The sequence below is a fragment of the Salmo salar genome, chromosome 14 (genome assembly GCF_965601325.2).
Source record: "Salmo salar chromosome 14, fSalSal1, whole genome shotgun sequence".
In the NCBI taxonomy this organism is placed as follows: Eukaryota; Metazoa; Chordata; class Actinopteri; order Salmoniformes; family Salmonidae; genus Salmo; species Salmo salar.
Window position 1 is genome coordinate 90898965 of NC_138304.1, and position 243793 is coordinate 91142757.

Here is a 243793-nt window from a genome sequence, read left to right on the forward strand (position 1 = left end):
CAAAAATAAATAGGCTTTAACGAAACACCGCTAGTAACAAAAAAGAAAACATTTGCAGTAAACAGAAGCCTACCAAGAAAGTCATTGCTCCAGACCAAGCTCCCGTGCAGCAGCTCTATTTCCTTTTCCAACAGCCAGAACAATCGCCTTCAACTTGAAAGCTGCATCATATGCATTTCTCCGTGTCTTTGCCATGATGAGGGTGACAAAATGACCACCGTAATCAGAATGATGGGAAGTTTGGGCGCGCTCGATTTAATCTAAACAGTAAACAAAAAAGTTGTTTGACCTTAACCCGGTCGGCAATTTCATTGGTCTAATGAAAGCTTCATGCCGGCAAAAAACTGAGCACGTCACAGAATGTTTTTTTTATTAAATTTTTTTTATTTCAAAGCGGGAAAAATCCATATATTAGCCGCGTCATTGTTTATGCCGCGAGGTTCAAAGCGTGGGAAAAAAGTAGCGGCTTATAGTCCGGAAATTACGGTACAGTAGTTCACTACATAGAGAACAAGGTGCTGTTTGGGACGCAGCCCATCATCTCACCAGTCCTGAGGGGGAAGGGTTGCCCAGCTCAGACTCAAAGGAGCTGCCGAAGTACAGCCTCCAGATGTTACCACGGGGGTCCTCAGGGGGGACGTCACCGAGGTCCAGCAGCACCATGGAGTGGTCCAGCCCGCACCCTCTCTCCCCTTCCCCCGTCGAGTCATCAGACCCACTGCTGTGGTTCAGAAAGATCATGGAGGACAGGCTTATGTCGCTGTCCGAACCCGAGCCCAGGTCCTAGAGGGATAGAGAGGAGAGGTTTACTGGTTCTGGAGGGAGAGAGAGGAGAGATTTACTGGTTCTGGAGGGAGAGAGAGGAGAGGAGAGGTTTACTGGTCCTGAAGGGAGAGAGAGGAGAGGTTTACTGGTCCTGGAGGGATAGAGAGGAGAGGTTTACTGGTCCTGTAGGGATAGAGAGGAGAGGTTTACTGGTCCTGGAGGGATAGAGAGGAGAGGTTTACTGGTCCTGGAGGGAGAGAGGAGGAGTTTACTGGTCCTGGAGGGAGAGAGGAGAGGTTTACTGGTCCTGGAGGGAGAGAGAGGAGAGGTTTACTGGTCCTGGAGGGAGAGAGAGGAGAGGTTTACTGGTCCTGGAGGGAGAGAGAGGAGAGGTTTACTGGTCCTGGAGGGAGAGAGAGGAGAGGTTTACTGGTCCTGGAGGGAGAGAGAGGAGAGGTTTACTGGTCCTGGAGGGAGAGAGAGGAGAGGTTTACTGGTCCTGGAGGGAGAGAGAGGAGAGGTTTACTGGTCCTGTAGGGAGAGAGAGGAGAGGTTTACTGGTCCTGTAGGGAGAGAGAGGAGAGGTTTACTGGTCCTGTAGGGAGAGAGAGGAGAGGTTTACTGGTCCTGGAGGGAGAGAGAGGAGAGGTTTACTGGTCCTGGAGGGAGAGAGAGGAGAGGTTTACTGGTCCTGGAGGGAGAGAGGAGAGGTTTACTGGTCCTGGAGGGAGAGAGAGGAGAGGTTTACTGGTCCTGGAGGGAGAGAGAGGAGAGGTTTACTGGTCCTGGAGGGAGAGAGAGGAGAGGTTTACTGGTCCTGTAGGGATAGAGAGGAGAGGTTTACTGGTCCTGTAGGGATAGAGAGGAGAGTTTACTGGTCCTGGAGGGAGAGAGAGGAGAGGTTTACTGGTCCTGTAGGGAGAGAGAGGAGAGGTTTACTGGTCCTGGAGGGAGAGAGGAGAGGTTTACTGGTCCTGGAGGGAGAGAGAGGAGAGGTTTACTGGTCCTGGAGGGAGAGAGAGGAGAGGTTTACTGGTCCTGTAGGGATAGAGAGGAGAGGTTTACTGGTCCTGGAGGGAGAGAGAGGAGAGGTTTACTGGTCCTGGAGGGAGAGAGAGGAGAGGTTTACTGGTCCTGGAGGGAGAGAGGAATAGGGAGGAGAGGTTTACTGGTCCTGGAGGGAGAGAGAGGAGAGGTTTACTGGTCCTGGAGGGAGAGGTTTACTGGTCCTGGAGGAAGAGAGAGGGATAGGGAGGAGAGGTTTACTGGTTCTGGAGGGAGAGAGGGATAGGGAGGAGAGGTTTACTGGTCCTGGAGGGAGAGAGAGGAGAGGTTTACTGGTTCTGGAGGGAGAGAGAGGAGAGGTTTACTGGTTCTGGAGGGAGAGAGGGATAGGGAGGAGAGGTTTACTGGTTCTGGAGGGAGAGAGGGATAGGGAGGAGAGGTTTACTGGTCCTGGAGGGAGAGAGAGGAGAGGTTTACTGGTCCTGGAGGAAGAGAGAGGGATAGGGAGGAGAGGTTTACTGGTCCTGGAGGGAGAGAGAGGAGAGGTTTACTGGTCCTGGAGGAAGAGAGAGGAGAGGTTTATGGTCCTGGAGGAAGAGAGGGATAGGGAGGAGAGGTTTACTGGTAGTGTAGAGGGATAGGGAGGAGAGGTTTACTGGTTCTGGAGGGAGAGAGAGGAGAGCTTTACTGGTCCTGGAGGAAGAGAGAGGGATAGGGAGGAGAGGTTTACTGGTTCTGGAGGGAGAGAGGGATAGGGAGGAGAGGTTTACTGGTTCTGGAGGGAGAGAGGGATAGGGAGGAGAGGTTTACTGGTTCTGGAGGGGGAGAGGGAGGAGAGTTTTACTGTAGTCACAATCCTAGGAGGATATTGCAACGTTATTGCTGCATCTAGTGCTTTGAGGATGAAGTTGTTACACTTCTATGCCCAGACAACGGATCCCAGAAACCACAGGAGGATGGTGGGAGGAGCTACATTGCATTCGGAAGTATTCAGACCTCTTGGTTCATCTTTGCCTCGATCCTGACTAGTCTCCCAGTCCCTGCCACTGAAAAACATCCCCACAGCATGATGCTGCCACCACCATGCTTCACCGTAGGGAAGGTGCCAGGTTTCCTCCAGACGTGACACTTGGCATTCAGGCCAAAGAGTTGAGTAGACCAGAGAATAGACCAGAGAATCTTGTTATTCATGGTCAGAGTCATTTAGGTGCCTTTTGGCAAACTCCAAGCGGGCTGTCATGTGCCTTTTACTGAGGAGTGGCTTCCACCTGGCCACTCTACCATAAAGGCCTGATTGGTGGAGTGCTGCAGAGATGGTTGTCTTTCTGGAAGGTTCTCCCAACTCCACAGAGGAACTCTGGAAGTCTGTCAGTGACCATCGGGTTCTTAGTCACATCCCTGACCAAGACCCTTCTCCCATGATTCCTCAGTTTGACCTGGTGGCTAGCTCTAGGAAGAGTCTTGGTGGTTCCAAACTTCTTCCATTTAAGAATGATGGAGGCAGGTGCCTCCAGAGTGGCGCGGTGGTCTAAGGCACTGCATCACAGTGCTAGCTGTGCCACGAGAGATCCTGGTTCGAGTCCAGGCTCTGTCGCAGCCAGCCGTGACTGGGAGACCCATGGGGCGCCACACAATTGGCCCAGCGCTGTCCGGGTTAGGGGAGGGTTTGGCCGGCAGGGATGTTCTTGTCCCATCGCGCTCTAGCGACTCCAGTGGCGGGCCGGGCGCATGCATGCTGACACACTGGTGCGGCTGGCTTCTGGGTTAAGCGGGCATTGTGTCAAGAAGCAGTGTGGCTTGGCTGGGTTGTGTTTCGGAGGCACAGGCCCGACCTTCGCGTCTCCCGAGTCCGTACGGGAGTTGCAGCAATGGGGCGAAATGGGGCTTTTTTAAAACCCTTTTTTTACCCAAACAAAAACACACAAAATAAAGAATGATGGAGGCCACTGTGTTCTTGGACCTTCAATGCTGCAGACATTTTTTGGTACCCTTCACCAGATCTGTGCCTCGACACAATCCTGTCTCGGAGCTCTACGGACAATTCCATCCACCTTATGGCTTGGTTTTTGCTCTGCATGTCAGAGCAAACTGTGGGACCTTATATAGACAGGTGTGCCTTTCCAAATCATGTCTAATTAATTGAATTTACCACAGGTGGACTCCAATCAAGTTGTAGAAAGAAGGATGATCAATGGAAACAGGATGCACCTGAGCTCAATTTACAGTCTCATAGCAAAGGGTCTGAATACTTAAAAAAACAGATACCTTATTTACATATTTTTTTATAAATTTACAAACATTTCTAAACCTGTTTTCGCTTTGTCATTAGGGAGCATTGTGTGTAGATTGATAAGGGAGAAAAAAATATTTAATACATTTTAGAACTAGGCTGTAACTTATCAAAATGATGAAAAAGTCAATGGGTCTGAATACTTTCCAAATGCACTGTATAGGAGTACGGGCTCATTGTAATGTCTGGGATGGAATAAATGAAACGGGATCAAACATATGGATACCGTGTTTGACTCCATTCCAGCCATTACAAGGAGCACGTCCTCCTATAGCTCCAGCCTCCACTGTCAGAAACCTCAAAATATTATTGGTCCTTCACAGCGAGCCCAGCAAATCTTTGTTGGTTCCTTTTACAGATCCATTTACCTCTACCATTCATTACAACTACTACACTGTTAATGACATAAATCCATGTAGCTCTACTATTAAACCCGTAGCCCTCTCTACTGAAGCTATGGTATTAGAACCAATAGCTGACTGAATATCATACATTGCTGTAGTGTATCTCTACCATTAGACCCACAGCGACCCCTGGCGGTAGGATGACTCACATGCAGCAGGCTGGGCCCCAGGCTGCTGTGGATGGCCTCTAGCTGGGCGTTGTACAGCAGGGCCTTCAGGTCAGCGCCAGTGAACGTGTCTGTGGCCCCGGCTATCTGCTCCAGGTCCACATCGTCAGCCAGGGGAACCGAGTGGCTCAGAGCCCTCAGGATCTCTACACGCGCCTCCTGGGGGGGGGGGGGGGGGGACAGGCCCATCGGGTTATATATATATATACGTAGCTAGAACAGCCCTGGACTTGATATTCTATTGATCACTGAGAAACACTGGAACAATGAGATGTGACAGGGTGTCAAATGATCACTCATGTTCATACTAAAATAAAATGGTTTCCTCCATTACAATCACTCAAAAGGCTGCGTCCCAAATGACACGCCATTCCCAACATAGTGCACAAGTTTACCATTGGCCCTATTTAGGACTGAGTGTGGTTCAGACCTGGTCAGGAGGGGAACAGTATAGACTATATAGGACTGAGTGTGGTCCAGACCTGGTCAGGAGGGGAACAGTATAGACTATATAGGACTGAGTGTGGTTCAGACCTGGTCAGGAGGGGAACAGTATAGACTATATAGGACTGAGTGTGGTCCAGACCTGGTCAGGAGGGGAACAGTATAGACTATATAGGACTGAGTGTGGTCCAGACCTGGTCAGGAGGGGAACAGTATAGACTATATAGGACTGAGTGTGGTCCAGACCTGGTCAGGAGGGGAACAGTATAGACTATATAGGACTGAGTGTGGTCCAGACCTGGTCAGGAGGGGAACAGTATAGACTATATAGGACTGAGTGTGGTCCAGACCTGGTCAGGAGGGGAACAGTATAGACTATATAGGACTGAGTGTGGTCCAGACCTGGTCAGGAGGGGAACAGTATAGACTATATAGGACTGAGTGTGGTCCAGACCTGGTCAGGAGGGGAACAGTATAGACTATATAGGACTGAGTGTGGTCCAGACCTGGTCAGGAGGGGGACAGTAGAGACTATAGAGAACTGAGTGTGGTCCAGACCTGGTCAGGAGGGGAACAGTATAGACTATATAGGACTGAGTGTGGTCCAGACCTGGTCAGGAGGGGAACAGTATAGACTATATAGGACTGAGTGTGGTCCAGACCTGGTCAGGAGGGGAACAGTATAGACTATATAGGACTGAGTGTGGTCCAGACCTGGTCAGGAGGGGAACAGTATAGACTATATAGGACTGAGTGTGGTCCAGACCTGGTCAGGAGGGGAACAGTATAGACTATATAGGACTGAGTGTGGTCCAGACCTGGTCAGGAGGGGAACAGTATAGACTATATAGGACTGAGTGTGGTCCAGACCTGGTCAGGAGGGGAACAGTATAGACTATATAGGACTGAGTGTGGTCCAGACCTGGTCAGGAGGGGAACAGTATAGACTATATAGGACTGAGTGTGGTCCAGACCTGGTCAGGAGGGGAACAGTATAGACTATATAGGACTGAGTGTGGTCCAGACCTGGTCAGGAGGGGAACAGTATAGACTATATAGGACTGAGTGTGGTCCAGACCTGGTCAGGAGGGGAACAGTATAGACTATATAGGACTGAGTGTGGTCCAGACCTGGTCAGGAGGGGAACAGTATAGACTATATAGGACTGAGTGTGGTCCAGACCTGGTCAGGAGGGGAACAGTATAGACTATATAGGACTGAGTGTGGTCCAGACCTGGTCAGGAGGGGAACAGTATAGACTATATAGGACTGAGTGTGGTCCAGACCTGGTCAGGAGGGGAACAGTATAGACTATATAGGACTGAGTGTGGTCCAGACCTGGTCAGGAGGGGAACAGTATAGACTATATAGGACTGAGTGTGGTCCAGACCTGGTCAGGAGGGGAACAGTATAGACTATATAGGACTGAGTGTGGTCCAGACCTGGTCAGGAGGGGGGCAGTAGAGGGACTTGTCCAGGCGGCCAGGCCTCAGCAGGGCAGGGTCTATAAGGTCTGGACGACTAGTGGCAGCCAGGACATACACACCTGGACATGAGCATGCACGCACACGCACACACAGAGGGAAACATAAGACAAGCAAACCGCTAAGCAAAAGGAACATTGCTGGTAAAATGACTGTACTGCTGTTCATTTGTCTAAATTTATAAAAAAAAATAAAAGGAAATAAAGCCGACTAAGCAAAGCCTAATGAAATGGGCCAAAAGCTAGTAGGATAGATAGATAGGGTACTAACCCTGGGTGCTGCGTGCCCTGTGTAGGGACTGGGATAGATAGGGTACTAACCCTGGGTGCTGCGTGCCCTGTGTAGGGACTGGGATAGATAGGGTACTAACCCTGGGTGCTGCGTGCCCTGTGTAGGGACTGGGATAGATAGGGTACTAACCCTGGGTGCTGCGTGCCCTGTGTAGGGACTGGGATAGATAGGGTACTAACCCTGGGTGCTGCGTGCCCTGTGTAGGGACTGGGATAGATAGGGTACTAACCCTGGGTGCTGCGTGCCCTGTGTAGGGACTGGGATAGATAGGGTACTAACCCTGGGTGCTGCGTGCCCTGTGTAGGGACTGGGATAGATAGGGTACTAACCCTGGGTGCTGCGTGCCCTGTGTAGGGACTGGGATAGATAGGGTACTAACCCTGGGTGCTGCGTGCCCTGTGTAGGGACTGGGATAGATAGGGTACTAACCCTGGGTGCTGCGTGCCCTGTGTAGGGACTGGGATAGATAGGGTACTAACCCTGGGTGCTGCGTGCCCTGTGTAGGGACTGGGATAGATAGGGTACTAACCCTGGGTGCTGCGTGCCCTGTGTAGGGACTGGGATAGATAGGGTACTAACCCTGGGTGCTGCGTGCCCTGTGTAGGGACTGGGATAGATAGGGTACTAACCCTGGGTGCTGCGTGCCCTGTGTAGGGACTGGGATAGATAGGGTACTAACCCTGGGTGCTGCGTGCCCTGTGTAGGGACTGGGATAGATAGGGTACTAACCCTGGGTGCTGCGTGCCCTGTGTAGGGACTGGGATAGATAGGGTACTAACCCTGGGTGCTGCGTGCCCTGTGTAGGGACTGGGATAGATAGGGTACTAACCCTGGGTGCTGCGTGCCCTGTGTAGGGACTGGGATAGATGGGGAACTAACCCTGGGTGCTGCGTGCCCTGTGTAGGGACTGGGATAGATAGGGTACTAACCCTGGGTGCTGCGTGCCCTGTGTAGGGACTGGGATAGATAGGGTACTAACCTGATCATTTGTCTAAATATATAAAAAATGAAAATATATCATAAAACTAAATCAAGCCGACTAAGCAAAGCCTAATGAAATGTATGTTAAACATATGACAGCAGTGTCTGTTCTAGGTGCCGCTCTCCTCTCTCCGTACCCTGTAGTCCCTCCACCCCATCCAGCTGGGTCAGTAGCTGGTTGACCACCCGGTCAGTGACCCCTGTGTTGTCGTGGCCCCTCCTGGGTGCCAAGGAGTCAAACTCATCAAAGAACAGGATGCAGGGCTTAGCAGCCTGGGCTCTGCAGGGGAACAGAAACACAGGGAAGTATAGGATAACACTACACCAGCACAGTTTGTAGCTATGGTTACAGTATTGTGTAGCAAAGTGCACACACCTCTGGAAGATGTCTCTGATAGCCTGCTCACTGGCTCCAATGTACTTGCTGAGGAGTTCGGGACCCTGACAACAGTATTAAAAAAAACACACTCATATGCGACTCAATGAGACCATGCAACAATAAGTTCCCAGTGTTAACTCTTACCATGTATTCTTGTACTAGAACGTATTTCAATCAATCAAATGCATTTCTAAAGCCATTTTTATATCAGCAGATTTCTCAAAGTGCTATACAGAAACCCAGCCTTTAAGCATTCATATATCTAGTCACCGATACTGGGGCTGTGAACACAAATGGCACCCTATTCCCTACATAGTGCACTACTACCCTATGGTCCCTGGTCAAAAGTAGTGCACTATATAGGCAATAGGGTGCGATTTGAGACGGGTCCTGGTACATTTCAAACCCACCTTGACACTGATGAAGTTCATCCCACTCTCCTTGGCCACGGCACCAGTCAGCAGGGTTTTCCCAGTGCCTGGAGCGCCGTACAGCAGAAGTCCTGAGCGCTGCCGGATGGGAAGGCTGGAGAAGAGCACCGGATACTGGAACATACAGAGAAGACTGACATGAGTGAGAGATGGGTGACTATCCAATAACACACCAAGTACCTCATATCAAATTCTATAGACGAACAGCTCCACCAAAACTGAGACAAAGATCTACAGCAGCACCAATTCATGTATTCATCCAACCTGTCCTGTATACTGTATAACCTGGGTAAGTAATTGAGAACCATTTTTCTGGTACAATAACAACCTGGTCTTCCTGTGAGATTTGTACTGACCTGATCCCAGATCATTGTTACGCTCACTATAGGAGTTAGCAAGACAACACACACAGATCTGGGACCAGGCTAGTGAGATTCACCTTGGCCGGTAGCAGGATGGTGTCCATGAGTAACTGGCGTACTTGATGCAGCCCCCCTACCCTCTCAAGGCCTGCACCACTGGGGCTCTGCAGCTGAGCCCCCCACAGAGTGGGAGGGGTGAAGCCCTTCAGAGCCTGCACAAAATCCCTCCACGACAGACACACCCCTGGGACGAGAAGAAGACAGAGTATACGACGTTACAATAAAGACAGCATAAGGACTGATTCTCATTTCAAATGGACAACCAAGTACAGTACTCTATTACTGTAGTCATGTGATAACCATGTGTTGTGTTTGAAGTTGGGAGATGTGTGTTATGGGTTTGGTGTGAATGAAATATCTATAGCCTTTGTTTACTAATTCAACGTCATTTTTAGGAATCTGAAGGATGCCACAAACAGAGATAGTTTTATATATGGGCCAAAAGCTAGTAGGATAGATAGGGTACTAACCCTGGGTGCTGCGTGCCCTGTGTAGGGACTGGGATAGATAGGGTACTAACCCTGGGTGCTGCGTGCCCTGTGTAGGGACTGGGATAGATAGGGTACTAACCCTGGGTGCTGCGTGCCCTGTGTAGGGACTGGGATAGATAGGGTACTAACCCTGGGTGCTGCGTGCCCTGTGTAGGGCGTTGGCATGGATGGCCCTCTCTAGCAGCAGGGCCAGGTCACGGGGCAGGTAGCCCTCTGTTTCCTTGGCAACAATCCCCAGGTCGAGCGTGTGTAGGGTCTCCTTGGATACAGCAGTCTTACTGAGGATCAGACAGCGCAGGATCTCTCCTCTCTGGGCCTGACAGACAGACAACACAGTCACAATACATATCAAATTTTACTTGTCACATTCTTCGTAAACATCAGTCGTGGCCAAAAGTTTTGAGAATGACACAAATATTAATTTTCAAAGTCTGCTGCCTCAGTTTGTATGATGGCAATTTGCATATACTCCAGAATGTCATGAAGAGTGATCAGATGAAATAGATTCATTGCAAAGTCCCTCTTTGCCATGCAAATGAACTGAATCCCCAAAAAACATTTCCACTGCATTTCAGCCCTGTCACAAAAGGACCAGCTGACATCATGTCAGTGATTCTCTCATTAACACAGGTATGAGTGTTGACAAGGACAAGGCTGGAGATCACTCTGTCATGCTGATTGAGTTTGAATAACAGATCAGCTGCAGGATCGGGGCACCACCAGTACAGAGCTTGCTCAGGAATGGCAGCAGGCAGGTGTGAGTGCATCTGCATGTACAGTGAGGCAAAGACTTTTGGAGGATGGCCTGGTGTCAAGAAGGGCAGCAAAGAAGCCACTTCTCTCCAGAAAAAACATCAGGGACAGACTGATATTCTGCAAAAGGTACAGGGATTGGACTGCTGAGGACTGGGGTAAAGTCATTTTCTCTGATGAATCCCCTTTCCGATTGTTTGGGGCATCCGGAAAAAAGCTTGTCCGGAGAAGACAAGGTGAGCGCTACCATCAGTCCTGTGTCATGCCAACAGTAAAGCATCCTGAGACCATTCATGTGTGGGGTTGCTTCTCAACTCCAAGCATTGATTATGCAAGAACGGGCTGCCATCAATCAGGATGAGACCCAGAAGTTAATTGACAACATGCCAGGGCGGATTGCAGAGGTCTTGAAAAAGAAGGGTCAACACTGCAAATATTGACTCTTTGCATCAACTTCATGTAATTGTCAAAAAAATCCTTTGACACTTATGAAATGCTTGTAATTATACTTCAGTATTCCATAGTAATATCTAAAGACACTGAAGCAGCAAACTTTGTGGAAATTAATATTTGTGTCATTCTCAAAACTTTTGGCCACGACTGTAGACTAACAGCGAAATGCTTACTTACGGGTCCTTTTTTCCAGAAAAAAATATAAATGCTACACTTACAGATGGTCCACATTAACCGTTTACAGATGGTCCACATTAACCGCTTACAGATGGTCCACATTAACCGCTTACAGATGGTCCACATTAACCGCTTACAGATGGTCCACATTAACCGTTTACAGATGGTCCACATTAACCGTTTACAGATGGTCCACATTAACCGTTTACAGATGGTCCACATTAACCGTTTACAGATGGTCCACATTAACCGTTTACAGATGGTCCACATTAACCGTTTACAGATGGTCCACATTAACCGTTTACAGATGGTCCACATTAACCGTTTACAGATGGTCCACATTAACCGCTAACAGATGGTCCACATTAACCGCTAACAGATGGTCCACATTAACCGCTAACAGATGGTCCACATTAACCGTTTACAGATGGTCCACATTAACCGTTTACAGATGGTCCACATTAACCGCTAACAGATGGTCCACATTAACTGTTTACAGTAGGTCCACATTAACTGTTTACAGATGGTCCACATTAACTGCTAACAGATGGTCCACATTAACCGCTAACAGATGGTCCACATTAACCGCTAACAGATGGTCCACATGAACTGTTTACAGTAGGTCCACATTAACCGCTAACAGATGGTCCACATTAACTGTTTACAGTAGGTCCACATTAACTGCTAACAGATGGTCCACATTAACTGCTAACAGATCGTCCACATTAACTGCTAACAGATGGTCCACATTAACCGTTTACAGATGGTCCACATTAACCGCTAACAGATGGTCCACATTAACCGTTTACAGATGGTCCACATTAACCGTTTACAGATGGTCCACATGAACTGTTTGGCATAATTATTATCACAAAGGTGAATATGATGCCTTTATACAAATTACTCGACAGTGACAAAGCGAGACATAATTATGTAATACACATTATTAGAAAGAAAGAAAGCTACATGTAGCAACAAAGACACCATCATGTCCGCGTAGCAACAAAGACACCATCATGTCCGCGTAGCAACAAAGACACCATCATGTCCGCGTAGCAACAAAGACACCATCATGTCCGCGTAGCAACAAAGACACCATCATGTCCGCGTAGCAACAAAGACACCATCATGTCCGCGTAGCAACAAAGACACCATCATGTCCGCGTAGCAACAAAGACACCATCATGTCCGCGTAGCAACAAAGACACCATCATGTCCGCGTAGCAACAAAGACACCATCATGTCCGCGTAGCAACAAAGACACCATCATGTCCGCGTAGCAACAAAGACACCATCATGTCCGCGTAGCAACAAAGACACCATCATGTCCGCGTAGCAACAAAGACACCATCATGTCCGCGTAGCAACAAAGACACCATCATGTCCGCGTAGCAACAAAGACACCATCATGTCCGCGTAGCAACAAAGACACCATCATGTCCGCGTAGCAACAAAGACACCATCATGTCCGCGTAGCAACAAAGACACCATCATGTCCGCGTAGCAACAAAGACACCATCATGTCCGCGTAGCAACAAAGACACCATCATGTCCGCGTAGCAACAAAGACACTATCATGTCCGCGTGACAACAAAGACACCATCATGTCCGCGGACAACAAAGACACCATCATGTCCGCGTAGCAACAAAGACACTATCATGTCCGCGTGACAACAAAGACACCATCATGTCCGCGTAGCAACAAAGACACCATCATGTCCGCGTAGCAACAAAGACACCATCATGTCCGTGTAGCAACAAAGACACCATCATGTCCGTGTAGCAACAAAGACACCATCATGTCCGTGTAGCAACAAAGACACCATCATGTCCGTGTGACAACAAAGACACCATCATGTCCGTGTAGCAACAAAGACACCATCATGTCCGTGTAGCAACAAAGACACCATCATGTCCGCGGACAACAAAGACACCATCATGTCCGCGGACAACAAAGACACTATCATGTCCGCGGACAACAAAGACACCATCATGTCCAAGAAATATTCATTCAGTTACTTCTTGCTACTTTGATGGTAAGACAAAATAGATATTTCAGAGCATTGGCAACCAGCGCAAAGTCAAACTGGATAAATGGATGTGGTTCCCAGATCTAGGATTAGCTTATTCTCCCCCGATGCTAACCTGAGCCATTAGAGGTAGAAATGCTAAACTGACCCAAAATCAGCGCAGGGGCAACTTGACCCTACCCCAGTTACCTGATCAGGAGGCTGGATGTGTATGAAGCCCTGGAGGAAGTGGGAGCCCTGCACCTCCCTGAGTGACGGGTGGAGGGAATGTTCACAGTGACTGCTGATGACCAGACACACTAGGCTGGAGCGCACCACCACGTCATGTACCATGTCTCTTAGACCTGGACAACACACACAGGGAGGGGTCACGACACACACACAGATATTAGATGTCTATGAACAAGAAATACACACACACACAGAGTTGTATAGGATCATACTCTGGGCAATGTGCAGCCTTAGGAGAGCCTCTGGTCCGTGTTCATGTTCCGGTGAGGTCGGTGCCCCCGTCACATGATCCAGGTCATCCAGCAGGACCACCGAGGGCTGTCTCCACACCGCCTGTTCAAAAACCTCTTCCAATATCTGCCTCACGGTCTCTGCTCTCTTCCCTGCAGAACATTATACAACAACACTGTATCATCATGGTCAAAAATAAACAAGTCACCACAGACATAAGTGAAAGGTCCAACTCCCACCTTTCAGCTTTTTGCAGTCAACCACCTCCACATGAGCATCCAGGTCCTCCATAGTTTTCCTACACAGAGCTTTGGAGAGAGCCGTCTTCCCACTTCCCTGTGAGGGAATACAAAACACACACCGGACAGTCACCAATGCTCACAGTCCACAATCCGATTGAGTGTGTCACTACAGCTGGCAGTGGTATCTGTTTTAACCTACATATTAGCCCTTAATATCAAGATCAAACTCTTTTAACTCAATGTGATCTGACTTGGACATTCAGATCATGTCAGAATCAGTCCTGCTGATTTCTGGGAAAGATTGACAGAATGACCTGATGAGGTCAGAGGTTACCTTGGCCCCTGTAATGAGCAGGGCTCCGCCCCGGAGGCCCCGACCGGTGGACACCAGCTCCCAGGAGAGAGGCCGTCCCATCAGGCTGTGGGAGAGGAAGTCAAACCCCGTCTTACTCTGCTCCTCCACACCACTGGGGACAGCACAAGAGGAGAACACAGGTCACATCATGGCAGAGGCAGGGCAGTGACACACTTTGGCTGCGTTCCAGGCCGATTACATTGCAGATGCATGCCAGATCGCATAATGCCTGGATAGGTGTTTAACATGTCAACTAAGCAAATCATTTGATATGGCAGTCTGTTGCCCGACTGCGCAGTGGATGATGTGGCACACAACCATTGGTTGACGCAATGCAACGTCTGCAATGTAGTCGGCCTGGAACTCGACCAATATAAAAACATTACCATTAATCAACAATCAAGCAAAAACATCAATTCTATACAGTTTGTGAGATGTTTAGTATAAGAATATCTATTTGGTTCACACAGCTATCACTTCAACAGGTTACGGTGTGTTCTGTAAGGAATCTGGTGGTTTACCCAAGACTGCTGAGAGAGGGTAGATCTTGATTAGGGGTCTCACCCATGGCTTTCACTGTAGGCATGGTTACAGGTTCCCTGACAACCTAGACATCATGAGAACGGGGGGGTGCAACTCAATATTAGGAAGGTATTCTTAATGTTTTGTACACTCAGTGTATGAAGTCTGAGTAAGCAAAGCTTGTCCCTGATACCTGTATGTCTGATTTCTGTATCACACATGGAGCCAACAGAAACAACTGGTCAGGAGCTTTACTCTCCGGCTCAGGTTCTGACTTCAACACAGTCAGAGCAAACTCCACCTTGCCTGAAGTGAGAAGACCAAGATTGTATTACATTTACAATGCAATCCATACGCTTTGGGTGAGATTGAAGGACCTGCTGCCAACCATCACAGAGTGACTTATTCCCTCTGACATTTCTTGATTTCTTGTTTATTATTTGTGTACAGTGCCTTCAGACAGTATTCATACCCATTGACTTATTCCACATTGTTGTGTTCCAGCCTGAATTCAAAATGGATATAGATTTGTTTCTCACCCATCTACACAATGACAACGTGAAAACATGTTTTTAGAAATGTTTGCAGATGTATTGAGAATGAAATAAAGAAATCTCATGTTCATAAGTATTCACGCCACTTGAGTCAATACTTTATAGAATCTATTTTCACAGCTATTACAGCTGTGAGTCTTTCAGGGTAAGTCTCTAAGATCTTTGCACATTATTCTTGAAAAAATGATTCAAGCTCTGTCAAGTTGATCATTGCTAGACAGCCATTTCTTAGTCTTGCCATAGATTTTCAAGCTGATTTAAGTAAAAACTGTAACTAGGCCACTCAGGACCATTTAATGTCGCCGTGGTAAGCAACTCCAGTGTAGATTTGGCCTTGTGTTTTAGGTTATTGTTCTGCTGAAAGGTGAATTTGCCTCCCAGCGTCTGTTGAAAAGCCGACTGAACCAGGTTTTCCTCTAGGATTTTGCCTGTGCTTATAGCTGTATTCCATTTCTTTTTATCCTAAAAAAACTCCCTAGTCCTTGCCAATGACAAGCATACCCATAACATGCCACCACCATGTTTGAAAATATGAAGAGTGGTACTCAGTGATGTGTTGGATTTTCCCTGAACATATCGCTTTGTATTCAGGAAAAAAAGTACATTTATTTCTCACATTTTTTGCAGTATTACTTAAGTGCCTTGTTGCAAACAGGATGCATGTTTTGGAATATTTTTTATTCTGTTAAGGCTTCCTTTTTTTCACTCTGTCATTTAGGTTAGTACTATGGAGTAATTACAATGTTGTTGATTCATCCTCAGCTCTCATATCACAACCATTAAACTGTGTAACCATTTTAAAATCACCATTGGCCTCATGGTGAAATCCCTGAGCAGTTTCCTTCCTATCCGGCAACTGAGTTAGGAAGGACGCCTGTATCTTTGTAGTGATACACTATCCAAAGCCTAATTAATTACTTCACCATGCTCAAAGGGATATGCAGCATCTACTTTTTTTTTTTTTTACCCATCTACCAAGCGGTGCCTTTCTTTGCGAAAATGTTAACCACTATTATTGAACACAAAATGAGACCATGCAACTTATTATTTGACTTAAGCACATTTTTACTCCTTTATTTAGGCTTTCCATAACAAAGGGGTTGAATACTTACTGACAAGACATTTCAGCTTTTAATTTTGTATTAATTTCAAAAAAGTTCAACAAACAAATTTCCACTTTGACATTATGGGGTATTGTGTGAAGATCAGCGACACATAATCTAAATTAAACCACTTAAATTCAGACTATAACACTACAAAATGTGAAAAAGGTCAAGGGGTGTGAACACTTTCTGAAAGCACTGTATTTGTTTGACATTTTACTGCACAGTTAGAAGCTAGTAACACAAACATTTTACTGCAGCCGCTATAGCATCTGCCAAATGACCAATAAACTTGGATTTGATTTTTATAGTGCACTATAAAGGGTACAGGGTGCCATTTGTGATGCAACCTATGTGTACCTTCAGTGGCAGGTAGGAGGATGGTGTTGCAGCGGCCGGTCAGACAGGCTAGTGGTTCGTGGCTCTGGGTGTGCAGCCAACCCAGGAAGGCAGTCTGAATCTCCACCTCACTCACTGCTGCAAGCTAGGAGGACATCAGGCCAGGGGTCAAACAGCAACACGGAAAGTACAAGATTAGGCTGAATAGAACAGTAGAATCCATAGAATTACATATACCAAACGTACCAATATGTCAAAGTTCTGGAGATATAACATGATGTAAAAATAAATGTTACCAGTGGTTTTAAAGGCTGCAGGTGGATACTGGTGGCTACTTTAGGAGTTGACTTGATTGGCTTGATTCTCACTGATGAGTGTGGATTGATATGAAGACTAGTTTCCAGGGATTGTGGGATCTGAGAAAAACAACTGTATGAGGCATGGATACATATGAGCCTCAATATGAATAAGTTAGAGCTGAGAAACCTGGAAACCATGGGTAGAACGATTGAGAATGGGTCATTTGATTAGGCCTACATCGTGCCTAACTTGAGTTTAGACCATGGCTTAAGTACATGTACTCACCCAGACCTTTCCACTGTGGAGCTCTCTCTCTCTAGATGACACCTGCTTCCCTTTCAGCCCCTCTGTAAGGTGACACACCACCTTGACTACAGTGGCATCCTCTTTTTCCTCCCTGTCTCCTGCCCCACCAGCACCACCGGGCTGGGGAGCACCCCCAGCACCGCCACTCTTCTTCTTTTCCATGGCCTGCTTAGCCCTCTCTCTCACCTCCTTGGGAGAGAGGACCTTGGACAGTAGGCCGTACGTCACAGCTGGCTGGCCTCCATTGATATTACCTCCCATCTGCTGGCCCCAGGGCAGGATGTGGACAACCCCATGGGTGGCACTCAGAGGGCCAGGAGACACGGGCGGTGCTCTGCACACTCTGAAGACTGAGTCACTGAGGAGGGCAGGGATGGTGGGGATGGGGGGAGTCTCTCTCACAGGGTCATAGTTCCCTGTTAGCATGTACCTGACCAGGCTCTTTACGTCTGCAATCCCACCCCACTGCTGGGGGCTCTGGAGGGCAGCAGTGTTAGGACGTTGTTCTACAGGAAGTCCAGTCTCCTGAACGCTGAACTCCTGAGAGGACCTGGAGGAGGGTGAGAGGTCAAAGTTCGGCTGCCTGTGGAGGGGCTGGTTCTGATTGGATAAGGATGATCCAAAAGGAGCGCAGGAGAGGTCCTCACTTCCAGCACGGATTTTAGGAGAGACGTGTAGCTCTGTGAACTGCTCTAATCGACCGTACGGTACAGTTGGGGTGAGTGAAGCTGCAGAAGAAGAAGAGTATGAACGATAGTATTACATGAACTGCAGATGAGGCTGGTGGGAAGAGCTATAGGAGGACGGGCTCATTGTATTGGCTGGAATGGAGTAAATGGAATGGAGTCAAACATGTGGTTTCCATATGTTTGATACCATTCCATAAATTACATTCCAGACATTACAATGAGCTTGTCGTCCTCCTATAGCTCCCCCAACCAGCCTCCTCTGATCAACTGTTTCTTTGGTCATAACATAGGAGCTGGTGATTTCATATCTGTTAGATGTTGAGAAAATGTAAAAAGTGAAAATCAGTGCTGACCGATTCTGATGTAGATGACTGTTCTCTGGTCCACCCACACAGGAAACACTGCATCAGGAAACACCACTCTAATCTGATCCAGGAGCTGCTGCTCCAGCGCTGCACTGTGGAGCTCCTGAGGACAAGACATGGTTAAATATTTGCCCATCCCAGACTGTACATTTACGAACCATATTGACAGTTGCTCTTCAATGTTGAATTTGCTCTGACAGCAAAGGATCAAAACTAGCATGGGTAGCTGTCTGTTGCATAACAACGACAAAATAGTTGAATGAATAAGAAACCCACAGGCAACACTCCCAGGCTATACTAAAACCATACGGTACTAATTGTTTCTGATGGGTGAGCTTGCCTTTTGCACAATACTGTACAAAAGCCTCTCTATAGGTTCTCACCAGGATTTCCCAGTCGTCAGAGGAGAGTGGTTCCACAAACACCTGCTGTACAGACAGGACCTGCTGGCACGACCGCAAGAAGCCCTGAAACCATCCAACATGAGTTAGTAATCAGGAAATGTGGGGTTATCAAGGCATGATGAGTTTGGGGAATGGGCAAGAAGATAATTAGTGAATGGGACATTATTACCTGCTCTCCATCTCTGAGTCCAAGCTTCTCTCCCAGTTGCCTGCTCAGCGCTACTTTATGGTCCTCCTGGTTGGCAGGGCTTCTGCTTCTGGTCCAGCTGAGGAACACACGGGCATCATGACCCCAGGACAGCTCCAGGGCCTGGTTCTTTATAACACAGAATATAGCTAATTGCATGAAAAAACGTTGGGAAAATGTCATACTACAGATCAGACCAGAAGAAATGGCATGCAATGGTTACAAGTGCAAGTTATCTACCGGTAGTTTGCTGATAGTTTGGCATAGTTATTACTTGACACAACTAAAAAGACAACACTAACTAGCTGTTAGCTAGCTAGCTAGTTTATAGCTTACGTCATGGAGAGAGAGCTGTTTTAACAAGTTTGAAGGAAGGTGAAGAAAACAGTTCTTCGTGTTGTGGAAAATCAGAGTGACAGGTTGGATGCCATGATTGCCCAACATAACTAAATATGTTTGCAATATGATCAAAATTCCCCTTTTCAGAGCATGGAAATATACTGTTAGTAGCTAGCTAGCTAAGCGACGTGAATGTACTCTTGGGAATCGATGCATTCGGTGCTATGTCTGGCAGGCAAAAGTAGCTGACCTGCTTTTTTGTTTTTCACAGAGACATCGATGAGCTCAGATCCGATTATTGTCGTCTGGGAAACTACTTCCGGTTTGGTTTTGTTGTAATTCGCAAACATGGCAGGATTTACCAACAGCTCATGTTGGAGCACTCCAGAGGTTTATAAACATCATGAGCAGCAAAAGATTTGCCCCTCACGACCGAAGTATAGAGAAGGGAGGAGACCTAAAGCAGTTAAGGTAGGAATATCGTTTCCTTCAGCGAAATGCTGTATCCATGCTCAATACTTGGCCAAATGAGCTAGCGAATTAGCTAGCTAGAAATCGAATGTATTTGGTTGATTGATAGATACAATTTATTGTATTTCTAACCCGTGCAATATTGCCCATGTAGGTGTACACCATCAACTTGGAGTCTCGTTACCTGATGTTGCAAGGAGTCCCAGCCATCGGGGTGATGACAGAACTGATCGAGCTCTCTGCGCTGTACGGGGCTGTGGATGAGTACAGGGTGCTGGATGAGTACCCTGCAGAGCAATTCACAGAGGTCTACCTCGTCAAGTTCCAGAAACTCACCAGTGCAAGGTTAGGACAGGTTTTATAGGTTAGGATGAGATAGACAGGGACAGGTATTTCCCCTGACCATCATGTAACCTGATCAGGAAAAACTTCAGGCCCTAGTTTTATCTAGCCTAGTTGTACACAAGCTGGTAGACCACCTGTCTCAGCCAGTTACACTTTAAAGTAATTGTGTTTCAGGGCGGCCAAACGGCACATGGATGAGAAGAGTTTCTTTGGAGGTTTACTACATGTGTGTTATGCCCCAGAGTATGAGACGGTGGAGGACACCAGACTAAAGCTGCAAGACAGGAGACGATATGTGAACACGATGACTCAAAATAAAGGTACAGATGTTGTGCTAGTAGAATATTATCAGAACTATCTCAGGTATGTCATTCCCAATGTAAGAATGATTATTATGATGTAGTTAGTTGACATGTATGATTATTCTTTGTTGGTTGAGAAGCAAAGGAACAGGACCAGGGGGATGAAGAGAGCAAAAAGCCCATGTCTTCATATACAGTTGCTACCACAGCCAGGACTTCCTCAGGTGATGATCAGAGATCCAGTGATACCAGCAATAAGGGAGAGACTTCGAGTACCAGCCAAGGCCATTATTTAGGATTTCCCTTATTGCCTTTACCCCCACAGGAGTTTCTTCCTTACAGACATGCCCCACCTTATGATCGGTCGTATAGTTATCAGGCAAACCAATGCAGGACTATTCCAACAGAGGACAAAATGGGGTCATTGCATAATGCCATAAATATTAAACAGCAGCTGGCACCCAGTGTAAGCAGCGTTCCATCCTCTTCTGGGGGAGACAGAGGAATAGTGAAAAGACTGAGTAAGAATCCACCCCCTGCAGCACCCCCAAGATTCATACCGAGGACCACCCATTTGGAGAACAGAAAACGGAAAATAGTAGAAACGAATAAAGACTCACTTTTTGGCTTCGTGGACAAAAATGAAACCCTCATTGGACCAAAACTACCAGACCGGCCTAAGATGGATATGGCAGACGAGTCATTGAACATAACAGCCAACATGATCAGAAATACATTGAAAAAGGTATATTCGTGGTCATTTGCTTCTTAAAATTGTTCACTCACAATTTCATATCATTGAAGAGTCATACTACACTACAGTAAATTCATTTCTTTCCTTGTTGTCAGGTTGCATCAGTTCCTGAAGTCAAGCCAGCAGAGAAGAAGACAAAGTCCGCAAAGCCTCGGAGGAGGATCTAACAGACCTGTCCTGAAAGACTGCTTCTCACAGGGAATGAGGTGGACATTAGCAAGTTCCTACATTTACACCATTCAAACGGAACATCATATTTCCTCAACATGTTTTATTTATACATTTCCCATCAGTGTATGAGCAGATTTTTGTTTATAAAAAATAAAAAATGGTGTTATGAAAATGAATAACTTAGTGATGTCCTTAATGCTCAAGTGGATCCTGGAATGCATGCTGCTCAAATGCCAATATGCTCTGTAACACAAAAGGAAGGAACATGTCAGACAATGGCAAAATATTGTCCAATATTTTATTATTGTCCAATAACTATACGACCGACTGTTTTTACAGTCTTAACTTCAAGGGTCACCTTGGCATCGTGAAGGCAGGTTCCAAAAGCCTCAAGCAATAGATTCTCATCTCTCACATCCTTTTCCAAGTCTGCATAGGACAGTCTGCTGTCATGGTCCTGAGGAAGGAAACAACTCATTGATATTTTATGTTCAGACAGTATATTTAATCTGAAACATGAATTGGTCAATTGTGGCCAAGTTAAACAGTGATTGTAAACACAGGGTACAATGCAGTTAGCCTGGCAGGTTAAACAATAGGTAGCACAGCATTCAGCCTGATTTAACTTGATGAAAATGAAGATAAACATTTTGTCATTACCATCTTCTTGAGCGTGATCACCAGCAGGTCAGTGATGCCCTCGTCTGGGTCCTCCTCTGGGCTGTCTGATCAGGCTGTTCTTCAGCATGTGGAACATCTCTTTCTGGGAAATGTACCCAAGTCATACACATCAAAGCTGTGAAAACCAAATGGGGGTCAGAGTCAATACATGGATAGTAATGTCGTAGATAACAGTCAAAAAGCCTACATGATACACTTTATAGCTTTCTTAAACTTTATTTTTTATCCAATGCCCCATGGAGAAAGAATGATAGTCCCTCAATCCACTCTTTCACACTGACGTAGCTGTCGTTGTCCTTGTCAAATGCGCAAAAGACTGGAATATAATTAAAAAAAATTGGTGATACCTTACCACATCAGTATCATACTTTATTTGATGCTTACATTTACATTTACGTCATTTAGCAGACGCTCTTATCCAGAGCGACTTACAAATTGGTGCATTCACCTTATGACATTCTGTTTCATGTGACAAAAGAGACACACCTACCTCTATCCATGATCATATCATCAGTCATTCCAAAGGTGTTGTGCAGAATATTCCTGAATTTCCCTCAGTCCAGGCCATTCCCTATCCTCCTGTCACTCTGATCCCCCAGGAGTCCATTGAATAGTCGGATCAGACACTCCGTTTCTGTTTAGTGTTAGTACTGCTTCCATATGCATCATTTCAGTTTACATAGACTGATATGTGATTTTATTAATTTGCATAAACACAGGACATACTTTGACATGATCTCAACAAAGCAAGATTATAGCGCCCCCCATCTGTCACGTAAACAGTGGTGCCAACACGTTCAATGGAAGGTGAGTTTTGGTTGGAGGAGCTAGGAAACAATAGCTAGCTATTAACTTTTCTTTTGTTTGCACGTTTTGTTATTAGATATATAGCTACTGTAGCTAGATAAATGCAGATAAGTAGAAACTAGGTAGTTGGCTAGCTAGCTTTTCTTTTTAGAAGTTCTGCTAAACGTTACTGTAACGTAGCTATCTCAGCATACAAGGTAGACTATCTCTGCCAACTAACGTTAGCTATCAAAACTCATACTTACAGTGTTTGACGTGTTTAGAAAGAGTTTCAGCGAGATTCTGAATAAATTTTCTATTCATAGCAGACATTTCAGCCATTGTAGATAGGGGGCAGGATTGTTGGCTAGTAGCTAGCCGTGGATACGTAAACACTAAAGTTAGCTACTTGATGTTATTACCATAGTAACGCCAATCCACGTGCTCAGAGCTTCACGTATAATACAGTCAATGGCTCAGAGAGTGAGGAGCATGGATAATACATATGGTGCGTTCGTAAATTCACTCTGGCTATCTTCTCCGATTTCAGAGCACTCTTGTCTGTGTGCCAGAGCGCAGAATGACTGATGAATTTACGAACGCTCAACACCCGTTGAATAAGGCCGGTGTCAGTAAACGTTGGCAAAAAAAGCGTAATGAAATTGATGCCAGCAGTACAGTTACAGTTACCAACGCTCTGGATAACATGAAAACAACCTAACCAGCTCTGATAGGCTGAGTAAAATGGTCACACTGAGGTGTTCTCTCATATGTGTCTGGAAGTACGTTAGCTAGCCAAAGTTAGCCAGTTAGCTTGGGTGCTTGACTGCAGTTGTGAGGTCAGAATGCTAGGATCAACCCTATTCCTTGGCCAAAGCGTCCAGTGTGCACTCTGAATGTAGGAACTGACAATCTGACAGCGCTCTGAATTTATGATCGCCCAGAGCGCACCTTGAGCACACCCATGCGCTCCAGAATGAATTTACGAACACACCCATACTGTACATAGATATATGACTGATACAATTTAGCCAGTGGAGATTGATAACCCATAAGGAATGATACACTAAATACTCAACAAGGAAACATTTTAATGATTGGGTGACATGATTCAACATTCTTGTATTCATCAGTGCAAGGTTAAATTACAATGCATTCACAAAAGGTACAATCCAATGTCAGTACAGTGACAAGATCATAAACAATTTGAAATAGTGTCAGTCCTGATTAGCCTCATCCTTCAGACCTGAAGGAATCTGAGAGTACCATTTCCTGCACTTGTATGAGTTTGGGTCACAGGTGTATCCATATTCACAGCAATGCAGGCCATCCGCACAACACTTCGCCTAAAAATTAAAAATAGGTCTCAGAACATGATAGTAATATAACATCTGCGTAATATTGCACAAGATCTTAATGTCATAACTCTACCTACATGTACATATTACCTCAATTACCTCAACTAACCGGTGCCCCCTGTACAGCTGAAGTCGGAAGTTTACATACACCTTAGCCAAATACATTTAAACTCCGTTTTTCACAATTCCTGACATTTAATTCTAGTAACAATACCCTGTCTTAGGTCAGTTAGGATCACCACTTTATTTTAAGAATGTGAAATGTCAGAATAATAGTAGAGAGAATGACTTATTTCAGCTTTTATTTCTTTCATCACATTCCCAGTTGGTCAGAAGTTTACATACACTCAATTAGTGTTTGGTAGAATTGCCTTTAAATTGTTTAACTTGGGTTAAACACTTTTGGTAGCCTTCCACAAGCTTCCCACAATAAGTTGGGTGAACTTTGGCCCATTCCTCCTGACAGAGCTGGTGTAACTGTGTCAGGTTCGTAGGCCTCCTTGCTCGCACATGCTTTTTCAGTTCTACCCACACATTTTCTATAGGATTGAGGTCAGGGCTTTGTGATGGCCACTCCAATACCTTGACTTTGTTGTCCTTAAGCCATTTTGCCACAACTTTGGAAGTATGCTTGGGGTCATTGTCCATTTGGAAGACCCATTTGCGACCAAGCTTTAACTTCCTGACTGATGTCTTGAGATGTTGCTTCAATACATCCACATAATTGTCCTGCCTCATGATGCCATCTATTTTGTGAAGTGCACCAGTCCCTCCTGCAGCAAAGCACCCCCACAACATGACGCTGCCACCCCCGTGCTTCACGGTTGGGATGGTGTTCTTCAGCTTGCAAGCCTCCCCCTTTTCCTCCAAACATAATGATGGTCATTATGGCCAAACAGTTCTATTTTTGTTTCACCAGACCAGAGGACGTTTGGCCAAAAAGTATGATCTTAGTCCCCATGTGCAGTTGTAAACCGTAGTCTGGCTTTTTTATGGTGGTTTTAGAGCAGTGGCTTCTTCCTTGCTGAGCGGCCTTTCAGGTTATGCCGATATAGGACTTGTTTTACTGTGGATATAGATACTTTTGTACCGGTTTCCTCCAGCATCTTCACAAGGTCCTTTGCTGTTGTTCTGGGATTGTTTTGCACTTTCCGCACCAAAGTACGTTTATCTCTAGGAGACAGAACGCATCTCCTTCCTGAGCGGTATGACAGCTGCGTGGGCCCATGGTGTTAATACTTGCGTACTATTGTTTGTACAGATGAACGTGGTACCTTCAGGCATTTGGAAATTGCTCCCAAGGATGAACCAGACTTGTGGATGTCTACAATTTTCTTTCTGAGGTCTTGGCTGATTTCTTTGGATTTTTCCATTATGTCAAGCAAAGATGCACTGAGTTTGAAGGTAGGCCTTGAAATACATCCACAGGTACACCTCCAATTGACTCAAATTATGTCAATTGGCCTATCAGAAGCTTCTAAAGCCATGACATAATTTTCTGGAATTTTCCAAGCTGTTTAAAGGCACAGTTAACTTAGTGTATGTAAACTTCTGACCCACTGGAATTGGGATACAGTGAATTATAAGTGAAATAATCTGTCTGTAAATAATTGTTGGGAAAATGATGTCCTAACCGACTTGCCAAAACTATAGTTTGTTAACAAGAAATGTTTGGAGTGGTTGAAAAACGAGTTTTAATGACTCCAACCTAAGTGATGTAAACTTCCGACTTCAACTGTATATAGCCTCGCTATTGTTATTTTACTGCTGCTCTTTAATCATTTCTTACTTTTATTTCTTACTTTCTTACTTACCTGTTGTATTCAGCGCATGTGACAAATAACATTTGATTTGATTAAAACATTTCACACTGCTCTGTACGTGCACTACAGATAAAATGTTCATTACATTATTAAACATGCTCTACCTACATAACATTGATATACTACTTTATCAAATGATAGCTGAGTGGTATTTAATGTCAGTTGTATTAAATCCCCTCTACAGTACACCCAACACTCAGTATATTTACCAGTGGGAATGGGCAACATCCCCATTTGCCATTAGGTCCCTTGCAGCAGCTGGTTGCAGAAGGACAATAGAATTTAGTGTCACAGTGAGTGACTCCAGCCTGTGGCGGGCTGTCAGCGGCCTGAACTAGAGCTGTCCATGAGACCTGCTAAAAGACGAGGGAAACAAGAGAACCACACCATCAATGTTCTACTCAGGGGTTCAACATGTTAAAACAACTCGCACATCTGAGTATCTGGTTGCGTGGGAATAATGTGATTACATTACTAACTACTCTCACAGGGTAAAATGTAATAGCATACCAGTGTGCAGGAAATCATTCTCTATTCATTATTATTTTTAATGCCCATAAGGTGGGAATCAAAAGTGATTTTCTCTTAGACTGACTTGAATGGCACAATAACAAACACAGAAAGAGAACAATGTCCACTGCCTACACAAACATTGGTTGCCTGTGAGTGTGACACATAGGTACCTACCTGATCGTGGACCTTGTTTTCCGGTTTGGAGACCTTGATGGCTTCGATCATTGAAGGGGCCTGCCTCGGAGCGAAAGGGTACCTCAGGTTGCCGTACCTCACACACTTAGTGTATGTGGGGTCACAGTCATAGCCGTAGGGACAGCAGTGGTACCCATCTAGACAGCACCTACCCTGTGGAAAAACAGACGTATACAAGTTGATACAGTGAGCTACAGAAGTATTGGGACAGTGACACATTTGTTGTTTTTGCTCTGGGGGTATGATATTTGTGCGTCTAACTTTCTAACTCATCACTATTCACGATTTATTCAGGACTATCCATAATCATGGATAGTCCACATTTGATCCACATTAATGTAGAAATGTTTAGAAATATATTATAATCTTATTTGCAATAAAAGTGACTCTAAAATTACACAATCGATAATCTGAAACAAGTTTGTAGAGTCACATGCTTGATGTAATCATTGTGTGCTTGGATTATGGGACCAAATACTACACTTTTGACTACTTCAATACACATATAAGTGAAATTCTACCTTATATTTTTGGTCCCCTGAAATGGGGGGACTATGTACAAAAATTGCTGTAATTTCTAAACGGTTGAACCGATATAGATGACAATACCCTCAAATGAAAGCTGACAGTCTGCATCTTAACCTCATAGTCATTGTATAATTTAAAATCCAAAGTGCTGGAGTACAGAGCCAAAACAACAACAACAAATGTCACTGTCCCAATCCTTTTATAGCTCACTGTATATTGACAATAACCATTTTGGAATTAAGTATAACGTATATTGAGTATATTGTTTCATGCATACCCATTTTGCATACCACAGCTCTCAAATTCTTGTTTTTAATATTTCTGAGAAAATATCCAGTTTAGAAAAATATGAATAACTAATTATTGTGTAGTATGTTTTGTTTTTTAGCTGTAATAAAACATAATACAATAACAACAAAAGTGTCACTAATTCCTGATACTGCCAGCTACTCTATAACACTATTACAAATTGACAAGAGCCCTTCAAGCCAACATACTACAAGCAGAGAAACACTAGTCAACTCACAGGAGAGTACGGACAGCAGAACCACAGGCCTGTGGGGTGGTGGCAGCAGGTGGTGCCATCGGGACAATGCATAATAGTTGTCACATTGCACCTTGCCGACCATGGAGCTCTCCACTGCATTGCTCTGGACAGGGCTGCTGTCAGACTGGAGCGGAGCAGAGACAGGAGAGCTTGGTTCCTCTGCAGCCACCTTGTTCAGCATGGGCACACTGCTCCATGGATGGTCGCCTTTCTCACACTTCTGGGTGATGGCATTGCAGTTGAAGCCTGACGGGCAACAGTGGGCCATGTCAGAGCAACACACCGCCTGGAAAACATCATGAAAAAAAGGTGATATGCAGTGAAAATACCTTTATGGGGTCTTTGCTCATACAGCTTTTTAAACCCAAGGTCTTTCAACTAAAATATTGGTTTTGTAATCCAAAAGAAAAGGAAACAACAGTACCAGTATGCTGGTTTCTTTTTCCAGTATTTACAACCTTTGTGCTGCTGAGAATCCCATTTACTAGTGTGATGAAATTCCCTAGTCTGGTTCCAGATGTTTGTGCTGCCAATTGCTATGGCTGTTGACATTACATTTTTACATTTTAGTCATTTAGCAGACGCTCTTATCCAGAGCGACTTACAGTAGTGAATGCATACATTTCATACATTTTCTTCTTTTTTTCCCCGTACTGACAAACAGATCTGGGACCAGGCTACAAACTGCCCTAATGTGAACCCTGGTTACTCACATTGGGAACTGGACAGCAGGCGTATCCTCCTTTAGTCAAACAACAGGTTGATTGATCAGAGCAGACCTTCCCACCAGGGCAGGTGATGTAGCAAGAGGCAGACCCTGTCAGCACTAACACCAATGCAGCTATGCTCCACATCTAAAGGATAGGGATTAAACAAGTGGTTACGATTTAGAGGAATTTTGTTGTAGGTTGAGTATGATGTTTATTTTCTTTAGTTTACTTGATCATTATACCAAGTGGAATTTCCAACTCATTTACATTTTAGTCATTTAGCAGACGCTCTTATACAGAGCGACTTACAGTAGTGAATGCATACATTTCATACATTTTTCGAACTGGTCCCCCGTGGGAATCGAACCCACAACCCTGGCGTTGCAAACACCATGCTCTACCAACTGAGCCGCACGGGACTCTTTGTCTTTATCTTCGGGTACGTTTGTAAATTCACTCTGGAGTGCCAGTTCTGTCAGATTGTTCATTTGTAACGCACCCTTAGATGAGCAAAATTGAGATGGAAAAACATGAGGGTGGTTTGAGAGTGCCAGAGCGAAATGCTCTGACTTTAGCCTACAAACAATCTGACAACGCTCTGAATTTATGATAGCCCAGAGCACACTTTGAACGCACTCTGGCACTCCAGAATCCAGAGTGAATTTACGAATACGCTGCCACAGCACGAACATGGTGTCTTAGTTTACTTTCAATTTCAAATGCATCTAAATTCATATGACTTCTGAATTACTTGACTAAGATTCAAATAATTGAATACATTTGTTGTTTACTAATTCTTATAGTTTGTGATTTCTAATTGCATAGTTTAATATAAAATGATTTTCTCTTTTTTAAATCTCACTTACCTTAGCCTTGATATTGTTCTCAGTTTAGTGATCCAAACACTTCCTGTGATGAGATTACACAATGGGGTGACTGCATGACTCCTTGACCAATAAACTGCTCTTCATACACTAGATTTGATTCTCACACTTTTTATAACAAATAAGTAACTTAATCTCATTTCCGCATGTATGCCAACAATGCACTAAACAGAAGCTTAGGTCAGTGACGAATCCAGAAGTAGTTAACAATATATTACCATCTCCAATAGCACCAGTTGGCTTTATAGACCCTTTGGTTTTCATTATGTCAGTCTGTACATCAATACAATGATCACTAGACCTTATAGTCTCAGGAATCAGGAATTTGGTCAAGGTGTGGAAAATGAAGAACAACAACGACTTCTATATTTAAAGTTTTAATAGACAAACAATAGACAGAAATATGCATACGGGGAGACAGACAAGCTCCTCTGATAGGTTCGTAGCAATCTGCCAACCTTGTCAAAGGCAGGCAGGCAGGCATAAATACTTTTGCTTATCTGTTCATTCTCCAAGTGTTCTGGGCCCCTGGTCAAAACATTAATCAAGGAAATCAAGACCACTTGGTTCAGTGAGCCATATATTACATATCTCTATCATTTGAAACCACCGATGGCTGAATTTACATGACCTCAGGGATGTCACCTAGGATACCAGATTCTGCTTTTATGGTGACTCCTAACCTCTTGGAAGTCATTCAGGGGCTGAGTTCAGATTTAATTTAGATCTTAACAATAGCTCAAACTACATGAAGGACTTAAATAGGCCTCCTTTAACCTTTGATACCAATCATTCCTATGACACATTCTTCACTCCCCTCAAATGTGTTCATCACAATAGTTGCTTTATAAGTCTAGGAGTTACTTCAAAAACGATTAATCATATTCAGAGAAATGTGGAATATAGGGAAGGAAAAAGTGAGAAATTATGTAAGGTACAGCATTACTGTTATTGCGGTTGTCTGTAGTACGATGGATTCCTCTGTGTGACCTGAGTCCTTAACTGTGCTGTAAAGTTATTGTCATACAAATTGCAGCATTTCTTAATACAGCATAGCCATCTATGGTTTTCATAGTCAGTTTGGTGAAAGTGACTGCTGTATAAGTCTATTTAGTTTTGTGTTGCAAAACACAGTGATAAGGAATACAGTCTGTTTTAGGGAATCTGGGTGTAACCATGAGGAACTTTGTCCAGATTGAGGATGTCTACAAATGTTCTGTTTAAAGCCAGAATCCGCAGGTTGTGGGCGACCATATGCTGCCCTACTTCTTGTGTAGTGTTTTCACTTAGAACGAAAACAAGGTGGTGGCACCAAACAATCGATCATTGACAGGTGGCACCATTGACTGAATACATCAATATGTGTCTTACAATAAATATTATTTTGAAAGAATAGTTGTGAAATATTAGCCTTCTGGGCTAATCCTGGCTACTCGAATGACATTGCTGCCTCAGAGTTGGAGAGGAAGTGAAAGTCACTGCAAACTAAGGGAGAGGTAAAAAATGTACACAATAGTTACCCAGAGGAAAATGGGGGAGGGTTATGCAATTTGTAATTTAGTCCAGGAGAGGGTCATGTAATTTGTATCAATTAAATGTCATACTGCTAAGTGTTTGAGAATTAGTTGCTTACAGTATTATAGTCTCTCATGTGTGCCCGATGATGCCCCTCATCCCTGATTCTCTGCTGGGCTTGCAATATCAAGTGTTCCTAGTGTAGTCTCAGAAAAATTATCCATAGCCTATTCCAGCCTTTCTCAAACCCTGGTCTGTGGACCGGCGTAGGTCCGTGGAGGAATTCTTTCTGGTTTTAGTTTTGGCAAGTTGGTTAGGACATCGACTTTGTGCATGACACAAGTCATTTTTCCAACAATTGTTTACAGACAGATTATTTCACTTATAACTCAATGTATCACAATTCCAGTGGGTCAGAAGTTTACATACACTAAGTTAACTGTGCCTTTAAACAGCTTGGAAAATTCCAGAAAATGTCAGGGCTTTAGAAGCTTCTGATACCTTCAGGCGTTTGGCTAATTGACATAATTTGAGTCAATTGTAGGTGTACCTGTGGATGTATTTCAAGGCCTACCTTCAAACTCAGTGCCTCTTTGCTTGACATCATGGGAAAATCAAAAGAAATCAGCCAAGACCTCAGGAAAAAATTGGGGCTCTCCGCAAGTCTGGTTCATCCTTAGGAGCAATTTCCAAACGCCTGAAGGTAAATATTAATAAATATTAAATAATACATATTTCTCTCTACTATTATTCTGACATTTCACATTCTTAATATAAAGTGGTGATCCTAACTGACCTAATACAGGGAATTTTTACTAGGATTAAATGTCAGGAAGCATGAAAAACTGAGTTTAAATGTATTTGGCTAAGGTGTATGGAAACTTTCGACTTCAAATGTATATATATACTGCTCAAAAAAATAAAGGGAACACTTAAACAACACATCCTAGATCTGAATGAAAGAAATAATCTTATTAAATACTTTTTTCTTTACATCGTTGAATGTGCTGACAACAAAATCACACAAAAATAATCAATGGAAATCCAATTTATCAACCCATGGAGGTCTGGATTTGGAGTCACACTCAAAACTAAAGTGGAAAACCACACTACAGGCTGATCCAACTTTGATGTAATGTCCTTAAAACAAGTCAAAATGAGGCTCAGTAGTGTGTGTGTCCTCCACGTGCCTGTATGACCTCCCTACAACGCCTGGGCATGCTCCTGATGAGGTAGCGGATGGTCTCCTGAGGGATCTCCTCCCAGACCTGGACTAAAGCATCCGCCAACTCCTGGACAGTCTGTGGTGCAATGTGGCGTTGGTGGATGGAGCGAGACATGATGTCCCAGATGTGCTCAATTGGATTCAGGTCTGGGGAACGGGCGGGCCAGTCCATAGCATCAATACCTTCCTCTTGCAGGAACTGCTGACACACTCCAGCCACATGAGGTCTAGCATTGTCTTGCATTAGGAGGAACCCAGGGCCAACCGCACCAGTATATGGTCTCACAAGGGGTCTGAGGATCTCATCTCGGTACCTAATGGCAGTCAGGCTACCTCTGGCGAGCACATGGAGGGCTGTGCGGCCCCCCAAAGAAATGCCACACCATGACTGACCCACCGCCAAACCGGTCATGCGGAGGATGTTGCAGGCAGCAGAACGTTCTCCACGGCGTCTCCAGACTCTGTCACGTCTGTCACATGTGCTCAGTGTGAACCTGCTTTCATCTGTGAAGAGCACAGGGCGCCAGTGGCAAATTTGCCAATCTTGGTGTTCTCTGGCAAATGCCAAACGTCCTGCACGGTGTTGGGCTGTAAGCCCAACCCCCACCTGTGGACGTCGGGCCCTCATACCACCCTCATGGAGCCTGTTTCTGACCGTTTGAGCAGACACATGCACATTTGTGGCCTGCTGGAGGTCATATTGCAGGGCTCTGGCAGTGCTTCTCCTGCTCCTCCTTGCACAAAGGTGGAGGTAGCGGTCCTGCTGCTGGGTTGTTGCCCTTCTACGGCCTCCTCCACGCCTCCTGATGTACTGGTCTGTCTCCTGGTAGCGCCTCCATGCTCTGGACACTACACTGACAGACACAGTAAACCTTCTTGCCACAGCTCGCATTGACGTGCCATCCTGGATGAGCTGCACTACCTGAGCCACTTGTGTGGGTTGTAGACTCCGTCTCATGCTACCACTAGAGTGAAAGCACCGCCAGCATTCAACAGTGACCAAAACATCAGCCAGGAAGCATCGGAACTGAGAAGTGGTCTGTGGTCCCCACCTGCAGAACCACTCCTTTATTGGGGGTGTCTTGCTAATTGCCTATCATTTCCACCTGCTGTCTATTACATTTGCACAACAGCATGTGAAATTTATTGTCAATCAGTGTTGCTCCTAAGTGTTTGATTTCACAGAAGTGTGACTGACTTGGAGTTACATTGTGTTGTTTAAGTGTTCCCTTTATTTTTTTGAGCAGTGTATATTTTTTTATCCCTGCAGGAGGATTTTTTTCCTTTTGGTAGGCCGTCATTGTAAATAAGAATTTGTTCTTAACTGACATGCCTAGTTAAACAAAGGTTAAAAAATAAAAAGTATAGTTACACCAAACACACACACACACTGCTGTGCAGCCTGCAAATGTGCAGACATTTAGAAACAAAGCATCCACATTTCAAGGATAAGCCAGATAATAAAAAAAGAAGAAAAAAAAGAGATGACCAACCAAACAAAAATGCTGCACATTCATTTCACAGACGAGAGTTTACTGAAGGTTTCGTACTTCCTCTCTCATAACATTTCCAAGTGCCAGGCTCCTTTCACTATAGTTGAAAAGCTGGTCATGCCCTCAGTCGTGGATGCTTGCCGAGAGGTTTCAGGCCCAACCGCTGCTACAAAGGTCAGTGAAATCCCACTTTCCAATGACACTGTCACACTACAATCCAGGATATGACAGATGATATTGAATCACATGCAGGTTTTAGACAGAGCTCGCACATCAAATTGGTTTGCAATCCACACACTGGTTACAGCACAACACCACATCCTATGTATGTAAAGGACACTGTTGTGAGTGTGACACTGACTTATTTGGTGGTAATGTCTTCCCCCCCCCCCCCCCATTTAGCTGTTGTCACCTGAGCATTGATGGCGATTCACAACCCTGGAGAGCATTGAAGAAGTGGTTGAATTCATAAATGGTGCACACGTTTTCACTATAATGTACTCTTGTTCCATCAATATTGTTATCAAATCAAAATCAACGTTTATTTGGCACAGGATACAGTCTGATGTATTCAGGAATATGACATTATATTGTACTGTGTACTATCGAAGTGTACTACTGTGTATTGTTGAAGTGTACTACTGTGTACTATTGAAGTGTACTACTTTGTACTATTGAAGTAACAATTTCTTTCATGTTTTCTCAACATCAACCTGTAATGCACAGGATAGCTTGGACCTGCTGGATGGAGGAAACAGTCAGCCATAGATGTTGACAGCCCTCCTAACCCTTCACCAGTGTCCATGTAACATTCTACCTGCTACACAAGAAACCACCCACATCAACTGTATTTCTCAATATTTCAATTCACAAGATAGAATGAACTTGCGTGTGAGCCATTGAGACTGGACCCTCTGTAGCAGGGCCGTAAGGATGCACTGCGGCTCTGATGACCACCTAGTAGGGGGTGAAAGGTGGGAACCAGGACCACCACATAACAGTTTGTGACCTGGAGGTGAGAGACCTGGCAACAGGGCCATCATTCTATTATTTGTATTTTTTTACTCCATATACAAACTTATACATACAAACAACTACTTACAGACACACAAACAATGACTAGTGCTTGCATTATTGTTTGCCACTTGAGCTTAAATAGTTTTTCTCAGTCAGCCAATCAATTAGTTTTTCTCGGTCACCCATGCTATTTCAATATTTAAATTAAACACAGAACAAAATATGAACGCAACATGTAAAGTGTTGGTTTCATGAGCTGAAATAAAAGATTCCAGACATTTTCTAGATGCACAAAAAGCTTTTTTCTCTCAAATTCTGTGCACAAATTTGTTTACATCCATGTTAGTGAGCATTTCTCCTTTGCCAAGATAATCCATCCTCCTGACAGGTGTGGCATATCAAGAAGCTGATTAAACAGCATGATCATTACACAGGTGCACCTTGTGCCTGAGACAATAAAATGCCACTATAAATGTGCAGTTTTGTCACACAACAATTGGCATGCTGACTGCAGGAATGTCCACCAGAGCTGTTGCCAGAGAAGTGAATGTTAATTTCTCTACCATAAGCCGCCTCCAACGTTGTTTTAGAGAATTTGGAAGTACGTCCAACCAGCCTCACAACCGCAGACCACGTGTAACCACGCCAGCCCAGGACCTCCACATGCAGCTTCTTCACCTGTGGGATTGTCGGAGACCAGCCACCCGGACAGCTGATGAAACTGTAGGTTTTCCCATTTCAGGGAAGCTAATCTGTGTCCTTCTCGTCCTTACCAGGGTCTTGACCTGACTGCAGTTCAGTGTCGTAACTGACTTCAGTGTGCAAATGCTCACCTTCGATGGCCACTGGCATGTTTGGAGAAGTGTACTTTTCACGGATGAATCCCGGCTTCGAGTGGGCGAGCAGTTTGTTGATGACAACGTTACGAACAGAGTGCCCCATGGTGGCGGTGGGGTTATGGTATGGACAGGCATAAGTTACGGACAATGAACACACTAGCATTTTATAGATTGACAATTTGAATGTACAGAGATACTGTGATGAGATCCTGAGGCCCATTGTTGTGCCATCCATCCACCGCCATCACCTCATGTTTCAGCATGATAATGCATGCCCCAATTCTCACAATGATCTGTACACATTTTCTGGAAGCTGAAAATGTCCCAGTTCTTCCATGGCCTGCATACTCACCAGACATGCCACCCATTGAGCATGTCTGGGATGCTCTGGATTGACGGTTTCTGCCAATATCCTCCAACTTTGCACAGCCCTTGAAGAGGTGTGGGACAACATCAACAGCCTGGTCAACTCTATGTGAAGGAGGTGTGTTGCGCTGCATGAGGCAAAGGGTGGTCCACCAGATTCTGACTGGTTTTCTGATCCACGCCCCTTCCTTTTTATTAAGGTATCTGTGACCAACAGATACGTACACTCTTAGAAAAAAGGGTTCCACAAGGGTTCTTTGTAAGGCAAAGAGTTCTACCTAGAACCTTTAACATCCTAAGAAAAATTTTTGCAAGAAAGGGCTCTTTGATGATTTTTTGGGAGGCAAGAAGGATTCTTTGGAAGGCAAGAAGTGTTCTCATTGAACCATATACAATATTTCCCAGCATGCAGGGAGATTTTCAGAATTATTTGTTTTACTGTAATACTGTATCTGGGTTTTTGCATGTACATTGATTGGTCAATACATTTTATGCTGCACAAAGATAAATAACATACAGTTTTCTAAATTAATCCAATCTGTTGGATTTATTGCACCTGTTAATGAGATGGTTGTTCCAGTTTAGATGATTGAGGTAGTCTCAGTATTCAATCTTCCCTACCCTGCCAGTCATTCCGAATGCAGGTTGTGGGTGATTGACAATTCCACTTGTTGGATATCCTAACTTTGGCTGGATTCAATTAGGAATTACACATCACTTTGCAAGCCAGCATAATGTGACTTGCATGCCTGATGTGGCCTGTAAAACAGGAGATTCCTAATACCACAGTGTTAGGGTTTAACTAGGCCCTCAAAGAAAGGCATTATGATATATGTAATGTATTGTCTAAAATAATACAATTTCAAAGGCTAATAGAACGGAACCGTTCTACGAAGAACCCTCCAAAGAAAAAAGGGTTCTTGGCAGAGCTATTCATAGATAGTTCTAGGAAGAACCTTTAGATTATAAAATGGTTCTTGGTAGATCCATTCATACAGGGGGTTCTTTCAGGAACCCTACATAGAGGGTTCTAGATAAAAACCCTCTGCAAAGAGTTCTACCCAGCACAAAAAAAGGGTTCCCCTATGGGGACACACTGAAGGACCCTGTATGGTTTTACTTAGCACCTTTTTTTCTAAGAGTTTATCTCTATTCCCAGTCATGTGAAATCCATAGATTAGGGCCTAATGCATGTATTTCAATTGACTGATTTCCTTATTAACTGTAACTCAGTTAAATATTTTAAATTGTTGCATGTATATTTTTGTTCAGTGTAATTCCAATGTTATCCAGTTTATGGATTAGTCATCAGCAGTCTTTTTCTCATTTATTTTTCTCTTTTGGGGTCGAGTTGATTCAGATCCAAGAACAGAGAATGATGCTTGTTGGCTTCATCTACTCAGTTTGTTTCTGGTGGTGTAACATCAGGTTGCAAGCAATGTTCCCTCCAAACTGCACACTTCCTCCAGGACTGCCGCACAGAAGAAATGTCATGCCACGCAGAGACACAAGAGATTGAATCTCACTGAGTTCGCCCCATTAGTTTTCACTATATAGATTGTTTTTTCAGTGATCGAATCAACATTATATCAGCCCCATTTAAATGCAGGAGAATTACACCAGAGAGAACAGACTGACCCTAGCCCCCTGACACATAGACTATTGCAGCATAGATACTGGAGGCTGAGGGGGGGGGGGGGGGGACACTGTGGCCCTGTCCGACGATACCCCCGGACAGGGCCAACCAGGAAGGATATAACCCCACCCACTTTGCCAAAGCACAGCCCCCAAACCACGAGAGGGATATCAGGGCTCTCGAGTGGCGCAGCGGTCTAAGGCACTGCATCTCAGTGCTAGAGGCTGTATCACAACCGGCCGTGATTGAGAGTCCCATAGGGTGGCGGACAATTGGCCCAGTGTCGTCCGGGTTTGGCCGGTGTAGGCCGTCATTGTAAATAAGAATTTGTTCTTCAATGACTTGCCTAGTTAAATAAAGGTTCAATAAAAAATATCAACAGAGCACCAACTTACTACCCTGGGACAAGACTGAGTATAGACCACGAATATCTCTTCTACCCCACAAGCCCGAGGGTGCGGAAAACAGGACAGGAAGATCATGTCAGTGACTCAACCCACTCAAGTATAGTATATTGCAAAAAGCCTTGGCATGATGTGACGCGCCTCTCCTAAAGACGGCTTGGAAGAGCACTAGTAAGCCAGTTACTCAGATCCCATAATAGGGTCAGAGGCAGAGAATCCCAGTAGAAAGAGGGGAGCCGGTCAGGCAGAGCCAGCAAGGGTGGTTCATCACTCCAGTGTCTTGCCGTTCACCTTCGCACCACTAGGCCAGACTACACTCAATCATAGGACCTACTGAAGAGATGAGTCTTCAGTAAAGACAAAGGTTGAGACTGAGTCTGCTTCTCTCACATGGATAGGCAGACTGTTATATAAAAATGGGTCTCTACAGGAGAAAGCCCTGCCCCCAGCAGCTTGCATAGACAGCCCAACAATCCAGCCAAAGGCAAGTGTGGGTAGCTGCAGCCCCGGAGTGGGTGTGTTGAAAGGAGTGGGTGTATGGAAAGCAAATCAGCTAATTTGGCAGATTCTTTGCCACTCAAGAACATTTGGCGTGGCTGATTGGGCTGCACGACGAGAGAAGCCGGCGACCAGTGCACTGGTGTTGTAGCTACATGCCTGCTGACTTCAAGTGCTTCCTACCGCTACTGGGTATCACGGTCGTGCGCCGGTGGGAGCTAAAGTGGCCATTTTTTCTTTTACATTTATTTTCAAGTAGGATAGCAGCCTTCACAATAAATAACTAATATTGATCGTCGTTGGTCGTTAAGACATTAACAGCGTACAGACGGTAGGCAATTAAGGTCACAGTTATGAAAACTTAAGACACTAAAGATGCTGAGGCCCAACTCGGAGGAAAATCTGTCTCCCCTCCAGCAGGTAGCACTGTTTTACCCACCAAGGAAGGTCAATGAGAGTGTTGGATTTGGTCAAAATTAATGGGTGAGGTTTATTTGATCAAATATAAGTTTCGTAGTGCTTAAATTGTTACAAGTGTACTGATATAAGACGTGAAATCCCGGCAACTATGAGAAAAAAACTATCTGAGATGGCTTTGCATATCCATGGCATGAGGTTAGAAGCATAGCATCTCTCTCCATTGAATACAGACAATTGACATTGACAACCCTCATTGAACGTTACAAAAACAATAACGAGATGTATCCACCAATCCACGGAAGGATAGACGGGAGATAGACAGCCCACTGTGCCACTTTGTGGACAACGAGTCTTATTGTTAGGGCGGAGAGATATGTATCTTGTCAGTATATCCATAATCTTTGTGGCAGCTCAGGGCTCAACCCCCTTGTTTTCGTTCAAAGTGAAAACACTACACAAGTGGCCGGCGTATGATCGCCCACGAACTGCAGATTTCACCTTTAAAGGGGCAATCTGCAGTTGCTACAATAATTTTTGGACTTATAAATGAATTAAAACGGATTTATTGTTGAATATAACGTATAAATGCCTCATGAGCTTAGTTTAACTGTCACACCCCACCACAACCCAAAATATAAGCGTGTTTTACTCCAATATTTGTAAACATTGTACATGTAATTCATGATGCTTCCAGGATGGTATATTACAAGTAGAAATGTTATTTGTTACTCATCCCATACAAATCATTCATCCATACACAAAAAAATAATCACTATATTATCAAGGATAAACAATACTTTAATAATTAAAACCCATTCATTTATAGATATTCAGTTGTAGAATTCATTACATTAACAGAATTGAACAGTTTATCCCTTGTGATTATGACAATTTCACTCGTATTTTCACAATCCCAACTTCAATATGAGGCTGGCAAGAGAAGTGACCATCATTTCAGAATGCATGCATCATGACACTGGGCACCAGCATAACAAAGTCCCAAAATGACCTCAGTGTAGCTAGTGACGCACGAGATCGCCAAGAATGGTAAAATAGACATAGCAGGGCAGCATACCAAGGGTGTAAAAAATGTACACTGCTGATCAATATCCATGTATGGAAGTTCATTTTCGTTTCATATGCAAATGTTTCAGTTCAGTTGGGCCACACTTGACGACGACTTATGGTGTCCTTGACGACGTTCATTTGGATCGAATAAAAACTAGCAACAGACAAAAGAAAAACAAATATGCAAAGTTGTCACAGAGGGTTTGATGACCCGTAACTCCCAGTTCACCAGTCCTTAATTAACATTAGAAACCCCATATCCCCACCATCTCAACTCTCATGAGCAGGAAGCTAGCGGTTCCTCTAGTCCATCAACTACCCCCATCATGGGAGCAGCCTAGATGGGATTTTTTGGTAGTGGAAAGGCAGATGCTCTCTAGTGGTGGACAGTTGGACAGAACCACAGCGCTAGATGTTAGTCTAACTCAACGTCAGAAGAGGTCTTCTTCTTCTTCTTCCTGCCATGTTTCTTGTGCTTCTTTTTCCTCTTCTTCTTTGATTTGTCCTGTTAACATTTACAACAGTTGGATAAGTAAGTGTTAAACTTCCATTCTGCTATGTTTTTGTATAAAATCTGTCGGTGCAGAAAAATATTAATTAGGCAGTATTGTATGTGGTCCTTTGTGGCTCAGTTGGTAGAGCACGTCACTTGTAACGCCAGGGTAGTGGGTTCCATTCCCAGGACCACCCATATCTTAAAATGTATGCATGCATGACTAAGATGCCTTGGATAAAAGCATCTGGATATATTATATTACAAATGTGTTACATTTTAAACAATCACAAGAGTTAGTCATGTAGCCATCTGCTGACTGAGGCATGTTGCCATTTTCTGGACATTTGCTAACATACACTACATGACCAAAAGTATGTGGACACCAGCTCATCAAACATCTCATTCCAAAATCATGTGCATTAATATAGAGTAGGTCCCCACTTTGCTGCCACAACAGCATCCAATCTTCTGGGAAGGCTTTCCACTAGATGTTAGAACATTGCTGCAGACCCTTGCTGCCATTCAGCAACAAGAGCATTCGTGAGGTCGGGTAATGATTTTGGGTGATTAGGCCTGGCTTGCAGTCAGTGTTCCAATTAATCCCAAAAGTGTTTGATGGGGTTGAGGTCAGGACTCTGTGCAGGCCAGTCAAGTTCTTCCACACCGATCTCGACAAACCATTTCTGTATGGACCTCACTTTGCGCACGGGGCATTGTCATGCTGAAACAGTTTGGGGAAGGACCTTTCCTGTTGCTTCAAAGTTGGAAGCACAGAATCGTCTAGAATGTAATTGTATGCTGTAGCGTTATGATTTCTCTTCACTGGAACTAAGGGGTATAGCCCAAACCATAAAAAACAGCCTCAGACCATTATTCATCCTCCACCAAACTTTACAGTTGGCACTATGCATTGGGGCAGGTAGCGTTCTCCTGGCATCCACCAAACCCATATTCGTCCGCCGGACTGCCAGATGGTGAGGTGTGATTCATCCCTCCAGAGAACACGTTTCCACTGCTCCAGAGTTCAATGCTGGCGAGCTTTACACCACTCCAGCCAACGCATGGCACTGCGCATGCTGATCTTAGGCTTGTGTGCAGCTGCTCAGCCATGGAAATCGAGGACAGACGATTGTGTGGCCTACCACTCCCTTGGCTGAACAGTTGTTGACCGGGGCAGCTCTAGCAGGGCAGAATTTTTACAAACTGACTTGTTGGAAAGGTGGCATTCTATGACGGTGCCATGTTGAAAGTCACTGAGCTCTTCAGTATGGGCCAGTCTACTGCCAATGTTTGTCTATGGAGATTGCATGGCGGTGTGCTCAATTTTACACACCGGTCAGCAACGATGTGGTTCAAATAGACTAATCCACTAATTTAAAGGGGTGTCCACATAGCTTTGTAAATATAGTGTATTTTGGTCACTAGTCACTAAATCTGACATACGGGAGTGGCCGTTTTCATCCTGTGGTTAGTGTATGCTTATCTGACAACCACTTACTGCTGCTATTTTTTCTTTCTCCTCATTACTTCTCTTTCTCTTCTTGGGTTCACCCTACAGGGACATTGCAAAAATTAACCAACCACAATGTATGGGGAAAGTCCGTTGACAGTTTCCTAACGTCCAATCAAAAAGTGCAGTATTTCACAATGATACAGAATGCAAAAAAAGTTCCCTCCATATAATACTTAAACTGCAGATGACCTATGCCCTCCAACGAGGAACAAAAATACATCCCATAAGTGGTCATCTAAGTCAATACGTAACACATTATTTTCAGTCATAAAACATGGCAAATGAATATAGTGGCGACAACGGTGAATGTACTTACACCCTCCTCCACTTCTGAGTCAGCCGACGACTCCGAGGATGAGTCTTTATGACTTTGCTCGGCTTTCCTCTTCTTCTTGCGGCTCTTTTCATCCTGAAGGTTAAACATTTACAGCCCTCAGTTCACTGTAGCCCAGCATGTTCAAAAACTTCTTCAGGCAGCAATTCACAAAATAGGACTAACAGCCACACGAATGTCCTTAAATTACCTTTTCTTTCTTCTTCATCTCCATCTCCATCTTCGTCTTCTTGGAGAGAAACAGAATGAGAGGGAAGGAGCCCTTTTTTTGCATACAAAACATGAAGATATAATGAAGTACTCACGTAACAAAAAAAGTTCAACTTTGAAATGAATGAACAGAAATCAAACAATGGCTGAACAGAGAAGCACAATGACAGTGAGGACCAACATAAAAAGAGGGATGTTAAGAAGATGAAATAGTGCATCAACCAGAACACAAGATCTAGACCAGAGGTATCCAGGTGGACGTGACCAAAAGAGATTAAGAGTGCAGAAATGTCTTCAATTAAAATGACATTTCATTATGTAAGGAAATAGGTTGAATACTCTCCACATCAAACTAACCTTGCTGTCGGGCTCCGATTCTACAGTTGAGTCTTCTGATGCTTTCTTCGAGGAGGACCGCTTCTTTTTCCGTTTCTTTTTGACACTCTTCTTTTCATTCTGACCAAACAGACATCAGATAAAAACTCAGTTTCAATCTATCATATTTACCCTCTTTGAAATAGTAGGACAATATTTAACTGGAAACGCATTGAATACGATCCATTACTTTCTCAATATTCATAAAGGGGTTAGAAGCCAATACCCAAACAAAATATCAACAGTATAAATGTGTTGACAATATGTATTCACAATACTTCACACAGCTCTTCATGTCTACCTTAGAAATACAATTACTTCTAATTTATAAGATTTCTATGGTGCCAATAGGGTGGCTGGGAAACAGTATGGCAAGCTGACACAGACTTGTCACCAAATACTCTGGTACATACCTCATCTTCAGAGTCTGAGGAGGAGCTGCTAGAGGAATCAGAACTCGATGAGGAGGAGGAGGGAGAGGAATGCTTGACCAAACACAATGAAAGCAGAGCTCATTAGATTTGAAGACAGCAACTGACAAAGATACCTTTGTGAAAAGCGTACACTTTAGATGACAGAAACCACTACCGCAAAATGCATACCAACAGTCTTCAACAACACATTGGAGACCGCTTTCCTCACCCTGTTGGATTTCTTTCCCTTTTCTTTCTTTCCCTTCTCTTTCTTCTTTTTCTAAACACAAAACAGAGATCTGGTGTGAGAGGTGGATACTTTAAAACAAATGTTTGTATTAGAATGTTAGACATGGATAGAACTGGAAGCATACCTCTTTCTTCTCCTTCTTCTCTTTCTTCTCCTTCTCTTTCTTCTCCTTCTCCTCTTTCTCCTTGTCAACGCCACCTAGTAACTTCTCTCTGTTCTTCGCCAGCTCTTTCTTCCAATTCTATACAAAGCAAATTGTGATATTTGAATGTAAGAAAAAAATAAAACACTGGATTTGTGGTATAATAACGACCGGTCAATAAAGTACAATTGTTGACATTTGAACAATACCTCGTTCATTTGATCCTCAAAGTCCGCCAGAGCTCTGGAGCCTTTCTTCTTCCTCTCTATGATCTCTTTCACCTCTTCCCTGATGAACAAAAACCATCATCACTCAATGAAAATTAATGGATCACAACTGATGGTGATGTAAGCCTAGGTCCAAACATTCAAGGGTATAGCAACATTTTATTGTGACTTGCTGGCAGCATTTCATAGCGTGTAGCCTATTACTATAAGACAGCAACGCCTTACCACCCCGATGTACACACATAGGATCCACCATGTTGCCCGTTGACATTATTCAGTAGCATCAATTAGGGTATGTCCATCTCGCCAGTTATACAACCTGGAGCCCTTTCAGGCACAAATCCTGGGTCCTTAGGTGTGTTATCTTATGCTTACCATGTTGGCCGTGGTCTGCTCAGGTAATCCTGGATAGACGGTCCTGCATTGGGTGCAGGTCCCTTGGCTCGTGATGCAGCTATGGGGTTCACATATGACTGAAAACAAACAAGGAAGACAGTCAGACATCTCAATGATGACATCTGGCTACCGTAGACAAGAAACACTAGTCTAGACAGGATTGGAAGCATAATAACACAATATTTTGACCTGGCTAGGTTGGATCAGTAATTTTGACTTGACTGTCAATACCAACTCTATGGCCTTTCCATACAATGGTAATGTTAATACATGCATAACATAGAAACAACGTAGACAGCCAGTCCGGCCAATTCGGGTGATGAACTCGAGCCTAGTTGGCAGGCGTAGTTACAGCAATAGCTAGTTAGTTGTTTTTTTCCGACTGCGCGCTTTGGATTATGTTGGCAGAACAGGCACAGGATGTGCTCGCTAGTTCGCTATATTATTATACACTAATTAATAACATAACTAGATATGTCGAACTAAATAGTTAGCTACGTTAGTTCAGGCGTGGCTCCGTTTAGCGGTCCTTCATGCGACCTGCTAACGTTAACTTGTTCTTCGGTATCTGCCAGGTTAGTTTGCCTACCTAGCTATATTCGTTCGATATATATATATATCGTATGTTAAAACAACTCAAATTTCCGCACCTTTGATATAGCTAGTTTTAATGGGATTCGACTTGTCTGCACACTAACGTAAACTACTGTTAGCTAGCTAACTTATAGGGCCTAGTTAACAAACCTAACGTTACAGGCCCATGCGTTCAGTGCCAGTTAGCTATAGCCAACACGTTTGTTTGTTTTCATGCATAACGTTACAATTTATCGTAAAAAGCTAAATATCTACATGCCTGTAATCATTAAACACGTGGCTTACCACTCTATTGTCCCTTTTCCCCATTTCTGCAGATTTCGCCTAGTATTGGGCGAATATCACTAAATTGAGAACCGTAGCATGCTTCCCGTCGTTAGCCACCACAACAAGCGAGCTTCTCCAGCTACGTAGCTAGATTCTCTGACGACGACGGACATACAGACCTGTGATGACTGCCACCTAGCGGTAAATACACATATTAGATTGGATTAGAGAGACCACGTACAGGGTTGCAGATGTATGTAATGACAGGGTACAGTGAAATTATTGAGCTCCGAGCTCCAACAATGCAGTACAATGTGAAATAAAACAGTACAAATATAATAGAGGGGGGAGGGGGGACAGGTAGCTGACTAGTGATGATGGTCTGTGGGTAGAAGCTATTGGCCAGTTTTACAGTTTTTGCCATGATGCTCCTATAATGCCCATGTCTGAGTGATGGAAACGGAGAGAACCGGTCATGGCACAGGTGACTGGGGTCCCTGATGATCTTCTTGGCCTTTCTGTGACACCTGGTGTTGTAGGTGTCCTGAAGGTCAGGCAGTGTGCACCCAGTGGTGCGTTCAGCTGAGCGTACCACCCTCTGTAGCACCTTGTGGTCTGTGACACCTGGTGTTGTAGGTGTCCTGAAGGTCAGGCACTGTGCACCCAGTGGTGCGTTCAGCTGAGCGTACCACCCTCTGTAGCACCTTGTGGTCTATGGCGGGGGAGTTGCCGTACCTGGCTGTGATGCAAACCGACAGTATTTTCTTGATGGTGCTCCTGTAGAACACTGAATGCCCTCGGGGACCGACTGAAGTTCTTCAGAATCCTGACTTTGAAGAGTCGCTATTGTGCCTTCACCACAGTGTCCATGGGGTTTGACCATTTCAGCTCCTTGGAGTTGTGTACGCAGAGGAACTTGAACTTTTTGACCGTCTCCATGGTGGCCCAGTTGATGAGGATGGGCGCATGCCCAGTCTGGTACCTCCTGAAGTCCACAATCAGCTCCTTTGTTTAGCTGACGTTGAGGTTGTTTACCTGGCACCACGCCGAGTGCCTACCTCCTCCCTGTAGGCCGCCTCATTGTTGTTGGTAATCAGGCCTAATACTGTCGTGTCGTCAGCAAACTTTATGATGGAGTTGGAGTTGTGTGAGACCACACAGTCGTGGGTATACATGGAATACAGGAGGGGGGTGAGAATACCCATCAGGAAGACCAGGACCCAGTTTGCATAGGGAGGAGATCAGTCCCAGGGCCGTAAGTTTTGTGGTGAGCTAAGTCGGCACTATGGTATTGATAGGCTGAGCTGTAGTCGATGAACAGTATCCTCACATATGCATTCCTTTTGTCCAGGTGGGTGAAGGCAGTGTGCAGTGCAATGACGATTGCGTCGTCCCTGGATCTTTCAGGGAGGTAGGCAAATTGGAGAGGGTCGAGTGTGTCAGGGAGGGAGGTGGTGATGTAGTCTTTGGCTAGCCTCTCGAAGCACTTCATGATGACGGAAGTTAGTGCTACTAGTAGCACTAATTTCAGTTATTTTCCCTTTCTTGGGCATGGGGATGATAGTGGACATCTTGAAGCAGGTGGGGATTTCACCTGAGCTAGAGATTAAAAACACAGGTAGATTTAAGCAATAAGGCCTAGGGAGTGAGTTATATGGCCAGTATACCACAGCTAAGAGCTGTTCTTAGGCACGATGCAACGCGGAGTTGTATAGCCGTGGTATATTGGCCATATACCACAAACCCCTGAGGTGCCTTATTGCTATTATAAACAAGTTACCAACTTAATTGGAACAGTAAACAAGTAATATTGTGTCATACCCGTGGTATAGTCTCATTTACCACAGCTTTCAGCCAATCAGCATCCAGGAGCCAAACTACCTGGTTTATAAAGTCTTATATACCACGGCTTTCAGCCAATTAGCATCCAGGGCTCGAATGACCTGGTTTATAATTACCTTTATAAAATGACAGGAATTGCGTTAGTAAGATAATACACAATAATGCCAGTGGAAACACAATTAACACACTAAACATTTATTTGACTAAAATAACAACAAGCAGTTGTGAAGACAATATCAGAAACGTTAAGCTGCTACATACACTTAGATAACCTTATGGTGGGTCATAATATGTTGTTAAAATACGTTTTGAGAGCATTACTGCATAGCAGCAAAACCAGTTTAGAGAAAACCAAAATGGATAAATACAATTGAAATAAAAATAAGTAGCAAACTATGTTCCTATTTGATACTCTGTGTTTCCTAAAATCCGGTTTCTTGGCAAAACTACAATATTAGCAAAAAAGGGCATTGTAAAAATGTGGATTCTGGCATCAACAACCTGCTTCAGAACAGCTTTGAATCACAACATATAAAATGCATTTCATTTTAAATATGGTGCTGAACAAACATAAGGCCAGGCTACATAATGGACCTAGACTAGACATGATGTTATATAGCAAGACCTTTAATTAGTTAAATAGCATAACTCCCCCAAAATCAGTAACTTCTTCACATGAAAAACACATCATCACTGTACTGTACATGAAACATCATTTAAAAAAAGAACACTACAAATAATAGAAAAATACTAAACAAGTAAACTGCACAAATAAGACCTTATGTACAAGTAAAAACCACTAATGCCTAAATAATTTGGGGCTTCATTGCCGAGTCATTGAGCAAGTCCTTCTACTACGATCATTAATATTGTACACCTGTAGCTAAAGTACAGAAGACACCACAATATCAACTGGTTGGGCTTCTATGCTTAATGTAGGCAAGGTGATCTGTATTGCATTGGGCGGGTGGGTATCAGCTTGTTATCTGTTTGGCCTCGCTGGATGTGCCCAAATGGCAACCTATTCCCTAGATTGTGCACTACCTTTGGCCAGGGCCCAAGGGAATAGGGTTCCATTAGGGTCTCCGCCTCTGTTTAAGGACATAAGTTATAATAACAAATCTCAAACATAATATATTGGGTCTATTTCAAAATAAGACTTGTATGACTGTATGGTGCTAATTCTGCATTGTTTAGATAAGCAGTAGTGAGAGAAGTAAATTAAAATGTATAGGAATGATCAATATTTGTTATGTAATACTATGTAATCCATTGTTGTTTTGATATGCAGTATAGAAGAGATTCGCGTGGAATGTTAAATGTGTTGTTGCAAAAAGAAAAGGGAATCATGATTTTCTGTCACTTCTGCTATGTCATGATCTTCTGTCACTTCTGCTATGTCATGATCTTCTGTCACTTCTGCTATGTCATGATCTTCTGTCACTTCTGCTATGTCATGATTTTCTGTCAATTCTGCTATGTCATGATCTTCTGTCACTTCTGCTATGTTATGATCTTCTGTCACTTCTGCTATGTTATGATCTTCTGTCAATTCTGCTATGTCATGATCTTCTGTCACTTCTGCTATGTCATGATCTTCTGTCACTTCTGCTATGTCATGATCTTCTGTCACTTCTGCTATGTCATGATCTTCTGTCACTTCTGCTATGTCATGATCTTCTGTCAATTCTGCTATGTTATGATCTTCTGTCACTTCTGCTATGTCATGATCTTCTGTCACTTCTGCTATGTCATGTTCTTCTGTCAATTCTGCTATGTCATGACCTTCTGTCAATTCTGCTATGTCATGATCTTCTGTCACTTCTGCTATGTCATGATCTTCTGTCAATTCTGCTATGTTATGATCTTCTGTCACTTCTGCTATGTCATGATCTTCTGTCAATTCTGCTATGTCATGCTCTTCTGTCAATTCTGCTATGTCATGACCTTCTGTCAATTCTGCTATGTCCTGATCTTCTGTCATTTCTGCTATGTCATATTCTTCTGTCAATTCTGCTATGTCATGACCTTCTGTCAATTCTGCTATGTCATGATCTTCTGTCACTTCTGCTATGTCATGATCTTCTGTCAATATTTCTATGTCATGCTCTTCTGTCAATTCTGCTATGTCATGATATTCTGTCAATTCTGCTATGTCATGATATTCTGTCATTTCTGTTATATGATGCTCTTTTGTCAAATAGAAAGATACACATTCTTTACAGATTGTTTATAATAAAATATACTGAGTGTACTAAACATGACATAGATTGGCCAGGTGAATCCAGGTGAAACAAGGATTTTTAAGCCTTGAGACAATTGAGACATGGATTGTGAATGTGTGCCATTCAGAGGGTGAAAGGGCAAGACAACAGATTTAAGTTCCTTTGAACAGGGTATGGTAGCAGGTGCCAGACACACTGGTTTGTGTCAAGAACTGCAGCACAACAGTTTTTCACACTCAACAGTTTCCTGTATGTATTAAGAATGGTCCACCACCCAAAGGACATCCAGACAATTTGACACAACTGTGGGAAGCATTGGAGTTATCATGGGCCAGCATCCATGTGGAATGCTTTCGACACCTTGTAGAGTCCATGCCCTGATGAATTGAGGCTGTTCTGAGGGCTCATTATTAGGAAGGTGTTCTTAATGTTCTGTACACTCAGTGTATATTGTGATGTTTACACATTTTTTTCCCCCAGCATTTTTTGCAGCTTCACATGTTAACAACATTGAAATACCACAACAAATACAACAACTAAATATCCACAGCCTAACGCAACCCAATTCAATATTAAGCACATTATACATTTGTTAATTATTTGAATGAATCCCAAACAAGAACGCTCGCATATACAAAGCAGATTTTTTATTCAAATGGTGCAACATGAAGCAATCACCACTGATGGCATTTATTCATGTAAACATAATGCCCATTACCTCCATATCATCATTGTAAATTAAGTTACCATGTCATAAGTGGGCATTTCAAATACATTTGTGGCCTTTACTTTCATCCTTGGAGCTAAATCTGCTAAAATACTACATTTTTCAGTACTGTTCATTAGCTAAAGGGTATTTGCAATACAAAGCTATCATACTGTAGGTGCATTTGTGTAATCGTAGGAAATGTATGGCAGACCCCATATAGGTGGCTGTAAAAAAGTATAACTTTATTATTTTCTATTACATAGACAAAAGTATTCTTGTCCTGTGTTTTAGGTTTACAAATGACCAATAAACCTCTTAAATAAAATAACACAGTGATAGTTTCAAGTGAATATAGACTAAAATGATGATAGTCTACCCTCTAGGCAAAAACGTTGAATCAACGTGGGAAAATAATTGGATTTGCAAAAAGTAATCAATAATAGGGCATTTCGTATTTTTTTCACCCAACGTTTAACCTAAATCCAATGACATTTTTTGTTGATTTCACACTGAATTGACAACTCAACCAAATGTAAATCAAAACTAGACGTCGAACTGATGTCTGTGCCCAGTGGGTACTTGTTAGTAGGGCAGTTGACGTTGAACTGACCGATACCAAGAAAGCTTGACAATCCCTATTTCTAGAGAGTTGTAACATGAAGTCTGCAATGTATCCATCAGTGACATGAACCTGACAGGACAGAGATGAGTACAAACACATCTGCTGCTACATGGAGATGAGAGCTCAGTCCAAATGGATTTCATGTGATTAAACCAAGTGTGCCCTGACACTGAAAACACGTAGGATATCAAACATATCATAGCAGACGTGCAGTTTGATTCACACAGTCATGAATTCTGTAATATGAGTATAGTTATATATTATTATCAGCCACTGAAACAGTTGATGCAGTCTAATCATGAATGTGCAAAGTGTGTCAGAATGATTTCTGATTTGATTTCTAAAAGGATCCTGAGTGTATTTGTGTGCTAGCAGCACTAGATATACCAGAGGGAAAGTTATGGTCTAGATGTATTACTGTGCAGTAAGAAGTTTTACAAACAAACAAACTATTTACCTTGACTTGTTTTCAGCCAATCCCCCGGAGGGAGCGAGTCTGAAAGCACTCTAGCTTGTCATATTGAATCAATATGCCATTGGAGTGCTCCTCAACGTGAGCATAATAAGTAAGGTGAGCATCATTGTTAAAACAACCATTCTTAACACAGAACAGCTGTGTGTTTCAACATGAACCACTGTATGTTTCTATGTAACCCTCTGAGACTAAGTCCAAATGAAGAAGGTACAATGTTCATCATCCTCTGAATCCGATGTATCAACCTCCCTTTTCTCAATACAAAATCTCACAACTAACAACATTTCACTGACCAACACCTATACTACTGCTACCCTGCTACACATGCCAGTGTGCTGGATATGCAAGTCACACCACTACTGCCAGGATAAGTGCAGTCTCTAGCACTAGCCTATACCAGACCAATACCCGATCCATTCTACATGCCTCACATTGTCAAACCTTTCCTCCTTTGGATTTGACCTAGTCTTGTAATTTATTTTCTACCGGGGAACTTTGCAATATCATTTTTAATTTCAATCCACACACATTATTTAAAGTCCAATAAAATGAATACAAAATAGAAAATAAGAAATCGACTGTCAACAATGGTGCGTACATCGACCTTATTCTTACTCAACATATAGTCACTCCACTATGCTCTGTGCATCAGGTCATCAGGTCATTTTCTGTCGGAAAGATATCAGTTCTCTAGTCACTCGTAGGCTCAGTCACTGGTATACTTTTATTTACAAAGCCATTTTGGGTTTACTACCTTTTTATTTGGGCATTTTTATTGTTCAGAAATGTGGTGGGTACTCTCTTCGTTCACTGGACTTTATCCTGCAAACTGTTCCAAATGTCCGAACTGAATTTGGTAAAAGGGCTTTTATGTACTCTGCGCCATCGTCTTGGAACGCCTTACAAAATACTTTTAAACTGGAAGAACTTGTCCCAATTGGTATTTTTAAATCACTGATGAACGATCTTGAGTCTGATTCCCTGACCTGTCAATGTTTTTAATTAGCTATTTTTGATTTTGTTATACTCTTGTGAATTCTATGGTTTTTACTAGATTACTTGTAGTTTTTCATGTTGTTTGTCTGTAAGTTTTGTAATGACTTGGCGCTGCCTATCTTGGCCAGGACGCTCTTGAAAAAGAGATTTTAAATCTCAATGAGCCCTTCCTGGTTAAATAAAGGTTAAATAAAATTAAAAAAAGTTTGTCTCTGTGGATGGTTTGTCCTCTGACAAATCAATTGTACGTTTCGGCATTCCTCAAGGTTCTGTTTGAAACATGGTGGAGCCCCAAAATTGCCTATTCTGGAAGCCTGTGTTTCAGACATAAGGAAGTGTATGGCGGCAAATTATTTTAAACTTGGACAAAACAGAGATGCTAGTTCTAGGTCCTAAGAAACAAAGAGATCTGCTGTTGGATCTGACAAATAAGCTTGATAGTTGTACAGTCGTCTCAAATAAAACTGTGAAGGCCCTCGGCGTTACTCTGGACCCTGATCTCTCTTTTGACAAACTTATCAAGAATATTTCAAGGACAGCTTTTTTCCATCTTCATAACATTACAAAAATCGGAAACTATTTGTCTAAAAATTATTTTAAATTAGACTACTGCAAGGCTCTACTCTCCGGCTATCCGGATAAAGCACTAAATAAACTTCAGTTAGTGCTAAACATGGCTGCTAGAATCCTGACTAGAATCAAAACATTTGATCATATTACTCCAGTGCTAGCCTCTCTACACTGGCGTCCTGAGAAGGCTGGGGCTGATTTCAAGGTTTTACTGCTAACCTATAAAGCATTACATGGGCTTGCTCCTACCTATCTCTCCGATTTGGTCCTGCCGTACATACCTACACGTACGCTACGGTCACAAGACACAAGCCTCCTTATTGTCCGTAGAATTTCTAAGAAAATAGCTGGAGGCAGGGCTTTCTCCTACAGAGCTCATTTTTTTGGGAATAGTCTGCCTATCCATGTGAGAGAAGCAGACTCAGTCTCAACCTTTGTCTTTACTGAAGACTCATCTATCTCTTCAGTAGGTCCTATGATTGAGTGTTGTCTGACCCAGGGGTGAACAGGTGAACAGCAAGACACTGGAGCGACGAACTGCCCTTGCTGGCTCTGCCCGGCCAGCTCCCCTCTCTCCACTGGGATTCTCTGCCTCTGAACCTATTACGGGGTCTGAGTCACTGGCTTACTAGTGCTCTTCCATGCCGTCCCTAGGAGGGGTGCGTCATTTGAGTGGGTTGAGTCACTGACGTGATCTTCCTGTCCGGTTTTGCACCCCCTCGGGCTCGTGAGGTGGAGGAGATCTTCGTGGGCTATACTCAGCCTTGTCTCAGGGTAGTAAATTGGTGGTCTGTTGATATCGCTCTAGTAGTTTGGGGGCTGTGCTTTGGCAAAATGGGTGGGGTTATATCCTGCCTGTTTGGACCTGTCCCCCCCCTTCAGCCTCCAGTATTTATGCTGCAATAGTCTATGTCCCAGGGGCAAGGGTCAGTCTGTCCTATTTTGTGTTATTATCCGGTCTTATTAGGTGTCCTGTGTGAATTTAAGTATGCGCCCTCTAATTCTTTCTCTCTCCCTCCCCTCCTGGAGGACCTGATCCCTTGGATCATGCCTCAAGGCAATCTGGCCTGATGACTCCTTGGTGTCCCCAGTCCACCTGGTCGTGCTGCTGCTCCAGTTTCAACTCCTCTGCCTGCGACTAGGGAACCCTGACCTGTTCACCGGACGTGCTACCTTGTCCCAGACCTGCTGTTTTCGACTCTCTCTCTCTACCGCACCTCCTGTCTCAACCTCTGAATGATCGGCTATGAAAAGCCAACTGACATTTATTCCTGAGGTGCTGACCTGTTGCACCCTCTACAACCAGTGATTATCATTTGACCCTGCTGGTCATCTATGAATGTTTGTACATCTTGAAGAACAATCTGGCCTTAAATGGTCATGTACTCTTATAACCTCCACCCGGCACAGCCAGAAGAGGACTGGCCACCCCTCAGTTCCTCTCTAGGTTTCTTCCTAGGTTCCTGCCTTTCTAGGGAGTTTTTCCTAGCCACCGTGCTTCTACATCTGCATTGCTTGCTGTTTGGGGTTTTAGGCTGTGTTTCTGTATAGCACTTTGTGACATCAGCTGATGTAAAAAGGGCTTTAGAAATACATTTGATTGATTGATCAGGTCATCAGAAAGAGTAACACATAGGCTCTTGAATGGTGTCCATCAGCTTTCATCTCATTTTATGACACTGAAGTACAGATGCCATAAGAAGAACTCAAAATGATCAATTTTCAGTTGTTCCGTGGTGCTTCGTTCACACCAGTCAAAGTCTTTAAAGCTGAAGCCCATCAAAATCCTGCTCCAGCCTGCAGTAACACAGGACTACCTGTAGATGGCAGTGATATAAAAACACAAATGTATGTTTGGACCATAAGCAGCGCTAGGCAGTGTGAGGTCCTCCTGCATGGGATAAACATATGTGTGTGTATCCTCTCTCTCAGTTCAGTCGTGGAGATGAGCTCCAGGTGAGATCCATGCCGACCTACCCTTGGTGCTTTGTGTTCCCTCACCGAGGAGCCTCTTCTCAGGCTAAGGCAGAAGAGACAAGAGGCAGCAGCTCCTGGACATCCAGAGGTTCTCCCCTGGTGGCAGTACATCTCAGCTTTAGGGGTCCTTGCATTGTTTACATTTTTTTATTTAAAAAAAATTATCCTAAAAAGCAGCATTCAAATCAGTACATTGTGGAAGACAGCACTGTTGCATTTTAGAATCAAATGTCTGTCTGTTGCTTTCTTTCTCTGTCTTTGTGTCCATCTCTCTCGCTCTCTCTCTCTCGTCCTGGGCTGGGGGGCTGTCAGGCAGCGCTCTCCTCCATGGTGGGCTTGTTGCTGGCAATGGGCTGAGCGTACACACTCTTACTGTCACTATCCACACTCTGGAAGTAGGGGTGGGTCAGAGCAGCAAACGCTGATATCCTTTTGGCGGGATTGAATGCCAGGAATTGCTGTAGAGAGAAAGAAAAGAGAAAGACAAATATTATAATGATAACATTTTCCTCAACAAAAAGAAAAGTGTGAGTTTCATTCCTATTGGACAAATCAATTTGAAACAGTACGTACTATATTTAGAGTGTGGTGTGTGTGTCTAATACTCACCAGTATTAGGGACTTCCCCAGCTCGTCCATGTCAGGGATGAGGTTTCCGATAGGCTGAGGGGGTCGTGGAGAGAAGGCACTCTGTGGTAAGGCAACTTCCTGGGGCCAGTCCTCCACCGAGGGAACCCCGACCACACTGAGGGATCATCATCATCATCATCATCATCTTCACCACTATTTGCATCGTCATCATTATCATGATTATCAGAATCACAAGCCTCATTGATTGTTAAAACTGTAAATATGATTTATAGCATGATGTTGAACATGGTACTTACTCAAAAATCTTGCCCAGCTGATCAACATCTGAGCTTCCTCTAAACAAAGGTCTGGGGAGAGGAAGAGCACATGTCAATATAACTGAAGCTGATTGGTGTAGAGTTGCACTATCAAACTGTGTTATACACCTTCAATGAATCAGATAAATGAGCTTTCATTTGTCCTTCATAAATCAATGAGATCTGTGGCGGTGATGCAGGTAGCCTTAATGCTGACTCTTCATCTTCTCAACACAAAATGACATCTCATTTTGGCAGACGCAGGCCAGCATCATCCTTAACTGACATAACCAGTCCAACCCTCACTCTGTTCTACTGTAAAGAGGTGGCTTTCCTGGTTCTGGTCAGACCAGAGAGTACTGAGGACTGTTTCAGCAGACATGGGAGAAAGGCACACTCATGGGAGGGAGAGAGGGAGGAGGTGGAGGGGCTAGGGATGGAGGGAAGGAGCAGGCCTGCTGGTGGTTCCTGTGGCTTTGGGTATGCTTCCCCCGGCACCCACAGCAATTCCAGCAGTCATCATCAGTTCATTCATGTCTCAACTCAAACCCCAGCCAACCACTGCTCCCAACCAACCAACCAGCCAACGGGTAGAAAAACATAGATTTAACCCTCGTGTGTGTGCCTTAGCTCTCTGTGGGCCTGTGTGTGTGTGTGCGTGTGTGTGTGTGTGTGTGTGTGTGTGTGTGTGTGTGTGTGTGTGTGTGTGTGTGTGTGTGTGTGTGTGTGTGTGTGTGTGTGTGTGTGTGTGTGTGTGTGTGTGTGTGTCTGTGTGTGTGCCTGTGCAGCATTGGGAGTGGGTGAGCAGTGCAAATCCTGTGTGAAAGAACTATTGGATTATTCTAACAGAGACTAGCTGGGAGATATATAAAGTAACAGTCACCACCAGATGTCAATGCATCTAACATCTGCCGTAATCTTTTCTTTGCATAACTGAACCCCCACACTTCCCCTACATAGCTGAACCCCCACACTTTCCCTACATAGCTAAACCCCCACACTTTCCCCAAATAGCTAAACCCCCACACTTTCCCTACATGCTAAGACTTTGAAGATTAGACACAGGTAGTTTGATGGTAGTTTGCACATTTTACAGTGACAGGAATTATGTTGTCACATACTTTGACGGGTTAAGGGTGCTCCATAGCACGCTATACAAACCTAACAGCAACAGTGTGGGAACTGATCTATGCCCTATTTCACCAAGTAGATGCCATCCTAACCAATACACCCCCTCTAACCACATTTCTATCAATGGCTCACTTCACTGGCATCCCTTTATACTGGTTGCTGTAAGGGCATGTTGAGAGTCTGAGGGTTGAACCATAGAGATCAGACCAAACCAGTTCTCTGCCTTTAGATGGAAAACATCACCTATAACAACGGCATCATGCCAAAACAAGTACAATTTCCAAGAGATCCATTTTTAAACCAGGAGTGGTTTGAATGGATGACTGGCTTCACACAGGGTTGACACTGACACACACACACACACACACACACACACACACACACACACACACACACACACACACACACACACACACACACACACACACACACACACACACACACCCAACCTAGAGGTGATAAGGGGGATAGGGCTGGGACCGGCAGCTGAGTCACGCTCCCCTTGTGCCAACCATTCTGTCCCACATTCCATACAACCTCTGGAATGTGTGTGCATGCACATACGTGTGCCTGTCTGTGTGTGTGTGTGTGTGTGTGGTGTGTGTGTACTGTATGTGAGGGAGTTTGGGAGGGAGTGCATTTGTGTTCAGGTGCACGTGTGTCTGTAAGTGAAATCTATGTGTGTGGATGCACACACACGTGTGTGTGAGGTTATGTCTTCGAGAGGTTTATCAATGTGCCAGTCCACTGTGAGAAAGTAAACAGGGAAGTGATCTTCTCCTGCGTTGGCTACATTAACATAACATGTCCAGCCTTTAGATTAGCGGAATGTCAACACAGCCCTCTGTGTCATTCACAGCTCGGTGAATAATTACTATCCAATCTAAACCACGCAGATACAGACTTGCCTGATATTTGCTTAAAATTCCTGAGACAAATAGTACTTATGCTTATCAGTACGTGAAACAGTTTTTTCCTTCAAAAAGCTATGAGTAAGAGATGGAAGTATTTGGGGGAAAAACTTTGATGAAGGGAGTGAGTCTTACAAGTGCTGGTAGTGGAGGACAACAGAGAGAGACTGGGGACTTCTCTGTCTACTACAGTAGAGTCATGGTAGGGGACCTCTCTGTCTACTACAGTAGAGTCATGGTAGGGGACCTCTCTGTCTACTACAGTAGAGTCATGGTAGGGGACTTCTCTGTCTACTACAGTAGAGTCATGGTAGGGGACTTCTCTGTCTACTACAGTAGAGTCATGGTAGGGGACTTCTCTGTCTACTACAGTAGAGTCATGGTAGGGGACCTCTCTGTCTACTACAGTAGAGTCATGGTAGGGGACCTCTCTGTCTACTACAGTAGAGTCATGGTAGGGGACCTCTCTGTCTACTACAGTAGAGTCATGGTAGGGGACTTCTCTGTCTACTATAGTAGAGTCATGGTAGGGGACTTCTCTGTCTACTACAGTAGAGTCATGGTAGGGGACCTCTCTGTCTACTACAGTAGAGTCATGGTAGGGGACTTCTCTGTCTACTACAGTAGAGTCATGGTAGGGGACTTCTCTGTCTACTACAGTAGAGTCATGGTAGGGGACTTCTCTGTCTACTACAGTAGAGTCATGGTAGGGGACCTCTCTGTCTACTACAGTAGAGTCATGGTAGGGGACCTCTCTGTCTACTACAGTAGAGTCATGGTAGGGGACTTCTCTGTCTACTACAGTAGAGTCATGGTAGGGGACTTCTCTGTCTACTACAGTATAGTCATGGTAGGGGACTTCTCTGTCTACTACAGTATAGTCATGGTAGGGGACTTCTCTGTCTACTACAGTAGTCATGGTAGGGGACTTCTCTGTCTACTACAGTAGAGTCATGGTAGGGGACTTCTCTGTCTACTACAGTAGAGTCATGGTAGGGGACCTCTCTGTCTACTACAGTAGAGTAATCACTCACCTACTGAATAAGGTGGCAGTGACAGTAGATTGCCACATCATGGGGGAGCCCTACTGCAGCAGCTTAGGGCTGAACTAACCAATCATGTCTGAGGTGTCTGAGCCAGTCATGTGAATGTGAGTAAAACTACAAACTATACCAGAATGATCACCAATGTTTCTTTTGGAAATACTTAAAATGTCATGATACCTGCCCTGTTATTTCCATGTACTGTATGTCTTCAGCCCTGGCCCTTACAGTAAACAGCAATGAGCATTTATGCAACACAGGGGCTGAGGCCTCCCACTCAATTCAATTCAAAGGGCTTTATTGGCATGATAAACATATGTTTACATTGCCAAAGCAAGTGAAATAGACAATAAACAAAAGGGAAATAAACAATGGAAATTAACAGTAAACATTACACTCACAAAAGTTTTAAAATAATATACACATTTCAAATGTAATATTATTGGCTATGTACAGTGTTGTAACAATGTGCAAATAGTTGATGTATGAAAGGTAAAATAACTAGATAAATATAGGTTGTATTTACAATGTAGTTTGTGCTCTACTGGTTGGCCTTTTGTCATGGCAATGTGCCATACATGTTGCTGCAGTGATTGCACAGATATGGAGTTTATCAATGTTTGATTTGTTTTCAAATTGTTTGTGATCTGTGGGAAATGTTCTCAGTTTCCAACTCATTTTGTGGGCAGTGGTCTCTCGAGACCCAGGTTTGCCTATGGCGGCCTCTCTCAATAGCAAGGCTATGCTCACTGAGTCTGTACAGTCAAGGATTTTCTTAATTTGGGGTCAGTCACAGTTCTTTCCAGTATGTCAAATAGTTATCTTTTTGTTTTCTCATAATTTGGTTGGGTCTAAATGTGTTTCTGACCTGGGGCTCTGTGGGGTCTGTTTGTATTTGTGAACAGAGCCCCAGAACCAGCTGGCTGAAGGGACTCTTCTCTTGGTTCATCTCTCTGTAGGTGAGGGCTTTGTGGTGGAATGTGTGGGCATTGCTTCCTTTTAGGTGGTTGTAGAATTGAACTACTCTTTTCTGGATTTTGTTAACTAGCTGGCACATTCCTAATTATACTCTGCATGCATTGTTAGGGGTTTTGCGTTGTTCACAAATATATTTTTGCAGAATTCTGCATGCAGAGTCTTAATTGGGTGTTTGTCCCATTTTGTGAATTCTTGGTTGGTGAGTGGACCCCAGACCTCACAACCATAAAGGAAAATGGGTTCGATAACTGATTTAAGTATTTTTAGCCATATCCTAATTAGGATGTTGAGTTCAATGTTCCTTTTGATGGCATCTCGCCTTGTCTCTTAGATCGTTCACAGCCTTGTGGCTGTTACCTGTGGTGTTGATGTTAAGGGCGAGGTATGTATTCTTTGTGTTCTCTAGGGCCACAGTGTCTTGATAAAATGTGTATTTTTTTCTTGGCTACTGGACCTTTTTTGGAACACCATTATTTGTGTCTTACTGAGATTTACTGTCAGGGCCCAGGTCTGACAGAATCTGTGCAGAAGATCTAGTCCCTCCTTATTGGGGACAGAAGCACCAGGTCATCTGCAAACAGTAGACATTTGACTTCGGATTCTAGTAGGGTGAGGCCTGGTGTTGCAGACTGTTCTAGTGCCCTCACCAATTCATTGATATAAATGTTGAAGAGGATGGGGCTCAAGCTCCATCCCTGTCTCACCCCACGGCCCTGAGGAAAGAAATATGTGTGTTTATTGCCAATTTTAACTGCACACTTGTTGTTTGGGTACATTGATTTCTTTCTTTCTCTCTCTCTCGCTCCCTCTGACTCAGTCAGAGGTTGTTCCCAGGTGCCCTTTAATCTGTAACAGGTGGCCTTTTAAAAAGCCACCTTAATCACCTGCAGGTCAGAGAGAGTGAAAGTGAACGAGGGGTGCTGTACAGAGACATCAAAGGTCCTGCCTTCTACCTCCAGGCAGAGTTGGCCAGGAGCCAGGTCCTGAACACACAAGCTTTTATAACTCATTGTGTCCCAGGGAGACTCACAAGACCCCACCTAGCCTGTCTTATGCGCGCAAACACAAACACATGCACACACACACATGCATACACACATATATACCTAGCCCTGCCTCTGTCCTCTCCTTACAGCAGGATGCTAACAGACCAGACAATCCAGAGTTCCCCTCTTCTCTGTGCTAACAAGGCTAGGGATCAGATGTCCGATCTGACTATGGGATCAGATGTCCGATCTGACTATGGGATCAGATGTCCAATCTGACTATGGGATCAGATGTCCGATCTGACTATGGGATCAGATGTCCGATCTGACTATGGGATCAGATGTCCGATCTATGAGATCAGATGTCCGATCTGACTATGGGATCAGATGTCCGATCTGACTATGGGATCAGATGTCAGTTCTAACTACGGGATCAGATGTCAGATCTAACTATGCGATCAGAATGTGTGATCTGACTATGGGTTCAGAATGTGTGATTTGACTATGGGATCAGAATGTGTGATCTGACTATGGGATCAGAATGTGTGATCTGACTATGGGATCAGAATGTGGGATCTGACTATGGGTTCAGAATGTGTGATCTGACTTAGGGATCAGATTTCAGATCTGACTATGCGATCAGAATGTGTGATCTGACTATGGGATCAGAATGTGTGATCTGACTATTGGATCAGAATGTGTGATCTGACTATGGGATCAGAATGTGTGATCTGACTATGTGATCTGAATGTGTGATCAGAATGTGTGATCTGACTATGGGATCAGAATGTCTGATCTGACTTTATGATCAGAATGTCTGATCAGAATGTGTGATCTGACTATGGGATCTGAATGTCTGATCTGACTATGGGATCAGAATGTGAGATCTGACTATAGGATCAGAATGTGTGATCTGACTATGGGATCAGATTTCAGATCTGACTATGGGATCAGATGTCAGATCTGACTATGGAATCAGAATGTCAGATCTGACTATGGAATCAGAATGTCAGATCTGACTATGGGATCAGATGTCAGATCTGACTATGGGATCAGATGTCAGATCTGACTATGGGATCAGAATGTGTGATCTGACTATGGGATCAGAATGTGGGATCTGACTATGGGATCAGAATGTGGGATCTGACTATGGGTTCAGAATATGTGATCTGACTATGGGATCAGAATGTGTGATCTGACTACGGGATCAGAATGTGTGATCTGACTATGTGATCTGAATGTGGGATCTGACTATGGGATCAGAATGTGGGATCTGACTATGGGTTCAGAATGTGTGATCTGACTATGGGAACAGATGTCAGATCTGACTATGGGATCAGATGTCAGATCTGACTATGGGATCAGATGTCAGATCTGACTATGAGATCAGAATGTGTGATCTGACAATGGGATCAGAATGTGTGATCTGACTATGGGATCAGATGTCAGATCTGACTCTGGGATCAGAATGTGTGATCTGACTATGGGATCAGAATGTGTGATCTGACTATGGGATCAGAATGTGGGATCTGACAATGGGTTTAGAATGTGTGAGCTGACTTAGGGATCAGATTTCAGATCTGACTATGCGATCAGATGTCAGATCTGACTATGGGATCAGAATGTGTGATCTGACTATGGGATCAGAATGTGTGATCTGACTATTGGATCAGAATGTGTGATCTGACTATGGGATCAGAATGTGGGATCTGACTATGGGTTCAGAATATGTGATCTGACTATGGGTTCAGAATGTGTGATCTGACTATGGGATCAGAATGTGTGATCTGACTACGGGATCAGAATGTGTGATCTGACTACGAGATCAGAATGTGTGATCTGACTACGGGTTCAGAATGTGTGATCTGACTACGGGATCAGAATGTGTGATCTGACTACGGGTTCAGAATGTGTGATCTGACTACGGGTTCGTGTGATCTGACTATGGGATCAGAATGTGTGATCTGACTATGGGATCAGATGTCAGATCTGACTATGGGATCAGATGTCAGATCTGACTATGGGTTCAGAATGTGTGATCTGACTATGGGATCAGATGTCAGATCTGACTATGGGATCAGATGTCAGATCTGACTATGGAATCAGAATGTATGATCTGACTATGGGATCAGATGTCAGATCTGACTATGAGATCAGAATGTGTGATCTGACAATGGGATCAGAATGTGTGATCTGACTATGGGATCAGATGTCAGATCTGACTCTGGGATCAGAATGTGTGATCTGACTTAGGGATCAGATTTCAGATCTGACTATGCGATCAGATGTCAGATCTGACTATGGGATCAGAATGTGTGATCTGACTAAGGAATCAGAATGTGTGATCTGACTATTGGATCAGAATGTGTGATCTGACTATGGGATCAGAATGTGGGATCTGACTATGGGTTCAGAATATGTGATCTGACTATGGGTTCAGAATGTGTGATCTGACTATGGGATCAGAATGTGTGATCTGACTACGGGATCAGAATGTGTGATCTGACTACGAGATCAGAATGTGTGATCTGACTACGGGTTCAGAATGTGTGATCTGACTACGGGATCAGAATGTGTGATCTGACTACGGGTTCAGAATGTGTGATCTGACTACGGGTTCGTGTGATCTGACTATGGGATCAGAATGTGTGATCTGACTATAGGATCAGAATGTGTGATCTGACTATGTGATCAGAATGTGTGATCTGACTATGGGATCAGAATGTGTGATCTGACAATGGGATCAGAATGTGTGATCTGACAATGGGATCAGATGTCAGATCTGACTATGAGATCAGAATGTGTGATCTGACAATGGGATCAGAATGTGTGATCTGACAATGGGATCACAATGTGTGATCTGACTATGGGATCAGATGTCAGATCTGACTATGAGATCAGAATGTGTGCTCTGACAATGGGATCAGAATGTGTGATCTGACTACGAGATCAGAATGTGTGATCTGACTACGGGTTCAGAATGTGTGATCTGACTACGGGATCAGAATGTGTGATCTGACTACGGGTTCAGAATGTGTGATCTGACTACGGGTTCGTGTGATCTGACTATGGGATCAGAATGTGTGATCTGACTATAGGATCAGAATGTGTGATCTGACTATGTGATCAGAATGTGTGATCTGACTATGGGATCAGAATGTGTGATCTGACTATGGGATCAGAATGTGTGATCTGACTATGGGATCAGATGTCAGATCTGACTATGGGATCAGATGTCAGATCTGACTATGAGATCAGAATGTGTGATCTGACAATGTGATCAGAATGTGTGATCTGACAATGGGATCAGATGTCAGATCTGACTATGAGATCAGAATGTGTGATCTGACAATGGGATCAGAATGTGTGATCTGACAATGGGATCACAATGTGTGATCTGACTATGGGATCAGATGTCAGATCTGACTATGAGATCAGAATGTGTGCTCTGACAATGGGATCAGAATGTGTGATCTGACTACGAGATCAGAATGTGTGATCTGACTACGGGTTCAGAATGTGTGATCTGACTACGGGATCAGAATGTGTGATCTGACTACGGGTTCAGAATGTGTGATCTGACTACGGGTTCGTGTGATCTGACTATGGGATCAGAATGTGTGATCTGACTATAGGATCAGAATGTGTGATCTGACTATGTGATCAGAATGTGTGATCTGACTATGGGATCAGAATGTGTGATCTGACTATGGGATCAGAATGTGTGATCTGACTATGGGATCAGATGTCAGATCTGACTATGGGATCAGATGTCAGATCTGACTATGAGATCAGAATGTGTGATCTGACAATGTGATCAGAATGTGTGATCTGACAATGGGATCAGATGTCAGATCTGACTATGAGATCAGAATGTGTGATCTGACAATGGGATCAGAATGTGTGATCTGACAATGGGATCACAATGTGTGATCTGACTATGGGATCAGATGTCAGATCTGACTATGAGATCAGAATGTGTGCTCTGACAATGGGATCAGAATGTGTGATCTGACGATGAGATCAGAATGTGGGATCTGACTATGGGATCAGAATGTGGGATCTGACAATGGGATCAGAATGTGTGATCTGACTATGGGATCAGAATGTGGGATCTGACTATGGGATCAGAATGTGTGATCTGACAATGGGATCAGAATGTGTGATTTGACTATGTGACCTGAATGTGTGATCTGACTATGGGTTCAGAATGTGTGATTTGACTATGTGACCTGAATGTGTGATCTGACTATGTGACGTGAATGTGTGATCTGACTATGGGATCAGAATGTGTGATCTGACTACGGGTTCAGAATGTGTGATCTGACTATGGGTTCAGAATGTGTGATCTGACTATGTGATCAGAATGTGTGTTCTGACTACGGGTTCAGAATGTGTGATCTGACTATGGGTTCAGAATGTGTGATCTGACTATGTGATCAGAATGTGTGATCTGACTGTGGAATCAGAATGTATGATCTGACTATGTGATCAGAATATGGGATCAGAATGTGTGATCTGACTATGTGATCTGACTATGTGATCAGAATGTGTGATCTGACTATGTGATCTGACTATGGGATCAGATTTCAGATCTGACTATGGGATCAGAATGTGTGATCTGACTATGTGATCTGACTATGGGATCAGAATGTGTGATCAGAATGTGTGATCTGACTATGTGATCTGACTATGGGATCAGAATGTGTGATCTGATTCTGGGATCAGAATGTGTGATCTGACTATGTGATCAGAATGTGTGTTCTGACTACGGGTTCAGAATGTGTGATCTGACTATGGGTTCAGAATGTGTGATCTGACTATGTGATCAGAATGTGTGATCTGACTATGTGATCAGAATGTGTGATCTGACTATGTGATCTGAATGTGTGATCTGACTATGGGATCAGATTTCAGATCTGACTATGGGATCAGAATGTGTGATCTGACTATGTGATCTGACTATGGGATCAGAATGTGTGATCAGAATGTGTGATCTGACTATGTGATCTGACTATGGGATCAGAATGTGTGATCTGACTATGTGATCAGAATGTGTGTTCTGACTACGGGTTCAGAATGTGTGATCTGACTATGGGTTCAGAATGTGTGATCTGACTATGTGATCAGAATGTGTGATCTGACTATGTGATCAGAATTGTGATCTGACTATGTGATCTGAATGTGTGATCTGACTATGGGATCAGATTTCAGATCTGACTATGGGATCAGAATGTGTGATCTGACTATGTGATCTGACTATGGGATCAGAATGTGTGATCAGAATGTGTGATCTGACTATGTGATCTGACTATGGGATCAGAATGTGTGATCTGACTCTGGGATCAGAATGTGTGATCTGACTATGGGATCAGAATGTGTGATCTGACTATGGGATCAGAATGTGTGATTTGACTATGTGACCTGAATGTGTGATCTGACTATGGGTTCAGAATGTGTGATCTGACTATGTGATCAGAATGTGTGTTCTGACTACGGGTTCAGAATGTGTGATCTGACTATGGGTTCAGAATGTGTGATCTGACTATGTGATCAGAATGTGTGATCTGACTATGTGATCAGAATGTGTGATCTGACTATGTGATCAGATGTCAGATCTGACTGTGGAATCAGAATGTATGATCTGACTATGTGATCAGAATGTGTGATCTGACTATGTGATCTGACTATGGGATCAGATTTCAGATCTGACTATGGGATCAGAATGTGTGATCTGACTATGTGATCTGACTATGGGATCAGAATGTGTGATCAGAATGTGTGATCTGACTATGTGATCTGACTATGGGATCAGAATGTGTGATCTGATTCTGGGATCAGAATGTGTGATCTGACTATGTGATCAGAATGTGTGTTCTGACTACGGGTTCAGAATGTGTGATCTGACTATGGGTTCAGAATGTGTGATCTGACTATGTGATCAGAATGTGTGATCTGACTATGTGATCAGAATGTGTGATCTGACTATGTGATCTGAATGTGTGATCTGACTATGGGATCAGATTTCAGATCTGACTATGGGATCAGAATGTGTGATCTGACTATGTGATCTGACTATGGGATCAGAATGTGTGATCAGAATGTGTGATCTGACTATGTGATCTGACTATGGGATCAGAATGTGTGATCTGACTCTGGGATCAGAATGTGTGATCTGACTATGGGATCAGAATGTGTGATCTGACTATGGGATCAGAATGTGTGATTTGACTATGTGACCTGAATGTGTGATCTGACTATGGGTTCAGAATGTGTGATTTGACTATGTGACCTGAATGTGTGATCTGACTATGTGACGTGAATGTGTGATCTGACTATGGGATCAGAATGTGTGATCTGACTACGGGTTCAGAATGTGTGATCTGACTATGGGTTCAGAATGTGTGATCTGACTATGTGATCAGAATGTGTGTTCTGACTACGGGTTCAGAATGTGTGATCTGACTATGGGTTCAGAATGTGTGATCTGACTCTGGGATCAGAATGTGTGATCTGACTATGGGATCAGAATGTGTGATCTGACTATGGGATCAGAATGTGTGATTTGACTATGTGACCTGACTATGTGATCTGACTATGGGTTCAGAATGTGTGATCTGACCACGTGCTCTCACCACTGGTGTCCCCCAGGGCTCTGTTCTTGGCCCACTCCTATTCTCGCTATACACCAAGTCACTTGGCTCTGTCATATCCTCACATGGTCTCTCATATCATTGCTATGCAGATGACACACAATTAATCTTCTCCTTTCCCCCTTCTGACAACCAGGTGGCGAATCGCATCTCTGCATGTCTGGCAGACATATCAGTGTGGATGACGGATCACCACCTCAAGCTGAACCTCGGCAAGACGGAGCTGCTCTTCCTCCCGGGGAAGGACTGCCCGTTCTATGATCTCGCCATCACGGTTGACAACTCCATTGTGTCCTCCTCCCAGAGTGCTAAGAGCCTTGGCGTGACCCTGGACAACACCCTGTCGTTCTCCACCAACATCAAGGCGGTGACCCGATCCTGTAGGTTCATGCTCTACAACATTCGCAGAGTACGACCCTGCCTCACACAGGAAGCGGCGCAGGTCCTAATCCAGGCACTTGTCATCTCCCGTCTGGATTATTGCAACTCGCTGTTGGCTGGGCTCCCTGCCTGTGCCATTAAACCCCTACAACTCATCCAGAACGCCGCAGCCCGTCTGGTGTTCAACCTTCCCAAGTTCTCTCACGTCACCCCGCTCCTCCGCTCTCTCCACTGGCTTCCAGTCGAAGCTCGCATCCGCTACAAGACCATGGTGCTTGCCTACGGAGCTGTGAGGGGAACGGCACCTCCGTACCTTCAGGCTCTGATCAGGCCCTACACCCAAACGAGGGCACTCCGTTCATCCACCTCTGGCCTGCTCGCCTCCCTACCTCTGAGGAAGCACAGTTCCCGCTCAGCCCAGTCAAAACTGTTCGCTGCTCTGGCACCCCAATGGTGGAACAAGCTCCCTCACGACGCCAGGACAGCAGAGTCAATCACAACCTTCCGGAGACACCTGAAACCCCACCTCTTCAAGGAATACCTGGAATAGGATAAAGTAATCCTTCTAACCCCCCCCCTTAAAAGATTTAGATGCACTATTGTAAAGTGGTTGTTCCACTGGATATTATAAGGTGAATGCACCAATTTGTAAGTCGCTCTGGATAAGAGCGTCTGCTAAATGACTAAAATGTAAATGTAAATGTGTGTTCTGACTACGGGTTCAGAATGTGTGATCTGACTATGGGTTCAGAATGTGTGATCTGACTATGTGATCAGAATGTGTGATCTGACTATGTGATCAGAATGTGTGATCTGACTATGTGATCAGATGTCAGATCTGACTGTGGAATCAGAATGTATGATCTGACTATGTGATCAGAATGTGTGATCTGACTATGTGATCTGACTATGGGATCAGATTTCAGATCTGACTATGGGATCAGAATGTGTGATCTGACTATGTGATCTGACTATGGGATCAGAATGTGTGATCAGAATGTGTGATCTGACTATGTGATCTGACTATGGGATCAGAATGTGTGATCTGATTCTGGGATCAGAATGTGTGATCTGACTATGTGATCAGAATGTGTGTTCTGACTACGGGTTCAGAATGTGTGATCTGACTATGGGTTCAGAATGTGTGATCTGACTATGTGATCAGAATGTGTGATCTGACTATGTGATCAGAATGTGTGATCTGACTATGTGATCTGAATGTGTGATCTGACTATGGGATCAGATTTCAGATCTGACTATGGGATCAGAATGTGTGATCTGACTATGTGATCTGACTATGGGATCAGAATGTGTGATCAGAATGTGTGATCTGACTATGTGATCTGACTATGGGATCAGAATGTGTGATCTGACTCTGGGATCAGAATGTGTGATCTGACTATGGGATCAGAATGTGTGATCTGACTATGGGATCAGAATGTGTGATTTGACTATGTGACCTGAATGTGTGATCTGACTATGGGTTCAGAATGTGTGATTTGACTATGTGACCTGAATGTGTGATCTGACTACGGGTTCAGAATGTGTGATCTGACTATGGGTTCAGAATGTGTGATCTGACTATGTGATCAGAATGTGTGTTCTGTGATCCCATCTGACTATGTGACGTGAATGTGTGATCTGACTATGGGATCAGAATGTGTGATCTGACTACGGGTTCAGAATGTGTGATCTGACTATGGGTTCAGAATGTGTGATCTGACTATGTGATCAGAATGTGTGTTCTGACTACGGGTTCAGAATGTGTGATCTGACTATGGGTTCAGAATGTGTGATCTGACTCTGGGATCAGAATGTGTGATCTGACTATGTGATCAGAATGTGTGTTCTGACTACGGGTTCAGAATGTGTGATCTGACTATGGGTTCAGAATGTGTGATCTGACTATGTGATCAGAATGTGTGATCTGACTATGTGATCAGAATGTGTGTTCTGACTACGGGTTCAGAATGTGTGATCTGACTATGGGTTCAGAATGTGTGATCTGACTATGTGATCAGAATGTGTGATCTGACTATGTGATCAGAATGTGTGTTCTGACTACGGGTTCAGAATGTGTGATCTGACTATGTGATCTGAATGTGTGATCTGACTATGGGATCAGATTTCAGATCTGACTATGGGATCAGAATGTGTGATCTGACTATGTGATCTGACTATGGGATCAGAATGTGTGATCAGAATGTATGATCTGACTATGTGATCAGAATATGGGATCAGAATGTGTGATCTGACTATGTGATCTGACTATGTGATCAGAATGTGTGATCTGACTATGTGATCTGACTATGGGATCAGATTTCAGATCTGACTATGGGATCAGAATGTGTGATCTGACTATGTGATCTGACTATGGGATCAGAATGTGTGATCAGAATGTGTGATCTGACTATGTGATCTGACTATGGGATCAGAATGTGTGATCTGATTCTGGGATCAGAATGTGTGATCTGACTATGTGATCAGAATGTGTGTTCTGACTACGGGTTCAGAATGTGTGATCTGACTATGGGTTCAGAATGTGTGATCTGACTATGTGATCAGAATGTGTGATCTGACTATGTGATCAGAATGTGTGATCTGACTATGTGATCTGAATGTGTGATCTGACTATGGGATCAGATTTCAGATCTGACTATGGGATCAGAATGTGTGATCTGACTATGTGATCTGACTATGGGATCAGAATGTGTGATCAGAATGTGTGATCTGACTATGTGATCTGACTATGGGATCAGAATGTGTGATCTGACTATGTGATCAGAATGTGTGTTCTGACTACGGGTTCAGAATGTGTGATCTGACTATGGGTTCAGAATGTGTGATCTGACTATGTGATCAGAATGTGTGATCTGACTATGTGATCAGAATGTGTGTTCTGACTACGGGTTCAGAATGTGTGATCTGACTATGGGTTCAGAATGTGTGATCTGACTATGTGATCAGAATGTGTGATCTGACTATGTGATCAGAATGTGTGTTCTGACTACGGGTTCAGAATGTGTGATCTGACTATGTGATCTGAATGTGTGATCTGACTATGGGATCAGATTTCAGATCTGACTATGGGATCAGAATGTGTGATCTGACTATGTGATCTGACTATGGGATCAGAATGTGTGATCAGAATGTATGATCTGACTATGTGATCAGAATATGGGATCAGAATGTGTGATCTGACTATGTGATCTGACTATGTGATCAGAATGTGTGATCTGACTATGTGATCTGACTATGGGATCAGATTTCAGATCTGACTATGGGATCAGAATGTGTGATCTGACTATGTGATCTGACTATGGGATCAGAATGTGTGATCAGAATGTGTGATCTGACTATGTGATCTGACTATGGGATCAGAATGTGTGATCTGATTCTGGGATCAGAATGTGTGATCTGACTATGTGATCAGAATGTGTGTTCTGACTACGGGTTCAGAATGTGTGATCTGACTATGGGTTCAGAATGTGTGATCTGACTATGTGATCAGAATGTGTGATCTGACTATGTGATCAGAATGTGTGATCTGACTATGTGATCTGACTGTGTGATCTGACTATGGGATCAGATTTCAGATCTGACTATGGGATCAGAATGTGTGATCTGACTATGTGATCTGACTATGGGATCAGAATGTGTGATCAGAATGTGTGATCTGACTATGTGATCTGACTATGGGATCAGAATGTGTGATCTGACTATGTGATCAGAATGTGTGTTCTGACTATGGGTTCAGAATGTGTGATCTGACTATGGGTTCAGAATGTGTGATCTGACTATGTGATCAGAATGTGTGATCTGACTATGTGATCAGAATTGTGATCTGACTATGTGATCTGAATGTGTGATCTGACTATGGGATCAGATTTCAGATCTGACTATGGGATCAGAATGTGTGATCTGACTATGTGATCTGACTATGGGATCAGAATGTGTGATCAGAATGTGTGATCTGACTATGTGATCTGACTATGGGATCAGAATGTGTGATCTGACTCTGGGATCAGAATGTGTGATCTGACTATGGGATCAGAATGTGTGATCTGACTATGGGATCAGAATGTGTGATTTGACTATGTGACCTGAATGTGTGATCTGACTATGGGTTCAGAATGTGTGATCTGACTATGTGATCAGAATGTGTGTTCTGACTACGGGTTCAGAATGTGTGATCTGACTATGGGTTCAGAATGTGTGATCTGACTATGTGATCAGAATGTGTGATCTGACTATGTGATCAGAATGTGTGATCTGACTATGTGATCAGATGTCAGATCTGACTGTGGAATCAGAATGTATGATCTGACTATGTGATCAGAATGTGTGATCTGACTATGTGATCTGACTATGGGATCAGATTTCAGATCTGACTATGGGATCAGAATGTGTGATCTGACTATGTGATCTGACTATGGGATCAGAATGTGTGATCAGAATGTGTGATCTGACTATGTGATCTGACTATGGGATCAGAATGTGTGATCTGATTCTGGGATCAGAATGTGTGATCTGACTATGTGATCAGAATGTGTGTTCTGACTACGGGTTCAGAATGTGTGATCTGACTATGGGTTCAGAATGTGTGATCTGACTATGTGATCAGAATGTGTGATCTGACTATGTGATCAGAATGTGTGATCTGACTATGTGATCTGAATGTGTGATCTGACTATGGGATCAGATTTCAGATCTGACTATGGGATCAGAATGTGTGATCTGACTATGTGATCTGACTATGGGATCAGAATGTGTGATCAGAATGTGTGATCTGACTATGTGATCTGACTATGGGATCAGAATGTGTGATCTGACTCTGGGATCAGAATGTGTGATCTGACTACGGGTTCAGAATGTGTGATCTGACTATGGGTTCAGAATGTGTGATCTGACTATGTGATCAGAATGTGTGTTCTGACTACGGGTTCAGAATGTGTGATCTGACTATGGGTTCAGAATGTGTGATCTGACTATGTGATCAGAATGTGTGATCTGACTATGTGATCAGAATGTGTGTTCTGACTACGGGTTCAGAATGTGTGATCTGACTATGGGTTCAGAATGTGTGATCTGACTATGTGATCAGAATGTGTGATCTGACTATGTGATCTGAATGTGTGTTCTGACTACGGGTTCAGAATGTGTGATCTGACTATGGGTTCAGAATGTGTGATCTGACTATGTGATCAGAATGTGTGATCTGACTATATGATCAGAATGTGTGATCTGACTATGTGATCTGAATGTGTGTTCTGACTACGGGTTCAGAATGTGTGATCTGACTATGGGTTCAGAATGTGTGATCTGACTATGTGATCAGAATGTGTGATCTGACTATGGGATCAGATTTCAGATCTGACTATGGGATCAGAATGTGTGATCTGACTATGTGATCTGACTATGGGATCAGAATGTGTGATCAGAATGTGTGATCTGACTATGTGATCTGACTATGGGATCAGAATGTGTGATCTGACTCTGGGATCAGAATGTGTGATCTGACTCTGGGATCTGAATGTGTGATCTGACTATGGGATCAGAATGTGTGATATGACTCTGGGATCAGAATGTGTGATCTGACTATGGGATCAGAATGTGTGATCTGACTATGAGATCAGAATGTGTGATCTGACTATGGGATCAGAATGTGTGATCTGACTATGGGATCAGAATGTGTGATCTGACTATGGGATCAGATGTCAGATATGACCATGGGATCAGATTGTGTGATCCGACTATGGGATCAGAATGTGTAATCTGACTATGGGATCAGATTGTGTGATTTGACTATGTGACCTGAATGTGTGATCTGACTATGGGTTCAGAATGTGTGATTTGACTATGTGACCTGAATGTGTGATCTGACTATGGGTTCAGAATGTGTGATTTGACCATGTGACCTGAATGTGTGATCTGACTATGTGACCTGAATGTGTGATCTGACTATGGGATCAGAATGTGTGTTCTGACTACGGGTTCAGAATGTGTGATCTGACTATGGGTTCAGAATGTGTGATCTGACTACGGGATCAGAATGTGTGATCTGACTATGGGATCAGAATGTGTGATCTGAATATGGGATTAGAATGTGTGATCTGACTATGGGATCAGAATGTGTGATTTGACTATGTGACCTGAATGTGTGATCTGACTATGGGTTCAGAATGTGTGATTTGACTATGTGACCTGAATGTGTGATCTGACTATGGGATCAGATTTCAGATCTGACTATGGGATCAGAATGTGTGATCTGACTATGTGATCTGACTATGGGATCAGAATGTGTGATCAGAATGTGTGATCTGACTATGTGATCTGACTATGGGATCAGAATGTGTGATCTGACTCTGGGATCAGAATGTGTGATCTGACTATGGGATCAGAATGTGTGATCTGACTATGGGATCAGAATGTGTGATTTGACTATGTGACCTGAATGTGTGATCTGACTATGGGTTCAGAATGTGTGATTTGACTATGTGACCTGAATGTGTGATCTGACTATGTGACGTGAATGTGTGATCTGACTATGGGATCAGAATGTGTGATCTGACTACGGGTTCAGAATGTGTGATCTGACTATGGGTTCAGAATGTGTGATCAGAATGTGTGATCTGACTATGTGATCTGACTATGGGATCAGAATGTGTGATCTGACTCTGGGATCAGAATGTGTGATCTGACTATGTGATCAGAATGTGTGTTCTGACTACGGGTTCAGAATGTGTGATCTGACTACGGGTTCAGAATGTGTGATCTGACTATGGGTTCAGAATGTGTGATCTGACTATGTGATCAGAATGTGTGTTCTGACTACGGGTTCAGAATGTGTGATCTGACTATGGGTTCAGAATGTGTGATCTGACTATGTGATCAGAATGTGTGATCTGACTATGTGATCTGAATGTGTGATCTGACTATGGGATCAGATTTCAGATCTGACTATGGGATCAGAATGTGTGATCTGACTATGTGATCTGACTATGGGATCAGAATGTGTGATCTGACTATGTGATCTGACTATGGGATCAGAATGTGTGATCAGAATGTGTGATCTGACTATGTGATCTGACTATGGGATCAGAATGTGTGATCTGACTCTGGGATCAGAATGTGTGATCTGACTATGTGATCAGAATGTGTGTTCTGACTACGGGTTCAGAATGTGTGATCTGACTACGGGTTCAGAATGTGTGATCTGACTATGGGTTCAGAATGTGTGATCTGACTATGTGATCAGAATGTGTGTTCTGACTACGGGTTCAGAATGTGTGATCTGACTATGGGTTCAGAATGTGTGATCTGACTATGTGATCAGAATGTGTGATCTGACTATGTGATCTGAATGTGTGATCTGACTATGGGATCAGATTTCAGATCTGACTATGGGATCAGAATGTGTGATCTGACTATGTGATCTGACTATGGGATCAGAATGTGTGATCTGACTATGTGATCTGACTATGGGATCAGAATGTGTGATCAGAATGTGTGATCTGACTATGTGATCTGACTATGGGTTCAGAATGTGTGATCTGACTCTGGGATCAGAATGTGTGATCTGACTATGTGATCAGAATGTGTGTTCTGACTACGGGTTCAGAATGTGTGATCTGACTATGTGATCTGAATGTGTGATCTGACTATGGGATCAGATTTCAGATCTGACTATGGGATCAGAATGTGTGATCTGACTATGTGATCTGACTATGGGATCAGAATGTGTGATCAGAATGTGTGATCTGACTATGTGATCTGACTATGGGATCAGAATGTGTGATCTGACACTGGGATCAGAATGTGTGATCTGACTCTGGGATCTGAATGTGTGATCTGACTATGGGATCAGAATGTGTGATCTGACTCTGGGATCAGAATGTGTGATCTGACTATGGGATCAGAATGTGTGATCTGACTATGAGATCAGAATGTGTGATCTGACTATGGGATCAGAATGTGTGATCTGACTATGGGATCAGATGTCAGATATGACCATGGGATCAGATTGTGTGATCCGACTATGGGATCAGAATGTGTAATCTGACTATGGGATCAGAATGTGTGATTTGACTATGTGACCTGAATGTGTGATCTGACTATGGGTTCAGAATGTGTGATTTGACTATGTGACCTGAATGTGTGATCTGACTATGGGTTCAGAATGTGTGATTTGACCATGTGACCTGAATGTGTGATCTGACTATGTGACCTGAATGTGTGATCTGACTATGGGATCAGAATGTGTGATCTGACTACGGGTTCAGAATGTGTGTTCTGACTACGGGTTCAGAATGTGTGATCTGACTATGTGATCTGAATGTGTGATCTGACTATGGGATCAGATTTCAGATCTGACTATGGGATCAGAATGTGTGATCTGACTATGTGATCTGACTATGGGATCAGAATGTGTGATCAGAATGTGTGATCTGACTATGTGATCTGACTATGGGATCAGAATGTGTGATCTGACACTGGGATCAGAATGTGTGATCTGACTCTGGGATCTGAATGTGTGATCTGACTATGGGATCAGAATGTGTGATCTGACTCTGGGATCAGAATGTGTGATCTGACTATGGGATCAGAATGTGTGATCTGACTATGAGATCAGAATGTGTGATCTGACTATGGGATCAGAATGTGTGATCTGACTATGGGATCAGATGTCAGATATGACCATGGGATCAGATTGTGTGATCCGACTATGGGATCAGAATGTGTAATCTGACTATGGGATCAGAATGTGTGATTTGACTATGTGACCTGAATGTGTGATCTGACTATGGGTTCAGAATGTGTGATTTGACTATGTGACCTGAATGTGTGATCTGACTATGGGTTCAGAATGTGTGATTTGACCATGTGACCTGAATGTGTGATCTGACTATGTGACCTGAATGTGTGATCTGACTATGGGATCAGAATGTGTGATCTGACTACGGGTTCAGAATGTGTGTTCTGACTACGGGTTCAGAATGTGTGATCTGACTATGGGATCAGAATGTGTGATCTGACTCTGGGATCAGAATGTGTGATCTGACTCTGGGATCTGAATGTGTGATCTGACTATGGGATCAGAATGTGTGATCTGACTATGGGATCAGAATGTGTGATCTGACTATGAGATCAGAATGTGTGATCTGACTATGGGATCAGAATGTGTGATCTGACTATGGGATCAGATGTCAGATATGACCATGGGATCAGATTGTGTGATCCGACTATGGGATCAGAATGTGTAATCTGACTATGGGATCAGAATGTGTGATTTGACTATGTGACCTGAATGTGTGATCTGACTATGGGTTCAGAATGTGTGATTTGACTATGTGACCTGAATGTGTGATCTGACTATGGGTTCAGAATGCGTGATTTGACCATGTGACCTGAATGTGTGATCTGACTATGTGATCAGAATGTGTGATCTGACTACGGGTTCAGAATGTGTGATCTGACTACGGGATCAGAATGTGTGATCTGACTATGGGATCAGAATGTGTGATCTGAATATGGGATTAGAATGTGTGATCTGACTATGGGATCAGAATGTGTGATTTGACTATGTGACCTGAATGTGTGATCTGACTATGGGTTCAGAATGTGTGATTTGACTATGTGACCTGAATGTGTGATCTGACTATGTGACGTGAATGTGTGATCTGACTATGGGATCAGAATGTGTGATCTGACTACGGGTTCAGAATGTGTGATCTGACTATGGGTTCAGAATGTGTGATCTGACTATGTGATCAGAATGTGTGTTCTGACTACGGGTTCAGAATGTGTGATCTGACTATGGGTTCAGAATGTGTGATCTGACTATGTGATCAGAATGTGTGATCTGACTATGTGATCAGAATGTGTGTTCTGACTACGGGTTCAGAATGTGTGATCTGACTATGGGTTCAGAATGTGTGATCTGACTATGTGATCAGAATGTGTGATCTGACTATGTGATCTGAATGTGTGTTCTGACTACGGGTTCAGAATGTGTGATCTGACTATGGGTTCAGAATGTGTGATCTGACTATGTGATCAGAATGTGTGATCTGACTATGTGATCAGAATGTGTGTTCTGACTACAGGTTCAGAATGTGTGATCTGACTATGTGATCTGAATGTGTGATCTGACTATGGGATCAGATTTCAGATCTGACTATGGGATCAGAATGTGTGATCTGACTATGTGATCTGACTATGGGATCAGAATGTGTGATCAGAATGTGTGATCTGACTATGTGATCTGACTATGGGATCAGAATGTGTGATCTGACTCTGGGATCAGAATGTGTGATCTGACTCTGGGATCAGAATGTGTGATCTGACTATGGGATCAGAATGTGTGATCTGACTCTGGGATCAGAATGTGTGATCTGACTATGGGATCAGAATGTGTGATCTGACTATGAGATCAGAATGTGTGATCTGACTATGGGATCAGAATGTGTGATCTGACTATGGGATCAGAATGTGTGATCTGACTATGGGATCAGATGTCAGATATGACCATGGGATCAGATTGTGTGATCCGACTATGGGATCAGAATGTGTAATCTGACTATGGGATCAGATTGTGTGATTTGACTATGTGACCTGAATGTGTGATCTGACTATGGGTTCAGAATGTGTGATTTGACTATGTGACCTGAATGTGTGATCTGACTATGGGTTCAGAATGTGTGATTTGACCATGTGACCTGAATGTGTGATCTGACTATGTGACCTGAATGTGTGATCTGACTATGGGATCAGAATGTGTGTTCTGACTACGGGTTCAGAATGTGTGATCTGACTATGGGTTCAGAATGTGTGATCTGACTACGGGATCAGAATGTGTGATCTGACTATGGGATCAGAATGTGTGATCTGAATATGGGATTAGAATGTGTGATCTGACTATGGGATCAGAATGTGTGATTTGACTATGTGACCTGAATGTGTGATCTGACTATGGGTTCAGAATGTGTGATTTGACTATGTGACCTGAATGTGTGATCTGACTATGGGATCAGATTTCAGATCTGACTATGGGATCAGAATGTGTGATCTGACTATGTGATCTGACTATGGGATCAGAATGTGTGATCAGAATGTGTGATCTGACTATGTGATCTGACTATGGGATCAGAATGTGTGATCTGACTCTGGGATCAGAATGTGTGATCTGACTATGGGATCAGAATGTGTGATCTGACTATGGGATCAGAATGTGTGATATGACTATGTGACCTGAATGTGTGATCTGACTATGGGTTCAGAATGTGTGATTTGACTATGTGACCTGAATGTGTGATCTGACTATGTGACGTGAATGTGTGATCTGACTATGGGATCAGAATGTGTGATCTGACTACGGGTTCAGAATGTGTGATCTGACTATGGGTTCAGAATGTGTGATCAGAATGTGTGATCTGACTATGTGATCTGACTATGGGATCAGAATGTGTGATCTGACTCTGGGATCAGAATGTGTGATCTGACTATGTGATCAGAATGTGTGTTCTGACTACGGGTTCAGAATGTGTGATCTGACTACGGGTTCAGAATGTGTGATCTGACTATGGGTTCAGAATGTGTGATCTGACTATGTGATCAGAATGTGTGTTCTGACTACGGGTTCAGAATGTGTGATCTGACTATGGGTTCAGAATGTGTGATCTGACTATGTGATCAGAATGTGTGATCTGACTATGTGATCTGAATGTGTGATCTGACTATGGGATCAGATTTCAGATCTGACTATGGGATCAGAATGTGTGATCTGACTATGTGATCTGACTATGGGATCAGAATGTGTGATCTGACTATGTGATCTGACTATGGGATCAGAATGTGTGATCAGAATGTGTGATCTGACTATGTGATCTGACTATGGGATCAGAATGTGTGATCTGACTCTGGGATCAGAATGTGTGATCTGACTATGTGATCAGAATGTGTGTTCTGACTACGGGTTCAGAATGTGTGATCTGACTATGTGATCTGAATGTGTGATCTGACTATGGGATCAGATTTCAGATCTGACTATGGGATCAGAATGTGTGATCTGACTATGTGATCTGACTATGGGATCAGAATGTGTGATCAGAATGTGTGATCTGACTATGTGATCTGACTATGGGATCAGAATGTGTGATCTGACTCTGGGATCAGAATGTGTGATCTGACTCTGGGATCTGAATGTGTGATCTGACTATGGGATCAGAATGTGTGATCTGACTCTGGGATCAGAATGTGTGATCTGACTATGGGATCAGAATGTGTGATCTGACTATGAGATCAGAATGTGTGATCTGACTATGGGATCAGAATGTGTGATCTGACTATGGGATCAGATGTCAGATATGACCATGGGATCAGATTGTGTGATCCGACTATGGGATCAGAATGTGTAATCTGACTATGGGATCAGAATGTGTGATTTGACTATGTGACCTGAATGTGTGATCTGACTATGGGTTCAGAATGTGTGATTTGACTATGTGACCTGAATGTGTGATCTGACTATGTGATCTGACTATGGGATCAGAATGTGTGATCTGACTCTGGGATCAGAATGTGTGATTTGACTATGGGATCAGAATGTGTGATCAGAATGTGTGATCTGACTATGTGATCTGACTATGGGATCAGAATGTGTGATCTGACTCTGGGATCAGAATGTGTGATCTGACTCTGGGATCTGAATGTGTGATCTGACTATGGGATCAGAATGTGTGATCTGACTCTGGGATCAGAATGTGTAATCTGACTATGGGATCAGAATGTGTGATCTGACTATGGGATCAGAATGTGTGATCTGACTATGGGATCAGATGTCAGATATGACCATGGGATCAGATTGTGTGATCCGACTATGGGATCAGAATGTGTAATCTGACTATGGGATCAGATTGTGTGATTTGACTATGTGACCTGAATGTGTGATGTGACTATGGGTTCAGAATGTGTGATTTGACTATGTGACCTGAATGTGTGATCTGACTATGGGTTCAGAATGTGTGATTTGACCATGTGACCTGAATGTGTGATCTGACTATGTGACCTGAATGTGTGATCTGACTATGGGATCAGAATGTGTGTTCTGACTACGGGTTCAGAATGTGTGATCTGACTATGGGTTCAGAATGTGTGATCTGACTACGGGATCAGAATGTGTGATCTGACTATGGGATCAGAATGTGTGATCTGAATATGGGATTAGAATGTGTGATCTGACTATGGGATCAGAATGTGTGATTTGACTATGTGACCTGAATGTGTGATCTGACTATGGGTTCAGAATGTGTGATTTGACTATGTGACCTGAATGTGTGATCTGACTATGGGTTCAGAATGTGTGATTTGACCATGTGACCTGAATGTGTGATCTGACTATGTGACCTGAATGTGTGATCTGACTATGGGATCAGAATGTGTGTTCTGACTACGGGTTCAGAATGTGTGATCTGACTATGGGTTCAGAATGTGTGATCTGACTACGGGATCAGAATGTGTGATCTGACTATGGGATCAGAATGTGTGATCTGAATATGGGATTAGAATGTGTGATCTGACTATGGGATCAGAATGTGTGATTTGACTATGTGACCTGAATGTGTGATCTGACTATGGGTTCAGAATGTGTGATTTGACTATGTGACCTGAATGTGTGATCTGACTATGGGATCAGATTTCAGATCTGACTATGGGATCAGAATGTGTGATCTGACTATGTGATCTGACTATGGGATCAGAATGTGTGATCAGAATGTGTGATCTGACTATGTGATCTGACTATGGGATCAGAATGTGTGATCTGACTCTGGGATCAGAATGTGTGATCTGACTATGGGATCAGAATGTGTGATCTGACTATGGGATCAGAATGTGTGATTTGACTATGTGACCTGAATGTGTGATCTGACTATGGGTTCAGAATGTGTGATTTGACTATGTGACCTGAATGTGTGATCTGACTATGTGACGTGAATGTGTGATCTGACTATGGGATCAGAATGTGTGATCTGACTACGGGTTCAGAATGTGTGATCTGACTATGGGTTCAGAATGTGTGATCAGAATGTGTGATCTGACTATGTGATCTGACTATGGGATCAGAATGTGTGATCTGACTCTGGGATCAGAATGTGTGATCTGACTATGTGATCAGAATGTGTGTTCTGACTACGGGTTCAGAATGTGTGATCTGACTACGGGTTCAGAATGTGTGATCTGACTATGGGTTCAGAATGTGTGATCTGACTATGTGATCAGAATGTGTGTTCTGACTACGGGTTCAGAATGTGTGATCTGACTATGGGTTCAGAATGTGTGATCTGACTATGTGATCTGAATGTGTGTTCTGACTACGGGTTCAGAATGTGTGATCTGACTATGGGTTCAGAATGTGTGATCTGACTATGTGATCAGAATGTGTGATCTGACTATGTGATCAGAATGTGTGTTCTGACTACAGGTTCAGAATGTGTGATCTGACTATGTGATCTGAATGTGTGATCTGACTATGGGATCAGATTTCAGATCTGACTATGGGATCAGAATGTGTGATCTGACTATGTGATCTGACTATGGGATCAGAATGTGTGATCAGAATGTGTGATCTGACTATGTGATCTGACTATGGGATCAGAATGTGTGATCTGACTCTGGGATCAGAATGTGTGATCTGACTCTGGGATCTGAATGTGTGATCTGACTATGGGATCAGAATGTGTGATCTGACTCTGGGATCAGAATGTGTGATCTGACTATGGGATCAGAATGTGTGATCTGACTATGAGATCAGAATGTGTGATCTGACTATGGGATCAGAATGTGTGATCTGACTATGGGATCAGAATGTGTGATCTGACTATGGGATCAGATGTCAGATATGACCATGGGATCAGATTGTGTGATCCGACTATGGGATCAGAATGTGTAATCTGACTATGGGATCAGATTGTGTGATTTGACTATGTGACCTGAATGTGTGATCTGACTATGGGTTCAGAATGTGTGATTTGACTATGTGACCTGAATGTGTGATCTGACTATGGGTTCAGAATGTGTGATTTGACCATGTGACCTGAATGTGTGATCTGACTATGTGACCTGAATGTGTGATCTGACTATGGGATCAGAATGTGTGTTCTGACTACGGGTTCAGAATGTGTGATCTGACTATGGGTTCAGAATGTGTGATCTGACTACGGGATCAGAATGTGTGATCTGACTATGGGATCAGAATGTGTGATCTGAATATGGGATTAGAATGTGTGATCTGACTATGGGATCAGAATGTGTGATTTGACTATGTGACCTGAATGTGTGATCTGACTATGGGTTCAGAATGTGTGATTTGACTATGTGACCTGAATGTGTGATCTGACTATGGGATCAGATTTCAGATCTGACTATGGGATCAGAATGTGTGATCTGACTATGTGATCTGACTATGGGATCAGAATGTGTGATCAGAATGTGTGATCTGACTATGTGATCTGACTATGGGATCAGAATGTGTGATCTGACTCTGGGATCAGAATGTGTGATCTGACTATGGGATCAGAATGTGTGATCTGACTATGGGATCAGAATGTGTGATTTGACTATGTGACCTGAATGTGTGATCTGACTATGGGTTCAGAATGTGTGATTTGACTATGTGACCTGAATGTGTGATCTGACTATGTGACGTGAATGTGTGATCTGACTATGGGATCAGAATGTGTGATCTGACTACGGGTTCAGAATGTGTGATCTGACTATGGGTTCAGAATGTGTGATCAGAATGTGTGATCTGACTATGTGATCTGACTATGGGATCAGAATGTGTGATCTGACTCTGGGATCAGAATGTGTGATCTGACTATGTGATCAGAATGTGTGTTCTGACTACGGGTTCAGAATGTGTGATCTGACTACGGGTTCAGAATGTGTGATCTGACTATGGGTTCAGAATGTGTGATCTGACTATGTGATCAGAATGTGTGTTCTGACTACGGGTTCAGAATGTGTGATCTGACTATGGGTTCAGAATGTGTGATCTGACTATGTGATCAGAATGTGTGATCTGACTATGTGATCTGAATGTGTGATCTGACTATGGGATCAGATTTCAGATCTGACTATGGGATCAGAATGTGTGATCTGACTATGTGATCTGACTATGGGATCAGAATGTGTGATCTGACTATGTGATCTGACTATGGGATCAGAATGTGTGATCAGAATGTGTGATCTGACTATGTGATCTGACTATGGGATCAGAATGTGTGATCTGACTCTGGGATCAGAATGTGTGATCTGACTATGTGATCAGAATGTGTGTTCTGACTACGGGTTCAGAATGTGTGATCTGACTATGTGATCTGAATGTGTGATCTGACTATGGGATCAGATTTCAGATCTGACTATGGGATCAGAATGTGTGATCTGACTATGTGATCTGACTATGGGATCAGAATGTGTGATCAGAATGTGTGATCTGACTATGTGATCTGACTATGGGATCAGAATGTGTGATCTGACTCTGGGATCAGAATGTGTGATCTGACTCTGGGATCTGAATGTGTGATCTGACTATGGGATCAGAATGTGTGATCTGACTCTGGGATCAGAATGTGTGATCTGACTATGGGATCAGAATGTGTGATCTGACTATGAGATCAGAATGTGTGATCTGACTATGGGATCAGAATGTGTGATCTGACTATGGGATCAGATGTCAGATATGACCATGGGATCAGATTGTGTGATCCGACTATGGGATCAGAATGTGTAATCTGACTATGGGATCAGAATGTGTGATTTGACTATGTGACCTGAATGTGTGATCTGACTATGGGTTCAGAATGTGTGATTTGACTATGTGACCTGAATGTGTGATCTGACTATGTGATCTGACTATGGGATCAGAATGTGTGATCTGACTCTGGGATCAGAATGTGTGATTTGACTATGGGATCAGAATGTGTGATCAGAATGTGTGATCTGACTATGTGATCTGACTATGGGATCAGAATGTGTGATCTGACTCTGGGATCAGAATGTGTGATCTGACTCTGGGATCTGAATGTGTGATTTGACTATGTGACCTGAATGTGTGATCTGACTATGGGTTCAGAATGTGTGATTTGACTATGTGACCTGAATGTGTGATCTGACTATGGGATCAGATTTCAGATCTGACTATGGGATCAGAATGTGTGATCTGACTATGTGATCTGACTATGGGATCAGAATGTGTGATCAGAATGTGTGATCTGACTATGTGATCTGACTATGGGATCAGAATGTGTGATCTGACTCTGGGATCAGAATGTGTGATCTGACTATGGGATCAGAATGTGTGATCTGACTATGGGATCAGAATGTGTGATTTGACTATGTGACCTGAATGTGTGATCTGACTATGGGTTCAGAATGTGTGATTTGACTATGTGACCTGAATGTGTGATCTGACTATGTGACGTGAATGTGTGATCTGACTATGGGATCAGAATGTGTGATCTGACTACGGGTTCAGAATGTGTGATCTGACTATGGGTTCAGAATGTGTGATCAGAATGTGTGATCTGACTATGTGATCTGACTATGGGATCAGAATGTGTGATCTGACTCTGGGATCAGAATGTGTGATCTGACTATGTGATCAGAATGTGTGTTCTGACTACGGGTTCAGAATGTGTGATCTGACTACGGGTTCAGAATGTGTGATCTGACTATGGGTTCAGAATGTGTGATCTGACTATGTGATCAGAATGTGTGTTCTGACTACGGGTTCAGAATGTGTGATCTGACTATGGGTTCAGAATGTGTGATCTGACTATGTGATCAGAATGTGTGATCTGACTATGTGATCTGAATGTGTGATCTGACTATGGGATCAGATTTCAGATCTGACTATGGGATCAGAATGTGTGATCTGACTATGTGATCTGACTATGGGATCAGAATGTGTGATCTGACTATGTGATCTGACTATGGGATCAGAATGTGTGATCAGAATGTGTGATCTGACTATGTGATCTGACTATGGGATCAGAATGTGTGATCTGACTCTGGGATCAGAATGTGTGATCTGACTATGTGATCAGAATGTGTGTTCTGACTACGGGTTCAGAATGTGTGATCTGACTATGTGATCTGAATGTGTGATCTGACTATGGGATCAGATTTCAGATCTGACTATGGGATCAGAATGTGTGATCTGACTATGTGATCTGACTATGGGATCAGAATGTGTGATCAGAATGTGTGATCTGACTATGTGATCTGACTATGGGATCAGAATGTGTGATCTGACTCTGGGATCAGAATGTGTGATCTGACTCTGGGATCTGAATGTGTGATCTGACTATGGGATCAGAATGTGTGATCTGACTCTGGGATCAGAATGTGTGATCTGACTATGGGATCAGAATGTGTGATCTGACTATGAGATCAGAATGTGTGATCTGACTATGGGATCAGAATGTGTGATCTGACTATGGGATCAGATGTCAGATATGACCATGGGATCAGATTGTGTGATCCGACTATGGGATCAGAATGTGTAATCTGACTATGGGATCAGAATGTGTGATTTGACTATGTGACCTGAATGTGTGATCTGACTATGGGTTCAGAATGTGTGATTTGACTATGTGACCTGAATGTGTGATCTGACTATGTGATCTGACTATGGGATCAGAATGTGTGATCTGACTCTGGGATCAGAATGTGTGATTTGACTATGGGATCAGAATGTGTGATCAGAATGTGTGATCTGACTATGTGATCTGACTATGGGATCAGAATGTGTGATCTGACTCTGGGATCAGAATGTGTGATCTGACTCTGGGATCTGAATGTGTGATCTGACTATGGGATCAGAATGTGTGATCTGACTCTGGGATCAGAATGTGTAATCTGACTATGGGATCAGAATGTGTGATCTGACTATGGGATCAGAATGTGTGATCTGACTATGGGATCAGATGTCAGATATGACCATGGGATCAGATTGTGTGATCCGACTATGGGATCAGAATGTGTAATCTGACTATGGGATCAGATTGTGTGATTTGACTATGTGACCTGAATGTGTGATCTGACTATGGGTTCAGAATGTGTGATTTGACCATGTGACCTGAATGTGTGATCTGACTATGTGACCTGAATGTGTGATCTGACTATGGGATCAGAATGTGTGTTCTGACTACGGGTTCAGAATGTGTGATCTGACTATGGGTTCAGAATGTGTGATCTGACTACGGGATCAGAATGTGTGATCTGACTATGGGATCAGAATGTGTGATCTGAATATGGGATTAGAATGTGTGATCTGACTATGGGATCAGAATGTGTGATTTGACTATGTGACCTGAATGTGTGATCTGACTATGGGTTCAGAATGTGTGATTTGACTATGTGACCTGAATGTGTGATCTGACTATGGGTTCAGAATGTGTGATTTGACCATGTGACCTGAATGTGTGATCTGACTATGTGACCTGAATGTGTGATCTGACTATGGGATCAGAATGTGTGTTCTGACTACGGGTTCAGAATGTGTGATCTGACTATGGGTTCAGAATGTGTGATCTGACTACGGGATCAGAATGTGTGATCTGACTATGGGATCAGAATGTGTGATCTGAATATGGGATTAGAATGTGTGATCTGACTATGGGATCAGAATGTGTGATTTGACTATGTGACCTGAATGTGTGATCTGACTATGGGTTCAGAATGTGTGATTTGACTATGTGACCTGAATGTGTGATCTGACTATGGGATCAGATTTCAGATCTGACTATGGGATCAGAATGTGTGATCTGACTATGTGATCTGACTATGGGATCAGAATGTGTGATCAGAATGTGTGATCTGACTATGTGATCTGACTATGGGATCAGAATGTGTGATCTGACTCTGGGATCAGAATGTGTGATCTGACTATGGGATCAGAATGTGTGATCTGACTATGGGATCAGAATGTGTGATTTGACTATGTGACCTGAATGTGTGATCTGACTATGGGTTCAGAATGTGTGATTTGACTATGTGACCTGAATGTGTGATCTGACTATGTGACGTGAATGTGTGATCTGACTATGGGATCAGAATGTGTGATCTGACTACGGGTTCAGAATGTGTGATCTGACTATGGGTTCAGAATGTGTGATCAGAATGTGTGATCTGACTATGTGATCTGACTATGGGATCAGAATGTGTGGTCTGACTCTGGGATCAGAATGTGTGATCTGACTATGTGATCAGAATGTGTGTTCTGACTACGGGTTCAGAATGTGTGATCTGACTACGGGTTCAGAATGTGTGATCTGACTATGGGTTCAGAATGTGTGATCTGACTATGTGATCAGAATGTGTGTTCTGACTACGGGTTCAGAATGTGTGATCTGACTATGGGTTCAGAATGTGTGATCTGACTATGTGATCAGAATGTGTGATCTGACTATGTGATCTGAATGTGTGATCTGACTATGGGATCAGATTTCAGATCTGACTATGGGATCAGAATGTGTGATCTGACTATGTGATCTGACTATGGGATCAGAATGTGTGATCTGACTATGTGATCTGACTATGGGATCAGAATGTGTGATCAGAATGTGTGATCTGACTATGTGATCTGACTATGGGATCAGAATGTGTGATCTGACTCTGGGATCAGAATGTGTGATCTGACTATGTGATCAGAATGTGTGTTCTGACTACGGGTTCAGAATGTGTGATCTGACTATGTGATCTGAATGTGTGATCTGACTATGGGATCAGATTTCAGATCTGACTATGGGATCAGAATGTGTGATCTGACTATGTGATCTGACTATGGGATCAGAATGTGTGATCAGAACGTGTGATCTGACTATGTGATCTGACTATGGGATCAGAATGTGTGATCTGACTCTGGGATCAGAATGTGTGATCTGACTCTGGGATCTGAATGTGTGATCTGACTATGGGATCAGAATGTGTGATCTGACTCTGGGATCAGAATGTGTGATCTGACTATGGGATCAGAATGTGTGATCTGACTATGAGATCAGAATGTGTGATCTGACTATGGGATCAGAATGTGTGATCTGACTATGGGATCAGATGTCAGATATGACCATGGGATCAGATTGTGTGATCCGACTATGGGATCAGAATGTGTAATCTGACTATGGGATCAGAATGTGTGATTTGACTATGTGACCTGAATGTGTGATCTGACTATGGGTTCAGAATGTGTGATTTGACTATGTGACCTGAATGTGTGATCTGACTATGGGTTCAGAATGTGTGATTTGACCATGTGACCTGAATGTGTGATCTGACTATGTGACCTGAATGTGTGATCTGACTATGGGATCAGAATGTGTGATCTGACTACGGGTTCAGAATGTGTGTTCTGACTACGGGTTCAGAATGTGTGATCTGACTATGGGATCAGAATGTGTGATCTGACTCTGGGATCAGAATGTGTGATCTGACTCTGGGATCTGAATGTGTGATCTGACTATGGGATCAGAATGTGTGATCTGACTATGGGATCAGAATGTGTGATCTGACTATGAGATCAGAATGTGTGATCTGACTATGGGATCAGAATGTGTGATCTGACTATGGGATCAGATGTCAGATATGACCATGGGATCAGATTGTGTGATCCGACTATGGGATCAGAATGTGTAATCTGACTATGGGATCAGAATGTGTGATTTGACTATGTGACCTGAATGTGTGATCTGACTATGGGTTCAGAATGTGTGATTTGACTATGTGACCTGAATGTGTGATCTGACTATGGGTTCAGAATGTGTGATTTGACCATGTGACCTGAATGTGTGATCTGACTATGTGATCAGAATGTGTGATCTGACTACGGGTTCAGAATGTGTGATCTGACTACGGGATCAGAATGTGTGATCTGACTATGGGATCAGAATGTGTGATCTGAATATGGGATTAGAATGTGTGATCTGACTATGGGATCAGAATGTGTGATTTGACTATGTGACCTGAATGTGTGATCTGACTATGGGTTCAGAATGTGTGATTTGACTATGTGACCTGAATGTGTGATCTGACTATGGGATCAGATTTCAGATCTGACTATGGGATCAGAATGTGTGATCTGACTATGTGATCAGAATGTGTGATCAGAATGTGTGATCTGACTATGTGATCTGACTATGGGATCAGAATGTGTGATCTGACTCTGGGATCAGAATGTGTGATCTGACTATGGGATCAGAATGTGTGATCTGACTATGGGATCAGAATGTGTGATTTGACTATGTGACCTGAATGTGTGATCTGACTATGGGTTCAGAATGTGTGATTTGACTATGTGACCTGAATGTGTGATCTGACTATGTGACGTGAATGTGTGATCTGACTATGTGATCAGAATGTGTGTTCTGACTACGGGTTCAGAATGTGTGATCTGACTACGGGTTCAGAATGTGTGATCTGACTATGGGTTCAGAATGTGTGATCTGACTATGTGATCAGAATGTGTGATCTGACTATGTGATCAGAATGTGTGTTCTGACTACGGGTTCAGAATGTGTGATCTGACTATGGGTTCAGAATGTGTGATCTGACTATGTGATCAGAATGTGTGATCTGACTATGTGATCTGAATGTGTGATCTGACTATGGGATCAGATTTCAGATCTGACTATGGGATCAGAATGTGTGATCTGACTATGTGATCTGACTATGGGATCAGAATGTGTGATCTGACTATGTGATCTGACTATGGGATCAGAATGTGTGATCAGAATGTGTGATCTGACTATGTGATCTGACTATGGGATCAGAATGTGTGATCTGACTCTGGGATCAGAATGTGTGATCTGACTATGTGATCAGAATGTGTGTTCTGACTACGGGTTCAGAATGTGTGATCTGACTATGTGATCTGAATGTGTGATCTGACTATGGGATCAGATTTCAGATCTGACTATGGGATCAGAATGTGTGATCTGACTATGTGATCTGACTATGGGATCAGAATGTGTGATCTGACTATGTGATCTGACTATGGGATCAGAATGTGTGATCTGACTCTGGGATCAGAATGTGTGATCTGACTCTGGGATCTGAATGTGTGATCTGACTATGGGATCAGAATGTGTGATCTGACTCTGGGATCAGAATGTGTGATCTGACTATGGGATCAGAATGTGTGATCTGACTATGAGATCAGAATGTGTGATCTGACTATGGGATCAGAATGTGTGATCTGACTATGGGATCAGATGTCAGATATGACCATGGGATCAGATTGTGTGATCCAACTATGGGATCAGAATGTGTAATCTGACTATGGGATCAGAATGTGTGATTTGACTATGTGACCAGAATGTGTGATCTGACTATGGGTTCAGAATGTGTGATTTGACTATGTGACCTGAATGTGTGATCTGACTATGGGTTCAGAATGTGTGATTTGACCATGTGACCTGAATGTGTGATCTGACTATGTGACCTGAATGTGTGATCTGACTATGGGATCAGAATGTGTGATCTGACTACGGGTTCAGAATGTGTGATCTGACTATGGGTTCAGAATGTGTGATCTGACTACGGGATCAGAATGTGTGATCTGACTATGGGATCAGAATGTGTGATCTGAATATGGGATTAGAATGTGTGATCTGACTATGGGATCAGATGTCAGATATGACCATGGGATCAGATTGTGTGATCCGACTATGGGTTCAGAATGTGTGATTTGACTATGTGACCTGAATGTGTGATCTGACTATGGGTTCAGAATGTGTGATTTGACCATGTGACCTGAATGTGTGATCTGACTATGTGACCTGAATGTGTGATCTGACTATGGGATCAGAATGTGTGATCTGACTATGGGTTCAGAATGTGTGATCTGACTATGGGTTCAGAATGTGTGTTCTGACTACGGGTTCAGAATGTGTGATCTGACTATGGGTTCAGAATGTGTGATCTGACTACGGGATCAGAATGTGTGATCTGACTATGGGATCAGAATGTGTGATCTGAATATTGGATTAGAATGTGTGATCTGACTATGGGATCAGAATGTGTGATTTGACTATGTGACCTGAATGTGTGATCTGACTATGGGTTCAGAATGTGTGATTTGACTATGTGACCTGAATGTGTGATCTGACTATGGGATCAGATTTCAGATCTGACTATGGGATCAGAATGTGTGATCTGACTATGTGATCTGACTATGGGATCAGAATGTGTGATCAGAATGTGTGATCTGACTATGTGATCTGACTATGGGATCAGAATGTGTGATCTGACTCTGGGATCAGAATGTGTGATCTGACTATGGGATCAGAATGTGTGATCTGACTATGGGATCAGAATGTGTGATTTGACTATGTGACCTGAATGTGTGATCTGACTATGTGACGTGAATGTGTGATCTGACTATGGGATCAGAATGTGTGATCTGACTACGGGTTCAGAATGTGTGATCTGACTATGGGTTCAGAATGTGTGATCTGACTATGTGATCTGACTATGGGATCAGAATGTGTGATCTGACTCTGGGATCAGAATGTGTGATCTGACTATGTGATCAGAATGTGTGTTCTGACTACGGGTTCAGAATGTGTGATCTGACTATGGGTTCAGAATGTGTGATCTGACTATGTGATCAGAATGTGTGATCAGAATGTGTGATCTGACTATGTGATCTGACTATGGGATCAGAATGTGTGATCTGACTCTGGGATCAGAATGTGTGATCTGACTATGTGATCAGAATGTGTGTTCTGACTACGGGTTCAGAATGTGTGATCTGACTATGTGATCTGAATGTGTGATCTGACTATGGGATCAGATTTCAGATCTGACTATGGGATCAGAATGTGTGATCTGACTATGTGATCTGACTATGGGATCAGAATGTGTGATCAGAATGTGTGATCTGACTATGGGATCTGACTATGGGATCAGAATGTGTGATCTGACTCTGGGATCAGAATGTGTGATCTGACTCTGGGATCTGAATGTGTGATCTGACTATGGGATCAGAATGTGTGATCTGACTCTGGGATCAGAATGTGTGATCTGACTATGGGATCAGAATGTGTGATCTGACTATGAGATCAGAATGTGTGATCTGACTATGGGATCAGAATGTGTGATCTGACTATGGGATCAGATGTCAGATATGACCATGGGATCAGATTGTGTGATCCGACTATGGGATCAGAATGTGTAATCTGACTATGGGATCAGAATGTGTGATTTGACTATGTGACCTGAATGTGTGATCTGACTATGGGTTCAGAATGTGTGATTTGACTATGTGACCTGAATGTGTGATCTGACTATGGGTTCAGAATGTGTGATTTGACCATGTGACCTGAATGTGTGATCTGACTATGTGACCTGAATGTGTGATCTGACTATGGGATCAGAATGTGTGATCTGACTACGGGTTCAGAATGTGTGATCTGACTATGGGTTCAGAATGTGTGTTCTGACTACGGGTTCAGAATGTGTGATCTGACTATGGGTTCAGAATGTGTGATCTGACTACGGGATCAGAATGTGTGATCTGACTATGGGATCAGAATGTGTGATCTGAATATGGGATTAGAATGTGTGATCTGACTATGGGATCAGAATGTGTGATTTGACTATGTGACCTGAATGTGTGATCTGACTATGGGTTCAGAATGTGTGATTTGACTATGTGACCTGAATGTGTGATCTGACTATGGGATCAGATTTCAGATCTGACTATGGGATCAGAATGTGTGATCTGACTATGTGATCTGACTATGGGATCAGAATGTGTGATCAGAATGTGTGATCTGACTATGTGATCTGACTATGGGATCAGAATGTGTGATCTGACTCTGGGATCAGAATGTGTGATCTGACTATGGGAACACAATGTGTGATCTGACTATGGGATCAGAATGTGTGATTTGACTATGTGACCTGAATGTGTGATCTGACTATGGGTTCAGAATGTGTGATTTGACTATGTGACCTGAATGTGTGATCTGACTATGTGACGTAAATGTGTGATCTGACTATGGGATCAGAATGTGTGATCTGACTACGGGTTCAGAATGTGTGATCTGACTATGGGATCAGAATGTGTGATCTGACTACGGGTTCAGAATGTGTGATCTGACTATGGGTTCAGAATGTGTGATCTGACTATGGGATCAGAATGTGTGATCTGACTCTGGGATCAGAATGTGTGATCTGACTATGTGACGTGAATGTGTGATCTGACTATGGGATCAGAATGTGTGATCTGACTATGGGTTCAGAATGTGTGATCTGACTATGTGATCAGAATGTGTGATCTGACTATGTGATCTGAATGTGTGATCTGACTATGGGATCAGATTTCAGATCTGACTATGGGATTAGAATGTGTGATCTGACTATGTGATCTGACTATGGGATCAGAATGTGTGATCAGAATGTGTGATCTGACTATGTGATCTGACTATGGGATCAGAATGTGTGATCTGACTATGTGATCAGAATGTGTGTTCTGACTACGGGTTCAGAATGTGTGATCTGACTATGTGATCAAAATGTGTGATCTGACTATGTGATCTGAATGTGTGATCTGACTATGGGATCAGATTTCAGATCTGACTATGGGATCAGAATGTGTGATCTGACTATGTGATCTGACTATGGGATCAGAATGTGTGATCAGAATGTGTGATCTGACTATGTGATCTGACTATGGGATCAGAATGTGTGATCTGACTCTGGGATCAGAATGTGTGATCTGACTCTGGGATCTGAATGTGTGATCTGACTATGGGATCAGAATGTGTGATCTGACTCTGGGATCAGAATGTGTGATCTGACTATGGGATCAGAATGTGTGATCTGACTATGAGATCAGAATGTGTGATCTGACTATGGGATCAGAATGTGTGATCTGACTATGGGATCAGAATGTGTGATCTGACTATGGGATCAGATGTCAGATATGACCATGGGATCAGATTGTGTGATCCGACTATGGGATCAGAATGTGTAGTCTGACTATGGGATCAGAATGTGTGATTTGACTATGTGACCTGAATGTGTGATCTGACTATGGGTTCAGAATGTGTGATTTGACCATGTGACCTGAATGTGTGATCTGACTATGTGACCTGAATGTGTGATCTGACTATGGGATCAGAATGTGTGATCTGACTACGGGTTCAGACTGTGTGATCTGACTATGGGTTCAGAATGTGTGATCTGACTATGGGTTCAGAATGTGTGATCTGACTATGGGTTCAGAATGTGTGATCTGACTACGGGATCAGAATGTGTGATCTGACTATGGGATCAGAATGTGTGATCTGACTATGGGATCAGAATGTGTGATTTGACTATGTGACCTGAATGTGTGATCTGACTATGGGTTCAGAATGTGTGATTTGACCATGTGACCTGAATGTGTGATCTGACTATGTGACCTGAATGTGTGATCTGACTATGGGATCAGAATGTGTGATCTGACTATGGGATCAGAATGTGTGATCTGACTATGGGATCAGAATGTGTGATCTGACTATGGGTTCAGAATGTGTGATCTGACTATGGGTTCAGAATGTGTGATCTGACTATGGGATCAGAATGTGTGAGCTGACTATGAGATCAGAATGTATGATCTGACTATGGGATCAGAATGTGTGATCTGACTATGAGATCAGAATGTGTGATCTGACTATGGGATCAGAATGTGTGATCTGACTATGTGATCTGAATGTGTGATCTGACTATGGGATCAGATTTCAGATCTGACTATGGGATCAGAATGTGTGATCTGACTATGTGATCTGACTATGGGATCAGAATGTGTGATCAGAATGTGTGATCTGACTATGTGATCTGACTATGGGATCAGAATGTGTGATCTGACTCTGGGATCAGAATGTGTGATCTGACTCTGGGATCTGAATGTGTGATCTGACTATGGGATCAGAATGTGTGATCTGACTCTGGGATCAGAATGTGTGATCTGACTATGGGATCAGAATGTGTGATCTGACTATGGGATCAGAATGTGTGATCTGACTATGGGATCAGATGTCAGATATGACCATGGGATCAGATTGTGTGATCCGACTATGGGATCAGAATGTGTAGTCTGACTATGGGATCAGAATGTGTGATTTGACTATGTGACCTGAATGTGTGATCTGACTATGGGTTCAGAATGTGTGATTTGACCATGTGACCTGAATGTGTGATCTGACTATGTGACCTGAATGTGTGATCTGACTATGGGATCAGAATGTGTGATCTGACTACGGGTTCAGACTGTGTGATCTGACTATGGGTTCAGAATGTGTGATCTGACTATGGGTTCAGAATGTGTGATCTGACTATGGGTTCAGAATGTGTGATCTGACTATGGGATCAGAATGTGTGAGCTGACTATGAGATCAGAATGTATGATCTGACTATGGGATCAGAATGTGTGATCTGACTATGAGATCAGAATGTGTGATCTGACTATGGGATCAGAATGTGTGATCTGACTATGTGATCTGAATGTGTGATCTGACTATGGGATCAGATTTCAGATCTGACTATGGGATCAGAATGTGTGATCTGACTATGTGATCTGACTATGGGATCAGAATGTGTGATCAGAATGTGTGATCTGACTATGTGATCTGACTATGGGATCAGAATGTGTGATCTGACTCTGGGATCAGAATGTGTGATCTGACTTTGGGATCAGAATGTGTGATCTGACTCTGGGATCAGAATGTGTGATCTGACTATGGGATCAGAATGTGTGATCTGACTATGAGATCAGAATGTGTGATCTGACTATGGGATCAGAATGTGTGATCTGACTATGGGATCAGAATGTGTGATCTGACTATGGGATCAGATGTCAGATATGACCATGGGATCAGATTGTGTGATCCGACTATGGGATCAGAATGTGTAGTCTGACTATGGGATCAGAATGTGTGATTTGACTATGTGACCTGAATGTGTGATCTGACTATGGGTTCAGAATGTGTGATTTGACCATGTGACCTGAATGTGTGATCTGACTATGTGACCTGAATGTGTGATCTGACTATGGGATCAGAATGTGTGATCTGACTACGGGTTCAGACTGTGTGATCTGACTATGGGTTCAGAATGTGTGATCTGACTACGGGATCAGAATGTGTGATCTGACTATGGGATCAGAATGTGTGATCTGACTATGGGATCAGAATGTGTGATTTGACTATGTGACCTGAATGTGTGATCTGACTATGGGTTCAGAATGTGTGATTTGACTATGTGACCTGAATGTGTGATCTGACTATGGGTTCAGAATGTGTGATTTGACCATGTGACCTGAATGTGTGATCTGACTATGTGACCTGAATGTGTGATCTGACTATGTGATCAGAATGTGTGTTCTGACTACGGGTTCAGAATGTGTGATCTGACTATGGGTTCAGAATGTGTGATTTGACCATGTGACCTGAATGTGTGATCTGACTATGTGACCTGAATGTGTGATCTGACTATGGGATTAGAATGTGTGATCTGACTACGGGTTCAGAATGTGTGATCTGACTATGGGATCAGAATGTGTGATCTGACTATGGGATCAGAATGTGTGATCTGACTATGGGTTCAGAATGTGTGATCTGACTATGGGTTCAGAATGTGTGATCTGACTATGGGATCAGAATGTGTGAGCTGACTATGAGATCAGAATGTATGATCTGACTATGGGATCAGAATGTGTGATCTGACTATGAGATCAGAATGTGTGATCTGACTATGGGATCAGAATGTGTGATCTGACTATGTGATCTGAATGTGTGATCTGACTATGGGATCAGATTTCAGATCTGACTATGGGATCAGAATGTGTGATCTGACTATGTGATCTGACTATGGGATCAGAATGTGTGATCAGAATGTGTGATCTGACTATGTGATCTGACTATGGGATCAGAATGTGTGATCTGACTCTGGGATCAGAATGTGTGATCTGACTCTGGGATCTGAATGTGTGATCTGACTATGGGATCAGAATGTGTGATCTGACTCTGGGATCAGAATGTGTGATCTGACTATGGGATCAGAATGTGTGATCTGACTATGAGATCAGAATGTGTGATCTGACTATGGGATCAGAATGTGTGATCTGACTATGGGATCAGAATGTGTGATCTGACTATGGGATCAGATGTCAGATATGACCATGGGATCAGATTGTGTGATCCGACTATGGGATCAGAATGTGTAGTCTGACTATGGGATCAGAATGTGTGATTTGACTATGTGACCTGAATGTGTGATCTGACTATGGGTTCAGAATGTGTGATTTGACCATGTGACCTGAATGTGTGATCTGACTATGTGACCTGAATGTGTGATCTGACTATGGGATCAGAATGTGTGATCTGACTACGGGTTCAGACTGTGTGATCTGACTATGGGTTCAGAATGTGTGATCTGACTATGGGTTCAGAATGTGTGATCTGACTATGGGTTCAGAATGTGTGATCTGACTATGGGATCAGAATGTGTGAGCTGACTATGAGATCAGAATGTATGATCTGACTATGGGATCAGAATGTGTGATCTGACTATGAGATCAGAATGTGTGATCTGACTATGGGATCAGAATGTGTGATCTGACTATGTGATCTGAATGTGTGATCTGACTATGGGATCAGATTTCAGATCTGACTATGGGATCAGAATGTGTGATCTGACTATGTGATCTGACTATGGGATCAGAATGTGTGATCAGAATGTGTGATCTGACTATGTGATCTGACTATGGGATCAGAATGTGTGATCTGACTCTGGGATCAGAATGTGTGATCTGACTCTGGGATCAGAATGTGTGATCTGACTCTGGGATCAGAATGTGTGATCTGACTATGGGATCAGAATGTGTGATCTGACTATGGGATCAGAATGTGTGATCTGACTATGGGATCAGAATGTGTGATCTGACTATGGGATCAGATGTCAGATATGACCATGGGATCAGATTGTGTGATCCGACTATGGGATCAGAATGTGTAGTCTGACTATGGGATCAGAATGTGTGATTTGACTATGTGACCTGAATGTGTGATCTGACTATGGGTTCAGAATGTGTGATTTGACCATGTGACCTGAATGTGTGATCTGACTATGTGACCTGAATGTGTGATCTGACTATGGGATCAGAATGTGTGATCTGACTACGGGTTCAGACTGTGTGATCTGACTATGGGTTCAGAATGTGTGATCTGACTACGGGATCAGAATGTGTGATCTGACTATGGGATCAGAATGTGTGATCTGACTATGGGATCAGAATGTGTGATTTGACTATGTGACCTGAATGTGTGATCTGACTATGGGTTCAGAATGTGTGATTTGACTATGTGACCTGAATGTGTGATCTGACTATGGGTTCAGAATGTGTGATTTGACCATGTGACCTGAATGTGTGATCTGACTATGTGACCTGAATGTGTGATCTGACTATGTGATCAGAATGTGTGTTCTGACTATGGGTTCAGAATGTGTGATCTGACTATGGGTTCAGAATGTGTGATTTGACCATGTGACCTGAATGTGTGATCTGACTATGTGACCTGAATGTGTGATCTGACTATGGGATTAGAATGTGTGATCTGACTACGGGTTCAGAATGTGTGATCTGACTATGGGATCAGAATGTGTGATCTGACTATGGGATCAGAATGTGTGATCTGACTATGGGTTCAGAATGTGTGATCTGACTATGGGTTCAGAATGTGTGATCTGACTATGGGATCAGAATGTGTGAGCTGACTATGAGATCAGAATGTATGATCTGACTATGGGATCAGAATGTGTGATCTGACTATGAGATCAGAATGTGTGATCTGACTATGGGATCAGAATGTGTGATCTGACTATGTGATCTGAATGTGTGATCTGACTATGGGATCAGATTTCAGATCTGACTATGGGATCAGAATGTGTGATCTGACTATGTGATCTGACTATGGGATCAGAATGTGTGATCAGAATGTGTGATCTGACTATGTGATCTGACTATGGGATCAGAATGTGTGATCTGACTCTGGGATCAGAATGTGTGATCTGACTCTGGGATCTGAATGTGTGATCTGACTATGGGATCAGAATGTGTGATCTGACTCTGGGATCAGAATGTGTGATCTGACTATGGGATCAGAATGTGTGATCTGACTATGAGATCAGAATGTGTGATCTGACTATGGGATCAGAATGTGTGATCTGACTATGGGATCAGAATGTGTGATCTGACTATGGGATCAGATGTCAGATATGACCATGGGATCAGATTGTGTGATCCGACTATGGGATCAGAATGTGTAGTCTGACTATGGGATCAGAATGTGTGATTTGACTATGTGACCTGAATGTGTGATCTGACTATGGGTTCAGAATGTGTGATTTGACCATGTGACCTGAATGTGTGATCTGACTATGTGACCTGAATGTGTGATCTGACTATGGGATCAGAATGTGTGATCTGACTACGGGTTCAGACTGTGTGATCTGACTATGGGTTCAGAATGTGTGATCTGACTACGGGATCAGAATGTGTGATCTGACTATGGGATCAGAATGTGTGATCTGACTATGGGATCAAAATGTGTGATTTGACTATGTGACCTGAATGTGTGATCTGACTATGGGTTCAGAATGTGTGATTTGACTATGTGACCTGAATGTGTGATCTGACTATGGGTTCAGAATGTGTGATTTGACCATGTGACCTGAATGTGTGATCTGACTATGTGACCTGAATGTGTGATCTGACTATGTGATCAGAATGTGTGTTCTGACTACGGGTTCAGAATGTGTGATCTGACTACGGGTTCAGAATGTGTGATCTGACTATGTGATCAGAATGTGTGATCTGACTATGGGTTCAGAATGTGTGATCTGACTACGGGTTCAGAATGTGTGATCTGACTATGGGTTCAGAATGTGTGATCTGACTACGGGATCAGAATGTGTGATCTGACTATGGGATCAGAATGTGTGATCTGACTATGGGATCAGAATGTGTGATCTGACTATGGGATCAGAATGTGTGATCTGACTATGGGTTCAGAATGTGTGATCTGACTATGGGTTCAGAATGTGTGATCTGACTATGGGTTCAGAATGTGTGATTTGACTATGTGACCTGAATGTGTGATCTGACTATGGGTTCAGAATGTGTGATCTGACTATGTGACCTGAATGTGTGATCTGACTATGGGATCAGAATGTGTGATCTGACTATGGGATCAGAATGTGTGATTTGACTATGTGACCTGAATGTGTGATCTGACTATGGGTTCAGAATGTGTGATTTGACTATGTGACCTGAATGTGTGATCTGACTATGTGACGTGAATGTGTGATCTGACTATGGGATCAGAATGTGTGATCTGACTACGGGTTCAGAATGTGTGATCTGACTATGGGATCAGAATGTGTGATCTGACTACGGGTTCAGAATGTGTGATCTGACTATGGGTTCAGAATGTGTGATCTGACTATGGGATCAGAATGTGTGATCTGACTCTGGGATCAGAATGTGTGATCTGACTATGTGACGTGAATGTGTGATCTGACTATGGGATCAGAATGTGTGATCTGACTATGGGTTCAGAATGTGTGATCTGACTATGTGATCAGAATGTGTGATCTGACTATGTGATCTGAATGTGTGATCTGACTATGGGATCAGATTTCAGATCTGACTATGGGATTAGAATGTGTGATCTGACTATGTGATCTGACTATGGGATCAGAATGTGTGATCAGAATGTGTGATCTGACTATGTGATCTGACTATGGGATCAGAATGTGTGATCTGACTATGTGATCAGAATGTGTGTTCTGACTACGGGTTCAGAATGTGTGATCTGACTATGTGATCAAAATGTGTGATCTGACTATGTGATCTGAATGTGTGATCTGACTATGGGATCAGATTTCAGATCTGACTATGGGATCAGAATGTGTGATCTGACTATGTGATCTGACTATGGGATCAGAATGTGTGATCAGAATGTGTGATCTGACTATGTGATCTGACTATGGGATCAGAATGTGTGATCTGACTCTGGGATCAGAATGTGTGATCTGACTCTGGGATCTGAATGTGTGATCTGACTATGGGATCAGAATGTGTGATCTGACTCTGGGATCAGAATGTGTGATCTGACTATGGGATCAGAATGTGTGATCTGACTATGAGATCAGAATGTGTGATCTGACTATGGGATCAGAATGTGTGATCTGACTATGGGATCAGAATGTGTGATCTGACTATGGGATCAGATGTCAGATATGACCATGGGATCAGATTGTGTGATCCGACTATGGGATCAGAATGTGTAGTCTGACTATGGGATCAGAATGTGTGATTTGACTATGTGACCTGAATGTGTGATCTGACTATGGGTTCAGAATGTGTGATTTGACCATGTGACCTGAATGTGTGATCTGACTATGTGACCTGAATGTGTGATCTGACTATGGGATCAGAATGTGTGATCTGACTACGGGTTCAGACTGTGTGATCTGACTATGGGTTCAGAATGTGTGATCTGACTACGGGTTCAGACTGTGTGATCTGACTATGGGTTCAGAATGTGTGATCTGACTATGGGTTCAGAATGTGTGATCTGACTATGGGTTCAGAATGTGTGATCTGACTACGGGATCAGAATGTGTGATCTGACTATGGGATCAGAATGTGTGATCTGACTATGGGATCAGAATGTGTGATTTGACTATGTGACCTGAATGTGTGATCTGACTATGGGTTCAGAATGTGTGATTTGACCATGTGACCTGAATGTGTGATCTGACTATGTGACCTGAATGTGTGATCTGACTATGGGATCAGAATGTGTGATCTGACTACGGGTTCAGAATGTGTGATCTGACTATTGGTTCAGAATGTGTGATCTGACTACGGGTTCAGAATGTGTGATCTGACTATGGGTTCAGAATGTGTGATCTGACTATGGGATCAGAATGTGTGATCTGACTATGGGATCAGAATGTGTGATCTGACTATGGGATCAGAATGTGTGATCTGACTATGGGTTCAGAATGTGTGATCTGACTATGGGTTCAGAATGTGTGATCTGACTATGGGATCAGAATGTGTGAGCTGACTATGAGATCAGAATGTATGATCTGACTATGGGATCAGAATGTGTGATCTGACTATGAGATCAGAATGTGTGATCTGACTATGGGATCAGAATGTGTGATCTGACTATGTGATCTGAATGTGTGATCTGACTATGGGATCAGATTTCAGATCTGACTATGGGATCAGAATGTGTGATCTGACTATGTGATCTGACTATGGGATCAGAATGTGTGATCAGAATGTGTGATCTGACTATGTGATCTGACTATGGGATCAGAATGTGTGATCTGACTCTGGGATCAGAATGTGTGATCTGACTCTGGGATCTGAATGTGTGATCTGACTATGGGATCAGAATGTGTGATCTGACTCTGGGATCAGAATGTGTGATCTGACTATGGGATCAGAATGTGTGATCTGACTATGAGATCAGAATGTGTGATCTGACTATGGGATCAGAATGTGTGATCTGACTATGGGATCAGAATGTGTGATCTGACTATGGGATCAGATGTCAGATATGACCATGGGATCAGATTGTGTGATCCGACTATGGGATCAGAATGTGTAGTCTGACTATGGGATCAGAATGTGTGATTTGACTATGTGACCTGAATGTGTGATCTGACTATGGGTTCAGAATGTGTGATTTGACCATGTGACCTGAATGTGTGATCTGACTATGTGACCTGAATGTGTGATCTGACTATGGGATCAGAATGTGTGATCTGACTACGGGTTCAGACTGTGTGATCTGACTATGGGTTCAGAATGTGTGATCTGACTACGGGATCAGAATGTGTGATCTGACTATGGGATCAGAATGTGTGATCTGACTATGGGATCAGAATGTGTGATTTGACTATGTGACCTGAATGTGTGATCTGACTATGGGTTCAGAATGTGTGATTTGACTATGTGACCTGAATGTGTGATCTGACTATGGGTTCAGAATGTGTGATTTGACCATGTGACCTGAATGTGTGATCTGACTATGTGACCTGAATGTGTGATCTGACTATGTGATCAGAATGTGTGTTCTGACTACGGGTTCAGAATGTGTGATCTGACTACGGGTTCAGAATGTGTGATCTGACTATGTGATCAGAATGTGTGATCTGACTATGGGTTCAGAATGTGTGATCTGACTACGGGTTCAGAATGTGTGATCTGACTATGGGTTCAGAATGTGTGATCTGACTACGGGATCAGAATGTGTGATCTGACTATGGGATCAGAATGTGTGATCTGACTATGGGATCAGAATGTGTGATCTGACTATGGGATCAGAATGTGTGATCTGACTATGGGTTCAGAATGTGTGATCTGACTATGGGTTCAGAATGTGTGATCTGACTATGGGTTCAGAATGTGTGATTTGACTATGTGACCTGAATGTGTGATCTGACTATGGGTTCAGAATGTGTGATCTGACTATGTGACCTGAATGTGTGATCTGACTATGGGATCAGAATGTGTGATCTGACTACGGGTTCAGAATGTGTGATCTGACTATGTGACCTGAATGTGTGATCTGACTATGGGATCAGAATGTGTGATCTGACTACGGGTTCAGAATGTGTGATCTGACTATGGGATCAGAATGTGTGATCTGACTCTGGAATCTGAATGTGTGATCTGACTCTGGAATCTGAATGTGTGATCTGACTATGGGATCAGAATGTGTGATCTGACTACGGGTTCAGAATGTGTGATCTGACTATGGGATCAGAATGTGTGATCTGACTCTGGGATCTGAATGTGTGATCTGACTCTGGGATCTGAATGTGTGATCTGACTCTGGGATCTGAATGTGTGATCTGACTATGGGATCAGAATGTGTGATCTGACTATGGGATCAGAATGTGTGAGCTGACTATGAGATCAGAATGTATGATCTGACTATGGGATCAGAATGTGTGATCTGACTATGAGATCAGAATGTGTGATCTGACTATGGGATCAGAATGTGTGATCTGACTATGAGATCAGAATGTGTGACCTGACTATGAGATCAGAATGTGTGATCTGACTATGAGATCAGAATGTGTGATCTGACTATGGGATCAGAATGTGTGATCTGACTATGAGATCAGAATGTGTGACCTGACTATGAGATCAGAATGTGTGATCTGACTATGAGATCAGAATGTGAATGGATCATCTTGATGTGAATTGGAGAGCTGTATGTATATAAATGTCAGGTATAGACAAGCCTTTTGCGCAAAGGTTGTTGTGAATAGTTGTATAAAAGTTGTATAAAAGTTGTATACCAGTTGTATAAGGTTGAGATGATGACCAATATGCCTCGAAGACTTTTAACTTTGCATGAAGCGTTATCAATATGTTGTATCGATGTAAAATACATAACCATCTAGGAAATAAAGGAGGAAAAACATCTAAATAATGTTTAAAAAAGGTTCTCCAGGGTAGTGTTGTTAGTACCCCAGTGTGAGTGTCATTGCTGGGATGGTGAGAAAGGAGCCATAGGTGTGTTAGTATAGTGAGATGTGGACATCCATAGTTCTTTAAAGGCGTCCGCATGCTTCCCATCCGAAACAGTTCGGAGCAGTTTGTTCATATATTATAATGACATTTTGACGTTTTTGTTAGTTTTGGTCTTTCGGCAAGGGATTTTTCGGCAGTTCTTGCACACAACATTTTTTATTGAGGCAAGCTGATGTCGGTAGTTGAAGTCTACACCCCTTCGTCTGTGATTGGTCAACAGTAGGGATTCTTCAATCAAGTATTTATTGTCATTCAACGAGTGACGAATCGTTTTCACGCAAATTTTTTCACCTGTGAAATACTGCCCCAAACATCTTAGTTAGATGTAAAATTGTGCAACTAAGATATCCTCTACAAAAAAAACATGTAAAAATGAATGACATATTTCTTGAGTTATCGTAGATTAATTCTGATTATTTTTTGAGGAAGTGTATACTGGCTGCAGCATCTCAAGATAATCCCGTGTAGCTCAGTTGTTAGAGCATGGTGCTTGCAATGTCAGGGTTGTGGGTTTGATTCCCACGGGGGACCAGAACGAACATGTAAGTTGCTCTGGATAAGACCGTCTACTAAAATGGAAACGGAAGATGGACCAACAGTACTATTGCTGCTTTTTACTCATTTTTCAAGCGAAGGTCTTTTAAGGGAGTATGCAGCACACACGTTCTGTTCACCTAGCCGATTTCAGCTAGGCACCAGCCAAACCGAAGCATGCGGAAGGCTTTAGAGTAGCATTGTGAGAACATCCACAGTTGTGTTAGAGTAGCATTGTGAGAACATCCACAGTTGTGTTAGAGTAGCGTTGTGAGAACATCCACAGTTGTGTTAGAGTAGCGTTGTGAGAACATCCACAGTTGTGTTAGAGTAGCATTGTGAGAACATCCACAGTTGTGTTAGAGTAGCGTTGTGAGAACATCCACAGTTGTGTTAGAGTAGCATTGTGAGAACATCCACAGTTGTGTTAGAGTAGCGTTGTGAGAACATCCACAGTTGTGTTAGAGTAGTGTTGTGAGAACATTCATTGATGTGTTAGTAAGGTACTGTGAGGAAAGGTCTACGTCCCAAATGGCACCCTATTCCCTATACAGTGCACTTCCTTTGACTAGGACCCATAGGGCTCTGGTTGAAAGTAGTTCTCTACAGAGTATAGGAAATAGAGTGCCATTTGGGCCACACACAAGGTTAAGCCATGGGTGGGTGTAGTTCAAATAAAAATAAACCCTAAAACCTTACCAGATTTTCCTGGTGAAGGTTAAACTTACAATAGTACATTCAAATAAAAATATTTTTCCCAGGTCATAAAATGGATCATTTGTTTTTTCATGATGCCTTCATAACCCCCCTGACCACAACCCTGGGCTTCAAACAACACACGCACGCACGCACGCACACACACACACACACACACACACACACACACACACACACACACACACACACACACACACACACACACACACACACACACACACACACACACACACACACACACCACACACACACCACACACACACACACACACACAGCTGTTAGAGCAACACTTCTAACATTCATCCTTACATAGAGGATCCCTCTTACCATTACAATGAAACAATGCATAAGAAGAGACAGAGAGACAGAGACAGAGAGACAGAGGGAGAGAGAAAGAGAGAGAGAAAGAGAGGGAGAGAGATAGAAAGAGAGAGAGAGACAGACAGACAGAGAGACAGAGAGAGAGACACAGAGACAGAGAGAGAGAGAGAGAGAGAGAAAGTGACAGAGGGAGAGAGAAAGAGAGGGAGAGAGATAGAAAGTGAAAGAGAGACAGAGACAGAGAGAAAGAGAGGGAGAGAGATAGAAAGAGAGAGAGAAAGACAGAGACAGAGAGAAAGAGAGGGAGAGAGATAGAGAGAGATTAAGGGAGCTATATAGCCATGGTCACATTCTCCTGGCTAATGTCAGGGAAAGACCACAGGGATCTGAAGTGGTCATCAATCTATGGTCCATCTATGATCAATCTATGGTCAGATACACTGTAAGTGATGAAGTCAGAGAGTCCCATTGAAATGAATTGCTATGGATATGATCACAACTATAGGCTTGGCGTGGACAACCAAAAACTTTCCTTGAGTTCCCCTTCAATGACCATGACAATTCCCTACTACATTAAACATTGGTCATGTCCCAAATGGCACCCTATTCACTATATAGTGAACTACTTTTGACCAGAATCCTATTTTGGGACACATCCACAGGGTTTGCAATGTCACTCAGGGTGCTCTTGGAGAGAGAGACAGGATATCTGAATCCCAAGACAGAGATCTGTCCTCTCTCTGCCATCCCAGCTGTCCATCTGTCCGGCTGTCCGTCCTCAGCCTGTGACATCAGTGTTATGTGAAAACCCAGCCCACCACATCCTCTCCAGGACAATGGGGAATAATCAGCCATGATCTGTGTCATCGGGTTACAGCACGGAAATCAACACACAATATGTGTACTGTACACACAAACACACACATTTCTATCCACGCACACATCCCTCACATACTCATACACACACACACACGCACACACGCACACACACACACACACACACACCTTGATCTCCTAAGACTCCTACCTGTGTCCGTCATTACTGAGAGGGGGAGACGTGTGTCTCACTGTACAGACGGACATAAATGAATGACCTGTTGACACGGCTCCCTACCATAACAGTGACTGTGTCTCAAATGTTATCCTATTTCCTATTTAGTCTACTACTTTACATGACCGCATAGGGCTCTGGTCAAGAGTAGTGCACTATATATGGAATAGGGTGCCATTTGGGAATTGGGACACAGCCGGTGTCATTTGGGAGCTAGTGACAGCTTATCTGTTAAACCAGTGACCTACCCCGCTCTCGCTCATGTTCATTCACAAGCACAAAACAGTAACATATACACAAACTCTATAGTAGAGAAATATGAATTTATCATTGCATGTATTTTTCTGATGTGAGGGAGGATTGATTAACAGCTTGGATTCCAGTAGAGGAAGTATGTTACACCACAAACTGACAAATAGCTATATCAAGAAGCTGGATCCTCCGTTGCTTGCAACCACAGCCCACTGTGGTGGAATTTCATTAATGGTTTGATAACCAAACTGACAAAAAATGTACCACCAGTCGCAATCATCTTGCCAGGTGCCAGAAAATGACATTATATATTTGTGAGGAAATGCCCAAGTCAAATAATTCCATGAAAAACATACAGCAGTTCGATTTGTCATGTAACATTCCTTTACACTTCTTCAAACTTGATATATGATGCTTTACCATCACATTGTGTCTTGTATGTACGTAAAATGCAATCAGGAAAAGGAACTTCGGGAGATTATTATTTTTGCGTACCTAAAAAAAGAATAATTATGAAACCACTGCACTACAGATGAAGGATCTTAATTTGATTACTCTTTTGTTTATGAGAATTTTCCTGCACAGAAGGAAATGCAAACTTGTAATGAATTCAACTTTTTAAAAAGGCTTCTAAAGTTTGTAATTACCACCCTAACTTCAAATGTATTAACGCCTACAAAAAAACGTCCATTCGTTATGATCAACATAATAATTAACATTTCTTGTTGATGAAGGATTATTTTCCTGCTGTAGCAAACTAGCTCAAATGAAGATCCTACAAGTGTAGGTCTTCAGATCAACGTTGTAAACAGTTCCCATGTGTTTCTGTACCAGTGGTCAGATGTGTGGCTTCCCAATGACACTATGTGTGGGTAACCAATGGCATCCTATTCTTTATATAATGCACTACTTCGAGCTGAGTCATATGAGCCCTGGTCAAAAGTAGTGCAATATGTAGGGATAAGGGTGCCATTTGGGACGCATATGGCATGACAGCGCAGGCAGTCTTGGTGTGAACAAGGCACTGGCTATGTTGTTATGGGAAAAAAGAACTAGGCAGACACATTGGCTCTGATGACTTCTGAGATATGTCTCTTCATTTAGCCTCATACACAAGGCAATGAATGAACCGCCACTAATCAATGTTACACAGGTTGTTGTGTGCTGTTGGCTAAATGATGACATGACCTTTCTTGATGAGATCCATACAAACACCGGGTTGACCGCTAGAGAGAAGAGTGTGTTCTGTAAATGGTGAATGACCTCAAACACAGCTGCTATGTGTGTGAGGGGAGTGTGACAGTTAGACTCTGTTTTAAAAGTGGTATGAGGAGGACAGTGTGACAGTTAGACTCTGTTTTAAAAGTGGTATGAGGAGGACAGCGTGACAGTTGGACTCTGTTTTAAAAGTGGTATGAGGAGGACAGTGTGACAGTTGGACTCTGTTTTAAAAGTGGTATGAGGAGGACAGCGTGACAGCTGGACTCTGTTTTAAAAAAGTGGTATGAGGAGGACAGCGTGACAGTTAGACTCTGTTTTAAAAGTGGTATGAGGAGGACAGTGTGACAGTTAGACTCTGTTTTAAAAGTGGTATGAGGAGGACAGCGTGACAGCTGGACTCTGTTATAAAAAAGTGGTATGAGGAGGACAGTTAGACTCTGTTTTAAAAAAGTGGTATGAGGAGGACAGCGTGACAGTTGGACTCTGTTATAAAAAAGTGGTATGAGGAGGACAGTGTGACAGTTAGACTCTGTTTTAAAAGCGGTATGAGGAGGACAGCGTGACAGTTAGACTCTGTTTTAAAAAAGTGGTATGAGGAGGACAGCGTGACAGCTGGACTCTGTTATAAAAAAGTGGTATGAGGAGGACAGTTAGACTCTGTTTTAAAAAAGTGGTATGAGGAGGACAGCGTGACAGTTGGACTCTGTTATAAAAAAGTGGTATGAGGAGGACAGTGTGACAGTTAGACTCTGTTTTAAAAGCGGTATGAGGAGGACAGCGTGACAGTTAGACTCTGTTTTAAAAAAGTGGTATGAGGAGGACAGCGTGACAGTTGGACTCTGTTTTAAAAGTGGTATGAGGAGGACAGTGTGACAGCTGGACTCTGTTTTAAAAAAGTGGTATGAGGAGGACAGCGTGACAGTTGGACTCTGTTTTAAAAGTGGTATGAGGAGGACAGCGTGACAGTTGGACTCTGTTTTAAAAGTGGTATGAGGAGGACAGCGTGACAGCTGGACTCTGTTATAAAAAAGTGGTATGACGAGGACAGCGTGACAGTTGGACGCTGTTTTAAAAGTGGAATGAGGAGGACAGCGTGACAGTTGGACTCTGTTTTAAAAGTGGTATGAGGAGGACAGTGTGACAGCTGGACTCTGTTTTAAAAGTGGTATGAGGAGGACAGCGTGACAGTTGGACTCTGTTTTAAAAAAGTGGTATGAGGAGGACAGCGTGACAGTTGGACTCTGTTTTAAAAGTGGTATGAGGAGGACAGTCTGACAGCTGGACTCTGTTTTAAAAGTGGTATGAGGAGGACAGTGTGACAGCTGGACTCTGTTATAAAAAAGTGGTATGAGGAGGACAGCGTGACAGTTAGACTCTGTTTTAAAAGTGGTATGAGGAGGACAGCGTGACAGTTAGACTCTGTTTTAAAAGTGGTATGTGGAGGACAGTGTGACAGTTAGACTCTGTTTTAAAAGTGGTATGAGAAGGACAGTGTGACAGTTAGACTCTGTTTTAAAAGTGGTATGAGGAGGACAGCGTGACAGCTGGACTCTGTTATAAAAAAGTGGTATGAGGAGGACAGTGTGACAGCTGGACTCTGTTTTAAAAGTGGTATGAGGAGGACAGCGTGACAGTTGGACTCTGTTTTAAAAAAGTTGTATGAGGAGGACAGCGTGACAGTTGGACTCTGTTTTAAAAGTGGTATGAGGAGGACAGCGTGACAGTTGGACTCTGTTTTAAAAGTGGTAAGAGGAGGACAGCGTGACAGTTGGACTCTGTTTTAAAAGTGGTATGAGGAGGACAGTGTGACAGCTGGACTCTGTTATAAAAAAGTGGTATGAGGAGGACAGCGTGACAGTTAGACTCTGTTTTAAAAGTGGTATGAGGAGGACAGCGTGACAGTTAGACTGTTTTAAAAGTGGTATGTGGAGGACAGTGTGACAGTTAGACTCTGTTTTAAAAGTGGTATGAGAAGGACAGTGTGACAGTTAGACTCTGTTTTAAAAGTGGTATGAGGAGGACAGCGTGACAGCTGGACTCTGTTATAAAAAAGTGGTATGAGGAGGACAGTTAGACTCTGTTTTAAAAAAGTGGTATGAGGAGGACAGCGTGACAGTTGGACTCTGTTTTAAAAGTGGTATGAGGAGGACAGTGTGACAGTTGGACTCTGTTATAAAAAAGTGGTATGAGGAGGACAGCTTGACAGTTGGACTCTGTTTTAAAAGTGGTATGAGGAGGACAGCGTGACAGCTGGACTCTGTTATAAAAAAGTGGTATGAGGAGGACAGCGTGACAGTTGGACTCTGTTTTAAAAGTGGTATGAGGAGGACAGTGTGATAGCTGGACTCTGTTTTAAAAGTGGTATGAGGAGGACAGCGTGACAGTTGGACTCTGTTTTAAAAGTGGTATGAGGAGGACAGTCTGACAGCTGGACTCTGTTTTAAAAGTGGTATGAGGAGGACAGTGTGACAGCTGGACTCTGTTATAAAAAAGTGGTATGAGGAGGACAGCGTGACAGTTAGACTCTGTTTTAAAAGTGGTATGAGGAGGACAGCGTGACAGTTAGACTCTGTTTTAAAAGTGGTATGTGGAGGACAGTGTGACAGTTAGACTCTGTTTTAAAAGTGGTATGAGAAGGACAGTGTGACAGTTAGACTCTGTTTTAAAAGTGGTATGAGGAGGACAGCGTGACAGCTGGACTCTGTTATAAAAAAGTGGTATGAGGAGGACAGTTAGACTCTGTTTTAAAAAAGTGGTATGAGGAGGACAGCGTGACAGTTGGACTCTGTTTTAAAAGTGGTATGAGGAGGACAGTGTGACAGTTGGACTCTGTTATAAAAAAGTGGTATGAGGAGGACAGCTTGACAGTTGGATTCTGTTTTAAAAGTGGTATGAGGAGGACAGCGTGACAGCTGGACTCTGTTATAAAAAAGTGGTATGAGGAGGACAGCGTGACAGTTGGACTCTGTTTTAAAAGTGGTATGAGGAGGACAGTGTGACAGCTGGACTCTGTTTTAAAAGTGGTATGAGGAGGACAGCGTGACAGTTGGACTCTGTTTTAAAAAAGTGGTATGAGGAGGACAGCGTGACAGTTGGACTCTGTTTTAAAAGTGGTATGAGGAGGACAGTCTGACAGCTGGACTCTGTTTTAAAAGTGGTATGAGGAGGACAGTGTGACAGCTGGACTCTGTTATCAAAAAGTGGTATGAGGAGGACAGCGTGACAGTTAGACTCTGTTTTAAAAGTGGTATGAGGAGGACAGCGTGACAGTTAGACTCTGTTTTAAAAGTGGTATGAGGAGGACAGCGTGACAGTTAGACTGTTTTAAAAGTGGTATGTGGAGGACAGTGTGACAGTTAGACTCTGTTTTAAAAGTGGTATGAGAAGGACAGTGTGACAGTTAGACTCTGTTTTAAAAGTGGTATGAGGAGGACAGCGTGACAGCTGGACTCTGTTATAAAAAAGTGGTATGAGGAGGACAGTGTGACAGCTGGACTCTGTTTTAAAAGTGGTATGAGGAGGACAGCGTGACAGTTGGACTCTGTTTTAAAAAAGTTGTATGAGGAGGACAGCGTGACAGTTGGACTCTGTTTTAAAAGTGGTATGAGGAGGACAGTGTGACAGCTGGACTCTGTTATAAAAAAGTGGTATGAGGAGGACAGCGTGACAGTTAGACTCTGTTTTAAAAGTGGTATGAGGAGGACAGCGTGACAGTTAGACTGTTTTAAAAGTGGTATGTGGAGGACAGTGTGACAGTTAGACTCTGTTTTAAAAGTGGTATGAGAAGGACAGTGTGACAGTTAGACTCTGTTTTAAAAGTGGTATGAGGAGGACAGCGTGACAGCTGGACTCTGTTATAAAAAAGTGGTATGAGGAGGACAGTTAGACTCTGTTTTAAAAAAGTGGTATGAGGAGGACAGCGTGACAGTTGGACTCTGTTTTAAAAGTGGTATGAGGAGGACAGTGTGACAGTTGGACTCTGTTATAAAAAAGTGGTATGAGGAGGACAGCTTGACAGTTGGACTCTGTTTTAAAAGTGGTATGAGGAGGACAGCGTGACAGCTGGACTCTGTTATAAAAAAGTGGTATGAGGAGGACAGCGTGACAGTTGGACTCTGTTTTAAAAGTGGTATGAGGAGGACAGTGTGACAGCTGGACTCTGTTTTAAAAGTGGTATGAGGAGGACAGCGTGACAGTTGGACTCTGTTTTAAAAAAGTGGTATGAGGAGGACAGCGTGACAGTTGGACTCTGTTTTAAAAGTGGTATGAGGAGGACAGTCTGACAGCTGGACTCTGTTTTAAAAGTGGTATGAGGAGGACAGTGTGACAGCTGGACTCTGTTATAAAAAAGTGGTATGAGGAGGACAGCGTGACAGTTAGACTCTGTTTTAAAATGGTATGAGGAGGACAGCGTGACAGTTAGACTCTGTTTTAAAAGTGGTATGTGGAGGACAGTGTGACAGTTAGACTCTGTTTTAAAAGTGGTATGAGAAGGACAGTGTGACAGTTAGACTCTGTTTTAAAAGTGGTATGAGGAGGACAGCGTGACAGCTGGACTCTGTTATAAAAAAGTGGTATGAGGAGGACAGTTAGACTCTGTTTTAAAAAAGTGGTATGAGGAGGACAGCGTGACAGTTGGACTCTGTTTTAAAAGTGGTATGAGGAGGACAGTGTGACAGTTGGACTCTGTTATAAAAAAGTGGTATGAGGAGGACAGCTTGACAGTTGGACTCTGTTTTAAAAGTGGTATGAGGAGGACAGCGTGACAGCTGGACTCTGTTATAAAAAAGTGGTATGAGGAGGACAGTGTGACAGTTGGACTCTGTTTTAAAAGTGGTATGAGGAGGACAGTGTGACAGCTGGACTCTGTTTTAAAAGTGGTATGAGGAGGACAGCGTGACAGTTGGACTCTGTTTTAAAAAAGTGGTATGAGGAGGACAGCGTGACAGTTGGACTCTGTTTTAAAAGTGGTATGAGGAGGACAGTCTGACAGCTGGACTCTGTTTTAAAAGTGGTATGAGGAGGACAGTGTGACAGCTGGACTCTGTTATCAAAAAGTGGTATGAGGAGGACAGCGTGACAGTTAGACTCTGTTTTAAAAGTGGTATGAGGAGGACAGCGTGACAGTTAGACTCTGTTTTAAAAGTGGTATGTGGAGGACAGTGTGACAGTTAGACTCTGTTTTAAAAGTGGTATGAGAAGGACAGTGTGACAGTTAGACTCTGTTTTAAAAGTGGTATGAGGAGGACAGCGTGACAGCTGGACTCTGTTATAAAAAAGTGGTATGAGGAGGACAGTGTGACAGCTGGACTCTGTTTTAAAAGTGGTATGAGGAGGACAGCGTGACAGTTGGACTCTGTTTTAAAAAAGTTGTATGAGGAGGACAGCGTGACAGTTGGACTCTGTTTTAAAAGTGGTATGAGGAGGACAGCGTGACAGTTGGACTCTGTTTTAAAAGTGGTATGAGGAGGACAGCGTGACAGTTGGACTCTGTTTTAAAAGTGGTATGAGGAGGACAGTGTGACAGCTGGACTCTGTTATAAAAAAGTGGTATGAGGAGGACAGCGTGACAGTTAGACTCTGTTTTAAAAGTGGTATGAGGAGGACAGCGTGACAGTTAGACTGTTTTAAAAGTGGTATGTGGAGGACAGTGTGACAGTTAGACTCTGTTTTAAAAGTGGTATGAGAAGGACAGTGTGACAGTTAGACTCTGTTTTAAAAGTGGTATGAGGAGGACAGCGTGACAGCTGGACTCTGTTATAAAAAAGTGGTATGAGGAGGACAGTTAGACTCTGTTTTAAAAAAGTGGTATGAGGAGGACAGCGTGACAGTTGGACTCTGTTTTAAAAGTGGTATGAGGAGGACAGTGTGACAGTTGGACTCTGTTATAAAAAAGTGGTATGAGGAGGACAGCTTGACAGTTGGACTCTGTTTTAAAAGTGGTATGAGGAGGACAGCGTGACAGCTGGACTCTGTTATAAAAAAGTGGTATGAGGAGGACAGCGTGACAGTTGGACTCTGTTTTAAAAGTGGAATGAGGAGGACAGCGTGAGAGTTGGACTCTGTTATAAAAGTGGTATGGGGAGGACAGCGTGACAGTTAGACTCTGTTTTAAAAGTGGTATGAGGAGGATGGTGTGACAGTTAGACTCTGTTTTAAAAGCGGTATGAGGAGGACAGCGTGACAGTTAGACTCTGTTTTAAAAAAGTGGTATGAGGAGGACAGCGTGACAGTTGGACTCTGTTTTAAAAGTGGTATGAGGAGGGCAGCGTGACAGCTGGACTCTGTTTTAAAAGTGGTATGAGGAGGACAGCGTGACAGTTGGACTCTGTTTTAAAAGTGGTATGAGGAGGACAGTGTGACAGTTGGACTCTGTTTTAAAAGTGGTATGTGGAGGACAGTGTGACAGTTAGACTCTGTTTTAAAAGTGGTATGAGGAGGACAGTGTGACAGTTAGACTCTGTTTTAAAAGTGGTATGAGGAGGACAGTGTGACAGCTGGACTCTGTTTTAAAAGTGGTATGAGGAGGACAGCGTGACAGCTGGACTCTGTTTTAAAAGTGGTATGAGGAGGACAGCGTGACAGTTGGACTCTGTTTTAAAAAAGTTGTATGAGGAGGACAGCGTGACAGTTGGACTCTGTTTTAAAAGTGGTATGAGGAGGACAGCGTGACAGCTGGACTCTGTTTTAAAAGTGGTATGAGGAGGACAGCGTGACAGTTGGACTCTGTTTTAAAAGTGGTATGAGGAGGACAGCGTGACAGTTGGACTCTGTTTTAAAAGTGGTATGAGGAGGACAGTGTGACAGCTGGACTCTGTTATAAAAAAGTGGTATGAGGAGGACAGCGTGACAGTTAGACTCTGTTTTAAAAGTGGTATGAGGAGGACAGCGTGACAGTTAGACTCTGTTTTAAAAGTGGTATGTGGAGGACAGTGTGACAGTTAGACTCTGTTTTAAAAGTGGTATGAGAAGGACAGTGTGACAGTTAGACTCTGTTTTAAAAGTGGTATGAGGAGGACAGCGTGACAGCTGGACTCTGTTATAAAAAAGTGGTATGAGGAGGACAGTTAGACTCTGTTTTAAAAAAGTGGTATGAGGAGGACAGCGTGACAGTTGGACTCTGTTTTAAAAGTGGTATGAGGAGGACAGTGTGACAGTTGGACTCTGTTTTAAAAGTGGTATGTGGAGGACAGTGTGACAGTTAGATTCTGTTTTAAAAGTGGTATGAGGAGGACAGTGTGACAGTTAGACTCTGTTTTAAAAGTGTATGAGGAGGACAGTTTGACAGCTGGACTCTGTTTTAAAAGTGGTATGAGGAGGACAGCGTGACAGTTGGACTCTGTTTTAAAAGTGGTATGAGGAGGACAGCGTGACAGTTGGACTCTGTTTTAAAAGTGGTATGAGGAGGACAGCGTGACAGTTGGACTCTGTTTTAAAAGTGGTATGAGGAGGACAGTGTGACAGCTGGACTTTGTTATAAAAAAGTGGTATGAGGAGGACAGCGTGACAGTTAGACTCTGTTTTAAAAGTGGTATGAGGAGGACAGCGTGACAGTTAGACTCTGTTTTAAAAGTGGTATGTGGAGGACAGTGTGACAGTTAGACTCTGTTTTAAAAGTGGTATGAGAAGGACAGTGTGACAGTTAGACTCTGTTTTAAAAGTGGTATGAGGAGGACAGCGTGACAGCTGGACTCTGTTATAAAAAAGTGGTATGAGGAGGACAGTTAGACTCTGTTTTAAAAAAGTGGTATGAGGAGGACGGCGTGACAGTTAGACTCTGTTTTAAAAGTGGTATGAGGAGGACAGCGTGACAGCTGGACTCTGTTATAAAAAAGTGGTATGAGGAGGACAGTTAGACTCTGTTATAAAAAAGTGGTATGAGGAGGACAGCTTGACAGTTGGACTCTGTTTTAAAAGTGGTATGAGGAGGACAGCGTGACAGCTGGACTCTGTTATAAAAAAGTGGTATGAGGAGGACAGCGTGACAGTTGGACTCTGTTATAAAAGTGGAATGAGGAGGACAGCGTGAGAGTTGGACTCTGTTATAAAAGTGGTATGGGGAGGACAGCGTGACAGTTAGACTCTGTTTTAAAAGTGGTATGAGAAGGACAGTGTGACAGTTAGACTCTGTTTTAAAAGTGGTATGAGGAGGACAGCGTGACAGCTGGACTCTGTTATAAAAAAGTGGTATGAGGAGGACAGTTAGACTCTGTTTTAAAAAAGTGGTATGAGGAGGACAGCGTGACAGTTGGACTCTGTTTTAAAAGTGGTATGAGGAGGACAGTGTGACAGTTGGACTCTGTTATAAAAAAGTGGTATGAGGTGGACAGCTTGACAGTTGGACTCTGTTTTAAAAGTGGTATGAGGAGGACAGCGTGACAGCTGGACTCTGTTATAAAAAAGTGGTATGAGGAGGACAGCGTGACAGTTGGACTCTGTTTTAAAAGTGGTATGAGGAGGACAGTGTGACAGTTAGACTCTGTTTTAAAAGCGGTATGAGGAGGACAGCGTGACAGTTAGACTCTGTTTTAAAAAAGTGGTATGAGGAGGACAGCATGACAGTTGGACTCTGTTTTAAAAGTGGTATGAGGAGGACAGCGTGACAGTTGGACTCTGTTTTAAAAGTGGTATGAGGAGGACAGTGTGACAGTTGGACTCTGTTATAAAAAAGTGGTATGAGGAGGACAGCTTGACAGTTGGACTCTGTTTTAAAAGTGGTATGAGGAGGACAGCGTGACAGCTGGACTCTGTTATAAAAAAGTGGTATGAGGAGGACAGCGTGACAGTTGGACTCTGTTTTAAAAGTGGAATGAGGAGGACAGCGTGAGAGTTGGACTCTGTTATAAAAGTGGTATGGGGAGGACAGCGTGACAGTTAGACTCTTGTTTTAAAAGTAGTATGAGGAGGACAGTGTGACAGTTAGACTCTGTTTTAAAAGCGGTATGAGGAGGACAGCGTGACAGTTAGACTCTGTTTTAAAAAAGTGGTATGAGGAGAACAGCGTGACAGTTGGACTCTGTTTTAAAAGTGGTATGAGGAGGGCAGCGTGACAGCTGGACTCTGTTTTAAAAGTGGTATGAGGAGGACAGCGTGACAGTTGGACTCTGTTTTAAAAGTGGTATGAGGAGGACAGTGTGACAGTTAGACTCTGTTTTAAAAGTGGTATGAGGAGGACAGCGTGACAGTTAGACTCTGTTTTAAAAGTGGTATGTGGAGGACAGTGTGACAGTTAGACTCTGTTTTAAAAGTGGTATGAGAAGGACAGTGTGACAGTTAGACTCTGTTTTAAAAGTGGTATGAGGAGGACAGCGTGACAGCTGGACTCTGTTATAAAAAAGTGGTATGAGGAGGACAGTTAGACTCTGTTTTAAAAAAGTGGTATGAGGAGGACAGCGTGACAGTTGGACTCTGTTTTAAAAGTGGTATGAGGAGGACAGTGTGACAGTTGGACTCTGTTTTAAAAGTGGTATGTGGAGGACAGTGTGACAGTTAGATTCTGTTTTAAAAGTGGTATGAGGAGGACAGTGTGACAGTTAGACTCTGTTTTAAAAGTGGTATGAGGAGGACAGTGTGACAGCTGGACTCTGTTTTAAAAGTGGTATGAGGAGGACAGCGTGACAGTTGGACTCTGTTTTAAAAAAGTTGTATGAGGAGGACAGCGTGACAGTTGGACTCTGTTTTAAAAAAGTGGTATGAGGAGGACAGCGTGACAGTTGGACTCTGTTTTAAAAGTGGTATGAGGAGGACAGCGTGACAGCTGGACTCTGTTTTAAAAGTGGTATGAGGAGGACAGCGTGACAGTTGGACTCTGTTTTAAAAGTGGTATGAGGAGGACAGCGTGACAGTTGGACTCTGTTTTAAAAGTGGTATGAGGAGGACAGTGTGACAGCTGGACTCTGTTATACAAAAGTGGTATGAGGAGGACAGCGTGACAGTTAGACTCTGTTTTAAAAGTGGTATGAGGAGGACAGCGTGACAGTTAGACTGTTTTAAAAGTGGTATGTGGAGGACAGTGTGACAGTTAGACTCTGTTTTAAAAGTGGTATGAGAAGGACAGTGTGACAGTTAGACTCTGTTTTAAAAGTGGTATGAGGAGGACAGCGTGACAGCTGGACTCTGTTATAAAAAAGTGGTATGAGGAGGACAGTTAGACTCTGTTTTAAAAAAGTGGTATGAGGAGGACAGCGTGACAGTTGGACTCTGTTTTAAAAGTGGTATGAGGAGGACAGTGTGACAGTTGGACTCTGTTATAAAAAAGTGGTATGAGGAGGACAGCTTGACAGTTGGACTCTGTTTTAAAAGTGGTATGAGGAGGACAGCGTGACAGCTGGACTCTGTTATAAAAAAGTGGTATGAGGAGGACAGCGTGACAGTTGGACTCTGTTATAAAAGTGGTATGGGGAGGACAGCGTGACAGTTAGACTCTGTTTTAAAAGTGGTATGAGAAGGACAGTGTGACAGTTGGACTCTGTTTTAAAAGTGGTATGAGGAGGACAGTGTGACAGTTGGACTCTGTTTTAAAAGTGGTATGAGGAGGACAGTGTGACAGTTAGACTCTGTATTAAAAGCGGTATGAGGAGGACAGCGTGACAGTTAGACTCTGTTTTAAAAAAGTGGTATGAGGAGGACAGCGTGACAGCTGGACTGTTATAAAAAAGTGGTATGAGGAGGACAGTTAGACTCTGTTTTAAAAAAGTGGTATGAGGAGGACAGCGTGACATTTGGACTCTGTTTTAAAAGTGGTATGAGGAGGACAGTGTGACAGTTGGACTCTGTTTTAAAAGTGGTATGAGGAGGACAGTGTGACAGTTAGACTCTGTATTAAAAGCGGTATGAGGAGGACAGCGTGACAGTTAGACTCTGTTTTAAAAAAGTGGTATGAGGAGGACAGCGTGACAGCTGGACTGTTATAAAAAAGTGGTATGAGGAGGACAGTTAGACTCTGTTTTAAAAAAGTGGTATGAGGAGGACAGCGTGACAGTTGGACTCTGTTTTAAAAGTGGTATGAGGAGGACAGTGTGACAGTTGGACTCTGTTTTAAAAGTGGTATGTGGAGGACAGTGTGACAGTTAGATTCTGTTTTAAAAGTGGTATGAGGAGGACAGTGTGACAGTTAGACTCTGTTTTAAAAGTGGTATGAGGAGGACAGTGTGACAGCTGGACTCTGTTTTAAAAGTGGTATGAGGAGGACAGCGTGACAGTTGGACTCTGTTTTAAAAAAGTTGTATGAGGAGGACAGCGTGACAGTTGGACTCTGTTTTAAAAAAGTGGTATGAGGAGGACAGCGTGACAGTTGGACTCTGTTTTAAAAGTGGTATGAGGAGGACAGCGTGACAGCTGGACTCTGTTTTAAAAGTGGTATGAGGAGGACAGCGTGACAGTTGGACTCTGTTTTAAAAGTGGTATGAGGAGGACAGCGTGACAGTTGGACTCTGTTTTAAAAGTGGTATGAGGAGGACAGTGTGACAGCTGGACTCTGTTATAAAAAAGTGGTATGAGGAGGACAGCGTGACAGTTAGACTCTGTTTTAAAAGTGGTATGAGGAGGACAGCGTGACAGTTAGACTGTTTTAAAAGTGGTATGTGGAGGACAGTGTGACAGTTAGACTCTGTTTTAAAAGTGGTATGAGGAGGACAGTGTGACAGTTGGACTCTGTTATAAAAAAGTGGTATGAGGAGGACAGCTTGACAGTTGGACTCTGTTTTAAAAGTGGTATGAGGAGGACAGCGTGACAGCTGGACTCTGTTATAAAAAAGTGGTATGAGGAGGACAGCGTGACAGTTGGACTCTGTTTTAAAAGTGGAATGAGGAGGACAGCGTGAGAGTTGGACTCTGTTATAAAAGTGGTATGGGGAGGACAGCGTGACAGTTAGACTCTTGTTTTAAAAGTGGTATGAGGAGGACAGTGTGACAGTTAGACTCTGTTTTAAAAGCGGTATGAGGAGGACAGCGTGACAGTTAGACTCTGTTTTAAAAAAGTGGTATGAGGAGAACAGCGTGACAGTTGGACTCTGTTTTAAAAGTGGTATGAGGAGGGCAGCGTGACAGCTGGACTCTGTTTTAAAAGTGGTATGAGGAGGACAGCGTGACAGTTGGACTCTGTTTTAAAAGTGGTATGAGGAGGACAGTGTGACAGTTAGACTCTGTTTTAAAAGTGGTATGAGGAGGACAGCGTGACAGTTAGACTCTGTTTTAAAAGTGGTATGTGGAGGACAGTGTGACAGTTAGACTCTGTTTTAAAAGTGGTATGAGAAGGACAGTGTGACAGTTAGACTCTGTTTTAAAAGTGGTATGAGGAGGACAGCGTGACAGCTGGACTCTGTTATAAAAAAGTGGTATGAGGAGGACAGTTAGACTCTGTTTTAAAAAAGTGGTATGAGGAGGACAGCGTGACAGTTGGACTCTGTTTTAAAAGTGGTATGAGGAGGACAGTGTGACAGTTGGACTCTGTTTTAAAAGTGGTATGTGGAGGACAGTGTGACAGTTAGATTCTGTTTTAAAAGTGGTATGAGGAGGACAGTGTGACAGTTAGACTCTGTTTTAAAAGTGGTATGAGGAGGACAGTGTGACAGCTGGACTCTGTTTTAAAAGTGGTATGAGGAGGACAGCGTGACAGTTGGACTCTGTTTTAAAAAAGTTGTATGAGGAGGACAGCGTGACAGTTGGACTCTGTTTTAAAAAAGTGGTATGAGGAGGACAGCGTGACAGTTGGACTCTGTTTTAAAAGTGGTATGAGGAGGACAGCGTGACAGCTGGACTCTGTTTTAAAAGTGGTATGAGGAGGACAGCGTGACAGTTGGACTCTGTTTTAAAAGTGGTATGAGGAGGACAGCGTGACAGTTGGACTCTGTTTTAAAAGTGGTATGAGGAGGACAGTGTGACAGCTGGACTCTGTTATACAAAAGTGGTATGAGGAGGACAGCGTGACAGTTAGACTCTGTTTTAAAAGTGGTATGAGGAGGACAGCGTGACAGTTAGACTGTTTTAAAAGTGGTATGTGGAGGACAGTGTGACAGTTAGACTCTGTTTTAAAAGTGGTATGAGAAGGACAGTGTGACAGTTAGACTCTGTTTTAAAAGTGGTATGAGGAGGACAGCGTGACAGCTGGACTCTGTTATAAAAAAGTGGTATGAGGAGGACAGTTAGACTCTGTTTTAAAAAAGTGGTATGAGGAGGACAGCGTGACAGTTGGACTCTGTTTTAAAAGTGGTATGAGGAGGACAGTGTGACAGTTGGACTCTGTTATAAAAAAGTGGTATGAGGAGGACAGCTTGACAGTTGGACTCTGTTTTAAAAGTGGTATGAGGAGGACAGCGTGACAGCTGGACTCTGTTATAAAAAAGTGGTATGAGGAGGACAGCGTGACAGTTGGACTCTATTTTAAAAGTGGAATGAGGAGGACAGCGTGAGAGTTGGACTCTGTTATAAAAGTGGTATGGGGAGGACAGCGTGACAGTTAGACTCTGTTTTAAAAGTGGTATGAGAAGGACAGTGTGACAGTTGGACTCTGTTTTAAAAGTGGTATGAGGAGGACAGTGTGACAGTTGGACTCTGTTTTAAAAGTGGTATGAGGAGGACAGTGTGACAGTTAGACTCTGTATTAAAAGCGGTATGAGGAGGACAGCGTGACAGTTAGACTCTGTTTTAAAAAAGTGGTATGAGGAGGACAGCGTGACAGCTGGACTGTTATAAAAAAGTGGTATGAGGAGGACAGTTAGACTCTGTTTTAAAAAAGTGGTATGAGGAGGACAGCGTGACATTTGGACTCTGTTTTAAAAGTGGTATGAGGAGGACAGTGTGACAGTTGGACTCTGTTTTAAAAGTGGTATGAGGAGGACAGTGTGACAGTTAGACTCTGTATTAAAAGCGGTATGAGGAGGACAGCGTGACAGTTAGACTCTGTTTTAAAAAAGTGGTATGAGGAGGACAGCGTGACAGCTGGACTGTTATAAAAAAGTGGTATGAGGAGGACAGTTAGACTCTGTTTTAAAAAAGTGGTATGAGGAGGACAGCGTGACAGTTGGACTCTGTTTTAAAAGTGGTATGAGGAGGACAGTGTGACAGTTGGACTCTGTTTTAAAAGTGGTATGTGGAGGACAGTGTGACAGTTAGATTCTGTTTTAAAAGTGGTATGAGGAGGACAGTGTGACAGTTAGACTCTGTTTTAAAAGTGGTATGAGGAGGACAGTGTGACAGCTGGACTCTGTTTTAAAAGTGGTATGAGGAGGACAGCGTGACAGTTGGACTCTGTTTTAAAAAAGTTGTATGAGGAGGACAGCGTGACAGTTGGACTCTGTTTTAAAAAAGTGGTATGAGGAGGACAGCGTGACAGTTGGACTCTGTTTTAAAAGTGGTATGAGGAGGACAGCGTGACAGCTGGACTCTGTTATAAAAAAGTGGTATGAGGAGGACAGCGTGACAGTTGGACTCTGTTTTAAAAGTGGAATGAGGAGGACAGCGTGAGAGTTGGACTCTGTTATAAAAGTGGTATGGGGAGGACAGCGTGACAGTTAGACTCTTGTTTTAAAAGTGGTATGAGGAGGACAGTGTGACAGTTAGACTCTGTTTTAAAAGCGGTATGAGGAGGACAGCGTGACAGTTAGACTCTGTTTTAAAAAAGTGGTATGAGGAGAACAGCGTGACAGTTGGACTCTGTTTTAAAAGTGGTATGAGGAGGGCAGCGTGACAGCTGGACTCTGTTTTAAAAGTGGTATGAGGAGGACAGCGTGACAGTTGGACTCTGTTTTAAAAGTGGTATGAGGAGGACAGTGTGACAGTTAGACTCTGTTTTAAAAGTGGTATGAGGAGGACAGCGTGACAGTTAGACTCTGTTTTAAAAGTGGTATGTGGAGGACAGTGTGACAGTTAGACTCTGTTTTAAAAGTGGTATGAGAAGGACAGTGTGACAGTTAGACTCTGTTTTAAAAGTGGTATGAGGAGGACAGCGTGACAGCTGGACTCTGTTATAAAAAAGTGGTATGAGGAGGACAGTTAGACTCTGTTTTAAAAAAGTGGTATGAGGAGGACAGCGTGACAGTTGGACTCTGTTTTAAAAGTGGTATGAGGAGGACAGTGTGACAGTTGGACTCTGTTTTAAAAGTGGTATGTGGAGGACAGTGTGACAGTTAGATTCTGTTTTAAAAGTGGTATGAGGAGGACAGTGTGACAGTTAGACTCTGTTTTAAAAGTGGTATGAGGAGGACAGTGTGACAGCTGGACTCTGTTTTAAAAGTGGTATGAGGAGGACAGCGTGACAGTTGGACTCTGTTTTAAAAAAGTTGTATGAGGAGGACAGCGTGACAGTTGGACTCTGTTTTAAAAAAGTGGTATGAGGAGGACAGCGTGACAGTTGGACTCTGTTTTAAAAGTGGTATGAGGAGGACAGCGTGACAGCTGGACTCTGTTTTAAAAGTGGTATGAGGAGGACAGCGTGACAGTTGGACTCTGTTTTAAAAGTGGTATGAGGAGGACAGCGTGACAGTTGGACTCTGTTTTAAAAGTGGTATGAGGAGGACAGTGTGACAGCTGGACTCTGTTATACAAAAGTGGTATGAGGAGGACAGCGTGACAGTTAGACTCTGTTTTAAAAGTGGTATGAGGAGGACAGCGTGACAGTTAGACTGTTTTAAAAGTGGTATGTGGAGGACAGTGTGACAGTTAGACTCTGTTTTAAAAGTGGTATGAGAAGGACAGTGTGACAGTTAGACTCTGTTTTAAAAGTGGTATGAGGAGGACAGCGTGACAGCTGGACTCTGTTATAAAAAAGTGGTATGAGGAGGACAGTTAGACTCTGTTTTAAAAAAGTGGTATGAGGAGGACAGCGTGACAGTTGGACTCTGTTTTAAAAGTGGTATGAGGAGGACAGTGTGACAGTTGGACTCTGTTATAAAAAAGTGGTATGAGGAGGACAGCTTGACAGTTGGACTCTGTTTTAAAAGTGGTATGAGGAGGACAGCGTGACAGCTGGACTCTGTTATAAAAAAGTGGTATGAGGAGGACAGCGTGACAGTTGGACTCTATTTTAAAAGTGGAATGAGGAGGACAGCGTGAGAGTTGGACTCTGTTATAAAAGTGGTATGGGGAGGACAGCGTGACAGTTAGACTCTGTTTTAAAAGTGGTATGAGAAGGACAGTGTGACAGTTGGACTCTGTTTTAAAAGTGGTATGAGGAGGACAGTGTGACAGTTGGACTCTGTTTTAAAAGTGGTATGAGGAGGACAGTGTGACAGTTAGACTCTGTATTAAAAGCGGTATGAGGAGGACAGCGTGACAGTTAGACTCTGTTTTAAAAAAGTGGTATGAGGAGGACAGCGTGACAGCTGGACTGTTATAAAAAAGTGGTATGAGGAGGACAGTTAGACTCTGTTTTAAAAAAGTGGTATGAGGAGGACAGCGTGACATTTGGACTCTGTTTTAAAAGTGGTATGAGGAGGACAGTGTGACAGTTGGACTCTGTTTTAAAAGTGGTATGAGGAGGACAGTGTGACAGTTAGACTCTGTATTAAAAGCGGTATGAGGAGGACAGCGTGACAGTTAGACTCTGTTTTAAAAAAGTGGTATGAGGAGGACAGCGTGACAGCTGGACTGTTATAAAAAAGTGGTATGAGGAGGACAGTTAGACTCTGTTTTAAAAAAGTGGTATGAGGAGGACAGCGTGACAGTTGGACTCTGTTTTAAAAGTGGTATGAGGAGGACAGTGTGACAGTTGGACTCTGTTTTAAAAGTGGTATGTGGAGGACAGTGTGACAGTTAGATTCTGTTTTAAAAGTGGTATGAGGAGGACAGTGTGACAGTTAGACTCTGTTTTAAAAGTGGTATGAGGAGGACAGTGTGACAGCTGGACTCTGTTTTAAAAGTGGTATGAGGAGGACAGCGTGACAGTTGGACTCTGTTTTAAAAAAGTTGTATGAGGAGGACAGCGTGACAGTTGGACTCTGTTTTAAAAAAGTGGTATGAGGAGGACAGCGTGACAGTTGGACTCTGTTTTAAAAGTGGTATGAGGAGGACAGCGTGACAGCTGGACTCTGTTTTAAAAGTGGTATGAGGAGGACAGCGTGACAGTTGGACTCTGTTTTAAAAGTGGTATGAGGAGGACAGCGTGACAGTTGGACTCTGTTTTAAAAGTGGTATGAGGAGGACAGTGTGACAGCTGGACTCTGTTATAAAAAAGTGGTATGAGGAGGACAGCGTGACAGTTAGACTCTGTTTTAAAAGTGGTATGAGGAGGACAGCGTGACAGTTAGACTGTTTTAAAAGTGGTATGTGGAGGACAGTGTGACAGTTAGACTCTGTTTTAAAAGTGGTATGAGAAGGACAGTGTGACAGTTAGACTCTGTTTTAAAAGTGGTATGAGGAGGACAGCGTGACAGCTGGACTCTGTTATAAAAAAGTGGTATGAGGAGGACAGTTAGACTCTGTTTTAAAAAAGTGGTATGAGGAGGACAGCGTGACAGTTGGACTCTGTTTTAAAAGTGGTATGAGGAGGACAGTGTGACAGTTGGACTCTGTTATAAAAAAGTGGTATGAGGAGGACAGCTTGACAGTTGGACTCTGTTTTAAAAGTGGTATGAGGAGGACAGCGTGACAGCTGGACTCTGTTATAAAAAAGTGGTATGAGGAGGACAGCGTGACAGTTGGACTCTATTTTAAAAGTGGAATGAGGAGGACAGCGTGAGAGTTGGACTCTGTTATAAAAGTGGTATGGGGAGGACAGCGTGACAGTTAGACTCTGTTGTAAAAGTGGTATGAGAAGGACAGTGTGACAGTTGGACTCTGTTTTAAAAGTGGTATGAGGAGGACAGTGTGACAGTTGGACTCTGTTTTAAAAGTGGTATGAGGAGGACAGTGTGACAGTTAGACTCTGTATTAAAAGCGGTATGAGGAGGACAGCGTGACAGTTAGACTCTGTTTTAAAAAAGTGGTATGAGGAGGACAGCGTGACAGCTGGACTGTTATAAAAAAGTGGTATGAGGAGGACAGTTAGACTCTGTTTTAAAAAAGTGGTATGAGGAGGACAGCGTGACATTTGGACTCTGTTTTAAAAGTGGTATGAGGAGGACAGTGTGACAGTTGGACTCTGTTTTAAAAGTGGTATGAGGAGGACAGTGTGACAGTTAGACTCTGTATTAAAAGCGGTATGAGGAGGACAGCGTGACAGTTAGACTCTGTTTTAAAAAAGTGGTATGAGGAGGACAGCGTGACAGCTGGACTGTTATAAAAAAGTGGTATGAGGAGGACAGTTAGACTCTGTTTTAAAAAAGTGGTATGAGGAGGACAGCGTGACATTTGGACTCTGTTTTAAAAGTGGTATGAGGAGGACAGTGTGACAGTTGGACTCTGTTATAAAAAAGTGGTATGAGGAGGACAGCTTGACAGGTGGACTCTGTTTTAAAAGTGGTATGAGGAGGACAGCGTGACAGCTGGACTCTGTTATAAAAAAGTGGTATGAGGAGGACAGCGTGACAGTTGGACTCTGTTTTAAAAGTGGAATGAGGAGGACAGCGTGACAGTTGGACTCTGTTATAAAAACTGGTATGAGGAGGACAGCTTGACAGGTGGACTCTGTTTTAAAAGTGGTATGAGGAGGACAGCGTGACAGCTGGACTCTGTTATAAAAAAGTGGTATGAGGAGGACAGCGTGACAGTTGGACTCTGTTTTAAAAGTGGAATGAGGAGGACAGCGTGACAGTTAGACTCTGTTTTAAAAGTGGTATGAGGAGGACAGTGTGACAGTTAGATTCTGTTTTAAAAGTGGTATGAGGAGGACAGTGTGACAGTTAGACTCTGTTTTAAAAGTGGTATGAGGAGGACAGTGTGACAGCTGGACTCTGTTTTAAAAGTGGTATGAGGAGGACAGCGTGACAGTTGGACTCTGTTTTAAAAGTGGTATGAGGAGGACAGCGTGACAGTTGGACTCTGTTTTAAAAGTGGTATGAGGAGGACAGTGTGACAGCTGGACTCTGTTATAAAAAAGTGGTATGAGGAGGACAGCGTGACAGTTAGACTCTGTTATAAAAGTGGTATGGGGAGGACAGCGTGACAGTTAGACTCTTGTTTTAAAAGTGGTATGAGGAGGACAGTGTGACAGTTAGACTCTGTTTTAAAAGCGGTATGAGGAGGACAGCGTGACAGTTAGACTCTGTTTTAAAAAAGTGGTATGAGGAGGACAGCGTGACAGTTGGACTCTGTTTTAAAAGTGGTATGAGGAGGGCAGCGTGACAGCTGGACTCTGTTTTAAAAGTGGTATGAGGAGGACAGCGTGACAGTTGGACTCTGTTTTAAAAGTGGTATGAGGAGGACAGTGTGACAGTTAGACTCTGTTTTAAAAGTGGTATGAGGAGGACAGCGTGACAGTTAGACTCTGTTTTAAAAGTGGTATGTGGAGGACAGTGTGACAGTTAGACTCTGTTTTAAAAGTGGTATGAGAAGGACAGTGTGACAGTTAGACTCTGTTTTAAAAGTGGTATGAGGAGGACAGCGTGACAGCTGGACTCTGTTATAAAAAAGTGGTATGAGGAGGACAGTTAGACTCTGTTTTAAAAAAGTGGTATGAGGAGGACAGCGTGACAGTTGGACTCTGTTTTAAAAGTGGTATGAGGAGGACAGTGTGACAGTTGGACTCTGTTTTAAAAGTGGTATGTGGAGGACAGTGTGACAGTTAGATTCTGTTTTAAAAGTGGTATGAGGAGGACAGTGTGACAGTTAGACTCTGTTTTAAAAGTGGTATGAGGAGGACAGTGTGACAGCTGGACTCTGTTTTAAAAGTGGTATGAGGAGGACAGCGTGACAGTTGGACTCTGTTTTAAAAAAGTTGTATGAGGAGGACAGCGTGACAGTTGGACTCTGTTTTAAAAAAGTGGTATGAGGAGGACAGCGTGACAGTTGGACTCTGTTTTAAAAGTGGTATGAGGAGGACAGCGTGACAGCTGGACTCTGTTTTAAAAGTGGTATGAGGAGGACAGCGTGACAGTTGGACTCTGTTTTAAAAGTGGTATGAGGAGGACAGCGTGACAGTTGGACTCTGTTTTAAAAGTGGTATGAGGAGGACAGTGTGACAGCTGGACTCTGTTATACAAAAGTGGTATGAGGAGGACAGCGTGACAGTTAGACTCTGTTTTAAAAGTGGTATGAGGAGGACAGCGTGACAGTTAGACTGTTTTAAAAGTGGTATGTGGAGGACAGTGTGACAGTTAGACTCTGTTTTAAAAGTGGTATGAGAAGGACAGTGTGACAGTTAGACTCTGTTTTAAAAGTGGTATGAGGAGGACAGCGTGACAGCTGGACTCTGTTATAAAAAAGTGGTATGAGGAGGACAGTTAGACTCTGTTTTAAAAAAGTGGTATGAGGAGGACAGCGTGACAGTTGGACTCTGTTTTAAAAGTGGTATGAGGAGGACAGTGTGACAGTTGGACTCTGTTATAAAAAAGTGGTATGAGGAGGACAGCTTGACAGTTGGACTCTGTTTTAAAAGTGGTATGAGGAGGACAGCGTGACAGCTGGACTCTGTTATAAAAAAGTGGTATGAGGAGGACAGCGTGACAGTTGGACTCTATTTTAAAAGTGGAATGAGGAGGACAGCGTGAGAGTTGGACTCTGTTATAAAAGTGGTATGGGGAGGACAGCGTGACAGTTAGACTCTGTTTTAAAAGTGGTATGAGAAGGACAGTGTGACAGTTGGACTCTGTTTTAAAAGTGGTATGAGGAGGACAGTGTGACAGTTGGACTCTGTTTTAAAAGTGGTATGAGGAGGACAGTGTGACAGTTAGACTCTGTATTAAAAGCGGTATGAGGAGGACAGCGTGACAGTTAGACTCTGTTTTAAAAAAGTGGTATGAGGAGGACAGCGTGACAGCTGGACTGTTATAAAAAAGTGGTATGAGGAGGACAGTTAGACTCTGTTTTAAAAAAGTGGTATGAGGAGGACAGCGTGACATTTGGACTCTGTTTTAAAAGTGGTATGAGGAGGACAGTGTGACAGTTGGACTCTGTTTTAAAAGTGGTATGAGGAGGACAGTGTGACAGTTAGACTCTGTATTAAAAGCGGTATGAGGAGGACAGCGTGACAGTTAGACTCTGTTTTAAAAAAGTGGTATGAGGAGGACAGCGTGACAGCTGGACTGTTATAAAAAAGTGGTATGAGGAGGACAGTTAGACTCTGTTTTAAAAAAGTGGTATGAGGAGGACAGCGTGACAGTTGGACTCTGTTTTAAAAGTGGTATGAGGAGGACAGTGTGACAGTTGGACTCTGTTTTAAAAGTGGTATGTGGAGGACAGTGTGACAGTTAGATTCTGTTTTAAAAGTGGTATGAGGAGGACAGTGTGACAGTTAGACTCTGTTTTAAAAGTGGTATGAGGAGGACAGTGTGACAGCTGGACTCTGTTTTAAAAGTGGTATGAGGAGGACAGCGTGACAGTTGGACTCTGTTTTAAAAAAGTTGTATGAGGAGGACAGCGTGACAGTTGGACTCTGTTTTAAAAAAGTGGTATGAGGAGGACAGCGTGACAGTTGGACTCTGTTTTAAAAGTGGTATGAGGAGGACAGCGTGACAGCTGGACTCTGTTTTAAAAGTGGTATGAGGAGGACAGCGTGACAGTTGGACTCTGTTTTAAAAGTGGTATGAGGAGGACAGCGTGACAGTTGGACTCTGTTTTAAAAGTGGTATGAGGAGGACAGTGTGACAGCTGGACTCTGTTATAAAAAAGTGGTATGAGGAGGACAGCGTGACAGTTAGACTCTGTTTTAAAAGTGGTATGAGGAGGACAGCGTGACAGTTAGACTGTTTTAAAAGTGGTATGTGGAGGACAGTGTGACAGTTAGACTCTGTTTTAAAAGTGGTATGAGAAGGACAGTGTGACAGTTAGACTCTGTTTTAAAAGTGGTATGAGGAGGACAGCGTGACAGCTGGACTCTGTTATAAAAAAGTGGTATGAGGAGGACAGTTAGACTCTGTTTTAAAAAAGTGGTATGAGGAGGACAGCGTGACAGTTGGACTCTGTTTTAAAAGTGGTATGAGGAGGACAGTGTGACAGTTGGACTCTGTTATAAAAAAGTGGTATGAGGAGGACAGCTTGACAGTTGGACTCTGTTTTAAAAGTGGTATGAGGAGGACAGCGTGACAGCTGGACTCTGTTATAAAAAAGTGGTATGAGGAGGACAGCGTGACAGTTGGACTCTATTTTAAAAGTGGAATGAGGAGGACAGCGTGAGAGTTGGACTCTGTTATAAAAGTGGTATGGGGAGGACAGCGTGACAGTTAGACTCTGTTTTAAAAGTGGTATGAGAAGGACAGTGTGACAGTTGGACTCTGTTTTAAAAGTGGTATGAGGAGGACAGTGTGACAGTTGGACTCTGTTTTAAAAGTGGTATGAGGAGGACAGTGTGACAGTTAGACTCTGTATTAAAAGCAGTATGAGGAGGACAGCGTGACAGTTAGACTCTGTTTTAAAAAAGTGGTATGAGGAGGACAGCGTGACAGCTGGACTGTTATAAAAAAGTGGTATGAGGAGGACAGTTAGACTCTGTTTTAAAAAAGTGGTATGAGGAGGACAGCGTAACATTTGGACTCTGTTTTAAAAGTGGTATGAGGAGGACAGTGTGACAGTTGGACTCTGTTTTAAAAGTGGTATGAGGAGGACAGTGTGACAGTTAGACTCTGTATTAAAAGCGGTATGAGGAGGACAGCGTGACAGTTAGACTCTGTTTTAAAAAAGTGGTATGAGGAGGACAGCGTGACAGCTGGACTGTTATAAAAAAGTGGTATGAGGAGGACAGTTAGACTCTGTTTTAAAAAAGTGGTATGAGGAGGACAGCGTGACATTTGGACTCTGTTTTAAAAGTGGTATGAGGAGGACAGTGTGACAGTTGGACTCTGTTATAAAAAAGTGGTATGAGGAGGACAGCTTGACAGGTGGACTCTGTTTTAAAAGTGGTATGAGGAGGACAGCGTGACAGCTGGACTCTGTTATAAAAAAGTGGTATGAGGAGGACAGCGTGACAGTTGGACTCTGTTTTAAAAGTGGAATGAGGAGGACAGCGTGACAGTTGGACTCTGTTATAAAAACTGGTATGAGGAGGACAGCTTGACAGGTGGACTCTGTTTTAAAAGTGGTATGAGGAGGACAGCGTGACAGCTGGACTCTGTTATAAAAAAGTGGTATGAGGAGGACAGCGTGACAGTTGGACTCTGTTTTAAAAGTGGAATGAGGAGGACAGCGTGACAGTTAGACTCTGTTTTAAAAGTGGTATGAGGAGGACAGTGTGACAGTTAGATTCTGTTTTAAAAGTGGTATGAGGAGGACAGTGTGACAGTTAGACTCTGTTTTAAAAGTGGTATGAGGAGGACAGTGTGACAGCTGGACTCTGTTTTAAAAGTGGTATGAGGAGGACAGCGTGACAGTTGGACTCTGTTTTAAAAGTGGTATGAGGAGGACAGCGTGACAGTTGGACTCTGTTTTAAAAGTGGTATGAGGAGGACAGTGTGACAGCTGGACTCTGTTATAAAAAAGTGGTATGAGGAGGACAGCGTGACAGTTAGACTCTGTTTTAAAAGTGGTATGAGGAGGACAGCGTGACAGTTAGACTCTGTTTTAAAAGTGGTATGTGGAGGACAGTGTGACAGTTAGACTCTGTTTTAAAAGTGGTATGAGAAGGACAGTGTGACAGTTAGACTCTGTTTTAAAAGTGGTATGAGGAGGACAGCGTGACAGCTGGACTGTTATAAAAAAGTGGTATGAGGAGGACAGTTAGACTCTGTTTTAAAAAAGTGGTATGAGGAGGACAGCGTGACAGTTGGACTCTGTTTTAAAAGTGGTATGAGGAGGACAGTGTGACAGTTGGACTCTGTTTTAAAAGTGGTATGAGGAGGACAGTGTGACAGTTAGACTCTGTATTAAAAGCGGTATGAGGAGGACAGCGTGACAGTTAGACTCTGTTTTAAAAAAGTGGTATGAGGAGGACAGCGTGACAGCTGGACTGTTATAAAAAAGTGGTATGAGGAGGACAGTTAGACTCTGTTTTAAAAAAGTGGTATGAGGAGGACAGCGTGACATTTGGACTCTGTTTTAAAAGTGGTATGAGGAGGACAGTGTGACAGTTGGACTCTGTTATAAAAAAGTGGTATGAGGAGGACAGCTTGACAGGTGGACTCTGTTTTAAAAGTGGTATGAGGAGGACAGCGTGACAGCTGGACTCTGTTATAAAAAAGTGGTATGAGGAGGACAGCGTGACAGTTGGACTCTGTTTTAAAAGTGGAATGAGGAGGACAGCGTGACAGTTGGACTCTGTTATAAAAAAGTGGTATGAGGAGGACAGCTTGACAGGTGGACTCTGTTTTAAAAGTGGTATGAGGAGGACAGCGTGACAGCTGGACTCTGTTATAAAAAAGTGGTATGAGGAGGACAGCGTGACAGTTGGACTCTGTTTTAAAAGTGGAATGAGGAGGACAGCGTGACAGTTAGACTCTGTTTTAAAAGTGGTATGAGGAGGACAGTGTGACAGTTAGACTGTTTTAAAAGTGGTATGAGGAGGACAGTGTGACAGCTGGACTCTGTTATAAAAAAGTGGTATGAGGAGGACAGCGTGACAGTTAGACTCTGTTTTAAAAGTGGTATGAGGAGGACAGCGTGACAGTTAGACTGTTTTAAAAGTGGTATGTGGAGGACAGTGTGACAGTTAGACTCTGTTTTAAAAGTGGTATGAGAAGGACAGTGTGACAGTTAGACTCTGTTTTAAAAGTGGTATGAGGAGGACAGCGTGACAGCTGGACTCTGTTATAAAAAAGTGGTATGAGGAGGACAGTTAGACTCTGTTTTAAAAAAGTGGTATGAGGAGGACAGCGTGACAGTTGGACTCTGTTTTAAAAGTGGTATGAGGAGGACAGTGTGACAGTTGGACTCTGTTATAAAAAAGTGGTATGAGGAGGACAGCTTGACAGTTGGACTCTGTTTTAAAAGTGGTATGAGGAGGACAGCGTGACTCTGTTATAAAAAAGTGGTATGAGGAGGACAGCGTGACAGTTGGACTCTATTTTAAAAGTGGAATGAGGAGGACAGCGTGAGAGTTGGACTCTGTTATAAAAGTGGTATGGGGAGGACAGCGTGACAGTTAGACTCTGTTTTAAAAGTGGTATGAGAAGGACAGTGTGACAGTTAGACTCTGTTTTAAAAGTGGTATGAGGAGGACAGTGTGACAGTTGGACTCTGTTATAAAAAAGTGGTATGAGGAGGACAGCTTGACAGTTGGACTCTGTTTTAAAAGTGGTATGAGGAGGACAGCGTGACAGCTGGACTCTGTTATAAAAAAGTGGTATGGGGAGGACAGCGTGACAGTTAGACTCTGTTTTAAAAGTGGTATGAGAAGGACAGTGTGACAGTTAGACTCTGTTTTAAAAGTGGTATGAGGAGGACAGCGTGACAGTTAGACTCTGTTTTAAAAGTGGTATGTGGAGGACAGTGTGACAGTTAGACTCTGTTTTAAAAGTGGTATGAGAAGGACAGTGTGACAGTTAGACTCTGTTTTAAAAGTGGTATGAGGAGGACAGCGTGACAGCTGGACTGTTATAAAAAAGTGGTATGAGGAGGACAGTTAGACTCTGTTTTAAAAAAGTGGTATGAGGAGGACAGCGTGACAGTTGGACTCTGTTTTAAAAGTGGTATGAGGAGGACAGTGTGACAGTTGGACTCTGTTTTAAAAGTGGAATGAGGAGGACAGCGTGACAGTTAGACTCTGTTTTAAAAGTGGTATGAGGAGGACAGTGTGACAGTTAGACTGTTTTAAAAGTGGTATGAGGAGGACAGTGTGACAGCTGGACTCTGTTATAAAAAAGTGGTATGAGGAGGACAGCGTGACAGTTAGACTCTGTTTTAAAAGTGGTATGAGGAGGACAGCGTGACAGTTAGACTGTTTTAAAAGTGGTATGTGGAGGACAGTGTGACAGTTAGACTCTGTTTTAAAAGTGGTATGAGAAGGACAGTGTGACAGTTAGACTCTGTTTTAAAAGTGGTATGAGGAGGACAGCGTGACAGCTGGACTCTGTTATAAAAAAGTGGTATGAGGAGGACAGTTAGACTCTGTTTTAAAAAAGTGGTATGAGGAGGACAGCGTGACAGTTGGACTCTGTTTTAAAAGTGGTATGAGGAGGACAGTGTGACAGTTGGACTCTGTTATAAAAAAGTGGTATGAGGAGGACAGCTTGACAGTTGGACTCTGTTTTAAAAGTGGTATGAGGAGGACAGCGTGACTCTGTTATAAAAAAGTGGTATGAGGAGGACAGCGTGACAGTTGGACTCTATTTTAAAAGTGGAATGAGGAGGACAGCGTGAGAGTTGGACTCTGTTATAAAAGTGGTATGGGGAGGACAGCGTGACAGTTAGACTCTGTTTTAAAAGTGGTATGAGAAGGACAGTGTGACAGTTAGACTCTGTTTTAAAAGTGGTATGAGGAGGACAGTGTGACAGTTGGACTCTGTTATAAAAAAGTGGTATGAGGAGGACAGCTTGACAGTTGGACTCTGTTTTAAAAGTGGTATGAGGAGGACAGCGTGACAGCTGGACTCTGTTATAAAAAAGTGGTATGGGGAGGACAGCGTGACAGTTAGACTCTGTTTTAAAAGTGGTATGAGAAGGACAGTGTGACAGTTAGACTCTGTTTTAAAAGTGGTATGAGGAGGACAGCGTGACAGTTAGACTCTGTTTTAAAAGTGGTATGTGGAGGACAGTGTGACAGTTAGACTCTGTTTTAAAAGTGGTATGAGAAGGACAGTGTGACAGTTAGACTCTGTTTTAAAAGTGGTATGAGGAGGACAGCGTGACAGCTGGACTGTTATAAAAAAGTGGTATGAGGAGGACAGTTAGACTCTGTTTTAAAAAAGTGGTATGAGGAGGACAGCGTGACAGTTGGACTCTGTTTTAAAAGTGGTATGAGGAGGACAGTGTGACAGTTGGACTCTGTTTTAAAAGTGGTATGAGGAGGACAGTGTGACAGTTAGACTCTGTATTAAAAGCGGTATGAGGAGGACAGCGTGACAGTTAGACTCTGTTTTAAAAAAGTGGTATGAGGAGGACAGCGTGACAGCTGGACTGTTATAAAAAAGTGGTATGAGGAGGACAGTTAGACTCTGTTTTAAAAAAGTGGTATGAGGAGGACAGCGTGACATTTGGACTCTGTTTTAAAAGTGGTATGAGGAGGACAGTGTGACAGTTGGACTCTGTTATAAAAAAGTGGTATGAGGAGGACAGCTTGACAGGTGGACTCTGTTTTAAAAGTGGTATGAGGAGGACAGCGTGACAGCTGGACTCTGTTATAAAAAAGTGGTATGAGGAGGACAGCGTGACAGTTGGACTCTGTTTTAAAAGTGGAATGAGGAGGACAGCGTGACAGTTGGACTCTGTTATAAAAAAGTGGTATGAGGAGGACAGCTTGACAGGTGGACTCTGTTTTAAAAGTGGTATGAGGAGGACAGCGTGACAGCTGGACTCTGTTATAAAAAAGTGGTATGAGGAGGACAGCGTGACAGTTGGACTCTGTTTTAAAAGTGGAATGAGGAGGACAGCGTGACAGTTAGACTCTGTTTTAAAAGTGGTATGAGGAGGACAGTGTGACAGTTAGACTGTTTTAAAAGTGGTATGAGGAGGACAGTGTGACAGCTGGACTCTGTTATAAAAAAGTGGTATGAGGAGGACAGCGTGACAGTTAGACTCTGTTTTAAAAGTGGTATGAGGAGGACAGCGTGACAGTTAGACTGTTTTAAAAGTGGTATGTGGAGGACAGTGTGACAGTTAGACTCTGTTTTAAAAGTGGTATGAGAAGGACAGTGTGACAGTTAGACTCTGTTTTAAAAGTGGTATGAGGAGGACAGCGTGACAGCTGGACTCTGTTATAAAAAAGTGGTATGAGGAGGACAGTTAGACTCTGTTTTAAAAAAGTGGTATGAGGAGGACAGCGTGACAGTTGGACTCTGTTTTAAAAGTGGTATGAGGAGGACAGTGTGACAGTTGGACTCTGTTATAAAAAAGTGGTATGAGGAGGACAGCGTGAGAGTTGGACTCTATTTTAAAAGTGGAATGAGGAGGACAGCGTGAGAGTTGGACTCTGTTATAAAAGTGGTATGGGGAGGACAGCGTGACAGTTAGACTCTGTTTTAAAAGTGGTATGAGAAGGACAGTGTGACAGTTAGACTCTGTTTTAAAAGTGGTATGAGGAGGACAGTGTGACAGTTGGACTCTGTTATAAAAAAGTGGTATGAGGAGGACAGCTTGACAGTTGGACTCTGTTTTAAAAGTGGTATGAGGAGGACAGCGTGACAGCTGGACTCTGTTATAAAAAAGTGGTATGAGGAGGACAGCGTGACAGTTGGACTCTGTTTTAAAAGTGGAATGAGGAGGACAGCGTGACAGTTAGACTCTGTTTTAAAAGTGGTATGAGGAGGACAGTGTGACAGTTAGATTCTGTTTTAAAAGTGGTATGAGGAGGACAGTGTGACAGTTAGACTCTGTTTTAAAAGTGGTATGAGGAGGACAGTGTGACAGCTGGACTCTGTTTTAAAAGTGGTATGAGGAGGACAGCGTGACAGTTGGACTCTGTTTTAAAAGTGGTATGAGGAGGACAGCGTGACAGTTGGACTCTGTTTTAAAAGTGGTATGAGGAGGACAGTGTGACAGCTGGACTCTGTTATAAAAAAGTGGTATGAGGAGGACAGCGTGACAGTTAGACTCTGTTTTAAAAGTGGTATGAGGAGGACAGCGTGACAGTTAGACTCTGTTTTAAAAGTGGTATGTGGAGGACAGTGTGACAGTTAGACTCTGTTTTAAAAGTGGTATGAGAAGGACAGTGTGACAGTTAGACTCTGTTTTAAAAGTGGTATGAGGAGGACAGCGTGACAGCTGGACTGTTATAAAAAAGTGGTATGAGGAGGACAGTTAGACTCTGTTTTAAAAAAGTGGTATGAGGAGGACAGCGTGACAGTTGGACTCTGTTTTAAAAGTGGTATGAGGAGGACAGTGTGACAGTTGGACTCTGTTTTAAAAGTGGTATGAGGAGGACAGTGTGACAGTTAGACTCTGTATTAAAAGCGGTATGAGGAGGACAGCGTGACAGTTAGACTCTGTTTTAAAAAAGTGGTATGAGGAGGACAGCGTGACAGCTGGACTGTTATAAAAAAGTGGTATGAGGAGGACAGTTAGACTCTGTTTTAAAAAAGTGGTATGAGGAGGACAGCGTGACATTTGGACTCTGTTTTAAAAGTGGTATGAGGAGGACAGTGTGACAGTTGGACTCTGTTATAAAAAAGTGGTATGAGGAGGACAGCTTGACAGGTGGACTCTGTTTTAAAAGTGGTATGAGGAGGACAGCGTGACAGCTGGACTCTGTTATAAAAAAGTGGTATGAGGAGGACAGCGTGACAGTTGGACTCTGTTTTAAAAGTGGAATGAGGAGGACAGCGTGACAGTTGGACTCTGTTATAAAAAAGTGGTATGAGGAGGACAGCTTGACAGGTGGACTCTGTTTTAAAAGTGGTATGAGGAGGACAGCGTGACAGCTGGACTCTGTTATAAAAAAGTGGTATGAGGAGGACAGCGTGACAGTTGGACTCTGTTTTAAAAGTGGAATGAGGAGGACAGCGTGACAGTTAGACTCTGTTTTAAAAGTGGTATGAGGAGGACAGTGTGACAGTTAGACTGTTTTAAAAGTGGTATGAGGAGGACAGTGTGACAGCTGGACTCTGTTTTAAAAGTGGTATGAGGAGGACAGTTAGACTCTGTTTTAAAAAAGTGGTATGAGGAGGACAGCGTGACAGTTGGACTCTGTTTTAAAAGTGGTATGAGGAGGACAGTGTGACAGTTGGACTCTGTTATAAAAAAGTGGTATGAGGAGGACAGCTTGACAGTTGGACTCTGTTTTAAAAGTGGTATGAGGAGGACAGCGTGACTCTGTTATAAAAAAGTGGTATGAGGAGGACAGCGTGACAGTTGGACTCTATTTTAAAAGTGGAATGAGGAGGACAGCGTGAGAGTTGGACTCTGTTATAAAAGTGGTATGGGGAGGACAGCGTGACAGTTAGACTCTGTTTTAAAAGTGGTATGAGAAGGACAGTGTGACAGTTAGACTCTGTTTTAAAAGTGGTATGAGGAGGACAGTGTGACAGTTGGACTCTGTTATAAAAAAGTGGTATGAGGAGGACAGCTTGACAGTTGGACTCTGTTTTAAAAGTGGTATGAGGAGGACAGCGTGACAGCTGGACTCTGTTATAAAAAAGTGGTATGGGGAGGACAGCGTGACAGTTAGACTCTGTTTTAAAAGTGGTATGAGGAGGACAGTGTGACAGTTGGACTCTGTTTTAAAAGTGGAATGAGGAGGACAGCGTGACAGTTAGACTCTGTTTTAAAAGTGGTATGAGGAGGACAGTGTGACAGTTAGACTGTTTTAAAAGTGGTATGAGGAGGACAGTGTGACAGCTGGACTCTGTTATAAAAAAGTGGTATGAGGAGGACAGCGTGACAGTTAGACTCTGTTTTAAAAGTGGTATGAGGAGGACAGCGTGACAGTTAGACTGTTTTAAAAGTGGTATGTGGAGGACAGTGTGACAGTTAGACTCTGTTTTAAAAGTGGTATGAGAAGGACAGTGTGACAGTTAGACTCTGTTTTAAAAGTGGTATGAGGAGGACAGCGTGACAGCTGGACTCTGTTATAAAAAAGTGGTATGAGGAGGACAGTTAGACTCTGTTTTAAAAAAGTGGTATGAGGAGGACAGCGTGACAGTTGGACTCTGTTTTAAAAGTGGTATGAGGAGGACAGTGTGACAGTTGGACTCTGTTATAAAAAAGTGGTATGAGGAGGACAGCTTGACAGTTGGACTCTGTTTTAAAAGTGGTATGAGGAGGACAGCGTGACTCTGTTATAAAAAAGTGGTATGAGGAGGACAGCGTGACAGTTGGACTCTATTTTAAAAGTGGAATGAGGAGGACAGCGTGAGAGTTGGACTCTGTTATAAAAGTGGTATGGGGAGGACAGCGTGACAGTTAGACTCTGTTTTAAAAGTGGTATGAGAAGGACAGTGTGACAGTTAGACTCTGTTTTAAAAGTGGTATGAGGAGGACAGTGTGACAGTTGGACTCTGTTATAAAAAAGTGGTATGAGGAGGACAGCTTGACAGTTGGACTCTGTTTTAAAAGTGGTATGAGGAGGACAGCGTGACAGCTGGACTCTGTTATAAAAAAGTGGTATGGGGAGGACAGCGTGACAGTTAGACTCTGTTTTAAAAGTGGTATGAGAAGGACAGTGTGACAGTTAGACTCTGTTTTAAAAGTGGTATGAGGAGGACAGCGTGACAGTTAGACTCTGTTTTAAAAGTGGTATGTGGAGGACAGTGTGACAGTTAGACTCTGTTTTAAAAGTGGTATGAGAAGGACAGTGTGACAGTTAGACTCTGTTTTAAAAGTGGTATGAGGAGGACAGCGTGACAGCTGGACTGTTATAAAAAAGTGGTATGAGGAGGACAGTTAGACTCTGTTTTAAAAAAGTGGTATGAGGAGGACAGCGTGACAGTTGGACTCTGTTTTAAAAGTGGTATGAGGAGGACAGTGTGACAGTTGGACTCTGTTTTAAAAGTGGTATGAGGAGGACAGTGTGACAGTTAGACTCTGTATTAAAAGCGGTATGAGGAGGACAGCGTGACAGTTAGACTCTGTTTTAAAAAAGTGGTATGAGGAGGACAGCGTGACAGCTGGACTGTTATAAAAAAGTGGTATGAGGAGGACAGTTAGACTCTGTTTTAAAAAAGTGGTATGAGGAGGACAGCGTGACATTTGGACTCTGTTTTAAAAGTGGTATGAGGAGGACAGTGTGACAGTTGGACTCTGTTATAAAAAAGTGGTATGAGGAGGACAGCTTGACAGGTGGACTCTGTTTTAAAAGTGGTATGAGGAGGACAGCGTGACAGCTGGACTCTGTTATAAAAAAGTGGTATGAGGAGGACAGCGTGACAGTTGGACTCTGTTTTAAAAGTGGAATGAGGAGGACAGCGTGACAGTTGGACTCTGTTATAAAAAAGTGGTATGAGGAGGACAGCTTGACAGGTGGACTCTGTTTTAAAAGTGGTATGAGGAGGACAGCGTGACAGCTGGACTCTGTTATAAAAAAGTGGTATGAGGAGGACAGCGTGACAGTTAGACTCTGTTTTAAAAGTGGTATGAGGAGGACAGTGTGACAGTTAGACTGTTTTAAAAGTGGTATGAGGAGGACAGTGTGACAGCTGGACTCTGTTATAAAAAAGTGGTATGAGGAGGACAGCGTGACAGTTAGACTCTGTTTTAAAAGTGGTATGAGGAGGACAGCGTGACAGTTAGACTGTTTTAAAAGTGGTATGTGGAGGACAGTGTGACAGTTAGACTCTGTTTTAAAAGTGGTATGAGAAGGACAGTGTGACAGTTAGACTCTGTTTTAAAAGTGGTATGAGGAGGACAGCGTGACAGCTGGACTCTGTTATAAAAAAGTGGTATGAGGAGGACAGTTAGACTCTGTTTTAAAAAAGTGGTATGAGGAGGACAGCGTGACAGTTGGACTCTGTTTTAAAAGTGGTATGAGGAGGACAGTGTGACAGTTGGACTCTGTTATAAAAAAGTGGTATGAGGAGGACAGCTTGACAGTTGGACTCTGTTTTAACAGTGGTATGAGGAGGACAGCGTGACAGCTGGACTCTGTTATAAAAAAGTGGTATGAGGAGGACAGCGTGACAGTTGGACTCTATTTTAAAAGTGGAATGAGGAGGACAGCGTGAGAGTTGGACTCTGTTATAAAAGTGGTATGGGGAGGACAGCGTGACAGTTAGACTCTGTTTTAAAAGTGGTATGAGAAGGACAGTGTGACAGTTAGACTCTGTTTTAAAAGTGGTATGAGGAGGACAGTGTGACAGTTGGACTCTGTTATAAAAAAGTGGTATGAGGAGGACAGCTTGACAGTTGGACTCTGTTTTAAAAGTGGTATGAGGAGGACAGCGTGACAGCTGGACTCTGTTATAAAAAAGTGGTATGAGGAGGACAGCGTGACAGTTGGACTCTGTTTTAAAAGTGGAATGAGGAGGACAGCGTGACAGTTAGACTCTGTTTTAAAAGTGGTATGAGGAGGACAGTGTGACAGTTAGATTCTGTTTTAAAAGTGGTATGAGGAGGACAGTGTGACAGTTAGACTCTGTTTTAAAAGTGGTATGAGGAGGACAGTGTGACAGCTGGACTCTGTTTTAAAAGTGGTATGAGGAGGACAGCGTGACAGTTGGACTCTGTTTTAAAAGTGGTATGAGGAGGACAGCGTGACAGTTGGACTCTGTTTTAAAAGTGGTATGAGGAGGACAGTGTGACAGCTGGACTCTGTTATAAAAAAGTGGTATGAGGAGGACAGCGTGACAGTTAGACTCTGTTTTAAAAGTGGTATGAGGAGGACAGCGTGACAGTTAGACTCTGTTTTAAAAGTGGTATGTGGAGGACAGTGTGACAGTTAGACTCTGTTTTAAAAGTGGTATGAGAAGGACAGTGTGACAGTTAGACTCTGTTTTAAAAGTGGTATGAGGAGGACAGCGTGACAGCTGGACTGTTATAAAAAAGTGGTATGAGGAGGACAGTTAGACTCTGTTTTAAAAAAGTGGTATGAGGAGGACAGCGTGACAGTTGGACTCTGTTTTAAAAGTGGTATGAGGAGGACAGTGTGACAGTTGGACTCTGTTTTAAAAGTGGTATGAGGAGGACAGTGTGACAGTTAGACTCTGTATTAAAAGCGGTATGAGGAGGACAGCGTGACAGTTAGACTCTGTTTTAAAAAAGTGGTATGAGGAGGACAGCGTGACAGCTGGACTGTTATAAAAAAGTGGTATGAGGAGGACAGTTAGACTCTGTTTTAAAAAAGTGGTATGAGGAGGACAGCGTGACATTTGGACTCTGTTTTAAAAGTGGTATGAGGAGGACAGTGTGACAGTTGGACTCTGTTATAAAAAAGTGGTATGAGGAGGACAGCTTGACAGGTGGACTCTGTTTTAAAAGTGGTATGAGGAGGACAGCGTGACAGCTGGACTCTGTTATAAAAAAGTGGTATGAGGAGGACAGCGTGACAGTTGGACTCTGTTTTAAAAGTGGAATGAGGAGGACAGCGTGACAGTTGGACTCTGTTATAAAAAAGTGGTATGAGGAGGACAGCTTGACAGGTGGACTCTGTTTTAAAAGTGGTATGAGGAGGACAGCGTGACAGCTGGACTCTGTTATAAAAAAGTGGTATGAGGAGGACAGCGTGACAGTTGGACTCTGTTTTAAAAGTGGAATGAGGAGGACAGCGTGACAGTTAGACTCTGTTTTAAAAGTGGTATGAGGAGGACAGTGTGACAGTTAGACTGTTTTAAAAGTGGTATGAGGAGGACAGTGTGACAGCTGGACTCTGTTTTAAAAGTGGTATGAGGAGGACAGTTAGACTCTGTTTTAAAAAAGTGGTATGAGGAGGACAGCGTGACAGTTGGACTCTGTTTTAAAAGTGGTATGAGGAGGACAGTGTGACAGTTGGACTCTGTTATAAAAAAGTGGTATGAGGAGGACAGCTTGACAGTTGGACTCTGTTTTAAAAGTGGTATGAGGAGGACAGCGTGACTCTGTTATAAAAAAGTGGTATGAGGAGGACAGCGTGACAGTTGGACTCTATTTTAAAAGTGGAATGAGGAGGACAGCGTGAGAGTTGGACTCTGTTATAAAAGTGGTATGGGGAGGACAGCGTGACAGTTAGACTCTGTTTTAAAAGTGGTATGAGAAGGACAGTGTGACAGTTAGACTCTGTTTTAAAAGTGGTATGAGGAGGACAGTGTGACAGTTGGACTCTGTTATAAAAAAGTGGTATGAGGAGGACAGCTTGACAGTTGGACTCTGTTTTAAAAGTGGTATGAGGAGGACAGCGTGACAGCTGGACTCTGTTATAAAAAAGTGGTATGGGGAGGACAGCGTGACAGTTAGACTCTGTTTTAAAAGTGGTATGAGAAGGACAGTGTGACAGTTAGACTCTGTTTTAAAAGTGGTATGAGGAGGACAGCGTGACAGTTAGACTCTGTTTTAAAAGTGGTATGTGGAGGACAGTGTGACAGTTAGACTCTGTTTTAAAAGTGGTATGAGAAGGACAGTGTGACAGTTAGACTCTGTTTTAAAAGTGGTATGAGGAGGACAGCGTGACAGCTGGACTGTTATAAAAAAGTGGTATGAGGAGGACAGTTAGACTCTGTTTTAAAAAAGTGGTATGAGGAGGACAGCGTGACAGTTGGACTCTGTTTTAAAAGTGGTATGAGGAGGACAGTGTGACAGTTGGACTCTGTTTTAAAAGTGGTATGAGGAGGACAGTGTGACAGTTAGACTCTGTATTAAAAGCGGTATGAGGAGGACAGCGTGACAGTTAGACTCTGTTTTAAAAAAGTGGTATGAGGAGGACAGCGTGACAGCTGGACTGTTATAAAAAAGTGGTATGAGGAGGACAGTTAGACTCTGTTTTAAAAAAGTGGTATGAGGAGGACAGCGTGACATTTGGACTCTGTTTTAAAAGTGGTATGAGGAGGACAGTGTGACAGTTGGACTCTGTTATAAAAAAGTGGTATGAGGAGGACAGCTTGACAGGTGGACTCTGTTTTAAAAGTGGTATGAGGAGGACAGCGTGACAGCTGGACTCTGTTATAAAAAAGTGGTATGAGGAGGACAGCGTGACAGTTGGACTCTGTTTTAAAAGTGGAATGAGGAGGACAGCGTGACAGTTGGACTCTGTTATAAAAAAGTGGTATGAGGAGGACAGCTTGACAGGTGGACTCTGTTTTAAAAGTGGTATGAGGAGGACAGCGTGACAGCTGGACTCTGTTATAAAAAAGTGGTATGAGGAGGACAGCGTGACAGTTGGACTCTGTTTTAAAAGTGGAATGAGGAGGACAGCGTGACAGTTAGACTCTGTTTTAAAAGTGGTATGAGGAGGACAGTGTGACAGTTAGACTGTTTTAAAAGTGGTATGAGGAGGACAGTGTGACAGCTGGACTCTGTTATAAAAAAGTGGTATGAGGAGGACAGCGTGACAGTTAGACTCTGTTTTAAAAGTGGTATGAGGAGGACAGCGTGACAGTTAGACTGTTTTAAAAGTGGTATGTGGAGGACAGTGTGACAGTTAGACTCTGTTTTAAAAGTGGTATGAGAAGGACAGTGTGACAGTTAGACTCTGTTTTAAAAGTGGTATGAGGAGGACAGCGTGACAGCTGGACTCTGTTATAAAAAAGTGGTATGAGGAGGACAGTTAGACTCTGTTTTAAAAAAGTGGTATGAGGAGGACAGCGTGACAGTTGGACTCTGTTTTAAAAGTGGTATGAGGAGGACAGTGTGACAGTTGGACTCTGTTATAAAAAAGTGGTATGAGGAGGACAGCTTGACAGTTGGACTCTGTTTTAAAAGTGGTATGAGGAGGACAGCGTGACAGCTGGACTCTGTTATAAAAAAGTGGTATGAGGAGGACAGCGTGACAGTTGGACTCTATTTTAAAAGTGGAATGAGGAGGACAGCGTGAGAGTTGGACTCTGTTATAAAAGTGGTATGGGGAGGACAGCGTGACAGTTAGACTCTGTTTTAAAAGTGGTATGAGAAGGACAGTGTGACAGTTAGACTCTGTTTTAAAAGTGGTATGAGGAGGACAGTGTGACAGTTGGACTCTGTTATAAAAAAGTGGTATGAGGAGGACAGCTTGACAGTTGGACTCTGTTTTAAAAGTGGTATGAGGAGGACAGCGTGACAGCTGGACTCTGTTATAAAAAAGTGGTATGGGGAGGACAGCGTGACAGTTAGACTCTGTTTTAAAAGTGGTATGAGAAGGACAGTGTGACAGTTAGACTCTGTTTTAAAAGTGGTATGAGGAGGACAGCGTGACAGCTGGACTCTTATAAAAAAGTGGTATGAGGAGGACAGTTAGACTCTGTTTTAAAAAAGTGGTATGAGGAGGACAGCGTGACAGTTGGACTCTGTTTTAAAAGTGGTATGAGGAGGACAGTGTGACAGTTGGACTCTGTTATAAAAAAGTGGTATGAGGTGGACAGCTTGACAGTTGGACTCTGTTTTAAAAGTGGTATGAGGAGGACAGTGTGACAGCTGGACTCTGTTATAAAAAAGTGGTATGAGGAGGACAGCGTGACAGTTGGACTCTGTTTTAAAAGTGGTATGAGTAGGACAGCGTGACAGTTAGACTCTGTTTTAAAAAAGAGGTATGAGGAGGACAGCATGACAGTTGGACTCTGTTTTAAAAGTGGTATGAGGAGGACAGTGTGACAGTTAGACTCTGTATTAAAAGCGGTATGAGGAGGACAGCGTGACAGTTAGACTCTGTTTTAAAAAAGTGGTATGAGGAGGACAGCGTGACAGTTGGACTCTGTTTTAAAAGTGGTATGAGGAGGACAGCGTGACAGTTTGACTCTGTTTTAAAAGTGGTATGAGGAGGACAGTGTGACAGTTGGACTCTGTTTTAAAAGTGGTATGTGGAGGACAGTGTGACAGTTAGATTCTGTTTTAAAAGTGGTATGAGGAGGACAGTGTGACAGTTAGACTCTGTTTTAAAAGTGGTATGAGGAGGACAGTGTGACAGCTGGACTCTGTTTTAAAAGTGGTATGAGGAGGACAGCGTGACAGTTGGACTCTGTTTTAAAAGTGGTATGAGGAGGACAGCGTGACAGTTGGACTCTGTTTTAAAAGTGGTATGAGGAGGACAGTGTGACAGCTGGACTCTGTTATAAAAAAGTGGTATGAGGAGGACAGCGTGACAGTTAGACTCTGTTTTAAAAGTGGTATGAGGAGGACAGCGTGACAGTTAGACTCTGTTTTAAAAGTGGTATGTGGAGGACAGTGTGACAGTTAGACTCTGTTTTAAAAGTGGTATGAGAAGGACAGTGTGACAGTTAGACTCTGTTTTAAAAGTGGTATGAGGAGGACAGCGTGACAGCTGGACTGTTATAAAAAAGTGGTATGAGGAGGACAGTTAGACTCTGTTTTAAAAAAGTGGTATGAGGAGGACAGCGTGACAGTTGGACTCTGTTTTAAAAGTGGTATGAGGAGGACAGTGTGACAGTTGGACTCTGTTTTAAAAGTGGTATGAGGAGGACAGTGTGACAGTTAGACTCTGTATTAAAAGCGGTATGAGGAGGACAGCGTGACAGTTAGACTCTGTTTTAAAAAAGTGGTATGAGGAGGACAGCGTGACAGCTGGACTGTTATAAAAAAGTGGTATGAGGAGGACAGTTAGACTCTGTTTTAAAAAAGTGGTATGAGGAGGACAGTGTGACAGTTGGACTCTGTTATAAAAAAGTGGTATGAGGAGGACAGCTTGACAGGTGGACTCTGTTTTAAAAGTGGTATGAGGAGGACAGCGTGACAGCTGAACTCTGTTATAAAAAAGTGGTATGAGGAGGACAGCGTGACAGTTGGACTCTGTTTTAAAAGTGGAATGAGGAGGACAGCGTGACAGTTGGACTCTGTTATAAAAAAGTGGTATTAGGAGGACAGCTTGACAGGTGGACTCTGTTTTAAAAGTGGTATGAGGAGGACAGCGTGACAGCTGGACTCTGTTATAAAAAAGTGGTATGAGGAGGACAGCGTGACAGTTGGACTCTGTTTTAAATGTGGAATGAGGAGGACAGCGTGACAGTTAGACTCTGTTTTAAAAGTGGTATGAGGAGGACAGTGTGACAGTTAGATTCTGTTTTAAAAGTGGTATGAGGAGGACAGTGTGACAGTTAGACTCTGTTTTAAAAGTGGTATGAGGAGGACAGTGTGACAGCTGGACTCTGTTTTAAAAGTGGTATGAGGAGGACAGCGTGACAGTTGGACTCTGTTTTAAAAGTGGTATGAGGAGGACAGCGTGACAGTTGGACTCTGTTTTAAAAGTGGTATGAGGAGGACAGTGTGACAGCTGGACTCTGTTATAAAAAAGTGGTATGAGGAGGACAGCGTGACAGTTAGACTCTGTTTTAAAAGTGGAATGAGGAGGACAGCGTGACAGTTGGACTCTGTTATAAAAAAGTGGTATGAGGAGGACAGCTTGACAGGTGGACTCTGTTTTAAAAGTGGTATGAGGAGGACAGCGTGACAGCTGGACTCTGTTTTAAAAGTGGTATGAGGAGGACAGTGTGACAGTTGGACTCTGTTTTAAAAGTGGTATGAGGAGGACAGTGTGACAGTTAGACTCTGTATTAAAAGCGGTATGAGGAGGACAGCGTGACAGTTAGACTCTGTTTTAAAAAAGTGGTATGAGGAGGACAGCGTGACAGCTGGACTGTTATAAAAAAGTGGTATGAGGAGGACAGTTAGACTCTGTTTTAAAAAAGTGGTATGAGGAGGACAGCGTGACATTTGGACTCTGTTTTAAAAGTGGTATGAGGAGGACAGTGTGACAGTTGGACTCTGTTATAAAAAAGTGGTATGAGGAGGACAGCTTGACAGGTGGACTCTGTTTTAAAAGTGGTATGAGGAGGACAGCGTGACAGCTGGACTCTGTTATAAAAAAGTGGTATGAGGAGGACAGCGTGACAGTTGGACTCTGTTTTAAAAGTGGAATGAGGAGGACAGCGTGACAGTTGGACTCTGTTATAAAAAAGTGGTATGAGGAGGACAGCTTGACAGGTGGACTCTGTTTTAAAAGTGGTATGAGGAGGACAGCGTGACAGCTGGACTCTGTTATAAAAAAGTGGTATGAGGAGGACAGCGTGACAGTTGGACTCTGTTTTAAATGTGGAATGAGGAGGACAGCGTGACAGTTAGACTCTGTTTTAAAAGTGGTATGAGGAGGACAGTGTGACAGTTAGATTCTGTTTTAAAAGTGGTATGAGGAGGACAGTGTGACAGTTAGACTCTGTTTTAAAAGTGGTATGAGGAGGACAGTGTGACAGCTGGACTCTGTTTTAAAAGTGGTATGAGGAGGACAGCGTGACAGTTGGACTCTGTTTTAAAAGTGGTATGAGGAGGACAGCGTGACAGTTGGACTCTGTTTTAAAAGTGGTATGAGGAGGACAGTGTGACAGCTGGACTCTGTTATAAAAAAGTGGTATGAGGAGGACAGCGTGACAGTTAGACTCTGTTTTAAAAGTGGAATGAGGAGGACAGCGTGACAGTTGGACTCTGTTATAAAAAAGTGGTATGAGGAGGACAGCTTGACAGGTGGACTCTGTTTTAAAAGTGGTATGAGGAGGACAGCGTGACAGCTGGACTCTGTTATAAAAAAGTGGTATGAGGAGGACAGCGTGACAGTTGGACTTTGTTTTAAAAGTGGAATGAGGAGGACAGCGTGACAGTTAGACTCTGTTTTAAAAGTGGTATGAGGAGGACAGTGTGACAGTTAGACTCTGTTTTAAAAAAGAGGTATGAGGAGGACAGCATGACAGTTGGACTCTGTTTTAAAAGTGGTATGAGGAGGACAGTGTGACAGTTAGACTCTGTATTAAAAGCGGTATGAGGAGGACAGCGTGACAGTTAGACTCTGTTTTAAAAAAGTGGTATGAGGAGGACAGCGTGACAGTTGGACTCTGTTTTAAAAGTGGTATGAGGAGGACAGCGTGACAGTTGGACTCTGTTTTAAAAGTGGTATGAGGAGGACAGTGTGACAGTTGGACTCTGTTTTAAAAGTGGTATGTGGAGGACAGTGTGACAGTTAGATTCTGTTTTAAAAGTGGTATGAGGAGGACAGTGTGACAGTTAGACTCTGTTTTAAAAGTGGTATGAGGAGGACAGTGTGACAGCTGGACTCTGTTTTAAAAGTGGTATGAGGAGGACAGCGTGACAGTTGGACTCTGTTTTAAAAGTGGTATGAGGAGGACAGCGTGACAGTTGGACTCTGTTTTAAAAGTGGTATGAGGAGGACAGTGTGACAGCTGGACTCTGTTTTAAAAGTGGTATGAGGAGGACAGTGTGACAGTTAGACTCTGTATTAAAAGCGGTATGAGGAGGACAGCGTGACAGTTAGACTCTGTTTTAAAAAAGTGGTATGAGGAGGACAGCGTGACAGTTGGACTCTGTTTTAAAAGTGGTATGAGGAGGACAGCGTGACAGTTTGACTCTGTTTTAAAAGTGGTATGAGGAGGACAGTGTGACAGTTGGACTCTGTTTTAAAAGTGGTATGTGGAGGACAGTGTGACAGTTAGATTCTGTTTTAAAAGTGGTATGAGGAGGACAGTGTGACAGTTAGACTCTGTTTTAAAAGTGGTATGAGGAGGACAGTGTGACAGCTGGACTCTGTTTTAAAAGTGGTATGAGGAGGACAGCGTGACAGTTGGACTCTGTTTTAAAAGTGGTATGAGGAGGACAGCGTGACAGTTGGACTCTGTTTTAAAAGTGGTATGAGGAGGACAGTGTGACAGCTGGACTCTGTTATAAAAAAGTGGTATGAGGAGGACAGCGTGACAGTTAGACTCTGTTTTAAAAGTGGTATGAGGAGGACAGCGTGACAGTTAGACTCTGTTTTAAAAGTGGTATGTGGAGGACAGTGTGACAGTTAGACTCTGTTTTAAAAGTGGTATGAGAAGGACAGTGTGACAGTTAGACTCTGTTTTAAAAGTGGTATGAGGAGGACAGCGTGACAGCTGGACTGTTATAAAAAAGTGGTATGAGGAGGACAGTTAGACTCTGTTTTAAAAAAGTGGTATGAGGAGGACAGCGTGACAGTTGGACTCTGTTTTAAAAGTGGTATGAGGAGGACAGTGTGACAGTTGGACTCTGTTTTAAAAGTGGTATGAGGAGGACAGTGTGACAGTTAGACTCTGTATTAAAAGCGGTATGAGGAGGACAGCGTGACAGTTAGACTCTGTTTTAAAAAAGTGGTATGAGGAGGACAGCGTGACAGCTGGACTGTTATAAAAAAGTGGTATGAGGAGGACAGTTAGACTCTGTTTTAAAAAAGTGGTATGAGGAGGACAGCGTGACATTTGGACTCTGTTTTAAAAGTGGTATGAGGAGGACAGTGTGACAGTTGGACTCTGTTATAAAAAAGTGGTATGAGGAGGACAGCTTGACAGGTGGACTCTGTTTTAAAAGTGGTATGAGGAGGACAGCGTGACAGCTGGACTCTGTTATAAAAAAGTGGTATGAGGAGGACAGCGTGACAGTTGGACTCTGTTTTAAAAGTGGAATGAGGAGGACAGCGTGACAGTTGGACTCTGTTATAAAAAAGTGGTATGAGGAGGACAGCTTGACAGGTGGACTCTGTTTTAAAAGTGGTATGAGGAGGACAGCGTGACAGCTGGACTCTGTTATAAAAAAGTGGTATGAGGAGGACAGCGTGACAGTTGGACTCTGTTTTAAAAGTGGAATGAGGAGGACAGCTTGACAGTTAGACTCTGTTTTAAAAGTGGTATGAGGAGGACAGTGTGACAGTTAGACTGTTTTAAAAGTGGTATGAGGAGGACAGTGTGACAGCTGGACTCTGTTATAAAAAAGTGGTATGAGGAGGACAGCGTGACAGTTAGACTCTGTTTTAAAAGTGGTATGAGGAGGACAGCGTGACAGTTAGACTGTTTTAAAAGTGGTATGTGGAGGACAGTGTGACAGTTAGACTCTGTTTTAAAAGTGGTATGAGAAGGACAGTGTGACAGTTAGACTCTGTTTTAAAAGTGGTATGAGGAGGACAGCGTGACAGCTGGACTCTGTTATAAAAAAGTGGTATGAGGAGGACAGTTAGACTCTGTTTTAAAAAAGTGGTATGAGGAGGACAGCGTGACAGTTGGACTCTGTTTTAAAAGTGGTATGAGGAGGACAGTGTGACAGTTGGACTCTGTTATAAAAAAGTGGTATGAGGAGGACAGCTTGACAGTTGGACTCTGTTTTAAAAGTGGTATGAGGAGGACAGCGTGACTCTGTTATAAAAAAGTGGTATGAGGAGGACAGCGTGACAGTTGGACTCTATTTTAAAAGTGGAATGAGGAGGACAGCGTGAGAGTTGGACTCTGTTATAAAAGTGGTATGGGGAGGACAGCGTGACAGTTAGACTCTGTTTTAAAAGTGGTATGAGAAGGACAGTGTGACAGTTAGACTCTGTTTTAAAAGTGGTATGAGGAGGACAGTGTGACAGTTGGACTCTGTTATAAAAAAGTGGTATGAGGAGGACAGCTTGACAGTTGGACTCTGTTTTAAAAGTGGTATGAGGAGGACAGCGTGACAGCTGGACTCTGTTATAAAAAAGTGGTATGGGGAGGACAGCGTGACAGTTAGACTCTGTTTTAAAAGTGGTATGAGAAGGACAGTGTGACAGTTAGACTCTGTTTTAAAAGTGGTATGAGGAGGACAGCGTGACAGTTAGACTCTGTTTTAAAAGTGGTATGTGGAGGACAGTGTGACAGTTAGACTCTGTTTTAAAAGTGGTATGAGAAGGACAGTGTGACAGTTAGACTCTGTTTTAAAAGTGGTATGAGGAGGACAGCGTGACAGCTGGACTGTTATAAAAAAGTGGTATGAGGAGGACAGTTAGACTCTGTTTTAAAAAAGTGGTATGAGGAGGACAGCGTGACAGTTGGACTCTGTTTTAAAAGTGGTATGAGGAGGACAGTGTGACAGTTGGACTCTGTTTTAAAAGTGGAATGAGGAGGACAGCGTGACAGTTAGACTCTGTTTTAAAAGTGGTATGAGGAGGACAGTGTGACAGTTAGACTGTTTTAAAAGTGGTATGAGGAGGACAGTGTGACAGCTGGACTCTGTTATAAAAAAGTGGTATGAGGAGGACAGCGTGACAGTTAGACTCTGTTTTAAAAGTGGTATGAGGAGGACAGCGTGACAGTTAGACTGTTTTAAAAGTGGTATGTGGAGGACAGTGTGACAGTTAGACTCTGTTTTAAAAGTGGTATGAGAAGGACAGTGTGACAGTTAGACTCTGTTTTAAAAGTGGTATGAGGAGGACAGCGTGACAGCTGGACTCTGTTATAAAAAAGTGGTATGAGGAGGACAGTTAGACTCTGTTTTAAAAAAGTGGTATGAGGAGGACAGCGTGACAGTTGGACTCTGTTTTAAAAGTGGTATGAGGAGGACAGTGTGACAGTTGGACTCTGTTATAAAAAAGTGGTATGAGGAGGACAGCTTGACAGTTGGACTCTGTTTTAAAAGTGGTATGAGGAGGACAGCGTGACTCTGTTATAAAAAAGTGGTATGAGGAGGACAGCGTGACAGTTGGACTCTATTTTAAAAGTGGAATGAGGAGGACAGCGTGAGAGTTGGACTCTGTTATAAAAGTGGTATGGGGAGGACAGCGTGACAGTTAGACTCTGTTTTAAAAGTGGTATGAGAAGGACAGTGTGACAGTTAGACTCTGTTTTAAAAGTGGTATGAGGAGGACAGTGTGACAGTTGGACTCTGTTATAAAAAAGTGGTATGAGGAGGACAGCTTGACAGTTGGACTCTGTTTTAAAAGTGGTATGAGGAGGACAGCGTGACAGCTGGACTCTGTTTTAAAAGTGGAATGAGGAGGACAGCGTGACAGTTGGACTCTGTTTTAAAAGTGGAATGAGGAGGACAGCGTGACAGTTGGACTCTGTTATAAAAAAGTGGTATGAGGAGGACAGCTTGACAGGTGGACTCTGTTTTAAAAGTGGTATGAGGAGGACAGCGTGACAGCTGGACTCTGTTATAAAAAAGTGGTATGAGGAGGACAGCGTGACAGTTGGACTCTGTTTTAAAAGTGGAATGAGGAGGACAGCGTGACAGTTAGACTCTGTTTTAAAAGTGGTATGAGGAGGACAGTGTGACAGTTAGACTGTTTTAAAAGTGGTATGAGGAGGACAGTGTGACAGCTGGACTCTGTTATAAAAAAGTGGTATGAGGAGGACAGCGTGACAGTTAGACTCTGTTTTAAAAGTGGTATGAGGAGGACAGCGTGACAGTTAGACTGTTTTAAAAGTGGTATGTGGAGGACAGTGTGACAGTTAGACTCTGTTTTAAAAGTGGTATGAGAAGGACAGTGTGACAGTTAGACTCTGTTTTAAAAGTGGTATGAGGAGGACAGCGTGACAGCTGGACTCTGTTATAAAAAAGTGGTATGAGGAGGACAGTTAGACTCTGTTTTAAAAAAGTGGTATGAGGAGGACAGCGTGACAGTTGGACTCTGTTTTAAAAGTGGTATGAGGAGGACAGTGTGACAGTTGGACTCTGTTATAAAAAAGTGGTATGAGGAGGACAGCTTGACAGTTGGACTCTGTTTTAAAAGTGGTATGAGGAGGACAGCGTGACAGCTGGACTCTGTTATAAAAAAGTGGTATGAGGAGGACAGCGTGACAGTTGGACTCTATTTTAAAAGTGGAATGAGGAGGACAGCGTGAGAGTTGGACTCTGTTATAAAAGTGGTATGGGGAGGACAGCGTGACAGTTAGACTCTGTTTTAAAAGTGGTATGAGAAGGACAGTGTGACAGTTAGACTCTGTTTTAAAAGTGGTATGAGGAGGACAGTGTGACAGTTGGACTCTGTTATAAAAAAGTGGTATGAGGAGGACAGCTTGACAGTTGGACTCTGTTTTAAAAGTGGTATGAGGAGGACAGCGTGACAGCTGGACTCTGTTATAAAAAAGTGGTATGAGGAGGACAGCGTGACAGTTGGACTCTGTTTTAAAAGTGGAATGAGGAGGACAGCGTGACAGTTAGACTCTGTTTTAAAAGTGGTATGAGGAGGACAGTGTGACAGTTAGATTCTGTTTTAAAAGTGGTATGAGGAGGACAGTGTGACAGTTAGACTCTGTTTTAAAAGTGGTATGAGGAGGACAGTGTGACAGCTGGACTCTGTTTTAAAAGTGGTATGAGGAGGACAGCGTGACAGTTGGACTCTGTTTTAAAAGTGGTATGAGGAGGACAGCGTGACAGTTGGACTCTGTTTTAAAAGTGGTATGAGGAGGACAGTGTGACAGCTGGACTCTGTTATAAAAAAGTGGTATGAGGAGGACAGCGTGACAGTTAGACTCTGTTTTAAAAGTGGTATGAGGAGGACAGCGTGACAGTTAGACTCTGTTTTAAAAGTGGTATGTGGAGGACAGTGTGACAGTTAGACTCTGTTTTAAAAGTGGTATGAGAAGGACAGTGTGACAGTTAGACTCTGTTTTAAAAGTGGTATGAGGAGGACAGCGTGACAGCTGGACTGTTATAAAAAAGTGGTATGAGGAGGACAGTTAGACTCTGTTTTAAAAAAGTGGTATGAGGAGGACAGCGTGACAGTTGGACTCTGTTTTAAAAGTGGTATGAGGAGGACAGTGTGACAGTTGGACTCTGTTTTAAAAGTGGTATGAGGAGGACAGTGTGACAGTTAGACTCTGTATTAAAAGCGGTATGAGGAGGACAGCGTGACAGTTAGACTCTGTTTTAAAAAAGTGGTATGAGGAGGACAGCGTGACAGCTGGACTGTTATAAAAAAGTGGTATGAGGAGGACAGTTAGACTCTGTTTTAAAAAAGTGGTATGAGGAGGACAGCGTGACATTTGGACTCTGTTTTAAAAGTGGTATGAGGAGGACAGTGTGACAGTTGGACTCTGTTATAAAAAAGTGGTATGAGGAGGACAGCTTGACAGGTGGACTCTGTTTTAAAAGTGGTATGAGGAGGACAGCGTGACAGCTGGACTCTGTTATAAAAAAGTGGTATGAGGAGGACAGCGTGACAGTTGGACTCTGTTTTAAAAGTGGAATGAGGAGGACAGCGTGACAGTTGGACTCTGTTATAAAAAAGTGGTATGAGGAGGACAGCTTGACAGGTGGACTCTGTTTTAAAAGTGGTATGAGGAGGACAGCGTGACAGCTGGACTCTGTTATAAAAAAGTGGTATGAGGAGGACAGCGTGACAGTTAGACTCTGTTTTAAAAGTGGTATGAGGAGGACAGTGTGACAGTTAGACTGTTTTAAAAGTGGTATGAGGAGGACAGTGTGACAGCTGGACTCTGTTTTAAAAGTGGTATGAGGAGGACAGTTAGACTCTGTTTTAAAAAAGTGGTATGAGGAGGACAGCGTGACAGTTGGACTCTGTTTTAAAAGTGGTATGAGGAGGACAGTGTGACAGTTGGACTCTGTTATAAAAAAGTGGTATGAGGAGGACAGCTTGACAGTTGGACTCTGTTTTAAAAGTGGTATGAGGAGGACAGCGTGACTCTGTTATAAAAAAGTGGTATGAGGAGGACAGCGTGACAGTTGGACTCTATTTTAAAAGTGGAATGAGGAGGACAGCGTGAGAGTTGGACTCTGTTATAAAAGTGGTATGGGGAGGACAGCGTGACAGTTAGACTCTGTTTTAAAAGTGGTATGAGAAGGACAGTGTGACAGTTAGACTCTGTTTTAAAAGTGGTATGAGGAGGACAGTGTGACAGTTGGACTCTGTTATAAAAAAGTGGTATGAGGAGGACAGCTTGACAGTTGGACTCTGTTTTAAAAGTGGTATGAGGAGGACAGCGTGACAGCTGGACTCTGTTATAAAAAAGTGGTATGGGGAGGACAGCGTGACAGTTAGACTCTGTTTTAAAAGTGGTATGAGGAGGACAGCGTGACAGTTAGACTCTGTTTTAAAAGTGGTATGTGGAGGACAGTGTGACAGTTAGACTCTGTTTTAAAAGTGGTATGAGAAGGACAGTGTGACAGTTAGACTCTGTTTTAAAAGTGGTATGAGGAGGACAGCGTGACAGCTGGACTGTTATAAAAAAGTGGTATGAGGAGGACAGTTAGACTCTGTTTTAAAAAAGTGGTATGAGGAGGACAGCGTGACAGTTGGACTCTGTTTTAAAAGTGGTATGAGGAGGACAGTGTGACAGTTGGACTCTGTTTTAAAAGTGGTATGAGGAGGACAGTGTGACAGTTAGACTCTGTATTAAAAGCGGTATGAGGAGGACAGCGTGACAGTTAGACTCTGTTTTAAAAAAGTGGTATGAGGAGGACAGCGTGACAGCTGGACTGTTATAAAAAAGTGGTATGAGGAGGACAGTTAGACTCTGTTTTAAAAAAGTGGTATGAGGAGGACAGCGTGACATTTGGACTCTGTTTTAAAAGTGGTATGAGGAGGACAGTGTGACAGTTGGACTCTGTTATAAAAAAGTGGTATGAGGAGGACAGCTTGACAGGTGGACTCTGTTTTAAAAGTGGTATGAGGAGGACAGCGTGACAGCTGGACTCTGTTATAAAAAAGTGGTATGAGGAGGACAGCGTGACAGTTGGACTCTGTTTTAAAAGTGGAATGAGGAGGACAGCGTGACAGTTGGACTCTGTTATAAAAAAGTGGTATGAGGAGGACAGCTTGACAGGTGGACTCTGTTTTAAAAGTGGTATGAGGAGGACAGCGTGACAGCTGGACTCTGTTATAAAAAAGTGGTATGAGGAGGACAGCGTGACAGTTAGACTCTGTTTTAAAAGTGGTATGAGGAGGACAGCGTGACAGTTAGACTGTTTTAAAAGTGGTATGTGGAGGACAGTGTGACAGTTAGACTCTGTTTTAAAAGTGGTATGAGAAGGACAGTGTGACAGTTAGACTCTGTTTTAAAAGTGGTATGAGGAGGACAGCGTGACAGCTGGACTCTGTTATAAAAAAGTGGTATGAGGAGGACAGTTAGACTCTGTTTTAAAAAAGTGGTATGAGGAGGACAGCGTGACAGTTGGACTCTGTTTTAAAAGTGGTATGAGGAGGACAGTGTGACAGTTGGACTCTGTTATAAAAAAGTGGTATGAGGAGGACAGCTTGACAGTTGGACTCTGTTTTAAAAGTGGTATGAGGAGGACAGCGTGACAGCTGGACTCTGTTATAAAAAAGTGGTATGAGGAGGACAGCGTGACAGTTGGACTCTATTTTAAAAGTGGAATGAGGAGGACAGCGTGAGAGTTGGACTCTGTTATAAAAGTGGTATGGGGAGGACAGCGTGACAGTTAGACTCTGTTTTAAAAGTGGTATGAGAAGGACAGTGTGACAGTTAGACTCTGTTTTAAAAGTGGTATGAGGAGGACAGTGTGACAGTTGGACTCTGTTATAAAAAAGTGGTATGAGGAGGACAGCTTGACAGTTGGACTCTGTTTTAAAAGTGGTATGAGGAGGACAGCGTGACAGCTGGACTCTGTTATAAAAAAGTGGTATGGGGAGGACAGCGTGACAGTTAGACTCTGTTTTAAAAGTGGTATGAGAAGGACAGTGTGACAGTTAGACTCTGTTTTAAAAGTGGTATGAGGAGGACAGCGTGACAGCTGGACTCTTATAAAAAAGTGGTATGAGGAGGACAGTTAGACTCTGTTTTAAAAAAGTGGTATGAGGAGGACAGCGTGACAGTTGGACTCTGTTTTAAAAGTGGTATGAGGAGGACAGTGTGACAGTTGGACTCTGTTATAAAAAAGTGGTATGAGGTGGACAGCTTGACAGTTGGACTCTGTTTTAAAAGTGGTATGAGGAGGACAGCATGACAGCTGGACTCTGTTATAAAAAAGTGGTATGAGGAGGACAGCGTGACAGTTGGACTCTGTTTTAAAAGTGGTATGAGTAGGACAGCGTGACAGTTAGACTCTGTTTTAAAAAAGAGGTATGAGGAGGACAGCATGACAGTTGGACTCTGTTTTAAAAGTGGTATGAGGAGGACAGTGTGACAGTTAGACTCTGTATTAAAAGCGGTATGAGGAGGACAGCGTGACAGTTAGACTCTGTTTTAAAAAAGTGGTATGAGGAGGACAGCGTGACAGTTGGACTCTGTTTTAAAAGTGGTATGAGGAGGACAGCGTGACAGTTGGACTCTGTTTTAAAAGTGGTATGAGGAGGACAGTGTGACAGCTGGACTCTGTTATAAAAAAGTGGTATGAGGAGGACAGCGTGACAGTTAGACTCTGTTTTAAAAGTGGTATGTGGAGGACAGTGTGACAGTTAGACTCTGTTTTAAAAGTGGTATGAGAAGGACAGTGTGACAGTTAGACTCTGTTTTAAAAGTGGTATGAGGAGGACAGCGTGACAGCTGGACTGTTATAAAAAAGTGGTATGAGGAGGACAGTTAGACTCTGTTTTAAAAAAGTGGTATGAGGAGGACAGCGTGACAGTTGGACTCTGTTTTAAAAGTGGTATGAGGAGGACAGTGTGACAGTTGGACTCTGTTATAAAAAAGTGGTATGAGGTGGACAGCTTGACAGTTGGACTCTGTTTTAAAAGTGGTATGAGGAGGACAGCGTGACAGCTGGACTCTGTTATAAAAAAGTGGTATGAGGAGGACAGCGTGACAGTTGGACTCTGTTTTAAAAGTGGTATGAGTAGGACAGCGTGACAGTTAGACTCTGTTTTAAAAAAGAGGTATGAGGAGGACAGCATGACAGTTGGACTCTGTTTTAAAAGTGGTATGAGGAGGACAGTGTGACAGTTAGACTCTGTATTAAAAGCGGTATGAGGAGGACAGCGTGACAGTTAGACTCTGTTTTAAAAAAGTGGTATGAGGAGGACAGCGTGACAGTTGGACTCTGTTTTAAAAGTGGTATGAGGAGGACAGCGTGACAGTTTGACTCTGTTTTAAAAGTGGTATGAGGAGGACAGTGTGACAGTTGGACTCTGTTTTAAAAGTGGTATGTGGAGGACAGTGTGACAGTTAGATTCTGTTTTAAAAGTGGTATGAGGAGGACAGTGTGACAGTTAGACTCTGTTTTAAAAGTGGTATGAGGAGGACAGTGTGACAGCTGGACTCTGTTTTAAAAGTGGTATGAGGAGGACAGCGTGACAGTTGGACTCTGTTTTAAAAGTGGTATGAGGAGGACAGCGTGACAGTTGGACTCTGTTTTAAAAGTGGTATGAGGAGGACAGTGTGACAGCTGGACTCTGTTATAAAAAAGTGGTATGAGGAGGACAGCGTGACAGTTAGACTCTGTTTTAAAAGTGGTATGAGGAGGACAGCGTGACAGTTAGACTCTGTTTTAAAAGTGGTATGTGGAGGACAGTGTGACAGTTAGACTCTGTTTTAAAAGTGGTATGAGAAGGACAGTGTGACAGTTAGACTCTGTTTTAAAAGTGGTATGAGGAGGACAGCGTGACAGCTGGACTGTTATAAAAAAGTGGTATGAGGAGGACAGTTAGACTCTGTTTTAAAAAAGTGGTATGAGGAGGACAGCGTGACAGTTGGACTCTGTTTTAAAAGTGGTATGAGGAGGACAGTGTGACAGTTGGACTCTGTTTTAAAAGTGGTATGAGGAGGACAGTGTGACAGTTAGACTCTGTATTAAAAGCGGTATGAGGAGGACAGCGTGACAGTTAGACTCTGTTTTAAAAAAGTGGTATGAGGAGGACAGCGTGACAGCTGGACTGTTATAAAAAAGTGGTATGAGGAGGACAGTTAGACTCTGTTTTAAAAAAGTGGTATGAGGAGGACAGTGTGACAGTTGGACTCTGTTATAAAAAAGTGGTATGAGGAGGACAGCTTGACAGGTGGACTCTGTTTTAAAAGTGGTATGAGGAGGACAGCGTGACAGCTGGACTCTGTTATAAAAAAGTGGTATGAGGAGGACAGCGTGACAGTTGGACTCTGTTTTAAAAGTGGAATGAGGAGGACAGCGTGACAGTTGGACTCTGTTATAAAAAAGTGGTATTAGGAGGACAGCTTGACAGGTGGACTCTGTTTTAAAAGTGGTATGAGGAGGACAGCGTGACAGCTGGACTCTGTTATAAAAAAGTGGTATGAGGAGGACAGCGTGACAGTTGGACTCTGTTTTAAATGTGGAATGAGGAGGACAGCGTGACAGTTAGACTCTGTTTTAAAAGTGGTATGAGGAGGACAGTGTGACAGTTAGATTCTGTTTTAAAAGTGGTATGAGGAGGACAGTGTGACAGTTAGACTCTGTTTTAAAAGTGGTATGAGGAGGACAGTGTGACAGCTGGACTCTGTTTTAAAAGTGGTATGAGGAGGACAGCGTGACAGTTGGACTCTGTTTTAAAAGTGGTATGAGGAGGACAGCGTGACAGTTGGACTCTGTTTTAAAAGTGGTATGAGGAGGACAGTGTGACAGCTGGACTCTGTTATAAAAAAGTGGTATGAGGAGGACAGCGTGACAGTTAGACTCTGTTTTAAAAGTGGAATGAGGAGGACAGCGTGACAGTTGGACTCTGTTATAAAAAAGTGGTATGAGGAGGACAGCTTGACAGGTGGACTCTGTTTTAAAAGTGGTATGAGGAGGACAGCGTGACAGCTGGACTCTGTTTTAAAAGTGGTATGAGGAGGACAGTGTGACAGTTGGACTCTGTTTTAAAAGTGGTATGAGGAGGACAGTGTGACAGTTAGACTCTGTATTAAAAGCGGTATGAGGAGGACAGCGTGACAGTTAGACTCTGTTTTAAAAAAGTGGTATGAGGAGGACAGCGTGACAGCTGGACTGTTATAAAAAAGTGGTATGAGGAGGACAGTTAGACTCTGTTTTAAAAAAGTGGTATGAGGAGGACAGCGTGACATTTGGACTCTGTTTTAAAAGTGGTATGAGGAGGACAGTGTGACAGTTGGACTCTGTTATAAAAAAGTGGTATGAGGAGGACAGCTTGACAGGTGGACTCTGTTTTAAAAGTGGTATGAGGAGGACAGCGTGACAGCTGGACTCTGTTATAAAAAAGTGGTATGAGGAGGACAGCGTGACAGTTGGACTCTGTTTTAAAAGTGGAATGAGGAGGACAGCGTGACAGTTGGACTCTGTTATAAAAAAGTGGTATTAGGAGGACAGCTTGACAGGTGGACTCTGTTTTAAAAGTGGTATGAGGAGGACAGCGTGACAGCTGGACTCTGTTATAAAAAAGTGGTATGAGGAGGACAGCGTGACAGTTGGACTCTGTTTTAAATGTGGAATGAGGAGGACAGCGTGACAGTTAGACTCTGTTTTAAAAGTGGTATGAGGAGGACAGTGTGACAGTTAGATTCTGTTTTAAAAGTGGTATGAGGAGGACAGTGTGACAGTTAGACTCTGTTTTAAAAGTGGTATGAGGAGGACAGTGTGACAGCTGGACTCTGTTTTAAAAGTGGTATGAGGAGGACAGCGTGACAGTTGGACTCTGTTTTAAAAGTGGTATGAGGAGGACAGCGTGACAGTTGGACTCTGTTTTAAAAGTGGTATGAGGAGGACAGTGTGACAGCTGGACTCTGTTATAAAAAAGTGGTATGAGGAGGACAGCGTGACAGTTAGACTCTGTTTTAAAAGTGGAATGAGGAGGACAGCGTGACAGTTGGACTCTGTTATAAAAAAGTGGTATGAGGAGGACAGCTTGACAGGTGGACTCTGTTTTAAAAGTGGTATGAGGAGGACAGCGTGACAGCTGGACTCTGTTTTAAAAGTGGTATGAGGAGGACAGTGTGACAGTTGGACTCTGTTTTAAAAGTGGTATGAGGAGGACAGTGTGACAGTTAGACTCTGTATTAAAAGCGGTATGAGGAGGACAGCGTGACAGTTAGACTCTGTTTTAAAAAAGTGGTATGAGGAGGACAGCGTGACAGCTGGACTGTTATAAAAAAGTGGTATGAGGAGGACAGTTAGACTCTGTTTTAAAAAAGTGGTATGAGGAGGACAGCGTGACATTTGGACTCTGTTTTAAAAGTGGTATGAGGAGGACAGTGTGACAGTTGGACTCTGTTATAAAAAAGTGGTATGAGGAGGACAGCTTGACAGGTGGACTCTGTTTTAAAAGTGGTATGAGGAGGACAGCGTGACAGCTGGACTCTGTTATAAAAAAGTGGTATGAGGAGGACAGCGTGACAGTTGGACTCTGTTTTAAAAGTGGAATGAGGAGGACAGCGTGACAGTTGGACTCTGTTATAAAAAAGTGGTATGAGGAGGACAGCTTGACAGGTGGACTCTGTTTTAAAAGTGGTATGAGGAGGACAGCGTGACAGCTGGACTCTGTTATAAAAAAGTGGTATGAGGAGGACAGCGTGACAGTTGGACTCTGTTTTAAATGTGGAATGAGGAGGACAGCGTGACAGTTAGACTCTGTTTTAAAAGTGGTATGAGGAGGACAGTGTGACAGTTAGATTCTGTTTTAAAAGTGGTATGAGGAGGACAGTGTGACAGTTAGACTCTGTTTTAAAAGTGGTATGAGGAGGACAGTGTGACAGCTGGACTCTGTTTTAAAAGTGGTATGAGGAGGACAGCGTGACAGTTGGACTCTGTTTTAAAAGTGGTATGAGGAGGACAGCGTGACAGTTGGACTCTGTTTTAAAAGTGGTATGAGGAGGACAGTGTGACAGCTGGACTCTGTTATAAAAAAGTGGTATGAGGAGGACAGCGTGACAGTTAGACTCTGTTTTAAAAGTGGAATGAGGAGGACAGCGTGACAGTTGGACTCTGTTATAAAAAAGTGGTATGAGGAGGACAGCTTGACAGGTGGACTCTGTTTTAAAAGTGGTATGAGGAGGACAGCGTGACAGCTGGACTCTGTTATAAAAAAGTGGTATGAGGAGGACAGCGTGACAGTTGGACTTTGTTTTAAAAGTGGAATGAGGAGGACAGCGTGACAGTTAGACTCTGTTTTAAAAGTGGTATGAGGAGGACAGTGTGACAGTTAGACTCTGTTTTAAAAAAGAGGTATGAGGAGGACAGCATGACAGTTGGACTCTGTTTTAAAAGTGGTATGAGGAGGACAGTGTGACAGTTAGACTCTGTATTAAAAGCGGTATGAGGAGGACAGCGTGACAGTTAGACTCTGTTTTAAAAAAGTGGTATGAGGAGGACAGCGTGACAGTTGGACTCTGTTTTAAAAGTGGTATGAGGAGGACAGCGTGACAGTTGGACTCTGTTTTAAAAGTGGTATGAGGAGGACAGTGTGACAGTTGGACTCTGTTTTAAAAGTGGTATGTGGAGGACAGTGTGACAGTTAGATTCTGTTTTAAAAGTGGTATGAGGAGGACAGTGTGACAGTTAGACTCTGTTTTAAAAGTGGTATGAGGAGGACAGTGTGACAGCTGGACTCTGTTTTAAAAGTGGTATGAGGAGGACAGCGTGACAGTTGGACTCTGTTTTAAAAGTGGTATGAGGAGGACAGCGTGACAGTTGGACTCTGTTTTAAAAGTGGTATGAGGAGGACAGTGTGACAGCTGGACTCTGTTTTAAAAGTGGTATGAGGAGGACAGTGTGACAGTTAGACTCTGTATTAAAAGCGGTATGAGGAGGACAGCGTGACAGTTAGACTCTGTTTTAAAAAAGTGGTATGAGGAGGACAGCGTGACAGTTGGACTCTGTTTTAAAAGTGGTATGAGGAGGACAGCGTGACAGTTTGACTCTGTTTTAAAAGTGGTATGAGGAGGACAGTGTGACAGTTGGACTCTGTTTTAAAAGTGGTATGTGGAGGACAGTGTGACAGTTAGATTCTGTTTTAAAAGTGGTATGAGGAGGACAGTGTGACAGTTAGACTCTGTTTTAAAAGTGGTATGAGGAGGACAGTGTGACAGCTGGACTCTGTTTTAAAAGTGGTATGAGGAGGACAGCGTGACAGTTGGACTCTGTTTTAAAAGTGGTATGAGGAGGACAGCGTGACAGTTGGACTCTGTTTTAAAAGTGGTATGAGGAGGACAGTGTGACAGCTGGACTCTGTTATAAAAAAGTGGTATGAGGAGGACAGCGTGACAGTTAGACTCTGTTTTAAAAGTGGTATGAGGAGGACAGCGTGACAGTTAGACTCTGTTTTAAAAGTGGTATGTGGAGGACAGTGTGACAGTTAGACTCTGTTTTAAAAGTGGTATGAGAAGGACAGTGTGACAGTTAGACTCTGTTTTAAAAGTGGTATGAGGAGGACAGCGTGACAGCTGGACTGTTATAAAAAAGTGGTATGAGGAGGACAGTTAGACTCTGTTTTAAAAAAGTGGTATGAGGAGGACAGCGTGACAGTTGGACTCTGTTTTAAAAGTGCTATGAGGAGGACAGTGTGACAGTTGGACTCTGTTTTAAAAGTGGTATGAGGAGGACAGTGTGACAGTTAGACTCTGTATTAAAAGCGGTATGAGGAGGACAGCGTGACAGTTAGACTCTGTTTTAAAAAAGTGGTATGAGGAGGACAGCGTGACAGCTGGACTGTTATAAAAAAGTGGTATGAGGAGGACAGTTAGACTCTGTTTTAAAAAAGTGGTATGAGGAGGACAGCGTGACATTTGGACTCTGTTTTAAAAGTGGTATGAGGAGGACAGTGTGACAGTTGGACTCTGTTATAAAAAAGTGGTATGAGGAGGACAGCTTGACAGGTGGACTCTGTTTTAAAAGTGGTATGAGGAGGACAGCGTGACAGCTGGACTCTGTTATAAAAAAGTGGTATGAGGAGGACAGCGTGACAGTTGGACTCTGTTTTAAAAGTGGAATGAGGAGGACAGCGTGACAGTTGGACTCTGTTATAAAAAAGTGGTATGAGGAGGACAGCTTGACAGGTGGACTCTGTTTTAAAAGTGGTATGAGGAGGACAGCGTGACAGCTGGACTCTGTTATAAAAAAGTGGTATGAGGAGGACAGCGTGACAGTTGGACTCTGTTTTAAAAGTGGAATGAGGAGGACAGCGTGACAGTTAGACTCTGTTTTAAAAGTGGTATGAGGAGGACAGTGTGACAGTTAGATTCTGTTTTAAAAGTGGTATGAGGAGGACAGTGTGACAGTTAGACTCTGTTTTAAAAGTGGTATGAGGAGGACAGTGTGACAGCTGGACTCTGTTTTAAAAGTGGTATGAGGAGGACAGCGTGACAGTTGGACTCTGTTTTAAAAGTGGTATGAGGAGGACAGCGTGACAGTTGGACTCTGTTTTAAAAGTGGTATGAGGAGGACAGTGTGACAGCTGGACTCTGTTATAAAAAAGTGGTATGAGGAGGACAGCGTGACAGTTAGACTCTGTTTTAAAAGTGGTATGAGGAGGACAGCGTGACAGTTAGACTCTGTTTTAAAAGTGGTATGAGGAGGACAGCGTGACAGCTGGACTGTTATAAAAAAGTGGTATGAGGAGGACAGTTAGACTCTGTTTTAAAAAAGTGGTATGAGGAGGACAGCGTGACAGTTGGACTCTGTTTTAAAAGTGGTATGAGGAGGACAGTGTGACAGTTAGACTCTGTATTAAAAGCGGTATGAGGAGGACAGCGTGACAGTTAGACTCTGTTTTAAAAAAGTGGTATGAGGAGGACAGCGTGACATTTGGACTCTGTTTTAAAAGTGGTATGAGGAGGACAGTGTGACAGTTGGACTCTGTTATAAAAAAGTGGTATGAGGAGGACAGCTTGACAGGTGGACTCTGTTTTAAAAGTGGTATGAGGAGGACAGCGTGACAGCTGGACTCTGTTATAAAAAAGTGGTATGAGGAGGACAGCGTGACAGTTGGACTCTGTTTTAAAAGTGGAATGAGGAGGACAGCGTGACAGTTGGACTCTGTTATAAAAAAGTGGTATGAGGAGGACAGCTTGACAGGTGGACTCTGTTTTAAAAGTGGTATGAGGAGGACAGCGTGACAGCTGGACTCTGTTATAAAAAAGTGGTATGAGGAGGACAGCGTGACAGTTGGACTCTGTTTTAAAAGTGGAATGAGGAGGACAGCGTGACAGTTAGACTCTGTTTTAAAAGTGGTATGAGGAGGACAGTGTGACAGTTAGACTCTGTTTTAAAAAAGAGGTATGAGGAGGACAGCATGACAGTTGGACTCTGTTTTAAAAGTGGTATGAGGAGGACAGTGTGACAGTTAGACTCTGTATTAAAAGCGGTATGAGGAGGACAGCGTGACAGTTAGACTCTGTTTTAAAAAAGTGGTATGAGGAGGACAGCGTGACAGTTGGACTCTGTTTTAAAAGTGGTATGAGGAGGACAGCGTGACAGTTTGACTCTGTTTTAAAAGTGGTATGAGGAGGACAGTGTGACAGTTGGACTCTGTTTTAAAAGTGGTATGTGGAGGACAGTGTGACAGTTAGATTCTGTTTTAAAAGTGGTATGAGGAGGACAGTGTGACAGTTAGACTCTGTTTTAAAAGTGGTATGAGGAGGACAGTGTGACAGCTGGACTCTGTTTTAAAAGTGGTATGAGGAGGACAGCGTGACAGTTGGACTCTGTTTTAAAAGTGGTATGAGGAGGACAGCGTGACAGTTGGACTCTGTTTTAAAAGTGGTATGAGGAGGACAGTGTGACAGCTGGACTCTGTTATAAAAAAGTGGTATGAGGAGGACAGCGTGACAGTTAGACTCTGTTTTAAAAGTGGTATGAGGAGGACAGCGTGACAGTTAGACTCTGTTTTAAAAGTGGTATGTGGAGGACAGTGTGACAGTTAGACTCTGTTTTAAAAGTGGTATGAGAAGGACAGTGTGACAGTTAGACTCTGTTTTAAAAGTGGTATGAGGAGGACAGCGTGACAGCTGGACTGTTATAAAAAAGTGGTATGAGGAGGACAGTTAGACTCTGTTTTAAAAAAGTGGTATGAGGAGGACAGCGTGACAGTTGGACTCTGTTTTAAAAGTGGTATGAGGAGGACAGTGTGACAGTTGGACTCTGTTTTAAAAGTGGTATGAGGAGGACAGTGTGACAGTTAGACTCTGTATTAAAAGCGGTATGAGGAGGACAGCGTGACAGTTAGACTCTGTTTTAAAAAAGCGGTATGAGGAGGACAGCGTGACAGTTAGACTCTGTTTTAAAAGTGGTATGAGGAGGACAGCGTGACAGTTAGACTCTGTTTTAAAAGTGGTATGTGGAGGACAGTGTGACAGTTAGACTCTGTTTTAAAAGTGGTATGAGAAGGACAGTGTGACAGTTAGACTCTGTTTTAAAAGTGGTATGAGGAGGACAGCGTGACAGCTGGACTGTTATAAAAAAGTGGTATGAGGAGGACAGTTAGACTCTGTTTTAAAAAAGTGGTATGAGGAGGACAGCGTGACATTTGGACTCTGTTTTAAAAGTGGTATGAGGAGGACAGTGTGACAGTTGGACTCTGTTATAAAAAAGTGGTATGAGGAGGACAGCTTGACAGGTGGACTCTGTTTTAAAAGTGGTATGAGGAGGACAGCGTGACAGCTGGACTCTGTTATAAAAAAGTGGTATGAGGAGGACAGCGTGACAGTTGGACTCTGTTTTAAAAGTGGAATGAGGAGGACAGCGTGAGAGTTGGACTCTGTTATAAAAGTGGTATGGGGAGGACAGCGTGACAGTTAGACTCTGTTTTAAAAGTGGTATGAGGAGGACAGTGTGACAGTTAGACTCTGTTTTAAAAGTGGTATGAGGAGGACAGCGTGACAGTTGGACTCTGTTTTAAAAGTGGAATGAGGAGGACAGCGTGACAGTTAGACTCTGTTTTAAAAGTGGTATGAGGAGGACAGTGTGACAGTTAGACTCTGTTTTAAAAAAGAGGTATGAGGAGGACAGCATGACAGTTGGACTCTGTTTTAAAAGTGGTATGAGGAGGACAGTGTGACAGTTAGACTCTGTATTAAAAGCGGTATGAGGAGGACAGCGTGACAGTTAGACTCTGTTTTAAAAAAGTGGTATGAGGAGGACAGCGTGACAGTTGGACTCTGTTTTAAAAGTGGTATGAGGAGGACAGCGTGACAGTTTGACTCTGTTTTAAAAGTGGTATGAGGAGGACAGTGTGACAGTTGGACTCTGTTTTAAAAGTGGTATGTGGAGGACAGTGTGACAGTTAGATTCTGTTTTAAAAGTGGTATGAGGAGGACAGTGTGACAGTTAGACTCTGTTTTAAAAGTGGTATGAGGAGGACAGTGTGACAGCTGGACTCTGTTTTAAAAGTGGTATGAGGAGGACAGCGTGACAGTTGGACTCTGTTTTAAAAGTGGTATGAGGAGGACAGCGTGACAGTTGGACTCTGTTTTAAAAGTGGTATGAGGAGGACAGTGTGACAGCTGGACTCTGTTATAAAAAAGTGGTATGAGGAGGACAGCGTGACAGTTAGACTCTGTTTTAAAAGTGGTATGAGGAGGACAGCGTGACAGTTAGACTCTGTTTTAAAAGTGGTATGTGGAGGACAGTGTGACAGTTAGACTCTGTTTTAAAAGTGGTATGAGAAGGACAGTGTGACAGTTAGACTCTGTTTTAAAAGTGGTATGAGGAGGACAGCGTGACAGCTGGACTGTTATAAAAAAGTGGTATGAGGAGGACAGTTAGACTCTGTTTTAAAAAAGTGGTATGAGGAGGACAGCGTGACAGTTGGACTCTGTTTTAAAAGTGGTATGAGGAGGACAGTGTGACAGTTGGACTCTGTTTTAAAAGTGGTATGAGGAGGACAGTGTGACAGTTAGACTCTGTATTAAAAGCGGTATGAGGAGGACAGCGTGACAGTTAGACTCTGTTTTAAAAAAGCGGTATGAGGAGGACAGCGTGACAGTTAGACTCTGTTTTAAAAGTGGTATGAGGAGGACAGCGTGACAGTTAGACTCTGTTTTAAAAGTGGTATGTGGAGGACAGTGTGACAGTTAGACTCTGTTTTAAAAGTGGTATGAGAAGGACAGTGTGACAGTTAGACTCTGTTTTAAAAGTGGTATGAGGAGGACAGCGTGACAGCTGGACTGTTATAAAAAAGTGGTATGAGGAGGACAGTTAGACTCTGTTTTAAAAAAGTGGTATGAGGAGGACAGCGTGACATTTGGACTCTGTTTTAAAAGTGGTATGAGGAGGACAGTGTGACAGTTGGACTCTGTTATAAAAAAGTGGTATGAGGAGGACAGCTTGACAGGTGGACTCTGTTTTAAAAGTGGTATGAGGAGGACAGCGTGACAGCTGGACTCTGTTATAAAAAAGTGGTATGAGGAGGACAGCGTGACAGTTGGACTCTGTTTTAAAAGTGGAATGAGGAGGACAGCGTGACAGCTGGACTGTTATAAAAAAGTGGTATGAGGAGGACAGTTAGACTCTGTTTTAAAAAAGTGGTATGAGGAGGACAGCGTGACAGTTGGACTCTGTTTTAAAAGTGGTATGAGGAGGACAGTGTGACAGTTGGACTCTGTTTTAAAAGTGGTATGAGGAGGACAGTGTGACAGTTAGACTCTGTATTAAAAGCGGTATGAGGAGGACAGCGTGACAGTTAGACTCTGTTTTAAAAAAGCGGTATGAGGAGGACAGCGTGACAGTTAGACTCTGTTTTAAAAGTGGTATGAGGAGGACAGCGTGACAGTTAGACTCTGTTTTAAAAGTGGTATGTGGAGGACAGTGTGACAGTTAGACTCTGTTTTAAAAGTGGTATGAGAAGGACAGTGTGACAGTTAGACTCTGTTTTAAAAGTGGTATGAGGAGGACAGCGTGACAGCTGGACTGTTATAAAAAAGTGGTATGAGGAGGACAGTTAGACTCTGTTTTAAAAAAGTGGTATGAGGAGGACAGCGTGACATTTGGACTCTGTTTTAAAAGTGGTATGAGGAGGACAGTGTGACAGTTGGACTCTGTTATAAAAAAGTGGTATGAGGAGGACAGCTTGACAGGTGGACTCTGTTTTAAAAGTGGTATGAGGAGGACAGCGTGACAGCTGGACTCTGTTATAAAAAAGTGGTATGAGGAGGACAGCGTGACAGTTGGACTCTGTTTTAAAAGTGGAATGAGGAGGACAGCGTGAGAGTTGGACTCTGTTATAAAAGTGGTATGGGGAGGACAGCGTGACAGTTAGACTCTGTTTTAAAAGTGGTATGAGGAGGACAGTGTGACAGTTAGACTCTGTTTTAAAAGCGGTATGAGGAGGACAGCGTGACAGTTAGACTCTGTTTTAAAAAAGTGGTATGAGGAGGACAGCGTGACAGTTGGACTCTGTTTTAAAAGTGGTATGAGGAGGACAGTGTGACAGTTAGACTCTGTTTTAAAAGCGGTATGAGGAGGACAGCGTGACAGTTAGACTCTGTTTTAAAAAAGTGGCATGAGGAGGACAGCGTGACAGTTGGACTCTGTTTTAAAAGTGGTATGAGGAGGACAGTGTGACAGTTAGACTCTGTATTAAAAGCGGTATGAGGAGGACAGCGTGACAGTTAGACTCTGTTTTAAAAAAGTGGTATGAGGAGGACAGCGTGACAGTTGGACTCTGTTTTAAAAGTGGTATGAGGAGGACAGTGTGACAGTTGGACTCTGTTATAAAAAAGTGGTATGAGGAGGACAGCTTGACAGTTGGACTCTGTTTTAAAAGTGGTATGAGGAGGACAGCGTGACAGCTGGACTCTGTTATAAAAAAGTGGTATGAGGAGGACAGCGTGACAGTTGGACTCTGTTTTAAAAGTGGAATGAGGAGGACAGCGTGAGAGTTGGACTCTGTTATAAAAGTGGCATGGGGAGGACAGTGTGACAGTTAGACTCTGTTTTAAAAGTGGTATGAGGAGGACAGTGTGACAGTTAGACTCTGTTTTAAAAGCGGTATGAGGAGGACAGCGTGACAGTTGGACTCTGTTTTAAAAGTGGTATGAGGAGGACAGTTGGACCGCTGTTCTGATGTGTCACACAGTGGTATAACGATAGTGTCAGCTAGTTAGTTATTTGGTGTCAATATGCAGTGTCTCCCAGTGTGTGTGTGTGTGTGTGTGTGTGTGTGTGTGTGTGTGTGTGTGTGTGTGTGTGTGTGTGTGTGTGTGTGTGTGTATGTGTGTGTGTGTGTGTGTGTGTGTGTGTGTGTGTGTGTGTGTGTGTGTGTGTGTGTGTGTGTGCGCGCGTACCAGGACCACTCACCTTCTCCTGAACATCTCAGCGAAGATACAGCCCACACTCCACAAGTCAACTGGGGTGGCATAGCTGGACTGGAGCAACACCTCTGGGGCTCTGTACCACAACGTCACCACCTACACACACACAATCAGCACACGGAGTATACCAAACATTAGGAACACCTTCCTGATAATGAGTTGGAGAGGAAGAGAGGAGAGGAGTTGAGGAGTAAAGGAGGAGAGAAAGAGAGGATGAGAGGAGTTGAGGAGTAAAGGAGGAGCGAAAGAGAGGAGTAAAGGAGGAGAGAAAGAGAGGATGAGAGGAGTTGAGGAGTAAAGGAGGAGAGAAAGAGAGGAGGAGAGGAGTTGAGGAGTAAAGGAGGAGAGGAAGAGAGGAGTTGAGGAGTAAAGGAGGAGAGAAAGAGAGGAGTTGAGGAGTAAAGGAGGAGAGAAAGAGAGGATGAGAGGAGTAAAGGAGTAAAGGAGGAGAGAAAGAGAGGAGGAGAGGAGTTGAAGAGAGGAAGAGAGGAGTTGGGGAGTAAAGGAGGAGAGGAAGAGAGGAGTTGAGGAGTAAAGGAGGAGAGAAAGAGAGGAGTTGAGGAGTAAAGGAGGAGAGAAAGAGAGGAAGAGAGGAGTTGAGGAGTAAAGGAGGAGAGAAAGAGAGGACGAGAGGAGTTGAGGAGTAAAGGAGGAGAGAAAGAGAGGAGTAAAGGAGGAGAGAAAGAGAGGAGGAGAGGAGTTGAAGAGTAAAGGAGGAGAGAAAGAGAGGAGGAGAGGAGTTGAGGAGTAAAGGAGGAGAGGAAGAGAGGAGTTGAGGACTAAAGGAGGAGAGAAAGAGAGGAGGAGAGGAGTAAAGGAGGAGAGAAAGAGAGGAGGAGAGGAGTTGAGGAGTAAAGGAGGAGAGAAAGAGAGGAGGAGAGGAGTTGAGGAGTAAAGGAGGAGAGAAAGAGAGGAGTAAAGGAGGAGAGAAAGAGAGGAGAGGAGTTGAGGAGTAAAGGAGGAGAGAAAGAGAGGAGGAGAGGATTTGAGGAGTAAAGGAGGAGAGAAAGAGAGGAAGAGAGGAGCTGAGGAGTAAAGGAGGAGAGAGAGGAGGAGAGGAGTTGAGAGTAAAGGAGGAGAGAAAGAGAGGAAGAGAGGAGTTGAGGAGTAAAGGAGGAGAGAAAGAGAGGAGGAGAGGAGTAAAGGAGGAGAGAAAGAGAGGAAGAGAGGAGGAGAGGAGTAAAGGAGGAGAGAAAGAGAGGAGGAGAGGAGTTGAGGAGTAAAGGAGGAGAGGAAGAGAGGAGTTGAGGAGTAAAGGAGGAGAGAAAGAGAGGAGGAGAGGGGTAAAGGAGAAGAGAAAGAGAGGATGAGAGGAGTAAAGGAGGAGAGAAAGAGAGGAGGAGAGGAGTAAAGGAGGAGAGAAAGAGAGGAGTAAAGGAGGAGAGAAAGCGAGGAGGAGAGGAGTTGAGGAGTAAAGGAGGAGAAGAAGAGAGGAGTTGAGGAGTGAAGGAGGAGAGAAAGAGAGGAGGAGAGGAGTAAAGGAGGAGAGAAAGAGAGGAGGAGAGGAGTTGAGGAGTAAAGGAGGAGAGAAAGAGAGGAGGAGAGCAGTAAAGGAGGAGAGAAAGAGAGGAAGAGAGGAGTTGAGGAGTAAAGGAGGAGAGAAAGAGAGGAGGAGAGGAGTAAAGGAGGAGAGAAAGAGACAAAGAGAGGAGGAGAGGAGTTGAGGAGTAAAGGAGGAGAGAAAGAGAGGAGGAGAGGAGTTGAGGAGTAAAGGAGGAGAGAAAGAGAGGAGGAGAGTAGTTGAGGTGTAAAGGAGGAGAGAAAGAGAGGAGGAGAGGAGTAAAGGAGGAGAGAAAGAGAGGAGGAGAGGAGTTGAGGAGTAAAGGAGGAGAGAAAGAGAGGAGGAGAGCAGTAAAGGAGGAGAGAAAGAGAGGAAGAGAGGAGTTGAGGAGTAAAGGAGGAGAGAAAGAGAGGAGGAGAGGAGTAAAGGAGGAGAGAAAGAGACAAAGAGAGGAGGAGAGGAGTTGAGGAGTAAAGGAGGAGAGAAAGAGAGGAGGAGAGGAGTTGAGGAGTAAAGGAGGAGAGAAAGAGAGGAGGAGAGGAGTAAAGGAGGAGAGAAAGAGAGGAGGAGAGGAGTTGAGGAGTAAAGGAGGAGAGAAAGAGAGGAGGAGAGGAGTAAAGGAGGAGAGAAAGAGAGGAGGAGAGGAGTAAAAGAGGAGAGAAAGAGAGGAGTTGAGGAGCAAAGGAGGAAAGAAAGAGAGGCTGAGACTAGAGCACTCCTAATACCTGAGACACATTCCTCCTTTCACCCTCACAGTCCTCTCTCTCTAAGTGTTTTACCTGAGAACGCCACAGACATGTACACACACACACTGTTAGTAGGCTGGCTCTCTCTCTCTCTCTCTCTCTCTGTCTCTGTCACACACACACACACACACACACACACACACACACACACACACACACACACACACACACACACACACACACACACACACACACACACACACACACACACACACACACACACACACACGCCCACACTGTTTGTAAGCTGGCTCACACACACACACACACACACACACACACACACACACACACACACACCACACACACACACACACACACACACACACACACACACACACACACACACACACACACACACACACACACACACACACAGAAGGGCTAACGTTTCTGTGTCCCTGTCTCAGGGTTACATAAGGTATGACATCATATCTGGCAGGGCAGGTCTCTGGGAGCGCTCCTGTTTTGGTATGCCCAGATCACACAGTGTTTCCATAGTGAGCCATCAGGAAACTCAGTACTGGTCCCTGTGTGTGTGTGTGTGTGTGTGTGTGTGTGTGTGTGTGTGTGTGTGTGTGTGTGTGTGTGTGTGTGTGTGTGTGTGTGTGTGTGTGTGTGTGTGTGTGTGTGTGTGTGTGTGTGTGTGTGTGTGTGTGTGTGTGTGTGTGTGTGTGTGTGTCCATTACAACTAGATCCTCTGCTATCACAGGATTAACACAACTTTATCATGCAGCTGTCATACTCAAACAAACCCCAGTACAACTCTTGGCTCTTAGAATAATGTTACTAAATTGTATTTATATTGCGTTCCCCCCACAGACATCAGGTTTGAAAGTGCTTTGCAGTGCTTTGGGAGGAAGTGTGGAACACCTCTTGCACTACTTGCTATGTAGTAGCAACCAACTAGGAAATAAGCAGGCAGGCAGCCATTTTGTGCCAGAGCTGCTCCCCACACGTCTCCCAATTTCTAACCCTGTGCTTGTACTCTGCTGGGACCTGTGTCGACTGACTGTTAGCCCACAGGAAAAGCAGCATTGTTAACAGCTACAGTAGGGAAAGCCTCCAGACAAAACTCAGTGACCCCTCACCAGAACGTGGACTGCTTCCAGGTGCTTTCCCCTCTCCAGTTTTTCCTACGGCGGTCGTTTGGCCCGAGGCCCCAGCAGCCGCTGCTCTCTCTCTCTGATTATCGAAGTGTCAGCAAAGACCAATGTTTGTAAGCAAAGGCAGAAATGGGGTCCTTGGGATTAGTACCCAAATGCCTTGCATGTTTGTCCAACACAGTGAGAATGATGAACTCTGAACAATGCTGAACAGCTGAGCTTGCCCCGCGGTTTGGTACACCAGTTACTACGAGGTTGTATGTTCAACTTTGGCCTTGCTAATGTGGACTGTACCTTTGGGACGATGAACGTCACTTCAGATAATTGGGTCAAATAATATGGTCACTCAGTTAGGTTTGGTAGATTATTTCTGGTTTATAGACTTTTCTGGCTCCTAGTCTGAGTGGAAATCCTACATAGCTTTTAGTTATTCAGTTATCTACCAAACTAGCATTAGGTATTTGGAAGAGAGTTCACTGGTGTTGGTGTGTGAAGAGAGAGAGTTCACTGGTGTTGGTGTGTGAAGAGAGAGTTCATTGGTGTTGGTGTGTGAAGAGAGAGAGTTCATTGGTGTTGGTAGGTGAAGAGAGAGTTCACTGGTGTAGGTGTGTGAAGAGAGAGAGTTCACTGGTGTTGGTGTGTGAAGAGAGAGTTCATTGGTGTTGGTATGTGAAGAGAGAGTTCACTGGTGTTGGTGTGTGAAGAGAGAGAGTTCACTGGTGTTGGTGTGTGAAGAGAGAGAGTTCATTGGTGTTGGTGTGTGAAGAGAGAGAGTTCACTGGTGTTGGTGTGTGAAGTGAAACAGAGTTCACTGGTGTTGGTCTGTGAAGAGAGAGAGAGTTCACTGGTGTTGGTGTGTGAAGAGAGAGAGTTCGCTGGTGTTGGTGGGTGAAGAGACAGAGTTCACTGGTGTTGGTGTGTGAAGGGAGACAGAGTTCACTGGTGTTGGTCTGTGAAGAGAGAGAGAATTCACCGGTGTTGGTGTGTGAAGAGAGAGAGTTCACTGGTGTTGGTGTGTGAAGTGAGACAGAGTTCACTGGTGTTGGTCTGTGAAGAGAGAGAGTTCACTGGTGTTGGTGTGTGAAGAGAGAGAGTTCACTGGTGTTGGTGTGTGAAGAGAGAGAGTTCAATGGTGTTGGTGTGTGAAGAGAGAGAGAGTTCACTGGTCTTGGTGTGTGAAGAGAGAGAGTTCACTAGTGTTGGTGTGTGAAGAGAGAGAGTTCACTGGTGTTGGTGTGTGAAGAGAGAGAGTTCACTGGTGTTGGTGTGTGAAGGGAGACAGAGTTCACTGGTGTTGGTGTGTGAAGAGAGAGAGTTCACTGGTGTTGGAATGTGAAGGGAGACAGAGTTCACTGGTGTTGGTGTGTGAAGAGAGAGAGTTCACTGGTGTTGGTGTGTGAAGAGAGAGAGTTCACTGGTGTTGGTGTGTGAAGGGAGACAGAGTTCACTGGTGTTGGTGTGTGAAGAGAGAGAGTTCACTGGTGTTGGTGTGTGAAGGGAGACAGAGTTCACTGGTGTTGGTGTGTGAAGAGAGAGAGTTCACTGGTGTTGGAATGTGAAGGGAGACAGAGTTCACTGGTGTTGGTGTGTGAAGAGAGAGAGTTCACTGGTGTTGGTCTGTGAAGAGAGAGAGTTCACTGGTGTTGGTGTGTGAAGAGAGAGAGAGTTCACTGGTGTTGGTGTGTGAAGAGAGAGAGTTCACTAGTGTTGGTGTGTGAAGAGAGAGAGTTCACTGGTGTTGGTGTGTGAAGAGAGAGAGTTCACTGGTGTTGGTGTGTGAAGGGAGAGAGAGTTCACTGGTGTTGGTGTGTGAAGCGAGATAGTTCACTAGTGTTGGTGTGTGAAGAGAGAGAGTTCACTGGTGTTGGTGTGTGAAGAGAGAGAGTTCACTGGTGTTGGTGTGTGAAGGGAGACAGAGTTCACTGGTGTTGGTGTGTGAAGAGAGAGAGTTCACTGGTGTTGGTGTGTGAATGGAGACAGAGTTCACTGGTGTTGGTGTGTGAAGAGAGAGAGTTCACTGGTGTTGGTGTGTGAAGAGAGACAGAGTTCACTGGTGTTGGTGTGTGAAGTGAGACAGAGTTCACTGGTGTTGGTCTGTGAAGAGAGAGAGTTCACTGGTGTTGGTGTGTGAAGAGAGAGAGTTCACTGGTGTTGGTGTGTGAAGGGAGACAGAGTTCACTGGTGTTGGTGTGTGAAGAGAGAGAGTTCACTGGTGTTGGTGTGTGAAGGGAGACAGAGTTCACTGGTGTTGGTGTGTGAAGAGAGAGAGTTCACTGGTGTTGGTGTGTGAATGGAGACAGAGTTCACTGGTGTTGGTGTGTGAAGAGAGAGAGTTCACTGGTGTTGGTGTGTGAAGAGAGACAGAGTTCACTGGTGTTGGTGTGTGAAGTGAGACAGAGTTCACTGGTGTTGGTCTGTGAAGAGAGAGAGTTCACTGGTGTTGGTGTGTGAAGAGAGAGAGTTCACTGGTGTTGGTGTGTGAAGAGAGAGAGTTCACTGGTGTTGGTGTGTGAAGGGAGACAGAGTTCACTGGTGTTGGTGTGTGAAGAGAGAGAGTTCACTGGTGTTGGTGTGTGAAGGGAGACAGAGTTCACTGGTGTTGGTGTGTGAAGAGAGAGAGTTCACTGGTGTTGGTGTGTGAATGGAGACAGAGTTCACTGGTGTTGGTGTGTGAAGCGAGAGAGCTCACTGGTGTTGGTGTGTGAAGGGAGACAGAGTTCACTGGTGTTGGTGTGTGAAGAGAGACAGAGTTCACTGGTGTTGGTCTGTGAAGAGAGAGAGAGTTCACTGGTGTTGGTGTGTGAAGGGAGACAGAGTTCACTGGTGTTGGTGTGTGACGACAGAGAGTTCACTGGTGTTGGTGTGTCAAGGGAGACAGAGTTCACTGGTGTTGGTGTGTGAAGAGAGCGAGTTCACTGGTGTTGGTGTGTGAAGAGAGAGAGTTCACTGGTGTTGGTGTGTGAAGAGAGACAGAGTTCACTGGTGTTGGTGTGTGAAGAGAGAGAGAGTTCACTGGTGTTGGTGTGTGAAGAGAGAGAGTTCACTGGTGTTGTTGTGTGAAGAGAGAGACTTCACTGGTGTTGGTGTGTGAAGAGAGAGAGAGTTCACTGGTGTTGGTGTGTGAAGAGAGAGAGTTCACTGGTGTTGTTGTGTGAAGAGAGACAGTTCACTGGTGTTGGTGTGTGAAGGGAGACAGAGTTCACTGGTGTTGGTGTGTGAAGAGAGCGAGTTCACTGGTGTTGGTGTGTGAAGAGAGAGAGTTCACTGGTGTTGGTGTGTGAAGAGAGACAGAGTTCACTGGTGTTGGTGTGTGAAGAGAGAGAGAGTTCACTGGTGTTGGTGTGTGAAGAGAGAGAGTTCACTGGTGTTGTTGTGTGAAGAGAGAGACTTCACTGGTGTTGGTGTGTGAAGAGAGAGAGAGTTCACTGGTGTTGGTGTGTGAAGAGAGAGAGTTCACTGGTGTTGTTGTGTGAAGAGAGACAGTTCACTGGTGTTGGTGTGTGAAGGGAGACAGACTTCACTGGTGTTGGTGTGTGAAGAGAGAGAGTTCACTGGTGTTGGTGTGTGAAGAGAGACAGTTCACTGGTGTTGGTGTGTGAAGGGAGACAGACTTCACTCGTGTTGGTGTGTGAAGAGAGAGAGAGTTCACTGGTGTTGGTGTGTGAAGAGAGAGAGAGTTCACTGGTGTTGGTGTGTGAAGAGAGAGAGTTCACTGGTGTTGGTGTGTGAAGAGAGAGAGTTCACTGGTGTTGGTGTGTGAAGAGAGAGAGTTCACTGGTGTTGGTGTGTGAAGTGAGACAGAGTTCACTGGTGTTGGTCTGTGAAGAGAGAGAGAGTTCACTGGTGTTGGTGTGTGAAGAGAGAGTTCACTGGTGTTGTTGTGTGAAGAGAGAGAGTTCACTGGTGTTGGTGTGTGAAGAGAGAGAGAGTTCACTGGTGTTGGTGTGTGAAGAGAGAGAGTTCACTGGTGTTGTTGTGTGAAGAGAGACAGTTCACTGGTGTTGGTGTGTGAAGGGAGACAGACTTCACTGGTGTTGGTGTGTGAAGAGAGAGAGTTCACTGGTGTTGGTCTGTGAAGAGAGAGAGAGTTCACTGGTGTTGGTGTGTGAAGAGAGAGAGTTCACTGGTGTTGGTGTGTGAAGAGAGAGAGTTCACTGGTGTTGGTCTGTGAAGAGAGAGAGTTCACTGGTGTTGGTGTGTGAAGAGAGAGAGAGTTCACTGGTGTTGGTGTGTGAAGAGAGAGAGTTCACTAGTGTTGGTGTGTGAAGAGAGAGAGTTCACTGGTGTTGGTGTGTGAAGAGAGAGAGTTCACTGGTGTTGGTGTGTGAAGGGAGAGAGAGTTCACTGGTGTTGGTGTGTGAAGCGAGATAGTTCACTAGTGTTGGTGTTTGAAGAGAGAGAGTTCACTGGTGTTGGTGTGTGAAGAGAGAGAGTTCACTGGTGTTGGTGTGTGAAGGGAGACAGAGTTCACTGGTGTTGGTGTGTGAAGAGAGAGAGTTCACTGGTGTTGGTGTGTGAAGGGAGACAGAGTTCACTGGTGTTGGTGTGTGAAGAGAGAGAGTTCACTGGTGTTGGAATGTGAAGGGAGACAGAGTTCACTGGTGTTGGTGTTTGAAGAGAGAGAGTTCACTGGTGTTGGTGTGTGAAGAGAGAGAGTTCACTGGTGTTGGTGTGTGAAGTGAGACAGAGTTCACTGGTGTTGGTCTGTGAAGAGAGAGAGAGTTCACTGGTGTTGGTGTGTGAAGAGACAGAGTTCACTGGTGTTGGTGTGTGAAGTGAGAGAGTTCACTGGTGTTGGTGTGTGAAGGGAGAGAGAGTTCACTGGTGTTGGTGTGTGAAGGGAGAGAGAGTTCACTGGTGTTGGTGTGTGAAGCGAGATAGTTCACTAGTGTTGGTGTGTGAAGAGAGAGAGTTCACTGGTGTTGGTGTGTGAAGGGAGACAGAGTTCACTGGTGTTGGTGTGTGAAGAGAGAGAGAGTTCACTGGTGTTGGTGTGTGAAGAGAGACAGAGTTCACTGGTGTTGGTGTGTGAAGAGACAGAGTTCACTGGTGTTGGTGTGTGAAGTGAGACAGAGTTCACTGGTGTTGGTCTGTGAAGAGAGAGAGAGTTCACTGGTGTTGGTAGGTGAAGAGAGAGAGTTCACTGGTGTTGGTGTGTGAAGAGAGAGAGTTCACTGGTGTTGGTGTGTGAAGAGAGAGAGTTCACTGGTGTTGGTCTGTGAAGAGAGAGAGTTCACTGGTGTTGGTGTGTGAAGAGAGAGAGAGTTCACTGGTGTTGGTGTGTGAAGACCTCTTTCTCCCCTCTCTCTCCAGATGAACTCTCGCGTCTTGTGACGGCCGGCCGCCCAACAACCTGCCCACTTGACCCTATCCCCTCCTCTCTTCTCCAGACCATTTCCGGAGACCTTCTCCCCTACCTCACCTCGCTCATCAACGCATCCTTGACCGCTGGCTACGTCCCTTCCGTCTTCAAGAGAGCGAGAGTTGCACCCCTTCTGAAAAAACCTACACTCGATCCCTCCGATGTCAACAACTACAGGCCAGTATCCCTTCTTTCCTTTCTCTCCAAAACTCTTGAACGCGCCGTGCTTGGCCAGCTCTCTTGCTATCTCTCTCAGAATGACCTTCTTGATCCTAATCAGTCAGGTTTCAAGACTGGGCATTCAACTGAGACTGCTCTTCTCTGTGTCACGGAGGCTCTCCGCACTGCTAAAGCTAACTCTCTCTCCTCTGCTCTCATCCTTCTAGACCTATCTGCTGCCTTTGATACCGTGAACCATCAGATCCTCCTCTCCACCCTCTCCGAGCTGGGCATCTCCGGCACCGCGCACGCTTGGATTGCGTCCTACCTGACAGGTCGCTCCTACCAGGTGGCGTGGCGAGAATCTGTCTCCGCACCACGTGCTCTCACCACTGGTGTCCCCCAGGGCTCTGTTCTTGGCCCACTCCTATTCTCGCTATACACCAAGTCACTTGGCTCTGTCATATCCTCACATGGTCTCTCATATCATTGCTATGCAGACGACACACAATTAATCTTCTCCTTTCCCCCTTCTGACAACCAGGTGGCGAATCGCATCTCTGCATGTCTGGCAGACATATCAGTGTGGATGACGGATCACCACCTCAAGCTGAACCTCGGCAAGACGGAGCTGCTCTTCCTCCCGGGGAAGGACTGCCCGTTCCATGATCTCGCCATCACGGTTGACAACTCCCTTGTGTCCTCCTCCCAGAGTGCTAAGAGCCTTGGCGTGACCCTGGACAACACCCTGTCGTTCTCCACCAACATCAAGGCGGTGACCCGATCCTGTAGGTTCATGCTCTACAACATTCGCAGAGTACGACCCTGCCTCACACAGGAAGCGGCGCAGGTCCTAATCCAGGCACTTGTCATCTCCCGTCTGAATTACTGCAACTCGCTGTTGGCTGGGCTCCCTGCCTGTGCCATTAAACCCCTACAACTCATCCAGAACGCCGCAGCCCGTCTGGTGTTCAACCTTCCCAAGTTCTCTCACGTCACCCCGCTCCTCCGCTCTCTCCACTGGCTTCCAGTCGAAGCTCGCATCCGCTACAAGACCATGGTGCTTGCCTACGGAGCTGTGAGGGGAACGGCACCTCCGTACCTTCAGGCTCTGATCAGGCCCTACACCCAAACAAGGGCACTCCGTTCATCCACCTCTGGCCTGCTCGCCTCCCTACCTCTGAGGAAGCACAGTTCCCGCTCAGCCCAGTCAAAACTGTTCGCTGCTCTGGCACCCCAATGGTGGAACAAGCTCCCTCACGACGCCAGGACAGCGGAGTCAATCACCACCTTCCGGAGACACCTGAAACCCCACCTCTTCAAGGAATACCTGGGATAGGATAAAGTAATCCTTCTAACCCCCCCCTTAAAAGATTTAGATGCACTATTGTAAAGTGGTTGTTCCACTGGATATTATAGGTGAATGCACCAATTTGTAAGTCGCTCTGGATAAGAGCGTCTGCTAAATGACTAAAATGCAAATGTAAATGTAAGAGAGAGAGTTCACTAGTGTTGGTGTGTGAAGAGAGAGAGTTCACTGGTGTTGGTGTGTGAAGAGAGAGAGTTCACTGGTGTTGGTGTGTGAAGGGAGAGAGAGTTCACTGGTGTTGGTGTGTGAAGCGAGATAGTTCACTAGTGTTGGTGTGTGAAGAGAGAGAGTTCACTGGTGTTGGTGTGTGAAGGGAGACAGAGTTCACTGGTGTTGGTGTGTGAAGAGAGAGAGTTCACTGGTGTTGGTGTGTGAATGGAGACAGAGTTCACTGGTGTTGGTGTGTGAAGAGAGAGAGTTCACTGGTGTTGGTGTGTGAAGAGAGAGAGTTCACTGGTGTTGGTGTGTGAAGTGAGACAGAGTTCACTGGTGTTGGTCTGTGAAGAGAGAGAGTTCACTGGTGTTGGTGTGTGAAGAGAGAGAGAGTTCACTGGTGTTGGTGTGTGAAGAGAGAGAGTTCACTGGTGTTGGTGTGTGAAGGGAGACAGAGTTCACTGGTGTTGGTGTGTGAAGAGAGAGAGTTCACTGGTGTTGGTGTGTGAAGGGAGACAGAGTTCACTGGTGTTGGTGTGTGAAGAGAGAGAGTTCACTGGTGTTGGTGTGTGAATGGAGACAGAGTTCACTGGTGTTGGTGTGTGAAGAGAGAGAGCTCACTGGTGTTGGTGTGTGAAGGGAGACAGAGTTCACTGGTGTTGGTGTGTGAAGAGAGACAGAGTTCACTGGTGTTGGTCTGTGAAGAGAGAGAGAGTTCACTGGTGTTGGTGTGTGAAGGGAGACAGAGTTCACTGGTGTTGGTGTGTGACGACAGAGAGTTCACTGGTGTTGGTGTGTCAAGGGAGACAGAGTTCACTGGTGTTGGTGTGTGAAGAGAGCGAGTTCACTGGTGTTGGTGTGTGAAGAGAGAGAGTTCACTGGTGTTGGTGTGTGAAGCGAGACAGAGTTCACTGGTGTTGGTGTGTGAAGAGAGAGAGAGTTCACTGGTGTTGGTGTGTGAAGAGAGAGAGTTCACTGGTGTTGTTGTGTGAAGAGAGAGACTTCACTGGTGTTGGTGTGTGAAGAGAGAGAGAGTTCACTGGTGTTGGTGTGTGAAGAGAGAGAGTTCACTGGTGTTGTTGTGTGAAGAGACACAGTTCACTGGTGTTGGTGTGTGAAGGGAGACAGACTTCACTGGTGTTGGTGTGTGAAGAGAGAGAGTTCACTGGTGTTGGTGTGTGAAGAGAGACAGTTCACTGGTGTTGGTGTGTGAAGGGAGACAGACTTCACTGGTGTTGGTGTGTGAAGAGAGAGAGAGTTCACTGGTGTTGGTGTGTGAAGAGAGAGAGAGTTCACTGGTGTTGGTGTGTGAAGAGAGAGAGTTCACTAGTGTTGGTGTGTGAAGAGAGAGAGTTCACTGGTGTTGGTCTGTGAAGAGAGAGAGAGTTCACTGGTGTTGGTGTGTGAAGAGAGAGAGTTCACTGGTGTTGTTGTGTGAAGAGAGAGAGTTCACTGGTGTTGGTGTGTGAAGAGAGAGAGAGTTCACTGGTGTTGGTGTGTGAAGAGAGAGAGTTCACTGGTGTTGTTGTGTGAAGAGAGACAGTTCACTGGTGTTGATGTGTGAAGGGAGAGAGTTCACTGGTGTTGGTGTGTGAAGGGAGAGAGAGTTCACTGGTGTTCGTGTGTGAAGCGAGATAGTTCACTAGTGTTGGTGTGTGAAGAGAGAGAGTTCACTGGTGTTGGTGTGTGAAGGGAGACAGAGTTCACTGGTGTTGGTGTGTGAAGAGAGAGAGAGTTCACTGGTGTTGGTGTGTGAAGAGAGAGAGTTCACTGGTGTTGGTGTGTGAAGGGAGAGAGAGTTCACTGGTGTTGGTGTGTGAAGCGAGATAGTTCACTAGTGTTGGTGTGTGAAGAGAGAGAGTTCACTGGTGTTGGTGTGTGAAGGGAGACAGAGTTCACTGGTGTTGGTGTGTGAAGAGAGAGAGTTCACTGGTGTTGGTGTGTGAATGGAGACAGAGTTCACTGGTGTTGGTGTGTGAAGAGAGAGAGTTCACTGGTGTTGGTGTGTGAAGAGAGAGAGTTCACTGGTGTTGGTGTGTGAAGTGAGACAGAGTTCACTGGTGTTGGTCTGTGAAGAGAGAGAGTTCACTGGTGTTGGTGTGTGAAGAGAGAGAGTTCACTGGTGTTGGTGTGTGAAGAGAGAGAGTTCACTGGTGTTGGTGTGTGAAGGGAGACAGAGTTCACTGGTGTTGGTGTGTGAAGAGAGAGAGTTCACTGGTGTTGGTTTGTGAAGGGAGACAGAGTTCACTGGTGTTGGTGTGTGAAGAGAGAGAGTTCACTGGTGTTGGTGTGTGAATGGAGACAGAGTTCACTGGTGTTGGTGTGTGAAGAGAGAGAGCTCACTGGTGTTGGTGTGTGAAGGGAGACAGAGTTCACTGGTGTTGGTGTGTGAAGAGAGACAGAGTTCACTGGTGTTGGTCTGTGAAGAGAGAGAGAGTTCACTGGTGTTGGTGTGTGAAGGGAGACAGAGTTCACTGGTGTTGGTGTGTGACGACAGAGAGCTCACTGGTGTTGGTGTGTGAAGGGAGACAGAGTTCACTGGTGTTGGTGTGTGAAGAGAGAGAGAGTTCACTGGTGTTGGTGTGTGACGACAGAGAGCTCACTGGTGTTGGTGTGTGAAGGGAGACAGAGTTCACTGGTGTTGGTGTGTGAAGAGAGAGAGAGTTCACTGGTGTTGGTGTGTGAAGAGAGAGAGTTCACTGGTGTTGTTGTGTGAAGAGAGACAGTTCACTGGTGTTGGTGTGTGAAGGGAGACAGACTTCACTGGTGTTGGTGTGTGAAGAGAGAGAGTTCACTGGTGTTGGTCTGTGAAGAGAGAGAGTTCACTGGTGTTGGTGTGTGAAGAGAGAGAGAGTTCACTGGTGTTGGTGTGTGAAGAGAGAGAGTTCACTAGTGTTGGTGTGTGAAGAGAGAGAGTTCACTGGTGTTGGTGTGTGAAGAGAGAGAGTTCACTGGTGTTGGTGTGTGAAGGGAGAGAGAGTTCACTGGTGTTGGTGTGTGAAGCGAGATAGTTCACTAGTGTTGGTGTTTGAAGAGAGAGAGTTCACTGGTGTTGGTGTGTGAAGAGAGAGAGTTCACTGGTGTTGGTGTGTGAAGGGAGACAGAGTTCACTGGTGTTGGTGTGTGAAGAGAGAGAGTTCACTGGTGTTGGTGTGTGAAGGGAGACAGAGTTCACTGGTGTTGGTGTGTGAAGAGAGAGAGTTCACTGGTGTTGGAATGTGAAGGGAGACAGAGTTCACTGGTGTTGGTGTTTGAAGAGAGAGAGTTCACTGGTGTTGGTGTGTGAAGAGAGAGAGTTCACTGGTGTTGGTGTGTGAAGTGAGACAGAGTTCACTGGTGTTGGTCTGTGAAGAGAGAGAGAGTTCACTGGTGTTGGTGTGTGAAGAGACAGAGTTCACTGGTGTTGGTGTGTGAAGTGAGAGAGTTCACTGGTGTTGGTGTGTGAAGGGAGAGAGAGTTCACTGGTGTTGGTGTGTGAAGGGAGAGAGAGTTCACTGGTGTTGGTGTGTGAAGCGAGATAGTTCACTAGTGTTGGTGTGTGAAAAGAGAGAGTTCACTGGTGTTGGTGTGTTAAGAGAGAGAGTTCACTGGTGTTGGTGTGTGAAGGGAGAGAGAGTTCACTGGTGTTGGTGTGTGAAGCGAGATAGTTCACTAGTGTTGGTGTGTGAAGAGACAGAGTTCACTGGTGTTGGTGTGTGAAGGGAGACAGAGTTCACTGGTGTTGGTGTGTGACGACAGAGAGTTCACTGGTGTTGGTGTGTCAAGGGAGACAGAGTTCACTGGTGTTGGTGTGTGAAGAGAGCGAGTTCACTGGTGTTGGTGTGTGAAGAGAGAGAGTTCACTGGTGTTGGTGTGTGAAGTGAGACAGAGTTCACTGGTGTTGGTCTGTGAAGAGAGAGAGAGTTCACTGGTGTTGGTGTGTGAAGAGAGAGAGTTCACTGGTGTTGTTGTGTGAAGAGAGAGAGTTCACTGGTGTTGGTGTGTGAAGAGAGAGAGAGTTCACTGGTGTTGGTATGTGAAGAGAGAGAGTTCACTGGTGTTGTTGTGTGAAGAGAGACAGTTCACTGGTGTTGGTGTGTGAAGGGAGACAGACTTCACTGGTGTTGGTGTGTGAAGAGAGAGAGTTCACTGGTGTTGGTGTGTGAAGAGAGAGAGAGTTCACTGGTGTTGGTGTGTGAAGAGAGAGAGTTCACTAGTGTTGGTGTGTGAAGGGAGAGAGTTCACTGGTGTTGGTCTGTGAAGAGAGAGAGAGAGTTCACTGGTGTTGGTGTGTGAAGAGAGAGAGTTCACTGGTGTTGGTGTGTGAAGAGAGAGAGTTCACTGGTGTTGGTGTGTGAAGGGAGACAGAGTTCACTGGTGTTGGTGTGTGAAGAGAGAGAGTTCACTGGTGTTGGTGTGTGAAGAGAGAGAGAGTTCACTGGTGTTGGTGTGTGAAGAGAGACAGAGTTCACTGGTGTTGGTGTGTGAAGAGACAGAGTTCACTGGTGTTGGTGTGTGAAGTGAGACAGAGTTCACTGGTGTTGGTCTGTGAAGAGAGAGAGAGTTCACTGGTGTTGGTGTGTGAAGAGAGAGAGAGTTCACTGGTGTTGGTGTGTGAAGAGAGAGAGAGAGAGTTCACTAGTGTTGGTGTGTGAAAAGAGAGAGTTCACTGGTGTTGGTGTGTTAAGAGAGAGAGTTCACTGGTGTTGGTGTGTGAAGGGAGAGAGAGTTCACTGGTGTTGGTGTGTGAAGCGAGATAGTTCACTAGTGTTGGTGTGTGAAGAGAGAGAGTTCACTGGTGTTGGTGTGTGAATGGAGACAGAGTTCACTGGTGTTGGTGTGTGAAGAGAGAGAGTTCACTGGTGTTGGTGTGTGAATGGAGACAGAGTTCACTGGTGTTGGTGTGTGAAGAGAGAGAGTTCACTGGTGTTGGTGTGTGAAGGGAGAGAGTTCACTGGTGTTGGTGTGTGAAGGGAGACAGAGTTCACTGGTGTTGGTGTGTGAAGAGAGAGAGTTCACTGGTGTTGGTGTGTGAATGGAGACAGAGTTCCCTGGTGTTGGTGTGTGAAGAGAGAGAGTTCACTGGTGTTGGTGTGTGAAGAGAGACAGAGTTCACTGGTGTTGGTGTGTGAAGAGAGAGAGTTCACTGGTGTTGGTGTGTGAAGGGAGACAGAGTTCACTGGTGTTGGTGTGTGAAGAGAGAGAGTTCACTGGTGTTGGTGTGTGAATGGAGACAGAGTTAACTGGTGTTGGTGTGTGAAGAGAGAGTTCACTGGTGTTGGTATGTGAAGAGAGAGAGTTCACTGGTGTTGGTGTGTGAAGTGAGACAGAGTTCACTGGTGTTGGTGTGTGAAGAGAGAGAGTTCACTGGTGTTGGTCTGTGAAGAGAGAGAGAGAGTTCACTGGTGTTGGTGTGTGAAGAGACAGAGTTCACTGGTGTTGGTGTGTGAAGGGAGACAGAGTTCACTGGTGTTGGTGTGTGAAGGGAGACAGAGTTCACTGGTGTTGGTGTGTGAAGAGAGAGAGTTCACTGGTGTTGGTGTGTGAATGGAGACAGAGTTCACTGGTGTTGGTGTGTGAAGAGAGAGTTCACTGGTGTTGGTATGTGAAGAGAGAGAGTTCACTGGTGTTGGTGTGTGAAGTGAGACAGAGTTCACTGGTGTTGGTCTGTGAAGAGAGAGAGAGTTCACTGGTGTTGGTGTGTGAAGAGAGAGAGTTCACTGGTGTTGGTGTGTGAAGAGAGAGAGCTCACTGGTGTTGGTGTGTGAAGGGAGACAGAGTTCACTGGTGTTGGTGTGTGAAGAGAGACAGAGTTCACTGGTGTTGGTGTGTGAAGAGACAGAGTTCACTGGTGTTGGTGTGTGAAGGGAGACAGAGTTCACTGGTGTTGGTGTGTGACAACAGAGAGTTCACTGGTGTTGGTGTGTCAAGGGAGACAGAGTTCACTGGTGTTGGTGTGTGAAGAGAGCGAGTTCACTGGTGTTGGTGTGTGAAGAGAGAGAGTTCACTGGTGTTGGTGTGTGAAGTGAGACAGAGTTCACTGGTGTTGGTCTGTGAAGAGAGAGAGAGTTCACTGGTGTTGGTGTGTGAAGAGAGAGAGTTCACTGGTGTTGTTGTGTGAAGAGAGAGAGTTCACTGGTGTTGGTGTGTGAAGAGAGAGAGAGTTCAATGGTGTTGGTGTGTGAAGAGAGAGAGTTCACTGGTGTTGTTGTGTGAAGAGAGACAGTTCACTGGTGTTGGTGTGTGAAGGGAGACAGACTTCACTGGTGTTGGTGTGTGAAGAGAGAGAGTTCACTGGTGTTGGTGTGTGAAGAGAGAGAGAGTTCACTGGTGTTGGTGTGTGAAGAGAGAGAGTTCACTAGTGTTGGTGTGTGAAAAGAGAGAGTTCACTGGTGTTGGTGTGTTAAGAGAGAGAGTTCACTGGTGTTGGTGTGTGAAGGGAGAGAGAGTTCACTGGTGTTGGTGTGTGAAGCGAGATAGTTCACTAGTGTTGGTGTGTGAAGAGAGATATTTCACTGGTGTTGGTGTGTGAATGGAGACAGAGTTCACTGGTGTTGGTGTGTGAAGAGAGAGAGTTCACTGGTGTTGGTGTGTGAATGGAGACAGAGTTCACTGGTGTTGGTGTGTGAAGAGAGAGAGTTCACTGGTGTTGGTGTGTGAAGGGAGAGAGTTCACTGGTGTTGGTGTGTGAAGGGAGACAGAGTTCACTGGTGTTGGTGTGTGAAGAGAGAGAGTTCACTGGTGTTGGTGTGTGAATGGAGACAGAGTTCCCTGGTGTTGGTGTGTGAAGAGAGAGAGTTCACTGGTGTTGGTGTGTGAAGAGAGACAGAGTTCACTGGTGTTGGTGTGTGAAGAGAGAGAGTTCACTGGTGTTGGTGTGTGAAGGGAGACAGAGTTCACTGGTGTTGGTGTGTGAAGAGAGAGAGTTCACTGGTGTTGGTGTGTGAATGGAGACAGAGTTAACTGGTGTTGGTGTGTGAAGAGAGAGTTCACTGGTGTTGGTATGTGAAGAGAGAGAGTTCACTGGTGTTGGTGTGTGAAGTGAGACAGAGTTCACTGGTGTTGGTGTGTGAAGAGAGAGAGTTCACTGGTGTTGGTCTGTGAAGAGAGAGAGAGAGTTCACTGGTGTTGGTGTGTGAAGAGACAGAGTTCACTGGTGTTGGTGTGTGAAGGGAGACAGAGTTCACTGGTGTTGGTGTGTGAAGGGAGACAGAGTTCACTGGTGTTGGTGTGTGAAGAGAGAGAGTTCACTGGTGTTGGTGTGTGAATGGAGACAGAGTTCACTGGTGTTGGTGTGTGAAGAGAGAGTTCACTGGTGTTGGTATGTGAAGAGAGAGAGTTCACTGGTGTTGGTGTGTGAAGTGAGACAGAGTTCACTGGTGTTGGTCTGTGAAGAGAGAGAGAGTTCACTGGTGTTGGTGTGTGAAGAGAGAGAGTTCACTGGTGTTGGTGTGTGAAGAGAGAGAGCTCACTGGTGTTGGTGTGTGAAGGGAGACAGAGTTCACTGGTGTTGGTGTGTGAAGAGAGACAGAGTTCACTGGTGTTGGTGTGTGAAGAGACAGAGTTCACTGGTGTTGGTGTGTGAAGGGAGACAGAGTTCACTGGTGTTGGTGTGTGACAACAGAGAGTTCACTGGTGTTGGTGTGTCAAGGGAGACAGAGTTCACTGGTGTTGGTGTGTGAAGAGAGCGAGTTCACTGGTGTTGGTGTGTGAAGAGAGAGAGTTCACTGGTGTTGGTGTGTGAAGTGAGACAGAGTTCACTGGTGTTGGTCTGTGAAGAGAGAGAGAGTTCACTGGTGTTGGTGTGTGAAGAGAGAGAGTTCACTGGTGTTGTTGTGTGAAGAGAGAGAGTTCACTGGTGTTGGTGTGTGAAGAGAGAGAGAGTTCAATGGTGTTGGTGTGTGAAGAGAGAGAGTTCACTGGTGTTGTTGTGTGAAGAGAGACAGTTCACTGGTGTTGGTGTGTGAAGGGAGACAGACTTCACTGGTGTTGGTGTGTGAAGAGAGAGAGTTCACTGGTGTTGGTGTGTGAAGAGAGAGAGAGTTCACTGGTGTTGGTGTGTGAAGAGAGAGAGTTCACTAGTGTTGGTGTGTGAAGAGAGAGAGTTCACTGGTGTTGGTCTGTGAAGAGAGAGAGAGTTCACTGGTGTTGGTGTGTGAAGAGAGACAGAGTTCACTGGTGTTGGTGTGTGAAGAGACAGAGTTCACTGGTGTTGGTGTGTGAAGGGAGACAGAGTTCACTGGTGTTGGTGTGTGACGACAGAGAGTTCACTGGTGTTGGTGTGTCAAGGGAGACAGAGTTCACTGGTGTTGGTGTGTGAAGAGAGCGAGTTCACTGGTGTTGGTGTGTGAAGAGAGAGAGTTCACTGGTGTTGGTGTGTGAAGTGAGACAGAGTTCACTGGTGTTGGTCTGTGAAGAGAGAGAGAGTTCACTGGTGTTGGTGTGTGAAGAGAGAGAGTTCACTGGTGTTGTTGTGTGAAGAGAGAGAGTTCACTGGTGTTGGTGTGTGAAGAGAGAGAGAGTTCACTGGTGTTGGTATGTGAAGAGAGAGAGTTCACTGGTGTTGTTGTGTGAAGAGAGACAGTTCACTGGTGTTGGTGTGTGAAGGGAGACAGACTTCACTGGTGTTGGTGTGTGAAGAGAGAGAGTTCACTGGTGTTGGTGTGTGAAGAGAGAGAGAGTTCACTGGTGTTGGTGTGTGAAGAGAGAGAGTTCACTAGTGTTGGTGTGTGAAGGGAGAGAGTTCACTGATGTTGGTCTGTGAAGAGAGAGAGAGAGTTCACTGGTGTTGGTGTGTGAAGAGAGAGAGTTCACTGGTGTTGGTGTGTGAAGAGAGAGAGTTCACTGGTGTTGGTGTGTGAAGGGAGACAGAGTTCACTGGTGTTGGTGTGTGAAGAGAGAGAGTTCACTGGTGTTGGTGTGTGAAGAGAGAGAGAGTTCACTGGTGTTGGTGTGTGAAGAGAGACAGAGTTCACTGGTGTTGGTGTGTGAAGAGACAGAGTTCACTGGTGTTGGTGTGTGAAGTGAGACAGAGTTCACTGGTGTTGGTCTGTGAAGAGAGAGAGAGTTCACTGGTGTTGGTGTGTGAAGAGAGAGAGATTTCACTGGTGTTGGTGTGTGAAGAGAGAGAGAGAGAGTTCACTAGTGTTGGTGTGTGAAAAGAGAGAGTTCACTGGTGTTGGTGTGTTAAGAGAGAGAGTTCACTGGTGTTGGTGTGTGAAGGGAGAGAGAGTTCACTGGTGTTGGTGTGTGAAGCGAGATAGTTCACTAGTCTTGGTGTGTGAAGAGAGAGAGTTCACTGGTGTTGATGTGTGAAGAGAGAGAGTTCACTAGTGTTGGTGTGTGAAGAGAGAGAGTTCACTGGTGTTGGTGTGTGAAGAGAAAGAGTTCACTGGTGTTGGTGTGTGAAGCGAGAGAGAGTTCACTGGTGTTGGTGTGTGAAGCAAGATAGTTCACTAGTGTTGGTGTGTGAAGAGAGAGAGTTCACTGGTGTTGGTGTGTGAAGAGAGAGAGTTCACTGGTGTTGGTGTGTGAAGGGAGACAGAGTTCACTGGTGTTTGGTGTGTGAAGACAGAGAGTTCACTGGTGTTGGTGTGTGAATGGAGACAGAGTTCACTGGTGTTGGTGTGTGAAGAGAGAGAGTTCACTGGTGTTGGTGTGTGAAGAGAGAGAGTTCACTGGTGTTGGTGTGTGAAGTGAGACAGAGTTCACTGGTGTTGGTCTGTGAAGAGAGAGAGAGTTCACTGGTGTTGGTGTGTGAAGAGAGAGAGTTCACTGGTGTTGGTGTGTGAAGAGAGAGAGCTCACTGGTGTTGGTGTGTGAAGGGAGACAGAGTTCACTGGTGTTGGTGTGTGAAGAGAGACAGAGTTCACTGGTGTTGGTGTGTGAAGAGACAGAGTTCACTGGTGTTGGTGTGTGAAGGGAGACAGAGTTCACTGGTGTTGGTGTGTGACAACAGAGAGTTCACTGGTGTTGGTGTGTCAAGGGAGACAGAGTTCACTGGTGTTGGTGTGTGAAGAGAGCGAGTTCACTGGTGTTGGTGTGTGAAGAGAGAGAGTTCACTGGTGTTGGTGTGTGAAGTGAGACAGAGTTCACTGGTGTTGGTCTGTGAAGAGAGAGAGAGTTCACTGGTGTTGGTGTGTGAAGAGAGAGAGTTCACTGGTGTTGGTGTGTGAAGGGAGACAGAGTTCACTGGTGTTGGTGTGTGAAGAGAGAGAGTTCACTGGTGTTGGTGTGTGAATGGAGACAGAGTTAACTGGTGTTGGTGTGTGAAGAGAGAGTTCACTGGTGTTGGTATGTGAAGAGAGAGAGTTCACTGGTGTTGGTGTGTGAAGTGAGACAGAGTTCACTGGTGTTGGTGTGTGAAGAGAGAGAGTTCACTGGTGTTGGTCTGTGAAGAGAGAGAGAGAGTTCACTGGTGTTGGTGTGTGAAGAGACAGAGTTCACTGGTGTTGGTGTGTGAAGGGAGACAGAGTTCACTGGTGTTGGTGTGTGAAGGGAGACAGAGTTCACTGGTGTTGGTGTGTGAAGAGAGAGAGTTCACTGGTGTTGGTGTGTGAATGGAGACAGAGTTCACTGGTGTTGGTGTGTGAAGAGAGAGTTCACTGGTGTTGGTATGTGAAGAGAGAGAGTTCACTGGTGTTGGTGTGTGAAGTGAGACAGAGTTCACTGGTGTTGGTCTGTGAAGAGAGAGAGAGTTCACTGGTGTTGGTGTGTGAAGAGAGAGAGTTCACTGGTGTTGGTGTGTGAAGAGAGAGAGCTCACTGGTGTTGGTGTGTGAAGGGAGACAGAGTTCACTGGTGTTGGTGTGTGAAGAGAGACAGAGTTCACTGGTGTTGGTGTGTGAAGAGACAGAGTTCACTGGTGTTGGTGTGTGAAGGGAGACAGAGTTCACTGGTGTTGGTGTGTGACAACAGAGAGTTCACTGGTGTTGGTGTGTCAAGGGAGACAGAGTTCACTGGTGTTGGTGTGTGAAGAGAGCGAGTTCACTGGTGTTGGTGTGTGAAGAGAGAGAGTTCACTGGTGTTGGTGTGTGAAGTGAGACAGAGTTCACTGGTGTTGGTCTGTGAAGAGAGAGAGAGTTCACTGGTGTTGGTGTGTGAAGAGAGAGAGTTCACTGGTGTTGTTGTGTGAAGAGAGAGAGTTCACTGGTGTTGGTGTGTGAAGAGAGAGAGAGTTCAATGGTGTTGGTGTGTGAAGAGAGAGAGTTCACTGGTGTTGTTGTGTGAAGAGAGACAGTTCACTGGTGTTGGTGTGTGAAGGGAGACAGACTTCACTGGTGTTGGTGTGTGAAGAGAGAGAGTTCACTGGTGTTGGTGTGTGAAGAGAGAGAGAGTTCACTGGTGTTGGTGTGTGAAGAGAGAGAGTTCACTAGTGTTGGTGTGTGAAGAGAGAGAGTTCACTGGTGTTGGTCTGTGAAGAGAGAGAGAGTTCACTGGTGTTGGTGTGTGAAGAGAGACAGAGTTCACTGGTGTTGGTGTGTGAAGAGACAGAGTTCACTGGTGTTGGTGTGTGAAGGGAGACAGAGTTCACTGGTGTTGGTGTGTGACGACAGAGAGTTCACTGGTGTTGGTGTGTCAAGGGAGACAGAGTTCACTGGTGTTGGTGTGTGAAGAGAGCGAGTTCACTGGTGTTGGTGTGTGAAGAGAGAGAGTTCACTGGTGTTGGTGTGTGAAGTGAGACAGAGTTCACTGGTGTTGGTCTGTGAAGAGAGAGAGAGTTCACTGGTGTTGGTGTGTGAAGAGAGAGAGTTCACTGGTGTTGTTGTGTGAAGAGAGAGAGTTCACTGGTGTTGGTGTGTGAAGAGAGAGAGAGTTCACTGGTGTTGGTATGTGAAGAGAGAGAGTTCACTGGTGTTGTTGTGTGAAGAGAGACAGTTCACTGGTGTTGGTGTGTGAAGGGAGACAGACTTCACTGGTGTTGGTGTGTGAAGAGAGAGAGTTCACTGGTGTTGGTGTGTGAAGAGAGAGAGAGTTCACTGGTGTTGGTGTGTGAAGAGAGAGAGTTCACTAGTGTTGGTGTGTGAAGGGAGAGAGTTCACTGATGTTGGTCTGTGAAGAGAGAGAGAGAGTTCACTGGTGTTGGTGTGTGAAGAGAGAGAGTTCACTGGTGTTGGTGTGTGAAGAGAGAGAGTTCACTGGTGTTGGTGTGTGAAGGGAGACAGAGTTCACTGGTGTTGGTGTGTGAAGAGAGAGAGTTCACTGGTGTTGGTGTGTGAAGAGAGAGAGAGTTCACTGGTGTTGGTGTGTGAAGAGAGACAGAGTTCACTGGTGTTGGTGTGTGAAGAGACAGAGTTCACTGGTGTTGGTGTGTGAAGTGAGACAGAGTTCACTGGTGTTGGTCTGTGAAGAGAGAGAGAGTTCACTGGTGTTGGTGTGTGAAGAGAGAGAGATTTCACTGGTGTTGGTGTGTGAAGAGAGAGAGAGAGAGTTCACTAGTGTTGGTGTGTGAAAAGAGAGAGTTCACTGGTGTTGGTGTGTTAAGAGAGAGAGTTCACTGGTGTTGGTGTGTGAAGGGAGAGAGAGTTCACTGGTGTTGGTGTGTGAAGCGAGATAGTTCACTAGTCTTGGTGTGTGAAGAGAGAGAGTTCACTGGTGTTGATGTGTGAAGAGAGAGAGTTCACTAGTGTTGGTGTGTGAAGAGAGAGAGTTCACTGGTGTTGGTGTGTGAAGAGAAAGAGTTCACTGGTGTTGGTGTGTGAAGCGAGAGAGAGTTCACTGGTGTTGGTGTGTGAAGCAAGATAGTTCACTAGTGTTGGTGTGTGAAGAGAGAGAGTTCACTGGTGTTGGTGTGTGAAGAGAGAGAGTTCACTGGTGTTGGTGTGTGAAGGGAGACAGAGTTCACTGGTGTTTGGTGTGTGAAGACAGAGAGTTCACTGGTGTTGGTGTGTGAATGGAGACAGAGTTCACTGGTGTTGGTGTGTGAAGAGAGAGAGTTCACTGGTGTTGGTGTGTGAAGAGAGAGAGTTCACTGGTGTTGGTGTGTGAAGTGAGACAGAGTTCACTGGTGTTGGTCTGTGAAGAGAGAGAGAGTTCACTGGTGTTGGTGTGTGAAGAGAGAGAGTTCACTGGTGTTGGTGTGTGAAGAGAGAGAGCTCACTGGTGTTGGTGTGTGAAGGGAGACAGAGTTCACTGGTGTTGGTGTGTGAAGAGAGACAGAGTTCACTGGTGTTGGTGTGTGAAGAGACAGAGTTCACTGGTGTTGGTGTGTGAAGGGAGACAGAGTTCACTGGTGTTGGTGTGTGACAACAGAGAGTTCACTGGTGTTGGTGTGTCAAGGGAGACAGAGTTCACTGGTGTTGGTGTGTGAAGAGAGCGAGTTCACTGGTGTTGGTGTGTGAAGAGAGAGAGTTCACTGGTGTTGGTGTGTGAAGTGAGACAGAGTTCACTGGTGTTGGTCTGTGAAGAGAGAGAGAGTTCACTGGTGTTGGTGTGTGAAGAGAGAGAGTTCACTGGTGTTGTTGTGTGAAGAGAGAGAGTTCACTGGTGTTGGTGTGTGAAGAGAGAGAGAGTTCACTGGTGTTGGTATGTGAAGAGAGAGAGTTCACTGGTGTTGTTGTGTGAAGAGAGACAGTTCACTGGTGTTGGTGTGTGAAGGGAGACAGACTTCACTGGTGTTGGTGTGTGAAGAGAGAGAGTTCACTGGTGTTGGTGTGTGAAGAGAGAGAGAGTTCACTGGTGTTGGTGTGTGAAGAGAGAGAGTTCACTAGTGTTGGTGTGTGAAGGGAGAGAGTTCACTGATGTTGGTCTGTGAAGAGAGAGAGAGAGTTCACTGGTGTTGGTGTGTGAAGAGAGAGAGTTCACTGGTGTTGGTGTGTGAAGAGAGAGAGTTCACTGGTGTTGGTGTGTGAAGGGAGACAGAGTTCACTGGTGTTGGTGTGTGAAGAGAGAGAGTTCACTGGTGTTGGTGTGTGAAGAGAGAGAGAGTTCACTGGTGTTGGTGTGTGAAGAGAGACAGAGTTCACTGGTGTTGGTGTGTGAAGAGACAGAGTTCACTGGTGTTGGTGTGTGAAGTGAGACAGAGTTCACTGGTGTTGGTCTGTGAAGAGAGAGAGAGTTCACTGGTGTTGGTGTGTGAAGAGAGAGAGATTTCACTGGTGTTGGTGTGTGAAGAGAGAGAGAGAGAGTTCACTAGTGTTGGTGTGTGAAAAGAGAGAGTTCACTGGTGTTGGTGTGTTAAGAGAGAGAGTTCACTGGTGTTGGTGTGTGAAGGGAGAGAGAGTTCACTGGTGTTGGTGTGTGAAGCGAGATAGTTCACTAGTCTTGGTGTGTGAAGAGAGAGAGTTCACTGGTGTTGATGTGTGAAGAGAGAGAGTTCACTAGTGTTGGTGTGTGAAGAGAGAGAGTTCACTGGTGTTGGTGTGTGAAGAGAAAGAGTTCACTGGTGTTGGTGTGTGAAGCGAGAGAGAGTTCACTGGTGTTGGTGTGTGAAGCAAGATAGTTCACTAGTGTTGGTGTGTGAAGAGAGAGAGTTCACTGGTGTTGGTGTGTGAAGAGAGAGAGTTCACTGGTGTTGGTGTGTGAAGGGAGACAGAGTTCACTGGTGTTTGGTGTGTGAAGACAGAGAGTTCACTGGTGTTGGTGTGTGAATGGAGACAGAGTTCACTGGTGTTGGTGTGTGAAGAGAGAGAGTTCACTGGTGTTGGTGTGTGAAGAGAGAGAGTTCACTGGTGTTGGTGTGTGAAGTGAGACAGAGTTCACTGGTGTTGGTCTGTGAAGAGAGAGAGAGTTCACTGGTGTTGGTGTGTGAAGAGAGAGAGTTCACTGGTGTTGGTGTGTGAAGAGAGAGAGCTCACTGGTGTTGGTGTGTGAAGGGAGACAGAGTTCACTGGTGTTGGTGTGTGAAGAGAGACAGAGTTCACTGGTGTTGGTGTGTGAAGAGACAGAGTTCACTGGTGTTGGTGTGTGAAGGGAGACAGAGTTCACTGGTGTTGGTGTGTGACAACAGAGAGTTCACTGGTGTTGGTGTGTCAAGGGAGACAGAGTTCACTGGTGTTGGTGTGTGAAGAGAGCGAGTTCACTGGTGTTGGTGTGTGAAGAGAGAGAGTTCACTGGTGTTGGTGTGTGAAGTGAGACAGAGTTCACTGGTGTTGGTCTGTGAAGAGAGAGAGAGTTCACTGGTGTTGGTGTGTGAAGAGAGAGAGTTCACTGGTGTTGTTGTGTGAAGAGAGAGAGTTCACTGGTGTTGGTGTGTGAAGAGAGAGAGAGTTCAATGGTGTTGGTGTGTGAAGAGAGAGAGTTCACTGGTGTTGTTGTGTGAAGAGAGACAGTTCACTGGTGTTGGTGTGTGAAGGGAGACAGACTTCACTGGTGTTGGTGTGTGAAGAGAGAGAGTTCACTGGTGTTGGTGTGTGAAGAGAGAGAGAGTTCACTGGTGTTGGTGTGTGAAGAGAGAGAGTTCACTAGTGTTGGTGTGTGAAGAGAGAGAGTTCACTGGTGTTGGTCTGTGAAGAGAGAGAGAGTTCACTGGTGTTGGTGTGTGAAGAGAGACAGAGTTCACTGGTGTTGGTGTGTGAAGAGACAGAGTTCACTGGTGTTGGTGTGTGAAGGGAGACAGAGTTCACTGGTGTTGGTGTGTGACGACAGAGAGTTCACTGGTGTTGGTGTGTCAAGGGAGACAGAGTTCACTGGTGTTGGTGTGTGAAGAGAGCGAGTTCACTGGTGTTGGTGTGTGAAGAGAGAGAGTTCACTGGTGTTGGTGTGTGAAGTGAGACAGAGTTCACTGGTGTTGGTCTGTGAAGAGAGAGAGAGTTCACTGGTGTTGGTGTGTGAAGAGAGAGAGTTCACTGGTGTTGTTGTGTGAAGAGAGAGAGTTCACTGGTGTTGGTGTGTGAAGAGAGAGAGAGTTCACTGGTGTTGGTATGTGAAGAGAGAGAGTTCACTGGTGTTGTTGTGTGAAGAGAGACAGTTCACTGGTGTTGGTGTGTGAAGGGAGACAGACTTCACTGGTGTTGGTGTGTGAAGAGAGAGAGTTCACTGGTGTTGGTGTGTGAAGAGAGAGAGAGTTCACTGGTGTTGGTGTGTGAAGAGAGAGAGTTCACTAGTGTTGGTGTGTGAAGGGAGAGAGTTCACTGATGTTGGTCTGTGAAGAGAGAGAGAGAGTTCACTGGTGTTGGTGTGTGAAGAGAGAGAGTTCACTGGTGTTGGTGTGTGAAGAGAGAGAGTTCACTGGTGTTGGTGTGTGAAGGGAGACAGAGTTCACTGGTGTTGGTGTGTGAAGAGAGAGAGTTCACTGGTGTTGGTGTGTGAAGAGAGAGAGAGTTCACTGGTGTTGGTGTGTGAAGGGAGACAGAGTTCACTGGTGTTGGTGTGTGAAGAGACAGAGTTCACTGGTGTTGGTGTGTGAAGTGAGACAGAGTTCACTGGTGTTGGTCTGTGAAGAGAGAGAGAGTTCACTGGTGTTGGTGTGTGAAGAGAGAGAGATTTCACTGGTGTTGGTGTGTGAAGAGAGAGAGAGAGAGTTCACTAGTGTTGGTGTGTGAAAAGAGAGAGTTCACTGGTGTTGGTGTGTTAAGAGAGAGAGTTCACTGGTGTTGGTGTGTGAAGGGAGAGAGAGTTCACTGGTGTTGGTGTGTGAAGCGAGATAGTTCACTAGTCTTGGTGTGTGAAGAGAGAGAGTTCACTGGTGTTGATGTGTGAAGAGAGAGAGTTCACTAGTGTTGGTGTGTGAAGAGAGAGAGTTCACTGGTGTTGGTGTGTGAAGAGAAAGAGTTCACTGGTGTTGGTGTGTGAAGCGAGAGAGAGTTCACTGGTGTTGGTGTGTGAAGCAAGATAGTTCACTAGTGTTGGTGTGTGAAGAGAGAGAGTTCACTGGTGTTGGTGTGTGAAGAGAGAGAGTTCACTGGTGTTGGTGTGTGAAGGGAGACAGAGTTCACTGGTGTTTGGTGTGTGAAGACAGAGAGTTCACTGGTGTTGGTGTGTGAATGGAGACAGAGTTCACTGGTGTTGGTGTGTGAAGAGAGAGAGTTCACTGGTGTTGGTGTGTGAAGAGAGAGAGTTCACTGGTGTTGGTGTGTGAAGTGAGACAGAGTTCACTGGTGTTGGTCTGTGAAGAGAGAGAGAGTTCACTGGTGTTGGTGTGTGAAGAGAGAGAGTTCACTGGTGTTGGTGTGTGAAGAGAGAGAGTTCACTGGTGTTGGTGTGTGAAGTGAGACAGAGTTCACTGGTGTTGGTCTGTGAAGAGAGAGAGAGAGTTCACTGGTGTTGGTGTGTGAAGAGAGAGAGTTCACTGGTGTTGGTGTGTGAAGAGAGAGAGTTCACTGGTGTTGGTGTGTGAAGGGAGACAGAGTTCACTGGTGTTGGTGTGTGAAGAGAGAGAGTTCACTGGTGTTGGTGTGTGAAGAGAGACAGAGTTCACTGGTGTTGGTGTGTGAAGAGAGAGAGATCACTAGTGTTGGTGTGTGAAGAGAGAGAGTTCACTGGTGTTGGTGTGTGAAGAGAGAGAGTTCACTGGTGTTGGTGTGTGAAGAGAGAGAGTTCACTGGTGTTGGTGTGTGAAGAGAGACAGAGTTCACTGGTGTTGGTGTGTGAAGAGAGAGAGTTCACTAGTGTTGGTGTGTGAAGTGAGACAGAGTTCACTGGTGTTGGTCTGTGAAGAGAGACAGAGTTCACTGGTGTTGGTGTGTGAAGAGAGAGAGAGTTCACTGGTGTTGGTGTGTGAAGAGAGAGAGTTCACTGGTGTTGGTGTGTGAAGAGAGAGAGTTCACTGGTGTTGGTGTGTGAAGAGAGAGAGTTCACTGGTGTTGGTGTGTGAAGAGAGAGTTCACTGGTGTTGGTGTGTGAAGGGAGAGAGTTCACTGGTGTTGGTGTGTGAAGAGAGACAGAGTTCACTGGTGTTGGTGTGTGAAGAGAGAGAGAGTTCACTGGTGTTGGTGTGTGAAGAGAGAGAGTTCGCTGGTGTTGGTGTGTGAAGAGAGAGAGTTCACTGGTGTTGGTGTGTGAAGGGAGACAGAGTTCACTGGTGTTGGTGTGTGAAGAGACAGAGTTCACTGGTGTTGGTGTGTAAAGAGAGAGAGTTCGCTGGTGGTGGTGTGTGAAATGAGAGAGTTCACTGGTGTTGGTGTGTGAAGAGAGACAGAGTTCACTGGTGTTGGTGTGTGAAGAGAGAGAGTTCACTGGTGTTGGTGTGAAGAGAAGAGAGAGAGTTCACTGGTGTTGGTGTGTGAAGAGAGACAGAGTTCACTGGTGTTGGTGTGTGAAGGGAGAGAGTTCACTGGTGTTGGTGTGTGAAGAGAGACAGAGTTCACTGGTGTTGGTGTGTGAAGAGGTTGATTATGTGCATTAAAAAAAGTCATCATGTTCTTCATGCGAACTGACAGAATGGTCAGATGCTATTTCTGGAGGCACTATTTCAGATCATTCTCCAGATCATTCTCTTCTTTAGTGGAAATGGAGAGGAAGTCAAAGCAGAGAACAGTGTTGGTTAGCTCTTGTCACGTGACCTGAGATGAAATGCACATGACTCAGGCAGGCCATTGAAGATTTTTGAGTAGTGAGGGGGAGTTGAGAAAAACCATGAATGAAATGGTGGTTGCACTGCCCAATTGGCAGGATCATCTTCTGGATGACAATGAATGTGATTTCATTTCATGTTTGTTTTCTTATCTCATATATCTATCTCTCTCTCTCGCCACAGCTCTACGTCATAACCACATTGTATACAACTGAATTGAGTGTTGATGCAAGCTTTCATATTTCAGACCAAAAAAGGTCTCAAAATAAAATTACCGAACATACCATCACAAATAGAGAGACATAGATCACTCCGATAAAACATGGATAAATGCATGTGTACGATATCAACCCCAATCAGACTCTTTCCTGTGGTTATGTTTCTCAAAGGGAGAGAGATGCCTGCTGTTTCTGCAGGTGGCATCTATTTCAAACACCACAAAGCAGCTAGCAGCAGACTTCTAGGAAGAACCACATAGTCAATGCTAACTGATGTGAGTGTTTAAGTACGTATATCCGCTGTTATTCGAAGGCTAGGCCACAGACAGACACAGCAGGAAGTACATTGCAGTAAGTGTTGTTACCATGCAGAACTGGCCCGGAGAAGACTTGCTGCAACACACAGTAATGATTTGTGCCTTTAGAGAGCTATTTCCTGGTCCCAGATCGTCATGTGTTTGCTATGGCATACATACACCAGGTACAGCAATGATCGTCACAGGAGTGTGACTGGCTGGGCTTGAACCCTGACCTCTGAGCACCACAAGATTGCATTGGCCTGCGGAGCGAACGCCTAGCGCCTAGGTACTAGCCCAGGGAGCAAACTGAAGTCTTCAGGTCTCAGCTAAGGTTATTCATCACGCAAGTCAAGTGTTTCTGTCCCCTATGGGCCCTGGTCAAAAGTAGTGCACTACATAAGGAATAGAGTGCCATTCGGGATACAGTCAGAGTATTCCTTTTGTTCTATATGACAACTATGCATACTTTATAATGGTTAAAGGGTAATCATTTGGCATTCCTGAAGAAATAATATCCTGCATGTACCAAGTGGAAGTGATTTATAAAGACTTTTCCTTTCCAAGCCTCATGGCCTTATGCAGACCCAGAAAACGTCAGCCCACTGTCAGTGCTGCTAAAGATGACCCGCTGAAGCGCACGCGTCCTTTGTTTCTCCTCTCTCTATAATATATCTACACATCTCTTTATATAATCCTTATGTGTCTGTAAAACACATACAGAACGTCTCTCTGTATTCCAAGGAAGCATATACACCTCTGTCCTATGTCTCTGTCTATTAGCACACTGCACACAGACAATTCACTCTCTCTCTCCATAAAACACATCGGTCGGCCTCTCTATATAAATCAGGATATACTCTGTGAAATAACGGAGCAGCTGAACGGTAACTCAATCAAGACATGAAGACTTCTGATTGTGGAAAAAGGAATGTCCAATTCAACATGTACAACTTAAAGGGGCAATTTGGGATTGATACATCACTTTTTGGACTTTTAAATGAATGGTATATATCCCCAAAAAGAGGCAGGGTGAAAGCTTGGTTGTCCCCCGACCCCCCCTGTTTCAGTCCCCAGTATCTATGTGCCGGGAGGGTTAGGGTCAGTCTGTCCTATCTGGTTACTGTGTGATCTTAAATTCTCCTGTCCTATCTGGTTACTGTGATCTTAAATCCTCCTGTCCTATCTGGTTACTGTGATCTTAAATTCTCCTGTCCTATCTGGTTACTGTGTGATCTTAAATTCTCCTGTCCTATCTGGTTACTGTGATCTTAAATTCTCCTGTCCTATCTGGTTACTGTGTGATCTTAAATCCTCCTGTCCTATCTGGTTACTGTGATCTTAAAGCTCCTGTCCTATCTGGTTACTGTGATCTTAAATTCTCCTGTCCTATCTGGTTACTGTGATCTTAAATTCTCCTGTTCTATCTGGTTACTGTGATCTTAAATTCTCCTGTCCTATCTGGTTACTGTGATCTTAAATTCTCCTGTTCTATCTGGTTACTGTGTGATCTTAAATTCTCCTGTCCTATCTGGTTACTGTGATCTTAAATTCTCCTGTTCTATCTGGTTACTGTGATCTTAAATTCTCCTGTCCTATCTGGTTACTGTGATCTTAAATTCTCCTGTCCTATCTGGTTACTGTGATCTTAAATTCTCCTGTCCTATCTGGTTACTGTGATCTTAAATCCTCCTGTCCTATCTGGTTACTGTGATCTTAAATTCTCCTGTCCTATCTGGTTACTGTGTGATCTTAAATTATCCTGTCCTATCTGGTTACTGTGATCTTAAATTCTCCTGTCCTATCTGGTTACTGTGTGATCTTAAATTCTCCTGTCCTATCTGGTTACTGTGATCTTAAATTCTCCTGTCCTATCTGGTTACTGTGTGATCTTAAATCCTCCTGTCCTATCTGGTTACTGTGATCTTAAAGCTCCTGTCCTATCTGGTTACTGTGATCTTAAATTCTCCTGTCCTATCTGGTTACTGTGATCTTAAATTCTCCTGTTCTATCTGGTTACTGTGATCTTAAATTCTCCTGTCCTATCTGGTTACTGTGATCTTAAATTCTCCTGTTCTATCTGGTTACTGTGTGATCTTAAATTCTCCTGTCCTATCTGGTTACTGTGATCTTAAATTCTCCTGTTCTATCTGGTTACTGTGATCTTAAATCCTCCTGTCCTATCTGGTTACTGTGATCTTAAATTCTCCTGTCCTATCTGGTTACTGTGAGATCTTAAATTTTCCTGTCCTATCTGGTTACTGTGATCTTAAATTCTCCTGTCCTATCTGGTTACTGTGATCTTAAATTCTCCTGTTCTATCTGGTTACTGTGATCTTAAATTCTCCTGTTCTATCTAGTTACTGTGTGATCTTAAATTCTCCTGTCCTATCTGGTTACTGTGAGATCTTAAATACTCCTGTCCTATCTGGTTACTGTGTGTTCTTAAATTCTCCTGTTCTATCTGGTTACTGTGTGAACTTAGTCATGTTCCCTCTAATTCTCCTCAGTCTCTCTCTCTTTCTCTCTCTAGGAGCCCCAGGACCATGCCTCAGGATCCAGTTCTGCCGTTGTGTCTGCGGCTATGGAACCCTGACTTGTTTCACCAGATGTGCTACTTTGTATTGGACCTACTCTTTCGACTCTTTCTCTCCCTCTCTCCCGGACTTGCCGTCTCGACCTCTGAATGCTTGGCTATGAAAAGCCAACTGACATTTATTCCTGAGGTGCTGACCTGTTGCACCCTCTACAACCAGTGATTATCATTTGACCCTGCTGGTCATCTATGAACGTTTGAACATCTTGAAGAACAATCTGGCCTTAATAGCCATGTACTCTTATAATCTCCACCCGGCACAGCCAGAAGAGGACTGGCTACGCCTCAGAGCCTGGTTCCTCTCTAGGTTTCTGCCTTTCTAGGGAGTTTCTTCTAGCCACAGTGCTTCTGCATCTGCATTGCTTGGTCTTTTAGGCTGGGTATCTGTATAGTACTTTGAAACAACTGCTGATGTAAAAAGGGCTTTATAAAATACATTTGATTGATTGATTTGATTGTTTGAATCCCAGATTACGCTTTTAAAAAATGTTATTAATCAAGGCTGTTATCATACTCATCTAATTTGTAAAAAATCTTCTAACTCTCTTTCTACAGTTGTGGCCAAAAGTTTTGAGAATGACACAAATATTAATTTTCACAAAGTCTGCTGCCTCACTTTGTATGATGGCAATTTGCATATATACTCCAGAATCTTATGAAGAGTGATCAGGTGAGTTGCAATTAATTGCAAAGTCCCTCTTTGCCATGCAAATTAACTGAATCCCCAAAAAACATTTCCACTGCATTTCAGCCCTGCCACAAAAGGACCAGCTGACATCAGGTCAGTGATTCTCTCATTAACACAGCTGTGAGTGTTGACGATGACAAGGCTGGAGATCACTCTGTCATGCTGATTGAGTTCGAATAACAGACTGGAAGCTTCAAAAGGAGGGTGGTGCTTGGAATCATTGTTCTTCCTCTGTAAATCATGGTTACCTGGAAGGAAACACTTGCCGTCATCATTGCTTTGCACAAAAAGGGCATCACAGGCAAGGATATTGCTTCCAGTAAGATTCCACCTAAATCAACCATTTATCGGATCATGAAGAACTTCAAGGAGAGCGGTTCAATTGTTGTGAAGAAGGCTTCAGGGCGCCCAAGAAAGTCCAGCAAGCGCCAGAACCGTCTCCTAAAGTTGATTCAGCTGCGGGATCGGGGCACCACCAGTACAGAGCTTGCTCAGGAATGGCAGCAGGCAGGTGTGAGTGCATCTGCAGGCAAAGACTTTTGGAGGATGGCCTGGTGTCAAGAAGGGCAGCAAAGAAGCCACTTCTCTCCAGGAAAAACATCAGGGACAGACAGATATTCTGCAAAAGGTACAGGGATTGGACTGCTGAGGACGGGGGTAAAGTCATTTTCTCTGATGAATCCCCTTTCCGATTGTTTGGGGAATCCGGAAAAAAGCTTGTCCGGAGAAGACAAGGTGAGCGCTACCATCAGTCCTGTGTCATGCCAACAGTAAAGCATCCTGAGACCATTCATGTGTGAGGAAGCTTCTCAGCCAAGGGAGTGGGCTCACTCACAATTTTGCCTAAGAACACAGCCATGAATAAAGAATGGTACCAACACATCCTCCGAGAGCAACTTCTCCCAACCATCCAGGAACAGTTTGGTGACGAACAATGCCTTTTCCAGCATGATGGAGCACCTTGCCATAAGGCAAAAGTGATAACTAAGTGGCTCGAGGAACAAAACATAGATCTGTTGGGTCCATGGCCAGGAAACTCCCCGGACCTTAATCCCATTGAGAACTTGTGGTCAATCCCCAAGAGGCGGGTAGACAAACAAAACCCCACAAATTCTGACAAACTCCAAGCATTGATTATGCAAAAATGGGCTGCCATCAGTCAGGATGTGGCCCAGAAGTTAATTGACAGCATGCCAGGGCGGATTGCAGAGGTCTTGAAAAAGAAGGGTCAATACTGCAAATATTGACTCTTTGTATCAACTTCATGTAATTGTCAATAAAAGCCTTTGACACTTATGAAATGCTTGTAATTATACTTCAGTATTCCATAGTAACATCTGACAAAAATATCTAAAGACACTGAAGCAGCAAACTTAGTGAAAATTATTTGTGTCATTCTCAAAACCTTTGGCCAGGACTGTATATCCCCACCCGTCTCACTGTCTCCCCTCCATCCCCATTCTCTCTCTCTATTATTTTTCTCCCCCTTGCCTCCTTCCCACCCACCCTCCCTCCATCTCCTCTTCTTCTCCCATGTCTGTGCAGGCCAGGGCCAGGGGGCTGGGACTGTAGCCTGACTGACAGGTATGCAGGCCTATACTTTAGCTCTGCTTGTGTGGAGCTGCGGCTTGTCTGCTAACAGAACAGAGGCGGTCAGATAAAGCAGCCGTGTCCTGGGCTGGCTGACTCCAGATTAAAGGACAACATTCTGGGCATTCCTTTCTGCTGAGAGCATCCATCCCGTCTGGCCCAACTCGCTCTCTGCTACACACTGGAGAGGAAATGGCAAACAGACAGGCAGAACAGGCAGCACAGGCAGCATAGGCAGAACAGGCAACACAGGCAGACGGGCAGAACAGGCAGCACGGGCAGAACAGACAGCACAGGCAGACAAACAGCACAGGCAGGCAGAACAGGCAGCACAGAAAGCAGCCATGCAGCAGATCCTCCAAGGCAAGGCAAGCTCCACTGACCAAGCACATCCGCCTTCCTCCCTCTCGTGTTGCCCCTCTCGCTCTCTCTTTTGTTGCCTTTCTCACTCTCCCTTTCCCTCTGCCTTTCTTTCTCTTTCCCTCTGCCTCTCTCTCTCTACCTCTCTTTCCCTCTGCCTATCTCTTTCCCTCTGTCTCTCTCACTCTCCCTCTGCCTCTCTCACTCTCGCTCCCTCTCTCTCACTCTGCCTCTATATCGCTCTTTCCCTCAGCCTCTTTTTCTCTCTCTTTCCCTCTGACTCTCTCTCTCTCTCCCTCTCTCTTTCCCTCTGTCTCTCTCACTCTCCCTCTGCCTCTCTCACTCTCCCTGTGCCTCTCTCTCTCACTCTGGCTCTCTATCGCTCTTTCCCTCAGCCTCTTTCTCTCTCTTTCCCTGTGCCTTCCTCTCTCTTCCTCTGCCTCTCGTTCTCTCACCTCTTTCCCTCTGCCTCTCTCTCTATTTCCCTCTGCCCCCTCTCTCTCCCTCTGCTCTCTCTCTCATGCTCTCTCTCTCTCCCACTTTCCCTCTGTCTCTTTCTCTCTCTCCATTGCAGCGCTGTCTCCAGTACAACTGTACTGTTAAAGACTGGACCAGTGTGGAGCACTAAAGAGATCATTGGGCAGGCATTGTGCCCTGTTAATAGAGCCTTAAACTACCTCCATCCCCCCTTCTCCCCCCTCAGCCAGTACTATCCACCCACCCCAACCCAGCACTATTCCTCTATTGCCCCAGCCAGCTTCTCTCTTTGATATCCCCTGTGGAATTAAAACAATCGAGATACAATGTGATTAGTCGTAAGCCTGGCTGATGGGCTTGGCCGGGGGCCCGTGTTTACATTCTCTCTCTCAAAGGAATCTCAGGATGAAAGGCCCCTGCCTTCAACACAGGCTGCATCCCAAATGGCACCCTATTCCCTATGTAGTGGCCCGCGGCCACATTCTTTTCTACCATGCAGGGCTCCCGCCCCGGATGGACTGACACCTTTAAAGGGACCAGTTCCACAAAACGTTTGGCTAAGGACAAAATGGCGATAAAGAAAGTTGCACACTCCATATATAAACTCCCAGAAATGTAATGGGTATTTACCAATGTCTCGGCATCCCTGTGTCTTCCTCAGGGCCAGTTAGAGTTTATACAGTTGAAGTCGGAAGATTACATACACCTTAGCCAAATACATTTAAACTCCGTTTTTTGACAGTTCCTGACATTTAATCCTAGTAAAAATTCCCTGTCTTAGGTCAGTTAGGATCAACACTTTATTTTAAGAATGTTAAATGTCAGAATAATAGTAGAGAGAATGATTTATTTCAGCTTTTATTTTTTTCATCACATTCCCAGTGGGTCAAAAGTTTACATACACTCAATTAGACATTTGGTAAGCACTGCCTTTAAATTGTTTAACTTGGGTAAAATGTTTCAGGTAGCCTTCCACAAGCTTCCCACTATAAGTTGGGTGAATTTTGGCCCATTCCTCCTGACAGAGCTGGTGTAACTGAGTCAGGTTTGTAGGCCTCCTTGCTCGCACAGGCTTTTTCAGTTCTGCCCACAAATTTTCTATAGGATTGTGGTCAGGGCTTTGTGATGGCCACTCCAATACCTTGACTTTGTTGTCCTTAAGCCATTTTGCCACAACTTTGGAAGTATGCTTGGGGTCATTGTCCATTTGGAAGACCCATTTGCGACCAAGCTTTAACTTCCTGACTGATGTCTTGAGATGTTGCTTCAATATATCCACATGATGCCATCTATTTTGTGAAGTGCACCAGTCCCTCCTGCAGCAAAGCACCCCCACAACATGATGCTGCCACCCCCGTGCTTCACGGTTGGGATGGTGTTCTTCGGCTTGCAAGCCTCCCCCTTATTCCTCCAAACATAACGATGGTCATTATGGCCAAACAGTTCTATTTTTGTTCCATCAGACCAGAGGACATTTCTCCAAAAAGTACGATCTTTGTCCCCATGTGCAGTTGCAACCCATAGTCTGGCTTTTTTATGGCGGTTTTGGAGCAGTGGCTTCTTCCTTGCTGAGTGGCCTTTCAGGTAATGTGGATATAGGACTAGTTTTACTGTGGATATAGATACTTTTGTACCTGTTTCCTCCAGCATCTTCACAAGGTCCTTTGCTGTTGTTCTGGAATTGATTTGCACTTTTCACACCAAAGTACATTCATCTCTAGGAGACAGAACGCGTCTACTTCCTGAGTGGCATGACAGCTGCGTGGTCCCATGGTGTTTAGACTTGCATACTATTGTTTGTACAGATGAACGTGGTACCTTCAGGCGTTTGGAAATTGCTCTCAAGGATGAACCAGACTTGTGGAGGTCTACAATTTTGGCTGACTTCTTTTCATTTTCCCATGATGTCAAGCAACGAGGCAGTGAGTTTGAAGGTAGGCCTTGAAATACATCCACAGGTACACCTCCAATTGACTCAAATTATGTCAATTAGCCTATCAGAAGCTTCTAAAGCCATGACATAATTTTCTGGACTTTTCCAAGCTGTTTAAAGGCACAGTCAACTTACTGTATGTAAAACTTCTGACCTACTGTATTTGTGATACAGTGAATTATAAGTGAAATAATCTGTCTGTAAATAATTGTTGGAAAAATGACTTGTGTCATGCACAAAGTAGATGTCCTAACCGACTTGCCAAAACTATAGTTTGTTAACAAGAAATGTGTGGAGTGGTTTAAAAACAAGTTGTAATGACTCCAACCTAAGTGGATGTAAACTTCCCACTTCAACTGTACATGGAGTGTGTGACTCTCTTTATTTTGATAATTTATGGTTCATTCAACGTTAATCAACACCTCCACACAAACGACATTTTTCTGGGTGTGCATCAGCTCATGTTTCTTAAGGACACAATGGCGACAGAGAGAGAGACAGCAGGTTCCTTCCAGTGGCTTAGGGCCAAGAGTTTTACCTGCCTGGTCAGGTCGTGTGTTCAGGAAAATAATTAGGGCCCTGACCAGGAAAACCTCCTGACCCTTACTGTCATATGTAATAATGTGTCATTAGGGCTCTGACCAGGAAAACCTCCTGACCCTAACTGTCATATGTAATAATGTGTAATTAGGGCCCTGACCGGGAAAACCTCCTGACCCTAACTGTCATATGTAATAATGTGTAATTAGGGCCCTGACCAGGAAAACCTCCTCACCCTAACTGTCATATGTAATAATGTGTAATTAGGGCCCTGACCGGGAAAACCTCCTGACCCTAACTGTCATATGTAATAATGTGTAATTAGGGCCCTGACCGGGGAAACCTCCTGACCCTAACTGTCATATGTAATAATGTGTAATTAGGGCCCTGACCAGGAAAACCTCCTGACCCTAACTGTCATATGTAATAATGTGTAATTAGGGCCCTGACCGGGGAAACCTCCTGACCCTAACTGTCATATGTAATAATGTGTAACTAGGGCCCTGACCAGGGAAACCTCCTGACCCTAACTGTCATATGTAATAATGTGTAATTAGGGCCCTGACCAGGAAAACCTCCTGACCCTAACTGTCATATGTAATAATGTGTAATTAGGGCCCTGACCGGGAAAACCTCCTGACCCTAACTGTCATATGTAATAATGTGTAATTAGGGCCCTGACCAGGAAAACCTCCTGACCCTAACTGTCATATGTAATAATGTGTAATTAGGGCCCTGACCAGGAAAACCTCCTGACCCTAACTGTCATATGTAATAATGTGTAATTAGGGCCCTGACCAGGGAAACCTCCTGACCCTAACTGTCATATGTAATAATGTGTAATTAGGGCCCTGACCGGGGAAACCTCCTGACCCTAACTGTCATATGTAATAATGTGTAATTAGGGCCCTGACCAGGGAAACCTCCTGACCCTAACTGTCATATGTAATAATGTGTAATTAGGGCCCTGACCAGGAAAACCTCCTGACCCTAACTGTCATATGTAATAATGTGTAATTAGGGCCCTGACAAGAAATACCTCCTGGGTAGGTGCTTGTTTCAGGTTGTTGTATCTTGTTCTTGATACCATGTCTTGTTTTGTTGTAGGTGCTTGTTTCAGGTTGTTGTATCTTGTTCTTGATACCATGTCTTGTTTTGAGGTGTTTTGACTGATATGTCTAAGCTAATATGACTCAAATTCACTAGCAAGCTAACCAACTGTAACGACGTACAGTATTTGAGAGACAACAAAAGCTCATTGTGCAAATGTATTCATGTTCTCAATAAACATTCTAAACTAAATATAGTTGACATGTTGTCAACAGTCTAACCAACCCGTCTGTTTTGCCCCATAGTTGCACACAAGTCGGTTTTGTTGCTAAAAAAGCAAGCCGTCTATAGTGAAGCCTGGTAGAGACGGTACTTACTGTACTTTACTGTTTTTACTGAAAACTTCACCATGCTAAACATGTCCTGTTTAGATAGACACTTCACCATGCTAAACATGTCCTGTTTAGATAGACACTTCACCATGCTAAACATGTCCTGTTTAGATAGACACTCCACCATGCTAAACATGTCCTGTTTAGATAGACACTTCACCATGCTAAACATGTCCTGTTTAGATAGACACTTCACCATGCTAAACATGTCCTGTTTAGATAGACACTTCACCATGCTAAACATGTCCTGTTTAGATAGACACTCCACCATGCTAAACATGTCCTGTTTAGATAGACACTCCACCATGCTAAACATGTCCTGTTTAGATAGACACTCCACCATGCTAAACATGTCCTGTTTAGATAGACACTTCACCATGCTAAACATGTCCTGTTTAGATAGACACTTCACCATGCTAAACATGTCCTGTTTAGATAGACACTTCACCATGCTAAACATGTGCTGTTTACAAAGACAGCTCAGCAGTCAGATAGCCAGTAGACACCACTATTTTCAACAGTCACTTTGACTTTTAACCTTTTCTCTTTCAAAAGAAAATTAACATGAAAGACAAAAACAATACCCTCACAGCAGGCCAAGAAAGACAACAACAATACCCTCACAGCAGGCCAAGAAAGACAACAACAATACCCTCACAGCAGGCCAAGAAAGACAACAACAATACCCTCACAGCGGGCCAAGAAAGACAACAACAATACCCTCACAGCGGGCCAAGAAAGACAACAACAATACCCTCACAGCGGGCCAAGAAAGACAACAACAATACCCTCACAGCAGGCCAAGAAAGACAACAACAATACCCTCACAGTGGGCCAAGAAAGACAACAACAATACCCTCACAGCGGGCCAAGAAAGACAACAACAATACCCTCACAGCGGGCCAAGAAAGACAACAACAATACCCTCACAGCGGGCCAAGAAAGGAAAGAAGACTCTGAGTTAGAGTCACAAGCTTACAGTAGAGAGCAGCCGCAGCATAAACTGTATACAGTTATAAAATGGAGCGCAACAGTTGCCAAAGTATGCACAGCGTACAGGAATGCTGCATGGGGCCCTCTCCCAGCGAACAAAGACAGCACAGTCAGCCTCTTTCCTCTCAGTGCTATAGCTACCACATCCGCACATCATTAGTTGGAAAATTCCTCATATATGCTGTAATTTTATTTTCTTCATTGCTGTTACAGGCAAGGCTTTAATATCCAGATGCCATTAACCTCCCCACTCCCCTATTCCCTCACCCCCCAATCATTCCCCCTTTTCTCGACCTGAACCGTGGCCAAGAGCCCGTCAACAATTAACACAGATGGGGCCTGAAGTGCAGGGGGTGCGCTGCCTAGCTGGCTGGCTGTAGGGGTTACACAGGAAATACCAAATAAAACGTTCACTGTGCATTGTGCTCTCCACCGCTGTGTGTGTGTGTACGTGTGTGTGTACGTGTGTGTGTACGTGTGTGTGTACGTGTGTGTGTGCGTGTGTGTGTGTGTGTGTGTGTGTGTGTGTGTGTGTGTGTGCGTGTGTTCTGCTTGTGTGTATACTGTGCGTGTGTGCATGTGTGGGGGTGTGTACTGCTTGTGTGTATACTGTGTGTGTGTGTGTGTGTGTGCATTCATATCCTCGTGCGTGTGTTTGGGGACAGCCCTCTTCTCCCGCTGCAGTTGGAGCATGGAGAGAGAGGAGACAAAGAGGGAAGTTTTCCTTTTTCCGTTGAGGAGATATCTAAACATTCCCAGAGAGGGCTGCACGTGCTCTGCTGCATGATGTGTGGGGTTTTTCCCTTTCCAAACTAAGCTGAGTTGTTGCCTGAGTGTCTGTCCAGAGTGGAAGCACATTGTCTGGCAGTGAGAACATAAAGGACTGGAGTCAGACAAAACCTTCCAATGAGATTCATCCTTGGCTATGACTGAGAAATTCATATTAAAGCTTTTTATTTTTTCCTCAATTCTCACACAGTAGTGGATTAGACCGACGTCAGCTGTTGAGGAACTGGGTCTCAAGAAGACATGAAACGTACTGATAAATGTATTGATTACTTATCATTAGTGGAACGGCCATGAAATTCAAGATAGGGTCACGGGGAATTCAAAAAAGTGAAAACAGAAAGCACTGAGTTATTGCATAAGAGACATCTGACTGGCTTCTAATCAAAATTTGAATCCTAAAATGACTAAAAGTGGTGAGTATACGGTAAGTGGTTTCCCCACCCACACTAATATTTCAACTGAAATGTGTGCAATCATGCTTACTTAAGAGGTTTTCACACTCAAACTGACCTCATCTAATTCAACACTACTTGTTGTGGCGCCGCACGGCAGCGCACGGCGACAATGTCAGACAGGAAAAGTGGAGCCTGGTCCCAGATCTGTTTGGTCATTGTCACAAAGCTGGCAAGAGGGCACAAACAGATCTGGGACCAGGCTACACTTTTCGCGCTGCACGGCGACAACAAGTTGTGTTGTTGTCGTGGGAGTCATCTGGAGTCTGTCACTTCCTGCCCGGCCAATGGAATGAATTCCTCATGTTGGCAACACCTAGCGACCGACCAGCCAACCACTTCTCGGGTCAGCTTGCTGCTTGCACCCACTGGCTTGCTTGCTAGCCTGACTCATTTTGAATGTTCCCTGTATCTATGTGGAGAAACATACCCCACGCTAACACCTGTATCTATGTGGAGAAACATACCCCACACTAACACCTGTATCTATGTGGAGAAACATACCCTACACTAACACCTGTATCTATGTGGAGAAACATACCCCACACTAACACCTGTATCTATGTGGAGAAACATACCCCACACGAACACCTGTATCTATGTGGAGAAACATACCCCACACTAACACCTGTATCTATGTGGAGAAACATACCCTACACTAACACCTGTATCTATGTGGAGAAACATACCCCACACTAACACCTGTATCTATGTGGAGAAACATACCCTACACTAACACCTGTATCTATGTGGAGAAACATACCCCACACTAACACCTGTATCTATGTGGAGAAACATACCCCACACTAACACCTGTATCCATGTGGAGAAACATACCCTACACTAACACCTGTATCTATGTGGAGAAACATACCCCACACTAACACCTGTATCTATGTGGAGAAACATACCCTACACTAACACCTGTATCTATGTGGAGAAACATACCCCACACTAACACCTGTATCTATGTGGAGAAACATACCCCACACTAACACACGTATCTATGTGGAGAAACATACCCCACACTAACACCCGTATCTATGTGGAGAAACATACCCCACACTAACACCTGTATCTATGTGGAGAAACATACCCCACACTAACACCTGTATCTATGTGGAGAAACATACCCTACACTAACACCTGTATCTATGTGTAGAAACATACCCTACACTAACACCTGTGTCTATGTGGAGAAACATACCCTACACTAACACCTGTATCTATGTGGAGAAACATACCCTACACTAACACCTGTATCTATGTGGAGAAACATACCCTACACTAACACCTGTATCTATGTGGAGAAACATACCCCACACTAACACCTGTATCTATGTGGAGAAACATACCCTACACTAACACCTGTATCTATGTGGATAAACATACCCCACACTAACACCTGTATCTATGTGGAGAAACATACCCCACACTAACACCTGTATCTATGTGGATAAACATACCCCACACTAACACCTGTATCTATGTGGAGAAACATACCCTACACTAACACCTGTATCTATGTGGACAAACATACCCCACACTAACACCTGTATCTATGTGGAGAAACATACCCTACACTAACACCTGTATCTATGTGGAGAAACATACCCTACACTAACACCTGTATCTATGTGGAGAAACATACCCTACACTAACACCTGTATCTATGTGGAGAAACATGCCCTACACTAACACCTGTATCTATGTGGAGAAACATACCCCACACTAACACCTGTATATATGTGGAGAAACATACCCTACACTAACACCTGTATCTATGTGGAGAAACATACCCTACACTAACACCTGTATCTATGTGGAGAAACATACCCTACACTAACACCTGTATCTATGTGGAGAAACATACCCTACACTAACACCTGTATCTATGTGGAGAAACATACCCTACACTAACACCTGTATCTATGTGGAGAAACATACCCCACACTAACACCTGTATCTATGTGGAGAAACATACCCCACACTAACACCTGTATGTATCTATGTGGAGAAACATACCCCACACTAACACCTGTATCTATGTGGAGAAACATACCCTACACTAACACCTGTATCTATGTGGAGAAACATACCCCACACTAACACCTGTATCTATGTGGAGAAACATACCCCACACTAACACCTGTATCTATGTGGAGAAACATACCCTACACTAACACCTGTATCTATGTGGAGAAACATACCCTACACTAACACCTGTATGTATGTGGAGAAACATACCCCACACTAACACCTGTATATATGTGGAGAAACATACCCTACACTAACACCTGTATCTATGTGGAGAAACATACCCCACACTAACACCTGTATCTATGTGGAGAAACATACCCCACACTAACACCTGTATCTATGTGGAGAAACATACCCCACACTAACACCTGTATCTATGTGGAGAAACATACCCTACACTAACACCTGTATCTATGTGGAGAAACATACCCCACATTAACACCTGTATCTATGTGGAGAAACATACCCTACACTAACACCTGTATCTATGTGGAGAAACATACCCTACACTAACACCTGTATCTATGTGGAGAAACATACCCTACACTAACACCTGTATCTATGTGGAGAAACATGCCCTACACTAACACCTGTATCTATGTGGAGAAACATACCCCACACTAACACCTGTATCTATGTGGAGAAACATACCCTACACTAACACCTGTATCTATGTGGAGAAACATACCCTACACTAACACCTGTATCTATGTGGAGAAACATACCCTACACTAACACCTGTATCTATGTGGAGAAACATACCCCACACTAACACCTGTATCTATGTGGAGAAACATACCCCACACTAACACCTGTATCTATGTGGAGAAACATACCCCACACTAACACCTGTATCTATGTGGAGAAACATACCCTACACTAACACCTGTATCTATGTGGAGAAACATACCCCACACTAACACCTGTATATATGTCTCTTCACCCTGGGTATTACAACGACCACCGTTTATTTTGGTAGCTGCAAATATGTAACAACAATCAGCGGGAATGAAGCAACGCAGTGCACATGATGCTTCCCTGAGAGAGAGAATGTGTGTGTGTGTGTGTGTGTGTGTGTGTGTGTGTGTGTGTGTGTGTGTGTGTGTGTGTGTGTGTGTGTGTGTGTGTGTGTGTGTGTGTGTGTGTGTGTGTGTGTGTGTGTGTGTGTGTGTGTGTGCCTAATTCCATTCATGGGACAATCCAGTCAGTCTGCTTCCCATTATAATGACTGGCCGTGGTATGAATGGACGGACGGACAGGGAAACCCCCACAGGCCGAATCAATTATAATAATGAGCCACTATATGGTTCTAAATATGCCTTGAGGAAACAGACCATTAGGAGTTCGTTCTGGTGTGGCCAAAGCGTCTTGCGGCGGGGGACAAGATCTCATAGCTTTTGATTTAGGGACCAAAATACATAAAAAATAAACATGTTTTTTTCCTCAATGTGCTGCATGTGCTTGTGAGAAAAGCAAAAAGTTGATAATCCTCAGTTTGATGGGAGAAAAAAGGACATGGTTGTCTCTTTTCCTCTTTCCTAAGCCATCAGCTTAACTCTGCAGCTTTACACATCGGCTTGTCACTCAGAGACAGACAATCAGGTGTCAGGAGGCTGAGGTCATTATAAAACAATAAACAAAGCATTGGACCTCCAGCTACTCCCAGGGTCAGCCTGATCTGCACCTCCGCGCCACCCAATGGGTGGTCCCTGAGTCCCCCTTTCACTCATGGGAGGAACTGTCAGGGGGCCTCTGAGGGATGCAGCGACCCCATCACACACACACACACACACACACACACACACACACACACACACACACACACACACACACACACACACACACACACACGCAACACACACACACAACACACACACACACGCAACACACACACACACACACACACACGCAACACACACACACACACACACACACACACACACACACACACACACACACACACACACACACACACACACACACACACACACACACACGCAACACATAAAAGAGAAGTTCCATTGTCATAAACCGTCAACTGCCTTTCTGAATTAGAACAGTTTCAGTTGAGGAAAGAAAAATCCAAAAGAGGCCCTTTTTGTACCTTATGCAAATTCAGCTCTCATATACTCTGTAAGAAAGAAGAATATGAATCATATTGATTCATATCCTGACTGTGATGGAGACAGAACAGACACATCTTCTATTCAGAGACAGCATTTCTCAGTGCCCTGGGTAGTTTGGAATGAGTCAAGCGGAGCCAGGTGTGGTAATGAGTTGTATGTACCTGGGCTGCTGTAACTGTGCCCCTTTATAACTAGACAGGCCACTCTCAGTGTGTTGGTAACTGGTGGGTACCATCCTTTATCATCGCACAGAAAGGGACAAATCCTACTGTGTGTGTGTGTGTGTGTGTGTGTGTGTGTGTGTGTGTGTGTGTGTGTGTGTGTGTGTGTGTGTGTGTGTGTGTGTGTGTGTGTGTGTGTGACTGTGTGACTGTGTGACTGTGTGTGTGCATGCTAGCATGCCTGAGTGTGTGAGTATGGGACATATGTGTTTGAGTGACTGTGTGTGTGTGTGTGTGTGTGTGTGTGTGTGTGTGTGTGTGTGTGTGTGTGTGTGTGTGTGTGTGTGTGTGTGTGTGTGTGTGTGTGTGTGTGTACTGTGTCTCTAACTGTGAATGAGTTATGTTTTTGCATACTGAGTGAGAGCACAGTCACGGCAGGGCATTCTTTATCTGAGCCAGAGGAAACATCACTGGGGAGGGAGATAGGGGGATTCCAGACACACACACACACATATACAGGAACAGTAATCTGGAACCCCCCCCCACACACACACGCGTGCACACACACACACACACACAGGATCTGTATTTCTGTCACCGATGCCTAAGGTGGATTCCCAGGTGAATTTCCAGAACAGAAGCTCTAACTGTCAACCTAACAAGATGTGATCATGCCCCGTATATCATAAAATAACTAACTGTCAACCTAACAAGATGTGACCGTGCCCCGTATATCATAAAATAACTAACTGTCAACCTAACAAGATGTGACCATGCCCCGTATATCATAAAATAACTAACTGTCAACCTAACAAGATGTGACCGTGCCCCGTATATCATAAAATAACTAACTGTCAACCTAACAAGATGTGACCGTGCCCCGTATATCATAAAATAACTACCTGTCAACCTAACAAGATGTGACCGTGCCCCGTATATCATAAAATAACTGAAAGCAGCAAATAGAACCGCAGAGGGAGACCACAGCATGACTGAGTCTGGCCAGGCCAGGTACACATTGGATGACACATCTTAACTTGACTGTCTGTTAACATTTAGAAATGAAACAACAATGCTTCCCTTGGACATATTTGGCCATCTTTACTTTGTATAAGTAATATAATACTATACATATTTGTATATTCACATCACTATTCCCACAGATAAATGAATGTCCTCAGTTAGTCCTGAAATACCCTTGTTAAGGTCTGCTAATCTAATAACGTCTCATCTCTCCCTGCTCCCATCCCTTTCAGACCTTCTCCTTCTCTCTGTCATCCTCTGTCCTGCTATCTCTGGACATCAGAGCCCAGTGCAAGACAGTCCCACTTCAAAGCCTTGATGGAAGAAGGGTAGGAGGAGGAGGAGTAAGGGGGGATGGTATCGCTGACTCAATCTCTCTCCGTCCCCCCGCCTAGCTCCCTCCCTCACTGTCTATTTCATCCTTGTCACGTCCACTTCAGGGATTCCTGAGACTTGCGTCTCTTCAGCCCTTCCTTCATTCTCACTCTGCACACCCCATATCGTTTACTGGTCTTCTCTCTGCCGTGCCGGCTGGTGCCCTTTCAGTGCCCGCTACATCACATTAGCCGCTTTTCATCTGTGTCCCAGGAGACCATCCTGCCTTCTCTCTGTCTCTCTCTCGTTCTGTCTCTCTCTCGTTTTGTCAGTCTCTCTCTCTCTCTCGTTCTGTCTGTCTCTCTCTCGTTCTGTCTCTCTCTCTCGTTTTGTCAGTCTCTCTCTCTCGTTCTGTCTCTCTCTCTCTCGTTCTGTCTGTCTCTCTCTCGTTCTGTCTGTCTCGCTCTCGTTCTGTCTGTCTCTCTCGCTCGTTCTGTCTGTCTTTCTCTCGTTTTGTCTGTCTCGCTCTCTTTCTGTCTCTCTCTCTCTCTGTCTGCCTGTCACACTCCCCGTTCTACCTGAGGGTTTCCAGACTTCAGACTGACACCAGAAAACGCTCTGTCTGCTTCCCAAATGGCACCCTATTCCCTTTTTAGTGCACTACCATAGTGTCCAGATCAAACGTAGTGCACTAAAGGGAATAGGGTGCCATTTGGGATGCTGAGACGAAGTCAACCTTTACCCAGTGGTCTCTCTCTCTCTCTCTCTCTCTCTCTCTCTCTCTCTCTCTCTCTCTCATCAAGACATTGAGATGTTCTATGGCCTCATGTCCCAATGTTTTATAGTCTCACGCTCACCTCCCACTCAGGATACTTATCTTCTCATTGGTAGACCAGCTCAGTAAAACATAGCCTGTGTTCCAAATGGCACCCTATTTCCTATATACAGTGGGTCTTATGGGTCCTGGTCAAAAGTAGTGCACTATAAGGGAATAGGGTGCCATTTGGGACGCACCCACACATACAGTAAATGGAAGTTCACCCAACTGGAGAAATAAGAGTGCACCAACAGACCGATAGCAGAGGAGCAGAAAATTAGATAAAGATGGACAGAGAGAGTAAAGGAGAGAAGGAGGGAGGAGGAGAAAAAGAGGGAGATCAGGTTTTCAGAAGAAGGGCCTGAAGCCAGTCGTTTGTCTCAGAAGATCAAGTATTTTGTGTTGGAGAGAGCTGAGGGAGATATTCTTTAAAAAATATTCTTTACATTGGGAAGTAACACACACAGTCCCAATACATAACCTCTGTTCTGCCATCTCTGTTATCTAATTACCTGATATTAACCAGACGTATGCTGCTTGAGACTATGGGGTCTGGCTAGTGAGACTGTAGGAAGAGGAACCAGGCTAGCTATATGTAACAGACTTGTGTCAAGTATGCGAAATCTTTTTGGAGGTTTGGTTTTCCATGTATAATTGAACCAATGGAATAGTACAAAAAGTGCAACCCAAGGAAAATCAAGCACCTCAAATACTTTCCAAAAAGTATTTGACTTAGTCTATTATATATCCTTTAGCCAGAAACTGGTATAACCTGGTATAACCTGGTATAACCTGGTATAACCTGGTATAACCTCATACCTAGGCTATTGTGAACAGCGCATATAAGCCTGGTACAGCAATGATTCAAAGTTAGCCTTAGTTGGAGTGACCGTAGAATTATATGGGAGTGACCTTACTAAGTAAAATATTTATCATTATTTAATTTTAGTGAATCACACAACTGCGAGGCATGGCTCTGTGGTTGAGGTGTGCTAGAGTACGGGGAAGGGTTAGGGGGAAGGTGTTGTGGGAGATGATTGGTTGATAGATTAATCCAGTGTTAATTTCGTCAACAAAAATAGTGACTAAAATATTCACCAAATACCTATTTTTCTGTGTTCATTTACGAGACTATAACTAACTAAATAGACTCAGAAAAGACTATAACTAAACAAAAAACATGTTTCATTTCAGTTGACTATGACGAGACTAAATTATCTCTGTGACTAAAAACTGACTACAATAGTTTTTTGGAGTGGTTGAGAGTTTTTCAGTGATAAGTACAATTAATATTAGCAGAAGAGACGCTCAGCGCGGTTCGGTTCAGCGGTTCTGTTCAGCGGTGGGAAGGGCGCACCACACTCGGCACACACAGCCTAGCCTACATCAGCTGGTGAGCTGCGGGGAAGCAAGCGTCGAGTGTGGGCAGACAGGCAGACAAGCTTCGCTCCGCCTCCTATTACACATCACGCAGGCTACTTTCTTGCTTCTCCGTAGCTAACCAGTCACCGCCAGCCTTCTAGTTAGCTACCCTTTGCCTGGTCAAGCTGCTTTACGAAATGAAAAACGATAGCAGCATTCAGTTTAATAGTAAAACAACAGCCTAGCTATGTTTTTCTCTCCCTAGAGTTTAGAAAAGTCTTTAAATTTGTAGTCTTGCTCAACCCTCACACTTTCCCCACTGCATTTCATAGCCAGGTTCTGCAGCCAAAGTACTAGCCAAGTCTCCCTCTTTTCCTGGGAGAAACGGCTTGATTTGGCGCTACATTTTAGAATAAGGCTGTACGTAACAAAATGTGGAAAAAGTGAAGGGGTCTGAATACTTTCCGAACGCACTGTATGTTTGAGCACATGGACGTCAGTGATTTGTTTACTATAGGTTAATGAGGCAATACAAATGTGATATGATTAAAATGTGACTAAAATTAAAGGGCATTTAGTTGACTAAAATGGCCCAGTGTTTTCATAATTTTGACAATAACTAGACTAAATAATTATTCAAATGACAAAAATGTGACTAAGACTTAATGATATTTTAGTCAAAATGACTAAGACTAGACAAAATCTAAAAAAAGAGTGCCAAAATGAACACTGGATCAAGCCGGTTAAGCCCATGCCTATGCATGGCTCAACGAAGGCAAAGTTTGACGCATTGGTCCAATGTTAAAATGCTCACCACAGAGGTCAGGGCCATCTGAAAGCTGTATATTCTGGGTGTTTTAACAGTTTATAAGAGGTTTATAACAGGTGTATAACAGTAAGGTTCTCACCACAGAGGTCAGGGCCATCTGAAAGCTGTATATTCTGGGTGTTTTAACAGTTTATAAGAGGTTTATAACAGGTGTATAACAGTAAGGTTCTCACCACAGAGGTCAGGGTCATCTGAAAGCTGTATATTCTGGGTGTTTTAACAGTTTATAAGAGGTTTATAACAGGTGTATAACAGTAAGGTTCTCACCACAGAGGTCAGGGCCATCTGAAAGCTGTATATTCTGGGTGTTTTAACAGTTTATAAGAGGTTTATAACAGGTGTATAACAGTAAGGTTCTCACCACAGAGGTCAGGGTCATCTGAAAGCTGTATATTCTGGGTGTTTTAACAGTTTATAAGAGGTTTATAACAGGTGTATAACAGTAAGGTTCTCACCACAGAGGTCAGGGTCATCTGAAAGCTGTATATTCTGGGTGTTTTAACAGTTTATAAGAGGTTTATAACAGGTGTATAACAGTAAGGTTCTCACCACAGAGGTCAGGGCCATCTGAAAGCTGTATATTCTGGGTGTTTTAACAGTTTATAAGAGGTTTATAACAGGTGTATAACAGTAAGGTTCTCACCACAGAGGTCAGGGTCATCTGAAAGCTGTATATTCTGGGTGTTTTAACAGTTTATAAGAGGTTTATAACAGGTGTATAACAGTAAGGTTCTCACCACAGAGGTCAGGGTCATCTGAAAGCTGTATATTCTGGGTGTTTTAACAGTTTATAAGAGGTTTATAACAGGTGTATAACAGTAAGGTTCTCACCACAGAGGTCAGGGTCATCTGAAAGCTGTATATTCTGGGTGTTTTAACAGTTTATAAGAGGTTTATAACAGGTGTATAACAGTAAGGTTCTCACCACAGAGGTCAGGGCCATCTGAAAGCTGTATATTCTGGGTGTTTTAACAGTTTATAAGAGGTTTATAACAGGTGTATAACAGTAAGGTTCTCACCACAGAGGTCAGGGCCATCTGAAAGCTGTATATTCTGGGTGTTTTAACAGTTTATAAGAGGTTTATAACAGGTGTATAACAGTAAGGTTCTCACCACAGAGGTCAGGGTCATCTGAAAGCTGTATATTCTGGGTGTTTTAACAGTTTATAAGAGGTTTATAACAGGTGTATAACAGTAAGGTTCTCACCACAGAGGTCAGGGCCATCTGAAAGCTGTATATTCTGGGTGTTTTAACAGTTTATAAGAGGTTTATAACAGGTGTATAACAGTAAGGTTCGCACCACAGAGGTCAGGGTCATCTGAAAGCTGTATATTCTGGGTGTTTTAACAGTTTATAAGAGGTTTATAACAGGTGTATAACAGTAAGGTTCTCACCACAGAGGTCAGGGTCATCTGAAAGCTGTATATTCTGGGTGTTTTAACAGTTTATAAGAGGTTTATAACAGGTGTATAACAGTAAGGTTCTCACCACAGAGGTCAGGGTCATCTGAAAGCTGTATATTCTGGGTGTTTTAACAGTTTATAAGAGGTTTATAACAGGTGTATAAAAGTAAGGTTCTCACCACAGAGGTCAGGGCCATCTGAAAGCTGTATATTCTGGGTGTTTTAACAGTTTATAAGAGGTTTATAACAGGTGTATAAAAGTAAGGTTCTCACCACAGAGGTCAGGGCCATCTGAAAGCTGTATATTCTGGGTGTTTTAACAGTTTATAAGAGGTTTATAACAGGTGTATAACAGTAAGGTTCTCACCACAGAGGTCAGGGTCATCTGAAAGCTGTATATTCTTGGTGTTTTAACAGTTTATAAGAGGTTATAACAGGTGTATAACAGTAAGGTTCTCACCACGGAGGTCAGGGCCATCTGAAAGCTGTATATTCTGGCAAGACCGAAGTCGGCCAGTTTTATCTGTCCTCCGCTGGTGACCAGGATGTTCTGGGGTTTCAGGTCCCGGTGAACCACACGGTGTGAGTGCAGGAAGTCCAACCCCTGCAGCAGCTGGTACATCATATCCTGTAAGGACAAACGGACATTCAGACACAGTCTTAACAGGTACAACATGACACATGGACACTGAGAAAATACACCTGATATCCCTGGCAGAGGGTTCAATGGTTCAGCATCATTGGTTTCTCTTCTAAATCAACCATCAACAGACCTCAGAACACTGAAAAGTCCCACAGAGAGAAGTTAAATCACTGAGGCCTTGTAGGCAGTGTAGCAGCCTGTCGACTAGGAAAAAAGAGAGCGTGTCCCTTTAAAGCCTTTGTGTGGCAGATGCTGATAACTGACACGACTGTGGAGAGAGAGCAGAGCAGGAAAGACATGTTGCTGTGGGGAGTAGTTCTTATCTGTGTTCCAAATGGCACCCTATTCCCTATAAGCCCTGGTCAAAAGTAGTGCACTACAAAGGGAATAGGGTGTCATTTGGGATGCAACCTTGATCTGTTGGTGGTGGGCCTCTCTCTCTGCCTCCTTCCCTGCCCACCCTGCAGCTGTCTGGGCCGAGCTGAGGAGGATTGATCATTGTAGATCCACTAGTTCAAGCTGTAGCCAAGGACGGCCCCACAGGCCCCACAGCGGCCCTAATACCCACAAGCACTCAGTCCGGGGAGAGAGAAAGAAAGGAGAAAGAGAGAGAGAGAGAGAGAGAGAGAGAGAGAGAGAGAGAGAGAGAGAGAGAAAGAGTCTGAGAGGAGGGATAAACGGCCATTTCCTCATTCTGGTGGAAACTCTCAGCCCAGCCACAACAACATAAGGACTGAGGGTGATAGTGGCAGTGGGGGCTGTTTGAGTGATAGAGACAGAGAGATTGGGGCAGATTAAAAGAGAAAGAGAGGGAAAGAGAAATGGAGAGGGAGAGAAAGAGGGGCGCTTTCACAGTTGCGACATGAATCGGCCTGCTGCTGGGGTTGCAGCAGGCGGCGGTGCGGCGTACCCCCCCGAAACCCGTCGCCAAGACCTCACAAGTGACATGGACCTGGGCCCGCGCGGGGCTCCATTCACTGACCCTAGCAGCTGGTGAGTGATTAAAAGAGCTGAAACAATGAGCTGCATACTCAAGAAGAAAACATTAGCAAACGGCGCGGGGTGACCAGGGTCGAGGGGAGGGGACTAGAGCCTCTCACAATGCACGGAATAGGGACAGGACCCTGGATGTGTGTCTGTGTGTTAGAGAAGATACAGGGCAGAGGGAATATGTGTGTGTGGCAGGCCAGAGAGTGTAAACAGGCCTTCCTTTTTGAATATCCATCCACCCGTGACCTAGCAGGTCAACAGACAGGGGCAGAGGCAGTTATTTAGGGAGCTGACACAATGGCACCGCCCCCATGAGTTCCTCTCTGTTTGCTTTAAATGGCCATTTGCGACATGTTTCCTTTCAACAGCATTTCCTACAAAACCCCAATTATCTCAGAAGTGTGACTCGAGGACAAACATACAAACAACAACCATGCCCCCTCTATGCTCCATCTCCTCTCTCCTGTTTCAGTTCATTCATATAACAGTCATACATGATGCAAGTGAAGATTCATGACGCAGAGTTCATCCATTTTAGTTGCAAATAGCAGTGAATAGCTTGTAGGGCTGGGGATAATGTCAAACTATCAGACTGACATTAATATCTAATCTCCCATCTGCAGATAGTATGCAAAAAAAACCTGACTTGATGCAAACCAATGTCACAGGAGGTGACACAGAGCAACAGGTTACCCAACAACCTAACCGTCTATGACAGCAGTTCAGCCAGAGAAAGCTGGCTAGGAAGCACAAGGCAAGCGACCAAAGCCCCCCCAAAAAGAAGTGTACCCAAGAAAAAAAGACCTGAAAAAAGTAACCCACATAAAAAAACAGTCAAAACATTGCTTCTCTGAGTGCAGACCCTTTTCTCATGCTAATAAGCAAGAGGCGGCCATATTGTTTATTGTAGCTGGGCACAATACAGGACATCTGCCAGTTAGCGTTAGTGTAATTCCCTCCCTATGCTTCATTAACCAGCCTTTTACAGGCCTGGAGACGGGGGACAGATGAGGGTTCTGGGGTGGGGGGGGGGGGGGGGGGGGGGGGGGGGGGGGGGCAGCGTCAGACCAGTCGTACTCCCCAAGGCAGGGGGAGAGAGACCGGCCGCTTGATGTCCTTCCAGCTCATTTGATTCCCGGGGTCTCTTTCATCAATTACCATGCGGTGGGTCTGACTGGAGGCCTGAAAGGGGTCAGGAGGAGTGGATGGACAGGCTGGGCGAGGGTGAGATGGGCAGTGGGGGTTGGAGGGGTGGGCCTGTGTGGGCTGGAGGGGTGGTCTGCAATCTGGTGTCCTCTGGTCTGGAGGGGTGTAAATTAAGTAGTTGGGGGGCCGGGGTTTGCAGTGTCCACTGTCATGGAAATAAAAGGGACGGTGCCGCTGTCATCATGCACTTGATCGTTATCCATTGTCCCTCATCCCTCCAGATGCTGTTTGGATGTTGAGAATGAATGGGGGAGATCTCACTCCCACCCAACAAGTGGTTTTCCATGCTTGCTTTGGAGTCTATGTGGTTCGGCTGAGTATGCCTCGATGGTAAAGCTTGCTTCAACAATACATATCCAGTCGACTTGATCTTACATGTTTGGCTATTCCACAAAACAGCTGCATTTTGAAAAGCTACACTGATGTAGAGTATATGAAAACACCACCCATAGGGTTCACGTTAGCTCATAGACCATACAGCTGACCATTTGCTGTGAACAGAGAATAGTCACAAGGTTAACACTAAGGTCTATTAAATATCATCAGGTCAGCTCTGACACCTATTACAGCTGAGGAGTCATCGCAACATTAAGCCCTGTCACAGGAAGCGGAACACAGCACCTATCTGATTGACAACATTAGAGAAAGAGGAGACAGGAATCCCATTGGGAAATACTTTTTTCAGGTATTTTTTTCTTGGGTACTCTCCCCAAAGCCAACACCTCCTTTGGCCACCTTTCCTTACAGTTCTCCGCTGCCAATGACTGGAACGAATTGCAAAAATCGCTTAAGCTGGAGGCTCATACTTCCCTCACTAACTTTAAACATCAGCTATCTGAGCAGCTAACCGATCACTGCAGCTGTACATAGCCCATCTGTAAATAGCCCACCCAATCTACTTACCTCATCCCCATATTGTTTTTATTTACTTTTCTGCTCTTTTGCACACCAGTATTTCTACTTGCACATCACCACCTGCTCATCTATCACTCCAGTGTTAATTTGCTAAACTGTAATTACTTCGCTACTATGGCCTATGTATTGTCTTACCTCCTCACGCCATTTGCACACACTGTATATAGACTTTCTTTTTTTTCTATTGTGTTATTGACTGTACGCTTGTTTATTCCATGTGTAACTCTGTGTTGTTGTTTGTGTCGCACTGCTTTGCTTTATCTTGGCCAGGTCGCAGTTGTAAATGAGAACTTGTTCTCAACTAGCTTACCTGGTTAAATAAAGGTGAAATTAAAACAAAATTAAGAAGAGGAACACCACCCAGCAGACTTTCGACCAATCTCGTTCATGTTGTCATGCTGCGTCACGCGGTTGCTAAGCTAATCTTCATGCAATTCTCAAAGTCAGGGTATGAATCAAGAAACCTGCTTATTTTCCTTAAAAGTATGTAATGTCACTATTCCAAAACTATATGATATGATAGAGAACAAAATAATTCTCTCATATCTCGGAAAAGATTTGTAATATTGCACCCAATTGACTCCCATTCACTCCTTGAAGGAGAGCTCTACTTGTCACAGAATTGCACCATGCAGCTCATTGACGACGCATGGGCTATGTACACAACGTTTCCCATTTCCTCAAAAGTCCTCAATCAGACAGCCCCAAATGTGTTCGCATTCGGTGAAGGGTTGAGGAGGTACTCAGATCCAGACTACGGTTAAGAAACACAAGCTGCTTTACGAAATGAAAAACAATAGCAGCATTCAGTTTAATAGTAAAACAATAGTCTAGCTATCTTTTTCTCTCCCTAGAGTATAGAAAAGTCTTTAAATGTGTAGTCTTGCTCAACCCTCACACTTTCCCCACTGCATTTCATAGCCAGGTTCTGTAGCCAAAGTACTAGCCAAGTCTCCCTCTTTTCCTCAGAGAAACAGCTTGATTCTAGCAATTATCATTCATGTATTGGCGGACTGCATTTTACACATTGGTGACTCAGACATGGATTCAAGCACAGGGGACTTGGAACTTGATTCTGACTCGAAGTTTAGTGACTCAACAGCATCAATGGGCAAAACAGTCATTATTAGCTCCAGTTCAAAGTCATTATCCCCCATTCTACTAACATCAGAAGCCTCCTCCCTAAGTTTGTTTTATTCACTCCTTTAGAACACTCTGCCAACCCTGATGTCCTAGCCGAGTCTGAATCCTGGCTTAGGAAGACCACCAAAAATCCTGAAATTTCTATCCCCAACTACAACATTTTCCAACAAGATAGAACTGCCAAAGGGGGCGGAATTGCAATCTACTGCAGAGATAGCCTGCAGAGTTCTGTCATAATATCCAGGTCTGTGCCCAAACAATTCGAGCTTCGACTTTTAAAAATCCACCTTTTCAGAAACAAGTCTCTCACCGTTGCTGCTTGTTATAGACCCTCCTCAGCCCCCAGCTGTGCCCTGGACACCATATGTGAATTGATTGCCCCCCATCTATCTTCAGAGTTCGTACTGTTAGGTGACCTAAACTGGGATATGCTTAACACCCCGGCTGTCCTATAATCTAAGCTAGATGCCCTCAATCTCACACAAATGATCAAGGAACCTACTAGGTACAACCCTAAATCTGACCAACTTGCCCTCTAAATACACCTCTGCTGTCTTCAACCAGGATCTCAGCGATCACTGCCTCATTGCCTGCGTCCGTAATGGGTCTGCGGTCAAACGACCACCCCTCATCACTGTCAAACGCTCCCTAAAACACTTCAGCGAGCAGGCCTTTCTAATCGACTGGAAGGATATTGACCTCATCCCGTCAGTAGAGAATGCCTGGTTGCTCTTTAAAAGTGCTTTCCTCACCATCTTAAATAAGCATGCCCCATTCAAAAAAAAATTAACTAACAGATATAGCCCTTGGTTCATCCCAGACTTGACTGCCCTTGACCAGCACAAAAACATCCTGTGGCATTCGGCATTAGCATTGAATAGCCCCTGCAATATGAAACTTTTCATGGAAGTCAGGAACCAATATACACAGTCAATTAGGAAAGCTAAGGCTAGCTTTTTCAAACAGAAATTTGCATCCTGTAGCACTAATTCCAAAAAGTCCATGAAGAATAAGAGCACCTCCTCCCAGCTGCCCACTGCACTGAGGCTATGAAACACTGTCACCACTGATAAATCTACGATAATCGATCATTTCAATAAGCATTTTCTATGGCTGGCCATGCTTCCACCTGGCTACCCCTACCCTCACCAACAGCTCTGCTACCCCTGCAGCAACTTGCCCAAGCCCCCCCCCCCCTTTCCCCCCCGCTTCTCCTTCACCCAAATCCAGACAGCTGATCTGGATGCAAAATCTGGATCCCTACAAATCAGCTAGGCTAGACAATCTGGACCCTCTCTTTCTAAAATTACTGGAACGAATTGCAAAAATCACTGAAGCTGGAGACTCATATCTCACTCTCTAACTTTAAGCAGCAGCTGTCAGAGCTGCTTACCGATCATTGTACCTGTACACAGCCAATCTGTAAATATCACACCCAACTACCTCATCCCCATATTGTTATTTATCTTCTTGCTCTTTTGCATCCCAGTATCTCTACTTGCACATCATCATCTGCACATCTATCACTCCAGTGTTAATGCTAAATTGTAATTATTACGCCTCTATGGCCTATTTATTGTCTTACCTCCCTACTCTTCTACATTTGCACACACTGTACATAATATTTTTCTATTGTGTTATTGATTGTATGTTTGTTTATGTGTAACTCTGTGTTGTTGTTTGTGTCTCACTGCTTTGCTTTATCTTGGCCAGGTCGCAGTTGTAAGTGAGAACTTGTTCTCAACTGGCCTAACTTGTTAATAAATAAAGGTGAAATAAAAAATGTAAAAAATACTTCTGGAAATCAGCATGGCTGCGGCATCTTTGGAACGTTAATGACAATGGCAATGACATGACCGAGTGACGGAGGTGCAACCCATACTACTTTGCCAATACTTTGCAGCACCATCTGGTGATTGTGCTTCTCTCTCTCTCTCTCTCTCTCTCTCTCTCCTCTCTCTCTCTCTCTCTCTGCGCTTGTGTGTTTCTGTTTTGTGTGTAATGTGCAATATCTATGTAGGCCGAGTTAGGAATTTGTTCTATATTATTGTTAATTGTTCTATATCATTGTTATATATGTTTGTTATATTCTTCTGTTGGGAAGAGAATAGGATGTTATGCAGGAAAATCTGTTAGGATAAGGATATGTGTGTTTGTTCACATGGAAGTCAGTGATTTATGTTTACTATAGATTAATGAGGCAGTACAAATGTGATGCAATAGTTTGTGTCGGGGGCTAGGGTCAGTCTGTTATATCTAGAGTACTTCTCCTGTCTTATCCGGTGTGAATTTAAGTATGCTCTCTCTAATTCTCTCTCTCTTTTTCTTTCTTTCTTTCTATCCATCTTTCTTTCTTTCTCTCTCAGAGGACCTGAGCCCTAGGACCATGCCTCAGGACTACCTGGCCTGATGACTCCTTGCTGTCCCCAGTCCACCTGGGTGTGCTGCTGCTCCAGTTTCAACTGTACTGGAACCCTGACCTGTTCACCGGACGTGCTACCTGTCCCAGACCTGCTATTTTCAACTCTCTGGAGACAGCAGGAGCGGTAGAGATACTCTGAATGATCGGCTATGAAAATCCAACTGACATTTACTCCTGAGGTGCTGACCTGTTGCACCCTCTACAACCACTGTGATTATTATTATTTGACCCTGCTGGTCATCTATGAACATTTGAACATCTTGGCCATGTTCTGTTAAAATCTCCACCCGGCACAGCCAGAAGAGGACTGGCCACCCCTCATAGCCTGGTTCCTCTCTAGGTTTCGTCCTAGGTTCTAGCCTTTCTAGGGAGTTTTTCCTAGCCACTGTGCTTCTACACCTGCATTGGTTGCTGTTTGGGGTTTTAGGCTGGGTTTCTGTACAGCACTTTGTGACATCAGCTGATGTAAGAAGGGCTTTAGAAATACATTTGATTTATTGATTTATTGATTGATTGATTGATTGATTGATTGATTGATTGATTGATGTGACTGTCACAGTTGTCGTAGTGATGAGACCAAAACGCAGCAGGTATGTGTATGCTCATCTTGACGTTTTAATAAATTCAAAATGAACACCAAAATAACAAAAGAACGAACAATCAACAAAACAGTCTGGCAAGGCACAAGGCTAAACACAGAACAATCTCCCACAAATGACAAACACACCCTAATATATGGGACTCTCAATCAAAGGCAAATAGACAACACCTGCCTTCAACTGAGAGTCCCAACCCCAATTAACCAAACATAGAAACAGACACACTAGACTAAACATAGAATACATGAAAATCAAACAGTGCCCAAAAACCCCGGAATACTTAAATCAAATGCCCCTTCAACAAACACACCACCCCGAACCACATAAAACGAATACCCTCTGCCACGTCCTGACCAAACTACAATGACAATTAACCCTTATACTGGCCAGGACGTGACAGTGACTAAAATGTGACTAAAATGAAAGGGAATTTAGTTGACTAAAATGGCCCAGTGTTTTCATCATTTTGACAATAACTAGACTAAATCATATTCAAATAACAAAAATGTGACTAAGACTTAATGATATTTCAGTCAAAATGGCTAAGACTACATTTTTTTAAAAGAGAGCCAAAAATTACACTGGACACATGTGCTGCCCTTCAACAAGCCTGAACGCTTTCTGATATTTGGGAGTTCCATCCTCTCTGTTCCTGTCTGGGCCAGGGCAGAAATATTCCCTGGATACTCTGCAAAAAACAAGGTCCACATACGGTGCCTTCGGAAAGTATTCAGACCCCATGACTTTTTCCACATTTTGTCACGCTACAACCTTATTCTAAAATTGATTTAAAAAATATTTTCCTCATCAATCTACATACAATACCCCATAATGACAAAGCAAAAACAGGTTTATAGAAATGTTTGCAAATTTATAAAAAGTTAAAAATTGTTGAGACCCTTTGCTATGAGACTGTAAATTGAGCTCGGGTGCATCCTGTTTCCATTGATCATCCTTCAGATGTTTCTACAACTTTATTGGAGTCCACCTGTGCTAAATTCAATTGATTTTGACATGATTTGGAAAGGCACACAACTGTCTATATAAAGGTCCCACCGTTGACAATGCATGTCAGAACAAAAACCAAGCAATGAGGTTGAAGGAATTGTAGTGCTCCGAGACAGGACTGTGTTGAGGCACAGATCTGGGGAAGGGTGGCAAAAAAATTCTGCGACATTGAAGGTCCCCAAGAACACATTGGCCTCCATCATTCTTAAATGGAAGAAGTTTGGAACCACCAAGACTCTTCCTAGCGCTGGCCGCCCGGCCAAATTGAGCAATCGGGGGAGAAAGGCCTTGGACAGGGAGGTGACCAAGAACCTGATGGTCACTCTGACAGAGCTCCAGAGTTCCTCTGTGGAGATGGGAGATCCTTCCAGAAAGACAACCATCTCTGCAGCACTCCACCAATCAGGCCTTTATGGTAGAGTGGCCAGACGGAGGCTACTCCTCAGTAAAAGGCACATGACAGCATGCTTGGAGTTTGCCAAAAGGCATCGAAAGGACTCTCAGACCATGAGAAACAAGATTCTCTGGTCTGTTGAAACCAAGATTGAACTCTTTGGCCTGAATGCCAAGTGTCACGTCTGGAGGAAACCTGGCACTATCCCTACGGTGAAGCATGGTTGTGGCAGCATCATGCTGTGGGGATGTTTTTCAGCGGCAGGGACTGGTAGACTAGTCTGGATTGAGGGAAAGATGAACGGAGCAAAGTACAGAGAGATCCTTGATGAAAACCTGCTCCGGAGCGCTCAGGACCTCAGACTGGGGTGAAGGTTCATCTTCAAACAGGACAATGACCCTAAGCACACAACCAAGACGATGCAGGAGTGGCTTCGGGACAAGTCTCTGAACGCCCTTGAGTGGCCCAGCCAGAGCCCGGACTTGAACCAGATTGAACATCTCTGGAGAGACCTGAAAATAGCTTTGCACCGACACTCTCCATCCAACCTGACAGAGCTTGAGAGGATCTGCAAAGAGTAATGGGAGAAACTCCCCAAATACAGGTGTGCCAAGCTTGTAGCGTCATACCCAAGAAGACTCAAGGCTGTAATCACTGCCAAAGGGGATTCAACAAAGTACTGAGTAAAGGGTCTGAATACTTGTAAATGTGATATTTTCAGTGTTTTTTTATTATACATTTGCAAAAAACTGTTTTTGCTTTGTCATTATGGGGTATTGCGTGTAGATTGATGAGGGGGGGAAAAACATTTTAATCCATTTTAGAATAAGGCTGTAACGTAACAAAATGTGGAAAAAGTCAAGGGGTCTGAATACTTTCCGAATACACTCTATTCATAGACCTAATGAGTACAATTTACAATTCAACTGAGAAGTTTCCCCTAGACACTAAAATCTGTGTTTGTGTTTCACCCTCCAATGGGGAAGGGTATTAAGTGAGGGTAATCTGATCCAAGATCTGTATCAATCCCAGCAGTAACGTCAGACTCACCTTGATTGTTTCAGGTGGCACCCCAGGATCAGGGGCTTTCTCTAGGTATGTGGTCAGGTCCTGGTCAACATGCTCAAAGACCAGGGTCAGCTTGGTCTCGCGGTCGGTCCGAGACACAGTACACACATCGAACAGTCTGCAGAGAGAGAGGCAGAGGAGGAGAGTGAATACTGCTGCTTAGCATTGTTACGTGAGTCTGATATTATGATAACACTTATATAAAAGTCTAATCTATAAAATGCTTATAAAGGGTTTATAAAAGGTTTGTTTGTAGTTCATTAACCCGAGTGGCGCTGCGGTCTAAGGCACTGCATCACAGAGCTAGAGGCGTTACGACAGACCCTGGTTCGATCCAGGGCTGTATCACAACCGGCCGTGATCGGGAGTCCCATAGGGCGGCGCACAATTGGCCCAGCGTCGTCCGGATTAGGGTTTGGCCAGTGTAGGCCGTCATTTTAAATAAGAATTTGTTCTTAACTAACTTGCCTAGTTAAATAAAGGTGTAAAAAAATAAAATAATAATAAATAAATCAGCAAATCGGTGTCCAAAAATACCGATTACCGATTGTTATGAAAACTTGAAATCGGCCCTAATTAATCGGCCATTCCGATTAATCGGTCGACCTCTAGCTAGGGCCATTCCCCCCAGAAATGTCCGGGAACTTGCAGGTGCCTTGGTGGAAGAGTGGGGTAACATCTCACAGCAAGAACGGGGAAATCTGGTGAAGTCCATGAGGAGGAGATGTACTGCAGTACTTAATGCAGCTGGTGGCCACACCAGATACTGACTGTTACTTTTGATTTTGACCTCCCCTTTGTTCAGGGACACATTATTCCATTTCTGTTAGTCACATGTCTGTGGAACTTGTTCAGTTTATGTCTCAGTTGTTGAATCTTGTTATGTTCATACAAATATTAAGTTTGCTGAAAATAAACACAGTTGACAGTGAGAGGACATTTCTTTTTTTGCTGAGTTTACATTGTTATTCCTCTAAAGTTAAAGACTGATGATTTATTGCACTTATAACCTCTATTGACTTATTTTTTATTTAATTTAACCTTTATTTAACTAGGCAAGTCAGCTAAGAACACATTCTTATTTTCAATGACTGCCTAGGAACGGTGGGTTAACTGCCTTGTTCAGGGGAAGAACAACTGATTTTTACCTTGTCAGCTCGGGGATTCAATCTTGCAACCTTGCGGTTAACTAGTCCAACGCCCTAACCACCTGATTTACATTGCACTCCACAAGGAGCCTGCCTGTTAAGCGAATGCAGTAAGAAGCCAAGGTAAGTTGCTAGCTAGCATTAAACTTATCTTATAAAAAACAATCAATCAATCATAATCACTAGTTAACTACACATGGTTGATGATATTACTAGTTTATCTAGCCTGTCCTGCGTTGCATATAATCGATGTGGTGCGCATTTGCGAAAAAGGACTGTCATTGCTCCAACGTGTACCTAACCATAAACATCAATGTCTTTCTTAAAATCAATACACAAGTATTTTTAAACCTGCATATTTAGCTAAAAGAAATCCAGGTTAGCGGGCAATATTAACCAGGTGAAATTGTGTCACTTCTCTTGCGTTCATTGCACGCAGAGTCAGGGTATATGCAACAGTTTGGGCCGCCTGGCTCGTTGCAAACTATTTTGCCAGAATTTTAAGTAATTATGACATAACATTGAAGGTTGTGCAATGTAACAGCAATATTTAGACTTAGGGATGCCACCAGTTAGATAAAATACGGAACGGTTCCGTATTTCATTGAGATGATAGTTTCCGGATTCGACCATATTAATGACCTAAGGCTTGTATTTCTGTGTGTTTATTATATTATAATTAAGTCTATGATTTGATAGAGCAGTCTGACTGAGCGGTGGTATGCACCAGCAGGCTCGTAAGCATTCATTCAAACAGCACTTTTGTGCGTTTTGCCAGCAGCTCTTCGCAATGCTTCAAGCATTGCGCTGTTTATGACTTCAAGCCTATCAACTCCCAAGATTAGGCTGGTGTAACCGATGTGAAATGGCTAGCTAGTTAGCGGGGTGCGTGCTAATAGCGTTTCAAACGTCACTCGCTCTGAGACTTGGAGTAGTTGTTCCCCTTGCTCTGCATGGGTAACGCTGCTTCGAGGGTGGCTGTTGTCGATGTGTTCCTGGTTCGAGCCCAGGTAGGAGCGAGGAGAGGGACGGAAGCTATACTGTTACACTGGCAATACTAAAGTGCCTATAAGAACATCCAATAGTCAAAGGTATATGAAATACAAATCGGATAGAGAGAAATAGTCCTATAATTCCTATAATAATGACAGTCTAAAACTTCTTACCTGGGAATATTGAAGACTCATGTTAAAAGGAACCACCAGCTTTCATATGTTCTCATGTTCTGAGCAAGGCACTTAAACGATAGCTTTCTTACTTGGCACATATTGCACTTTTACTTTCTTCTCCAACACTTTGTTTTTGCATTATTTAAACCAAATTGAACATGTTTCATTATTTATTTGAGGCTAAATTGATTTTATTGATGTATTATATTAAGTTAAAATAAGTGTTCATTCAGTATTGTTGTAATTGTCATTATTACAAAAAAAAAGAAAAAAGAAATTGGCCGATTAATCGGTATCGGCTTTTTTTGGGGTCCTCCAATAATCGGTATCGGTATTGAAAAATCATAATCGGTCGACCTCTAGCCCTAGCCCTCACCCTCCAATCCAACAGGTCCCAGACGTGCTCAATGGGATTGAAATCTGGCCATGGCAGAACACTGACATTCCTGTCTTGCAGGAAATCACGCACAGAATGAGCAGTTTGGCTGGTGGCATTGTCGTGCTGGAGGGTCATGTCAGGATGAGTCTGCAGGAAGGTTCCTACATGAGGGAGGAGGATGTCTTCCCTGTAACGCACAGCATTGAGATTGCCTGCAATGACAACAAGGTCAGTCCGATGATGCTGTGACACACCGTTCCAGACCATGACGGAACCTCCACCTCCAAATCGATCCCGCTCCAGAGTACAAGCCTCGGTGTAACGCTCATTCCTTCGACGATAAACACGAATCTGACCATCACCCCTGGTGAGACAAAACTGCGACTCGTCAGTGAAGAGCACTTTTTGCCAGTCTTGTCTGGTCCAGTGACGGTGGGTTTGTGCCCATAGGCGACGTTGTTGAGGCCTATAAGCCCTCAGTCCAGCCTCTCTCAGCCTATTGTGGACAGTCTGAGCACTGATTGAGGGGTTGTACGTTCCTGGTGTAACTCGGGCAGTTGTTGTTGCCATCCTGTACCTGTCCCACAGGTGTGATGTTCGGATGTACCGATCCTGTGCAGGTGTTGTTACACGTGGTCTGCCACTGCGAGGACGATCAGCTGTCCTTCCTGTCTCCATGTAGCGCTGTCTTAGGCGTCTCACAGTACGGACATTGCAATTTATTGCCCTGGCCACATCTGCAGTCCTCATGCCTCCTTGCTGCATGCCTAAGGCACGTTCACGCAGATGAGCAGGGACCTGGGCATATTTCTTTTGATGTTTTTCAGAGTCAGTAGAAAGGCCTCTTTAATGTCCTAAGTTTTCATAACTGTGACCTTAATTGCCTACCGTCTGTAAGCTGTTAGTGTCTTAACGGCCGTTCCACAGATGCATGTTCATTAATTGTTTATGGTTCACTGAACAAGCATGGGAAACAGTGTTTAAACCCTTTACAGTGAAGATCTGTGAAGTTATTTGGATTTTTATGAATTATCTTTGAAAGACAGGGTCCTGAAAAAGGGACATTTCTTTTTTTGCTGAGTTTATTCTCACCATCTATGACAAACCATATTTTTCCAGTGCAAACTGCCTTCTGAAATATGGAGAAAGCACACTTGTTAGGATCTCTAGTATCATTCCAAACCTGAGAGAGATCTAATCTATTTAAATCATTAAGATTCAGTTAGGGAAGAAATTCCTTTATAGTGTCAGGTAACTGTCCAGGCTAGTTTAACTAACAGTTTGAAAGAATGCGAGCAATGCTTTCACCTACTGGGGCTTTGTTGGCTAAACGAAAGGAACCAATCTGAAATGACTCCTTACTCCTGAATGATCAACATTTTGGCAACATGATCTCCTAGCCATTATTCCAGTGAAATTACACTGCTTTAGAGTATGTGTGGAATGGTGCAGTACAGTAACCAAAACAAGATCACTTGAGAGTTGAACACCTTGTCAAAGAAATTGAATTGGAATTCTCGTTCTTAAAAACATGCAACTGCAACCTACCAGGGTTTGAATCCAGGTCTCCTACATGCCACAAGACCCCTTAGCCCGCTGAGCTAAAGCCTTAACCAATATATTTGGGAGCAAATGCAACTCTTCAGGTCTAAGAAAAGGTGACTCATCAAGCGAACGTAGTTATGACCTATCTCCTTCAGGCATGTTTTGATTTCTGACCACAAAACTAAACCTATCCTTCAGCCTCTATCCTGACAATGCCAATGATAATGTTGTAGCTACATTATATGACTTTTACGAGGGAAACCCTTGGCAACTCCTGAGCATCCAACACAATACATCAACTTGTGGTTGTATTTTTACAGGGAAACAAAACGAGCCCAAACATCCAGATTATTCTGGCAGTTGTGTCAGGGGCAAGCTTTGGTGAAAAGCCTAGAGAAGACGGCCAGTGTCTTCCTCAAAGAGCCGAGGACCACAACAAACATTCCTCCAGGAGCACCACGGCAACGCGTGATGCGCCATGGCAACTGAAGCAGGAACTGCCCATGACTAACCACCAGACGTTGTTGGAGCAGCATCTCTCACCACGGCAACCAACTAGTGTGTGAAAGGAACATGGATGGAATCTATCCACTCACTGACATTGCTCTATCATTATTTCAATGGCACTATGGGGCCAAGACGGTCTGAATGCCACATTGCGTTCATGCAGTAATTCTTATATTTAATTTTAAATATTTAATATTTACACTGAAATCCATATTTCAATTTCTTCTAATATTTTGAAAGTCAACAGCACTGCAGTAATAACAGTAAAATTGCAGTTCATGTCTGTGTAATCTCTGTGAATTGTTTTGAAGTAAAGCATGGGAAAGCCGCCCCACCAACTCTTAAGGAAGGTAGTCCTTTTCTTTCTATGCACCGCGCCACGCCCCCCTTGTACTGTTATCAAAGGTTTGTAAGGAGGGATTCTTTCAAAGTATTATAACCATACGCCCATGATGTCACAGAACGAGCGAGCCTCCTGGTTGGAAACGCAAGGTTAAACGCTCCTCAGAACCGTTATTGTTCTGCTACAATGCAGCCTCTCGCCAGACACTGAACATATGGGATGACTAATGGGCGTCATTCTAAAACATCCAGGGGTTGGCAGGCCTGTAGTTACACAGTAGGTCCAGAATGCATCCTGCTCAGTGTCAGCTCGCTCCCATGCTGTTTAGCTTTACAGATATAGACCAGACCAGACCCCCTTTGGTGTGGATTCAAACTTGGGCTTATGTATACATTCTTAGAGAAAAAGTGCTATCTAGGCCCTAAAAGGGTTCTTCAGCTGTTCCCATAGGACAACCCTTTGAAGAGCCCTTTTGGTTCCAGGTATTACCCTTTTGGGTTACATGTAAAACCCTTTCCACAGAGGGTTCTACGTGGAACCCAAATGGGTTCTACCTCAAACGAAAAAGGGTTCTTCCTGGAACCAAAATGGATTCTCCTATGGGGACAGCCAAAGAACCCTTTTGGAACTCTTTTTTTCTAAAGGGGTAGGGAACCACAACTTTACAGAATAGACAGATTAGATGCATACCATAAAGTATAGGGAGTCAGGGCACATTTTGTGTCGTCATTTCATGAAACTCAATCTGGGGAACCTTCGATACGTGGAATCTCAATTGAGAATCTATTCATTTATTCAGTTTAAGAGAATAATGATGCACTTTGAGGCTGTGGTGGGACCAGCAGGGCATAGAATAACATTTGTATTATTAAAACGTTTCCATTAAGCTTTTAATCCAAAAGCACTCAAAAGCTAAATGGCAAGGTTAGACCTTGAGCAGGGCCGGTAAATGACGTGGTTTCCCTGACGGACCGAACTGACCTCCAAACTGACCCATGGGAGTCTACAGCTGCAAGCATAACAACCTTTTTATGTTGTCTTGTGGCCTGGATGACTAAAAACAACACAGTTTATATCCCCAACTCTTGTAGGATACTGGAATGGGGCAAAATCACTTCTTTCTTCATTTTCATTCCTAACAGCAGTTCATTTACTTTTCTGGGAAATTTCACTCAAACCAGCAATGGGAATGACTTTACCCATGACTAATCTAGTGAACAGACATCACCCAAGAATGTCTGTCACAGGTACTGCACACAAATAAATCTATCAAGTTGTATTACCACAGTTTGATCCATAATACCCATAAATCCAAGCGGGCAAAAAGGAAATGGTTCCAATAATTTTTCCATCATTCATTTTTCCCATAGGGGATTTTAGAAACACCTAAAATAAGGTCTGTGTTTCGTGTAGGCTTACCCTGGTGTGACATTTCGATAACTGTGTAAATCTCTCTAGGACAAGGTGACTTTTATCAATATTTTCGCCTGGATTTACCCCTCAAAAATGAAATGCTAATTACCTTACATAATGATCTGGGCGAGACTGCCGAATCGAGGCGAACGTAAGAATCTCTGGATTAACTATCTAATGGAATGTACATTTAGTAATAAATAAATTATCAAATTTTTCTCAATTGACAATTCTGTGAACTGTCTTGTGCAAGTTTTAAATTGACACAATACCTGTTAGCAAAGGTTTCAGCTGGAGATGACGTGCAGGAGCTTGCAGGGATTTGTAGTCTTGCATGATGTCTACTTTGATTCTAATTAGCATTTTCGAATCTGTGCGTAAATCGAGCTGAATATATTGATAAAAGTCACCTTGTCCAAGAGATATTTACATGGTTATCAAAACATCACACCAGGGTAAGCCTACATGAAACACAGCCCTTGTTTTAAGTGTTTCTAAAATTCCCTATAGGAAAATGAATGGTGGAAAAACAATTGGAACCATTTCCCTGTTTGACCGCTAAGTATTATGACACCTCCACTGTGAGGCCCTATAGAAACACCAGTATCAAAAGGTGTTTATAGTTACAAAAGTACAACTTTTCCAAATGTCAATAAGACAATAGGCTAAGACGGCAGGGTAGCCTAGTGGTTAGAGAGTTTGATTAGTAACCAAAAGGTTGCAAGTTCAAATACCTGAGCTGACAAGGTAAAAATCTGTCGTTCTGCCACTGAACAACCCACTGTTCCTAGGCCGTCATTGAAAATAAGAATTTGTTCTTAACTGACTTGCCTAATTAAAAATAACTCCATAAGCCTCTGCAATACATCCCAAGGAGGCAGATACTGTATATCTGACATTATATAGATGTATATCTGACATATGCAAATTAGATACACTGAGTGTACAAAACAATATGACATAGACTGACCAGGTGAATCCAGTTGAAAGCTATGATCCCTTATTGATGTCACTTCAATCCACTTCAATCAGTCCAGATGAAGGTGAGGCGACAGGTTAAAGAAAGATTGTTAAGCCTTGAGACATGGATTGTGTGTGTGCCATTCAGCGGGTGAATGTGCAAGACAAAATACTTAAGTGCCTTTGAACGTGGTATGGTAGTACAGTAGGTGCCAGGTGCACCAGTTTGTGTCAAGAACTGCAACGCTGCAGGTTTTTCACGCTCAGCAGTTCCCCATGTGTATCAAGAATGGACCACCACCCAAAGGACATCCAGCCAACTTGACACAACTGTGGGAAGCATTGGAGTCAACATGGGCCAGCATCTCTGTGGAACGCTTTCAGCACCTTGTAGAGTCCATGGCCCAACAAATTTTGGCTATTTTGAAGGCAAAAGGGTGGGGGCTGCAACTCAATATTAGGCAGGTGTTCTTAATGTTTTGTACACTCAGTATATATATAGACATTATGCAGCCATTTAAAGAGAGAAATACCTGGAGTTATAAGAGCATGAAGAGATAATGGAACTCCTGGTAGAGGAGAGGCCCTTGTTAGATGCACCAGTTCCATCTCTGCTTACCTGACCACGTTGGGGTGTTCAAATGCCTCCAGTTGCCTCAGTACCGCCACCTCACGGATGGTCGAGAGGGGCATCCCTTCCTCCTCCGTCTGTACCCGAACTCTTTTTAGGGCTACAAAGCGTCCCGCGTTGTTCAAATCTCGTGCCTTGTACACCTTTCCGTAAGCACCTTCGCCAATCTCGGCGACGGGCTCGTATCTGTGTGCTACACTTTCATTGTCCATTTTTGCTGATTTTTTTTCTTGTTGAGAATATTGCGGGGAATCCGACGAATGTGAAGAGCCAGGGTTTTTACAAAGCCATCCTCACATAACAGAGTTGTTGGCACGTGCAATGCCTAAATCAGAGGAAGACAGAGGTTGCAGAGGTAAACATCTTATATGTCTGCCTGTTTTTGGTCAAACGGAGGTCCAGGTAGGCTACAACACTGTGTCATCATTCCGACTATGAACACTAGAACCCCCAATGCGTTCGACTTGATCCACTCCCACTTCATTACGCGCATGAACCTCATGTCCTTCTAGCAACCTCACACATCTGGCATCTCTAAAACAAGGACATTAACATTTAATCACTTTTTCAGAAGTTCTCTAAGTGCATAAATCAGTCCATAATACAACAATAACGTAATACTTATGTTCATGCGTATAATGCGGAATTTGTAGACGAATGAGTTAGAAAAAAAGCAAAATAACTTGAAAGAACAGAATATAAAATATAAAGCAAAATTACTATATAATATGCACAAAAACATCCAGGCTACGATATCGTTTTCCAAATGTGACCAGTCTAATAATGATGGTTTATTATAGGCGACAAGCTGTTGCGAGCACGTGGTTGTTTACCGACTTGTATTGTCTAAACTTCCTATAGTCCATTTAAACACATATCTCTCCCTTTCCATGGCATTAATAGTTATGGTGTAATAATGCAATTTTATCGCAGTTTTTTGCACGGCAGATTTTTTATTTTAATTGAATGTGTTATTTTTATTTTTTTAATAGTCTACATTAATGAAAAAGGGAATGCACCAATTTAATTTGTAAAAGAACACAATAAGGACATGCATGCAAAATACATGTTTCTAACCCAAAAAGTAAAATATGAACATTTCAGCCTACCTTATTTCATGTTATCAGTGAAAGTCGCAACATTGGTCGTGTCCATGAAATGATAAAACATTCCTCCTTTGGATAAATGTTCAAACTAACACACAGCACATCACATATCCCACACAGGTAGTCTGATGATGCACGTTTCTCTAACCCCCATCCCTCAGCAGTAAGCTACCACCTCTTCAACTGCAGCTCAAGCAAAGCAGTAACTATAATACCGGGGTTTGGGGGGGGGGGGGCGTTACAGAAAAACACAGTTCCTACTGCAACTTTTTTGGGGAGGTCATAGGACAAAAGCTTGATATATTCTCTAAGCCATGCTCTTCTCATTTTTAACGCTCTTTTTTCCCATTTTTGTCTGTGAGCTCCGTCTCTTCTTCGCTTTCCCACGCTGGCTGAATGTGCCTTGACCCCCTTCAGAGAAGTTTGACACAGAGCAGGAACATTTCCGCATTCCTCCCGACTACAAAGGCTAACCGCCTCCTTTTGCCCTCCTTGGTTCTTTATCATTCATAGTTCTCTCTCGGTTTTGTCTCAGTGTCAAAACCAGCAGCACCACAGGGGGGGAAAGCTGCGCAGCAAGAAAAGTGTATTTGATGGACCAGTCGATCTATCCGGCCATTGAAAACTATTCGTTGACAATACACCAGCGGGGAAGCAGGGTGACAAGCTCGCCTCTGGCCCATAAGGTCAGGTTCAAGGACCAGTGGCTTGGGTTGTGTCGGGGTGATTCTCCCAAAGCGCTCCTTCGAGGGTGCTCGGTTTCACTGCTTCATCCAAACGTGAGATGCCAACTGCACACGTGAGAGATAGTCCATAGCTTTAAATGGTATGGATTTTGGAAATAATAATGAAATATGTAAATGATCAAATTAAAATGGATAATCCATTAATCCAATACATATTATTATCATTCATGGCGCAGAAATATAAATATTATTAACATATTTGTATTAATGTCTGCATATTTCAAAGTGGGATGGTAAGTGATTTCTCAGAAACTATTTTGAGATGACTGTTAGATCTATCAGTTGTGACAATAAGATTTATAATTATAAATATTTTACATTCAACATTTAACACTTTCTTTTTGTTTTATGCATGACATTGATATTCTGTTTATTACCTGTTCTTTAGAATGAATCCAAAGGCTTTGTAGTCAGTGACAATAGCTTTACTGTGTATTTCAGTAGCTAATATGACCCCAACAACTTTGCTCAACTTGCTCAAGCACCCCCCAAAAAGCCTTGAGCCAGGAAATGATCTCAAGTGAATCACAAATTAGC

At 43.9% G+C, this 243793-nt stretch overlaps 5 protein-coding genes across 8 annotated transcripts in view; 1 reads left to right on the top strand and 4 right to left on the bottom strand.

Annotated features, from left to right (window-relative positions):
* The window catches only part of LOC106570437 (peroxisomal ATPase PEX1), a 21202-nt gene extending 1825 nt beyond the window's left edge, over positions 1-19377 (bottom strand). The window contains exons 1-21 of one of the 2 annotated variants that reach the window (XM_014142767.3): positions 19132-19377; positions 18778-18924; positions 18588-18671; positions 18193-18307; positions 17130-17878; positions 16841-16960; positions 16566-16689; positions 14742-14854; positions 14548-14633; positions 14006-14138; positions 13669-13765; positions 13411-13581; positions 13157-13311; positions 9684-9870; positions 9081-9247; positions 8621-8755; positions 8208-8272; positions 7969-8111; positions 6518-6621; positions 4614-4790; positions 547-783 (exon numbers count right to left, since the gene is read on the bottom strand). In XM_014142767.3, coding sequence (XP_013998242.3) covers positions 547-783; positions 4614-4790; positions 6518-6621; positions 7969-8111; positions 8208-8272; positions 8621-8755; positions 9081-9247; positions 9684-9870; positions 13157-13311; positions 13411-13581; positions 13669-13765; positions 14006-14138; positions 14548-14633; positions 14742-14854; positions 16566-16689; positions 16841-16960; positions 17130-17878; positions 18193-18307; positions 18588-18671; positions 18778-18924; positions 19132-19239 — 3417 coding nt within the window. In that variant the 5' untranslated portion in view covers positions 19240-19377. The remainder of the gene's footprint in view (positions 1-546; positions 784-4613; positions 4791-6517; positions 6622-7968; positions 8112-8207; positions 8273-8620; positions 8756-9080; positions 9248-9683; positions 9871-13156; positions 13312-13410; positions 13582-13668; positions 13766-14005; positions 14139-14547; positions 14634-14741; positions 14855-16565; positions 16690-16840; positions 16961-17129; positions 17879-18192; positions 18308-18587; positions 18672-18777; positions 18925-19131) is intronic. The other variant, XM_082961267.1, reaches the window with a different exon arrangement.
* Positions 19378-19407: 30 nt separating this feature from the next.
* On the top strand, positions 19408-21356 carry rbm48 (RNA binding motif protein 48). The gene is made up of 5 exons (XM_014142769.3): positions 19408-19605; positions 19760-19950; positions 20125-20270; positions 20393-20997; positions 21102-21356. Exons 1-5 carry the CDS (start codon positions 19483-19485, stop codon positions 21171-21173), a joined length of 1137 nt encoding a protein of 378 aa, XP_013998244.2. The 5' UTR covers positions 19408-19482; the 3' UTR covers positions 21174-21356.
* Positions 21357-23715: 2359 nt separating this feature from the next.
* grna.1 (granulin a, tandem duplicate 1) lies at positions 23716-29384 on the bottom strand. Its single transcript, XM_082961268.1, is given in 7 exon segments — positions 23716-23990; positions 26035-26181; positions 26513-26686; positions 27588-27653; positions 27655-27894; positions 28322-28462; positions 29185-29384. Coding segments are annotated over 6 exon segments (897 nt in total). The 5' UTR covers positions 29185-29384; the 3' UTR covers positions 23716-23861.
* Positions 29385-39392: 10008 nt separating this feature from the next.
* fam133b (family with sequence similarity 133 member B) lies at positions 39393-45084 on the bottom strand. Of its 2 annotated transcripts, none has more exons than XM_082961269.1 (11): positions 44919-45084; positions 44019-44116; positions 43626-43704; positions 43399-43515; positions 43254-43304; positions 43025-43096; positions 42594-42692; positions 42217-42252; positions 42009-42101; positions 41678-41731; positions 39393-40188 (listed from the first exon to the last, which is right to left on the bottom strand). In XM_082961269.1, the coding sequence occupies exons 1-11, from the start codon at positions 44940-44942 to the stop codon at positions 40099-40101; spliced, it is 813 nt and encodes a 270-aa protein (XP_082817395.1). In that variant the 5' UTR covers positions 44943-45084; the 3' UTR covers positions 39393-40098. The 2 variants fall into 2 exon arrangements, with proteins under 2 accessions (XP_082817395.1, XP_013998239.1); XM_014142764.3 differs by having other exon boundaries at positions 42217-42288.
* A 9360-nt stretch (positions 45085-54444) lies between these two features.
* On the bottom strand, positions 54445-242641 carry cdk6 (cyclin dependent kinase 6). Of its 2 annotated transcripts, NM_001146617.1 has the most exons (8): positions 242514-242641; positions 241393-241729; positions 233292-233427; positions 223382-223549; positions 171632-171741; positions 55204-55254; positions 54926-55061; positions 54448-54774 (listed from the first exon to the last, which is right to left on the bottom strand). In NM_001146617.1, the coding sequence occupies exons 2-8, from the start codon at positions 241614-241616 to the stop codon at positions 54625-54627; spliced, it is 975 nt and encodes a 324-aa protein (NP_001140089.1). In that variant the 5' UTR covers positions 241617-241729; positions 242514-242641; the 3' UTR covers positions 54448-54624. The 2 variants fall into 2 exon arrangements, with proteins under 2 accessions (XP_045549601.1, NP_001140089.1); XM_045693645.2 differs by lacking the exon at positions 242514-242641 and having other exon boundaries at positions 54445-54774; positions 241393-241853.
* Positions 242642-243793: the final 1152 nt, after the last annotated feature.

Bases quoted from the DNA above. Each gene is read 5' to 3' on its own strand.
- rbm48 (XM_014142769.3), top strand. From the start codon at position 19,483: ATGGCAGGATTTACCAACAGCTCATGTTGGAGCACTCCAGAGGTTTAT. The intron at 19,951-20,124 runs GTTAGGACAGGT...ATTGTGTTTCAG, and splicing joins CAGAAACTCACCAGTGCAAG to GGCGGCCAAACGGCACATGG. The intron at 20,998-21,101 runs GTATATTCGTGG...CCTTGTTGTCAG, and splicing joins TCAGAAATACATTGAAAAAG to GTTGCATCAGTTCCTGAAGT.
- fam133b (XM_014142764.3), bottom strand. From the start codon at position 44,942: ATGGGGAAAAGGGACAATAGAGTG. The intron at 44,117-44,918 runs GTAAGCCACGTG...GTTTGTTTTCAG, and splicing joins GGAAAAGGGACAATAGAGTG to TCATATGTGAACCCCATAGC. The intron at 43,097-43,253 runs GTGAGGAAAGCG...TGTTTGGTCAAG, and splicing joins AGGGAAAGAAATCCAACAGG to CATTCCTCTCCCTCCTCCTC.
- cdk6 (XM_045693645.2), bottom strand. From the start codon at position 241,616: ATGGACAATGAAAGTGTAGCACACAGATACGAGCCCGTCGCCGAGATT. The intron at 233,428-241,392 runs GTAAGCAGAGAT...CTCTCTCTGCAG, and splicing joins GAACACCCCAACGTGGTCAG to ACTGTTCGATGTGTGTACTG. The intron at 54,775-54,925 runs GTGAGTATTAGA...TTCTCTCTACAG, and splicing joins TGGGGAAGTCCCTAATACTG to CAATTCCTGGCATTCAATCC.